Raw genomic sequence first — 253,012 nt, 5'->3', positions numbered from 1 at the left:
CACCCAATCTTAATTCTCTTAGTTTCTAATACTCCAAATTTATTTTAATGACTAAGAAATAATGAAATATAACTTATACTTCAATTATAATTGAAGAAAACACAACTCAAAGGATTTAAAGTCACAAATATGGACCTTTATTGAACAAATGAAACAATTAATGGACTAAAACAGAACTTAAAAAATATCGTGTACCAAAATTGAACTAGATATAAAATAAGTGGACCAAATCTGTAATTTCCTCGAAAATTAATACCAAAATATTCAACTTTATACTGTCTAATTACATTCATCTCCATAGAAGTGAAACAATAATGAATCAAAGTTGTCTATGCCGTAAGCTAAGTCACAGAGTAGCAAAAAAAAAAGTTAGATATACCTTATGTATTTTCTTACCTTATGAATTTTTAGTTGTTAATGAAATACAGTAATGCTACACTTACCACATTTTTATACCACAATTTCATACCATATTACATGGCATTCATACATTGGACATTAAAAATTAAAAAATTAAACCTAAAAAAAAAAAAAGAAATACCCTTCCAGTAATGACACATCAGGTGGAATACAAATGTGGGAAAAAAAATGTGGGACAATTAGCATTGTTGAATGAAATATTTATATAAAAGGCATTGTAGACATTTCACATGCCAAAAGGATTAGAAAAGCTAATTTTACTGTCAGGGTTAAACAAGTAATTCAATCTCCAAAAGAGGTTATTTAGTGAAATTTCCCAACTAATTAATTAAAGGAGGCATAGGTAAACTATAATTGGAAGTGAAATTCGAACAAAACTGAAGAGTATTTTCCGGAAAATTTTATGGGATTGGGTTAATCACCGGAATTCAAGGGGTTTGACAAGTGAATAAATGTTGAGATTAAAAGAATGGCAACATGGGTAATTCTTGTGAGCTTAGGATTATTCCATTAATGATTATTAATATCTAAACTTTAAAATCATAAATCCTTATCATTAATGATTGTGCACATAACATAATTTTTATAAATTTGATTGTCATACTATGAGCCCGTTTGACACTGTTTTTAAAATTGGCAAAAGTGTTTTTAGATTAGTAAAAACGCTTTTAATTACGTATGACAGAAATAAATAAAAGTGTTTTTGGATTATAAAAGTGTTTTTAAGTGATTTTTTGAGAAGCACTTGAATTTTTTATAAAAATTTATATGTGCTTATGAGTTGAAGTGCTTCCAACAAAAACGCTACTGATTATAAGCGCTTATAAAAAGTAGTGTCAAATAGACCTCGATTAAATATGTCATGTAATGTTATGATCACACACAATAATTTCCCTTTTTCATGAATTTTTCCAATAAGCACTCCACCCAAGCACTGACTAGTTAATTATGTCTGAGTTTAGATTTGGCTGTGATTAGGCTTAAGCTCAAGGACTTGTATTGAGTTGTAATGTTTGTTGACCAAAAATAAATTGAGTTGTAATGTTTGAAAGCCACCCAAAGGGCCACAATCTTCTTATTCAAAGTCTAACTTGAGCTCAGCGGATACCCCGTAGATTTGGGTGATATTCAGGCTGAGGCAGGCCGGCCTCATGCCCAAGGTGTAAAGCCTTTTAACGGGCCAGTCTCAGCCCAATTCCCCTATCCATCCTCTCTCCCACTTTTTAATAGGCTGGTTTAGAGAGAGAGAGAGAGAGAGAGAGAGAGAGAGAGGTCATCTGTTCGTTTTTAGAACTGGTTGTAAACTGCACAAAGAGGCATCAGAATTATGACAGTATATCATTATGGGAAGTGAAGAAGGCATAAGAGAGGAGTGACCTACTACTTTATGATGATATTAATGCTAGAGAGAGGACTGAAGAAGGCATCAAGTAATCCATTAACTAACCCAGATCGACTACTCTCTCTACATTTTCATTTTCTCTGAACTCCAGCTTTGGTGCGACTCGTCGGAGGTCCTACATCTCCAGTTCTCGAAGTTTAGTGCAGGAGGAGGTAATCATTCACGTCTTGCCTTTTTGTTTTTATTTTTTTTTATGTATCTTACTCTCTTTGCCTTTTGTTTTGGACCAGACGGCCTCCCCTGTCCTCCAAGTTCTAGGCTCTCTGTTTTTTTCTTCTGTCAGATTTTCTCCTTTTGTTCTTCTAGTTATTTCTCTGTGAATTATAGCATGTTACTCTCTAAACTCTAAAATCATACTTGGATGAGTAAATTATAGCATTTTAAGTCATTGAGTTTGCTTAGAGCATCTCCTTTCCTAAACCTAAAAAATGATATAAAGTAATAAAACAGAACTCTGACCATTTTCCTAAAATCTCCCCAAATTTGAGATTTACCTAAAATTTTTCCAAAATCAAGTTAAATGAATGAGGCTCCCCAAACTCTCCCCAAATCTCAAATAGTCAGATTTTAGACTAAAAACCCAAACAAAAAAAGATTTAGGGAAAATTTCAACTTTAGCATTGGAGAAACCTTCCCCAGATCTGACTTTTTTTCCTAACTTATCTTCAAATTGAAGCAAAAAGGACTGGGTATGCTTTATATTAATTTCTTTGTACTTGAATGCTGCTTTTCTTTTCATTGGGTTTAGTTTGTTGTCTTTCTTTTCGTTGGATATACCAAAAGTTTAGCCTTTTAAGTCATTGAGTTTGCTTATATTACTTTATTAGATTTAAAGACTGTTCAATGTGTATTGAAATAAGTAGATATACGAATAGTTTAGTTTGTTGCCTTTCTTTTCATAATTCATCAATGTGTCTGTACTTAATGTATGAAGTTGGTATTTTTTAACAAGGTAAGCATGGCTGAGGCATCCAAGGGCAAGAAGAATGAAAGACGTTCATGGACAGCAGAGGAGGATGAAGCACTTATTGCATATATGGCAGCACATAAGGACAAGAGTTGGAGAGAAATAGCAAGTAACTTAAACATAGGCCGAAGTCTGCATAGTTGTTGGTCTCGATGGATCAACCACCTCGACCCAAAGCTAAAGAAAGGACCACTAAGTAATGATGAAAAAGATATCATCCATCAATTGCATGACCACTCTTATAAAGATGAAAATGACAAGTGGTCAAAGATAGCCTCCCATGTGATTTCGGAAACCTTTTTACTTATTTTATTAATTGGAATTTAGTAATTTACAATAAATGAGTTTTGACTGTGTGATCCTAGGATGAACACCCAAGAATGTCAAAAATTATTAGGGTCCTATCGAAACTCATTTGACTGTGTGTTCTTTGAATGAGTTTCAATGGGTCCCTAATAATTTTTGACATTCTTAGGCGTTCGTCCTAAGATCACACAGTTCATTGTAAATTACTAAATTCCAATTAATAAAATAAATAAAAGTTTTACGAAATTACATGAAAGGCTATCTTGGACCACTTGTCCTTTTCATCTTTATAAGTGGTCATGCAATTGATGGATGATATTTTTTTCATCATTACTTAGTGGTCCTTTCTTTAGCTTCGGGTCGAGGTGGTTGATCCATCAAGACCAACAACTACGCAGACTTCGGCCTATGTTTAAGTTACTTGCTATTTCTCTCCAACTCTCGTCCTTATGTGCTGCCATATATGCAATAAGTGCTTCATCCTCCTCTCTTGTCCTGCCCAAGAATGTCAAAAATTATTGGAACACTAAATGGCGGAAACATGAATGCCAAATGTAACTCAAATGGCAACCCGAGCACAGGACTCACCATCCACCAGTGCAACTTAACCCACTTTCAAGTGGAGACCAATTGAACAAATAGGCAGCATGTGCAGAAGTTATATGATGTCTACAAGTAAACAGGTAGAAATATCAACAGAATAATGCTTTTCATAATAAATGGGTTACTTTGTGGAAATTCAAGGCAGTATTGGTTTGGCATTAAATTACTAACTGATCGTTCCATTGCTTTAGAAGTAAAACCTTGTTGCATCTTATTATGGAATCTGATGATAATGGTACAAGGAAAATCATAATCATGGCAAACAATCTGTTCACTTTGTTTTATTTGGTAATCAGTGAAAAATAAACACGACAAATCGCAAGGATTGCTTCCTTCACACACATAAACTCAACAAACTGTGGACCTGGAAGGATCACAGCTCCACTATCATTCCACCAGTCAACAATCTCTGGGGTCTCATCATAAAAGCCTCTGCCATGGATAGTAGGTATAATTGTGGCAATGTTCCTGAGTTTCACCTGGAGTCCTGGGAATTCACCTAAAGTCCTAGGCCAAACATGTAGCCATGATCGTCATCTGCATTTAATTCAGGCATCTTGAAAGATGGCTCGGAGTTGCTCTTGCTCGATGAGTCGTTCAACTGGACCACATTTGTCGCTAAGCAGAGTAAGGGCCAGCAAGTGCACAAACCTCTTCTACAATTGAGGATGGTGGTGGTGGTGGTGTTGGTTATCCAGCCAAATACCATGCTAAGCGAAAACTAGCTCTCACAGGGCTGGTAGCAGAACCCAGGTAAAAGTCTTCATGGTGGCCTTTGTGCAGATATTCGGGAATCATACATTCATAACTCTAACTTTGTGCAGATATTAGGGAATCATACATTCATAACTCTTAACTTTTGTGCAGATATTCGGGAATCATACATTCATAACTCTAACTTTTGTGCAGATATTACGGAATCATGATTCATGGCCAACAGAAATTCTCAAATGTTGAGGTATCAGCTTTCTTCTTCCCAATGAATCGTCCGACAAAAGCAAAGGGAAGGCTAGTGCATCGTCCCGCAATGGCAAGGCAAGTGAAAAGCTGTGCATCGTCCCGCAAAGACTGCTTTTCACAGCTGTCCATAACAGAGAGGAAACTAAGCATCAAGGCAACAACAAGCAAGACAAACCAACTTTGAGGCTACAAAGTTCAAATAATATTGAGGAAACTATTGTCAAGGTCTCAAGCTTATGAGACAAGAATTGGCAGATAATGATCTGATGCTACCATTAATCATTATGAGCCACAATGCAATTTTTATCATGGAAACGAGTTAGGCAACCAATTTGATTAGTGGAAGTGGGCCGAAGCCCAATGCAAATGGCCCATTGCTTTTACGTTTCCCCTTTTTGAGTACTTTGGAGGCCCATTAAACTTACACAATTTATTTTATTTTTTACATTATTATGACTCTCGAATCATTCTGCAGACTATGGGGGATACAAAAGAAATAATATCAGAACATCAAAGTTTTACTCAAATTTTAGTCATAAGATGATGTAACAGATGAAGCATCGATCAGTATAGTTGTATTTGTTAGAAATTGATGAAATCTAGAGTGGATTCATATATGAAAAAAATAAATATCGTCACATAGTTAGATCCAAAATATTATAACATGTCACAATAATATATTTCTACAAAACTCTGTTTTGATGCACTATTTTTTTATATAAAATATCCATTTGGTTGAAAAGCATTGCCAAGATACAAGAAGGCATGGCAGCTCAAAGCTTCTAGGAAGGCAAAAAAATGGCACCTTAATACCTTATATAAAGAACCCTCACCAGATTAACAAATGGGAAAAAGGAAAACGAAAGAAATAAAAGTTACAATTATGATCTCCTTCGCTTTGTGAACTGGTGAGAAAGAATGCAACATGGTGAAATGTAACACATGCTTGCAACATATGTATGTTACAAATGCTAAAATGTCAATCCATTCTTCACAGTCTGCTCCACCATACTTACCACCTCAGACATGGTAGGACGGTTGCCGGGATCTTCCCTCAAAGTGAGGTCAGCTATGTCTGCAAGTTTAAGCAATGGCTCCACATTTCTTGGCAGAGCCACATTCCTATCAAAAATGGCAGCTGCCCTCCCTCTTCTTATCAATGGCAGTGCCCACTCAACAATGTCTGGAGGTGAGCAGTCCCTGTCATGAGCTTTTTTTCCACTCAATATTTCAAGCAGCACAATCCCAAAATTGTACACATCACTCTCCATATCTCCATTCAAATCCCTATCAATGTTGGCACTTGGCAGCCCAAAATCTGCAATTCTTGCCACCCACTCAGAGTCCAAAAGAATGTTTGAAGTCTTCACATCTCTATGGACAATTGGAGGGTTAAGTTCTTTGTGAAGGTACTCAATCCCTCTTGCAGCCTGCAATGAGATTTTTAGCCTCAGGTTCCAATCCAGAGGGGAGAGTTCTCCATGGAGATGGTCATGGAGGGTTCCATGGGGCATGAACTCATAAACCAGCAGCCTCTCCCCCATTTCAGCACAATAGCCCAACAGGTTGACAATGTTGCCGTGCCTAATGTTGCAGAGGATTTCAAGTTCAGCTTCAAAATCCCTGCTGTTGGTGTGAATTATAGTGGCAGCATTAGCCCTCTTGACTGCTACTGGCCTACCATCAGATAGAACAGCTTTGTAGACAAATCCGAAGTTTCCCCGGCCGAGCTCATTGAATTCCTTGAACCCATGTGTGGCATCTTTCAGTTCGAAAAGCCGGAATACTTGGGTTATTCCAAGAGATGTAGTTGCAGACAGAGATGTTTGTAGATCTGCTTCAGGGTCAGCCTCCACCACTGACTTGCCTGCACAAAATGTGCACTGGAAATGGAATTTACCTTTCTCCTTATCCTTGGTGTTGGTCAATCTAAAAATGATGCACAACACTATTAAGATTAGTAAAGAACCAGTCACTGAAGATCCAATAATGACAACTAATTTCTTCATCTCTTTCTGCTCCTTTTCTCGGATCCCGGATGATGATGGAGGGAGTCCACAAACATCCCAACAAGATCTGTTCTGGCAAAGTGAGCAATCAGTGCACACTCTATTTTCATTCTCATTACACACACTAGAAAGGAAGTAACCTTTTGAACAATTTGTTCCACAAGGCAAGCAAATTTTCAAGTCCTTTCGAATACATAAACTGGTCAAATCTGGCTCATTCAAGACACTTGCATTGAATGCAAACTTCCCTGCATCACACGATCCTGGCAAGCAGACACCCGGACTACATAACTCCAAAGGCGGGCTATAATCCGGCGTTGACTGCCCATGAACACCCCAACAATTAAGAACCAAATCAACCTCTCTAACAGCACAAGTTGTATAATCTGATGAGGCAATTGCCATGAAAGCAGAACCCTTTGGAACAGCAGCAGCATCAATACCACCCCAGCATTCAACACTGTGATCATCCTCACAGATACCGCAAAAATGATGAGCACCAGACGATAAGCTCACAAATTCAGTACCAACAGGTAAAGAAGCAAACTCATCAACCTGTCCCCAACATTCTACTTCCCTTGTTTCACTATAAATCCCACAAACTGAGCCCTTAGCTGAAGCTAAGGTCTCAAAATGACCAGAAACAGAAGAGACCCCCAAACCCAATTTAGCAGATTTGGGTCCCCAACAAACAACACCACCACCTTCTTTAACAATGCCACAACTGAACCCTTCCCCAGATACAATCTTTCTAAAAGCAACACCATCAATCTTTGGATCACTAAACGAAGAGTTATAAGTAATATCCACAGTTGACCCATTACCCAGAAATTTCCAACAATCAACATTACCAAAATCAATAGTTGAATAGTATGATCCTCTAATAGCACACACATGGTTTTTCCCTGGGGCTATTTGTGAATAAGAAGTGTACTTGAAACTTGTAGGGATAAGATCCATACCTGAACTGGCTAAGTTCCAACAATACCCCTTTGAAGAATTGGATGTAATACCACACATAAAGCCCTCACCACCAGAGAGAGAAGCCATTGGAGGCAGAGAACTGAAATGTGCTGATGATGATGATGAAGAGGATGAGGACCTGTTGTCCTTATCCCAGCATATGACCTCTTGCTCCCCACCGGCACCAATGGCGCAAAAGAACCCATTGTCGCCAAACGCGGCGGCGATTGGGCCAAGCAAGCCGTAACCGAAAGCAGTGAGTGGCAGCAGAAGAAGGAGAAGAATGAAAATGGGTGAAGCAGAGGGGCATTTCTGGATTGCCATATTGGCTTGGATTATGAACAAGTTTTTGGTGTTACATGTATTTAGAGGTTGGTGATGGTTTTGGTGTGGTGTGGTTGCTTGCTGGAGCTGAGCTCATTGCTGTGATGAATGAGGAGGGTGTTGGCCATTTTTATTTTACAGTTAGATTTTGAAGTGTGGAGGTCAGACAGTTAGGAAGTCAAAGGGAGGTGACTCTGACTTCACCACTTCAGTAGTAGTAGTTAATTCAAGAATAGAGAAGCAACTGTAATTTAAATTCAGTGGCCAGTTGGCAGTGGCACACTGGTTTTGATCCTGAGGTCCAAAATTACAAATATTAATTGTCAGTCCACTTCTTATATGAGATCCTATTTCACTCAAGTGGTCTGTCTGTTCAACTCTGCTTGAGCGGCTCTTGTTATTTTTATTTTTTTACCCGGTTAAGGCTTAGAGTTTTAGATTTAGTTCTCGATCGTAGGTCAAAAAAATTTAACAAAAGCTTAACAAAGAAACACCAAATTAACAAAATTGTGTTGTTGCTCAAGCAGTCTTGAGCAAGCCTAATGGGATCTCAGTATAACACAAAACAGAATTTCATTTAAGAAGCTTTTCATGTCAAATATACATACAATTTTAACTATACATTAAATTTATATTGTTGGAGAAAGTGACTTAGATTATAGTCAGTTTTATAATCTCACATCAATTTTGTAAGTAGTCATTAATTAATATATAAGGAATTAGACTACACACACTAATGTCAAGGTCTTTTAATAAAACTCCATACTCATTTGACAATTCAAGCGGCTAAGCATATTTGGTATGTGTAGGCCTAGGAAAATGCATGGCCGGACCCATCCACCAACTTTTGCACAACATATGTTACGTTGCATATAACCTAGCTAATTGGAAGAATTGATGTGATAAAAAAAAAAAAAAAAAGTAGACACAAATGTAAGGGCACCTTTACTTACATAGAATGGGAGTGAAATGAATGGAAATCATTCACATTCTACTATAATCCTTTGTTTACTTGTATTGGGGAATCAAAAAAGTAAGTAGGACTCACTCTAAAATAAGGAATCACTCCCCAATCTCATTCCTTGGAGGGACATGATATTGACTCCCAGTCCATGTACTTGGCTATGGCAAATGTTGGTAATGAGATTGTAGTGGTTGTGTGTGTGTGTGTGTGTGTGTGAAAGGGTATTAGTATTACGCAGGGCCCCAGAGATTAAGGCACAAACAATGAGAACAGGCTGTGTATGTGCATAGGGGAGATGACAGCGGCTACTGTTGCCCCATTTAAGCCTGGCTCTTTGTCGTCCATGTGTCTGCTAACCCAATTTGCAGACTTGCTTAAACAATTAATTACTCTGAATCAGCAAAAATTGTACTTCAAGTACATTATTGATTATTCTAAGTCATGGACTCCTAGTTTCCTTTTTCTTTCTTTAGCATATCTTCCATGATAGGTATTACATTCTCCACCTGTAGACAGACAATACTTAATCATATCTACAGAAGGGTCATACATGCACTGCAATGTGCTTGCTAACAAGAAGCACACCATATCAGTATTAGGATCCTAATTAATAATTGCAATTAGTTAGAAATTAAAAATATAAATCCAACAAATATTTTGGAACATGGGGTTGTCCTATTAATGCTTCCTAACAACTGGTGGTCTTTTCATGTCCAATCCATGCAAGTGGCAATGCAAAATCAGAATGAAACTTGAAATGTAGGAAACAAAAACTTATAACGTACAGTGGCATTTTCATGGTCTTGCTTCAGATTTCATGTCGGCTGAGGAGCTCGATCTCAAAGAGTACTTGCATCAACAAAATAATTTTCCTTTTATTTTCTTGCAAAAAAATGGAAACCCAGAATTCTAAAAGCAATATAATAAGAACTATCGAGGGATAGTTAATTACTTCGCCGGAAGTAAAATTTGCTTTGTAAAAGTGTGAATCATCATCATCATCAAAGAAAATAATTGTACATTTAGAAATTAAAATAAGGGAAATGTTATTTCCAAAATTAAAAATATATATTTATCTCTAGAATAAGAAACATGAAGGTGAAGTTGACTTGTATATGTAAAAATTGTACTTCCGTACAGTTTTATCATGTTAACTGGAATTGCAAGATGATGCGTCAAAACAAATATAGGCTTTAGACTTTAGTCAATGGAGACAAAAAGAGGAGAACATGGGACTAGTGGTGGTATGCGGTTGAGCTGATCCTTTTCTCTAATTTACGAAGTTGGGCTGATATTTTGGGCCTAACCCTTGTGTAGTTTCGGTCAGGCTTATATGGGCCTTGGCATTGTATTTCTATCTTTGGGCTGATTTAATACGATACTATTTCGACCTAAAAACTTCCAAACTCTTAAAAATTAATTCTGATGGTCATTCTTTGTTGGAATCGTGCTCTTGGTGTGTTATAAATTTATAATTATCTTATAATTTCATATATGTTCTTGAATTGTGGTGTTATAATATTATATCGTAAAATTAATTAACCATTGGATACTGTATAAATAGGATTGGAAGAGTTAATAAGAAAATGAGCAAAAAATAATACTAGAAAGAAAAAGGAGAGGGTCCAAATCCTTAAACATAATCCAAAAACTAAAAACTGAAAGGTTTACATAAGATTGGATAGATTAGATTTGAGGAGTGAGCAAGATAATGAGAGAAAAAGAGGTAGAGAAAGTAAAATGAGAGGATCCAAATCCTTAAACAAAATCCAAAAGCAAACAAAGAAGAGAAATTGTGATAAATGAGAGGATTTTTATTGCTTTGCAAATGGGATATCACATTAGAATTAAAATTTAAAACAATTATTTTTCTCCTAAAACTTTTTGCTTAGTATTCACTATATATAGAATCACTTCAATTTAATTACCATCTTTTTTCATAGCATATTATATCTAAAGCATTTGGGTTTCTAATTTTCCAAATATTTCCAATGGGTGAAGGGAGAGTGTTGAAATGCATGGGTGTACTGATCATTGCTTTGGTGGTGTTGATGGGTGCAATACCAGAGCCTGCTTTGGGTGTTGAAATTGTGATCGAGTGTTCTCAACCTGACTGCACCAACAAATGCAAAGAGGCCTATGGAGAAAAGCTTACATCTGCTGAATGTAAGGACGTGCCTATTATTGGTGGAAAGCTTTGTGTTTGTAATTATCATAATATCATTGATTAGTAAATCACTCAAATGGTCGGTCATGTGTCAACCATTGTTGAGAAATTTAAGTTAATAATGTTAATAATTACCAGCAGTGACAAACAAGAGTGCCCATAGCATTGGCCTTATTTATTTTTCTCATTTGTTTTTTTTCTTTTTCTCATTTGCTTGATAAGTTTTCTCAACCCCATTTTGGCCATAAGCTCTTAATTAAGCAATATATTATCTACCTAAAACTGACGAATCTACAACTTGAAGCTAACATTAGGATATTAATTATAAAACTGTGTAGTCGAAGTGATGATCAGGAGACTCTGATTCTCAATTGATGCATTATTTACTGACTGACTAAGAAACTAAATTAGGTGATGTTCGGTCTTGATTCACATATATAGTTTAAGAATGTTCATTCAGATTTCCGAGAATTAATGGAATCAACATCCCTAACCTCTAATTCAAGAATGCCCCAATTTGTTGGTTTGGGAAATGGAGAATGCCCCTAATTAGCTTTTGGGCTTCTATTGCAAATATATGGAATCCCAAAAGCACCCAAATTAAATGACGGATCCACCTTCTCCACCGACTTTCTCTTTTATTATTATTATTCCGCAATATAAATTTATGTTAGAACCGTTCATTTGAGAGGATTTTCATTGATTTGTCAATGAAATCACATTAATGAACCATAATTTCGTCTCCCAAAGTTACGTGCCAAAATAATTTTTGCACCATACTTTGGACGAAGAATATGCAGATTCTGTCGCCTAAGGATACTTTGCACTGCCACATGATATTGCGACATCTTTCACATAGCCCACATGCTACATAACAAGCACATATAGTGGCTTAATTTGGATACTTGGAGAGCGCATATGCTATCTATTATATATTTATGTATATACAACATTTTGCCTCTTATCGCGTAAATCTTGAAACAAATGTGTCCACAAATCCGGGTCTTAAGCTTTGCCAAGGGAAATGGGCATTGATGCTATTTATGTTGTTGAATTGTGATGCTATAATCTTATTTCATAAAATTAATTGACAATTAGATTAATTTCTTTAAATAAGAGTGGATTGATGAGGTAGGCCTCCAATTTTAATCTCAACCATTCCACTTCATCAAAGTAATATTGGGAAGATTACATTGTGTACCACCTCTCTAATAGAAGAAATTATTCTGTATAAGACTTATTTATATGGGTCCGTTAACATACAGGTATTAGCACATAAATTTATTAACCAAAACCACCCAAAGCCCCTTTCTTTCTTTGCGGGCCAACTACCACAATTCTATTATTCCTTTGCGGACACCACATCCACTGGATCCCCGCGCTACAGTAAAACCCATCTGTCAGCGCATTGTTTTGACGAAAATAGGGATAACAAAAATTAAAAATACATGCCGTGTCCTCACCAGCTGCAACATGCCAAAACACCAATAAACTGAAACTGCAAGTCAGCAACTCCAATAAACTGCAGTTTCAACTCTAATAAATTGCAGTTTCTGCAGTTTCAGTTCACTTACAGTTCCAGAAACTGCAGTTTCAGTTCACTTGCAGTTTCAGAAACTGCAGAAAGTTCATTTGTAATTTCAGAAACTGCAGTTTCAGTTCACTGTAAACTGCATAAACTGCAGTTTTTTATGCAGTTTCAGTTCACTTGCAGTTTTAGAAACTGCAGAAAGTTCACTTGTAATTCCAGAAACTGCAGTTTCAGTTCACTGTAAACTGCATAAACTACAGTTTTTTATGCAGTTTCAAAAATTGCAAAAAACTGCAGTTCTAGAAACTTCAAAAAAATGCAAAAAACTGCAGTTATCTGCAGTTTTAGAAACTGAACTAAACAAAAAAAATCAAGAACCTAAACATAATCGGGGAAAGGGCACAGATAAGTTAAAAATAACTAAAAACTGTCATAAGGGTAAAATTGTAAAACTGCATCACTTAACACACGCCAGCTGGTAAGCAGCCCTCTCAGCTGCAGTCAACTAAAGCACATGCAGTCAAACTAACCTAATTGTTAATAAAACTAACCTAATTATTATATATTAATAATAGTGGTACTACAAGTTAAAAACCACAACAAATATGTAGTTATGAGTAATTATTTCTATTTATATTGGTGAGTCTCATATCTATTAGAGATATGGTACAAAATATAGTGTCAAATGTGGTCTCCCTAACACTCGTTATTGTAGATGCAAGAATGCAATCCTTTTATATTTTCCTTTAACAATTTATTATCAATTAAAGGTATTAAGATGTTGTCAAACAAGCCATTTAAATGCCAATTTTTTTTACAAAACAAAAAAAATCTAATTTTTGAAAGATATTTTAGATTCCAATTAATTATTTTTCTGTTTAAGTAAAACCTATGACATCATAATAAAATTTAATTGAAAAAATAATAGTGATTAATTGACCAGGGGTTTTGGGAGAGATTAAGTCCTTAATAAGGAGTTTTGAATTAGTTTCATTAAGGGTGAAGGTTTTTAATTAATCAAATTCAAAACAGGGAGTTATGAATAATTTACTAAAAAAATAATAATTAAAAGGGAGATAAAATTGGTAATGAGGGATTTAATCCAACAAATAAGATATCCTCCCATATTAGTCGTCCATGAGTTCCTATAAAAGCTCTTTGCATGACCAACACTTACTTAGCAAGCAACTGAATACTCTTTGACCACCACCTCTTCAACCCTTAAAACCGATAAATAAGAGGGCTGTCAATTCCTTCACATAATAACATAAGCTAGTTAGCTTTTGTTTTTTAAATGGAGGGAAGAGCAATGCGTTTGACACTAGTGCTTTCCTTGGTCATCATGACATTCTTGGCCACCAACCATCACATTGTTCAGGGCTTGCGTCCAGCATTCACGGGCCCAAGCCCAAGCCCAAGCCCGTTTCCGCCTTTGGGAACCTGCAACCCGGCTGATTGTAAAGCAACATGTATGGATGCACTAAAGGAGAAATACACTAGTTCCCAATGTGTGTCCATTGATCAAGGAATCATTTGTGTTTGTTTTATTTAGTAAATAGTAGAACAAATAAATGTGTTGCTGTAATCAGCTAATAATGCATGCATTAATAATAAAACAATTTGTCATACTGGTTGGTGGTCTCTTTTTGTTGTTGGATTGGTTACTCCTCTTCTATGTAGTTTATGTTGATTTAGAATTTTAATGATATGACACGACATGATAAAACTATGTTAGTTTATCTTAAACAAAACAAATAATTTCTTAAAGCTCTTTAAAAGACTCTTTAATTATCAAGATATGTAATTTCTATTATTCAATTCTTTAAGGCCAATTTATCTTTTTGTTTCATTATTTTATTATTGATCTATTGTTGTTAATAATAAGGATCTGCAAGAACTTATTTGGAATCTTGAAAATCTGTATGAAATTCTTTGAGGGAGATTTGGTTCTAAGAGAATGTTTAAGATGCAGACACCTGCCTATGAAATTAAAAGGCAGGTTCTTAATGGAAGGAAGAGCTGCAATGCGTTCGACGTACACTGGTGTTTTGTCAATTTTCATATTAATTTTATGTCAATTTCGTGTTGAATATAGACACCAACAAATATCTACAGATGGATACACATACAAGGCTTCAAGTTAATTTCGTGTTGTTTTTCAAATTTCAGGCTTATTGCCAAGAGGGAAATAATTGTAACTATGGATGCATGAACCATTTAGCCATGACTGTTTTGGTATGCATTTCAAGCATCCAAGTTTTTGCATGCTATATAATCTCAGTTTGTGGTGGCACCTCTTCCTTTGAAATACTATTTTAAATTCAAATTACACCTCCCCAAATGCAATAATTGATTAAATAGAAAAATACATCATTCCTTAAAAAAAAAAAAAAAAAAAAACCTCATTATAAGATCGATCGAGTAGCATTACTTATAAAATTGCTACTTGAAAAATGGAAATTTAACAACAAAAAAAAAAAATTAAATAAATACGTACTGAATTCAGTACACTTGACAAGAACTATATGGGATATTCCATAACAATCTTAAGTACAGTTCTTTTAGATTACTAATATAAATGAAGGTGATGATAGTAAAAGTTTGCTTCTTCTAAACTCACTCACACATGCCAAAGGCAAAGAGTTGTGATTCATTGCGGATGGGTACATGGAATTTTACAGTGGGTGTAATGTAAATTGATCATATTGATTGCATATAGAATCAAGGCAAAAGCCCTTTGGGGATAATAATGTCCCCAATGTTGTTGTGCCATGGGTCGGCCAAGTGAGTGGCCAAGTTCTCCAATGGTCCAGTGCCTGGGTATGCTGTTTGTTGAACAACGAACCCAACAAAAGCTAGCAATGCAAGCCGACCTACACAACCAAAATTGTAAATCAGAACTGCTGCATCTTCATTCTTCATTCACGACAACCTAATATGTCAGACTGTTTGTCTCGTAAACGTTTATGAGCACAAGTTTTATGTGTACTAACCATTTTTGATCTCTTTGATTTTGTACTCCTTGAACTTCTCAGGGTCCTTGGAGTAGCCCAAGGGGTCAAAAGCACCACCAGGGTACTTTTTCTTCTCAGGGTCCTTTTCCATGCTGCGTTGGTGCTCTACAAAGGCAATGGAAAGGAACTCGATGACCAAAATGGTAGGCAGAGTGCCCCATGGAACTGGGTTGCCTAAGTAGGTGGCTTGGCCTCCTGGGAGTGCGGCCCACTCTTGGGCCTTAACCCAGTTCCCCAAACCCAATGCCTCTGGTACTAGAATCCCTGGCTGCAATGTTATTCATTGTTAATTAGCAAATTTAATTAGTTACATTGCAACTCAAATTAAAGCACTTAATTCCTCTCATATTCAAGAAGTAATTAATTAAAATGGTTACACATCTTGTTAATGTTTGTGCACTTACAACAGCAAGCATAGCCCATCTGCAGTGAATGAGTTCAGATTCCTTGAACCTCTCTAAGTTCTCTGGCACTTCTCCTAGCCGAAGTGGGTCGAATCCAAAGTCACTGAAACCCACAACAACCAAACACAATGTCACCAACATAAACTACAAAGTATTGAAATTTTGATAAAATTAATTTCTTCTAAATTTTGCCTAGCTACATAGAAAAACAATAATGACCATTTTGTTGACCCTTTTAATAATCAGTAAATATGGTACAAATAGTTTTACTAAGACCTACCCGGGTGCTGAGCCGTCGAGATAAGGAGGTCTGGGTTGGCCCGGCATCCACTCTGCGGACATGGAGAACCGGGAGGAGGCATTGGCTCCAACACTAGGGAGCTGGACTGCGGTGGCGAATTTAGACTTGGAGGAGGAGAGGACTGAAGGGAAAGCTGTGGTGGCAATGCCACAGCTCATCAAAGTGTTGGAAGCCATCAAGATTTGGTTTGTGGGAGAGTAAAGGGACTTGAATATGAGGTTTGGAAGGAATGGCAAGGAATACTAGTACTAATGCTTCAACGTATATGCAAGTGGGAGATATAGGCAAATCCAAATTTGGATAGTCATTGGCTAGTGCTCCTTGCTGCTCCTGTGTTATTGGGCCACGTGGATTCTTTCAATCCAAAATAGGTGGCAATGAGAGGAAAATCTACTACTTGATAGGTCAAATCTTATATGTGTGGTGGAGGTTCAGCTCTTCTCTAGCTGTATGCACAGAAATGTTGTAAAATTTTGGGGACACAAGAGTTAGGAGGGATATATCTTTCTTTCTTTCTATTTCTTAATAAATTACTGGGGCTAGTGCTATGAGGTCATGTACTTAACTGCTTAAGAAACTACAGTCTACACACTAAAAATCTCAAGGCCATTGCTGTCTCAAACGTGTATGCATCAATGCATGGATATCTAATCTTGGGCTCTTCGCATGCATATCTTCCAATTTCATCCATCAAGATGAAGAAATGCAAAGTGTTTTTTTTTTTTTTTTTCCGAAATGCAAAGTATGTGCTCTTGACAACGTGCTCTTAACACAAATTATTATTACTTAAAACCTGAAACATTACTCTTAAAAATTTATATACGTATTATAATTTAAATAGATTAATTAATAACACCGCACACCAAAATTATGTGCTATATCTGGCTACCCAGCCTAGTCCTCATCAAAGCATACACTTATCAGAAGCATATATATATATATAGGAGCTAGGATTCCCGATACTCCTCCCTTGCTACCTCTTTATCGGCCTCAACCTTCCTATACATACACTACACCTATAGGCTATATGTATATTACTTATTGGACCGCATGTACAGTCCAAAACCATTCCATTTTTTAAATTGTTACTTTCATCATATACATAATCTCAACCCAATTCCCATCTATACCTACCTAGACTCACAAATCCACAAACTTTTGAACTCTAAATTCTCAAAAAAATTGTATTGAGATTGTGATTATAAAGAAAAATTAATTGGACGACATGTTTATATTTATAAGATATAGTATTAATAACGTTCATTTATATTATAATACATAAATTAATTATATCACGTGTTAGTGTATTAATTATATAAAATAATTTGTCTGTAAGAGCTTATTTTATTTATATGCTTTGAGGTACTTAAATCACAATAGGAAAAGGACACCTTCATCTTCTCTTCAATGGAACACCAAGCACCAAATTTGCTAAATCGATACCCGACTGTCTCAGGCCAGCTCGCATTTGTTTTTTAGCTTTGGGCCAGCCCATTAACGGTCCTCCAAATAACGGTCAACAATATGTTTAAAGAAAAAAAAATATATATTTCTTAATACACCGTCTCAGTGTCTCAAGCTCGTGAACCAGTCTACGTGTCAATATCCTACTGGCTATGACCGACTTGAAGATGCCTTTCCCCGCCGGAGCCAATCAAACTCTCTCGCGCCTTGGAGCTTAAAGTAGACCTACCGCAGGAGATTCCACTCTCTCTATAGCTCTGCCGTGGCCACGAGGCGCCCACAACGCTTCTTCCATTGCCAGTCATTTTTCTCCTCTTCTTCTTCTTCTTCTTCTTCTGACAAAAAAAAAAAGCTCACTGCGTTAAACACACCAATAAAACAGCATTAATCACTAATAATCCAAAATTGACCACCATTTTCCGTACAAGCTGCTCTCACTGCCAGGCCATTGATGGCAACGATAGCGGCAGCGGCAGCGTCAGCGACGTCGTTGTCGTTGTCGTTTAAGCCGGTGTCCGTGCTGAGATCGACGAGGACCTCCAAAACGACGTCGAAGAGTAGACGAGTAAAGCAGGGACGAGCTGTGGGAGACTTCGGGCACTTGGCTCAGGCGGTTCGCAAGGACTTGGAGTTTCTGAAGCAGGGGATTGGTAGAGGGATCGAGTGGGCAAATAAGGCTTTTCGAATTCCAGAGGTTGCGAAAACACTAGACGACATCGTTTGGCTTCGCAACCTCGAAGACCCCAATGCGCCTGCCTTGCCACCTCTCTCTTGGCCTCAACCTTCCTATCCAGGTTAAGCTTTTGAAAGATTTTGACAGTTTTTTTTTTTTTTTTACTGGAAAATATTATGCAAGGTCTAGCTTTTGAAAGATTTAAAATTTTCAAAGAAAATAAGTATTTTAATGCTGAATGAGCGTATTATTATATGAAGTTGCTTAGTGCGAATTTTGTGAAATGTTTTTGACCAAGTGGAACTACTAACGACTGTATTGGTTGGCTATAAACTATGAAGGGTCAGGAGCTAAAATAGTTTTCTTAATTGGACATATTGCTCTGATTTTATTGACAGACAGCAGAAAATGTGGAATTCGAGTCTCACTTTCATGTAATTTTAAAGCTTTAACAGAATAGAAAATTTATTACTTGGTTATTGACTTATTGATGCTGTCAAATTATTCTGTGTCGTCCCATCGATTTACAAGCTTGAGGACTAGATTGGTTCTTGTCTTATTAGGTTTCCTAACTTTCCTTTGATTCTTGTTCGAAGAAAAGATAGAGGTCTTTTCTTAAGCAATCACATAATGATAAAATGCCTTTCCTATGACATTCGAATTAGGATGGAAAGAACTCAAGTCTAGAGGATTGGGGTTGCCAATATATTGGATTATTTCTTATAAATCTAATGCTTAAATTATCATTTTGTATGACCCCGTTCCAAGCTTGGAACTGTAACAAGGCTGACTAACACTAGGGTTGTTGAAAATTTAAAATTTTGGGGGTAGGCTTCTGTCGATAACCGTTCTGTAAATTGCAAGATCTGAATACGATAAATTGATTTACTTACTCCCTCTCACTCTCTCTCTGCATCCGATGTGTGTGCAACTGTGCATGTGTGCTTGCAAATATGGTTTGTTGCAATGTAGCTCAGATCATTCAAATTGCCTTATCTTATTTTAGTTGAAATTGATGGAAATCCATCCTCTGACAGAACTCTCTGGTGTGGATTTGTTCATGGCTGATCTCAAAGCTCTAGAGGCATATGCTCTTTACTTTTACTATCTTTCTAAGATTTGGTCTAAGCCACTTCCTGAAGTCTATGATCCCCAAAGCATTGCTGATTATTTCAGTTGCAGGCCTCACGTAGTGGCCGTTAGACTTCTTGAGGTAGGTACATACAATATCTAATAGATAATTAATTTATTGGAATTCAATATTTTATTGGTGTTCCTTTTGCCTTTTTAAATGGGTATTATTTACTGCCAACTTTCATTTTCTAGAAGCTTTTCTCCCCCAAATGGTACACTTTTAGATTTAAGTTACTTTCACTTATGTTTGGTGCTGCCGTGCTGCAAGGTCTAGCCCACTGGTTCCAACCTATTATAATATTTCAAGCATGTATATTTATTGTTATCCAAAACACTCTTTCCCTGATAACCTTAATGTCTTCTTCCCTTATTTTTAAAAATTTAATTTATATTCCTTGACTAAAACACCAGTTTGCAAGAGTTCTAATTTTAATTTCAGCCAGTGTAGGATGAGGGAGCTTGTAAGTCAAATTAGAGCATCTATCTTCAAATGCCTTGATACTTGCCTACTTTTTTATTCTCCCACGTGAGTGTACTAATTTTCACTTGTAAAATACTGTCTCCTCATACCAAAGACCAACCACATTTATTATGGAATTTGTAAATTGGACAACCATGATGTAAAACTTGCTCTCGTGTCATTATTTAGTTCAGGTCTGCCATCTTATTGTTATATAAAAGCTTTTATTTAAGCTATTTTATAAAATACATTCTTATTGGATTCACTATGTTGTGTACTGTAAGGTATTTTCCTCCTTTGCTTCTGCTGCAATCAGAATTCGTACCTCTGGGATCAAAAAGTTCTTAAGACCAAGTTTGGATGAGGATATCAATGAGAATATATTACAATACAATTTTGGAATGGTGTTAAAAGAAACTATGCTAAACCTAGGTCCCACTTTTATCAAAGGTGAGGAAGTCTATCTAGTTGAAGTTTCATTTTGAGCATTAAAGCTCCAATTCTTATCTTCTTCTTTTTTGTTATTGTTCTTTTTAAAATAAATTTACTCCATGTTGTTTTACATATTGCTCTTTAAATTATAGACCGGGACTTCTATTTTTCTCCTGCAGTCACAAGATTACCAATATGCTAGTTACATGCCTTTGCTTGCTGATGCAGTTGGTCAGTCCCTATCCACCAGGCCAGACATTATTGGTGCTGAAATTTCTAAGGTTAGATTGTAAAGAATAACTTTGTATTTTCCATCAATGTCCTTTTATTATGTCAGTATAACAAAAAAAAAACTTCTAGAAATTATCAAATACTTTTTGTTTCTGCTCTGCAATAATATGTGTGGATTTAAATCTTTTGATGTTTTTAATGTGTGGTTGTATGCTGGTGTTAGCATCTTATGTAAGTGGCTTCAATAATTGCAATACCGTTATATTCATGGTTGTTCTTTCTGGGATATGGAAGTTCTTCTAAATATTATATTCGTCGCACTAGAATTAACCTGTTAATTTTTGTGTTTCCTCTTCTCTACTCTGCAATGAATTAACCTTTTAAATTTTTTATTTTTTTTTCATCCTTTTTCCTTGAGTTATGATTGCAGGCATTGTCTGAGCTGCATGACCAAATCCCTCCATTTCCCAGGGCTGTGGCTATGAAAATTATTGAAGAAGAATTAGGATCTCCTGCAGAGTCATTCTATACCTACATTTCTAAGGAACCTAAGGGTGCAGCATCTTTCGGTCAGGTGGCTCTTTTAGTGTTTCCAGTTTTATCGGATGTCCCTGAAGGGATGGTTCTTTTGGGCTATTAAGTATGATTATAAAATAATCATGTGTATATAAGACATGCATATGTGTTCATTTGATGCTTCTAGAATTCTTTATGAACATTCTGGTTTATAATTTATTTCTTGTTTGCTTGATGTTTTACACATTCTAGGTCTACCGTGGGCGTACTCATGATGGATTTGATGTTGCTGTTAAAGTTCAACGTCCTAATTTGCGCCATATTGTTGTGCGCGATTTATATATTCTTCGCCTAGGGGTTTGTATTGAGATCCATTAATCTTGTGTTTGTAACTTCCTATATATGTTATTTAATTAAGCTTGTACTCAGTTGTACATAACTATTTCAGCTTGGGCTATTGCAAAATATAGCAAAGAGAAGAAGTGACATTCGTCTGTATGCTGATGAGCTTGGGAAAGGTTTTGTCGCAGAATTGGATTATACTTTAGAAGCTGCAAATGCTTCCAAGTTTCTGGTATTAGTTGCATTTTCCCTTTGAGTTTACTCACTATAATTAACCTTTTGTTTGGATGGCTCAAAATGACTCTTCATGTTACACTTCATGCTACCTTGTCTTGTAGATATGCAGTTTAATGAATAGGTTTGCAGGAGTTTGAATAATTATAGGACAGGTTAAATGGTTAACCTCCCAATCCTTCTTCAAATGGGATGGGGTTGCTTACATTTTACTAGTAATTAACAATACATAGGGTGAGAATGAGATTCCAACCATCCATTGACTGATATCAGATGGGTGTTAGTGTTACTCTCCCTATAATTAGTTAATTGTGTGATGTGTAACTTCTTATCACAACATCGTTCTGAAAGAATCTTTTAATAGTGAAGGGTATCTTTGGAGACAATTGTGAAGCAAAGGGAAAAGGAACCTTGATGTGAACCTTTACTATTTAGACGTTAAGGGTTATGTTTATTGAGGAAAAAGTTGGGTAGAAAATGGATTAGTTGTTAAGTTTAGCATGTAAGTAAAAGTCTTTTGATAACATAAGAAGCTTCCCTATTCTGTGAAAAGACACTCGTAAAAGTTCTTATTGCCCAGTTTGTTTCCAGGATGAGATGCTTTTTCTTTTTAGTGACTGTTTGTTACTGTATATACAGGAAGCTCATTCCTCCTTTCCATTCATGCGTGTGCCAAAAGTTTTTCAACATTTAAGTCGAAAGAGACTTCTGACTATGGAGTGGATTGTTGGTGAGAGTCCAACTGATTTACTGTCTGTATCTGCTGGAAGCTCTGTTGATAATGGCTCTACATATTCAGAGAGGCAAAGACTTGATGCCAAAAGACGCCTTCTTGATCTGGTCTGAAATTAGGAATTGCAGGATTATTCTTTGCATAAATTCTAGTTACTTCCAGAATCCTGGTACAATGCCTATGTGATAAATCATTGTTGTCAGATCTCACTTAAGATTTGAGGGGATGATGAGCTTGCAATAAAGTATGTGCCTACCAGTTAGAAGGCTTGGTAAGGTGAAAGTTTGGGCCCAAAAGAACACACTGTTATGAAATATGAGAAAACAGCCTTAGTATGGGAAAGCGGAGATGAGATTTGTGCACTCTACTTTAATTATTTTGAAAGCTGAAATCCTATGGGTTTAGTTTAAAAACGTTGAAAATGTGGTTTCTTGATTTAGTGAATCAGTGATTCCAATAAGAAAAAATGTGTCAATTATTATTTTGAATGTTCGTAGTGTGACCTAGCTATATTTTATATCATATTGACAGATCATTGTGCTTTAACTATTCTAGGTTAACAAAGGAGTGGAGGCATCACTCGTTCAGCTCCTTGAAACAGGCTTATTGCATGCTGATCCACATCCTGGAAACCTGCGTTACACATCCTCAGGACAAATAGGGTACCTCTTGTGACTGCCATTATACAGAAATAAGCTTTACTCAATATGTCAGAAGATCTAACTATATATCGATCTGTAGCTGTTATTCACTTCTCTTGGTGATTTCTATGCCAGGTTTTTGGATTTTGGTTTGCTTTGTCAGATGGAAAAGAGGCATCAATTTGCTATGCTAGCATCCATAGTGCACATAGTAAATGGAGATTGGGCATCCCTTGTTAATTCTTTGACTGAAATGGATGTTGTAAGCCCAGGGACTAGTCTCAGGCGTGTAACTATGGTATCATATCAGCTTCTCTAGTTTCAGTTCTATGGTGCCTTGCTAAATATTATGTTACTAAAAAAGATCTTTTTATGGAGAACAATGAGATTGTACTACCATTTTAAATATGGCTACTAACTGGTTGAGTTCTAAATATATTTCAGGATCTGGAATATGAGTTGGGAGAAGTAGAATTTAGAGATGGAATTCCTGATATGAAGTTCAGCAGGGTGAGAATCATGTCTTGATCTCTTGAATAAAATATCAGATCCATAGATGATCGTCCTCTTGATATTAAGTCATTAGATGATGTTGAACATTTGTGTTTCAAATATTAGGGATGCACTATGACATTAATTTTTCTTTAGAAGTTGCTAAACATATTTTTTTATGGGTCTGATGGTCCAATTTATTGGCTTTTTGTTGAGAGCTCTGCTTGTTTTATGAATGCAGTCATGCTATGCTATTGATCTCATGTACTATGGTCATTAGTAGCATCCTATATATTTATTCCATTACGTGTTCATCAAATTTAAATGCCAAGGATATTGTAGATAGGCATACTCATAAATGTTGGCTTACCCTCAATTTGTAATTGATTGCGTCTTCCTTCAATTCTGGATTTTCTTTGTTCTAGTGTTAGACATAATCCCACTTGCTGCTTTATATTTACTTGAGGCTGATTGTAACTATAATTTTTCTGAAGGTTCTGGGTAAAATCTGGTCCGTGGCTTTCAAGTATCATTTTCGTATGCCACCGTACTACACACTTGTTCTACGTTCTCTTGCTTCCTTTGAAGGTAGTGTTCACTTTCCTTAGGGCATCAAATCTAATCTTCTTATATTTGTTGTATCTGTAGGATATTGGGTATGTTGCGTTACTTTTCCATGCATCGCTATTTGTAAAATCAAGATAATGATGTACGATCACTTTTATGTTGCCCAGTAAAGTGATCTCAGCTGGTCTGACACAATGATTATCTTGATTGTGTCTTCCTACATAACTATCTTGTAAATTATTTGTGGATCCAGCATCAGTTTTTGGTTTCAGACTTGCTGCCCTACATAAATTTGTTTCAGATTTTTCTTATGTTAGTTCTAGCTCTATCTGTAATGCATCTAACCCCCAAATCATCTTCCACTTTTGAATGTTTTATTTAACACTTCCACATTACACGTGTTTTGTTTTTATTTTCATAGGCTTTTCTATGCCAATTTAGCTAATAACAGCCATTTTCTGCAATTTATGTCTTATCTGTCATGTTGTCCCAGGATTAGCTATAGCCGCAGATAATAGTTTCAAGACATTTGAAGCTGCGTACCCTTATGTTGTTCGGAAGCTCCTTACTGAAAATTCAGCTGCAACGAGGAAAATTTTACATTCGGTATGAACTGCTCAAGAACCATAGGCTATGCTGTTACTTTTTTGTGGGCTAGTACTTCTTACACTGCACTACCATCTATCTGTCACATAGTAATGGTAACGACTTTATTTACTTTTTTCCTGGCATACTTACAAATGTAAAATGTAGTGTAGAATGTGATATGTTAGTTTAAACTTGGTAGGTATTGATAACACACAAACAGGAAAGTTTGAACTTTCCATTTGATGTGTCCAATGGTTCTCATTAATCAAGATAACCTTTTTGATAATCAAAGGCATAGGGGATTTTATGTGAAGGACAAAAGGACATTAGTGCAAGGCGCGTGTTTTTCTCTGCTCTAAACTTCTAGTGTACCCATTGAAGTGCCTAAAAAATTTCACCATATTTGTTGTTTATTTACTTTATTTGTTTGGTTCAGGTGGTTTTAAACAAAAAGAAGGAGTTCCAGTGGCAGAAGCTTGCTCTTTTCTTAAAAGTAGGTGCAACTAGGTATGTTAAATTGTATCTCTTGAAGTTAAATTCCCAAGGTACAAGTTTATTCTTTTGAATATTTGTTGGAACTTTAGAACTTTAATATTGCAAGGCCCATGATTTAATCAATAAATAGAAAAAAAGGAGGGGGGGGGGGGGGGGAATTATTTTTCTGTCAGCACCTACTGATAAATTTGTGCACACTTCTATTGTCTTCTGGTGTGGATAGTCGTGGTGACAACTAACTTATCCTTCATACCGAAATCTTAGGACTGCCTTTTTGATAGCCTCTGTTCATTTACCTGATAACTTGCTACTTTGATAGGGTAAGCATGTTTTCTGCATATATAAATCTAGTCCATGTTTCTTATATTTGTTTGCAGGAAAGGTTTGCATGGGATGATAGCATCAAAAGCTGATACTTCCTATGATTATAAGGACAGTGGTGTAGTTGATGTTGCAAACTTGGTCTTGAGGCTTTTACCATCTAACGATGGTGTTGTGCTGAGAAGACTCTTGATGACTGCAGTGAGTCCCCTTATGCTGGACCCTTTTTTACTGTTGTATCTATAATCTTCAATATTATTACTAGGAACTCCTTTTGTCAATCGTCACTTAGGAAATCTCAAATATACCCCTATTATCTAAAACATATTATGATATTAGATTTAAAGGACAAGTACTGTATGGTAATCACACATTATCCCATTTCTAATTGGTTCCTTCTCTTACTCTCATTTTCCTTCTTCCAGCCAATTCGCTCTCACCCCAGTACCCCACATACCCTACCTTCTCTCTTGCTACTCTTAACTCCTATCTCATCGCACATGTAATATTATAAGCACTCTCTTCTTAAGCTGCTATAAGTTTCATTTTGGGTGATGAATAATCTTGTTCGCAGTTCACCTTAGATGGTAGCCCAACAGTATCATATTCCCTGGTAGTCTGGTTAGATGTGTCTAATACTTGGTGTAACAATGAATTTAGACTGTGTCTTGCACGAGTAACAATGAAATACGCAGATGGAAGGTTAATACACACGCAACTTGATGATTTTTTCCCATCATCTATCAATTATCATCTTGTTGAACTTGAAACTCATTTTCAATTTAATTGAACAGGATGGAGCTTCATTGACACAAGCAATGGTATCCAAGGAAGCTAAGTTCTTCCGCCAGCAATTTTGCAGCGTCGTTGCAGACATACTATATCAATGGATGTTTGAAGCATTTGGACGGGGCATTACAACAACTCCATATAGTTCCAGATTATCTACTCCCTATGATCATCATTCCATCTTCGGAGATCGACGGCTCAAAGTGATTTTCTTAAATATACTAATTTCTACAAGGAAAAATCCAATACTGATGCTGAGGTTGTGTTGGACTTCCTTTGTTATGTTTGCCACAGCTTTAGCTTTAGCTTGCCATCGTGTTTTGGTATCCTTTTCGGAAATCTACTTGGGCCCAATATCATTTGCTCCAAAGCAATATGCAATGCCATGATGTTCATGTCTAACTCCCATAGAGCCCTTTTTGAAGAAGATAAAGCGCGGGAGGGCTTCCACGTGCAATGTTCTTTTGAGCGAATATGATTGGAGGATGTAAGGGATTGTTATGTTCACTGCTTGAGTTGGATTAAGGTACCAAGGCCAAACCAAGCCTTGGTACTTGCATTGATCCAGGGTCCTTTGTAAAGGCTATTAGTTTACCCAACACTCCTTGTATTTACAAAAACTAAGCCACAAATGTGAGGACGAAGGTGGATCAAAGATGGGCATTGCAAGCTGTCAAAAAGTATACAATGGTGAGGTATTTTCACAATCCATATCATCTAATATGTATAGCTTCCTTCATAGTCAGTGTTTGTCATGTTGCAAGGCTTTGGGAGCATGTTTTATGGTTCAATACATCAGATGGTATGTAATAGATCAACATCTCATCAATGCTGTGCAGATGATAGTAATGCCGTCTGCAACTAGAAGACAGATAGAACAGACGATTCTTTCCCATGTTGTAACAGATTCAATTTTTTGTTGGTAAACCGTAGTTGATTTGTGAATTCAAATTCTAATCTCATCTTCTTGTTGAATGGTTGCAATCATATGCCTGTTGAGAAGAAAGATCTATAGTTTACAAAATTATTGCGTGCAAAATCATTTATGTTCATGAAAAGACTATCCCAAAGTATGGACTAAGGAGAAGGAAAAATTTAAAATCAAGACGCATAAAGAGGTGCCTTAAATGATTCTTATAGTATGTGACGTTTTAGCATGGAATGTGAATATGATTATTCCAAAGAAAAAATTGACAGACATGATAAGCTTTTATGAGAAACTTAGACCAAAATCACTCTACTTAAACTCTCCCCCCCCCCCCCCCCCCCCCCACAAAACTAGTAAGCTTTCTTTCAATTTGCAATTTTGTAGTTTACAAGTTAAATATGAAAGATTCAAAATAAAGAGTAACTTTACACAATTAACAACGTTGAGGGGCCCTAGCCCAAAAAAAAACAACATTGAGGGGAGTTGCACATTCACACTGCGGAAATAAATTGAGTATTTCTTACAAGTTAATTTTCTTTTTCTTTTTCTAATTAGTAATTACCATATTCTTCCTTGTAAATCAATATATATCAAATTGGGAATGGTTGTAAGGAGAAATAATACTTAAGTGAAATAATAACTCACATACCAACTCCCTAATGTCCGACAACAAGAAAAAAAACTCCTAAGTCACGCAATCCGCTATGTCCAGTTGTCCACGTAGTCTACCCTTGTAACTCGGTCTAAAATCTCTCCATCCATGTACCCAACTCAGTGAGTAAGTCCAATCTAACATGGTATGTGTGACTCAGTGATCTCTCAATTAGGCCTCTTTTATATTCACGCTTCGCCTTCTGGTCAGCTCCTCCTCCGATCCGACTCATCCCCTACCCGTACACTTTCAAACCTTCCTTCTCCACAAAGCCAACCCGAAATCTGACCCTCCAAGCTCATATCGCCGCCCCAAATCCAACGGCCAACGGCCACCCGCCATGAGCACTCCATCAATCACAGGGGTAAGCCACCCACAAGCCCACAATTTCTCTTTCTTCTTTGTTTTTGTTTTCTGGGTTTGCGTTTGAATTTGATTCCCTACGAATTGTGTGGTGGGTGTTGCAGAGCACGGGGGCGTTCTCTGGGTTCACTCGGCTATGCAAGGGCTTAGCAGTGGTGCTCATCGGAGGCCACATTGTCGTTCAGCTTCTCCCTCAGGCCGTTACCTACCTCGCTCTCATTCCCGCCAGGTTTGCTCACCCTCGATTTTCGTGCCTGCACGATTCTACATTCGTTAATGTTCAATCTTGACTCAACATGTTGGCTTACTTGTAAATTGGAAGGCAAAGAATGCATAAATCTGTGTTTTCAGTAATGGGTTTTGTATAATTTTTGAGTTCTGCTTTAGTTTGAAACGTTTGCTAATGGGATCTGAAAGTCAGCTCAGGCTGTTGGTCCTGAATTTCATTTTTGGGTTTGTAAATTCATTTTCAAACTGAACTCCATTCAAGCAATGTTATAAAAGAGTTGTAATCAGAATGTTTTGGGGTTCATGACATGATTGATTTTGCAAGATTTTCTGTTTAGATTTGGAACCTTTTTACTCAAGTCACCTGCAACTTAATTCTAATCCGAACTTCTTTTGTATTGTAGGACAATTCCTTTTATCTGGAACCTCATAACAGCCGGTTACATAGAACAATCAATATATGAGGTATGCCCTTCTGTTTCCATAGCAATGTCTCTATTCTGTAGTCTTACATTGGCTGAGATTTCTGTACCCTATCACTTTCTATTTTGCTTGTTCAAATAATACTGATTTTTGCACTTTTTTAACAGGTTGTTATCAGCACTATTGGTCTGCTTTTTATTGGGAAGCTGCTTGAACCTGTGTGGGGTTCTAGGGAGTTCTTGAAGTTCATCTTTGTCGTCAACTTCCTAACCTCCATTTGCATTTTTATCACTGCTATTGCACTGTACTACATTACAAGGAAGGAAACTTACCTGTAAGTACTAAGAAAGCATTAAACAACCAAAGAAATAATAAGTCATTGGGATGCCTGTGGTTCATAGTTTTTCGTGCTTGTTAAATTTTTGCTTCCTTTCCTGAAGGTATTCTAGCATGTTGTGTTATTTGTAATAGGAAAAACGACAAGAAATGTGTAATACATTTCCTTTTTCCTTTTTTCTTTAGGCAAGCAAATGATGCACTTGTTAAATGTAACTTTTAACTCTTAACGGCACACAAATTTTGAAACAGATCAGTTGCCACTGTCAATTGGTCTGTTCATTTGTTCATCTATCTCATTATATGTAATGATGCATGTACATGTGTTAGCCTTGTTTGATAATTTTATTTTTTTTCAACCTCATCCTTATTAATGCTACTTCTTTTGGTTCATTTGTGCTATAGTTATATGCCTCTTTCTGGCTTCCACGGAGTCCTTTCAGGTTTCTTGGTTGGCATCAAGCAAATCATACCCGACCAAGAGTTGCCTTTATTGAAAATAAAAGCTAAGGTGTGAGCTTTTGAAAATGACCTTTTAATGAAATTTCTGTGGGTTGATGAATCGTCCTAAAACTCTCTATTTGGTGTTGGTTTCAATGTGTGCAGTGGTTACCATCTCTGTCACTATTGCTGTCCATTGCCATAAGCTTCTGGACAACAGAGTCGGCAACGTATCTTCCTATCTTAATATTTGGCACCTATATGAGCTGGATTTACCTCAGATACTGGCAGAGGAATCCAGAAACAAAACTCAAGGGTGATCCAAGTGATGATTTTGCATTTTCTTCATTTTTCCCTGACATTTTAAGGTAAATAATTGTTGTTATTATTTTAGAAATCTTCAAATCAGCAAGTTCATAGTTACATCTCTCTAATTATTTCTTGTAAATTGTTGCAGACCAGTCATTGATCCTGTTGCATCCATATTCCATCGGATGCTCTGTGGAAGATCTGAAGCTTCTAGTGAATCTCAAGGTTATACCCTGGGAGGTACCACATTGCCTGGATCCGACCCCATCGAGGCAACTAGAAGGAGGTAACATTTCTGTTCTCATGCTGCATTCAGTATCAATCCCGTTGTGTGCAGAAGTACAACACTCATTTTGATATTCATGTTGGGTAGCCTGTAGCATCAAAGCTATGGATCTCCAACTTTGAATGTTCATTGCTTAGACCATAAGCCCTAGGTAGTTAGATGGTAGTCTACAAGTGAAACACAAATGAATAAGATTAATTGAGGATTTTTTTGCATATGGCTTATAGCAAGTATCACCCTGTTCCATTTCCCCTTATGCCTTGAGATGTTCACTGTCATTTAGTGGGGCTACACATGCTAAGTAGCCACTAGCCTCTCCCTACCCATAAACTACCTCAACCTAATTGAAGGTAAGATTCAATCACATGTTTCCAGCAATCAGATTCTCCTTTTTTTCATTTACTTTGAGAAGGGTATCAAGTTTCTCTACTTTGATCTATTATTCTATTTTTTATTCTAATGAATTGGGGGGTAACCTTCCCCTCCCAAATGCCACCCTTTGTCACTGTTGGGTTTGCACAGGCTTGAAGATGGGATAGAACTCCCCATCCTTAAGGATATGGGATGCATGCTAGTAGACTAGACTGACATGTCATTGGCTAATGGGATAAATAACTTAGGTGCATATATACCCATGATTTATGTGACAGAAAAAAGAAATATATAAATGCACGTTTGTTAGGAAGCCAATTTAAATTTCATGTCGTTGTTGGTCAAAGGTATAGTGAAAATATTATGCACCACAAGCTAGGCATAGTGACACTATGAAATACATTTGTTAACAGTACCAACTAAGAGTTGTCAAATTATATATGGGAGGAAAAGGAATGTTCATTTTGTGACCAAAATGCCTCTTGCAGAGAAAGAGGGGCTCGAGCACTTGAAGAAAGATTGGCAGCTGAGAGGTTGGGTGCAGCACAGGGTACAGAAGAGTCAAGAAGAGATGCCACAGAGAATGTTTAATTGCTTGGAAACTCTAGTATCAGGTCCTGTCAACCAACCCAAACGTGTCTTTTCTGTTACAACTTCAGAGGTCCTGTGGTTTTCAAAGAGAAGGCTTTGATTTTTATATTTTTCCTTTCCCCTCTCTCCCTGGATTCTGGAGGTTCCTTTTGTTATGCATTTTTCCCTGGACTATATCTTAATGGTACAAATATTGTGTTGCACAGTGATTCATGTGTGTTGCTCAAAATACATAGAATAGAAATTCTCAAGAGGCATCCCCTCTGGTTTTCAACTTTTCATTTGCTCCATATCATAAATGGAACTTTTTCGGCGTTAAACAGTTGGGGACAATTTGTCATGTTGTACAAATACAGCTTTTAGCACTAATTATTTTTAACTTGGATTTCGAAAGATGCATATTTGATGGAACGCTGGTTATTTCTGAGTTATAGTCGTTGGCCAAAAAAAAATGTGTTATAGTCTGATGTGGGTAAAGGCGATTCTTTTCAAAGCCTGAAAACTCTGTTATTTTCACAGTATGACATGATCTCCAGCATCAATCATAATTGCAAACACACAAAGTGTTAATGGGATCACCTCAGCCAAAGGAGAGGAATAAGATAACTTAATTTTGAATTTTAGTTTTCTGCTTGCGTGCACAGCAATCCAAAATGGTTAGCTGCTTTAGACCAAAAAAAATGGTTAGCTGCTATTTTTTGCATCATCTTCTCTTCTCCACGTTTCATCTTCCTCACGTAGTCCTATGGTTTTTCTTAAAAATATTTAGAACTGTTAAAATAACATCTATACTCTAAAATATTATTTATCAATAGTAGGAGAATCTTTTTGACAATCATCTATAAGAAGTACCTCTATCCATCTTTTTGGTAACCCTTCTTTTATTATTTAAAGCAATTTTGATTTTAAATTTAAAGAATAAGGATAACAAATTAGGATGTCCCATTTCTTGATTCCTAATTTTACTCGTAATTTTCTCTTTTCAAACAATTCAGGATATCCACTCCTATATTACATAATGTAATGTCAAAAGACTCCAAAGTAGTAATATTTGGGTCAAAACAAAAAATAAATGGATTTACACATTTTCAAATTACAATAGCGAGTCCACCACAATGTGAATTGTGATTGGTGACAGGACCACGGCACCGCGACCCCACCGTACCTGAAACTTTTCTTTTCCGCGGTAACACACAAAGCACGAACTTGACGTGTAAAGCCTGCTTAATGCGACACGAACATTATCCCCTACATAAGACTCCCACCATATAAACGTTCATCCACGTTCCCCGCTTCGCCACGTAAGCAACACATGGCTTCAAGCCACTTCTTCTGATCTGTCACACTCCGAATGGATAGAGCAGCAAGCACACCTTATGCATTATCGCATCAGATCACCCCTTGCTCACCTTTTTTTATTAACTTTTTTGGCGGCACAGTTGCTATAAAAACCGCTCTCTCTTCTTCAGCATAAAACGACTTTGTGAATTGTGAATCTCTGTGATCGTCTCTTTGCCGTCTGATTCTTTGACCAGCCGGAGTCAACGTTCAATCCAACGTCCACGGTACGTTTTCCGGCGAACACTCGCCGTTTTTTGATACTCTCATATTTCATTTTCTGTTTAAATACATTCGGTCATTTCTCCCTGTTCATTTTTTTTTTATTTTTAGTTTTTTGCACAAATTTCGAATTAATTAATTTGTTGTGCAATTTTGGGTTGGGTTGAGTTTTGTTATTGATTGATTGTTTGGTATATGTATACAGTTATACACTGTTATGATTTTAGGTTATGGAGTGCATTTAATTTGATGTATAGTTTAGTTTGAAATTTTAGTAAAGATTTAATACAAAATTGTTGAAAGAAAAAGGTAGGTTGGTTGAAGTGCAAATATGGTCGACTATGATAGGAGTGGTTGTGTGTGAAAGGAATTTGGTGTTTTTCTCGTTTTATTATTTCCCAATTGGAAAAGAAGGTTCGCTTAATAATAGTATAGATTGTGTTTGAAACTGGGCATTGTGAATTTATGAGGAATAGGTTATTTTTCTTTTAATAATTAATAACTCTAAGATAGGAATGTCTCAATCCCATGCTTCATAATCTCAGTAGGGATTTTTTCAATAACCTTCTCTGATATTTGGGTTAAGTAACTGATACAGTGATACGAAAAACTATGGTATTTTATACTTGTCTTTAGCTTTAGAGGCATTGTAGTTTAAGTTTATGCCGGTTATTATATATGTACTTCTCGTTGCACTAGTGCTGGTTTATATATGAGTCTGCTGCATCTGGGTGTAGAATGATCAAACAAGAGTGATATGCGTTTGAGTTACTTTTTTTTTTTTTCTCACTGCAATATCTGTTAGATAAGATAATAATTGATGAAATGATCTAAGCAGCATCAAAAGGAAAAAGGGTTTTCAGGGATTATAACTTATAATGAACCGAATGTGGTAGAAGATACCGGAAAGTGGACCTTGCATTACATATGAGGTAAAGGTCACAGGGATATGATGATTAAGTAGCTAAGCATGTGTGAGAGTGAGATCATGCATTCTAGTGGCTTGGTGATCATCTACTTTTTACGTTTTTGCTAACCCTGGGCCTGTTGGAATTGGCTGTTTATGTGGGGACAAGCAACAGGGCATTTGTTTGTACTTCATTTAGCTGTGCAGCTTTTGATGACCCTTGGATTGGTGGCTTCATCGTACAGATCTTTCTAAGGCCTTTGAGATACTTCCACATGTACTTCATTGGTTGTATTGTAAGAACATTTTTGCTTAGGGGATTCCTTTTTCCTTTTCTGTTTTCTATATATTAATTTTGTTATAAAAATCGTTCTAGAATACATTATTGATAGTATGTCTATTTGGCTTTTCTGCTCATACTCTAGTTGGAGTTGTACTTTCTGTTGTTACTTCTTAACTTTTGTAACTGTACCTTTTTCTTCTAATAATAAAATGTTTCTGTTCCTTAAGAAAGCTTTTGTATTTAAATCTTTTTCCATTTAGCTAATCTGTCATTCTATCTAAAATCAAAATGATGAGCTTCCATCTCAACTGTGTAAAGGAAGAAACTTTTATTGATTAATGAAGGAATAGAAAGGTGCATGGGATCAAGTGTCAAAATTGGAAGTATCTTAAAAGGGAATTTTACAAAGAAGGAAAAAAGGAGAAAAAATAAAGGGAGAAGAAAAAAATTGAAAACAAACTCCAAGAAGACACTAGAATTTCTCAAAAGAATGTTGGGGACCTCCTATTATACCTATAGAAGTTTCAGATATGTTCAGATACATTCACTACTAATGCAAAAATCTAAGTAAAATTCATTTATGTACAGAATTAGGGGAAAAAATAGTATTTAATCATGTCCATTTTTGCATAGAGAATAATCGGTCTTTCCCCAAAAAAAAAACTGCATAGGGAAGAATCAGAGCCTTAGATATTATCCTATTTTGGGTAGCATATATGTGCTTAAGAGTAGCATCCAAATGTTAGGTTACTGCAGAGCGTATTGTTCTATTCCCAATGTGGATCACCACCAGACTTGACACACTTTAAAAAGTTAAATAAACAAGAGGGAAAATATGAATAGATGTTAAATTTAAGAAGTCACTATTCCATGGTGAGAATAGTGTTATCAGTGGAAGAGAATAAGAAGTTTTCAAGATAAAGTTTAATTGTTAGAACACTATCAAGTATTTATAATGAAAGAGGATAGACCAGCTAGTGGAGGTAAATCACATTTAATAGACTGTAAACCAGATCCTGTGGTCTTATGAACCATTTATGTGTTCCATTGGATCTGAGCTTATAAATTAAAATTCTTTTATTTTTGCAACTCTTTACTTTAGCAGTCCCTATCTCAAGATATCTTGGCCAGTTGCAAGAATCCAACTGGCCAGTTCATTCTTATGGAATGTTTTTGTGGCTTTTAATGGCTAGAATTGAATCACTAGAGAGTTTTCACAATGTGGTTACTTAATTCTATTCATTTTAAGAGCTCTATGAAGGCATAAGTGGAGACAGAGCATAGTTATACTGTGACGAATTTCTCTACCGTTCCGTAGTTTTAGGTGGCTTCAATAATGCATGTTCAGTGACACTGATGATATTTCCTGCTTATATATTTTTCTAAATAAGATAAACCACATTTGGTTCTGAAGTTTTAGACTGGGAGATTATTGGCAGGTACTGGTGAGTGAATTTTTTTTCACTAAATAAGTTCTCTCCCTTTTGCTAGAATATATCATTTGATATCATATCATGATTTTCAGATAGATTTGAATGCAATTCTAGAAGGCAGGTGACTTAAGTGGCGTAATATTGTTGTCCCTCTAAATTACAATCTTTTATGTTGAGTGAGGCTATTCAGGAAGTGGTGGTCTTGGCAATTTACAAAGGAAAAGTCTCTGGGAATATAATATGGGTTTACAAATGGCTGGTGTATGCAATTGATGTTGGTAACATGTCCCGGTGTAATAGACAGTTGCAAGGACTGCATCCTTTAGGGAACTAGCAATATGTTTTTGCATTGTCCCATGTTTTAAACATATTGCTTGTGAGAAATGGCAGTATCAGCTTCTCCTTTAGTCCTAAGTGTGGGTTTAAGTAGTGCAGCATTCAATTAAGTCTTTGGGCAGCTACACTTGAGGAATCATCTGGTATTTTTCTTATTGTATGCGTATCAACATTTTTTTTATATGCAAACCACCTCCAGTTTACACTCTATACTAAGCTGTTAGTTAGGCTGCGAGACATTGATTTTGAATCATGTCTCCTTAGATGGAACATGGGAAATAACATACCATTGCAGTTCTATATACTATTCATGTAATTAGTTAATTGACAAGCAATAGATTTTTAATAGAATACTTGCATAATCATTCCTTTTGGCTTTTGAATATTTATTTACCATGGGGCTGAACATTTGTACAATTGTTTATTTACATTCAGGTTGGTTCTATCTTCTTCTAAATCCAGAATTTCTGCCCTCTTGTATTGGAGGGCCAATGGGACATCGGCACTTGCCGAATTCGTCATCACATATATTTGGGACTGATCAATATCCTTACCAAAGTCATGTAACTGCTCAACGGTCTCAAATTCATATGGGTATTGAAGATTTGAGCAGTTTATTTACTTTTTAGTATTCATTATTGACAATTATAGTTTAATACTTTTATGTGTTTATTACATGTCCTTAGCTGGTTTTTAAATACTTCCGACTTCTTGAAAGTATATGGTAAATTGGTAACAGAATCTGGTATGCCATAGATATATCTTGCACTCACAGAAAATTGAACTTTTCTTGGTATTTTTGTAACTACAATGAATTTTATGATCTCATTCAAATCGAAGAATGATAATATGCCTTCTTCGGTTTGACTTCCCACTTCCATATATCTCCTAGGTGGATTGATCAATAATTGATTTTTGGCAGGTCTTAATTTATTTAGAGAAATTATAAGCTCAGGTTGCACAATCTTGTTCAACCTAGGAAATCCAACCCTTTCCATGTTATGCTTGTCTGTTTTTCAGTATATAAATTAATTCCTATTTAAACCTCTTATCTTTCAAATTAACCTTTACCACAATTGACTTGATTCCTAAAATTGTGTTACAGGAAGAGCTGCTGCTCCTGAGAATGGTGCTATGTTCTATCCAATTGAACATGCACCAATGAGTCAAGCATTTTGTGCCTCTCAGCGGGGATTGGAATGGCCAGTTGCACATTCCGTATCAAGTGTTAGATCGGAAAGTCCACTTCAAGGAGCTGTTTTGGGGCCGGCTTTTCATCCCTTCCCACGCTTTCCAGCTGTTGGAAGTTTTTATCAGGCCCCAGAGAATAATAATCTTGGCCATGTTCATACAAGTTACTACGATAGGCATCCTATACATGAAGTTGCTGGTTTAGTAGATCCTATAACTGGCACCAGAAGAAGACCGTATAAAAGAAAAAGTCCTAGCATTTCTGTAGCCAGTGAGAGAGACAGCATAAGAACTTTTGATGTTGCTGGAAGTTCCACCAGTTCTTCCGAACTTCAGCTGGAGAAGTCTACTTCAGATTATCGAACCAGTGAAGATTCTCGAAGGAATGTTAGAAGTCGATATAGACTTGATTTGGAACCTACACTGAGGGGAACTTGTCTATCAAACTATTCTCATCATTACTCTCCAACAACCCATTTGACGAACCAATCTGGGGCAGTGGATGTTGCCAATTTTAGTGCTGTCAGAATTACTCAGGAGCAGATTTTTCCTGCTGCACATGGTAGGTTTCTAAATTCTGGTTAGTTCAAGATTAATTTGTCCTTGTTCATTCTTCTTCCACAATGCTAAGGAAGATGTTTCAATAATTTTAGAAAACATTGGCATGAACCAAGAGATGAATCAGTTTCCAATAGGAGGAGGAAGCACTGCAGAGAATGGTGGGCACTTCCATGATTCCATTCCAAGAAGAAATTTTGTATTGCCTCCCTATCCTCAAAATGTTTATGCTCATGCTGCGTGGGACATGAATAGCAGTTATTCTCGAAGAGGTATGACTCCACATCAGGCTGGTTTGAGTTTCTCTCGCTTGGGACATGAAACAGTTCCCTTGGAAAATTCTCTGCTGGTTCCCTCGGAAAACAGTTCCTACAGATATCCAAGACCTCCATCTTCCCGAGGTTGGCGTAATGGTTACAGGAATGGAAGGTCAAGGATAGCTATTGAGAGATCTGAGTCACTTTCTAATCCTGTGTATACACGTGATAGATTGGGATCTGAGGTACGCAATAGTAATTTTGGGGTTAGGTTTGGTTAATGAGAGCAAGATTTTATACAAGCATTGAATGTTAATGGCAAGCAATAAGGGGACACATAGACTGGATACGTAGTAGCTCCCTTCCAATTTGATTGGAAAGATCACATAAATCATGTTACATTTTTTGCAGGCTTTCACAATGGTGGACCACTCATCTCTGTATGGTTCCAGAAATTCGTTTGATCAGCTTACGGACATAAGGATTGATGTTGACAACATGAGCTATGAGGTAATTCGCTCCAAAAATTCGTTATGATTTAGTTGATGGTTATGTTTTTCTTTGACCATTTGCAGTTCAGATGGACTAATTTTATCTGTGAACAGGAATTACTTGCTTTAGAGGAAAGGATAGGGAATGTCAGCACAGGATTGTCTGAAGATATGATTACAAAGTGTTTGGAGACAACATGCTCTTCATCAGACCATGACCTGGAGGAAAGATGTGCTATTTGCCTTGTAAGATGTTACTGCCTTTGTGTCTTTGACTTTAAGGTTAATTTTGCGTATGGAATTGTAATGTATGTGGCTTATACCCACAATATGGAAGGTTTGTGTTAAAAGTGGTGAGGCATTCACCAGTAGATGAGTGCTCTCTACAGATCCTGACTGTTGTCTGCATCTTTTGGGCAATTTCAATTTACAGGAAGAGTACAAGAGCAAGGAGGAAGTTCAAACAGTTAAAAATTGTGGCCATGAATACCATGTGGGATGCATCAAGAAATGGCTGTTGATGAAGAATGCATGTCCCATCTGCAAGGCCCCTGCTTTGTCTGACAGTTTGAAGGAGCAATGAATGCACCCATTATGTGTTTTGAAGTCCATCCATGAAAATGTAAATATATATTATGTAAGTTATGTGGAGACACTAGAGACACATTAACATCTGCAATGTCTATATAACTGAAAAGTAGGCTTGGTTTGATGACTTGGCTTGTGGAGTCCTCCATGACCTTAAATTTTTTTCTGCCTCCAACCATTTCAAGAAATAAGGTTCCAAAACTATACACATCTGACTTGTAGCAACACTTCGGGTGCAATGTAGCCCATCGTCTCCCCCCCCCCCCCCCCCCCCCCCCCCCGACTGTGGTCATGTATATGGCGCTTTGATCCTTAGGTCCATTTCATCATTGTTTCTCATTGGTCATCATATTTTAATACGGGATAATTTTTTGAACAAGAACTAAGCTTGTGGAGAACAATCAATCCAATTATCCAAGGGCAACGCTCCCCAGTGTTCATGAAGTAAGAAAATAAACAATCTTTTAAATGAATACGAAAGTCGGTGTTTGTTTCTTGAATGAACTAGAAAATCAGTGTTACTTGATGCGAATTATCTTTTACTATGACTATTAAAAATTAAATCCAATTACGAATTTGGAATATATTGAAATATTTTAATTGATGTATACACATTCTTAAATAAAGAAAGTTCTGAACCCTAAAGACCCTAAGCATGATCACTGTGAAGAGAGGGACCCATACATAATACATATTCTCATGAATAGGCAAGTCTGGTAATTGAAAGAATCAGCTATCAACCATTTGGAAGTAAAATAAAAGATATGGGAAACCTGCTTACCAGAAATTAAGAAACAGTAGTCACCTTCATTTCATTCCAAATTTACAACTTCATATCGACTTTATTTCAATCACAGGAGATGAATATTAACACAGTTGGCCGGGGGGAAATATTCAATTGCCTTAGGCTTCTAAGTTAGCCAAAAGACCAAACTATGCAGATTTAAGAAACAACTTCCAATGTTCAATGAGAAAGAAACTATACTTTTGATTGCAAACCTTTCCCCTCCTTCCCCAGAGATGTACAGAAATGAGTGGCCACGTGACATTTTTTGTCATTCCATTGTGAATCCTACAAATCAGCTCTCGAAAGATTCTCCAGCAAAGTACTGTTTGTGGACCATTTTTCTGTAATCTGTAAAAGGAAAAATTAACATAAGTTCCCAAAATCATACCAAAAGAGTTGTATAAGAGGTTTGCACAATCCAAATGAGGAAGCATAGGCACAGAGTATCTAACCTTCCTTGTTATTCCACAGAGCAGCAGCATAGCTGTTGAGGGGACTGTCCGGGTTTGGCTCTGCATGTAAGAACTAAATGGTCAGGCAAGAATGAATTCAGTATACGATAAAGTTGATGCAAGGATGAGCAAGCTAACCTCCCAACAGACTCTGAATGGACAGAAGAATAGTCCTGCAATCATAAGCTGAAGACCACTTGTCCTATGGCATGTATAGCAAGAACATCAGACTTTTGAGAATATATGAAAATCAAAGGAAACACAATGCAATATCAATATAGAGTTATGTTGTTATCACCCACCAAGCTGTTTGCCCTACCCATATGCTTTTCCCACCCCCAATAATATTTTTTTAAGAAAAGACCCACCAATATTCAAAAAATACCCTTAAATTCCCCCCAAAAAAGAAACTTATTACTCAACCCACCTTTACCACTGAGTGGTAATAGCATCACTTTTTAGAAATATTTCAACTGATTCCATACACTCTTCTACACATGATTTATGTGAACAAACATTTAGATTTATCCAACAGAGACTAATTCTCCATAAAAATTCTAAAAGCCCTAGGACCATCGCATGGTGGATCAAACTTTTCAGAACTAGAGACACTGTAACCATCCTATGGTCAGTCCAAACTTCTCAATACAAGAGACACAGAGATGGCTGTTTCTCACTCTTTACCCACTTGGAGTTTTAAGCAGCATAAGCCTTGATATCAGTTTCTTTAACAAAATGATAGATACCTGCAGGATATCAAGACATATGTTGCCAAACTGATCAACATTTGGATGGAAGCACATTGCCTCGAACTTGACTTGCGGAGGCTTGAAAGGATAGTCCAGAGGAAAACGCAAAGAAAGCTTGTATGATAAGCCCTCATACATAGTTCCTTTCCCACCTTCGATTGTGCCAATCCATGTAAAAATGCTCTCACCTTCAGGAAATGCCGATACTCCAAGATCATCTCCACTCATCTGAAAACAAGGACCAATTGATATTTGATGAACAAACGACAGTAATACAACAGTTACTTGTCTAATAACCAAAATAAAAAGTAACAAGGAAATACAGTCAGCAATCCATCAATAAAATATGTTTTCAAAAGGCTAAAACTTCAGTGTCAAATGGACTACTATTAGTAGTATTAGACAATAAACTTCCAGAAGAAATCGTTCAACCAAGTAATTTATATTAACAAAACAACATAGCAAGTGGATAGTGTGATAAAGAATTGACTTTTCAAATAACCACACATGCATAGCTTTACAATCCGCACCTCCACGATGGCTCATTAAGAAAATACACCCACACCCCCCCCCCCCCAACCTCTATATTATAAATTCCCATGATTATCAAGAATCAAGGAAGTCCCTTTTCGCTTCTTGATTATAATTCATAATTCAGTATATGAAATCAATTCAAAATTGAACCCACAGAAAACCCAATTCAAGATTTCAAAAAAAAAAACTAACAAGAACAATAAGAAATTAAAGATTAAGTAACAAAATTTCAGGCCAAATCGCAAAGAATTAAAATAAATAAATAAATACAGAGAGAAACGTAACGTACCATGAGAGACATCAACTCCTTCTGAAGCCTACAACAACATTGAAACAAAACCATGAAAACCCATATTAAGTTAAGACTCGAATTTTCTCGGGATCCAAACAAAGAATTCAAGAAAAAAGAGATTGACCTTTGAGAAACGGAGGTGGTGTCGACGGGGTTCGAAGAAGCAGGGGGATTTTTCTGACTAGTCGTGGCGGGTGTATGAAGCTGACGCTGGCGCTGCGCGACCGACGAGTTGTCGGCCGTCGGATTGGGACGGACCTCCATGCTTACGATGATCAACGGTTGCTATGCGATATCCGATTGAACGGTTTGTGGTGGTGGAGGTGGAGGTGGTGATGGTGAGGCTTTCTGTTTTGCTTTTTTTTTCTTTTCTTTTTAATTCGTTAATGAGACTATAATAGTTGGCGCGCGACAAGATTATAATCATAATGGTATTAATTATTAAATAACCAATTATATTATAATTGTAATAAATTATTTTTTTATAATATCTATCAAATTCATGTAATATATCACTTAATTATTAGAAAATAAGAGAATTAGTGAGCATGCCATCTTTTCAAGAAAAGTAAGGGCATTATTATGGGACCATTTCTACGATGTATTTAAATGATTTGAATGGTTTATTTTTTAGAATTATAATCAAAGGGATTTGGATAAAAATTTAATAAAATCTAAAATCTTTTAGTTGTTTAATTATCAAAGAAATGAACCAATATATTGTTTAGGATAAACATAAATCTTGACTATTATAAAGTCATAAAAAAGATTTTGTGTTACAAGTTTCACAAAAAATAAGATTGTTTAAAATATTTTTTATTCAACAAAACAACCACATTAACTTAATAAATAAGGATATAGTTGTAAAATATAACCATTTAAATAAAATTTAAAAATAAAAAAATACCTTACTATATTAAAATGTGGAAAGAATAATGAAAAATTTTAAAACAATAAAAAAAAAACACACTAAAAATATCAATTCACACCTATAGAGTATTTACCAAGAAACTAGTATGATATAATCAAATAACCAAACAAATTCTAAATAATTTATTAGACGTTGGTGTACAATTATAGCAATCACCATGATCCATGATTGCAATTTTGATTGCAAACTTACAGCAAGAAGCCAGGAATATTTTGATGCCATACATGAATGCAAAAGGGTTATCTTAAAATAAAGATGAAGCACATCGAACCCCACGTGAAAATTGAAGCAATATTTGTGAATAATAAATGATATTATCCGTAGGAAAAAAATAAAGAAAGAATGATATTATCCACAGATGTGATATAAAAGGAATCTCACGAAAACCACATATTACAAAATTTAAACATCAAATCAATCAAACATCTTAGTTTAGTAAAAAATTTAATCAGTAGAGGCTAGTGATTATGTGGTATGAACATGCAAACTTCTTACTTACAAACGGATGGATATAATATTTATTGACAATAATTAGTCACATTTTATATGTTTGAAGGATTATAGTGAGCGAGGTGTTTTATACAATCGGGGCCATACTTCATCATATTCCATGTTTCACTCTTTCGCTGCGATATGAATCGTTGATAAAAATATATTCATTTGACTTTTTATCATAAATGGTATTTTAATTTTTACTCAAATATCAATTTAGTTTTTAAATTACATTTTTACTTAATGTGATATTTTATTTTTATTACCACACATCAATGTTGTTATTGTGTTATATTACGTTTGAATTTTCGTCGAAATTTATCTAATTGCACGTGACTTTTCTTTTATGAGAAAAATGATCTTTACACATACGGAATCACATAATAAAAAATAAAATAAAAACCTACAAATTTTGTCACTCTTTGATTCCAAGACCCTTAAAAAAGTACTAAATTTTTTTTAAAATAAAATAAAAAAGACAAAAAAATAATCATTCCGAACTCGAGTCTTTAGACATTTTTTATTCTTGAAAAAAGGTTTCGTGTAGCACACGTGACTATTTTTTACGGCAATTCAAATGGAATTGAATAGAAGGGAAATATTAATGTGCGGTAGTAAATATGGAGAATTACATTGAATAAAAATGCACTTTAAGGACCAAATTGATATTTTGGTCAAAATTTAGAGACAATTTGTGATAAAAAGTCTATTCATTTTATAGTGGTGTTCCAAATTGTTTATTCAAGTCAATGAAGACAAAACTGTAATAGTGTGTTTGGATGGAGGAAAAAAACTCAGAATTTAAACAAAACTCAGCATTTAAGAAATTATATGCTCTAATTTCCTTGTTTGGGTCAATAAATACAGAATTTTGTAAATTCAAGGTGGAAAAAAACTTGGGATTTGAAGGCTGTAAATTTCAACTTTAAATTCCATCTAAATTGGTGTCATTTTCAAAATTTCAATTTTTACAAAAGAAAAATAAGTCGTGTCGACCATGTCGACACTACTACCACTGTCGCTAACGTCACCACCACTAACACCACCACCCTCGTCACCCCCGCCACCACCCCCGCTGTCGCTGCCGCCACCAACACCAAGACCGCTGCCGCCACCACCACCACCACCACCACCGCCGCCACCACCACCACCATCACCATCACCATCATCGTCACCGCCGCCACCACCATCACCGCCATTTCCAACACCACCACCACCACCGCCGCCAACATCCCAATTTTAGCCACCACCATTTCTTCCACCGCTTGTGGGCCATCACCCCTACCAATATAGTTAACTCACCATAAACATCATTTTTATTGTTGCCACCATCACCATCACTCTTTTAAATTGATGCATCAAAAATTAAAACTACCATAAATTCCGTATTTAAACTCCATTATGTTTACATGTTATCCAAATAAGAGAATTTACATATTCTAGAATTTTAAATCACATCGTTTTAAATTCCGTCATTTGTGAATTTCTTAGTAATTTCAAATTACTTCATCCAAACGCACCATAAATGTAATGTACAACAATGTGATGCCTAAAAGAGTAAAAAAAAAAAAAAAAATACAGTACCATCAGGCATTTGCAAATAATGTATCGAATCACCCTAGCCTTTTTTGTTTTTTTGTTGGTGAAATCACCCTAGCCATTATTGCTGCAAATTAATGCTCAAGCTGTCAAAGCAAAAAGAAAAAAAAGGGTTAGGCTGGTTAGCAACATTGTCCTATGATCAACTACATCAACTTCTTCATTTGCCAAATGAAAAATCAGATACCTACACTAATGTTAACTTCATGCTGGGCACTAATATTATTGGCATGCCTAATCTCTTGTGTGTCACTATGTCCCTTCTTGTTTGGGGAATGTGACCCTTCAGTGTCCCAATGATCCATTTCAAAGTTTGATGTCCTTGGAGAGCTATCGACAGTGCTGCTGTAGTTGTGCAACAGATGAGCTGGGGACATGCCAAGGGCAGGAGTTATAGGCCTACTTGAGAATGGTGTGTTTGCATCCAAATGCCTGTGTTTCATGTTCTTTTTGGCTCTGTGGTGCCATTTTTTCAGTGCTGCTATCACCCCCTCATTAAAAATGGTGGGTTTCATGGTAGAACCCATCTGTGAGATCAAACAACACAGAAGTAAATTTAGAGGGTTCAAACTAGAGCCACAGCACCCATAACTGCACAAAAGTGTTAAATCATTTCTCACCTGTGTCACTAGAGCATAGAGAGGCAGAGTCACATAACTGCATAAAACTTGTATGAGGACCCTGAGGAGTTCACCAAATTAATTTTGTGTACATTAGCAAAATTCCTGTGCTCATTGAATAAGTAATGGCAGCTCATATGTATAAGAAAGTAAAAGTTCATATAATGATTAATAATATGGATTTGTACAAGTGTCAAGCTCACTGCTCACCCCATTGAGATCCTGATGACAATGTCTTCAGTGCGCTGGTGGAAGCAAGAATTTATCCCAAACTCATACTGAAGGACAGAAAAACATGCAATTAATTATGAACTGAAAACGAGAGAAAGATCTCTCTTAGTGGTATAAGTATCCTTTGGTTAACTTCTAACCATATCAATAAGCATCTCTTATAAATGTGTTCATATATATGGTCTTACTAAAATGGTATAAGTATCCTTTCACAACCTGAATAAGCTAATTGAGTAAATATACTTACTGTACTCCATGCAAAGAAGGCCAGCTGAAATGCATTCTACAATGAAGAGGAAGAAATTACAAAAGGGGAGTTTGTGAGCATAAATACATATTAACTAGTATGAAGATGTGATATCAGCAAATTGAAGTTACACATAAAAATTTTAGGTGTATGCATGTTAAAGTACCTGAAACAGAACAAAGCGGATGAGAAAGAGCATGAAGCGAGGGTGTCCAAACCAGAAGAGGTGATCACCTGGCTCAACAAGAGGTGCACCCTTCACCACACCCCCGCGCGCCTGAATCCTTAACCCCATCTTTGTTATAATCACTTGTAGTTTAGCTCCCACCAATAGAATTATCTGCAAGATGTTCAATTATCATTGGGATACTCTATTTTGCTCACAACCTTTATAATATTTATGTAACATGTAATGGCCATGGTAAAAAGAACATGCATGATACTTGGATAATATATTTTGTATTGAACTTACAATTAAGGAGATAAATGGCAGCCAAAAATAAGAATACCATCCTATCCAAAGAGAAAACAATTCCTGGTCAGAAAAGAAAATGTTTTCCAAAGATCTATGGGAATAAAATTTGCACCGAATCAACAGTAGAGAGATTGAGAACCTCGTCAGAAAAGAAAAATCTCCGGAGATTTATCAAATTCAAGCCTTAACAGATTTCTTGTGAGTGACTAACCGAACAGGTTGTCACTCTGTTAGATTACAATTGAATTGAGAATATTAGATTGTCCAGTGGACCTTGGAATGGTCTTACTTGACTCATGGCTATATAGTCAACATTCAGATTAATAAAGGGCATATGTGCAATTACTGATAGCTCAATACCAAGAATATCTCATTACCATATGTGTTGGACAGCAGGCACAACACTGCGGAGAACCATATAATTGGACTGCATTAATGAAGTGAAGTAAAGGTTGTAAGACAAGTAATTAACCAAAGAACCTAATGACTTTAGATGCTTAAGAGCACCAAACCTGATCTCCACAACATCTTTGAAATCCTCTTCAAGTGATCTGCTTATGTACTTCCGAAAATCAAATGTTGTTTCACTCCCTGGTGCCAAATGTGCCTGAAATCACAAGGCATAGAATTTGAGATCCAGTTATGACCTGCATCTTGAATCCCATTTCAGGCCTGATGTATGCAAAGGACTTTAGCAACGGTTTGACTTACAATGATAAATCCATGCCTCAGAGCCCGGTAATCAGCCTTAGTAACTGACCTGGAGAATTGTCTGAAGAAGCACATCTGACAAGGAAAAAGAGAAACAATAGAAGACCCTTAAACCGTGTCCAATCACCAATGCAATGTCCTAGTGCTTAGCTTGACATTCCATGCATTATTGAATTTCATAGCAAAATGCGAAAACAACGGCAATTAGAATTTACTGATAAGTGATAACACAGGCATAAAATCAATGCTAGTGGCAGTGTGTAACTTACAATCCAAGCAACCAAGCTCAAATTCATAGTAGTATGTTACTTACAATCCAAATGGACACTGGTGACTGGCTCCAGAAGTTCAAATGTCTCCTTCCAAATGATGTATCCCTTGCAAACCTAAACCTTTCTGGATCTGCATACAAATAATTTAGTCAATGACTCATTTTCACAAGTTAATGATTTGTTCAAAAGGCAGTGTCATGGACTTTATTTATGGCCATGGCACAGCAGAGGGACTTATGTTTATCAGGGAACTGTATCAATAGTGGCTTCAGATGTAGCATAGTTAGTCATGACTCATGAGAAGCCCAACTCTGTGAACCAAGTGTGACAGATGACATTATAAATTCCAAAAACTAATAGTCAACAGAAAAGATCTTGGCAGACAATATATTAATCAAGAAAGTCAACCTGCACACCAACTGATCATTCTTTAGGAAAGAAAAAAGGGAACAAGAATTGGTCATATGACAAAAATGATTGCACACTTAAAACCATTCATCATGTTGGATATATGGGCCCATTTCGCTTTGAAGTAAAAGTTATTTTTTAGTAAATAAAATAAATTGAAGTAAAAGTTAGGTACCGTTATAGAACTGATATTCAATTGTTTTTGTCTCTTCCTCCCAAACCTTCCATTTTCTCATCTGTACAGAAAAACAATGAATAGATCAGAGAGAGAGAGAGAGAGAGAGAGACTCCAACGTATTTGCCAAATTTATATACCTTGACTCTTCCCAAAGCCATGGTGGTTATGCAGTAGAGAACATGAAAAACGGCTAGCGTAAAGATGAATATATGAAGCTGGTGAATCCCATATGCAGACACAAAGGCAACTTTATCCTACAAAAATTCACAGTCAATTAAACTCTTACCCAATTCAAATATACACATTTTTTTTTCTCCCAACATAGGACAAAATTCTTCACACTTCCACAATTTAATTCCAAGTTCAAAATTCACAAACAAAGAGAAAGTAGCTAGAGGGTGTTATTACTGTGAAAACAGAAGATAACAAAAGAGATTAATTATTTCCCCTACCTTCTCTGTGCATTTATCATATCCTTTTACGGCTAATCTGCGCCGGAAACTGAAGCCAGAATCGGAGAATTCAAGAAGTTTTCGACCATTGTTTTCGGGATCAGACACTGACTCACTCTCTGCATACTTATTGCAGGGATGCCAAGTGGCACCAATACTCTTGGGAATGCATATATCAGAGATGTGTCCTTGTAGCACAGTTAGGAGCAAGGATATGAATCCCAACAGCATAAGCTCTTCAAAGAATTCAAAGAGAGAGAAAAAAAAAATGGTTAGCCTTTGAACAAACCCAACTAGTTCGAATTCAAAGAAAAAACTACATGACCACAAGATGTGGTACCTGATTTGATCTTCTCAAGTGCTTCAAATAGAGCTCGCTTGTGTTTCCTTGTTAACCACTGAAGATGGTGCAAGAATTAATGATCTCAGGTGCAAGCAGCATTGATATTTAAAGACAAGAAATTCAAATTCAGGCTGCCAATTTTAGCAACTTCAAAACAAAAATGACTTCCATTGCACACAAGACTGGTTCTTAATTAATATGATGCAGTGATATAAAGGCTAGTCTCAACATAGCATTAGTAAATGATCAGTAGAATCTCAAATAAACTGAAGGCAGCAAATCTTTAAATCCAACTACATGAGAGTTGGCTGCATATGCATGATTTGCAACTGAACTCATGCACAGACATGTTTAAGTGAATAATGCCAATGTTTTTATGCCAATTGATTAAGCATATATATAGCCTTACCTTTCCTGTGAGTTGTATGCCATGTTCAATGAAAATTGATATTGCAAGCAACAAAAAACAGACCACAGCAACAGCCCATGTTGGTGTTTCCTCTAATGAACGCTCTTTACTGAGTTCCGCCATTGGAATTTCTACTTAAAAGAAGGAATTAATTAACAAGAACTGTTTATGTATGTTTTCTAATGTATTTGTCCTTGTTATTTATAGGAGAAATTTCGTCTACTCAAGGGAAGTGCAGGACAAGAAATTCAAGACATTAATTTTCTATCGAGGAATTATTCAAAGACTTCGATACGTAGCAAAAGTTTGTGTCATCAATATTGTGTGCTTGCTTATCTCCACTTGGAGATTGTTTATCAAAATTAAAGTCAATCAGAAAACTTCACTTGGAGATTGCTTACAATTCTTTGTTGCTTTTTACTTTTTAGTGTTGTTATACTTTTCAACTGCGGTTCAATGACAAAGAACTACCAACATGTGGTAGGAAGACAGCTTAACATAATTCCTCTTCCAGACCAAAGAGTGATTTTTATAGTAGAAACTGAATTATCTAAAGTTTACAAGATCAAGATGATCACAAAGGGTTTTCTTCAGTTATTTTTACCATACCAGAAAATTTTAAAAAGAAAAAAAAAAACTTTAGAAGATCGAATAAGCATGCCCGTGATTGAAAGAGTCTATGTACCAAACTATATTCCAGGAAGTCCAAACTTATCAATCAACAATCAATTGAGTCCATGCAACTGGCTCTTGGTATTTAGTACATTAGAAGAAAAAAGATATTGAGGGCCCAAAAGTTCCTAGTTTGCAGGCTGCAGATGAAAGACAGAAGGGTTATGTGGCCCTCAATTCTAGCTAGCAAAACAATATGGATTTTGGTTTAAAAGTCTAATGGGGTTCACAAGGGTCAATGTAAAGGGATTCGATGGTTCTTGAAAATGAAGAAAATGAGTCCTTCCCAGAACTTTCAATGATCCTTGAATAAACTCTTGCTAGTTAATTGTTGATAGTTGGCATCTTCAGCACACAATCAACATGAGCCATGCATGCCCTACTGACAATAAACAGCAATAATGTGCATTAAGACTGATTCTAATGAATCTGATAAGTCAAATTTATAAAACTAATTATACCAACAAAAAAAGCCCATTATTTCAAAGCCTGAAACTTGTTGAAAGGCCTATATATAAACCAGATAAATCTCCGACTTGCTGAACCTAGACATTGTCACAGAGTCTGTTACTTTGGCCCAACCCGCTGAACCCATGACCCATCTCTTCCTTCTATATTCCTTTTCAAACTTATGCTCTACAAGCAAGTTGCATATACTTCAGCGGTTCAACCTGCTTTTCTTGCTTTCTGTATTAAAAACTACACCACCTTCAAAAGGCAGTAAAGTAGGAAAAGAAAGGTTGTGGTATATATAATATGAATATGAGTGGCATGATCTTCTACAAAATAGAGTAAGATCCATCTCCGTACAGAGAAAGCAGCTAAATAGTGAAGCCATATATGAGACCTCCAAAAGCAAAGACATTATATACTACCGAATTGTCCCATCTCTAGAGCACCCAAGACTAATAGAAGATAGACCATCTCAAGTTAATAAAACTGTTCTTTTCTATGATATATGAATAATATGATGTATATCAAGTTTTCATTTGAATTGAGAATTGTATTATGTATATATCTGCTATACATGAATGTTTAGTCTGACATTTGGGTCTAGACATACAGAATACAAGTGATCATGCACTACTTTTTTTTTGCAGATCCAATTTTTGTCCCGAAATCATTTGTTTGAAAACTACTTACAACTTTACTCAGAATATGGCCCTCCTGTCTTTTCAGTACCCAAACTATAATAACATATCAGTCTTTTATACATGCTTATATACACAACCTTTGCACAAGTATACTACAGAAGTAATATATGTGCAGCTAGAATTTATTATGTGTATTTGAATGCACATATACATCAGGCTTTTCTTCTCTACCTTCATACCAATGTCAAAAGGCAGTAGTCTATGGCAGTAAAGTAGAAAAAAAAAAAAAAATAGTGGCTGGGTATGATGTTTGAAATAAAAGTAAATCCATCTCTTTTTCTGGAAAATTAAAAGTAAATCCATCTTTGTACAAAAAACAGCTAAACTAATAAACAAGTCATGTGCAAAAAGAAGGCATTGAGACCTCCTATTCCCATGCATACACTGAAAAAACAACTAAATTGTCCCATCTTTAGAGCACATAAGAACAAGATTGACAGTAGCTGATAGAAGATAGAGTTCCAATTAAACTAATAAAGCTGTTCTTTTCTGTGATGCCACCATCTCCACCTGCAAAAATAAAGTACCCAAAAAAGCATTGCTTAGCATTGAGAGAGAGAGAGAGAGAGATTGAAAGCTTTAACTGGGCCTGCATGCCTAAACACTTTAGACCATACTCTTACCAAGTTTCAGAATTATAGACCCTCTTCCAGCCCGACTTTGATGGTCAATATATTTAATTACTTTTTTTACTTGGTAACCAAAGGCTCTTTTGGAAACTTGAACTCTGTCACAGTTTTCACTTTTCTTTGTTATAATTTTCAAAAGCAAAAGGAACTAAAGGCCCAATTGTTCATGAAAACACATAATGTTTGTTAATTCACTCACCAGTAGTAATCCCATCTGGGTCTGACTTTGCTCATCCGATTCTGACCATATGGGTGATCGGTTTCAGCTCTCTTTGTGTTTTGGAAAGCACAGCACCCAATTGAATAGATCCCAATGAGGACCACAAGCATCACAATGTTTAGAACAGAGAGCTTGTGCCAGTCCCTTTTGATATCTTCAAGCACTCCGGCTTTGCATGAATCGCACTCGTAGCACAACAAAGTGGGAGAATTGTTCCACCTGTAGCAATCCGGGTCTTGACTCACAGTGGTTGCCATGTTGTAGTTGCATAATGTTGGGGGCTTGCAACAACCAGACTGCATATATGCACCCAAAATTATTTAATGGTTTGCAAGCTTAATTTTGAATGAGCTAGTTATCTCAATTTGCACACCATGCATGCAATACATATGAAGTTTATCATGTTGTAATTAATAGTTGGTAAACTAAAGGCTATTTCTAATTTAGAATATATGTATGGGAGGCAGGCTTCTATGGTTCATACTTCATAAAGAGGAAACATATTTTCATTACCTCTAAATATCATAATGGTTCTCTTTTGTCTTTTTCTTGTATAAATAGTTTTATTGAATTATCTTTCTAATAAAAACCTAACATGAAACTTTAAATGTTAAAACATTAAATTTTAACATGATATGGTTTTGAATATAAACACAATATGATCATATCACCTACTATTAAAAAATACATAATCGTATTGAAAAAATACAAACATGAATGAAATTATATATATAAGAAAAAAAAAATAATTGTGAGAATGAAGTTTCTATCATCCTATCAATTAAACATCCACAATTCTACTTATTCTTTTTTAAAGGGTAAAAACTCTTGCAATTAATGTTTAGAAAATGGGAGGAGAACAAAGTGCAAGAAGAAAAGCACTCCCACATGTACACATGAAAACCACCAAAAACTTGAATAGCTAGCAATTGTAAATCACCAAACAACTGAATAAATGCATGAAGAGCACACAGACACAGACACACACGCACACACACACTTATATATATATATATATATATATTAATTGTACATGTACTTACCTGTATGGGAGACATGTCCCTCTCAAGATAATCAAGAGGTGTCCAAAGAGCAAGCTTGGCACAAGTCTTAGACCCCAATATGCAACTCCTAATTTTGTTCCAATAATCAGGATGATCCTTAATCCTGTTCCTCAACCATGGTGAGTAGTCCTCAAGATGGTACTCCTTGTAAGCCCTGCCAGGCACATCCACTCCACCCCCTTGGCTTGTGACCACAAACCCAAACACAGTCAAGGCCATTAGGGTCCCAATGAGAAACAACATGACCACCAAGTAGACCCAGAGAGCCCAGGCCACATTGAAGCAAGCCCCAATGAAGCCTGCTAGGGATATGATGAGCACCACAAAACCCACCACCAAAAGTGGGGTTTGGAGGAAGGTCTCACAGGTGGTGCTGCTCCTTGCCATCCATAGGCCTCCCCCAATTATGGGTATGGAGGCTAAGAGTGTGAACAAGTTCAAGAAGCCAATCACTGTGTTGCTGAACCTATACATCTCTCTCTAGCTTTCTGGGTGTGTGTTTGAATTATGTGCTCTTCTTATTCAGCTTTGTTTCTCTTTAAATGGGTGGAAATTAATGCATTTGCTTTATTACTTTGTGTTTGGTACTGAATTAAAGTTTTCAAGAATTGATCAAAATGCTTATCCCCCTTTTCCTCTGTTTGCTTTCCCCTGTATTATATGGTATTCATAAACTTTATACATGATAATAACTAAATTATTGGCACTTAGGGAATATCTAAAATGTCCTTGTTGGTGTATTGGGCTAGGCAGAGGCTGCTGGAATTGAATAGGTGGTGAAGACTGAAGAGGAATCAGCTCATTATGCATATTACATTGGCCAAGGCAAGAAAAGAATAAAAGGTAGACATGCATTTGGGCAATTAGAGAGAATGTTGTTGATCAGTGAGAGTTGCTAGCTTTTGCTTTTTGGGTGATGCATGGACCCCATTTGAGCTTCTTTTTGAAGCATGATCAGCAGGAGAATTAGGCCATCTTTGGCTCACAGGAATAGAATATAAATATGTTTATGGCTCATTGGCTTGCCTTCTTCTTATCCTCTAACCTTTGTAGTTTGTAGACTTCTAGTTATTCAATTAATGTCTTTGCTTGATTCTCTTTACGGCTCCACTACACACACCAGTTTTCTTAATGGAAAAGTTTCCATTAAGTTTCTAATATCCTTAATTTGGTACGTCCAATATATATAATAGAATAATAATCAACCACCACTTGTATCATATTGATCTTACATGCATTTTCATTTCTTCTGACTCAGCCTAAGACTTCACTAACAAAAAATTAATGAGGTATATTCATTAGCATTTTTTTGCAGGCTGTGAGTCTGTGTGACAGGTAAAGAAGCTATTCTTTCAAAAAATTAGTTCTTTTCAATGAGCTAAGAAGAGTAATTTTGTACGCTTTATACGCAAAGATCTATCACAGATCAGAATTTCAGACCCTTATGGAACAAGAATATATGCTCTTCTGCATTATATATAACATGCATGTATATATATCCAATTTCATGCATTGTACATGTTAACCATAAGGATTAAGGAAGGAATAAACTATGAAAACAACATAAATAATTGGCCATTTGGCCCATTTCTGATTCTTCATTATGCACCTTCCAAACTAAATACGCATATGTATCATGGGCCAACAGTGTATGTAACATGGGCCCACCTTCTTGAAGGACAAACGAGGCCCAGCATTGAGCCATAAAACTAAAGGCCCATTCCATCGGGGCCTCAACCAAACAGTACAATAGAGCCCGGCTAGCAAATTGCTATTGGGCCACAGTTGCATAGCCTGATGACAGGGAAGCTCATGTTTGCTGGCAACTCAATAGTAACTCGAGGACCCACTAGCCCATAAATAAAATAAATCTGAAAAAGAAATAATTTCTTTGTTTTTTTGTTAGTAGGGATTCAAACTTAGAACCTCGTTATGGGAAGAAATATAACTAGACAGTCTAGACTACTAAGTAGTTAATAAAATAAGCTTATTTTATATCTTAAAACCGTAAAACCGTAAAATGCTCCATTTTATAGTTTAAAACTTTAAATAACCATACTCTAAATCCATATTAGAATTAAAACAAGCTCAATTGGAGCTATATATTCTTCCAACTGTCTACTAGCTCCAAATTATCTTGATTTTCCTGGGGGACAAATTGATTGCTTTAACAGGACCCTTCTTCATGATAATTCATAATAAATTCATGTTTTGAGAAAACAGAGATAAAGTAAAATTTTTGACTTATCTATGTTTTGACTTGTGTAAGTGCATTGATGGAAGCATGCACTCCTTTACATATAGAAATGGCTTTTTTACCCAAATAGCACCTGAATTATAGGGTGTGCTCAAATACCATCTAAACTTTTTTTCTTGCCAATTTACCACCTGAAATTATTAATATGTGCTAATTTGCCACCTAACATCCATTTTTCTGTTAAATCATCAAAAAATTTCCCAAACTTCCCATTTTGCCCTTAAATACAATAAAAAAATATTATTATTTTAAAAACTTTTTAAAAATATAATTAGAAAAAAAATTAAAAACTAAAAAAATAGAAAATGGAAATACCCTTTTTTTTAGGGGGTTTAATTAGATTTTTTTTTAAATATTTAAAATGCTTTTTTTATATAAATGACGAAAATACCCTTGAAATAAACAGAAAATTTAACTAAAATGACGGTAGGTGGTAAATTGGCCAATATGTGAAAGTTCAGGTGGTAAATTGGCAAGAAAAAAAGTTTGGATGATATTTGAGCACACCCTTTTTAATTCAGGTGGTATTTGAGTAAAAAAGCCTATAGAAATTGTTTATTATTGAGAGCTAGCAGGAAGATTAGGACACTTTCTTGGATCGGAAGATAACAAGCATCCCATCCGCCGTAAACTTTGGGCATTGCTTGGACCCTCAGAGAAGCACTTCTTTAGTTCTTTTAATTTTAATTCTCCTGCATGTCTTCTTTTTATATTGTTAGTACTTTTATTGCATCATTATGTGATCATAAATGTCATACACATATATGCTGATCCATTACAAGATGGTCAATAATACTTCAGAAATGTGAACATTTGCATCACAACTTTATGAAGAATATGTATATAATATCACAAACAGCACTACAACTACACTGGTCATGACAAACCCAGGTTCTCCAATTACACTATAAATGAAATCCCAATAAAGAATATATATTTGATAAAGAATCCATATATTTATGTATGGAAGAATTCCAACTTTCAGTTTAACTGCTCATACTTTTCAATGATTTCCTTCTCATATATGATATCATGAGAACAACTGCAGAATAAAACTATAAAAAGGCGCTGCTGCTCGGGGCAAGAACAGAGGGGCACTCGAGAGGAATGCTTCTCTTATTTTTTTCTTTTGCCAGACCCTGTATATGAACAATGGTTACAACTTCGGATGTTTGTGTTGCTTATTCATCAAGAATGTGTGAATAAGATTGAATGGCATTAACTTGGCATGGGCTTGTTCTCCAAAAATGATCTGAAAAGAATGAAAGCTTGACGAGGGCGATGGAGTGGAACCTCATGTCCAGCTCCGGCTATGGTAACTAATGTCAGCCCCTTGTATATCTGGTTCCAACCACCAACCTATATAATAAAGGAATGAGAACTTTTGAGAAGATGAAAGAATGGAGTCCTACAAAAAACTGCTTATTACATAATTTACTGCAGATATAACAGACAATTAGGGTAGAAGGCTATATCGAGTTATTGACAATATGGTTGTTACAAAAGCACATAAAAATAAAATCGATGTAAAGGCTACCATGTTCATGAGACTATGACTGAAGTATGATAAAAAACATAAAATTGCAATTCAAGTTTCTAGTTGTAAAGAACATCTCCTCCATAGCACTAACCTTGCCACTGTCATACCATGGGGACCAGTTGGTAATGGTCGGTAGCTTCAGGGCATCTATGGAGTAACGAGTTGCAGTCACAGGAACCACTGCATCAGTGTCTCCACTGGAGAAAAAGAGTTCATCAATAGCCATGTTAGCTACACGACACACAATAAAACCCAGAAAAGAAAAAATGATGAAAGAAATCTCCAATTTCAGTCAGCACATCCACAAGACAGTAAAAATTTACACGCTAGCAAACAATAGTACCCAAAAAATAAGTAGTAATAGCAAGCCTTTTTGAATTTTAAATCCTACTACAGTGACAGCAAGGCCCTTTTGTAGTTTAGACATGATAGCTACTGGAAATTTGATTCACAAAAATGTTTTTTTTTCCTTTTATTCCCACTAATAAAATTTAAAGGAAACATGCTTCTGAAACAACTCCTTTCAATCAGCAAAGTAAATTCTTTAAGAACTGGGAAGATGAAAATAGAACAACTTTTATTCTTTGATTCTTGACTAAGTAAATTTTTAAGTTATATCAATTTTCTCACATATAAGAACTGGGAAGATGAAACTAGAACTTTTAAGACTTTGGAAGTGTGGTGAACCTACCTGTATACCCATATCCTGACACCAGCAGCAATGAGCTCTCGATAAATAGGAAGCATAGACAGTGGAGAATCAGCCCAGTAGTTTCCAACAATATCACTGTAGAATAAACACTTCATCTAAGAATGCTATTACAAATACATGCAAGAAAACTAAGTCAAATATCGAGAACAAAAACATACCTGCATGTTTTCCATGGATAGAGCATTCCAGTTACATTGGCATGGAATGCCTCTTGAACTTCTGGATGGTTGAAGTACACTTCAGAATACCTCTCAGTGCACGGATCATATGCTCTGGACATCCACGGCTGAGTTTAAACAGAGTAAGATTAACTAACACAGACCCTCTGAATGGTTTTAAATAAATGAGATCACATTAAGCAAATTCAAGACTACGATGAGCAAATTTATGCTAATGTAGTTAGGAAATATTAGGAAGAAATTTTTAACAACTTGTACCACCAGTGACAAAACTCAGCATCAGAATTTTCATCTTCACAGAAACTAGAGATATTGCAAATTATAGTTAAAAAGCTTTTAGGGCAGGGAACTTAAAAAAACAAACAAACAAACAAACAAAATAAAAGATAGCTTTGCGTTTGTGGAAAAGCAATGCAATGAGATACATGTGTTCTCAATAGGAATCCTTCAGAAGAATTTCATATATCAAACAAATATATGACGAATCTGTATATCTAATTAGAAGAGTGAAGAGTAACTACAAGGTCTATTGTAATCAATTAGTTTAGAAAGTCAAGTATATTCTCTGGCACACTAACAGGAGAAAACACCAAAGCAGTGACAACTGACTAAAATCTATATGAAATTTAAAACTACTTATTCCTTTATTTCTTTATTCTTTCTCCAACTCCTATAAGGTCTGTTAGCCAACCACGGTACCATAAAAGCTTAAGATGATAGAGAATGAGCTAATAATATATGTCAAGCTACCACCTTCCCTCACGTGCAGCCCATCCTGCACGTGGAGAGGCAAATATAGAGAAACATATATGAACCACACATCAACCATATATGAACCAGGTAATATTTGAACAATGTAACTGCATGTACTGCAGGCAAAAGAAAAAAAAAAAAAAAAAGAACCAATATGCACACTAAAGACAATCAAATTTGGATAAAACACTATAGGCAGATTGTATAATTATTGGGCTGGCTCACGAAATAAGCTCCATTTCGGGCTGCAGTTTGCAGAGAGAGAGAGAGAAGTGGCTGTTAACAAAACCAGTAAGTTGGATCTAATCATTATTGTGTCTGCCATTTCGTTGACTGTTACGATAAATCCCAACACCAACTTAGTGAGGAAAAGAAAGGTTTTATTAAGAACTTACATAATGACCCCTCAAGTTGCGCTTTAGTGCTGCAGTACTATTGCAAGGACGAGTGAAGATGCTGTATGGGTCGATGTTTCCCTGCTCCATTTCTGCTACATTAAGGGCCTTCATGCATTCCAGTGATGGATGCTGAGAGGATCCAAAGTCACAGTTAACTCGTAGTATCCGATAAGTAGAATCAGAAATTAAACCATGGGTCCACCAGTATTGAAATGTGCCAACATAATCATGGAAATCATCAGTCACGGCATTTCCTACCTGGCAGAAAGAAATAAATCAACAAGATAAGTACACCCATTTAATTTAGCTGCCACAACATTGGGCACTAAGCTCAATTTCACGTTGTTATAAGCTCTCATTAGAATGAAAATTAAAATCACTCAAAAAGAAATACATCTTCAGGTTAAAAGTTGATTTCAGTTCATTTTAAATAAAGTTGCTCAGTTTATTTTTCGTTGTATCAAGCGCTCCTGTAGGAAAAAGGCAAAAATTTACATTTGCACATAATTGCAATTCAAGAGAATCCTACATTCTTACCAAAAATCCCTTAAAATTAATATCTGGATTCTGAATTCCCTTATTTCTCTCGTAAACCAATTTTGACAACTGAGGAACATAATGACCTGAAAGCGAAATATAACTCGTTATCATCATATCAAGTACAGAGGGAAAATGAATTATAAGAGGAAAAGGAGGGAAATAGGTAGAGGTAAAGTAATTCAGCACCTGCATAACTTTCTCCAGCAATGTAGAAATCTCTGTGCTTGTACTGTGGGAACCTTTCAAACCAACTGACTAGAAATGTATATGCATCTTCAGCTACAAATTCAAGACACCCAGATAGCAAAATATTCAGCAATGTCAAAATAAACTAGTTTGTAAACAAAGAAACAGAACTCACACAACCCATGAATCTTCCAAATGCAAATCCTCACACATTGAAGAAAACTGTAAGTTCTATAAAGTTAGAAAATTTAAGTGAATAACAACCTGTTCTTTGGTCTCCGGCTGTATACAAATCTGAGCTTGTATTCGAATATGAAAAACCAACACCTGCTGGAGATTCAAGGAATAGCAAATTTGCCACTGCCCAAATATTTGAGAATCAATTAGAATCAAATTTATAAAGGAAAGAAGCTGACAATTTTGTAGCTAGGAGAATATGCATCATAAGTTTATACATACAATTGTTCCAAGCATAGGGATTCAAGTAAAGAGTCTTTCCATCAGGTCTGATATGAAAAGGTCCAATCTCTTCAGCTGCTCCATAAGCAACAGAAGAGCAACCTGGGCCACCATTGAGCCACAACACTAGTGGTCTAGACTCAGGTCGACGATTTGCTGGTGCTTCAGTCAACCAGTAAAACAATGCTCTCCCAGCTTTCCTATTGACTGTCACATACCCAGAGTACTGAGCAAACCCCGCGTTGGTTGGTTGTCCTGGCAACTGTGTGATTCTATCCCTCACTTGATCTTGTAAAGGAGAAGCAAAACAAGCTCCAAAGAAAAGGAGCAAAATGCAAATAAATGCAGATAGAGAGTGGTCACCCATGAATGAATCAGTCAAGCAGTCGCAAAGTGGAGCAACAAAAACACTCTAAAACATAGGATTCTGACGATGTGAGCAGAAAGAGACTGAAAAATCACCAAGAGAAGGTATCACAACAACAGATCACTTACAAGAAGCTCAAATGTATGTAACACAGATGCACAAATCCCAAAAAAGTTTCGGGTTTCCAAGGAATTTATCTACAATGTACTAAAACAATAAAAACCCAGATCCCAATATATATCTGGGTGTGCAAAGAATTACTAGAGACTTCAAAAAATATAAGAGCCAGAGGGAGAGACAGAGAGATAGAGTGCCTGGCATTTATAAAGACTGGCCTTTCACTCTTTCAGCTAAGAGTAAGAATGCCAATGATTGTGATTAGTTGTAATGATGTGTGAATGGTATTGAAGCCATGCACTTGTTTGAGTATTTCTGTGGTTTAAAAAATCAAAGGGTTGGAATTCTCTCTCTTTCTTGTATTTGCTTCAATTAGTAAATTGACCAAACAGGTGGGATGCGCACATGGGGTTTGCTACTTTGCCATGAATTTTCAAGCTTGAGACTGCAAGTCTGCAAATAACATTTAAGAGAAAGGAATCTAAACCAAAAAAGCATGAGAGCTTTCCAAAGTAGCTTATTTTAATCCTAATAAGGAAGGCGGTGAGAAAGTTTGAGTTTTTGATTATGAATATAAATAGTGATTACCATTATGAATATAGTAAATTAACAGCAGGACAGAACAAGTGTTAAGTGTGGATGACAGTGTTTTGTTTTTTTAGCTAGCTGCTGTGTCCTGTAGTATGGTGCTGACCCATGGTAAATTCAGTCCAGGGATGAAGGAATCAATGGGTGGGCTTGCCTGCAGTTTAACTGTTACTCTCAGTCTCAGAGTGTTTTCATTTTTCATATTTTTTAATTTTATTGGCCATGTAGCTGCGCATGCCAACAAAAAAATTGGCCAAATTTTATTTTTGTTACCCAGTTTCACTTTTATCTTGTAGTTTTTTGAAAATTTAGTCTTGTATTTTCGCAACCAGAACACCTTAATTTCGTCGACTTTAAAGATAAAAATTTGATGTGGCACACATTAATTCCGTCTATTTAAAATAAAAGTGTTTAAAATATTTATACATGAGCTAAACATGTGTGTGTTGATTCGGATTTGTATTGTCAAATTAAATGGGAATAACATTTTAGATTAGATTAAGATCGTTATAAAAATATACAATCAAAATTAACAAAATTAAAACTATCGGACAAAAAGTAAAAAATAACTGAAACTAATTGCTCTGAGTTTCAACTGAACTGGTGCGGCTCGGTGGATGAGTCAAAATGCTTGAATTCGCAAGTGGACTGCAAGCCTACAAAAGTAGACTAAAGAGTTACGTGTCTACTCAAACAGATGAGAGAAGAGTAGAGATAACGAAGGAATTGAAAGAGAAGGGCCTACCATGTTCGGAGATAGGAAAGTAAACCATAAAAATGATGATGGCCTTTAATATATACATAAATGGTTCCACATATTCTTGCTCAGCTTTTCTTTCGTGTTTGGATTTTCTTTTGTTTTCTTAAGGGACTTGTCTTTCTTTTCTTTTGGCCAAGAAAGGGACTTGTCTTTCTAATTTTCCCATGTTGTATAGAGTGAGACATTGTTCTAATGTTAAATTTACTAAATTTGTCAATTGGTATGACCAATACTCTTATCTGATATAAATAAATGAGACTTAAAAGTGAATTCAAATTTAAATAAATAAAATTTAGTAAACAAATTTGATGTTACACTTAAATGTGTAACAAATTTGATGTTACACTTAAATGTGTAACAAATTTGATGTTACACTTAAATGTGTAACAAATTTTGGGGCTTAAGGCCATTGTATGATTGAAATGAAAGTAGCAGGGAGAGGGCCAACATATGTATCATTATCTTTGGACCCAAGAAAGATGATGAAGTCATGTGCTGGACACAGAGACTTGGACTGTGCAGCACATGCTTGGTTTTGGGTCTCACTCCTTTAGGCTTTAGCCATAGTCCTTAGGTGGGCCATCATCAGTCATCCCATGGGCCCATTACCTTCTTTTAGGGGGATCAAATTGTATGTAGACTTCCCACTTCATGGGCCCACCCAACACCTTCCACTGAATAGTGAATAAGCACTATATTCTCTGACCCAAAAAAAAGAGGCACTATGTTGTCTAATTGACATCGGATATTGATATTCCCTCCCTCCTCCCTCAAAAAAAGTATAAACAAAAGAAGAAGCAAACTGCAAAAGGTCCATTTTTACATCGTGGAGGTTATCACTGGTGTAAAATTAAAGATGCAATTGACTTAAATGCCAAGTTGCTGTTATTCAGTGTGATGTGGAAGGCTGGAAGCGACTGCTCAGTCACTAACTCCTAACGTGTAGACACTACTAGTTTTGTCTAGACAGGCAAACCTCCTCCAAAAGGGTTTTCAATTTAAATTACATAAGATTTTTGAGTTCCCATCACGACTTATTATTAGACCAAGAATGCTCATCTAATTACGGCACGTTATGAGATTTTCACACCCGAAACCAATTATGTACATGGGATTCTGAATTTTTCATATATATTATTAGAAACTTTCAACATTTGCAGATTCAAAAAAATTACCTACTTAACTTACCATGAAGATCACCCTTACTCTCAATCATGGCGTATATCTCTTTTTATTAAATTTTATTCAATAAATAAAAATAATTAATGTGGTAGTGTTTTATTTATTTAAATTTAGTATCATTTTAAATTTCATTTATTTAAAATACTGATATATATCATGACAGATCATTAGATCGGTCAATAAACAAATTTGATGTTGGGGGGTCATTACAAGTTCAAATGCGATGGGATTCTCCCCCTTATTCCTAATTTCCTACTTAAATGCTTTTGTGTGTTCAAGTGTTCTTTATCACCCTAAACACAATCCACCTTTAGAATTCTTTATAAGAAAATTTGACATGCTCCAAATCCAACTCATTAATATTCAATGGTATAAATATTCTTTTCCAAAAGTTGAGTAATAACATTTGACTTATTGGGCAGCGGAGAAGCCCAAATTATGGTCGATGACTACCAATTTGAAACTAAAATATACTATTTAGACCAAAAAAAAAAAAACTAAAATATTCTATGTGCTTTTTTTTTCTTCATATTTTAATGTGATACTCTTTAACTGTGAAAGCAACAAACTATAGTTTCCGCTCTATTTTGTCATTAGCCCATGAGTTGTAGGAAGCATTTGTTTCACGGAATAAATTTATTGGAAATGTTATTTTTATTTTCATTTTGGTTAAATGAGAATCAATAATTCTCATTAATTTAAGTGTTTAAAGACGTTGACAACAATAATTTGGTAGTTCGACCTAAAAGTGTGATATAATGTTATTAATTTATTTATATTATAACACGTTGATTAATAATATTACGTGACAGTATTATAATCATATTAAAAAATTTCTCCTATAAATTAGATCAAAGTCTTATTTGATTGGATTTAAATAATCAACATCTATTAGTTATAAAAAAATGTTGAGTTTGAGTGGTTTAGAAAGAGCATTAGTTGAGTTTATATTGAGAAATTACTAACTCAAATATTACATAACATAATGTGATAGAATGCAATAGAATTCCATTAAATTTGGGTTAAGCTCAAGTTGAGAATTTGTTATATCCAAATTCAACCCAAACCCTTCTACCTGTTTTTTTTTTTTTTTGGGGGGGTCTAAATCTAACTCTCTAATTGGCTCTAATTGGTTAGCCTGATATCGGCCCAAAATCTCAACCCGAATTACTAACCTGCATTAAAGTGCGCGCAACATGTGTTTGGCTACACCCCAAACGAGTGTGCCAAATAGGTTAATATATGCATACGTGTGTTTACACGTGTCGTGGCTGACATCTGCATTCTGTCATTTAGTACTTTGACTCTGTCTCGATATAAGCTCAACTCAGAAAATGCTCGCTAGGCGGCAAAGTTTCTATTTTGCTTTTGATATGGCGCCAAAGTTCTTTTTTTCATACAAGTCCTTGTTGTTCTTCGTATTTACCGAGAGGTCCTAATTTGATTGTACATTTGCTCACTTTTTATTTTTCTTTTTTATGGGTCGAAACATATGCTCACTAATAATGAAAGTATGTGACCCAACTTAATTTGTGAACATGGATGATAGAGCAATCTAGTAGACTAGGAACCTATATAAGCCACCCACAGTTTTGAAACTCATATCTCTTTATATCATTTGTTTTTTTAGGCTTAATTATATTTTTATTGTCTATAATTTTAGTTGATTCTCACTTTATTATTTAAATATTTATTTGTTTTACATTATCACCTAAAATTATTTCTTGTGTTCCACTTTACACTTTTTTATTCATTATGTCCATTAATCAGTCAATATTGGTGACAAAAATGCCTATGCCATGTCAGTATTTTTGACAGCTTGGATAACAAAATAAACAGAGAAAGATAAAGTGTGATTGAAAAATAGTTGTAGATGATAAAATAAAATAAATAAACATCTGAGTGATGAACTAAGAATCAACTAAAACTATAAATGATAAAAACATAATTAAACATTTTTTTTTTTAATCTCAGTATGAAATAAGTTCCTTCTTATCAAGACATTAACATTAACCATTATTTTGAAATTATTACTCATAACTATATAGATTATTCACCCATTCTATAAAAGGGTTTTTATGGAAAATGTTATTGGCACTCCAAAAAAGTTATCTTACACTCCAAATATAAAAAAAAAAAAAATTATATATTTTAAAGTGTAGAATGACATATTTAGAGTGCCAATATTGCCACCCTAAGTTAAAAATCATTTCCAGTGATTGTCTAATTCATAAGAACTAAGAGGTCCTAGAGCTTTTTTATGTTTTCTGTCCAAGGACCCAAAAAAGGCAAAAATTGTAATGTATATCTAGTTATCTACTGTATTTGGGAAGGTCATCTACCTCCTTGTGTCGGCAAAATGATTTACCTCCTTGTGTCGGAAAAATATTTAAATCATTTTGCCAATATTTCTGGCAGGTGAGCAGTTAAGCACTAAATGGTAGGTCCGTAGGTGTAACTGTGTAAGGTGTTGCAAAAAAAAAAAACAAAAAAAAAAAAAGGACAGTAAATGGTAGGTACTTCCAAAAAGGCTGCTATTCTGATTTATGAGTCTATGACTACTGCATCTGCATAATAAACATCTTTTTTTGTTTTGGTCAAAATCTGCATAATAAACATCAACCCTCTATTTCTCAACCAGCATTAAACCCCAGACCATGACCATGGCCAGCAAACAACCCAAATCAAGCACAGCCAGAAAGAAAATATTGATTCCCCTTTTTTTGTATTTGGGGTTTTCCTGATGGGTTTGCCAGAGAAATTTGAATTGTTTGGGATCAACCAGCTTGAAGCAGCCAACAATTGTTACAGCTTTGAACAAAGAAGGAAGATGAAGCTAGCCAGACCCAAAGCCATTGCCTGCTGACAAAGAAAGTCCCCCTGCTGCCCTGGTGTGCTGGTGTGGTATACAAAACAGTAATTTATGTTATTACAAGATGTGCTAAAAATAAAAAACTTGGGGTTAATTTGGAGTGAATAGCAGAAGAGGGAGGCTTTTGGAATTGCAAGATGGAGCTTCCAAATGCCTTCTTTGTCAAGTTCTCATAAGCCCACCTTTCTTTAAATGCTTCTGCGCGCTTTCATTGTGTGTATATATATATAGCTTGGATTCCAATTTTTGTTTGGATTCTTATTCCTAAAGGTTTTGATAAGTTATCTCTTGCTTCAATGAGCTTAATGTTCTTCTACTTTGAGAATAATAAACTTTGGAGACTTGATGATATATATGCTTTAATTGGATAGTCTGAAAGTAAACAAGTGCATCTCTAGAACTAACAAATTAAGCTTGGTTCAAAATCATATAAGGTTAATATTTGTCGTTTTATAATCCAGTTAAAACCAAGATGAGTTTGAGTAATACTTTGCAATTTCATTCTACTGCATATATGGAAGATCAAAATCCCAAATTAGTAAAGATTGTTTTTTGTTGTTGTCAAAGATTAGTAAATATTGGTTATTCATATTTGTTTTACACATTAGGTTGGACTCGATTGCATAATGAGAATAATTTACTTATTCTTCATATGATATCACATGATATCCCTCTTTCCTATTGACTTTTTTTTTATCTCTCTCGTTTTTTCATATTTTGTTTTTATCTCTTTTAAAAAGATGCTATGTCACTACAATATGAAAATAAAATTTTTTTTTTATTGCATAATAAATCTAATGGGAATTTTATTAGTGTATGAGGTAGAGCTTTAAAAATGAAGACGAATGTGAGTATACAGTTCATATTTCATAGTTCATGCAATGTATGTAGATCATATTTCATGTGCATAGAACATCTGAATGAATGTCTCATATACGTTGTCACACTCTAACGAAAATTGATTATTAAGTATGTCTCATGTGTCCCACTCTAACGAAGAAATAGATAGAGTTCATTATTATTTAATGGACATAACGTGAAATTTAATAGAGTATGATATAGTGAGCTAGACATACATATAAGAATCACCTTATATATATGTCCAGCTATAGTGAAATAGATAAATATAATGATAAATTCTACGTGCACAAATTTTTAAGTTAATCATATATAATTAAATTTGTTGTTATCAAGAACAGATAAATAATGAAATACAGCATTTAAATTTTCAACAACCTATGGCCTCCATGGCTCCATCTTATCGCATCTTTCTAAAATCTAAACCCAATTTTGTTTTTGTATAGTAAGACAGACAGTCAACACTCACAAAGCTACTCAAATTATTTTAAACACCATGCTTGAGTCACACAAGTGATCACAGTGACACGAAAGAGTTGCCATTCTGGAGAATTCCAGGGGTAAACTCGTCATTTTAGCACAAAGAAAAACGCAGGCGACCACCGCCCTTTTCTCCCGTAAATAAGCCCCGAAATCAGGGGCATTTCGGGAATGACGGTGAGAGAACACAGAACAGGCGGGGGCCAAAGTGAAAAAGGAAAAGTTGATTGATGAGAGAAAAGGAAAGTAGAAACAAATTAGAAAAAGTAAAAGACAGATAGAAATAAAATAAAATAAAAAACAATTACACTAAAAAATAAAAAATATATATTTTTAATTTTTTTTTAATAACGGACACGAAAAGGGATTTGATAGAATTTAATAGGGGGCGTTGAGATCCGCGATTCCAGTCTCTCTCTCAAGGCTCTCTTTGTCCCTTATCGGCTCACGGTTCTCACTTTCTCGCCCCACAGGCAGATTTTCTAGAGAGAGAGAGGAGGAGAAGGAAAATTTTCTACAGAGAAAGCGAAAGCCAGCCGAACGAAGCAAAGAGATAACGAAGAGCAAACCCTAGCAGAGATAATCTTTGTCCGCCATGGTTCACTAGACTCCTTCTGTGCTTTTATCTCGTCCTCGATCTGAGTTCGAAACCCTAGGGCAATCAATCGCGGCTAGGGCGCAGGTTCTTGGGAATTTTTACGTTTTTTTGTGGAAAACCCTAGATTTTGGTGTGGTGGGCTTGGCTGCCTCTTGCGGTTTGGATTAGGATTTTTATGAACTCTGGTTGGGTAAGGCGTGGACTTTGTTGTTGGGCGTAGTAGGGATTGAGGGAGATCTGTGCGGCGGTGGTTGGAGGTTAAATTAGGGTTTGGGAGGTGTGGCTGCCCATGCGATTGGGTTGTTTTTGATGCCGCCAGAACCATTTCCTTTTGATCGGAAGGACTTCTTCAAGGAGAGGAAGCACGAGAGGTCGGAGTCCCTCGGCTCTGTGGCTCGATGGAGGGACTCGCCCCATCACGCCCCTCGAGACTTCAATCGTTGGCCTTCTGCCGATTTTCGCAGACCGCCTGGTATGTGTGTTTTTCTTCAGTAATCTCTCTTGTGTCTTTGTTCATTTTCTGGGTATTTAGAATTAGAATCGGTGGCCCCATATACAAATATGTAAGTAAATAAATAGCACTATTTTTTTGTTCTAGGGTTGTAACTCCCTTTTGTGATCAAATTGGGTTTGTCAAAACAAAAATCTAAGATATGGGTCTGATGGACTCTTGATATGTGGCCGTTTGTTCTCTCCATCATAAACCAGTTTTTGTGTTTTTCTTTTGATTCAGCACTGCTTTTTTTTTTTTAATTTAATTACATATCCTTTTACGAGTATTGTTTAGATCTGCGAATTTTGAGATCTGGGATGGGTAATATATATTGTTTTCTTTTGAAATTGTTTTGGAAAAATTATTTGTTTTCTTTTTGCTTTGTTTGCAATATACTTTGCTTGAGTTGATTGTTTGTTTTTCTCCTTTTTTTCTTTTAAATATTTTCTGAAGGTCATGCTAAGCAGGGTGGTTGGCACCTATTTTCCGATGATTCTGGTCATGGGTACGCATCTTCTCGGTCCAGTGATAAGATGCTGGAAGATGAGAGCTGCAGGCCATCATTTTCACGGGGAGATGGAAGGTATGGCCGGAACAATAGGGATAATAGAGGGTCTTATAGCCTGAGGGATTGTAAAGTCCATTCTTGGGAAACTAGCAGTGGGTCCCCAAACACGCCTGGGAGGCAAAATGATGTGAATAATGAACAAAGGTCGCAGGATGATATGCTGACATACTCATCTCACCCGCACTCTGACTTTGGAAGCACATGGGATCAGATTCAATTGAAAGACCAGCTTGATAGGATGGGTGGTTCCGGTGGTTTAGGTGCTGGCCAGAAATGTGATAGAGAGAACTCGTTGGGCTCAATTGATTGGAAGCCTCTTAAATGGACGCGGTCTGGAAGTATGTCTTCACGGGGTTCGGGTTTCAGCCATTCAAGTAGCTCGAAGAGCATTGGGGCCATAGATTCCAATGAAGCAAAGGTTGAGCCCCAGCCGAAAAATTCAACTCCAGTGCAGTCTCCTTCAGGGGATGCTACTGCCTGTGTGACATCTGCTGCACCATCAGAGGAAACAACTTCTAGGAAGAAGCCACGCCTTGGATGGGGTGAAGGTTTAGCAAAGTATGAGAAAAAGAAAGTTGAGGTCCCCGATGGTAGTATGAACAAAGATGGGGCTGTCTGTCTTGTTGCTAACGTGGAACCTGTCAATTCTCTGAGTTCAAACTTGGCTGATAAAAGCCCTAGAGTTATGGCAATTTCAGATTGTGCATCTCCTGCAACTCCATCCTCTGTTGCTTGCAGTTCCTCTCCAGGTACGTTGTTGGGTTCCTTACATTCCATCACAAGTTACATTATTAAAATTATGATTGGAATTGAATTTTGACAAGTTTTGAGTTCTTAAATATTTAGTATCGTCTTGGCATTACTTATTTCTTTCTTGTTATTGCAAGTAAAATATAATGTACTATGAGGTGCCGATGATTTCGTTACTCATTGGCAGAAGTTGGATGATGAAGTTGTCTCCTTGATAGGCACATCCTACATGAAGCTTTTGCATTTTTTCAAAGAACTGTCAACTTCTTGATTTAGTGGTATTGGAAGGGCCTGGAGAGACCTAAATTTTTTAAAGTATGAATTTAAAAACCTGAGTGTCGTGCTTGCCCTTGGAAAGGAGAATTTATCAATTCCCCTCCTTATTTGGTTCTTTTAATGATGAGTGAACAAGTACTTGCATGCATACTCACTCCACTCCTTTAAAAATTGATATTTCTCATTCTGTGGGATTATATTCTGATTCTATTTGAAGTCTGAAGTTTGAGCAAACTTGTTTTCTATACACAATTTTACAATGCTCTATAATGTCCATCAAAATTGGATTATAGCTGAGTTTTTAAGCTATGTTGTTAGTATTTGTGACTTGTCAACAGGCTAATCCTATTTGCTGTGCGTTTCATCGAAAGTGAAGTGCTATTCTGATAAGATGTTTCAAATATATGTTACACCTAGAGAACTGATTGGGTTTTTTTGTCTGTTTTCCAATATATCTGTTCTTGCGAAGAATTATGTTTGACTTATGTGGCTCTTACACACATCACTACACTAATTTTGTTTTGACAAATTCTATGATATAAGAGTAAAAGAATGATAGATCCCGTGGAACTTGACATGCGAATTTCAGTTTAATTTACTTTTTGTGTTTTGTAACTATCACATTATTTGTTGATACTTTCACATATCATAATTTTTTCTGAAGAATAATTTTGTATTTTTTTGTATTATCTGTTCATAAGTTAACTACAGTCTTATGTTTCTTGCTCCCTTACATATATGTTATATGTGGACAGTTTTTATGATAATATTTCCCTTGTGGCAACAGGTGTGGAGGAGAAATCATTTGGAAAGGCTGCAGATATTGATTGTGATAACAGAAACGTATGTGGTTCCCCTGGTCCTATGTTTCAGAATCATGATCAGGGATTCTCATTCAAGTTAGAAAAGTTGGATTTCAATTCATTAGCTAATGTGCACTCATCACTACTTGAAGTGCTACAGTCTGATGATCCAAGTTCAGTGGAGTCTAATATTATGAGACCTACTGCAATGAACAAGTTGCTTATATGGAAAGGTGAAATCTCAAAGGTATTGGAGGTGACCGAGTCAGAAATTGATTTGCTTGAAAATGAACTTAAGATATTGAATTCTGATTCTGGGGGCAGTTGTCCACATCCAGCAACTTCCAGTTCGTTGCCTGTGGAGGAAAATGATAAATCTTGCGAAGAACGGGTTAGACCTGCTCCATTGCAAATTCTTTCCTCTGGTGACACAGATGCAAAGAAGATGCCTCTTGGTAATAGTGACCAGGGAGAATACTGCGGTATTGTTAAGGATGAGGATATTGATAGTCCTGGAACAGTGACATCGAAATTTGTTGAGCCACTACCTTTGGCGAAGGTCGTATCTTCATCTGATATGGTGAATCACAGTGACTGTGTTGGGGATCTGGATCCAATTCAAACAACCAAAGGGGAAGCAAATTGCTTGGTGCCTGGTAAAAATGAGGAAACGACCGACCTGTCTGCTTGTGGAAATGGTAGCATGCTTTTAGATGGCGAGATAGTTGCACCTGTTTCTGGTGGTTTGGGTCTTTGTACTGGTGTAGTAGATATGTTATGCGATTCTATATTTTCTTCCAATAAAGAATCTGCAAATAGAGCATCCGATGTATTTAATAAGTTGTTGCCAAGAGAGCATTGTAAGGTTGATATATCTGGAGTTAATATCTCCTCATTGTGGAAGAATGATCCATTGATTAAAGAGAAGTTCACAATGAGGAAACGGCAGATAAGGTTTATGGAGAGAGTCGTAACCTTAAAATTTAAAGCTTTTCAACATTTGTGGAAGGAAGACATGCGGTTGCTTTCTATACGAAAATATCGTGCAAAATCTCACAAAAAATTCGAATTAAGCTTGCGAACAATAAATAATGGGTATCAGAAGCATCGCTCTTCCATTCGATCTCGTTTTTCTACACCTGGTAAGAAAGCTTTTCTACTGATGCCTCCTATCTGGCTTTTTTACTTTTTAAATTATTTTTTCTTGTAAAAAGGGGACTAGACTATTTCTTTTTTGTGATTTAGAGTATTCTGTTATTACGAATTCCTTAATAACTTTAGGTTAATTTTCTACTTTCACCTTTTTTAATTGAACTCCATTGAAGACCCATCATTTTTCCCCCCGGCAGCATATTGGAATGAAAGTTTCTTTGCTCAATTATTTCTGTCTTGTTTTTTTAGGATATCGTATAATTTGTTATTATTTGAACTTTAAGGCACTGCATTTGTGGGGTTTTGCTGTGTTTAAGTCTGTTTACTGACAATTGTGTTCAGTGTAGTACGAACTTGAAAACTTCTTCTGTTAATGGAATATATTGATATGTCACACATTCGAGTTATCAGATATGCTTACCAAAGTTGTTTCATGCTAATTTCGTTGTGTGGATTTATCCCCAGAAAATAGATGGCTAGCTTTACTTTTATTTTCTGTTTTTTTCCCCAGATTTCTTGATACATGAAAAAGGATTATCATTTTAATGCCTATAAGCACACAAAGGGTTTTAGTTGATCAAAGTTCTATGTTCTGGTTCAATTTGATTTACCGTATTCATAGGGTCTCATAAACAGTTTGTAATGATCCAATGGTATATTTCAAGACAATTTGGTTGTTGAGGTGACTGATATTTTATTTTTTCTTGCTTTTAAATAGGTAGAAATATAGGCCTAGGGTTTAACCGTTTAAGTATGGTCAAAACATTTTTATTTACTTTTTATTTTTTATTTAATATTTTAAGCAATAGATTGCCAAGAGGTGGCTCCTGGTCTCAGCCCAAGTATTTGGACCTTGCTTGGCAGGAATAGCCTTAAAGGAGTAAAGGCATCACTAACCATAATGCTATGAATCTGGGTATATGAGATAGGATTTTGAAATGGGCTTTATAACAAGGTCAGTGGTTCAAGAGATCATTCAACAAGGCTAGAGATATAAAAAGTTTGGGGAAGGTGGGTTGGTTGACTAAGTGGCTCCATTATCCTCCAATGCCCTTTTTGTTTCATTTTTATTATTTTTATTTTTTATTTCTTCAGATTATAGGTGGTCTTTTGACTGCTGAGATCTGAGGCAAGGTAGTGTTAGGTTGACTTTTGAGGAGTTTTGATTGGTTGAGACTTGAGATCTAAATGGTATGGGTGCTGGTCTCTATAGGAATATGGGGATAATTGGTGTCTGTCCAATATGTTGATGGTTAACACCTTATGAGGAATTTTGGTTGGTTGAGATCTAAATGATAAGGGTGCTGGTTTCTATAGGAATATGGGAATATTTATTTTCTGTTCCATATGGGTGATGGGGTAAACGCCTTGCGAGGTTTGATCCTTGTATTTTCTTGAGGCTCATAATGATTGTTGATGCAATATTATGTGTGCAGTCTGTCCAATCATTGAGGTGGATCAATTTAGTAGGAAAGAAAGGCGAAACAGGTCTTTTGGTAAAATATGTGGGTTCTCTTTACTATAGATCTTTAATATCCAATGTGAATAATGTAATGATATGCCTCTATTCTGAAGTTCCTGTTGTGTGCATTCTTGCATTTCTAGCTTTTTACTTTTATCCTTTTTAACTTATGGTGTCGGTCCAAATGATGTGATGATGTTTCTCATTTGCAACTGTTTTTGTTCTTTTGAAAAATGTTATTTCATATTTGATTGGTAATGGATTGCCTTTCTTGTTAAAGGTCTGATAGTAATTGATGCTTGTTTAACCTTTGATGATTGATGCACTATGCTTGCCTACGAGCTATGCTTCATGCTGACCTCTGGTGTTGTGGTTCTTATTATTCCCTGTATTAATAGTAGTGGTATTGTATTTCTGATCAATAATTGAATTCAATGCTTTGTGATATTAGTTAGTATAATCCTTTGATAACAAATGCCTCTGCATTTCTGTGGTATTATTCTGGTGAAACATTTTTTAATCATGTATTTTGAATTTTGTTTTTGCAGCAGGGAATCTGAGCTTGGTCCCTACTACAGAGATTGTTAATTTTACTAACAAGTTACTATCAGATTCCCATGTCAAGCTTTATCGGAACTCATTGAAGATGCCAGCCTTAATTTTGGACAAGAAGGAGAAGGTGGTGACAAGGTTTATTTCTAGTAATGGCTTAGTTGAAGATCCCTGGGCTGTTGAGAAGGAAAGGGCTTTGGTCAACCCGTGGACACCAGAAGAAAAAGAAATTTTCATTGAAAAGCTAGCTACCTTTGGGAAGGATTTCAGAAAAATTTCTTCTTTTCTTGATCACAAGACAACTGCTGATTGTGTCCAGTTCTACTACAAGCATCACAAATCTGATTGTTTTGAGAAAACAAAGAAGAAGCCTGATATCACTAAGCAAGGGAAGTCCTCTGCTAATACCTACTTGATGACATCTGGGAAAAGATGGAATCGTGAGATGAATGTTGCTTCCCTTGATATTCTGGGCGCTGCTTCTGTGATGGCAGCTCATGCTGATTGTAGTAGAAGAAATCGACAGACGTATTCTGGGAGGTTAATTTTGGGAGGGTACAACAACACTAATACATCACGGGGTGATCATACCACTGGTGAAAGGCCTTTAAGTTTTGATGTTACAGGGAATGAAAGAGAAGCAGTTGCGGCTGATGTTTTAGCCGGTATATGTGGTTCCCTGTCATCTGAGGCAGTGAGTTCTTGCATCACGAGTTCTATTGATCCTGGTGAGAGTTACCGGGAATGGAAGCGCCCGAAAGTTGATTCACTGGTAAGACGGCCTTTGACGCCTGATGTGATGCAGAGTATTGATGATGAGACTTGCTCAGACGACAGTTGTGGAGAAATGGATCCGTCTGACTGGACAGACGAGGAGAAGTCTAGCTTTATACAGGCAGTGTCATCCTACGGTAAGGATTTTGCTATGATCTCACGATGTGTTAGAACAAGGTCCCAGAATCAATGCAAGGTTTTCTATAGCAAGGCTCGGAAATGCCTTGGGCTTGATTTGGTTCATCCTGGGCCTGGAAATGGAAGAACATCTGTTGGGGATGATGCTAATGGAGGTGGGAGTGATACTGAAGATGCCTGTGTTGTGGAAACTGGTTCGGGTATTTCCAGTGATAAGTCGGGCTGTAAAATGGACGAAGACTTACCTTTGTCTGTTATAAACATGAATCATGATGAATCTGATTCTGAAGAGACCATGAACTTACAAACTGGTACATTCAGATCAGAGGAAAACAATGTGATGGGACAAGTAGCTCATAGAGATGCTGATGCTCTCAAATCTCTGGCTTCTGATGCACTCCAGATGGAGGATAGGCCTGAGCTAGTTTTTGATGGCCACACCAATATCATTAATGGTGTTGATAAACAGTCTGAGTCGGTGCCTTCCCAGAAAAGTCAAGTATTTTCTGCTGATGCAGATTCCGTAAAAGATGCCCAGAAAAGTCTAGCATTCTCTGCTGATGCAGATTCTGTGAGAGATAATGTTTCTGAAAAGGGAAATTTGGTTGCAGAATCACTACTACCTGTTGGTGAGGGAATCAACTCTTGCCCACCCAATGCTGAATGTGTGGTTGGGGAAAAATTGGTGTATGCAGTTTCTTCTGATGGATTTGGAAATAAATTGGGAGGACAAGATGAAAGAAGCAATACAGATACAAGTGGATGTAGTTTACGAGTTTCAGTACATGATTCGGATTCAAGCGGCAATGCTTCTGACCTGGCTACTGACGGTTCTTGTTCAGGTGTTGGTCTTAACCATGAATGCCTGCATCAAGTTTCTGTCGAGTTGAATTCTATGCAAAATCCTTCGGTCATCTCATTGCCACATGCAAATCCTCTTGTTACTGCAAATTCTGTGCCACAAGATTCTGCTGTGGTTGAATGTGAAAAAGCCCTTAGCCAAGATAGGCTGTCATCAACGCTGGATTTTCAGGACGGTAGAGATAAGCAGTTTACTGAATCTGTTGGTAGAGATGGGTGTCACAAGCACTTATCGAGTCTTCCAATATTAACAAATGTTGAACCCTCCCAGGTTCTCAGGGGCTATCCATTGCAAATGACAACCAAGAAAGAGACTAATGTGGATATCGGTTGCGGTAATTTTTCTGAAGTTCAAAACCTTTTGAAGCCAGATAGGAATATCAATGGGCATATGACAAAAGATAGCTTTGTTCAATTTTTGAACCATAAACCTCAATGTTCGCAGGTTGATTTTCCACCTATGCCCCGAAAGATGGAACTGCCAATTGGTACTCCAAAAGCCCATTCATGGAGTTCGTCAGACTCGGATAAACCAAGCAGGAATGGTGATGTGAAACTGTTTGGTAAAATACTCAGCAATCCGTCATCACTGTCCAAGCCAAATTCCAGCATCCATGGGAATGAAGAAAAAGGGGTCCATAGCCATAAGCTCAGCAACAAGTCATCTAACCTAAAATTCACTGGACATCACAGTTCAGATGGAAATTCTGCCCTCCTGAACTTTGATTGTGGTAATTATCTGGGCCTTGAGAATGTTTCCAGGAGGAATTATGGCATTTGGGAAGGGAATAAAGTACAGAATGGGTACCCTTCTTTTCCTGATTCAGCTATCTTGCTGGCCAAGTACCCTGCAGCATTTAGTAATTTTCCTACATCCTCTCCCAAATTGGAACAGCAACCATTGCAGGCGGTTGTCAAGAACAATGATCGGAATATGAATGGCGTATCTGCTTTTCCTGCAAGGGAAATGAGTAGCAGCAATGGAGTTGTTGATTATCAGGTGTTTAGTAGGAGTCGCGATGGTGGTGCTAAAGTGCAGCCATTTACTGTAGATGTGAAGCAGCAGCAGCGGCAAGACGTATTTGATATTCCCAGACGAAATGGGTTTGAAGCAATTTCAAGTTTACAGCAGCCGGGAGGAAGGGGGATTGTTGGAATGAATGTGGTAGGGAGGGGAGGGATTCTAGTAGGGGGACCATGTACGGGTGTTTCAGATCCTGTGGCTGCCATTAGAATGCACTATGCGAAAACGGAACAGTATGGGGGGCAGACGGGGAACATCATCAGAGAAGAGGAGTCGTGGAGAGGTAAGGGTGACATAGGCAGGTAGTAGATGTGACAGAGGGCCTTGAGAAGCGGTGAAGGCCCTCAGCAGCAAATTCCTTTATTTGCTGCGACCTGTATTATAGTTTTTGTGTTATTCAGTGACATGGTAGGGTAGTGGACGGGCGGTTTCAAGTCTGTCTTTTTGGTAGGTGCTTGTAATATTGCAGCAGCAGCTTTGTATTTGTTGTATTTTATTTAAATACAAAAATAAACTGCGAAAGTTGGGAGGGATTATATCAGTTTATGAGCTCTCTAACCTGACACATCTTTGCCATCGTCCTTAGACCGCATAAATGCTATGGGTTCTATGCATGTGATGATGTTTCGTTCTCATGAGTTTCACTTATGGGTTGGAGGGATCGAGTTCTGGCTTAGTTGGTGTAGAACTCAATTTTAGGCCATCAAAAATTCAATTTTTTTTCTTTTTTAGGCTGTCCAAAATTCAATTTTTTTCTCTTTGCTAAGAAATCTTTCACCATTTGTTTTGGCATAGTTAAGTTAAAACTCTAGGCAGATGCATGGGAATATATTTTTGTCTTTGATCGCACAGCACGTTCATGATTCATGTCTTTTGCTTGAGCATTTGAAATATTAGCCTTTCTCGGACGGAACTTTAAGGCAACCCATTGAATGATCCTTTAATCTGCATCATGCTCCTGCTTCTCACGAGTCCGGAGAATAGGTGGGAGAGGTGCTGTAATTTTGATTACCTGCAATAACATGAGAAGTCCCTCGTGATGAAATATGTAATCCAGAAAGCTTCCTTATTTTATTATTTTCTGGATACTTCTCATCTTAAAGAAATGGTATACACTTAAAAAAGGCTAAACAGTAACAACAGCCATTTGTAACCTTTCCCAAAACTACTTAGCATACCTTCGGCACTTAATTTTACAGGGTAATGCTTGTGTTTATGATCAAATGAATGACAAATATTTAACATGCCATCAAACTATGGATTACAAGATGCAACCTTGAATCAAGAAGTACCAATTGTTATTCCACATTTACCTCTTTGGATGATGGGTGAGAGAGAATCACTTGATGAGCATGCAAATTGTAGCCACAATCTCCAGGAACAGGCTTTGAAGGCCTCAGAAACCCTCTGCATGCAATGCAAAAAAATGGAACTTATATCAAACTTGCAAAATTACTACATCAATATCCGTGGTGTGAACTGTTGATCAAATGATGCCCTGGAATATTGATATTCAGCTATTTTATGGAGACCACAATCTCAGAACTGGGTAATTACTAAAATATTTGTTTTCTAGGTATTGCTATTTGTCTACCAAAGTATTAACCATTTTCTGGTTATTTCCAAATCAAACAACTACTCAGGAAAGAAACAATGGAGAAGAAAACGCAGGAAAAAGCAACTTTATTAAGTACAATAAATCCATACCCATCATCTGCAAAACTTTCATCTTCAAAGTCAGAATCTAAGCACTTTGGTTGTCCACCACCAACATAAAGAGGATCTCCTGTTAAAAGGTTAAAAGGCAATAAGTGAGTCTCAAACTCTTTACCACTTTGAAACAAAAGTATAGATTTCACGAAGTATCTTGTTAAGCATTTAACTAGACAAGTAAAAATACAGATTAAATCAAATCTTAAGATGTGACACCTTGAGCACTAGTTACCAAAAATTGACAGCTACAAAGCCTACAATAGATATCTAGGTGCAACCCAGGACCTCCTAAAACCAGAAACTCTACTGGACCCTACAAGCTTGAACTGTAAGGAAATTGACTAACAATGCATATAGGGCCACTTGGCCTATGATCAGGTTCATTAAAAAGTTTACCTAACAAAGGATGTCCTATGAAAGAAAGATGGATGCGAATCTGGTGTGGCCTTCCTGACTGAATCTCAACCTGTTAAACATATCCAAACACTAAAGTAAGTTACTTCCAATTAATTAAATTCTTTTTGGTTCTAATGGACGAATAAATAGAAAATCGAGATTGATGTTGCAAACATTAGTTATCAAGCAGATTAGATATAACAAAAGCATATACATAAATTCAGAAGCTTAAACTGGTGGGTTACCTGGACCAGAGTGTGGTTTTTATGTATGTCTCTCTCAAGAACTTCAACTGTGCTCAGAGCTGGTTTTCCTGGTAAAGTAAAAAACAAAAAAAACAAAACGGGATAAAATAAAAAATAAAATAAAATAAAGGGATAAGCATGATGGTATAGATTGATAAAAATCAGACGTTTCCCTAAGATGAGATGATAAAATATGAAGCACTGGTGCAGGATAACAGGGAGAGACGTAAATAAACCTGTAGGAGAAGCAACATACAACCCTTTAGCCACACCAGGATATCGCACCACACCAATTGGCTGCTGGACAATCACCTATAGTAATTTTCAAATCATGCAATCCATTTTGCAAATACAGTAAATATTCTTTAAGAAGACAATATCATAACAAGGAAAACAGTGGGTCTCAAGAAACCATCATTTTGAATTGAGACTAAATAGGCCAAACTGGGACCAGAATCTATATGGACTAGAAGTCAAATTGCAAAAAATATTCATATAACTAGAGGATATTAAGATTGATCGGTAGCAACTGGCAAGACAGGAATATAAGAACTTCGAAAAAAGAATTTAACAAATACATTTTACAAGTTATTCTCTTCACCAATTAGGACAAGATATGAGGTCCATAAAGAAGGTCTAGAAAGGTAGGAGAGCAAGAAGACATAGGTTTAAGTTGAAGATGCCACCAACAGCAGGAAAAAGGGAGGCCAGAACAAACTTTGGTTGCATGGAAGAAATAATTTAACTCAGTTAAAGGTGGAAACAATTTAATGCAGTGATTAATAATAGAGTGGACAAGTCTTTTTAATGTTGCTTTATGCATGCATATTAGCAATATGGCTTATAACAGTGCTTTTTAAAAAAATAATAATTAAAAATAGGTTTCCATTGTACTGCCTTGAAAGTAAGGTTCTCTGTTCATCAACGAGGAAATGAAACTGTCTTGAGAGAAGGTTCAAAGTCTTATAATGTAATTCTAGTGTTTGAGATGATTTTATTTCCAATTTCATCTGCCATGCTTTCCAGTTGAGTCCTACCTGAAGACTTTGCCCTAAAACCCATGTAGAGAAATTTCAAGGTCAAAGAAGGTATGGAAACGGTGTATATAAATAAATGGTTCTTTGAGATATCGACCTTATACATGCACAAACTGATGGTAGTCAGAGTAGCACACATTTCAGAAGTACTGAACATGGATGTTACCTTATCCTCACTAAGTATCCCAGTTACTAGTGCCCGATATATCTTTGAGATTTTCCTCATTGCACGCAACTCCATGTTGGTATTTCTGCATTTTTGGATATTATAGATCTCATTGACAAAATAATAAAAATTATAGTCGGACGGAAAACATCTTAAGTTTACATACAGAAAAATGGAAGGAGCTTTCATCTCCAACCTGTCATCTCCAATATGAGATGGAACAGGCCATTTCTCTAACCTGTCATTTCCAATATGAGATGTCCCATCAGCAAAATATGCTGCAAGTTGAGTTTTGGCATGTTTCGTCTTTGCACATAGCAATATTCCTAGACCATATCAAACCAGTCAAACAGAAAAATATGAGTTAGTAGAACCATTTTTCTAAGTAACCATAAGAATGAACAGATTTGTACATGGGTTGTGAGCTTGATTCAAATGGTTAGATAGAATATGCATTCAGATGATCTCATGTCCACAGCCTTGGTTGGTGACACAGTATGTGGCTCATTTTAATAGCCTTTGTAGAAAGTAAATAAGTCTTTTACTTGCTTGCTTCATATAATTCAATGTTGGTGTAGGAAAAACTTACCTAAGAATAAGGAGGGCTATGACATAGAGTGGTGCAGCAATGGTTGAAAATAGCTAGGTTGGTGCAGACTTCTTTGAATATAAAGAAGTAACATGCAGTTTGCTGACCAAGTACATGGCCGTAAAAGGAATAGCTGAGACATTGGCCAGCATCAGACCAATGCATTGAGGCATCCTAATTGTTCTCTCTTCTGCAAGTGTTAAGCTAGAGAGAATTGTTATCTTTACTGGGTTTTGAGAGAGTGAGTTGAGAGGGGTGTACAAGGGTTTACGGGCTCAGGTTTGGGTTTGGGTTATTAAACACGAGTGCTTCAAGCTTGTACTATTGTTCTCACTATTTCTCAATAGTAAAGAAAGATCGGATCACTCCCCGTGGACGTACCTCAAGTTTGAGGGAACCACTTAAATACTTGTGTTGTTTTGTGTGTTTCGATTTTCTCATTTTTATTTATTTTCTTGTCAATGTGCTGAACCAAATTGCCACGTGAATCCCAACAGCCATGTCTAAGAAAACTAAGCCATAGTGACTGAAAAAGAAAAAGGAGAAAAAAAGGGATCACATCATTTTATTCAGCATTGAAATCCAGGCTACCTGAAGTGCCCCTTCCTAGGCGATGAACAGGAACAGGATGTGGTTCTTTGCATGCTAAGGGAGAGGTCTGCTGGGTTGCCCACCGCACAAGCTGTTCTAGAACTGTCCGTTGCTGGAAAAGACCTCCAGGTAAAACTTGCAGCCCAGAAGGCTTATTTAGAGCAATCTGAATACATGATTACAACTTCAAATCAAGCAGAGTCACCATCAAAATGGATGAAGACAAACAATATTGAACACATTCTACCACAGAGAAACCATAGGTAATTCCAATGCTTTATTTGGTTGCTAGTTCATAGTTTGAAAAGAGATGTTCTCCAAAAAACCAAAGAAAACAAAAAAAAAAATAATCTTATGTTCTTTATTTTGGATCTTGAGGTGTTGGGGGGAGGGTAGGGGGCAAAAAAATCCTTATCCAAGGTGATCATAGAACTTTTTGGCTTAAATAAGGTCGACGATTAATTTTTAAGAATCAAACTGAGATTGATTATAGAGCTTTTATTCTTGGATAAAATTGAACCGAAGACCTACCTCACCCCAACCCACCCCATTCCTTTACCACCCATGCCAATGCCAAGGTGGCCTGAATTTCATCGTATTGCATTAATATTGAGGATTTGATGCATTCAGTATAATGAAAACATACATTTGCATGAACTTATGCAGATAATAATACCAATAAATTAACAATGATAACGAGCATGTAAATGTTTTATGGTGCAGAAATTCCACAATTTCAATTAGTAAATAATATCACATGAGTTATTTACCACAATATTAAAACCATGAATTTACTTAAGTCCAAGTGTTTAACATCACTGATCTTGATGGCAAAGAAGCAAATATAGACACAGCAAAGAAGATAAATGATATGTCTGAAAACATAGAAATGATCAGTAACCACTTGAGACATTTACCATATCATCATCCTCGTATAGAACCTCGAGCAAGTATGGTGCATCGGGCTCTCTCCACGGAAGCCTATGATAGACCAACTTCGAACCAACCCTAATTAGTACATTAAAAACAACAACATAAGAATCTTCTATACGCATAAGAGCAGACAATAGCATAGAGGCACGTAGTATCTATCAAACAAAGAGCACCTGAGGATCGTATTGGGATCTCTAACAACTTTGCCATCAACTGTTATCTGTAGACCAACAAACAATGCTGAGAATTTCCTAAGCACATGTTTTCATTTCTTATAAACAAACTTTTCCGCGATTTTCAATACACGAACCTGTCCGTTCCGAATTCTCTGCAACCAACTGCTCAACAATCAGTATTATTTTTTTATTGGTTCTCCAAAATAAGCATCTGTTTGGTTGCTTAGAAAACGAAATTCAATTTGAATTCATTTTCTGAGCAATCAACAGAGGATATAATGCAAAAGACAGAAGAGAAATTCAGTAGAATTGTGCATAGAGTGATTACCCTTGTAATGGAGCTGAGTTCTTATATTTGCTTGAGTAGAACTGTATCAGTGTCAGTTCTGTAATTTACACCAACACTCGGGAGTCAAAATCGGAGAAATAAAACGACGGAAAAGTTATATCGAAACTCTGTTTGGCTGCTGAGAAAATGAAGAAAAGAAAAGAGAAGAGGGAGAGAGAAAGAGGACCGGAATCGGAGGCTCGTACGACGTCGTTGTAGAGCAAGCCGTCGTTGAGATCGGGCCAGGGCAATCCGAATGTCCGAGGCTGACATGTTGGCGAAGAGCTCGACATTGATCGTATTTCTACGAAGAAAGATTTTGGTGGAAATGAGTTGGGTGAAGTGAAGAAGAATGCTTTCTGCTGCCTTCTTCTCGACGTCGTTTGGCTCGGTGTCCGATCCCCAACTGATTCCAAAAGTTTGTTGCCCAAGTGCCCAACTGACTAATGTGAAGGTTTTTGTCAAGTTTTTAGTTTTGACTGTTTGCTTTTACCGCCATGAGAGGAAATAAATAATGAAGGATAATTCAATTCATAATTTCTTTTCTTATTTAGGGCCCGGGTGAGGAGATTTCAAGTTAGAACATCTCCTTATGAAAGTAAAATACTACTAAATTAATAATTAGTTAGTAAATCTTGTAAGATTCTGTAAAACTCAACCATTGTAGTGGATAGAAATACAAAAACGATATGTAAAATTCAACCATTGTAGTGGATATTAGGTTATACTTTTAAGAAGAAAGATCCATAACACTATTTTTTTACACAAATTTTGACATAACTTTTCAACGAGACCCATTCTATATTAAATTTTAACTATCTGAACCGTCTATTTTTTAGATTTTCATTAATATCATCATTGCAAAAAATTAAATAAATTAGAAACCATTTACTCACAAAAATTAAATTATTTTAAGTGTTTATTTTGTTGACTATTTAATCTTTGTGGGTAAATGATTTCCGATTTACCTAATTTTTTGCAATAATATTTTTTTAATGGATACTTTAAAAATAGACAGTTTGAATTGTTGAAATCTTATATGAAATAGGCTCGATCAAAAACTTACGTCAAAATTTATGTTAAAAATATGGTGCCATAAATCCGCTCCTACTTTTAATTAAATTAGGTTATACTTAGTAGGTGATTTGTAACACCTAGCGACATTAGTCCAAAGTCCGAACCATTATATTCAAGAAACATTTTAACTTCTCTGGTGCATGCATCCAGAATTTACCTAACCAAGAGTGAGCGATGCATGCATCCAAGGATTCTTGTATACAATAATTTTGGAAGGTGCTAAATACATAATCAAAATGCAAACAAACATGGAACAATTCTACCAAAATTGGACGGTAAAAGGAAAAAACTTAATAAATAAATAAAACGTTCTCTCATTATACATTTTTTATTCCTCAAGTCCTCAAAGGAGAAGGACAGTGTTTAGAGGCACAAATGATAGAGCTCCACTTACAACAGAGAATTACACTCTGTAGAACGCAAAGAAATGATGGATCAATGAGATGACAATGCAAATGCATCATCAGAACACATCTGTTGATGAAGAAGGACGTGCCACCTGAAGAGCAACTGAGTTCCACTCCGCAATATCATTGCAACGACCAGTTGTCGCTTTAACCACCTGTATCTGGCTTGTCCCGCCAACAGAGGTTTCAGTCAGAGCCAAATTTTTAGCAGCCACTTCTTTGAGGCGGTACCGCTCTGCTCTAGAGCCAATAACCTGTCCTAAAATGGATGCTGCAATGGTAAACGCCATAGCTGACTTAGGCATCAATACAGACTTCCGAAGTATGGCTATGAATGGAACAGCTGCATGGACAGCAGCAAACCAAGATGGTGAGAATTTCTTGGTGTGCTCCCTCCATATCCCTAAAGGGACATTGGCCGCCATGCCCAAGGCTCCAATCACAAGTACTTTGGCAGGCAGCGGTTGTGGGCGGAGGTTTTTTGCGAATGCAGTTCGTGACAGAGCTGCTCGGGCTGCAATTATTGCTGGTGGGCACTTAATTTTCATGCCTGGAGGGGGCTGAAAAGCCTTTGCAACAAGTGGAATGACACCACTAACAGCACGGTATGACTTTGCAAATGGACAGTTTCCTGTTTGCAGCCACTCATTACTCAATGCCTCATGATTAGAATTTCCTCCCTGAAATATCAAATCCAAAATATAGTCAAGACACCAAAAATGAGAAATTTGATTAACAATATGAAGTAAAAAAAAATTCAACAAAATCACAAGCAGTTTGAAAACCTATAATATGTTACCTTTGAAGAAGACTCTTTTTTGGAGGAATTGGATTTTCTTTTCTGATTCTTCCACTTCTCAGAGAATGCATCAAAGCTGAATGGCCCTCCAGGTCCGAAAGATGAGAGACTGATGGTGGCTGCCTTTGCAGCTAATGGATTAAACATGGGTGGGGATGGCTCAGGCTCAACTCTCTCAGAATGCACATACGATTTTCCAGAAAGGGGGACTACTCCATCGCTCCCATGGAAAATCCTAAATGCCATGTCAAAATTGGGACCATCTTCAAAAATTGGACCTTTGGCTCCACGTGCCTGATCATGAAAAGTAGAAAGTAGTATTAGAAAATGCCTCAATTTCAATCAAGTCTAGCAAGAGACCAAATTGTCAACAATATCATATGCAAATCATCAAAAGGAAATTATAACTTACAGGCACTGGGAAAGCCAAAGACGAGGCGAATGAAAAATTGGTGGGCTCATTGATGTTTCTCAAAAATGGACATCTAAGAATGTCTAGCTGAGAAGGCATGGAGTCCTCATTTGCAAGCTTGAAAAAGCAATCCATTTCTAATGCGGAGAAAAGTAACCTGCACAAGGAGGAAAAATGCATAATTAACAACTCTGCATAATAGTACCATGAATAATAGAACACATGCTTCTTCAGGCCAAAAAGAAAAACAGAAAACACATGCTTCTAAATGTCAACCAAAAATGCCAACATGCCAAGAATCAATTGTCGATGCTCAGATCAGAAATTGTCAGCAATCGTCTTGCAAACAAGAGCATCAAACCCAGGTTGAACCCTAGATTTAGCATCATAAAAAACATAAATCGTTGAGAAATAACCCATTTTAAATTAACAGTAAACTCAAAATTGTAATTCCAGCTGCAGCCAAACCAATAGATATTATATGGTACGCATACACTGTCATAAAGAAAAACCTTGTTGTAAAGTTGAGAAAAGATTATGCTTTGAACACAAACTTAAAGAAAGCTGAGTAACCCAGCTAAAGGAAAACCCAAATCACGAGCTTCCTTAACCTTCGCTAATAATACAATTTTCAGACAATCATTGACTTAATTACATATTTATGAAGCTATGAATCTCTGATCAAAACCCTTCAATTAGATCAGTCAAGCTGCATATCGAACCCAAAGGATATCAATATAAATGAAACTGAAATCGGGCATAAACAACAGAAATATATCATGCAACCCATGCTAAAACTCTTAAAACCCAAAATTCTAAGATGCCAGATAAACATTCTAATTGTAACCCAAAAACAAGCAAGACGACCAATCCAAGAAACAAGAACAAAATCAAACCAATAATTCTGGAAAATACAATACGATCTTCAATGGCGCGAATTCTAAACCCAGAAATTATAAGAAAAATGAAAAGAAGATGATGAGAAATCGTACCTTGAGAGAGGTTTTGCAAAGAGGAAAATTGAGAAGGAGACGGGGAAAGGTATCGATGTGGTGTTGTTGTTGTGTTAGGTGAACCCAAATAGGAACAGAGATGGGTGAATGCTTTTTGACTTTCGGTAGGGAGAGAGAGAGAGAGATATAGAGGGGTTGCTGAAACGGTGTCGTGCTCCGCACACGCTTTTGTTCCTGAGCTCCCCAAGTTGGAATTGGGTTGCCGAATTGGTTTTGGTTAGGGTCAGCGCTGTAATTTGTTGAACGTCTCCACAAGAGCCCAAGTGGCTGGTACTGTGTCCACCACGCGCTTCGTTTTAGTTGGCGTGGATAGTTTTTTTTTTTTTTTTTTTCTCGTCTCAATTTATTTAAAAAATAAGTTACTATTTTGTTGTAAAATAAGACCAAGAAAACACAAGAGAATTGGGAGAATTAAAAAGACTCGTATAGTCGTATATATAAGCTTTTGGGATGCCATAGGGTTTACAAAATGTTTCCTATTCCAAATAGCAAAGTGGGATGCACTAGGATTAAAAAGTGTTTCCTATTCTAGATAGCCACTAGGATTATAGATGTCTCCTATTTGACATAGGAAAAGACTTTCAAATGTCTAACTATTAACCCCAAATGTATTTGTAGTTAGTCACATATTTAATCATATTTATAACATGTATTATTTATTTTAACTCTTTTTTGGATCGTAATGAACTTATTTTAGCAAGTGATAGTGAGTTAATGTTTTCAAGGGGGATTCTCCTGAGAGATATATGATGACTTTTATGTAATCGAACTGATTAACAACGTAATATACAAGAAAATATTTTTCATGTTTTCAATACTTAAAACGATCATTAAAGCTAAAGTGTTTTTTTTTTTGTTCATAAATTATTAAAATGATGATGGATAAATATAAAATGGTTTTAGTAAAAGTAAATAGATGGTACAATTCTAACCATTAAAATCTTTTGAGTGGCCTAAATTAAAAGTCTTTGTAAAATCTGGTAGAGGCGCCACATCCATGCATTAGAACTTCGTTTGTTTATGTTTTATGAAAGAGAAAATTATAGTAATGGTTCTCGAATTTTATCTCGAGTATCATTTTGATTTATGAACTTGTTTTTTGAATTTTATGGTCCATGAACTTTCATTTGTGTATCACTTTAATCCATTTCGTCAATTTCATCTACATTTTTTTGTCGATTTTAATCACGTATATCATGCTGAGAAAAGAGAAGATGTGTTATAATTTTTACTTTTTAAAAGTGACTTACATGTTTGATATGTGATTAAAATTGACAGAAAAAATGAATAAAATTGATAAAATGGATATACGAGTAAAAGTTTAAAAAATAAATTTGTGCACCAAAGTCATTCTAAGAATCAAATTCAAATACTATTGTTGTCATATCCCACGTAATTGCCGAAGTAAGAGATTTGATTCTAAAGTCTCCAATGACTTTGTAAGAGTGTTGTAGACTTGAAGTAGTTAGGCAGTTAGGCTTAGGCCATGCCATCACATCACATCATTGAGTAGCTCAACTATCCAATTAAGGCACCTAAAAGAAAAAGGAATTAAGAATTAAAGAGGAGTGTGGTATTTTTTTGTTTTCCTAACATTTACAGAGGAGTGTTGGATTAGACGTAAAAAGAAAATTTAATTTCCAAAAAAAAAAAATAATCAAAATAAAACTCAATCAGACCATAGAATAAGTCAATCTTGTTGCTCTTATATTATGCAATCATGAACAATGCATGGTTCGCCCTTTTATTTATGCACACCTAACAAATTCCCACATTCTCAGTCAAAGCAAATCTTTATGATTGCCAGGCACACCTAAGAACTTCCCACATTTAGCTTTGGAATCACATTCCCAAGTCAAACTCATACAAAACCATATGAGAATGTGAGTGCCTGAGTACATTTTCATATTACAAAAAGGAGTACTCCATTTGTAGCAGGTAATAACACAGGAAGCCTCTAAATTAATATGAACAAATGAAGGCTGCTAAACATATACAAAGTATGGAAGTGAACTGTGCACATCAATATGGCCAAAAGAAAGAACTGTGCTCATAAAGAATTCAATATAGAAAGACAATTTCAAATGGTGATTGTATGCTTGAACAATATTGGCACAATATGCAGATTGATTCAGTACAAAAAATGCAAAATCTGCAGCCCATGAAATCCTAAATCTACAAATTAGACAAAAGAAACTGGGGTAGCCCGAAGCAATTTCTTCTTGCTCACACTGAAGAACACAACACATTCCAGTTCTGCCAAAAGAAGTATCAGGTCAGTAGTCTAAGAAGAAATGGAACTAGTAATTATCTGTCTGGAAAGGTCTGTGTCTAGAAAAGTTAATCCGTATCATACAACCAATCAGGGAGCTGGCCCCTCGCCTGATCTCCTGTATTCTGGTTTCAGCTCATACTTCCCTTGATTAGCTCCCTTGTTGTTGTAAACAGAAAGGTCTTTAAGTATGTCTTTCAAAAATTGCTGCAAAGGGTCAAGTTCAGAATCTATCATAAGAAGATTCAATTTACGAAAGGTACAAGTAGAATAAGATTAAAAAGAAAAATATTAGTCAAAGTATCTTATTTAGCCTGTGAAGATCCAGGCTGTACTCTTCATTATCCTCTGGATTAACTCCGTTGTCTTTAGCCAGAATAAGGGGGGTGAAGCACATGGAAGGTGGTTCATGTCAATTTTCGTTTTCACAAGTGACAAAGGTGACATGTCCTTAAGTAATCATAGAAGATCGTAAAAGAAAAATCAACTGCTTAGCAAAATGATATTCTCAAGTGAGCCAAAACATAATTTCATATGTTCAATAAACTTCTGGGGGTTGGAAATTCATAACTTTTGCACATATGAAGTTCAGAGAAATTCTGGATTCAAAGAGCTTAACAGCTTCAAAGTGATTGAAAAATGCTGGTTCAGATAAAAGCTCATGCCTTATTGGTGTTGCAAGTTGAAGGAAATAAAGTCGTTTTCTGGTTGCCTTTTTCTCTCGTTAAATTTATTGCCTTTCAGCCTTTACACCACTCCAATAGAAATGACACTAAAAAATTAGATTTCCTGATAGAAGATGTTTAACCAAGAGGTGGGTGGATAAGTAAAAATTTAGGTTATAGTTTCTTATCTTTTTCTTTTTGGGTCAGAGATATATAGTTTCTTATCTAGTTGCCAGTAAATTATTTTTTTCCAACTGAATCATTTAAATATTACTTTATTGATTATGCTCGTCTTCTTGTTTTTAACTTTGGAACACATGTACCGTTAGTAAAAGTAGTATTCTGATTGCCTAAATTTTGTGCTATTTAGCAGGGGGAGATGTCTTCAAAATTTCTCTGTTTGGAAAGTTTTTGGTAATATAATTTCCTAGTCAGCACTCAGTGAAGACAGGGAGAAATTTTTGAAGGGGTTTACAGATAAATAGAGAAGGAATAGATGAACATGAAATAATTACTTAATTAGAGGGATAAAGATAAATAAACATAATAGCGTGGAAAATAAAAAAAAAACTAGGCAAAAAAAAATTATATGACATATGCTTCCTTGCTCAAAGGTAACTTCTCTATTTAACAATTTTGTGCCGCAATAGTAATAGAAGTTAAATGCCATGGATGTATATAAATGATGAAATGGTTCTTTATGTGTATCAAACAGGAAAAAGACAGAATTTGAAACAATAACTGCAAAAGCTAGATTTTATACAGATAGGTATACAATAAATCTAATAATAAGATTCAAAATGGGAACAATTAAAAGTTAGGCAGAAAGTAAATGACCAGAAAACATACTTCGGGTTGGTCTGTTTCTTGGATCAGTTGTCTTAAAGTCCAATTTGGTTTCTTTTCAAAGAGTTTGAACATAATATCTTCCATTTCTCCACGGTCCCTCCTCGTTCTTTTCATGTCTGACCCCTTGGTTGGCATTTTCTTTTTATCCTATTTGAAAGACAGTACTCCTTATGCTTAAAATATACTTAATGGTGGATAATCAATTCTGAAATTATACTCAACATACAAATACAGTGCCAACTAACGTGACTGCCCCAGGGGAAGCAAGCAGCAAAGTACAATTTTACTCAAGAATAATATGCATAAAAAGAAGGTAGATATGTTGTACACTGGGTCCAGGAGCCACAAAACCAGGTATCCCTGGCATAGGCCTCATAAGAGCCCCATTGTCATTGTTGATCACCTGAAAATTGAAAAAAGTAGGGGACAAATCAGTGATCATATTACTGACATAAACTATTAGATTATCCACATAGAATATGAGCAAAGATATTCAAAGTAATCTGGGAAACCTGAATCTTTCTACTTTTCATATGTTTTTTCGCCCTTTCACGGCAAAGTTTCCCATAATTCTCAAGGTTCTCACCATGGGGCTTCATATCAAATTTGTACTTTATTTTCCCCTCCACAGATAACTTTCCTACAATGATGAAGAATTCACACAGTCAGTTGAGATTGCCAAACTGACAGCTACATTTAATAAGTGCTTGTGGCTCTTTTGAAGTGATAAAGTCTCAAATTAATTCTTAACATACGGATTCTCAGAATTACATCCTCGTAGGCATAGATTTCCAATAAAATAAATTGCAAACTTAGAACTACAAGAATATATTCTATAAAGAAGTGATATTAAATTGTTATCTGAGGAGAAACTGAATTTCAATCTAAACATCTCTCGAATTAAATTGCCTAACCCAGGAACTTGGGTTTTTTCATTTCTTAATTGCACTAAAACCTGATTTCCCAAAACCATGCAGGCCAATAATGTTATTCTCCTTTACATATGCTACAACAATCTGTCGGAAGTGGCATATACCATTTTAACTGAAGTCAGAAACCATCAGCTTACATTACATATGCTTTCATAAAATGTGATTTTAACAGAAACAGTTTGCTTTTTTACGTGCATTTATTTTTCCCTTAACATTCTTGATTGTTATTATGTAAAGCGTCTATAGTTTATTTCTTGAAATACATTGCTGAATTTCCTGGTCAAAGCCTGCATCATGGTGAAATCTGTATATCATAAAAGTGAAAAGATTTGACAAAGTTCGGATTCATCCCTCCTTATGAATAATAAGAAGTCAAACTTACAATCTGAGTTCTTAAACTTCAAGATTAATATATATGTTTTTCTCCCCATTTTTTCTTATATCAAAAAAGACTTAAAAATAATATTTATGTGTCAAACCAAAATGGATATCTAACTACAATAGAAGAATCAATATATTATATATCATGCAAATTGTATTTCAGTACAGAAAGGCCACATAGGAGAGACGCAGGCATGCTTACCTTGTGAAGACTCAGAAAATACAGACATGGGAATGAAGTCTTTAAACATATCCAAAGAGTAGCACTTGGGCATGTTTCCAGATTCAGTTTCCGCCAGTTCCATGGTGAACTGAGTGTCATTTTAACATTTTGCAGAAGTTAGAAGAACAATAACAAGTAATACAATTAAAAATTCTTATATCAACCCAAAAAATGGAAGGTCTAAAATGGCTGTTTTAAAAAAAGGACCTGGGTCATGGAAAAATCCAAATTGTACATTAGAGAAATTTGGAGAAAAACACATAACGGGCTGAACTCTGTTAAGCCCACATCATGAAAAAATCTTGAAACCCCAAAATGATTTGAAAAGAAAAAAAAAAAAGGAACATCAAAAAGGGCATGCAGAGAATCAAAGGCAGAGGCGCAGAAAGAGCAGAATGCACAAGAAAACAACGATTATGGTTCATGCAAAACGACAACATTTTGAGTGCGAGTGAGAGGAAGAAAAAAGTGGGTACCTGACGAGAGGAGTCGTCGTCGTCGTTGGAGTTGAGAGGGTCAATGGAGAAGACGACCTTGGCGATGACAGGGGAGGATTGATCAGAAGAAGCTGCTGCTGAGGAGGCATCGCGGTTGAGGGAGCGAGAGACGAGAGGAGGGCATTTCATGAGCCACACTAAGCGGTCTGCTTTGCTCATCTCCAAATGCCCCACCGCACTGTTGTTGTTGTTGCCACCGCCACCGCCACCGCCACCGCCACCGCCACTGCCTTTGGGCTTTTGGTCTTCCATTGGGGGGTTGGGGGTGTTTGGTTGGCGCCACAGCCAGAGAGTTGGGTTCGCTGTTTATTTTAACAGTTGAGAGTAAAAAGGAAGAAAGAAAAGCAAACGGTTTTTGCGGATCTTTCTCTAACAGTTTAAGGCTGCCTCCCTGCTGGGGTTTGGGGGTCACTGCCTTTTTATACATCAAATCAAATGGCACCTGCATTTTTTATTTGTATTTTCTTTGTTTTTTTGGGAGATTCTATTTGTTCTGTACTTGTTATACATTCTATAAAACATATATTATTAATCCGATTATGTTCACCAAATACATTTTACATTAAGAGATGAGTGATTTTAATTGAGAGATAAGTGAAGGATAATGAATTCAGCAGTTGTGTCACATGCAACATGAGTACATATATTACCAATTAGGAAAATGCTAGCATAAGGTATATCTCAAATTCCCAATCCATGCACTTTCTACCAAGAACAAAAACTGAGGATGACAATTGAATCATGTCATGTTCAAATTGTATAATTTCGGTTCTTGATGAATACTAATTTAACGTTCCATCCATGCGAGAGTAACAAACTGATCAAAAACGATTTCTGACATTGAGGTACGACATAACCAAAATACAATCTCAAGCAATTCTCAATAGTACAAATATACTAAAACAATATAAATTACACTCGTAATAAGTTATAACACAGTGATCGCTTTTCCCGTTTCTTCAAAACAAGCCATAGCAAAAAATAGTATATGGGGGTAACACTTGAAATAGTCGTTATTAAAACCCGTTTGAGATACATGTTGATTGCATCGGTGTTCATGATGGAACTGAATCAGAGTTGTTGCTCCCAGTGGAGTTCTGCTTCCTTTCTGCTTGAAGTGATCTGCACAATGATTCAAGCTTTTCTTTCTGATTCTTTGTTTTCTCCAATTGTTTTTTCAACCGCTCATGCTGCTCAGACCAACCAAAAATCAGAGTGTTGTGGCTTTCCGTAAATGAGATCCGATCTTAATGCAACTACACGAGAGACTCAAACAAATGGTGGTACAAATACAGAGAGAAGCTTGCAAACAAGCACTCGAAAAGCTTGGTTATCGGTTTTTGTTTTATTTAAAGCATTCTTGCACAATTCAACACAGAAAAATACCAAACCTTAAATGCAGAAAATGGATATACTGTATTATTATGCCTGAGAAAAAGGTATCAGGAAGGGGGGGGGTAAGGCCTGCGTTCAATGTTTACTGTTGATGAATACTGCAAAATAAAACCAAAGAAAGTGCAAGAAAACTGTACCTCATCTACAAGTTCTATAAGAGTAACATCTGATTTCTCTGATTTGCTCTTCAAAAACAAGTTTTCCTTCTTGAGTTCCTTGATAGACTTTGCCATCTAGAGTTTTGCACATGTAACAACAGAGATGAACATATCAAGTGACTTACACTGGAACTAAAGAAACAGGAAAAGTGTGCCCATATGAAATGTGTAATTTGAAGGGATATGTATACCTTTTCAATCTCCTGTTTAAATGTTTCAAAGACTTCATTGCTTTTCAACAAAGCTTCCTACAAAATAAAAATATTGCAATAAGATCAGATTGAGTTGTATGTTGATAGCACAAACATTCAGTTTGAAGCACTCATGACTCACAAGGTAATCTGCCATGCATCTTAAAGGTCCATTTGGAAAGAAGCATGCTCAAGATTTCCAAATTGAGCACATAAAGAGTCCATTTCCTTCTCTTCGGTGTTGTTTAATGAAGGCAAACATTTAAAGGCAAGCCAAATTCTAAGCACATTTTTTTTTTTTTAATAAGACAAACATTTGAAAGATGCACCCAGAGCAAGGAGACAGGTGATGAGTTCACTTCTGCCAATCAACTTGAAAGTTGCCATTTTGTGCCCAACTCTCACCCTGTTAACTCTAGGACAGTAGGACTTGTAATTCTAAGAAACTCAAAGATAATAGTCACAACTTGATCATGAAATGGACAAGTTTGTTTTATCCATCAAGAACTAATGTCATGTTTATTCTTCTTTTTTTTTTTTTATGATATAGCATAGTATATTAAGTATGCAACAATCAATCTTCTATAAGTGTAATCCACGTGAGGCTCAACCTACTAGCATTGCCCCATATCTAACAATACACGGCAAATGAACCAACAGAAATTTTGCACTCTTTGAGAATTATGCAGAGAAGTTTTGACAGTTGCTAAGCAAGAAATACTTACCAGATTGTGGGGAGAAAGTTTCAAAAATAAATGTTTTAAAGCAACACTTTACACAGAAGAAGTTGACCTGGAATTGCTGGAATTTCTCCCCATCAGCTGTCAATTGTACGCGCAAATTCTTTTCAGTTGATAGTAATTGTGACACTTGTTCTGCATATAATTTCATCTGGGACTGTTCCTGGATTAATTTCTCTTCATGCTGCTTGATCTTCAAATCAGCAATTTGAAGCTCCAGTGATTTTTGCTTTAACTGTTCATTTGAAGCCAAAACCACTAAAAAAACATTAAGTCCCTTCTTAATAAAGTAGACAATTATTGTAAGCAAACTAACGTCAAATGTACAAGTTACAGGCAAATTTTACCTTCTGTTCATATTGCTGTTCAGAAAGAGCATACTGATAGGTGAGCTGCTGTAGCTTAGTTCTTAACCTGAATATGAACAAATGTTAATAAACTGATTTTAACACAATAAAGATACAATTATAGAGGCCCATCTATGATGAACTCAAGCACAAAGATAGCCAAAAACAAAGTAAAACGTGACATCAACCAAGCCAACTAAAAAAGATTTGGATGCTAAGTTGTCAGACCTTCATAACAAATAGTGTATGACATTTAGTTGATGGCATTAATAATGTCTAGTCTGATCGACACACAGATGCAAGGGATCTCCAAGGTAAGTAATTTCAATATGCAACAAGATAATAATTACAAATGCTCCCAAGAATATATAGGTCTTACATTTCATTCTCCTTTAGCTGAGTGAGGCATTCTTCCTTTTGCTCATCTAGCTTAATGCTCACATCCTATGACCGAAAGAATTTTATATTAGGATATCATTTAAAAATTGCATTAAGGAAACAAATAATGAGCTGTACCCATTATTTTTTCTTTTAAAATGAAAAAGAACTAGTTCCAATGCAGGGAAAAAAATATAATAACTCGTTACTTAACTGAACCCTTATTGTTTGCATGTGCTCTCATGAGCACCTTGATGATCATAACAGAACATAGTAGAACAAGAAATCTTGTCTGTTTTTCCTTTTAAACTTACTTGGAATTGTAAGTTAAGAAAACCATGGACTTCAAGTGTTTAGACTTTAAAAGATATCATGATAATGTTTAATCAGACTTCCTTTCAACTTTAAAATTAGTACAAATCATCAATTGACAAAATGATATCATAACACGAATTCAATCCCCCGAGGAAAAGGTAGTGCAATAAAAGCAAACAAAAAAAATCCCCTTTTCACATATAAATGTAGTACCTTTATTGCATCTTGGAACTTGACTGACAAATCTAATCTCAAGTTTTGCCCCTCTGTTGACACCCGTTTACATTCATCCTGTTAAATTATCAGGAAGCCATCAATGTTTCTAGGTGGGTGATTGAGTATAGATCAATTTTGCAACTTACCATATCAGAAATTCAGAATCCAAAACAAGTTAAGACTTTAGCTGAGATGATATATCTATGATAATCCACATCTGGAACAAATATGAAGTTCAAAAAACAATCATTTGAAGAAATGCAGTCTGTAAAGGATAGCATACCATTAGCAATTTGTTCTGGCGTTGTAACTCCCTACACAATGACTCAAGCTTATCTCGAACAGCAATGGCTAAAAAGAAAACAGGATGTAAGTGAATAAATAATAAAACTATCTACAATGTTACTCAAATATATATATATTGATATTACCAAACATGCGACTATACTATATACACCCATATAGTTTTCATGGAAATTGTGACACAGGATAGTACATCATATGTGTGACTGTGAGTAATCCGTTTCTGCAACAACTATTATACTACAACAAAAGCTCATAAAATATATATATATATACCACTACATAAATGTGATATACTTAAATCCATTCAACATTGACTGTACCAGCAACAAAGATATGGTTTCCTTCTGCAACAACCCATATCTGAGGTGTAAACATCACTATATTTGTTAGGAAAAGTTCCAGGTCTACACATTAATACAACTATTTTCAAAATACCTCCATCTCTTTCTGAAAGAACTTGTTGATACTTCAAAGTGAACTCTATAAACTCCTTTTCTGATTTAAAGGTACGCTTTGTATTCTTACGCTTGGTTTCAATGGTTTCCTGAGGCAAAATTAGAACAACTTACTAACCTTAACGATAACTTTGAGGTAAAATCAGCAAATGCATTCATATATAAATATACATTTAAAGTTTTTCTTTTATGTGATAGGCATATATTTATGTGCGTGTGAGTGTGTGTGTGGGTGCATTATATACATTTCAAATGAAGATTGCAAACCAGTCTCAGACAAGAACACCACACACATGATATCTTGCATAGGTGGTTGCAAGGATCAACAACAACAGGCACACAAATAGATATCATATAAAAAGATATCAAGTAATATGCATTACTAACTTGTTTCTTGCTTTTCAAAGTTTCAACACTCTCCACAGAAGATATTTCCTTCATATTGGTTGTTGGTGCATCTGAGCCTCCTTCATTTGCTGAAAGGCAATGGCATATTAAGATCACAAACTAATGTTAAACACTCAAATAAAAAGGACCAGAAATCAATATAATACACATTTTGAGTTAATAGTTTAAGGAGAAAAATTGCAAGGTAATGATATTTACATCTCTCTGAACTTTGACATCTTGCTTCAACTTGTTGATTTACCTCACTGCATCCAGATACCCCAACTGCAGCCTCAGAAACAGAGTCAGCTGAATTGGGCATAACTAGTGTACCTTCTTCTGTCTGCTCTGTAGAAGCCTTTTTGGGCACTTGAACTGATTCTACTGAACCATCAAAACTATCTGTTTCAGACAATGGAACAGGAAAGGTTCTCAGTTTCTGGGTCTTCTCTGCCCCACCCTGGCTTGTTTGAAACTCATTTGCAACCAGTTCGCCAACAGGCTCTTTTGGACGATCCATTTCCGAGGCATTATCACCCTCATGATTACCCGAAGGCTTCTCTTGGTCAAAGGTTGGATTTGGAGGAGCCAGCGGTTCTGTAGGGCTGTCAACAAACCCATCTGGCAATGCATCCACTTCAGGAAGCTGATTTGCATCTGGGTTCTCCATTTTGACCTACAATCTTCATCAGGCATGCTTAGAACCATTAGCATTTATCACCACCCCCACTAAGAATTAGAACCAAAAAATAAAAAACCCATCTCTTAAGTTTTGCAGTTAGGTTTACTCATGCTAGCTACAACTGCTGACATTCAGATAATGGTAACACTAGAACCCGTTTGGTTGCTAAGAAAATTTGAAGAGAACCACAGAGAAACTAAAAGATTACATTTTTAAGCTGCTTAAGATTTCCCCTGACCTCAGTAAATCCACACCAATTATGACTAAAACCTTAAACTTAACCTTGGGTTAAATTTCCAAGCTTTATATGGGGAACCAAATGAAGAAAACAAATTCATTCTTACTTATCCAAATGGAAAATAAGAAAGAATACGAAAATAGCAAACACCCTGACATAATCATCAGCATCATTAAGCAATCTGAATAGTCGACGAAATTTATAAAATAAAAAAAAATTATTAAAAGGAAGAGAAAAAGAGAAATTACCAAGTAGATTATATGATGAGAGGGAAATGTATAATCTATGAGAGAGAGAGAGAGAGAGAGAGAGAGAGAGAGAGAGATGGTGAAGTGAGAGACACAAAGGAAGTGATACCTCTGCGGAAAGTGACCACTGCGTTCCGCCAAACTGATGTTTTGTGCTGAGGTCGGTTTTATTACTCACCTTCGCGGCTTCACCTACTTGTGCGCGTTGGAGTGTGTGTGTGTGAGAGACACAAAGAGAGATGGACAGCTTTTTTTTTGTTTTTTGCTTAGACTTCAATGAACTTTTCGTTCACCAAATTTAGTTTTTTTTTTTTCCTTCTTCTTTTCATAAGTCTAATTTAAGCATTTTAAGTTTTTAACATACAATTCTTTTTTTTTTTTGACACACAAAAGTAACAAAACCTACAATTTCATTTTGTCATTATACTTATAATTTTCTTTTTAAAAGAAATTAATACTTAAAAACAAATTAAGAAATGTAAAGATAATGATGAGTAAGACTTAAATCCACGATCTAACTGTAAGTATAAGTTCGGTGGGGTGATGATTATTAGCAATTCAAAAATTGAAATTGACAAATTTGACGATTTTGAGTTATGTGAAGTACAGAGGAAACTTACAAGGAGTAAATTAAAATAATACACTTCAAAGAAGTGAAGTGAGACGAATAATATAATCCTTTCAATTCATGAATAAATGTGCAAATAATCCAATAATATAATCCTTTCAATTATCTTAGACTATTTCTTGTCCCTCAATTCAATCCATTCACATTTGAGTTTGTTTTGTTTACAAGTTTTCATTTTCAAAAAAAAAAAAAAAACATGGAATTGATATGATGTCTTATGTCCCCTTAACAGTCCTCTTTTGTACCTAGTAATATCTCAAGTCATGGTATGACGCTTCTAAAGTCATACAATAGAATTTTTCAAGTCATTCCTTAGGAAATCTCAAGTCGTTCCTTAGGGCATCTAAAGTCGTTCCTTGAGAATTTCAATTCGTAGCTTGAGACATTTTAATTGTTTATACTCTTGATGTATTTCAAATTGTAGCTAGTGAAATCTCAAGTCATAGTATAACGATTCCAAAGTCATACCAAAGAGTTTCTCAAGTTGTCATTAGGGAATCTCAAGTCGTTTCTTAGGACATCCGAAGTCGTTCCTTAAAAAGTTTAATTCGTTGCTCGAGACAATTTAAATTTGTATACTTTTGATGCATTTCATATTGTACCTAATGACGTCTCAAGTCAAGTTTTTACACTACCAAAGTCATATCCTAGAGATTCTCAAGTTGTTTTTTAGATCATCCGAAATAATTCTTTGAGAATTTCATATCATTGCTTGAGGCATTTTAATTGTTTATACCCTTGATGCATTTCAAATAGTACCTAGTGACATCTCAAGTCATGTTTTGACGTTTCCAAAGTCATATCCTATAATTTCTCAAGCCGTGCCTTAGGGCATCTCAAGTCGTCCCTTAGAGCATCTGAAGTCGTTCATTGAGAATTTCAGTTCGTAGCTCGATGCATTTTAATGGTTTATACCATTGCTGCATTTCAAATTGTACCTAGTGATATCACAAGTCATGTATTGACACTTCCAAAGTCATGCCTTAGAGTTTTCTATGTTGTGCCTTAAAGATATCAAGTCGAACCTTAAAGCATTCCTAATCGTTCCTTGAAAATTTCAAAGACATTTTAATTGTTTATACTCTTGATGCATTTCAAATTGTACTAGTGACATCCCAAGTCATGGTATAATACTTCCAAAGTCATACCATAGAGTTTCTCAAGTCATTCCTTAGAGAATCTCAAGTCGTTCCTTAGGGAATCTTAAGTTGTTTCTTAAGGCATCCGAAGTCGAACTTGAAAATTTTAGTTCGTAGCTCAAGACAATTTAATCGTTTATACCCTTGATGCATTTTAAATTGTACCTAGTGACATCTCAAATCATGGTATGATGCTTCCAAAGTCATACCATAGAGTTTCTCAAGTCATTCCTTAGAGAATCTCCAGTCATTCCTAAGGGCATCCGAAGTCATTCCTTGAGAATTTTAGTCTGTAGATCGAGACATTTTAATCGTTTATACCATTGATGCATTTCAAATTATACCTAGTGACATCTCAAGTCATGTATGATGCTTCTAAAGTCATACCAAAGAGTTTCTCAAGTCGTTCACTAGGGAATCTCAAATCGTTCCTTAGGGCATCTAAAGTCGTTCCTTAAAAATTTCAGTACGTAACTCGAGGCAATTCAAAATTTTATACTCTTTATGCATTTTATATTGTACCTAGTGACATCACAAGTTAAGTTTTTACTCTTCCAAAGTCATACCCTGGAGATTCCCAAGTCGTTCCTTAAAGCATATGAAGTCGTTCTTTAAGAATTTCAGTTAATTGCTTAAGACATTTTAATTATTTATACCATTAATGCATTTCAAATTTTTTCTAATGACATCTCAAGTTATGTTTTGACGTTTCTCAAGTCATATCATAGAGTTTCTCAAGTCATGTCTTAGGGCATATCAAGTTGTTCCTTAAGGCATCGCAAGTTGTTCCTTGAGAATTTAAGTTCTTAATTCGATGCATTTTAATGGTTTATACCCTTGATACATTTCAAATTGTACCTAATAACATCCAAGTCATGTATTGACACTTCCAAAGTTATACCCTAGAGTTTCATATGTCGTGTCATAGGGAATATCAAGTCGTTCCTTAAGGCGTCCCTAGTCATTTCTTGAAAATTTTACTTCGTAACTCAAGACATTTTAATCGTTTATATCATTGATGCATTTCAAATTGTACCTACTGACATCCCAAGTCATGGCATGACGCTTCCAAAGTCATACCATAGAGTTTCTCAAGCCGTTCCTTAGGGCATCCGAAGTCATTCATTGAAAATTTCAGTTCGTAACTCGAGACATTTTAATCGTTTATACCCTTGATGCATTTCAAATTGTATCTAGTGATAACCCAAGTCATAGTACGATGCTTCTAAAGTCATACCAAAGAGTTTCTCAAGTCGTTCCTTGACAATTTCAGTTCGTAGATCGAGACAATTTAATCATTTATACCCTTGATGCATTTCAAATTATACTTAGTCACATCCCAAATCATGGTATGACGCTTCCAAAGTCATACCATAGAGTTTTTCAAGTCGTTGCTAAGGACATCCGAAGTCGTTCCTTAAGAATTTCAGTTCGTAGCTCAAGACATTTTAATCGTTTATACACTTGATGCATTTCAAATTATACCTAGTGACATCCTAAGTCATGGTATGATGATTCCAAAGTCATACTAAAGAGTTTTTTAAGTCGTTCATTAGAGAATCTCAAGTCGTTCCTTAGGGCATCCGAAGTCGTTCTTTAGGACATCTGAAGTCGTTCCTTGAGAATGTCAGTTCGTAACTCGAGACAATTTAAATTTTTATACTCTTGATGCATTTTATATTGTATCTAGTGACATCGCAAGTCAAGTTTTTACGCTTTCAAAGTCATACTCTGGAGATTCTCAAGTCATTTCTTAGAGCATCAGAAGTCGTTCTTTGAGAATTTCAATTCGTTGCTTGAGGCATTTTAATTGTTTATACCATTGATGCATTTCAAATTGTACCTAGTGACATCCCAAGTGTATTTCAATAAAGAGGAAATTACATATTTAGTCCAGTTATTTTATACCTAGTTTAATTTTAGTTCATAATCTTTTTTAAGTTCTATTTTAGTCCACTAACTGTTTCACTTGTTCAATAAAGGTCCAAATTTGTTTTCTCAAATTTGGTCTACCTTTTACCCTATCAAATCTCACCCAAATTCAACAAACATATACTTGTTTTAAAGCTATGCATTTCTTCTTTACAACCATATAAAGATCATTCAAATTGGAGTTCTAAAACTCAAGATAATTAACCACAAAGTAGGGTACCCAAAACTGCCAATTTTTCAAACTTCACTCAATCTCAATTCTCTTAGATTTTAATACTCTAAATTTTTTTTTTATGATTAAGAAATGATGAAATATAATTTATACTTCAATTATAATTGAAGAAAACACAACCCAAAGGATTTAAAGTCATAAATCTGGACTTTTATTGAACAAATGAAACAATTAGTGGACCAAAATAGAACTTAAAAAAGATCGTTGAATAAAATTGAACTACGTATAAAATAAGTTGACCATATCTATACTTTTCTCTTTCAATAAATGATCGACACGCAGTCCAAGTTGATACTCTTCATAAGCTTTCTTTCACATAGTAAAAAGGATATGTCAGTAATTGTACAAAGTCTTAACAAAATCAAGCAAGTTGTCAAAAAAAAGTTGTGACCTAATCTAAAAAGCAACATATTAAATTAGTAGTAAAACTAAAACAATATTGAGCCTTACTGTTTTTTTAAAACATTAGTGAAATTTGGTATTTAATCTAAATTTTTTAATTTTTATTTTGTGGTAATTTCATACCTCTGTTACATATTCTGAAAAAAAAACAAAAAAAGATCGTTAATTGCTGACGTGGTCATTATGAAGTGTCAACCTGACTTTTTTTTAAGCCACGTGTGCAAAAAAATAATATAAAAAACTTTTTAAAACATTACAAAAAATAAAATAAAAATAATATTATTAAAAATATAAAAAACCCCTTAAACAGCCAAAATCGTAATCCCTTTTTCCTCCCTGCCCTTACCTGCAGACAGTCCTAGTTCTGACGACATCTCTTTGTCGATGACCTCAAGATTAAGTTGATATTTTCACTTCTAAATACAAATACAAACCGAAAATTGAAATGCATAAGTTCCCATGGCTAAAAAAAAAAATAGAATGGGAATTTGGGTGAAGCTGCAACGAAAGAGAAGAGAGAGAGAGAGAGAGAGAGAGTGAGAGATAGGGTCTTCCGGATCGACAGAGATAACTTGTTGGAACTCGGACTGTCTATAGGTGAAGGTGGAGAGGGTGGGGAGGGAAGAGGGGTTATGGGTTTGGGATTTTTAGTTTTTGTAAGGTTTTAAAGAGCTTTTTTAATTGTTTTTTTGCACACGTGATTTCAGAAAAAAAAAAAAAAAAAAGTCAAGTGGACACTTCATAATGGTCACGTCAACAATTAACGATCATTTTGACGAAATGTGTAATAAAGTTATGAAATTATCACAAAATGAAAGTTGATGAATTAATTTGCAACTTTTTAGAATCGAGGTACTAATTTGAAAAATATGGTATAGTTGAAATACTAAAATGTAATTTACTCTATTTAATTAATTGAATTAAAAGAAAAAGCTCTTGGCCAATTAATTAATTGAATAGTTTCAAGTCCCACGACGTATGTACCAAAAAAAAGTTAAAGAGTTCCCGTCACGAAAATGCAATCATGGGTTCTATCATATCTATATATATGTATGTGTTCAATGGCTATCAATTGTGTAAATGATATGGAGAGTAAGAAGGCGAGTTTGGCCATGGTGCTAATACTATTTGTCTCCACCTTTGTTTCTTTTGTCGGCAGTAAGAATCATGAATTAGTGCCCAGCAGCAGCGATGATGGCAATGGAGTTACTGACAGTAACAGTAACAGGGTAGAAGTAGAAGGTGATGAAGATGAAGTAGTTAGCAAGAGGAGTAATAGAGTTGGGTTTGGGTGTAATGGTGCCCCATGCAATAGTTGGCTCCTCCCTTGCAAAAATGGGTGTTACTGCATTCCCTTTGGAATTTTGCCTCTTGGGGTCTGCGCCGGTATCTGTTGTAACTTGTAACACTACCACTAATTACTAAATCATAGCATCTCAGACTCTATCTACATATCAATTCAAATGTTTATAAAGGAAATACCCACACTTAAAGGGGTTTAAATCTAATATAAGTATTGAATTTACAATTACATTATATATGTACTGATTGTAAACCACATTCAACTTATCAAGCCATATGTTTATCATTTTATTCAGATTGAATCAAATCAGATCCCTTGAGAGATTAATATAGGATCAAAATTATCCGACTAATTATATTAAGTGGCATCAAATTATTATTAATCATTACTTCTAATTCATATTTGATTTATTAGACTAACCCATCATCAAATTGAAATCACTATCCATATCATATGACCTATAAAAAAGATTCATAATCCGTTATTGTGGTTGATAATTAGCAGGGGAAAAGCCTATTTGGAAGGTACGAAGAACTTGACAAGAAAATAGTAGGGAGATCGATGATGAGTTTTGATTTCTGTTTTTTCATATATACCTTGTGTTAATACTTGGGTACGTTTCTTGCAAGTAATGGAAGGGTTTTGCAAACGGGGTGTATTCTTAGAGAGAGAACGTATGCAATATTGTTATGGTTTTGTTTAGATATGTTTAACTTGGAAAGCATAAAAATGGTGTACGCGACCAAAAAGAGGGCACAAATATGGTGAGGCTTTTGTTGCTTGTTTTTGTCGGTACGTATGGTATGTCACAAACAGAGGAGGCATATCATCCCAGCAAAAATACATTCAATTCTTCTTTCTTTTTTTAAAAATTTTTGTGGAAAAGAATACATTCAATTCCCATCACAAAAAATGTTGTTCAGTGGTTATTTATAAAGTTTGTAACATGGTTCATAAGTCATATTCCTGCAGTCCAATTCAATCCGGCTGCTGCTTTTCAAAGATGTCCCCTGTACGTACTCTAACACAAAATTCAAATTCAAAACAAACGTACCCAAATATTGCAGAAACATCACATAATGGAAAGTGGGGAATATGATACATTTTTAAACAGTTAAACACTTGAACTAATCTATTAGCACTTTTGCATACTTCACCTTGGCATCTATCTCTTCTTCCCGTCTCTGTCTAAAGTCACTGCAGAAGAAAATGGTTAGGCATTCATCTTGTACAGAATCAAACATGTGTAGGGTAGGGGAATTTCCAAATCATTACTATAATTCCATTCACTAATGCAATGGTTCCCCATTCCTGACCTCTTACAATTGAAATACTGCAGATTGCTTCATTGCATGTTTATTTCTTTCCGGGAATAGAATAGACAAGCGATGGATGTCCTTTATGTACCACCTCATCCAATATTTCCAATCAATAAACAATATAAGAAAGAAAATTTCATCAAGCGGATCCCCTTCCCAATACCTCCCCAACTCTAAAGAAAAATGTTGAAAGCACCCACTCACTGCTACTCTCATTTAGTACAAGTATTACAGGTTAGCAAGAGCACATTAGGCTCAACTAATAACCTTGCAGATCGAAATCCTTTCTATTTACGGAAGCATCTTTGCATGCTAAAACATCTAAAGGTTTCAAAATTTGTTTGGTCAAGGTAGCACATGAAGAGCACCGTTGTGTCAGTTACAATGGTGAGGCTTCCACTATATCCAATCACTAACAAGTGGTGGATAGAAATTGATTCTGTTTTATGGTATGGTATTTGCAATTCAGAAGAAGCAAGTCAACCTGCACTTTCAAGAATACCACCAAGTAGAAAAGAAATAAAGTTACCTGAGAAGAGAAAAAGAAAATTGTGTCAGAAAATCTATGTGATTGAAATTAGTCCCTCCCAAGCATGCAAGTGCATGCACATACACACATGCAATTCAGCTGACTTCTATTTTGTGATGAATCTCTTGAGAATTGAGATATTGGCGTGTCAAATTCCATCATACACAATGATATCTATGATCCAGGATCTTGAGATATTAGCAGATAATGAAACTTAACAGTAAGGATGAAAAATTAGAGCTCACCATGAAATAAAGTGGTTCAAGAACTGCCGATAAGAGCAAGAGTGAGGTGAGAGGTCATTGCAATGAATAGGCTCTGCACATGGCTGAAACCTTGAATTTACAAACATGAGGATGCTTGCTTATCCTATAATAATAATAATAATAAGAATAAGAAATATAAGAAAAAAAATACACGAGCACCAACATCAATCCAAGTAAATTTTGAAAACTGAATTGTGTACCCAGTAGCTTCTTCGATGTAACTAGGAAAAGCAGCAGCCTTTTCTAATCAGAGTCGGAATCTACAGACAGATACACACGTTGTCTCACAGATCGTGGCTGACGAGGAAATGAGAAAGGTCCATCTGACAATTTCCTTGAATCTACTCTGTTAGACCTAGCTTCATCATTCATATCCGTAATTAAAACTGCAGAGGATTCATAATATGAAACATCAGCCCTTAACAGACGTAGGAAAACATTAAGCTACTCTTTTTTTTTATAACTTCAAACCACATAAGAGTCCTCCATCACAATTCTTTATTCAGTGGATATTAAAGTAAAGCAAATAAAATATTCTTTACAAATGCTTAGTCACTACCCAAAACAAACATCTAATCTGAAAAAGGGGGGAAAAACGATAAAGCTTCATAGCACTTCCACACAGATCCCAAACGCATATTTAGGCTGGTACAACCTGAACTTTGCCAAATATAATTTGCATATTATTACAACGTACGGATTTCACCTGATCTCTAAAAGTACTGAACAAGATCAATACCTGGCCAAACAAGTGCACCATACAAATTCTACTTTCATGCATATGGATATGGAAGTGACCTTTTTTTCGGGCAAGTTACAAGATGGAAGCGGTTTTTTCATATTATAACTTAAGAAATAAAAGGTTACTGATTGACATCAAATTGATACTCAAGTCACAATCTTATATCAATTATAAGTAGACAGACAAAAATACTGCACATTCACCATAATTTTGCAATTAAATTTCAAGGTAGATCCAGGCCCATTAAAGACCAAGATGAAGTTTTCTACTGAAACTTCATTACAAATTACTGGACAGTTCATGCCAAAAAAGAGGTGAAAACATTTGAAAATAGTAAATCATTTGTTACTATTTATTTCAGAGCATTGTACTCGGACAGAATACAAAATTCCAGTATTTCATCAATAAGTAAAAATTTGTTCAACTTTCAACAATTACAACATTAAATGGATGAAGATTTTACCTTCGCTTGATCCACACTGGTTTCTCAATTCTACCCCATTTGTAGCTGCAGGTTCAGCACATACGTTAATATTATTGGGAACACTTTCACCGGTCATACCAAGCCTAAGAGAAATCCAATCCTCACTATTAATGCCATTTGATACTGGAGCCTGTTGTTGAAAACCAGGCTGCTCCAACAAACTAGAGGGCTGAGTTGGAAGAAAATTTTGAAGCGAGGGGTCCTCACTAACAAAGGCCAAAGGATTATCAACCAAGCTGTCATCGAAGTCAGCATTGGTATGGGAAACAGAAGAGTTTAAAACGTGTCCGCTTGGGTTTAGATTTTCCTCTGAAACCAATGTCTTACCAGTCATTGGAGCTGAACAAGGCTCTGATGATGTCTGCTCCAAATCAATAAAAGCATCTGAGAGATCTGAATCTGTACCAAATAATTGGAAGACAGGATCTGCTTGAGTACCCGAAGGATATGGATACTGAGACATCCCAATACCATTGCCATTTCTATTAAAGAGACCCAAACATGAACTTGCAGACGCATTAAGAGCTGGATCTGGTGCATACGAGTCTGAAAAGCCAGGGGGTGCAGACAGAGAACACCCACTGCCACTTACTGGGAAAGTATTGTAGGTACTTGGAGAAACCAAGTTGTCATTTTCTTCTTCCGAGTCACTAAGAATAATGATACTGGCATTCCCAGCTTGAGTAGAGCCACCATTCACAATTAAAAATGTTGGGTCCAAATTATGAGCAACTGAAGTGATTTCGTTGCCATCATTAGTGGAGACATCAATATGTCTAATGCGGTTCTGATTCATAATAGGGTCTTCATCATCTCTGCCACTTCCTGTGGAACTGCTGCTCATTGTTATAACCTTTTGACCGCAAACCTGAAACTCTTCATCTAATGGGTCATGAGGTCCACTAACTTCCGTAGCCCCACAATGATTATATGTAAATCTACTATGTTCTTTTGAACAAGATTCCAGCTTGACCTGCCTTGAGATTTCCAAATCCATACCAACACATGGAGATCCATAGGGCAAATGCCATTGTGCAAGATCACTATACTCGCCTTTTTTCTTTGCACTCCAAGAACAATCTGGCTTCACATTGATCTCTGTAATGTCTTCCCCACAATTCCGCATCTGTCCACCAGATAAACAGTATGAAATGTCTTTGATTCCATAAGATTTCACGAACACTATATAAAGTCAGATAATGCCCACTAGAGAAACTACCATGGTTGTAATGCGATTGAAATAACGGTCAATGATGATGTCCTCCAAGGAGTAGTTTTTGAGGCATATGGGACATTGCCACTGCAACCATAGTGCAACACTTAGTCATATGTGCAGATTTGTAAAGAAACAAATATAACAACTTATAGGTATATAGTGTATGACTTGCCTTCCTAGAGCGTTGGTTTAGCTCCACCAACGTTTCAAGATCAAAACAACCCATGTGGGCACAAGGTTTGAACCTGCCAGCTACCTTCATTCGACAGCCACTCATCTGCCAGTTACATGTAAACATTACCCCATAGGCAGTGTTGTCTATGAGCTCTACACCACAAACACGAATCTATATAGATTTGCTTTACTGATAATTTTACCAATCACTTTAAATGAAATCATTGTCATTAACAAAAATAAGCAAAGTCAGTTGACGCATGTGGTTCAACCTCGTAATTAGGCCCATGGCCCGCTGACCCAGAGCTCAGCCTGGTTCGGGCCCACGAAAGGGCTGGACCAGCCCAGCTCTTCTAATAGAAGCCTGGGCATGAGCTATGATTTCAGGCTCAATCTGACTGGGTCAGCCTGCTTGGGCCAAAATACCGTGAAATTAAGTATATAAAAAAAAATATATTAGCAAAAATACTATAAACTTATTATATTTAACTAAATAAATATATACAGTTAACAATTACATAGTTTGTAGATTTGTATGTTATAAATTATATACTACTTGATATATAAATTAGCCTTGTCACCCAATATATATATATATATATATAAAATAAAGAAAATTGGGCGGGCCTATGGTCCGGCCTGCAACTTGCGGTCTATGGCCTGTGACTCGCGACCTGTGGATATGGTTGTGGGCTGCACATTGTCATTGGACCAGACCAGCAAGTTGAATGGTAAATGGACCTGGGCTCTCTTCCGGTGGCTGGCCTGACCATTTGACAAGGCTGACAAGCCATATGGATGGAATGGAGGCCATGTTAAAATATGATCAGATATGAGTCATGACGTTCCTAGGATTCAAAGGGTTTTGGACCACATTCCCAAGATACGCAAAAGGAAACCAGCCTTGATCCCTTGGACACTGACTACTCTCCTAGCAACAGTTTCAAATCAAGATCTAGACTAAGCCATTTACCCGCTAAGGATGATCAAAACTCAAAAGAATAAGAAGAAAAAAAAGCTTAATAAGCCCAATATTTGCAGGCAGCCCCAAGATGCAAGCAGCTTCCAAGCATTCTAAATTTATAGAACTTGATTTAGACAACTGCATAATTGATCCAATTACTACTCAAGCTTGAATAAGAATAACATCAAGTACAAAACATTAAAAGGCACATTCAAGTTAAAAGGCTACTACAATATCAAGAGAAATTAACCATCACTTACAGGGCAGCGGAGACTAACTGATATTGAGTCAGAAATCACTTCCAAATCACTATCACTATCCTCATGTGCCATTGCAGCCCCACCACCAATGCAACGACGAACTCGAGCAAGTGCATCTTCAAAAAGCTCACCATCTGCTTCTTTGGGAATCAAGTTGAGAACCTTGACATTAATTGGACAAAGGAGAAATGCAGTTAATAAGATACCAATAATCCAGATTTGTAGCTTCCCTGTCAACATCTTGAGTCATTTTCTTGGAATTTAATATTTAAATGATAGAGAATTCTCAATTTCTCATAACTTTTGTATTTGTATGCTCTGAGATTTCTCTAGGTAGGTCCAGTAAAAGATATTGGTATGTTCATGGGACTTTTTCATGTGAATCTATCATACCAATAAGCATGAACATACCAACCTAGAGTCAAAGAACATACAAGTATTTCACGCTCATGAGACTTATTATTTCATATGTTAAGGAACTGTTGTTACAATACAGAGTCAAAGACAGCACATTACAGATAGATGCACATTCCATGCATGCATGAGTAGCACCCACATCCTATTGAGTGTGCTAACCAGTTCCTCTCACCATCATAAATTCCATGACTAAATGATTCTCTGTCAAAATAACTTGTATGAAGAATCAGTGGTGTACCTGCTGAACAGTTTGTCGCTTTACAAGTCTGACACCAAAACAGAAAACACGATCATCTCCTCCTGATAATGAAATCTTATTGATTCCCTCACCAATGTATAATGTGATCTGACAGAAAAACAAAATTAAATTACACTGAAACCTAGAATGACAGAATCTAATTATAATTAAAGTAAATAGTTAAGTAAATTTTTTGATAAATAGGTAAATGTTATTAAACAACTACCAGAGGGGCTACAGTCAATGTACACAACAATTAAAAAAGTAAAGGCAAAATAATTCTACAACATTACAAAACGAAAGATGGAATGTATGGTAATCCAAAAAAAAGCATCCTCAAGAAAGTTGCCTTAATCTCTACCAACAATGAATAATGCAACAATGACATGTGAGTTGCCTCGGATTACAATATTAACAAACACATTAACACATAAAAGTAGAGGTGAAATAGACTCACGAGTGCTCCATCATCACGACCATTAACACCTAAAAATTGCTGTACAGGTCTATTAACTGCCCTAACACTCATACCTGTAAATAGGGTACAAAATAAAGTAGATCAGTGGGGATTCATATTTAAATTTAAAGGAACAGAACAATTCCTAGGTTATCCAAGTTGCCCTAAATGGAAGGCCACACTCAACAAACATGGCTGGTTTATTTCTTGGGCATATGAGTAGAGGATAACTGGCCCAGCTATTTATATGAATTTTCATATATCTTCAACATTTAATCTGCATACCACCCATATTCAGATAATGGGGCTACATGAGTTAGGCTTCACTCAAGAATTTCATATTTAAGTTGCACTATCGAGGTAGCAGCTATATTTTGGGGTTTCTGGAAGGGTTTGGCTTTTTGGAGGAAAAGGTTACAATATGCAAAGGCTGAAATGGAGAGGTGGGTTTGAATAAGATAACTACACACTGGTTATCAATTGAGCCAAAAATGATGTGTTAGGGTCCAGGAATACAATTTCAGACAAGAAGCCAATGCAGAATATCGAAATTTGTGAAATCAAGAAAAAACAACAAAGGTCAGGACCACTGTTAGCTCAATTCAAAGGCAGAGCTTCATGTGGACTACTAAGGGGTATTCTCATTTTATCTATCTTACAAGTGTGCCACTCCAGGTGACTTACCTCATAGTACATTTCTGCAGCACACCTTAAAGATTGTCTTAAAAAAGGAAGGGGGGGGGGGTGTAGGAGAGGGAGAGAGATAGAGAGGGAGGGAGAGGGAGGAGGGGGGGCGCATACCATTGACCTTTAAATCTGCATATCGTGGCCATTGCATCCTAAATGAAACACTATCATTGAGAAGTATGCACCAAGCCTGTATAATATACAGGTACCACATATAAATAACTAACTTTCAAAGAAAATCCTCACTAAATGAACACAACTTATCAACAAAGATAAGTATCACTTAACACACTAACCAAAACGAAACAAACCTGAATTTCATATTCATTATTCTGAAGTTGATCTCTATTGGCTCTGGAAAGTTGAAATGTTCTCTCCACATTCTGAGTTGGATTTGTACTGAAAACAATGATAATCATATTAAAATAAAATGTACCAGAAAATATGACTTAAACAAGATAAATACAAAGAATATTGCAACTTCTAAATATAAGTAAACAGTTAAGACTTCAAGAACCTATTAACAAAATCTAGGAATTCAACATCTTTGAGCCAAAAAAAAAAAAAAAGACATGAAACAAAATATAATTCATCACAAATTCAGCTTTAATGTGTGTGTACATGTATGAGAGAGAGAGAGAGAGAGAGAGAGAGAGATGAAATTACCCATCAAATGGAATATTTGAAGCAACTAATTTCACTGGAGATAGCAGATCTACCACAGTCACCCAAAAACTGCAAATTGGATATATGCAAAAATATAAAGAACCTCTCATTTGGGGGAAATTAACATTAAGTAATAGGATGAGCTCCCCCACACCAAAAAAAAAAAATGATTACCAAATTGAACCTAAATTCCAGCATAAGTGTACAAAATTGAATGATTGGTAAAGTTTCGTATTCAATAACCTTCCTAATCTAGGTATTAGGAATCTAATACATATTAAACGCAACTAATGCATGTTTTAAACCATCCATCATGTCTTTACAAACAAATTATAAAGTATACCTTCCATGTAGCAAAACAACAACAATTGGAACTTTTTATTTTTGTTTCAGATAAAAACTCATTTAAATTAAAATTGGAAAATGCACAATACATACGGATCTGCTCGTTTGAGACGACACATTTCACAGTAGAATAGAGGCAGAACTGGTGGATTACAATCCATTTTATTCTCTGGAATAATAACACAACCAATATGTTGCTGAACTTGACACTTTGGATCCAAACACTGCAGATAACATATACCTGAATTAGACATGGCCCAATACTTTGTGAGTAGATCTAGAGAAGATTCAAATGACCTATGTAATACTTACAAACTCACAAGTAGATAATGCAATGACCCATAACAATGCACTATGCAGATGAGGGAAATACGTGAACATGCATAAGTAGTTCCTAAAAAAAAAAGTAAAAACAGATTAACTGCTCAATTGGGGGGATGGGATGAGCACCAATCACCAAAATAAAAAAGAAAGGGTAAAAAGATATTGAAGTGTATTTTGGTGTAAACAAGTTTGGTGGAACCAGAGGCCAAGTGCTTGACTGTTTAAGAGGGCAGTTCAAGCTTAACTAGTTTAGGAAGGATTTCAGGTGGCTCAGCATATCAAAACAAACATGTTCATCAACCTCCATTTATGTGTGAACTCTCATATCCTTAAGAATGCAAATGACTGATTACAGTATACCCCAGAAGCAATGTATGGCCTCATAATATATTTCAATGTCTCATCACAAATGTTTTCAAAAGAATAGAACTTCAGGGGGCAACATTAATACTAATCATCCAAGCCTCTGACAACTTGCTGTTTCTGCAAAAAGGTTGGGAACCCTTGATGACTATGAAGCATAAAGGATCAAAATGGGAAGTTTTGAGGAAAATTATTGTAGGGGGTACAATGAACACTTGGGGGGTATTCTCATAAAAAATAAAACACTTGGGGGGATCAATAGAAATTCTCTTAACTGAATTATATTAAGTACTTCTGTGTTAGCAACTGCATTATTCTACCTTAAATCTTTAGTCTTTCTAACCTGGACCCTAAGATTTATAATGTTGATCCTTGCATTTCTTGAGCTTAGCATATTAATTGAGCATTAACATTGAATTTATTTTCACTCGCTCATTTGGAAAATGATGCCACCAGTGTCTGCAAGCAGAGATTTTCCATAAGCAGCTAGTTCCTCTAACTGCCCTAGAAGTACACCACCATCTTACAACTAAAATGATACCCAACAAAATAATTGAACTTTCCACAGATTGTAGGCAATCAAATCACCACTGAACTTCGTAAATGGCATCAAAGTCCCCAATTCGTTCAGCACCATTTTGATCATTCAACACATGAAGTTTAAAAACATAGAATAGTTTGCTTGACATGTTAGCTCAAGCCTTATGACATAGATGTATGCTGTCAAGGTTATTGGTCCCACCCCCTCCTTTTTTTATACTCACTTTTTTGTTCTGATAGTTATTGCTTTTATAAACTCCAATTCAGCAATAGAAATTGAAAATATAGAAGAAGAAAAAAGTATCAGAACAATTTGAATTCAATATGAAATGGATGCTGAAGTGCTCCTGCAATTCATACAGACCTGAAGAATAAACCAGCCAATGGAGCATACGTGGAAAAAAAACTAAAAAGGATTTATATCATCCTAAGAAAATGTTACAAAACCTGTATCATTGACTCAGTAGACAATGAACTTCCACAGGGGCAGCAGATCTTCACATCTGGATCATTAAAAATTTTAACTTCCCTTTTAGACTTCACACTGCAGGTATCTGAACCACTCTGCTCCCTTGTTTCAGAATCAGCTGATGGTGTAATCTGCATTTTCCTGGGACAGGACAATAGACATTGAAATTCAAACGACCATGAGATGGAGAGACGAAAATAATTACACAGATCTCCAATCTCACAGAGAAGGATACAGAGGATTTAGAAGAAGGCACATGAATCACAGAATCATATAAGACAATCAGTAATCACAACACATTTTATAATAAGAAGGTTTAGAAATGGAATAACAAGAAGGGGAAAAAATCTTAACATGGAACATATAGACAAAAAAACTAACAGAACGTAGCACCTGTAAGCTTCATTAATTATTTCTGCTACTCCTTTCTTCTCAATGAATTTTTTCTTTGACAAACCACGTGTATTGGATGCTGCACAGAGTTTACAAACATATAAATGAACAACGGACTTGAGTCTGAACTTGACAAATTTTTCAGGAACCAAGTCAGAAGATAAACATTTCAGAATAAAAATTCTAAAACAGCTTTAGAGACTATTGTGCTAAACACCTAAACCTAAATCAGCTCCAAGTGCCACTAGGATGTACTACTTCTTGCGTTGTGCTCATAGTCAACCATTGCAATTTGGGAAGAGGGACACAACCATGGAAGTAAACTAAATCTTATCTGGATTGAGGATGATGATGTGGTTGAAGAACTTACTTTCTTCATCTGAAACTACTGCTAAGATTCTCTCAACCAGATCCTGCACAGAAAAGAGATGTTTAATAAACAGTTTACCTCCTGTAACAGAAATAGATGAATCAAAAGCACTACATCACTCAATGGGAATATGTGAGCCAGGAGGTTCTGGATCAACAATTCTCAACATGCTGTCAAGCATAATTGAAAACATAGAAAATTAAATTAGACAGTGGCTAAAAGATGTCTGATTGGAAGCTGCAAGGAAAATTTAACCAAGGGAAAATTAAAACTGTAGGTCAATACAAGATTGTAGCAAAATATGACAAACAAAGAAAGACTTGGAAAACGCATTTCTAATTAACTTATTAACTTCAAGGCAACTAGTTTAGTCATTTGGAATTTGATTCAATCGGAATATCACACAACACAACGCAGTGCAAACATCCTATAGGTGCAGACCAACATATCAAACACATGATGAAGAACTGAGCATTGTACAAATAGCCAGAAAATCTCTTCTGAAAGGAGTAGAACAAGGATGACATACTTAGAAGAGAACAAAAATGAGCAACTAATGGAATGCACAACAGGCATCAATGATTTAAGTCCATTATAGACAGTGACTCCTTACAAAGTACATTCATAAAAGTGACCAAATTCATGAGATGTAACTAAGAGGGTAAGGAAAGAAGAAGCTAACAATAGCCAATCTCTAGAGACAGGCAACAATTGGAAAGTACCGTAGGGGAATGCAAACCAATCAATATTATCTAACAACATACCTGCTTCCTCCCTTGCTTTGAAAGACCCAGCTGAGTCAGAACATCCTTGAGCTCTTTAACTCGAAAAGATGCCAATTTTCCCTAGAGGTTAAGCATATACATCATATTAGACAGGAAAAAAATCCCATACACTCGTACATAATGGCATGTGTGTGATAGCGTAGACCAAACAACAATACAAGAAAGTAAAGACCAAAGCAAGTAATTCGGCTATACAGAATGGGAAGCATAAGACTTTGATCACATAGTAACAAACAGCCAGACTGAATTGGCTTATTATGTTGGCCTAACTGAATTATGAACAACTTACCAAGAACAAATTTGATGTCTTGGCTGATATAGGCAAGACTAAAGACTACACTACCCACATTACAATACCAAGACTAACCAATATTCTCTGTCAATTTAGAAACCAATTACAATACCCACATTAACAAAGCACATAATGTTAAGTTAAACTACAAAAAATCAAGCTAATTTTACCTTGCACTGAGATACCAAATCCATTTCCTTATGGTCCCAAGAAACAAATAACAATTATTGAACCAATTTTAACTCCAAAACCCAGCAAACTCAGCCCAACCTGAATCTGAAAACAACAATAATGTTAATAAAACCAAATTCCAACAAAATCAAAACAAAAACCCAACCCACATGGGATGGAAGTTAAGAAGTCGCGTACTCACACTGAACCAAGGAGATGAGTTCGTGTGACTCAGTGACCGAGTTTGCTTCACTCAGCTGCTTTGCTGCACAGTCATGCGGCATCAGCGACGTTCTGTTTTTTTTCAGCTTATAAAAAGTCTATGACCGAGACTTGGAGGACCGTACTGGGCGGACGTGAAGACGATTTATGAAATCCGGTTTTGATTCGGCGTACAAATCCGGGTTCTGCTTCGGTGCTTCGTGCAGGTCTTAACTGGTTTTGTTGGCGATCTCTGATTGGACAGACTAGCGTTATATGTACGATGAGAAGCAATCAGTTGACATTAGAAGTGTCCTGTCGGAGACATCATCATTCTGGTCTCAGTTTTGCTTTGCCGCCATGGAGTCTCGACCGTACAATGTGTCAGTTCCTAAGATTTTGTTAGTGTTATATTCGCAGCCGGGGATTGGTGTGAATTGCACGATGTGATTCATTGAATTTGGCTTTAGGTAATAATTTTATAGAGTAATGACAACCAAATAAAATCTCTAACTTTTAATCTGTACTTTTTTCCATATAATATGAGTCTATTCTGAATCCTATTTTTGACGAAACCATTCATATATAGTAATTTTCAACTTTATAGGACCATTAATTAAGATTATTAATAAAATAAGATCATATTCAAATGAAAAAGACTTCTCTGTCACTGGAATGCAGGTCAAAATTTTGACTTGGCGTCACCGAGAGCTTGGTATGGTCACTGAGTGCTCATTAGCAGGTTACCAAATGCTCAATCATGTCGCCGAGTACTCGGCATTGTCATTTTCTCCTTCTCCTGAGCATTTGGCATTGGTTTGTTGATTTCATGTCAAGTTTTAACTCTGGTCCAAAATTATAGAGTTAAAACCTAACATTCAACCTTCATAGACCTCATTCTACACCCTAAAATCGTAGGGGGTAAACCTCTAAGAAATACTCTAAAAAATCGACGAAGGAAATAATGTCGAGCGCTTATTGTAGCACTCGGTAATTAGAATAAAAATACTACCAAGTGCTAAAAATTCACCGAGCGCTCAGCACTGTCAAATAAGAAAAAAAAAAATGATGTATCTCATTTTTATTGGGTCGGATGCCAGATTCTCTATCCAAATACAAAGTCCAATTTAACACATAATAAGGATGGCACTTTTCAAGCTACAAATTTGTACTTGTACACTCCTCATTATTTCTATGCTTTTGTACTTGAATACACAAAAGGAGAATGATCGTATGAAAGTCAATACCCTATAATAAATACATATTTAATTATTGTTAGTATTTACAGATAAAATAAGAAAAATAAATTTTGTTTTTCGAATAAATACCAACCGCCCCCTTATATTCTTGTTGTTTTGTATTGTTCCCATTTTTTAACATCCTCAGGAGATCATACAGTTTGGGACCTGAGTCCTACTAACGACTTCAGATTAATATAAACCACTCATAAGGAATAATAACTCATGCTTAAGAACTAGTATGGCCACGTGCAATTAACATAATTAACAACACAAAGATCATCGTTGTAAAATGTCAGATGAGACACTACAAGTAAAACTATAAAAGTGGTCCAAGGCAAAGCAAATTGAATTGCCCAGAAGAGAGAGAGAGAGAGAGAGAGAGAGAGAGAGAGAGAGAGAGGACATCTTCTAGTCTATATTCAGGAGATTCAGAGGCAGACTTCAAAACTGGACTTTGGTTGCTTTGTTGAGAAACAGTCGGCACCTAAAACATGATTGCTTTCCCCATTTTCCCAAACTTCCAACGCTGTTTTCTGGCTCTTGGAATTGCTCCCTGAGAACCATTTCCGAAATCGAAACTGATTTCGGAAACTGGATTGCAGCCAAAACCACAACCTGAATGCAATCTCCCATGGCACGACATGATCAAGCAGAAGGTTTTTTAGTCTTTTTATTGGCAGTTTTCGCAATGGCATCACAAATCTCTCTTTTTCGCTTGTTGTTAATGATGTTGTTATTGTTATTATTATTTTTGATACTGTTGTGGTTATTAGTGTTGTTATTGTTGTTGCCACCCATGCTTGCTGAACTCTTGCCCTGAACTTCTAAAGCATCCTTCACAAAAAACTTCAATCTCCACAAGGTAGATTCAGTCTGCAAAAGATATGAATACACTCAACAACCAGTTGTTACCAAGCATACAGTAAAAGAATATGAAGTATGAACAAAAGAGAAGTTACACAGCAATCAATGATCAAATATAAATGGTGACCTGAGTGTCGATGTCAACGTCCACCACTTCAGCAGTAGCTTGAAAACCTGGATTATTTTGCGCAACAATCTCCAATGCCTTGCTGAGAGCCTCAGGCGACAATCTGGTGAGGGCTACCCCAAGATTTCTCTTCTCTTCAGTTGACATTTTTCTGAAACAACGTTGACAAAATTAGATAGGTTGCTGCAGAGTCATTCGCATGCAACTCATTCATGCACAAAAACATACAGTCACTCTTTCCCTCCCCACAGACCATTTGACCGCAGCATGCATACACACATCACTAGATCCATATTTGAAATAAATTTTGATTTTGTTGGATCAACATGTAATATAAAACATAACATATTTAGATAATATGTTACTGAACAACCTGCACTTCTGAACAACCATTTCTCGGAGTTCTTCCAAATGCACATCAACCTCATAAAGCTGAAAAGAAGACATCATATGAGTTATAAACAAAGTCCATTATAAGGTAGTGGATTTTAAATTGGAAATAATCTATAAGGCTTCCTTTCAATATTAATCATATGCACATACGAAGGTTGTTAATTTCTAACACACCTCGTTACTTAAATCTCTAGCCATTTTGGCACGAGCAGCCTCTTCAGCAAGCTGCATATTTAACTGTGCTTCTGCCTCCTCCTCTTCTAGCCTTTTTTCCTGAAAGTATATTGCTTTGAAGTTATCAATCATCAAAATATAATTAGCCGAGATGTTTTAATACATGTCTTCCACCAAACAAACAACATTACTGAACCCCAAATCATAGAGACTATCGGTCTAAGAAAGAGCACATCATGTTGGGCTATACCTCTTCAGTAACTTTAGGAAGAAGCTGCAGCCACTTCTCCTCAAATTTCGCCAGCAAAGTTTTGGCCATAACATGAACATCACTTCTCTCATCATTATATTTCATCGCGTTTTTGAAAACTAACCTCACATCAGAACATATCTCCCGAATGTTTTTATATCCAGTACCATCCTTGGCTTCCATTTGATTTTTAATTGTACTGAAATCCATTGGCTTGTCAATGACCTAGAACATAACATACAACAGATTATTTATATACATATACAGAATAACAGTGAGTTTGGATTGAGAGATAAAATTAATTTTGTCTCTGTTTTTTCAGGGCTATCCAAACTATAAAGTTAAGCAAAATTAAAATTGCAAAACACACTGGAAATGTGATACAAGGAGTAACAAGGCAATTAAGCAACAGGCTGCCAGAAGTCAGTAGATAGGATCTTTAATAACAAAGTCACAACATGCAGGCAATAATTCCAGTTAGTTATTATGACCCAATATAAAGTCAACATTTGAATCATTATAATATAGCGCTGCCCTAAAACATCCAAGACATTGATCACATGAGGGGGCCCGGATAATATTTTTTACTTGACTATCATCAAAGTCAACCCCATAGTTCTTTGTTAGACATGATACTTAAAATGCATGAATACACTCTGTCTGGGACTTGCCATGCCAAACACATCCAATATTGTATTAAGGCCTCATGCTTGTTTAACTACTTCCAGAACTCACCAGTAAATACCAATAGTTTCAATCGAATGAGAGTAATTGGAAGTTTGGAACAACAATAAATCCATCATAACACCTTTACACAGAATAACACAATTAATACTTATACCAATCAGATATAAATTTGATGAAGCAATGAACTTTACCTCATAATAGTCGTGTAAACCAAGACCTTCTACATCTACAGGTTGCAAAAAGGGCCATGCCCACTTGTGTTGTGTAATCTGATGGCCAAGGCAAAATATACACCAGAAAATTAACTTGAAACTCACTGATGCAAAACGTCACACAAGAACCCGTGCACACACACACTGTTACTTTTAAGCTAAAAGTAATTGATAAACACAAATTTTTCATACAAGGGGGGAGCCAGCGATTTCAATTGTTGAGATCTCAAGGTGGAACCATGCACGCATACAGCACACAGAAAATACAACTAGATGGCTAATGAGTCGATTACCTGACGCAATATTGTCCCAAACTGGCGCATAAGTTCTTGCATTCTCTTTGCAGCAGCTGCTTCCCTAGACACTGCATCTTGCTGCTGCTTCTTAATACTTGGGATATGTTTCTCCTTATCTTTATCCTTCCCAGTTGAGCTACCTTTACATGCATTCAGCTGCTTTTTATTCGTAGTCAAGTAAAACTGCTCTATCTCATTCACTCTTTGCTCAAGCTGCAAAAACCAAGCAAAAAGATGGTACTAATTAACAATATTACATAAATGTCTAGACCTCCACAAACAACCACCTCATGATCAATCACACAATGTAACAATTTAAGTTAGACCCAACAAATACAATTGCACAATCACTCTTCAAACTTGAAAATCAGCATGATTACATTAAGTTTCATAACACATAAATATCTAATTACATATCGACCAGCCCAATTACTAAACAGAAATTGGTAAATTTGTGATTATTGAAGACAAATCACAAATGGGTATCATGAAACATGTGAATGCATTATCTACCGTGATCAAAATCAACCAAAACGAGAGCACAACTAGTTCCGAATACCTTATCAACCTTCACGAAAATGTCATCAACGCGATGCTTGAAGGTCTCCGTTTCTGCACCATTGCCAGTAGAATTTACTGGTCCGCCATGTATGACATCTAGAACTGGCGCCTCCATTTGATCCATCTGATGCACAAGACTGAAATATAAGGTGATGATGTTTTGCTACTAAGTAAGTATTAACTGGTTAAACCGTAAATACACAAACCAGTACGTAGAAAACAAGAATTTGATGCGAAGACGACGACGGAGCTGAAATTAGGTTTGGGCAGAGAGTCTGTGTCAGTGTGTACGAAGGTTTTTGCTGCGAAGCCAACCTAGAACTCCTACGACGGCGTCGGCTTGTTTTCCACCCTCGTTTGTTTTGATGGTAAAAGAAGTTGTTTCTCTTTTTTTCTTTTCTTTTTTTTCACTTTTATTCTTAGATTTAAAGTTCCATAATTTCCATTTAACAAAAATAAATAAATAAATAACGAAAATTTTTGATAATTGATAAGTTTATCTATCAAAGTTATTATGATGATAATTAAATGGTTAAGTATTTTTTTTAATGTGATTAATTTTTTCTAATGATTCTTAAAAGTGAAATTAAAAAATGAATGTTTAGATCACATGATCATATTTTGAAATAACTCTAACAATGTGTATCTTATTTGACCTAAAGTAAAATGTCATTCACTTGAAGCTCTTTCTATATTCATGTTACTTGAAGCTATTTCTATATTGATTAATGTTGTGTTATTGTTATTTATTGCACTCAACTTAACTTAACTTCATTTATGTGTTCAACGTGTATCAAAATTGACTTGCCATATATTCTTCTTCAATAAAAGAAAGCTTGCCATTTATCCTACTAATCTAGAAGGTAGCCACCCCCGTATTATATTGAAATTTTTTTCTTGAAGAGTAACTTTGGATATATGTTGAATTAGGTAGGCATCTAATTTTGAATGCTCTTGATACTTCAGCTTACTTGACTTCAACAATGAAACCACCAGAGAGTGGTGAATGCTCCAAGCTATTTTTTAATAAAGAAATTGATTTTTTAAAGATAAAACAAGTATTATGATCGAATTTTCAAAGATAAAATATATTATTAAAACATGGCACTCCAGAGAAGGAGAAAAAAAAAGAGCAATTGTAAATGATTACAATCTTATTTAACAAAAAAAAAAAAAAAACTCCTTCTATACATGACCAAGCAAAAAAATCAATAATTTAAAGGACGAAGCAAGAAAACAAAATACAATAATAATAAAACAATAGAATTTCCTCCAAGTCCACGCGGCATTGTATCAAACGACGGGTCGTGGTGAGGGAATACAACCAAACGACGCCTTGACCAACGCGCTCACGAGGTGGGCCCTACACCTGAGCGGCCGAAGTAGACTCCAGTGGTGGTGGTTGTGGCCCCCACTACCACTACCACCGTCGACAGCCAATTCACTTCCCTCGGCGACCGGGAAGAGCGGTTTCGGGGCCCGCAGGCGACCCTGCCGCTTCTTGATGTCGCTCAGCTCCATCCTCGGCTGAGGCTTCGACAGCGATCCGATCAGGACCATCTTGTGTTTTCGGGAGGACTTGCTGGTCTGGTACCGGCAACCGGCAGTGGCCGGTGAGACTGCTGACGGCTTGGAGGCGGTCCGGAACCGGAGCGAGTTGGACCGGGTCGTTTTGGAGAAGGAAGCTAATTTGGCTGACGGGTGGTCCGATCGGAAGCTGTGGGATTTTTTGAAGGAGTTGGTTTTGAAGAGGAAGAGGCCGTTTCGTGGGTCCCTCTGGACCAATTTGGGCTGCTTTGTTGGGGGATTGTTGCTGAGGGTTTTGCCGCAGAAGACGATGGTGGCGGTGGGACCCAGTTCTTGGGAGTCGAGATCTGGGTCGATGAGGAACTCGAAGAAGCTGTCTGGGGTGTCTGGGTATTTGCGAGGGGAGGAGTAATTGTCGTACTCGTCGTCGTCGTTGTAGAAGTTGCAGAAGGAGAGGGTGTCTTCTTCTACGACGTCGTAAAGATCGTCGTAGTTGTTGTTGTTGTTGGTGTCTTCCATTTTGTTGATGGTTGAGGGAGTTGGGTAGGGAAAGTCAAAGGTTGTGAGAGGAGTGAGATGAGGTGGTGAGAATGTAAGGAGGGAGTGGGTTTATATATGGGTTGGAGTTTGAATTGGTAGGCTCCGAAAATGTGTGTGTGTGTGTGTGAGAGAGAGAGAGAGAGAGAGAGAGAGAGAGAGAGGATGGTTCCTTATTAAGCAGGTTAATTAGTGTAGGCTTTATGTTGACCCAAAAAAATAAAAGTAATTAGTAGGCTTTCTAGAAGTAGGAGCGTTGCGTTGGTGCTAAGGCATCTGGAAACGAGGGAAAATATATAGGGTGAGTCATGAGTCATGACTCATGAGCTACTAGAAGAGAAGTGCTCAATCACCCGGGAAAATTGGTCTTTTCTTTTTACCGGTAATAACGGCATATTGCAATTTGGTTTGCTGCAAAAAATTGAATAATATATTAATAATGCCCGAGGATCACATTAATTAATCAATTATATTTCAAGTGATGTGTTAATTAATAATTACTCGTAATAATTGATACAGCCATGATCTTTATTTAGCTCACAAGATAGTTCACTAATACCATCTGATCTCTCTAGCATAACCTATTGATCGAGCATTACTAGGAATCCCATATCAATTTGAATGCTGTTGTATTGAGATTAGTCATTCCGTGAACATGTTCTAGACCTAATATTATGTGTGAGTCCAAACTAGATAAATCTTTATATCATGTGCAATGCATACATAGATATATATATATATACAATTTTTCTTTTGGGCGGACACATCTGTAATTTTTTTTTTTTTTGCAAATTCTCGTCGCCGACCATTCAGTAGTTCATTTTTTATAACAACCGAGCACTGTAACAAGCATTCGGCATCGCTTTCTTTGCCATCTTTTAAGATACTTTTCTGACGGTTCACCTCATACTCTCATAAAGTATATAATGAGATTTGTGGAGGTTACATGTTATCCGGAATTTAAACTTAATATAAAACCAACAAACAAGTACCCAACACTCGGAAGAAGAAGAAAATAGCACTGCCAAGCACTCGGTGCTGAAAATTCATAAATAAAAAATTGTCGTTCGCCCTAGAAAAAGACTATATATATCTACATATATATGTGTGTAGTAAATAAAGTAAACCCTATAGGTTATAGGTTTTTGCTATCACTATTGAAGAAATTGATCGAGCAAGCTAGATCCAAGACAAGTTGAGATTAGCCATTAAATAAGAATTCTCTTGAGTAATGATTTAAATTAAAATTTTAACAATATATAATTTTTCGTGTATATAAAGAGACATTCATTAGTAAAGGCATCTTCATTTTAAAAAAAGTAAGTACCATGTTGATAGAGGTCACTCGCCATGTGGGATTGTGGTCCTATAATAAACAATCTATTTTTTGACATTCCATTCAAAACCGTATTGGCAAGGTATCATTTTCTTTAATTTTATTTTATTTTATTTTTCATGATATCATGTATAATTTATCAAGCCAGTGACGGACCCATAAATTGTTCTTCTTGAGGGCGTGACAATAGACACTAATATTTCGAAATTGAAAATTTAAAACATGCACACTTAAAAATGTTTAGTTTTACAATATTTAGAAGACTTTTTTTTTTTTCCGAAGTTTAGATCTATATTTGTCTCCACCCTATCCCCTATGTTGTTTTGTGACATCTATATATTGCTTAATTTGTACCTCACTTTATGCAATATAGTGAGGTATTTTATCACAAACTTAAACATAGTTAATTCATTTAAAAAAATAGAAAATGAAAAAAATACAATTTTATTAACTTCACACTTTGTCTTCTTCCCTCAATCAAACTCTTTATTCACTGTTTCTTTCTTCAACCTCACACTATTTCTTTCTCCAACCTCACAGCCAACATGAATGAGGATAAGAATATATAAAACAACAATCAGCAACCACCTATACCCAAAGATTACTTCATCAACCATCACTTCCATTTGCCTTCTCTTATGCTCACTAGTCTTCTTCATCATCTCCCCTTCACTAGCCAAAACATCTTTTTTCTAACCCAATGCTCTGATTCTTTAAGTTACCAAAATTTTAGTGTTTAGAGAATTAGAGTCACGCGTGTTTTTCCCTGCAACTTGCCAGGTTGCCCCTATTAGCCTTCGTTTGAGACATTTTTGTCAAACACTTTGCCTCAACCCTCAAACAAATTGTTATGCTGTTGGGGGAAGCTCATGGCTGTGGCAAAGAATGAGTGAGGCCAATTGCCTTCACGGGCTCCTCTATAGGTCTGCCCATGTATTAAGCATAGCTTATACATTGCTTTTGTATCTGTATGAACATGAATTGTAGAGAATCTCTCTTTAAGAAAAGGAGGGGAGTGAGAATCAAAACTGCGGATGTGGGAGTAAATGCTTTACTAATAAATCAATAAACCCTCCCTCTTTATTTTCTTTGTAGATTTGGATTCAAGCAAATGCAATTTGGTTGAATGAAGAATATATAGTACAGTAATGCTACACTTACCACATTTTTATACCACAATTTCATACCATTTTACATGGCATTCATACATTGGACACTACAAATTAAAAAATAAAACCTAAAAAAGAAAAAAGAAATACATATCCAGTAAAATAATGACACATCAGGTGGGATACAAATGTGGGAAAAAAAATGTGGGACAACTAGCATTATTGTATATAGTATTAGTTGGGGCTCTTGTAAATTAATTTTGAATCATCCAGCTAAATTATAGTTTGATCCCTTGTGTTGGACTAAATTCATAAAAAAATGAATATTAATATTGGAGTTACAAATATATATATATATATGTTAATATTTTAATTGTTGGTAATAAATAAAGTTTAGAGTATAATTTACACATTGACATCTTTTAGTGAAGAAACTTTAAAAAATAAATATGGGTACTTTGAAATATCAAATGGCACCAAATGATATTAAAAAAATTGTATACTAATAAAATTAGTTATGTACATGACGAAGCCAGAACACAAAAAATAAAACAAATTATCCTCCAAGTCCAATACTCCACTTAACCCAGTCGCAACAACCCACGTCTCAACCCACCAATCTCACACGCGTGGAATACAACCAAGAGCCGCCTTAGCCAACGCGCTAATGAAGTGTGACCGACACCTCAGCGGTCTCATCAGAGTCATCAGACCCCAATGCCCTTTCCCTCCACTCCTTCCACCGGCTACAACCGGTTGCTCCCCACCGTTCACTGGAAACATCGGTACCGGAGCACGCCGACTCTGCCGCTTCCTTATGTCACTCAGCTCCATCTCCGGCTGGTGGTACTTCACCAACCCTATCAGCGCCTTGTGCTTCCGCGAATTGCTCGACGGCGACCGGCAGTTCCCGGTTGCCGGTGACCGGAGAGAGTCGGAACGAGCTGGTAAGAAATGCGAGTGAGAATTGGAGGTGTGTGAAAATCTCAAAGATTCGGATCTGGAGCAAAATGGGTCGTTGATTTGAGGCTTTCGGGTCGGAATGGAAATGGGTTCTGCGTAAGGGATGGATTTTCCGCAGAAAAGAACGGTGTCAATGGGTGAATACCCATTTGGGTCTGTGGAGAATTCGAAAAAGTCTGATGGGTCAGAAGGAGAGGTTGGGTTTTGTTGTTGGTCAGTGTCATTGTGAAGTGGGAGATCACAGAGAGAAAGTGCATCTTCTTGATCTTCTTCTGGGTCTTCATATTCTTGAACTGGGTCTTGTAATTGGAGGTTGTAAATGGTGGTGGGGGTGTCTTCCATTGCTGATGTGAGTAGAAGACGAAATGGGCAAGTAGTAGTGGAGATGGTGATGTTGTTGTTGTCGGTGTTTGTTATTGGGCTAAAGGGTTATATATGGAGTAAAAAATTAAAAGTGATAGCGCTTCTAGAAATGGAGGGTGGTGGCGTTGGCGTTGGTTCTCAAGCAGTCAAGCTTCTGGATCGATTTGAAGTGGTCGTTGAAATTTTGTTTTTTTTTCGTTGAAAATTTGATTAAACAAAACAGAGGCAAAGTTGAGTCAGTTGACTGTGTGACTGACTAAGCAGATAAAGATTAAACGCGCGAAAACAGAGAGGACAGAGTAGGGGCTGTCTAGAAGACTGGGAGTATTCTAAAAGAAAAATGGTGGGTGCGTGAAGAAAAATGGTGGGTGTAAGAGGAAAAAAGAAAGCCGGAAAGGGAAAAAGAAAGGGGCATTCCGAGAATTGAACTCGGGACCTCTCGCACCCTAAGCGAGAATCATACCACTAGACCAAATGCCCGATGATATTTAAGAGTTTTACGTAATTTTATATATACATAATAATTTTTTCAAAGTTTGTTTTTTTTTGAGGGGACCGACTTTCTTTGTCCAAGGAATGTTAAACCCTGAAAATTGGTGAGTCTCTGTAGCTCAGAACTCAGAATCAGAGTGGAGAGAAGTGGAGCAAAAATGGCAAGAACGGCTCTCCTTCACCTGCTGCGATCACACTCCAAACAGCTCGCAGCATCCTCTAACTTCGTTTCAGGTTCTTCAACATTCCTTGCTTTCCCATTATTTTTTCAATTTATTCATCTATTAGGGTTTAAGATCTCTCTCTCTCTCTCTCTCTCTCATTTACATTTTTCATTTTTAAGTGATCAGAATATAGAAACTCCGCAGTAAATTCACTACCCAATTGACCACTTCACAAGAATCACAACAAGCTCAATTTTATCCCTTTTTTTATTATTTCATTTTAATAATTTTTGCGCAGAGACCATTGTCTGGATCTTATACTTTGTTGAATAATTAGACACCTTTGGCTTAGCTTCTGGCTTGGGAAAATTCAATATGGCGAAAAGATGTGCCTTTTTTTCTCTTTCAGCCTTTCATCAGTCCTTTATATATTGTAAATTATGTTGTGAAAATCATCTTCTTTGCACCCAGACTGTGCTTTGCTATTATTCTTGGAAACCCTTTTTCCAAAACCAAAGTGTTTCATTGTTTTTTCCTTCGAGGAGATTGTTTTCTGGCAATTGGGCCATTTGGTTGGGCTAGAATCAGGCCATTTTGATATTCAGAGCATTACTAGTTTGGAGCGTATAATTGATAGCAAACTGTTTTGGATATGGTCAACTGTAGGATATGTCCTTTGGCTTAATTCTAGCAGCAATCTTCAGTTTGCTTCAAACCTTTTTCTCCTCTTTTATCAGCATGCTACTTAGGCTTTGATATGTCCTTGACCATGATGCAAGCAGGGTTCCATGCTGTGGTCACTGTTGTTATTATGCTACCGTTTTCTCTTTTAAATGAAACTTGTGGATTGTTATGGTTGTACTCTGTTACCATCAACAAACCTGTAAAAAAAAAAAGAAGAAGAAACTAGCATCCATTATTGCATAATGAAATTGTATTTGATATGCTAAAACTGTAACATCTGTGGTCGTTATAGAAGCTAGGTCAAAGTTCAACCCCCATGAGATTCCGATGTCATTTTTTCAGTAATTTGCATTGTCTTCAAACTTGTGTTTACCTGTAAATCTCTTTCGCTCTCTCTCTCTCTCTCTCTCTCTCTCTCTCTCTCTCTCACAGTTTTACGATTATAATATTTTTGTAACTCTTTTGTTCTGAATTATTTGCTATACAAAGTTCCATGTTCCATCTACTTTTCCCCCCTAATAGTTGTATTTGTCACTACTCTTGGTAGTAAAATCTTCTGTTTCAGGGTGTCAACCTTGTAGGTCTGGAGCATGGGCACTTGGCCTGAACACCAAACCCAGTTTCAACTCTGGTGCCGAGATAAATGCTTTTCAGAAAAGATGGGCTTCTCATGCCACAATAAAAGAAGATGATGGCAAAATCAGCATTGGACCACGTAGAGGGGCCGAAGCTGGGGAGGATGAGAAAGACTCTGGGGTTGTTTACTATGGTCCAATCTCATCTACTATTAAGAAAGTGAAACTTCTCTCGCTTTCAACCTGCTGCCTTTCTGTATCCTTAGGCCCTGTAATAACCTTCATGACATCTCCTGACATGAATGTGATCATAAAGGGCGCTGTGGCATCTTCAGTGATATTCTTGAGTGCTTCTACCACAGCTGCCCTTCACTGGTTCGTGACCCCATACATTCACAAGCTCAGGTGGAAGCCTGGTTCAGACAGTTTTGAGGTGGAAATGTTGTCATGGCTGGCAACGTCCGTCCGAAGGACTATTAAGTTTGCTGATATCCGGCCACCAGAAACCAATAGACCTTTTGTGACTTTCAAGGCCAATGGAAGCTTTTACTTCGTTGATGCTGATCATTGTCATAACAAGGCTTTGTTAGCAAGGCTGACCCCACAGAAAGCAACTCGTGAATCGGCTTTTAAGAACTTGTGATCATTTGATGCGAGTTCTGGGAAGTTTTGCTCTTGATGGCTGAATTATGTTATACAAAACATGTATTGGGATGAGCCTATGTGGGTACTCATACCTGTTTTTTTGATTCATGAGACACCAGTTTCGTGTTTTTGGATAAAGAAATAATTAAGTTTTGGGTTATTTGCTATGGATAAATGATTAGTGTGGTCTGCACACCATGTCAATTTGTTTATCATTACTGATTTAATATTTTTGCCCCATTTTGATTTAAGTTGCACATATTTTGGAAGAGGTCAATCCCAGTTTGTTCAACACTGCTGATTCCAGGGCTGTCCTCGCAAGCCATAAAGAGCTGCTTTGTGTCTGACTCTACCTCCCCCCAAGGCCACAACAAGGCTAGAATGAATTGTGGATTAAAAATAGTTTTGAAGGGAAGTAAATTCGTTGAGTACTCACAATCAAACAGGACAAAATTTTGCAACAATTTGCTTTCGTATAAATTGAAAATAATATATGGTTCCAGAGAAAACATGTAGCCATTTTTTTGAAACCTGCTGCTACCAAGCCAAACGGCGCACAAATATTATAAGTCAAGTAGAAACAGAATTAAGAGAAGATGGCATGGTCCTTATTATTAGTCTTCCCTTATCTATTTTCAAATTTCAACCCAAGTAGTCTTGATTTATGTGACAGATTCAATTTTTTTTTTTTGGATAAAGAAAGAAGTTGTTAGGAGTGAGAGGTGAAGTCCACCAATACAAGTAGATCTCACCTTAATTAAAGAGATAGTAAATGTAATACATTTAGCATTATTGAATAATTAAAATGTGAAATGCCATAAAATTGAGTTGCAAAGGCAACTTCGCGTTGATCTTCTAAAGAGAAACCAGTCTTGTGCGCATATTATCGACTCTCCCTCTCCCTCCCTCTCCGAATATTGCAAAGTGGTCAGGAGAGTAGTGACAAATGATTCGCATTGTTGTTTAACCAAAAATAAATTTGAAACAAAACTAAGACAGAAATTAGAAGCATAGGAACAAGTTCAAAACTCCATAGCTGATAAAGAAAAGAGAAGCATCCCAAGTTCAAAAGACACAATTGAAAACAAAAAACAAAACAGTAAAGGACTCCAGATTATAGTAGACCCGCCACCGCCTATCAAGCACCCAGTTCTGCGAACAGCCACGAGAAGACGGTGGAGACTTAAAACTATAACCAGCAAAACAGACGACACTCAAAGAGCCACTGGAAATACTAGTATCAAGAACCCATGCTTTATTGTAACTATACTGCTGATGGCCTTCACTTGCAGGACCCACAAGGCGCACAATTCACTTCTTCTTGGCTGCAGACTTGGTTACCTTGGCTCCGCTAGGATCCTTCTTCTCCACACTCTTGATGACTCCCACAGCAACAGTCTGGCGCATGTCCCTGACAGCAAATCGACCAAGTGGAGGATACTCCGAGAAAGTCTCAACCACCATGGGCTTAGTGGGAATCATCTTAACATACCCAGCATCACCATTCTTCAAAAACTTGGGCTCCTTCTCCAGCTCCTTGCCAGACCTTCTGTCAATCTTGGTCAGAATCTCAGAAAACTTGACAGCAATGTGGGAGGTGTGGCAATCCAGCACAGGGGCATAACCATTTCCAATCTGGCCAGGGTGATTCATGATGATGACTTGGGAGGTGAAGTTGGCTGCTTCCTTAGCTGGGTCATCCTTAGAATTTGAGGCAACAAACCCACGCTTGAGATCCTTGACTGCAACATTCTTCACATTGAAGCCAACATTGTCCCCTGGAAGAGCCTCCTGAAGAGCCTCGTGGTGCATCTCCACAGACTTTACTTCAGTTGTCAGTCCAGAGGGTCCAAAGGTCACAACAATACCAGGCTTAATGATACCAGTCTCAACACGTCCGACCGGGACAGTACCAATGCCACCAATCTTGTACACATCCTGAAGTGGAAGTCGGAGGGGCTTGTCTGAGGGCCTCTTGGGCTCATTTATCAAGTCAAGGGCCTCAAGAAGGGTAGGACCCTTGTACCAGTCAAGGTTGGTGGACCTCTCAATCATGTTATCACCCTCAAACCCAGAGATGGGAACAAAGGCGATCTTGTCTGGATTGTACCCAACCTTCTTCAGATAGGATGAGACTTCCTTCACAATTTCATCATACCTTGCTTTTGAGTACTTTGGAGTCGTAGCATCCATCTATGAAATAAAAACAATTGATATCAGTAACAATAAAGTAAAATTCAAATTTAGACAAACAATAACAGTAGACAAAAATGGATTGATCTCAATTCATAATAAACAATAACAGTAGACAAAAATGAATTGATCTCAATTGATAATCAATTCAAATAAAGTAAAATTCAAATTTAGACAAACAATAACATTTGGTACTCAATTTTTTTATGAAAAATAAGAGAACAAAGGAGAAGGAATGTATGTCTCATGGCCAGTCCCAAATGGTAAATGCAAACGCCGCTCCACAAGGTGATGGAATATGAGACCACCCCATAACGGAGGAGCTCCCACAAATGGGAGGACCGTCAACGTTTCAGGGCTTTCTTTGTGACGTTTAGTTGGGAATCTACAAACATTAACACTGCTTGCTCCCTTTTTAAAGCATGAGAATTCCAGAGAGAAATCTCACGTCACAATTACAGGATACACATTTACAAACACAAACAAGATACTCATTTTAGTAATTTACTGTGAACTACTAAAACACAATGTCCCAAACATACCTTGTTGCAGCAGCAAATCATTTGCTTCACACCAAGAGTAAAGGCAAGAAGAGCATGCTCACGGGTCTGACCATCCTTGGAAATACCAGCTTCAAAACCTCCAGTGGTGGAGTCAATAATGAGGACAGCACAGTCAGCTTGGGAAGTTCCAGTAATCATGTTCTTGATGAAGTCACGATGACCAGGAGCATCAATGACAGTGCAGTAGTACTTGGTAGTCTCAAACTTCCAAAGGGCAATATCAATGGTAATACCACGCTCACGCTCAGCCTTGAGCTTGTCAAGCACCCAAGCATACTTGAATGATCTCTTGTTCATCTCAGCAGCCTCCTTTTCGAACCTCTCAATCACACGCTTGTCAATACCTCCAAGCTTGTAGATCAAATGGCCAGTGGTGGTTGACTTCCCAGAGTCGACGTGGCCAATGACCACAATGTTGATGTGAAACTTCTCCTTACCCATTATGAAGTGTTAAGTTGAAACTGTTCATGAAGATACAAAAATATGTAAGAAACCCAGTCATAAACTCTAGGAAACAAATTTCTTTGACAAATCAATTTCAAAAAGTCACCAATGGCATAGCAAGTTAAGCCTGAAAACTAATAAATCAATATCAAAAGCACAATTTTACCATCCATGAAGGGAATGGCTTAATGCAAAGCTACTTCTTGTAAAACAAACATATTGGGGAAAACAATTACTGAAGAAAATAAAATTGCTCTAATTATAAAAGAAAACTAAGATAAATGCATAACTTCAAAAAAGAAAAATTAAAAAATTATGGATGACCAGAACTGTAGCCCGGTTTACCAGATTAAAATAGAATTTGGGACAGCAAGAATACACCAATAAAAACAAATAGGATAAAATAAAATAAAATACCACAGAACCAAAAAAAAAGCAGCAAATGACCAAAAACGAGGGAGCACCGGAGCAGGTTTAGACAAAGTGACAGATCTAACAAAGGAGAAGATTATTATAATATAAGCAATTAAAAAAGAAAACATGCAATCAAAAACTCCCACTTACAGATAATAAAATTCCCTAATGCACACTAATCAGAATTCTTGATCCGATGACCAATTTCTACTAAAATTAAGGGCAGCAAAAGATTACAGAAATAACATGTGTAGAAATTTATCAACGATGTAAGATCTAACAGAAGCAGATCATTACGATAAAACCAATTATAGAACAAAACATACAGTGAATCAGATCAAAAAGAAAAAAAATCAAAACATCGAATCATTCAACAACACTCGAAAATCAAACAGAAAAAAAAAATATATCAAGATTGAATATAAATAAAGATCGGAAAACGATGTGTGCGATTCAAAGCCAATGCTGATTCAAAGATCACAATCAAATCGTAGTGATCCAGCAGACTCGCAATGCAATCAATAGCAACGAACGAAACAAATCGATATTAGAATCATATGAAAGCGAGAAAGAGAGAGGATCGAACCTGATAGAGAGCGAGAGAACTGTGCTAAAACCCTAGCGCCGAGAGAGACTGAGAGTGAGAAGGACAGAGGCAAACGATGCAGGGTAGTGAGAGTCGATAGGGTTTGAGTGAGTTTTATACCGGAGCAACTTCCACTGTGATTCCGAAATTGCCCCTGGTGTCATCAATTTTATGACGGTGGCGTCCTTCTGTTACTTTGTTTGGCGGGTATTTGAATCCCCTACTCGCTTGATTGCACGTTTTTGCTTTTTTCTTCCCCAATGAGCCAATGAGGGGGATGCGTTGTCGTGGAGAGTGATGCACGCGCTGAAGTGGACGTGGGTCTATGAGTTTTAGGCGGATAATCCTAGAATGACGCGGGAACCGGGAAACGATTCTTGGCAGGCCCAGCAATATAATATATTAATATGAATATGTGATGGACTCTACTGGGCCAGGAAAACGGCGTCGTATTGACCTATGCGATGGGTTTGGGTTGGAGTGGCATTTTGGTTGTTTATCCCAAGCCCAATTACTAATAATTACTTTGGAAGTAAATGGACACTTTTTTGGGATTGGAGCATACTTTAGAATAATCAGAAAATTAGACATAGGTCCAAATTTAAGAGGCACTTCTGACTAAAACCTTATATGTTTTTGGATTTTGACAAATCCTTTTTTTTTTTTAATGAGGTCCAAAAACTTAGACACATCAGCAATTAATGATTATTTTTATAGAAAAAAAAAAGTGCTGCTATTTACAACCCTTTTTTTTCTTTTTGCACACCATTTTTTCACTTTTTCTCATTTCACACCCTCACACCAGTTCCATAATTAAATTTTCTCATACACACACCCCTCCCAATTACCATAATATTCCCATTTTATCCAACACATCCCATCAACTCAGAAAAAAAAAAAAAAAAACACCCCTTCCCTCCTCACCGGACCACTTCTCCCCCTCCCCCTCCATCTCTCTCTTCCCCAGCCCACCCCAACCCAGCCCCGACCACCCCAGCCTCTCACCCGACTACCTCATTCCCTCCCGCACCACCCTCCTCTCTCTCTCTCTCCTCCCCCGCAGCACCACCTCTTCTCTCTCTCTCCTCATGCGCGCAGCATCCGTTCGACACTGGTCCACCGAAAATGTCACACTTATTCGGCAATCATTCGCTGAACGATGTGAGTGTTGTTCAGCAGGTACCCACCGAACATCAAGGACCCGTTCGGCAAGTACTCGCCGAACCAGCTACTTGGAGAAAATTTCTACTTGGGCGAGAGGAGGGAGGGAAGGAGAGAGAGAGAGAGAGAGAGAGAGAGAGAGAGAGAGAGAGCTGGGTTGGTGCGAGCAGAAGGGCACGCCAGGTGAGCACGTCGGGAGAGAGAGCTTCGACGGTGCTGTACGCGGTGGCTGGAAGGCGCTGCGCGCGGTGGTGTTGCAAGCAGAAGGGGCAAGACTGGGGTGGTCAGGGCTGGGTTGGGGTAGGCTGGGGCGGGGCTGGGGTGGTCAGGGTTGGGTTGGGCTGTGACGGGGAGAGATGGTAGAAAGAGGGAAGGAGAGATAGAGGGGATGAGGTTTTGGGTAATTTTGTTTTAGGTGTTTTTTGTCATTTCACAAATTAAATTTTTGGGGTGTGCAAAAAGAAATTTTAGGGTGTGCAAATAGCAGCCCTAAAAAAAAATATGTATCCAATACCTAAATTAACCTTGCAAAGAGAAAGAAATAGGTAGAGAGGAGTGAGAGAAAGGAAGAGAGAGAAAGAAGATCGGGGCGAGAGGGCTGCCACCAATAAGCTATGACTGGTTGAGGGGGGTAGGGGTGGACTAGGCACGGGTGCGGCACGACAATGGGGAAGGGGTGGGAGGAAGAAGATGAGATTTTTTGGTTATGTTTTTTATTTTTAATTGATTTAAAGTGTTTTAAAATTTTAGAATTATTTATTATTTATTTTGTACATGTGAACAAAACTGAAGTGAAATGACAAAAATACCTTTGCCATGTCATTAAAATTGACGGATTAGCTGACGAAAGTGACCAAACATCCTTGATTATACCTTAAACTAAAGTGAATTCTTTAATTTGACTAAATTGAATGTGACATCCTCAACTGTAAAAAGATATAAATATCAAGTCTTTTTTCTTTAATTTTCCATATAAAATATGATGTGGAACATGCTGTTATAATTTTGGACCTCAGTCATAAAAAAAAAACCATTACGGTATTAGTCTTTTTTTTTTTTTTTTGGCCAAGATTTACGGTATTAGTCTAAAGAATTAATGAGAGAAAATAAGACCAGCCTGTGCCCTTCCACCGAAATTTTAATGACAACTACACAGTCTACACTCCTTTTCTAAAGAGGAAATTACAGATTTGGTCCACTTATTTTATACCTAGTTCAATTTTGGTCCATAATCTTTTTTAAGTTCTGTTTTGGTCCACTAATTGTTTCATTTGTTCAGTAAAGGTCCAGACTTGTGACTTTAAATCCTTTGGGTTGTGTTTTCTTCAATTATAATTGAACTATAAGTTATGTTTCATCATTTCTTAGTCATAAAAACAAATTTGGAGTATTATAATCTAAAAGAATTGAGATTGGGTGAAGTTTGAAAAATTGGCAGTTTCGGGTACCCTACTTTGGGGTCAATTATCTTGAGTTTTAGAACTCCAATTTGAATGATTTTTATATGGTTGTAAAGAAGAAATACATAGCTTTAAAACAAATATATGTTCGCTGAATTTGAGTGAGATTTGATAGGATAAAAAGCATGCCAAATTTGAGAAAACAAATATGGACCTTTACTGAACAAGTGGAACATTTAGTGGACCAAAACAGAACTTAAAAAAGATTGTGGACCAAAATTGAACTAGGTATAAAATAACTGGACTAATCTGTAATTTCCTCTTTTCTAAATTATTAAAAATTCAAACTTTAACTAGGCTTGTAAAAATGGCCAACTCGATGGGCCGTTTGAAGCCGGCCCTATGTTTAGGGTTATGGGCCATCCCGGCCGTTTGTGCGCATGATAGAGTTTGGACTTTACCTTTTAGCCTTGAGAGTGGCCTAATCCTGTATTAAGAGTTATAATTGATAAATAATGAGACTCGTTTCATATTTTAGAAAAGATATAATTGATAAATAAAGATATTAGTTTACAATGAGATACCTAACGTCATAAAATAGTTTACTCCTTACAATGTGATACGTAAAAGTACCAACTTATTCCTTAAAACAATATATGCTTTTATGAGTAAATTTATTTTTTTTCTAACAAATCTTTTCCACGACTCCTTATTAATTGCTAGTACTACAATTTTTTTTATATATACTATGTACATTTCTTAAGACGATTTAATTTAAATAAGTAGAGCCATCAACTTATTATTATTTATTACTAACAATATAATTATAATAAATAAATTTCCACAATCTCACATAAAGTATTTACAATTTATGATGGGTTAGGTATATCTTCTTTCTTTTGTTCTTTTTGATAATGGGTTAGGTATGTCCGTGATCGAATATCCCATTATGCATGTGTTTAATGCACTTGAAACTGAACTCTGAGAAATCGATAATTTTTGTTATATATATCTATAATCTATATATGTAATGATCAATGATTACTGATTTCTTAATTAGCCCCGGCCAAGAGGTTGCAGACTTGCACCTGATTAGTGAAGATAGAACCCTCTTATATATATACATATATATATATATGCTTGTTAATTATTTTACAGTTGATTTGTTTGTTCACGTAATAAGCCACTGAAGCAGCTAGAAATGTGAAAAATGTCGCATTCATCATATATATATATATATATATGTTGGAACCATTTGTTACCATGCAACAGCAATAGTATGAGCTTCCGTTTGTCTTCTTATTTGTAGGTAATCTATAATGAATATGGCAGGAGGTTGATGGATTCATATATTATATACTTAGCATAAAGAAAATTCAGTCATAAGATTCATAATAACTCAAAGGTTTTCTATTATTTATATGTTATCCCGGCAAGCATACAATTTTGTATTAAAATACTTAATATAGGATAAGAAATTCAAATAATTAATTTGACATGTTATATATGTTATTAGATGTGAATATTTTTTTTTGTATGTGATCTGATCGTAATACCACGTGACATGTTGACGTAATATTACTAATCTACTCAAATTATAACATGCGTACAATTTTGCTTAAGGTTTAAGGTTTTAGATATTAATAATTTGTATACATATTATAATGTGAGTATGTAATAACACGACATTAGCATATTATGTGGTGTTATAGTCACATACAAAAATTTCTCATTAAACATAAACTAAAATTCAAAATATGTAGCTTTTGATGCATAAACTTCACAATATATATAAGGATAATTTCACTTATAGTATAGCTCCTCAGGTTTGATGAAATTACACACACATCTTATGCCATACGTTAGTTACGTATTTACAAAATACTATCTCAATTCATCATATTTCATCATATTCCTTTGACATAAGTTATTTTTTGAGTATCTTTGACTTTAGAAATGTCTTTTTTATATTTCCAAAATAAAAATCACTTGTTAGTTTAGATGTTATCAAGATGAGTAAAAAAAACAATTCTAAAATAAAAGATGGTCAAAAAGTAACTTCTAACAAAAGTAATTAATGCAAAGGGTGTGCGTGTAATTTCATCAAATCTAAGAGACCGTGAATCTAAAAGGTAGAGTCTTGATTTATAATTTTCAACATAATATATATTTGGCAATAGATGATTAATTAATATCTTCCTATAAATTTGGATACATCTTTCCAATTTCCTCGAGAAGAAAACATTTGTTTTTAATTTATTCGGATCTGCTTCTAGAAGAAATCATAAACAAAACAGAACTAACACCATCCCCCGATCAGCATTAATTAATTAGCAGCCTATAATTTCCCTAGAAAAAAGAAAACAAGTAGGAAAACTTGGGAGACATATGTCTATGGCTTCAAAGTTCAACCTTTAGTTTTCTATTCCATGGGCTCAACCCTACCATTAAACAAAAAAGTAATAAAAGAAGATCGAAAGCCACAACTACAAGTTTTTTTCACAGTCAACTTGCATGTCGTTTTGCATACCTTAATTGGCAGTATAGGACATCTGTACATGGCGACATACATACATGGATGGAATTAATGGACCACACACACCACATATATATATGGTTGGGGGTTGTCTGGTGTGACGTGTGCGGTCACTGATGACCTCTCTCACCTGTTGATCTCCTTCCCAAAATTTGACTTATTATAATGCTTCTCGAAGTGATATAAATATATATATATATACATATATATATATTTATTTATTGAATTAAATACAAAAATAATACATAAACTTTACAGTGAATCTCAATTTGGTCCACTAACTATAAAAAATGTCAATTTGGTCCACGAACTTTTCAAGTTGTACCAAAGCAGTATAAATGTTAACTTTTTTAAAAAAATTTAACGAAAACTAGTCATGTGCACAGCAAGTGACCGCATTTTTAAAGACATTTTAGTCCGTTCATCACATTTTCATGTGATTAATTCCGTTAATTTTTTGATGAAAATTAACATTTGTACTGGTTTGATATAACTTAGAAAGTTCGTGGACTAAATTGACACTTTTTATAGTTAGTGGACTAAATTGAGATTCACTGTAAAGTTCATGAATCATTTTTATATTTAACTCTTATTTATTTATAAGATGAATTAATACAAGAACAATGCTGTGGTAGACAGAGCTGAGCTAGGTGGGCCTGAAAGTACTAAGAAGCAGGTTTGGCTTGCTAACCAAGAAATATATTCTAAGGCTTAAGTCTTCTTCATGCTCATTGACTGTCAGTACGTACGTGCATGGACCAGGCCTGGTATATCATCAGGTTTATTTTGCTTATAACAATCTTCCACGTGTACGGTGACTGTTCATCATTAATATCTAGTAATTAAAATGTGAGACCGTCTACGTCTACAATCGACAACAATTTATATACATGATAGAAAAAATCACCGGAAAAAACTTTCCTATTACTTATTTCTCTCATTATACATGTGATATGTGATAAATTATTTGATATATACGAAAAATAGAGATAATAAATATATTATATAAAATAATTTTATGGGAGATTTAGAGTCCAGTTTATTTTATGAGTCTTTTTTTAGAATAAGATCGGTAGTGATTTAGAGTTTTTAATTAAATCCTTTTTTTTTTTTACGGCTTTATATTAGGTTTTAACTCCAAGATTTTGAGTTTCGTCTAAAATCTCTAAGTTAAAACCTAATATACAGCCTCTACATAGCCCACTCTATACCCTAGGAGGGGAAATACCATTCAAATAAAGGGAAATACCCTTCAAATTAGGGAATGACTTTATTATGAATTAAAATGATTTTCTTATAAATTATTATAAATTAAAAGGATTTTTTTCTAAATTTTAAAACACCGTCGGTCTTCATCTAAAAATTATTTTTCTAAAAAACCTAAGTGTAATTATATCTAATTATATTATATAAAAATTCATGATACGGTGATACTCTACCTAACAACTATATGGATTATATTATTTTAGCCCAACCTAACTTCTCTAAGCTCTAACGAATGCAACTCGATCATACCCTGACTCACTCCATGCCTGCATAAAACTATATGAACCTATGATGAATTAATGTACATATATTTTGATCATATTATACACCATATTTTGTATAAAGACGAGAAAAATATTATCAATCATATTATACACCATATTTTTATTAGAAAATTAGGATTAAATATTCAATCCTAATAATTTTTTAAAATAGTATGAAGACCATATAATATTTCAATTGGATTACCAAATTTAAATATAGTTTTTTAGATTATGTCATAAACATATTGGCCATTTTGTTTTGGGCATTTTCATTTGACCTTTTTGTTCTTGAGGCTTTTTATATTGTCTTAAAAATTGGCTAACGTAGTCAAATTGTACTAGTGAGCATAAAATTATAACGTTGTCCTTAATTTAGTTAGGGTATAGAAATGTGATTTATGGTATAGAAATGAGGTGTAGGGTATATAAATGGGGTTTAGCGTTTAGAATTAGAGTTCCGGAGCTTATGGCTTATGGTTTAAGTCTTCGATTTTGGGTAGAGTCCAAAACCTGGAAGCTAAACTCTAAGCCGTTTTGCTGCGTAGCAGTCAAACACAAATTTAATTTTTTTTTATTAAATTATTTGTAATTGACCATTTTTTATTTTATTGTACTGGCATATGATGTAATATTTGTGAATTATAATACACTTTACTATATTATTATATTTGACTTTTTAACTAATACTTAATCTAAAATGCTATTATATTTTAATATCTAAACTAAAAAATTATTAAAATTTAGTATTTAAATTCAACGAACGTTATTTTTATTAAAGACAAAAAAAATATTATGGAATATTATGGAATATGCTATTTGTACTGACATTTTCTCTCGTGTATAAAGGCTGTATGATCGGCAAATGTTGTTACGTACAATTAACATTACTCATCATGAACGACTGAGATTAGGTTCCCAAAAGCAACGATGTGTTTTTTGTTTTTTATTGGCCAAGCAAAAGCAACGATGTTGAATGACTTGAATCGACTGAAAATTGATCTACTAGAAGTATCTTGAAGACCACGTAATTGATGCATTAATTAGTAGTTAAAAGTTAAAACCCAGTAAACAAGTTGAAGTTGATCAACAAATTACTAGTAAAAAAGGTTGAACTGAAGGACTTGCTTGCTTCACTGGGACATTCGGCTGCTTTGAATTTGATTCCCAAGCTTGACTAATGAGTAATGACTAGCGAGTCCCTTTCTCTGAGAGTGATGTAATTTTTCGCATTTTCCACACGTAAAGATCGAAAGATGACAAATCAGACCCTAATTTTACGGTAAAGCCAAACAAAAAGACATTACCACGGTACCACCGATTTTGGACTTTAATAGTAGAATGAGCGGCGATTTTTGCACTCATTTTTTCTTCGTTTGCACTTTATCTTTTTTTTTAATGTATTTTGTATATTTTTATCATATATTTTTTCAAATATACCCTTTATGATTGTTGAATTTTTATTTTAATTATATTTCAGTAATGATTATTTTTCTTAAATTCTCCATCGTTATTAAAAAAATAAAAATAAGTAATTTTCTCTCCCCTTCGTTGTATCTTTTTCATATTGCATCTCTTTGTCTTCTGAGCTATTTTTTTTTCTTTTGTGAACCAGTCTTTTTCAATCATTATTTTATACTTTCATTAGAAAAATATTTTGTTTGTCATATTTTTCGTTTTCTTCATGAGAGTCATGATTTATGTGAACCAGTCTTGTACGTGCTTTCAATCATCATTCTATACTTCCATTAGGAAAATATTTAGCTTGTCATATTTTTTTTTTTCTTCATGAGGGTTATGATTTATGTATCTTCTTCTTCTTTTGATGATGAGTTTTGTGTTATGAAATTAATTGGGGTTTTCAATTAATCAACTCTCTCATTTTTGGGTCTTTTGACACTGCCAAGAAAAATGTTCCCATAGCAACCATTACTAATTTGTAGCATATTTGATCTTAAAAAAAATAAATGTCGCATGATAACTAATAAGAAAAGAGAGCTAAATGTACTATATATCAAGAAGACGAACATAAGTATAGAGAATTACATAAGTTTTTCTTCTTTTTTAAAAGAGAGTTATAGAAATAGACATATTATTATGATAATTTTAAAAAATTAAATGTGTAGGATTTAATGTTGCATATATGACATTATATAATTAAAAGCTAAAGGGTATATGTGGAAAATAAATAATAAAAATATATACAAAATTTAAAGAAATAAGAAGGAGTGCAAATGGAGAAAAAAGAAGTGTGAAAATCACCTCCCATAGTAGAATAGTATAATAGTTTTTGTTTTTTTTTTTTATGAACACATCTTTGAATATTCATTTTCACATTAACTGTCATATAGAATAATTTGTATGTCCCCGTGATAGAAACAGGCTGGTGTCATAGCAGAGAGAGAAAGAGAGAAAAATGAGAGGAGAGAGAGAGAAAGAGAGAGAAAAAGAAAGAGGGAGAGAGAGATATCAGATGTAGTATTCTCAAGACACCTAAGTCTCTCATTGTCATATATATCTTCTGGGAACTATTTACAAAAATCAACCAATCAAACTTTGATTCCCCTAATAAAATTATATTTTGTAGTTCCTTTTTAAAATGAGAACATGTTTAGTTTTTTCTTCAAAATTGAAAAAAAAAAGTTATGATGATCAGAGTAATTAAGTGTGATTGTACATTGTTTTGACCATAATTAATAATTTTTGTTCTGGAAATAATGTTTCTCCATATTTTGAATGGATGGGAGTATTGGTAGCAAATTAAATTCTACATGCAAAATCTTATTAATTTGCAAAGATCCGAATGCAAATTAATGGTGTTTTTCAATGGTAGTTAAAGGAGGGTTAATATCGATCTCTGCACCAAATGCATAAGGTGATGATCACCTCAAATTACGGAAAAAAAAATGTTACTGAAAAAAAAGGCCGGAAATTTCATAAAATGACCTATTTTAATGAAGCGTCTACAATTTTGACTTTTTTGAGTTGTGAAATGACTGAATTGTCCAAAGAGTTAACAATGTCGAAAATAAAACCATAACAGTTGAGATTAAGACTGAGTTGATCAAATGTATACATGTATAAGAACTCAATTTGAGCATGTCAAGATTATAGTTGACTCGTATAGAGTAATTTAATTTACAAGTGAACCAAAGAGCAAAATTTTTAATTTTTAAAACTGACAAGTGAAAGATATAATAATACTTCTTACCATGAAAAAGAAAAAGAAGACTTAGAGTATAGTTCATTTTATGAGTTTTTCTTAAACTAAGACCGGTAGTGATTTAGGATTTTTAATTAAGTCATTTTATTTTTATTTTTTCCTCCCAAAATCTTGGAGTTAAAATCTAATATGCAGCCTCTACAAAATCCCACACTACACCCTAAGAGGGAAAATATCCTTCAAATAGGGAGAAATACCCTTCAAATCAGAGAATGACTTTATTATGAATTAAAAGTGTTTTCTTATAAATTTTAAAACACCCCCAACTGGTCTTCATTTAAAAACTATTTTTCTAAAAAATCTAAGTCTAATTATCTAAAAAAAAATAGAATACTACAACTCAAATTAAAAGAAGAAGATTAATGAAAAGAGCTGAAAATTATTTGTTTGTTTATATATTACTCAGGCCAAAAGATGAGGTGGCATACTGCTATCAAAGTGGGACCTGCATATACAAGTTGCACAACAAAAAACTCATATTTAATGTGCAAATTACATAATAAAATCAATAAACCACATCATCTTGGTATTGGTACAGAACCACAGGTCCCTATAGGCCATAGGAGCCTCCTTAATCTATGTTGACCCAAAAAGAATCAACCAGCAACCACGTGGTAACTGATAGAATTAGAGCATCCAACCCAAAATCAATTGGCAATGGGTGGAGAGGCCCAAGACTTATAAGCACATATGCTAAGCTCTAGTTTTCCGATGTGGGACATTGCTCCACATTACTCTCAACACGCCCCCGCACGTGTGGCGATATTTTGAGCCTTACACGTGAACAAATTGTATTGGGTGACGTGGGAGCACGTGTGGCCGTTGGGCCTTACACGCGGATAACCAAGCTCTGATACCATGATAATCTTCCATGGTTAAGCAAAGTGTTTGGTTACAGAGAAAAAGAGAAGGAAAGAGAAGAGAGAAAAGAGAGAGAAAAGTAAACATGCCTAGACACATAAATTCGTGTAGCAGTGGGGTCAAAGCAAATAAAGCCTTTGTAACCAGGAGCATAACCAAGGAATATGCACTGAACGGTTTTGGTTTGTAACTTGTTTATGATATAAGGCTTTAAAAGTGGATAACAAGCACAACCAACTAATACAACTAACCATCATCTCTAACAACATCATAACAGCATCATAACAGCCACACAGCTGGCACAGCTGCTGAGTCACCAGTCAACAACATTGACCAGACTAACTTAATTAGTTGCTATTCTTATCATCCTCCCGCAATCTCATGTCTGTCTGGAGGACAAAGCATGAGATTGGTTCTCATAAATCGAAGTAAAGGAGAGGAAAGTGCCTTTGTTAAAATGTCTGCAAGCTGTTCTGAACTTGACACAAATTCAAGTTGAAGATCACCTCTTTGAACTCTCTCTCTAACGAAATGGTAGTCGATTTCAATGTGTTTTGCTCTTGAGTGAAGGACTGGATTTGATGAAAGAGCAATAGCTGACAAATTATCGCAATGAAGCAGAGGAGGTGAGGAGAGACAAACATGCAAATCACAAAGCAGCTGTCTGATCCAAGCTAATTCAGCAGCTGTGACTGCTAAGGCTCTATATTCTGCCTCAGTAGATGACCTTGAAACAGTTGGTTGCCTTCTTGAACACCAAGAAATAGGATTTGATCCAAGGAATACAACATAACCTGTGGTTGATCTTCGGTTATTAGGGTCACCACCCCAATCCGCATCACTGTATGCTGATAGATTAAGTGGTCCAGGTCTAAACTGAATCCCAAAGTCTAGAGTACCTTTGATATATCTGAGTATACGTTTGATAGCCTTTTCATGAAGATCTGTAGGAATGTGCATGAATTGGCACACTGTGTTAACAGCAAATGCAATATCAGGTCTGGTGAAAGTGAGATATTGCAGACCGCCTACAATGCTTCTATAAGCTGCAGGATTAGCAAGAGGAACACCATCAGTTTGAACCAACTTAACATTAGGCAAGCAGGGAGAGGAACTTGGTTTACAATCAGCCATTCCTGCCTTGGCAAGAAGTTCCTTAGCATACTTGTGTTGATGTAAGAAGATGCCAGAATTAGAAGAAGAAATATGAAGCCCCAGAAAATAATTGAGAGCTCCAAGATCGGTCATCTCAAATTCCTGAGACAGTTGAGTTGTAACGTCTTGAATTGCTGTAGAATCATTGCCAGTCAAAATGATATCATCCACATACAATAGAAGAATAACCAGAGAAGATCCAATACACCTAATAAACAATGAAGAATCTGCATATGATGAATGAAAACCAAGACTAGGCAAGTGACTGGTAAATCTTTCATTCCATGCTCTTGGAGCTTGCTTGAGTCCATATAAAGACTTTTCTAACTTGCAAACATAAGAAGGATGAACCAAATCTTCAAAACCAGGTGGTTGAGACATATAGACTTCCTCTTGCAGTATGCCATGCAGAAAAGCATTTTTGACATCCAATTGCCTGAGTTCCCATTTAAATTGAGCCGCCAAAGAAAGAACCACTCTCACAGTTGCATGCTTTACCACAGGGCTAAATGTTTCTTCATAATCAAGCCCTTGTTCCTGACTGAACCCTTTTGCAACCAATCTGGCCTTATGTCGAGCAACAGAACCATCAGGATTCTTCTTCACCCTATACACCCACTTACAACCTACCAAATTCTTCTGTGGAGGTAAAGGAACTAATCGCCATGTTCCTTGTTTCTGCAAGGCTGAAAATTCCTCCTGCATAGCTACTTGCCACTGAGGAAGTTGAGAAGCTATAGCAAAAGATGAAGGTTCCGTAGTAGAATAATCAGGACAAGACGTAGCTATATAAACCTTAGGCTTGGAAATACCAGATTTTGATCTGGTCTGCATGCCATGTTTATTGGCAGTAGATGAAATAGATTGCTCAACAAGATGTGATGGGAAGGGTGGATTAGTATTAATAATAGAATCAGATGGAACAAGAGCAGAAGAAGAAGAAGAAGAAGAAGTATTACCAGCAGCATGAGACATGTCTGTAGTAGGTTGAGTAGCAGCAAGAGTGGATAGCTCAGGTGAAGGTGATAAATCTGGGGATGAGGCTGGTGATGAAACTGGAGAAAGAGAGACTGATGGTGATAAAGGCAAAGAAATGGAGAGAACAATAGGATCTGAGGATGAAGAAGCAGTTGATGGAGAGATAAACTTGAGAGTTTTATAAGGAAATATAGTTTCATCAAAGTAAACATGCCTAGACACATAAATTCGTGTAGTAGTGGGGTCAAAGCAAATAAAGCCTTTGTAACCAGGAGCATAACCAAGGAATATCATGATAGAATTAGAGCATCCAACCCAAAACCAATTGGCAATGGGTGGAGAGGCCCAAGACTTATAAACACATATGCTAAGCCTTAGTTTTCCCATGCTCCACATTACTCTCAACACGCCCCCGCACGTGTGGCGATATTTTGAGCCTTACACGTGAACAAATTGTATTGGGTGACGTGGGAGCACGTGTGGCCGTTGGGCCTTACACGCGGATAATCAAGCTCTGATACCATGATAGAATTAGAGCATCCAACCCAAAACCAATTGGCAATGGGTGGAGAGGCCCAAGACTTATAAACACATATGCTAAGCCTTAGTTTTCCGATGTGGGACATTGCTCCACATTACTCTCAACACGCCCCCGCACGTGTGGCGATATTTTGAGCCTTACACGTGAACAAATTGTATTGGGTGACGTGGGAGCACGTGTGGCCGTTGGACCTTACACGCGGATAACCAAGCTCTGATACCATGATAGAATTAGAGCATCCAACCCAAAACCAATTGGCAATGGGTGGAGAGGCCCAAGACTTATAAACACATATGCTAAGCCTTAGTTTTCCGATGTGGGACATTGCTCCACATTACTCTTATGATAGAATTAGAGTATCCAACCCAAAACCAATTGGTAATGGGTGGAGAGGCCCAAGACTTATAAGCACATATGCTAAGCTCTAGTTTTCCGATGTGGGACATTGCTCCACATTACTCTCAACAGTAACAAGAAAAAGCAGCCCCCACAAAACAGCAAACACTAACATCCAAAACAAGAACCCAAGAGGCAAAAAGCCCATTGAACCCATCTAGAAGACTATGCTGCTACAAGAACAGACCCCACGTCTCAGACTCAAGAGGCTCACCTGCTAGCTAGCCTTCCTCTGCCTGCATGCTCTTCTAGAATACCAAGTAAATCATACAGTAATAAGTAGTCTCACACCGTCTTAATCATAGACTTTTCTCATTTATTAACTCATAATTAATTACTTCCTTTAGTACATTCCATCTAGAAGCCATCCCCATCTACCCTACCAAATTAAACCCAATGATCTTATCTTATATATACAATGAGTGCTTCTTCCTCTCTCTCCACACCCAACAACAACAATTTGATATTAATTGCTCAAGCAGCTTCGGTCCTTGTGATCTCCATCTTTGTACCCCAAAAATGATTGCCCAAGACGAAGTGCTACAACACAACAACTACACAGAATTTGAACACCAAGATCCATATGAAGCAGAGGAAACACTCTCTCTTTGCGATCTTCCTACTCACAGTGACTCAGCCAATTGGGATGATCAAAACTTCTCCAAAGACTATGATCCAACTCGAAGCTCCTCCTTCGATGATGAGGACAATTTCTTTGAGTTCTTCAGCGAAGACTTCACAGCCTCCACGTACCCATCAGATGGAAAAGACATAATCTTCTGTGGGAAACTCATCCCCTACAAAGAGTTTCCGGAGAAGAAAGCCCAGAACAACACCAACCACCAAGAAACCAACCCAAAACGCATCACTTCATCGTCATCCAAAAAGGACATCTTCCGATCATGGAAGTCGTACTCGTTCAACAAAACAACAACAAAGTGTTCGTCCAAAAGTGGAAAGGCAATGAATTCCACGACATCGAAAAGTAGCTATGTCTCTGTTTTGTCGAGTACTCCATCGAAGTCCAAGTGGTACTTGTTGATGTTTGGAATGGCGAGGTTTCCCACAGAGATGGAGCTAGGAGACATCAAAAGCAGGCAGAGCCGGCGGACCCCACCCACCATGTTCGGGTCGGGTTGTGAAGGGAGTGATGGGCTAATGGGGAAGGATGGTGAGCAGGGGAGGAGCAGAGCAAAGGCCAAGGGGTTGTGGGGGATGCTGAGAGCTGTGGGGTCACTGGGGTGTAGCAGTCAGCCAAACGCCGTCGTAAAGGGAGCTTCATTTAGCTAAGTACACGTGGCGGTGCCTGCCATTGGCTTGCAAGTCAAGTTTGACTATGGGATTGCGATTGTCTTCTTGTTGGGGGTTTGTATACAGGGGAGGGTAGAAGAAGAAAATCATGAGGGGAGATGTTAGGGACTCTCTCAAGGACATTTTTTAAATATTGGGTTCGATTTTTTTTAACTTTTTTTTTTTTTTGTTGAGGAAATCAATATGATTATATATTACTACCTCAAAACAGAGAATATATGCTTATGATTAGCTTTTTCTTCCATATATGTCTAGCAATGGTGATTGAGGGGCTGAGATTCAATTAACCCTTCTCTATCCAATCATCCTTCCAAGCAAAATAATATATGGTAGCAATACATGATCAATATTATACTTCTAAAATGATGTTGTATGTGTTTTTGTAATATGGGAAGAGGGATTTGTGAAGGAATTTAGACATTTAACTTAAAATCAATTGGTAATAGGAGGAGTGACTTGATATTTTATAAACTACTTGACAATACTGTAATTTTCTAATATAAAATAAAATTTCATAGTCTCATATGCCTATGCACTACACGTGAGTAAACTTGCTCTGATATTATTAAAAAAATTAAAACATCTAACTCAAGATTAATTAATAATAAGTGAAGAGATCTAAAAAAATCTTCATAAGCACCTACACAAAATTATATAAGACAACATATTGTGCATTCTCGAACTTGAAATGAAATATCACTAACTATTAGTTAGTAAATTTCGACACACCTTGAACCTCAATTATCCGTAAGAAATAAAATGCTAACATATCACCTGTTATATCATTTAGACCCATTAGCACAAAAGCCCGAAATGTTTTATTTTGCATTTACTCCTCACATATATAGAATCTTCTCAATTTAGTTAGATGCTATAAAAGTCCTGCATTCTGCATTTTGTCCGTACTGTGTTTCCGTATTTGATGTAAAGATCTTTTCACCAAATTAATAAAATAAAACAATCGTGAAGCCCAATTAAGGGGTTTAAAAGATTTACAGACAACGCGTTATGCCGTTATGCGTGCTTAAATACGCTAAATAAGAATTATAAAAATATTTTAATATAATTAAATAAACATAAAGTTAGTGGTTTTCATGTCCTGGAATAGTTACGCCAAGTAGCCTTAGCACTAACTTTAATTTAATTATAAATACATTTTTTAAATTTTTAAAAGAAAGAATTTCAATTTAGGCAACGAGAGGAAAATGCCGGCCCAAAGTCATTTTCCCTTGTAAGTTCCTTTCTAGAACGAACGACTATAAAACAGTTAAAATAGAAGCAAATGGGTCCCAAACTCCAAATTCGGCAATTCCCAGGCACCTATAATCTATATTATCATAAGAAAATATAAAACTAGAAATAAAATAGACTGACGTCAACCATTAAAGAAATCAGAAAAATATAAGTCAACCATAAAAAGAAATCAGAAAAACATATGTCTTTCTATTTGGCTTAATTATCGATTTACCACAAAAAATTATAACTCATTTCCATACAAGGGTTTAAATTTTGAAATTTTCGGCGAAATTTTGTCTAAAATTTCGATTTTGAAGGGGTCCGAAATTTTAACATTGATTCGACAAAAATTCGAAATATTTCGGCGAAATATTCGAAATTTCAGGCGAAATTTTAAACACCCTAACAGCCAAATTTTTTGAATTTCAGAAAAATTTCGTCAAAATTTCGCGAAATTTCGTCACCTCCACAGCTCCACAACAACCCAATATCCCAGCTAATCAACTTACCTCACCTACACAGTCGAGGGAGAAAGAAGGCGTGGCGGGGGGAGGCAGAGCAGCGGCAGCGGCAGCGGCAGATCGAGGGAGAGAGATGCGATGGCAGGGGAGAGAGAGAGAGAGAGAGAGAGAGAGAGAGAGAGAGAGAGAGAGAGAGAGAGAGAGAGAGAAAAAAAAAAAACAATGGAGCTGGAAGCCTTGAACTGCAGACTCGGGGAGAACTGGAGAAGACAGGAAAAAGAAGAAAAAAAAGAGAGAAGAAAGGAAAGAAAAAGAAGAAAAAAAAAAAGAAAAAAAAGAGAAAAGAAAGGAAAGAAAAAAAAGAAAAAAAAATAAATGGTTTAGGATTTATTAGGGTTTGAGGCCTTTGGGCAATTGTAAAGAAAAAAAATAGTTTGGAGTTTCGTTTGACCATTTTGGAGTTTTATTTAATTGTTTTTAAACCCTAAACTAGTAAACTATAATATATTTCTATATAAAAAATAATTTAAAATACCCTAAAGGGTCTAAACTCTAATATCATATATCATAACCTAAACAAGAATATAGATTATAAAATACATAGGGTTTAGTGTATAGATTATATAGTATAAATAATATACTAATTTTATTTAACAGTATTTGTCTCCAGCGTGCATTATATTCATCTTATATCACATAAAACCTACTATATAATTTGGTTTATTCAATTTTTTTTTATAAATTTAGTAGATAATATGTTAAATAAACATATGGTAAAGTTTCATTCAAAATTTCCGTATTTTGATAGTAATTTCCGTCATTTCCGTCTAATTTTTGTTGAAATTTAAAAATCTTCGAAATTTCCGTCGAAATTTCCATCGAAATTTCCGTCGAAATTTTCATCGAAATTTCCATCGAAATTTCTTCGAAACCCGAAATTTTATTCCTTGTTTCCATATTGGCACTTGAAATTTTTTTTATTTTAGATTACCACTTATAACTTATATCCGTGTCTCATTTTACCTTGTTCCGTCAACAATTCCGTTAAAAATGCTGACTTGACCGTTATTGCTGACGTGGCACACTGGATGTGTGCCACGTGTTACATCTTTACTTTTATTTTCGGATTTTTTTTTTTTTTTTATAAACTTTGAAAATTAATTAAAAATAGCTTCGAACTCAGAAAATACACAGAAAATTCCTACGAACTCGTTTTGACTAGTACTAATTTACTATGAGGTCAAAATACCAATTTTTCCTCTAGAAATTTTCAGAAAATTTGGGAAATCCAAATCTATTTCTAAAAAATTAAAATAAATTTCCCTCTATTAAATAAATTTTAGAATTTTCATAAACTCTCGGACGAATTTTCAAAAATATTTTGAAAATTACTAAAAGCCTGTTTTAGAGAATTATTTCGAGACTTTACGTAAATTTTAGAATTTTTCTTGAATTTATTTTATAGAGGAAAATTTGTTTTCCTCTAAAATCGAGGGGTCTTTTGGGTAGCAAGTGTTCACGAGTAATGTATTGTTAGTTTTAGAAAACTAACGGTGCAGACCTCATATTTTTTAGAGTTCGGGAGATTATCTTATGAATTTCTAAAGAAACTTAGAGTATTTTAATTTTCTAGAAATAAATTTGGACTTTCCAAATTTTCTGAAAATTTTTAGAGGAAAAATTGATATTTTGACTCTATAGTAAATTAATACTAGTCAAGACGAGTCCGTAGGAATTTTTCATATATTTTTCTGAGTTCGGAGCTATTTTTAATTAATTTTTAAAGTTCATAAAAATAGGAAAATAAAAAAAATACAAGAAAAAATGTGACACATGGCGCACATCTAGCGCGCCATGTCATCAATAACGATTAACGACCAAGTCAGTATTTTTAACGGAATTGTTGACGGAATAAAGTAAAATGGGACACGAATGTAAATTATAATTGATAATCTAGAACAAAAAAACTTATAAATAATTAAGCCTTTCTATTTTACTTTTTTTTTTGTTTTTTTCAACATCCTTTGACTTTATTATGAGTAGTTTTTGTTTCTCCTGGCGACCTAGTACCAGTGCATTCCAGAGATTTGAAGTCACATCCCTTGGTATGTCTGTTTTGTAATAAGGTATCTATAAGCTTACATGAGTACATCAAAACTGTAAATAAAATTATCAATGGGATCAAAATTTGCTAAGTGAAACTGATAAAGGCCCAGAAATTGATCATTTCGAACAATTTAGCATTCAACGGTTTCTTTTATCCTCTTCTCTGCTTCACTGCCACAATCAGTAGTCACATTGCCTTTTCTTTTCTCTGAATGTCTACCATTTACACCCTGAGTCACCCTGTCATTTTGAGGCCCTTGTATTTTCTTTTGAGCTTTCTTTTTAATTTCCTCTGGTTTAGAGAACTGCAACAAGTACCATTACAAGAATGAAAAATGATGAGAGTTTGCAAAACATGTCTCTTTCTAAATCTGAACTATGGCCAAAACAAATTTAGCAAGAAACTAGCACAAATGCACAATCATGTGTTCTGTAAAAAAAAAATAATAATAAAGAGGGGGCTGGGATAGTTCAATCAGCTCATTAAAAGCCGAAAGTTCATTGTTGATTCTGCCTAATGTCATTATGCAATCGCTAGACTACCCCCATAGTTAACATTCAAGGTGCCATACCCAGCCAAAAAAAAAAAGTTTGAAAAAAAGAACAAAAATAAGGTTAGGCGTGTTGCACCTTTTCAATCAAAGCCGAATTTCTCGAAGCAGCCTTGTCCATGATGCTTTTATAATATTGTGTAAACGGAGTATTGCTACTGTGCTTTTCAAGCTGCATGTTAACCATTCAACAGATCAAAAACAAGTTGCATTCATCAGATCCCCAAAAAGTTGACCGTAAGAGTGCAAACCTGAAGAAATGATTCTACAGATTGTTGATCTTTCGGTGAAAAAGGCACCTCATCTCTCTTCTTCCGCACAAATTCAATGTTTTGCTCAACCTGCAGTGCAAAAATCACAGCTTTTCTTGTCACATCACAAAGATTATACCTAATCCCATTAATTAGGTTACCAGCCATGGATTCTTAAATACAGCGTAGCATGGAGGTACACCTATTGAGTGGGTCACATAAATTAGGGAGGGGTTTGGAGTTAATTCTTCACATAAAAAAAAAAAAAAAAAAGTAAATAAATTAGTGATTTTTATTCGGCCTGATACATCTGGACAATAAAAGTCCCCCAAATATAGCAGGATTGGCATGGAACTCCTTAATCTGTAATGTTCAAATAGTGCAGACACAATTTGCCATATAATTGTTATATTCAAGTTTTCATCACATAAAACTTCGGAAATTATGATTGTCAAGATGGTTGACCAGTACAGACTGAATTTCAACTTGAGAGCCGTAATATTGGGACTGCACAGCTTCCCTAAAGTTTCTAATGAGCTAAAGCCTTTAAGCATATCTTTTTTCAGGAGGAAGCTAGTAGATAAGACAGCTATGTCTCAAGTAGGCATACATCTAGAAAATAAATTCCTTTGTCGAGAAGTAGTACCTGATCAATAAAACGCTTTATTACACGCCTGAAACTCTCTATAGTAGTTATCTCATGAAACTTCCTCAGGCGGATAAGTGGAATAGTAGCCAGATCAGGAAATGTAATATGATGGCTCCACTGAGCAAAGTGCTCTGAAAGCAATTCAATAGCAGATAAAACGCACTGTTCTTGGAAGTTCCTTGATTTTATCCAATGCTTTGGCAACTGAAACCAAAAATATTTAATCAAAATAATAATCAAAATGCAATAGATCTTTTGCTATACAGAATTTATTGATGCCAGCAACCAACTTGAAAGTATTGACTTGCATCACGATGTTAGATAAGTAAATCAGAGAGAGTTGCATAACCCAATTGCAAGCATATGTTTTATCAGTAACATTACTGAATCCTAACCTGTACGGAACATAAAATATTGAATTCTTTTCCAGGTTTCCCGCCATCCTTGCCGATTTTATATTCCAAAATATCCAACACCAAAGAGGCAACAGGAATGAAAATGCCACTGGAAGAAGAGAGATGATTCAACCATTGAATGCATTTGATTCTTAAAGGCAAATATCTTGGTCCAGGAAACAAGACAGCCACCCCGTTTATAATCTGAGTGATCATAAAAAGCAACGGCTGAAGATCATAATCATGTATGTAAGCTGATATAAACATAACCCAGAGATCAATGCAACTAGTGTACTGCCAACCACATATCTTCTTGACAGCGTCCTGCCCAGAAAAATTCAAGCAGAAGTTCAGAGAATGTCACCTCTACATTTGAAACATAATGATTTCTCATAAAAAAATACACATGCACACACACACATAAACATTTAACTCGAAAGAGCAACAAATTTGTTGTCTGAACTTAAGGAAACAAGCAACCAAGAAGATTGAACTAATGTCCTACCTTCTTTTTTATTCGTAGACCCTGCTGCAGTATGTTAGAAAGTTGTTGGATAGACACCAATGCTTTGCTAGATGCTTTTTGCGGATCCACAGAGCATAGCTCAACAAAGGAGTTTCTTAGAAATTGTATGTGTTCAAATAAAACAGGCTCCACAAATTGGCACCGACCAATGAAGGATTTATATGTATTAACAAAGCAGGTGTCAAAGCAATCAGAGCGAAACACAGAAGCTATGTCGCGTATGATGAGAAAGGATGAAGATGATAAAGTCCCTCTCCCTGTTGCCCACAAATGAACGGCAATCTGCATATTCAATTTTAAGTGTTAGACATGATTACATGACTTGGCATGATATAAGATTGACATACAACAGAAATCATTTAGCTATATAGTAACGGTTATGACTAGCACTATAAAGATCACTCAAAATAGTAAGTTCCAGCTACAACTGGACTCTGTTAGTGTGTGTGTTTGAGAGAGTGATATAGAGAGAGAGAGAGAGAGAGAGAGAGAGAGAGAGAGAGAGATTCCTCCATATATATATAAGCACTTGCATGAAAATAAAACACCTATATACCGAATGATTTAATGTTAACACCAATGCCAATGGAAAATGCTTAAACAAATGCACGAATACTAACTGTGTAAAACATCTATAACGTTTTCATGTTAACACCAATGTCAATGGACAATGCTTCATATATTGGTTAAACGTTTTTTGTACATATATTCAACTTGTACTATCTTGTGATTCATTTGGAAATTACCTTGATGAGTCTGCGGAGCAAAGAAGGAAAAGCAACAAAAAATGTCAAAGATGCTCTGATCCGTGCTAAGGAGAAGGCCAATATCTCAGAATCATTAACCTGATTCAGGAGAAAAAGTGTACTTCTCAGATAAGATTTTATCAATGGCTTAAGCGTATTCCATTGTGAATTCTTCTTCAATTCCAAATTTTTCTCTTTCCTGCAATTGGAGCTTGATATGCCCATTATCCCCCTAAATATATTATCAGCCTCATTAAGCACGAACATCACTATCTTGCAAAAGGTTTCACTGTTCTGAATTCCATGCCATGAATCTACATCAACAACCCTGGTTGATTTGGCTCCATAGTGGCATGCAGCCCGATACCCATTTAGTAGACTAGTAAGTGCAGACACACTTTGATGTTCTGTGACTAGTTGACACCAAGAATCAATGGCAGAGCTGGTCAACAACTTTCCACCATTAAAGTTAACACCATCTGCATTCTCTGGCTGCATATCATCATCACTTGCCTCATCCTCATCAACATCAACATCCTGTCACATGCAAGTGCATAATTTGGGGAAAAAAGGAAATCAAACAGCCAAACGAGATGACAGACATAAAGTAGCTTTAGAATATAAACGGCAGATGTCTATACAGCTACAAATGAAACTCACAACATGAAGCTCATCCACTTCATACATCACCCCTAAACCCTGATGGAAAATTAAAAAGGAATTGCCTTTGGTAACAATTTTATAGAGGAATTCTCATTCACCAGAGCATGTCATGTCATGTCAATTTTATAGAGTTCTGACCATTCAAAGTACTAAAATTGGAGTGCAATCAAATAGTTGAGCACTAGTGTCTAAACTACAATATTTTGATATTAACCAGTCTACAGCCGCATTTTGTGACAGTGAAACTGCAGAATTCTGTGAACCAATTAAGTAGTTTTCACCATATAATCTTATATCGTGTTAGACATAAGTCAAAATAGAGGTCATACACCAACAGCAGAAAAACATAATGTAGACTCACCCTTACTCAAACATATCTACAAAGATCTCCACAGCATATCAATTGTCACGATAGATATTACTTACATCTTGTTTTCTGAACTTTTTAGACCCCTTATCATAGCTTTCCAGAAAGTTAGAAAATTCTGGATCCTGAAATTTTTCCAAGCAAACATGATCATCGGAAAATGGAAAAAAATTATATTCTCAAAAAAATTTAATAGGAGGTGGAGTAAGATAGTGGGTAGCATGAGCAAAATGGGATGGTAATAGGAGCACTCTTCTTCAAAATATGTACTTAAAATAATAACCCTGGCCATTACCTTTTCCTTCAATTTGTCTAATTGTTCTGTTTTCTTCGCAAGTTCTGATTGCATTTCCCTGTTCTGAACAGATAAACCACTACTACTACTACCAACATTGCCTGCATACAAATTTCATAATAATATAAAAGGAGGGAGAAGAAAAGAAAATTTGATATTGTAATGATATAAAATACAGAAATAGTAGTAATGCCCTCACCTTCTTGAGAATTCTCAATTTCACTATGAGCAAGATGCAGACCACTTGAGTCCTAATCATAAATCAAAAGATAATAATTATAACTTAAATCCAAAGAACTCCCAACAGAGTGACTGAAGTTAAGAAGAGTTTCCAAGAAAATGTATTCTTCAATACCTCTGAAAGATACCCGTCACTGTCTGAATCATCTCCAAACACATCACTGTCATCCTCACTGAATATCACATCAAGAGGAGAGACTTCTATGTATTCACTTTCAGTATTTCTGGAACAAAATTTAAAAATTAATGTGTCTGCAATCCTTATAATAATGTTACACTATGTAAAACTTATAATGTCAGATTATAAAACTTATAATGTCATTAAAGAAAAAACATAAAATGGAAATACTACATAGTGAATTTTAAAAACACTTAGGCTCCATTTGTTTCAATGGAAAATAATTCAACAGGAAAGTTTTCTGGATTGGAATTTTTTCTGATGTTTAAGATCTGCCAAATATCTTATCAACTGCTGGAAAACTCGGCCTCCAAAGTTCTTCCTCCATCCAAACAACCAGAAGCTTATTGGGAGAAAAATAAAATAAAAATAAAAACTAAAAAGAGAGGAGAGGAAGACACAAGTATATAATATGACACCCAAAATTTAATTTTCAAAACCATTAAATGAGACAAATGACACCTCTTCTTACCTTCCATTAGGCAACTCTGTTGCATCCTTCTGTTGTTCTTTAGCACTATCTTTCCCATCTCCTACAACAATTAAATTAACATTTTTTCCATTACAAAAATGATGGAAATAAGAAACAATCTCCAAATAAGGAGGAAACACTACACATATTTTAAACCAACAAAACCCAAAAGTGCATGCATTCAAAAACCAAGGCTTTCACATGTGCATACACCATGTTTCTCAGAAACATGTATAAATTCTGAAAACAATGTAAAAAAACCCAATAGTAAAAACAGACTAGTAGAAGCAAGTGCTAGTTACTTATCAAAGTCTCAAACTTTCAATAGCTTACTCTTAGAAGTTTTCTTTTTGAACTTAGAATTCAACTTGCGGTTTCTTCTGAGCACAGACTGAAGATTCTTCTTCGAAAACTTCCTGGCCTTCTTCCCCAGTTTCCCCATTTCGCACACAAACTTGAATACAAACACATCAACTTCAGTAAGCAACTACAACCTCCAAGCACAAATTAAAAAAAAACAAACATAAACCCACAAAAATTTATACATGAATGTGTTGTATATGTGCCTCTGCTTACGTATCGTCTACAATGGAAGCTCAAAGCTGCTGCTGCTTCTGCTCGGGCGCCTCAAACAGTTACAACACACCTGCTTCCCTCGTTTAACCTGATTTGGGTCTCCCCCCCCCCCCTCCCCTTAAATTCGAAACGACAACGTTTTGGGCCAATTACAGTGGGAGAGAGGAGGGATCGGGCCCCTTGGGCTGAGACCGGCCCGTTAAAAGGCTATACGCCTTGGGCTGAGGCCAGCCCAAAAGTCACCCAAAATTATGGGTATGGGTTGAGCCCAAGTGTAGACTTTGAATAAGATTGCGGTCCTTTCAGTGACGTGCAAACATTATAACTCTTTTATCCTCTTTATTTTAGTCTAAATTGTGGGCGATAGTAAAAAAATCAGTAGTGCTAGATATCCCACATTTTTATACCGCAATTTTATACCATCTTATGTGGCAACTTACATGACATTCATATATTAGATACTAATAAATAAAAATAAAAACCCAAAAAGAAAAAGAAAAACCATGTCCAGTAAAGTAATGACACATAAAATAGTATAAAAATATGGTATAAAAATATGATAAATATAGCATTATTGTAAAAAAAATATATTAGAATTACGATAAATTGAGGATTCGACCTCTTCCAATATAGTCAAAAATGAAAACGCTTACCTAAACTAAGGGCGAAAAATAGACTTTAAATATGATTGCGGCTTGCAAACATTAAGACTTTTTTTTTGTCAACAAACACTACAACTCAATAGAAGTCCTCTATGAAAACTTGCAAGATAACCAAATAAAATAAAATTCTTATATGCATGATGTTATACTAATTGTACAATAATTGGGGTCGGTGTAAGCGAAAAATTATTGTGTGTGACCGTAACACCATGTGGTAGTATAACTAATCCATTAGAATATAATATGTGCACAACCTAAGTGACCCATTGAGGCATTTTGTATGATCCAATTATTTAATTATATGCTATTTATTTTTGTTTATATTGAAAGGACCTAATCTTTAACTTATTGTACACTCTTTAATCCCAAGAGCTTATTTATTTTTGTTTTCGTTTTGAAGAATATATACGAAGCTGAAATGGGGTTTTGGAAATACTCCCTTGATTAGTTGATTGTGTGGTGCCCAAATAGAGCTAAAAATTAATGCACGAGGAAATCATGAAAATATTTAACTTTGTGGACAATGCTAGCCTAGCTATATGGGTGTGGTCCATGGATTTGTGTAGCATTATTGACAAAATAATGTAGGTGGTAGTTAGTTGAAGCTCCAAAGAAATCATTTAAAGACCTCACAATAGAGAGAGTGAGAGGGGTTGCTCAAAGTGCACTCCAAATATATTCCTTCATGCTTAATTAATCTATATATTAGATTTAGTTATTGCTCCTCCATACTCCTCGAACGACACGTGTGCATTATCATGGCAATGTTAGAGAATTGACTACTAGGACTAGGAGTCTAGGACACTCCATTCTCCAACAAGCCCAATTCATGTGACAAGCAGATAGCTAGCGATAATGTATTATATATAAATCACGTGCAAATAAGGTAATTGGCACGTGATATCATCAATGTTGCCACCCAAATACAAGCTCATCTCTTTAAAATTCTGTGTCGCGGCCTCACAAAGATATTAGTTGTTGCCTTGTTGGCACTGGGCATCTTTTATGGGATAATGGGACCGATTCTATCCAAACACTTATGCTAAAACGGACATACAGGACAAAACAGGTAGGGACTCAGACACCTTAATATGATCAAGTAGCACAACTAATCAAGTGTTTGCAGAAAGTAGTTTTTCTTGTTTTTATTAATTTTGTTCATTTGTCAGTGTATATAATAAAGTATATTAGTACTTGGCCAACAAAAATAAAAAATTATATATTAGTATTTGACATGAAATTCATCTTAAGCGTGAACTTTTATGTATAATGGTGACATTTGAATCTAGTCCAATTCATATTTTTTGATATAGAACATAGATTTTAAACCTTAAATATGGATGCATATTAGGAAACCGCCCTATCACAAAAAAAGTATCCATATTAACTTTATGAGTTTTTAACAATTTACTCACTTGAATTTAACCCGTTTTTCATTTCAATACTTAATAAAAAATTTGACTTAATATAACACTTTAATTTAAAAAAAAAATTTCAATATCAAACCTCTACTACATTTGGTCACATTTTCTATTAAAAATGAGGGTATTTTAGTTTTTCTATGTTAGTTTTCTAGTTAGGCAAAAAAAAAAAAAAAGCATCAATGAGCAACCCCCACCCATGCTAGATGTTCTCTCCCTCCATCCACCACCGCATGATGTCCATTGCCGGCAATTCTCATGCCAACTATCCCAATAAATTCTATAATAAATTACTCATAAACTCAATTTTTGAAAGATTTTAACTGTAAACTTAGCCAAAATAAAAAATTAAGTTTCAGTCCAATATGTCCGTATACGAGGACACAAAGTGGAAAAATTACACTACCAAGCTCTCGGTAAGGCACCAAGGGCTTGGCAGCCTATCGAGAGCTCGATGCATGTAGATGCATTTGCTCACAAGTGCATCTTTTTGCTTGTAAATGCATTTTTTTGCTTGTAGATGCATTTTTTTACTCGCAGATGCATCTTTTTTGCTTGTGGATGCATAAGCAGATGCACCCGCATCTACAAGCTACCGAGCGCTCGTCAGATGCTTCACTGAGCACTTGTGGACAATTTGGGTTTCTACTTAAATTTTCTATTGGCTGAGGTTTGACTTAACTTTTTTTTCTCATTTTGGACTTATAATTAAAAAACCCTGAAATTTTGGATGGAGGTTTGACATTAAAAAATTTTAAAATTTAAGATGCCACATCGAGTCAAACAAAAAAAATTTAAGTGGTGAAATGAAAAACGAGTCAAAGTTCAAGTGAGTAAAATATTAAAAAACCTAACTTTATATTTGAATAAATGAAATATCAAATTTTTAGTTACCAAATTTAATTAGTGTTTACATTACTCAACCCTCAAATATGTATATTTAAGAAAGTGACCTCCATTATAAAAAATGACTGATTAATTAACTATATCAATCTCTAGAACTGATCGATCTCTCAAAAGTCAGCTTTCACTTTTCATTGTTATGAATTTTGAGTAATTAAAAAGCATAGTGGTTACTTGAGATTTAGAACAATAGACTAATAGAGTTATGATTCTTTTCCAATGGCCATATGGTTGAAAAAGAAGGCTACAGCAAGCAGCTGTCATTCTATCATAAGCTTTTGATATATGAATTATCATAAAAATATATGAAATTAAAAGGTCAAAGTCTATGATTTTGTACCAATAAAAGTAAAGAAACCCTTTAAAAAGTATATGGGTTGCTTAAAAAATAAAAATAATGGAAACTCTTTTTTATGCAGGATATTATCAGGTGGTGTTATAGTAATAAGATTATACCACAATTTTTACACTGATTTTGTATTTTCAACTAAAACCACGTATTGTTAAACATAATTACAAAACCAACACAAACAAGTATATTCACCACTCTCAGTAATTAATCTACATTGCTGGAATCCACCTCGGATTTGTAATGTTAATATTAGAAATGCCACAAAGTAGCTAATAGAGTAGTGAAAGTAGCATTTGTCCAAACATTCTAATCCAATTTGTGAGGCGTGCCGTGTTTGGAGGGAACATAAAATTGTGGTGGTTCGGGCTGCAGCGGATAACTATCCAGTTATCCACAAAAAACAACTACTAGTACCGGTACTGGTACTTTAAAATAGTAAAACTGAACGACAGAGACAGCGAGGTCGTTGTGGTCGCAGAGGCTTTTGTTTTCTTGCTAAAATAAGCCCCGCTTTTCCTTAATCCCCCCCCATCCCCTCTACCGTGTCCGTAAGCCTGTGAACTACTTGTTAACGTTGAAGCTTTCTTCGCCTAAGATCTGGCCTCTCTCTCTCTCTTTCTTCCTCTCCCCATTTATTCACAGGAGACGAGTGTTCATCAACTCCTTTGAATTTTTTTTTTTGGGCTTCACGGGGAGGGAGTTCCCTAAACTCACATCTGGGAGTTTCTGGCAGAGGTACTGTTGCATTGTGTCCTGTTGTTTTGGCATGTGGTTTGTGATGCATTTGTTCAGTTCATGGTCGTTAATTTGTGGTTTCTGTTGTTCTGTGATTCTCTCTCTCTCTGCTCCAAATGGAATTTTTGATCTGGGTTTGTGGTTTTTGTGAAGATCCTGCAACTTTGTCATCTGGGTCTTGCACCTTTCAGTGTTTGCATTAATGCAGAACTGGAAAGTTCCCATTTTTCTTTGTGGCTCGGCAGTTTTGTTATTGTTCTTCAGTTTTTAAAACTTCAAATTAGGAAGTTATTAATTGTGTGTATTAATTTGTGGTTCTGTCATTCTGTGACTCTCTCTCTTTGCTCCAAATGGAATTTTTGATATGGGTCTGGAGTTTTTGTGAAGATCTTTGCAATTTTGTCATCCGGGTCTTGCACCATTCGGCGTTTGCATTAATGCATCACTGGAAAGCTCCATTTTTCTTTCTTGGGTCGGCAGTTTTGTTATTGTTTTAACGTTTTTAAAACGTTCAAATTAGGAAGTTATTAATTGTGTTTATTGGGTGTTTATTTTAGATCTATATTTAAGATAGAGATTTCCTTCCAAAATTGTGACTTTTTGAGGGTTGACCTGTATTGGTTTTGTGGTTATTTCATTGAATAGTTTGATTTTCCAGTTTCCTTTTTCATTGTTTTGTCCCTTTCAGTTTCAATGACAGTTACTTAAATTCTTTTTTGTTCCGTTCAATTTCAATGACAGTTACTTGTTTTACTTGAATTTCCTTCATTTAAGAACTTATTGTGTAATTTGATCTCATTTGGTTTCCAGGATGCGCTGCTAGGAAATGGGGAGGAAAGGGAGTTGGTTTTCTGCAGTGAAGAAGGCCCTCAGCGCTGAATCCAAGGAAAAGAAAGATCAGGTTTGCATGGTTTTATTGATCTAACATCATCTTATATTGAAAATATACGAATTGCTAATTCAAAACGATGATACTTTAATGGCAGAAAACTCAGAAGCCAAAGAAAAAATGGTTTGGGAAGCACAAGGATGCTGATGTGGTTTCTTCCACCGAAGAAACTGCATTTGTTATCACTGCCCCTCATCCTCCTTCTCCTCCTCCTCCTCCTCCTCCTCCTCCTCCTCTCCCTCTCCCTCTCCTTCCTCCTGCTGCTCCAAAGAAAGATGTAAAATTAGTGGAGGCTGAGAGTGAACAGAGCAAGCATGTAAAATTAGCAGAGGCTGAGAGTGAACAGAGCAAGCATGTTTACTCCGTGGCACTTGCCACTGCCATGGCTGCAGAGGCAGCTGTTGCTGCTGCTCAGGCTGCCGCAGAGGTTGTTCGTCTTACCGCTGTGCCACGGTACCCTGGAAAATCAGAGGAGGAGGTAGCGGCCATCAGGATTCAGACGGCATTCCGAGGGCACTTGGTATGGTTTTTTTTTGGCTATAGTACTCTGTAATCCTCTATTTGCTTCATGTACTTAGCTTTTTGGCAATAAGATTTTAATTTGTGATGAAATGCGAAAGTACTGTGCTGAAGGGGTTCAGATGCATGTATTCGAAGGTCTATTTCTTTTTTTGTTTCTGTAATGGAGAAGAACTGAGGTTGTTTGGAACAATACTTTATGATTATTAGTTCATTGTTTAAAACATAGGTATATCTGGTTCTTGGAAATCAGTTGAATTTGGGTGTTGGTTCAACTGGAACAAGATTTGGGATCTTTCATTCAATAGGACAGGCAATGTAGTTAATTGATTTTCTTCTATGTGAAGGATCTGAACTTCTCAAATTAATTGCTTGCATTCATTTGTCAACTTTAATGATAACATTTCAAGGTCAACTTTCACATTTATAACTGAATATTGACAGCATGCAGAAAAGGTATTCTGCTCAATTTAGAAAAGCAGTAAATTACGATCTATTATCATAACTTCTAATATATCCATTCTTGGGCAATGAGCTGTATATGTATAATGGTTTTTTTTTTTTTTTTTCATTATTTGTGATTTTCAGTCGAGAAGGGCATTACGGGCTTTGAGGGGGTTGGTGAGGTTGAAATCGTTGATACAGGGTCAATCTGTTAAACGACAAGCAACTACCACATTAAGATGCATGCAGACACTTGCTCGTGTGCAGTCTCAGATTCGTGAAAGAAGGATTAGAATGTCCGAGGAGAATCAGGCACTTCAGCGACAGCTTCAACAGAAACAAGAGAGGGAGCTTGAGAACGCCAGAGCTTCTGTAGCTTCTGTAAGTTCTCCCAATATATCATGTTCAGATTGGTTGTCTATGTGTGCTCCTGTACAATTGTGCCCATTGTGGTTGGTTCACTTCTATTTTCATCCTCTCACCTGCTTGCTTTTCTTTGTTGGGTAATACACAATTTTGTGTGCATTTTTCTGTTTCTTTTTTGTTGTTGTTGTTGTTGTGGTGAACACCTGAATTGCAGTGTTCTGGTGAAGTTCTCTGAGTTTTTTATCCTAGTTTCTATTTCACTCTCTAGTTTTATTGTATTGCTAGCTCTCTCTCTCTCTCTCTCGCACACACACACAGATATCCCTTCTTCACGTAAAACCATCTTAGTCACACTTTAGTACGTCTTTGCTTTTATATAACAAATTCTTTGTGACAGATGGGAGAAGAATGGAATGATAGCACCCGATCTAAGGAGCAGGTTGAGGCAAAGCTACAGATGAAACAAGAGGCTGCCATGAGAAGAGAAAGGGCGTTGGCTTATGCATACTCTCACCAGGTGGCGTACTTTCCCTTTACAATTTTTTTAATCGATAGGCAGCATACTGTTGGCATTTTGAAATCTAGTTTATGATTATGTTGTGATTAGTCCCCTGGAGTGACCAATAGGGATCGAGTTGTAAATTTAAAAACCTATTTAATATCCCATCATTCTTTTTTGGTTTTTTATATAATTGAATCAAACTTGGACCTTAAACTGACCCAGATAGTAAATTTCTTTAACAGCAAATGTGGAAGAACTCTTCAAAATCTGCACACCCTACATTCATGGATGCCAGCAATCCCCATTGGGGTTGGAGTTGGTTAGAGCGATGGATGGCTGCAAGGCCATGGGAGAGCCGAAGTACAGCAGACTACAACGACCGGGTCTCCATGAAGAGTGCAGCAAGCCGGGCCTCCATGTCTGTTGGAGAAATCACCAAAGCTTATACTCTTCGTGATGCCAACCAGGACAATAGGCCTTCCCCTAGTACCCAAAAATCCAGCCGACCTCCTAGTCGCCAATCCCCTTCAACGATGGGGAGAACCCCAAAAAGAAATGGCTGGGGTGGGGACGAGGACTCCAGAAGTACATACAGCATCCAGTCAGAGCGCTATCACAGGAGGCATAGCATTGCAGGGTCCTCAGTGAGAGATGACGAGAGCCTTGCAAGCTCGCCTTCAGTTCCAAGTTACATGACACCCACAAAATCAGCAAGGGCTAGGTCGCGGTTGGGAAGCCCAAGCTCAACAGGTTTAGAGAAGAATGAGACACCAGAGAAGGGATCAGTAAGTTCTGTAAAGAAGCGGCTGTCATTCCCTGCTTCCCCAGCTGGACCAAGGAGACATTCTGGTCCTGCTAGGATCGATCACAGCTCCACTAAGGGCGCTGCAGCGCACATGGAGGAGAAAGTTAGCCAGGGAGGGGGAAGCAGGTAGTGATCAGTCTAGCGAGCGTGCGTGTAAAATAAAACAAACATGTACTTAGGTAGATGTTGGGATGAAGAAGATCAAATAAAAGATGGTGTCAGGGGCTCTGTTAGAATGTGGAGGGAGAGAAAACAAAAATGGTGTGTGATTTCACTTTTTCAGTTGTCTTCATTATCAATGTCAACTTCTTTTTCTTCTTCTTCTCAATAGCCTTTTGTTGTTAGGGTCTGTCAGTTATAATGTAGTGGCCTAGTGGGACTGGTGAGTGGGTGATGTTAGTTCATGGAAGCTGAAATATGGTTCCTTTGGTTGTGTGCAGATTGCTGTGGTCCTGGGGATTCCTCATTTGGTTCTGTTTGTTATGAGAGAGTCTGGGTTCTTGAAGATTTCAAAGGAATCTCAGTGCACCCTTTTTAAAAACTGATTGTATTTTTACCCTCTTGGGCCTTTAATTTTCTATAAAAATCTGTTTTTTGGGTCTGTACTCTGTGGTGGATGATTGGATGAAGTTCATTTCCTTATATAATTACTGTTGATTTTACCCATTTCTTTGCGGTACTTCTCTCACATTTATCAGCACTTCAACACACCTTTGATATCCACTAAAAATCCACGATTGTGAATAGCTCAAACCACTCAAAATCCACTCATACAGTCATACTACTCTCAAAAATCAAAACCTCAAATGCCTCGTACCACTCTCAAAAGTCAAAACATCAAATCGCTCATGCGGTCGTACCATTTAAAAGTCAAAACCTTAAATGACTTATCATAATACCACTAAACAGTCAAAATCTCAAATGACTAATACGATTCCAAAGTCAAAACCTCAACTTTGTGATTGTTTCACAATTTGACCAAATGGGATGCTTCGTTTATGATTTATACTTTTGTGTGTTGATATGGTATTGGGGTTCAAATGTAACAGTAGCATCGAATGTCATGCTAACATGGTGTTACGAATTTATCCAAATTATAACATCTATAAATTATTAATATCTAAAATTGTAAACTTAAAATCCGTACCCTTAATGGTTGTACATTCTAAAATCTAAATCGGTATCCCTAATGACGATATTCACTAAACCCTAAATCCTTATCCCTAATGATGTACACGTGTATAATTTAAGAGAATTTGTAATGAAAAATGCTAAGAGTTATTTGTTTCCCATTTTATGTGTCATTATTTTACTGAATTTGATAATTTTTTTTTTTGTCTAATGTATAAATATCTAAAGGAAAAAAATTAGGAAAAAAAAGTTAGGCCGAACACTACTCATTTGTAATACCACTTCCAAATGTAACTTGGTTACCATCACACACAAATTTCCAAAACGGCTTCATTTTGAAGTTTATGATGAAGTATTATGGGTTTAAAGTTTAATATTTAGGATTATATTGAACAATAAAGTCATTATAATTTTTTTTTAGGTCCATTGATTTTAACTACTAAATTTCAATAATTTTTTAGTTTAGGTACAAAAATTAAATATCATTTTAGATTAGGTACTAGTTGAAAAGTCAAACAAATTAATAAAGTAAAAGGTATTATAATTTACAAATATTACATCACATGCCACTACAATAAAAAAATTAAAAAATATTACATCACAAATATTACATTAATTTATACTATATTGTATTAAAAAAAAAAAATCAATCCAGTCATAACTTAACTGTGACTGTCTTGGTAAATTGAAAGAGACAACTTACACCATTATACTATATATTATTTTGAGTAAAAGTATTGTCTTGGTAATTAGTGAAGTTGAGACTACATTAGCAAATTTTCAAGATAATATAAAAGTTTCAAAAGCAATTTTGTCAAAACCTTATAAATTTTAACTAACACTCATCATATGTAGGCCAAAAGATAAAAATGTCAAATGGAAAAGACTCAAATCAAAAAGGTCAACATATTTGTGACCTAATCTAAAAAACTACATTTAAATTTGGTAGTTCAATTGAAATATTATATGGTCTTCATGGTATACCAAAAAATTATTAGAATTTAGTATTTAATCATAATTTTCCTTTTCTTTTTTTGTCGAAAAAAGGGCGCCCGTTTAAGCTTACGCGTCGCAATATCATAGGTTCCTGGACATTAATGGACGAAGATTAAAAAACATGGTGGGCAAGCAATCCCAGAGTTTCTTCCCCAACTCAGAAGCCCTAAGCTTCGAGAAAACTCTGAATGAAACCCCGAATTCTCAGCTCAGACACGATACATTCGATGAAATGGTGAGCAATATATCTTCTCTCTCAGCGCTTCTTTTGATTTGTTACGCTTCATTTCTTTCTCAATAGCAAATTTAATTTTATGTTGGTACTAGGGTTCACAAATACTTGATTTTTGTTCTTGTTAAAATATTCAATCTTGTTTGGCTCTATGGGATTGATTTTGGCTGAAAATTATGTACATTCACTTCACCCAAAAAAAAAGCAAAAGAAATTTTTTTTGTTTGGTAGATTGAACAAAATTTTTTGTTTGGCAGAATTGCTACTGCATGTGACTTATTTTATTGACTTGCTGCTGTTCTACACTTTCTTTGGCATTTAAGAGCTCTTTTAGCCTGAGTATTTTCTTGGCTTTGTGCACTGCATGTTGAAAAAATGTATTTGGGAGTTCATCTTTATTGGGATGTAGACCAAAAGAATTGTATGCCCACATGGGGGATAAAGGGGGTTTAATCATAGAAACAAAATGATTGAGGTCCTTCTTTGGGTTCTCTACTTGAGGCTGTCTGATCATGTTTGAATTGCATATTGATAAAATGTTCACATTTTCATATCCATTCTTTTAAATGGTCTGATCATGATCGGATGTTTCTGATTAGAAGCATATGCGACTCCACGGTATGTTGGAGTTGGCTTTAAGAGGACAGAAACTGTTCCGTCAATTGATATCATGGCCTTTATGCATTTGATTCACTATATCTGTCTTGCCCGTATGCATTGTTTGAAACTCATGTTAGTCACAGGTCAGAACTCCGTGGTTAGTGCCTTCTTTTGTTTGCCCAAGTGATGCTTATGCATTTTCACCTAGTGGGCTATTTAATGACGGTGTGTTTCTACATTGTACAATGTACATGTTATAATTTTCTTCAGTAAACTGGCTGGAATGCCCCTTTGTTATGACATGGGGCAAAGGTCATTGGAAAAATTTGGAGCGGATCTAAGTCGGAAAGAGTTTAAGTTATAAAAGACAATTGAGATTTAGTCCAAAAAGAACTTAGAATTCATCTTACAATTCTGTAGAATTAATGAACTTGTAGATGTACATCAGGCTACACCATTTCTAGCTGGTCTTGCAGTAGCTGCTGCTGCTCTTGCTGCTAGATATGGTATCCAGGCTTGGCAAGCGTTCAAGGTACGACCACCAAAACCTAAAATACGGAAATTTTATGAAGGTGGTTTCCAGCAGACAATGACAAAAAGGGAAGCAGCTCTTATTCTTGGTATCAGGTAAGCAGGATATTTTGGGTATATTCCCCACTGTCTAATGATAGAACAGATGAACAGTACAAGAAAACACATAATCATAAGCACTGGAGTCCTAGCTGTCTATCTTCTTGTCTGCTTGTAAGCAAAATAGAAAATCTTTTTGTATGGTTTGACAGGGAGGGTGCAACTGCAGACAAGGTCAAGGAAGCACATAGAAAGGTGATGGTTGCAAACCATCCCGATGCAGGTGGCAGTCATTACCTTGCTTCTAAAATCAATGAAGCTAAGGATGTGATGCTTGGGAGGACAAAGGGCACTGGATCACCATTTTGATGCATTTGAAGGTGCCTCCATTTCAAGTAGTGTGCTCAAATAATTCCCTCTTCACTAAGTTCATACAAAGCGATGGTTTCCCATAAGTTGCGCTTTTTCCCAAGCTAAAGATCTTGAGAAATAGGAGTTCCATTGCATAGTCTGTGACTCTGTGTGCTGTAGGTTCAAATTTTGTTAAAAAACAGATATGGGCATTTACCATAGTGAAGTGTATAATATTGGATACCCATAAAAGGAGGAAAACAGGAACATGCTTTTCTACTAGGGTAATCCTAGTAGCACTCCTGTTTAAGATTTGCCCATCTTCAAGTATTTTATAATTTGTACACTCACAATGTGGAGTGCCAATAGCGTTCGCCTTCTGTTATTATAACATGTGTTGTTTGAGAAAGTTTGTATAACAAGATAGAGTACTCTGGTTTTCAACTATTCTATTGAAGTCAAAATCACCCCCACCCCACACCTAAAAAAAGAAGAAAATCAAAGATAGTCTACTAACCTTATTTTCTTCATCTAGGTTCATATGTTGTCCTATGTGAAAGCTACCGAACGATAAATTCTTGTATACAACCTCTCTTATGAAAACCGATTACATGATTAGCATGTGTGAGTCGGATTGGACAAATTAGTGAATCAACTCAAGATTCTTGATTTGGATAAACACAACATAACATAATTTTTTTTTTTTTGGCCACTAACATAACATAAATTCAAGTCGACACAATTTATAACTTGAGTATAACTTGAGTACGGTCTCCGATTCAGACATACGAAGAGATATATATATATACACACACACACACGTGACATGAAAGTTTTACTCTGATGTAGAGAGACGCCAAATATATTGGATCCTAGTTGTCATAAATACTAAAAGAGAAATTCTTGTATAAAGATTGGCCTTAAAAATAGTCATATAAAAGAAGAGGAGAGTTGATATACTATCCAAATATATAAGGAACAACTTTTTGTCTATATATAGATTGGCCTTAAAATAAGTCATAAATACATATGACCCAACCACTTTTAAGGCCCCCATCTGGAGTTTTGACATATAAAACTCTGATTATCAGTACATTGATTAAATATTTCTTGTCATTCTTGAATATATAATGCTTTAAAAGAATTGTTTTTAACTTCTTTTCATGGCCACCTACCATATATTAGCTATGTTGTATGCATGGAGAACATTTGATGGTCAAGATGAAATCAGAACATCCCCCATTCACATTAAAAGATATCGGAATGACCCGTAGTGTGGTTACCATCAGATTCTGTAGGGTCATCTTTTGTAAAAGACACCTAGAGAGTATGTCTGATAGAAAAAAAAAACAAATTATATACAACCTGTCTCTCACACATGGGAATTGCAAAAAATATCCTCGAATTATTGCCCGCTGTTTTAACTTTTAATAAATCCCATTTAGCATACATCCCAAAATAAAGGCTGTTTGATACTTTGATGCATATAAATATCTCTTTTATCATATACAAACACAATATACAAAGATGAATGGGTGATGATAACACTCAATTTGGATAGTTGCAACTATGTGTTGAACTCCGGATGGTCTTGCAATAAAGTTTGTAATGAGAGAAACCTATTGGGATTCGACCAAAAAAAGAGAGAAACCTATTGGCTAGTCTTGACACGTGTTGATGTGATACTCAGCATGTGTGGGACACGTCAACCCATATTAACTACTAAAACAAATAGAGGAGAGATTTTTTAGTGTAATCAATATACTGTTGCGTAGTATAATCAATTTAATGTGTTATAATATAGGTATATGTTATTAATATTATATCCTATGAGAGATAAATATATCGTCTAATAATATTTTTACACATTGGATTAGTTCCACTATAGATGAAAGTCCAAATTCTCTTTTATGTTGGGTCGTCTTTCTTTTCTTTTTTGTTTTCTTTCAAAAAATTACATAATACTAAATATCAGCATTTTAAATTAACAATTATTTTAGGATCAAGCAAGCTTAAAGGAAAAAGCAAAAGAAACGGGGAGAGTAATGATACTATCCATTATTTATGGTTGAATTTTATAAGGCATAAGTTTAATATAGACTCTTAACTATATAGGTCATTTTAATCAGGTCATGAATAAAAAAATATTTCAAATGTATATCTGAACTAAGATCTAATTTGAAAAATGACTATTTATCGGTTAAGTGTTTATGTGGCTTTACTGACTAGACTTTTTCAATAACGTGGATGTTAAATTTTTTCCACGTGTACACAAAAATAATTAAAAATTACAAAAACATGTAACAAATTTTCAACGTGACTATCTCTCTCCCCGACTCCCTCACTCTCTCTACAACTCTCTTCTTCACAGCCCGCACCAGCGCTCATTGCCGTTGACCCAATTTTCCGACGACATTGAGACCAGCCACCACCTCAGTCAGCTTTCCCTCATTGTTCCGAGCAAGAGGGTGGTTTTGGATCATTCATCGAACCACCAAGCACGGCCAATCGACGCCGAGAAGCCGCGGCGGCTCCTACGACTTTTCCGGCCAATTCTTAGAGAGTGAGGGGGTTGGAGAAAAAGAGAGATGGTGGTTTAGGGGGGTTGCTCAGGTGGGTGAGGGAAGAAAAATGTGGGGGTATTAATTAATGTGGCATCCACATGGCAGTATTAATCTATGTGGTGTCAATGTCATTGAAAACGTCCAGTCAGTAAAAGCCACGTAGACACTTAATTGACATACATCCATTTTCTATTTATTTTTCAAGTTAAATCTTAGTTCGGATATACATTTGAAATATTTTTTTATTCATGAACTCGATTGAAATGACAGTTAAGTGTTTATATTGAACTTTTATCATTTTATAATTAAATAAATTTATTTTTGGAATTACTGTATTTATAAATTTTAAATCAAATATATATACAATATTTTATATTCCACATTATCAGTTTATCCATTTGGAGAAAATCGAGGTTATTACTTATTAGCAAACAAAAAAGAAGTTAAACTTCATAAATACAAAATAACTAATTTTGGATATAGAAATGGATAAAAATTTGGTTGGTAATTAGGGATTTGAAATTGTGCATTGTGAATTTTACAAGAAGTGGCAGTCTCCACAAGGTGTCCTCTCTCCTACAAGTCCTTACGTCAGCTTTTATCCATTCAGCACCGATTATCCGTTAAATAAAAAAGAATACAAAAATAACAAAATAAAATTGCAAAAATATAAAAATAAAAATATAAAAAAGAGAAAAAAAATATAGGCCTGGTCTTTCGCTACTTCTTGTTCTTCACTTCCTGGTTGTTTGCTCTTCTTCTTCTTCTTCCCCTATCCACACCCAAATCTCTCGGTCTCAAATGAAACACAAACCCTGTCCAAACCCAACAAAATCTGCAATCTCTCTCTAAATTTAGCTACCCCTTTTCACTCACACACATACACTTTCTCTCTCTTATGGCTTTGAATCCATTTCTGAAATGCAAAAGCTAACACTCCGTACTCTCAAGAAATAACGAAAAAGCAAAAAGGGAATGAAAGTTGGAGCTGATTGCAGAAAATGGGTACATAGGGTTTCGCCGGTTCGGGTTCAACAGTCGGTGCACCGCTTCGTCTTCGGATCTCATCCGCTCGGCCTACGCAGTCTCATGGTGTGCTTCTTTTACTATATGCTCTTTCATTGAGGAATTTAATCAGTTTCTGCTAATTTGCTGTGGGAATTTGTATATTTGTGCGTGTTGAGGTGCCTGTGGATTTTTATTAAAATTTTATAGTCATATAGGACTGAGAGAATCTAAAGATTTGTTAGTAATGGTGTCTGCAAATGACCCGATCGAATCGTTTTTCAATTCGGTTCAACTAGTTAAGGAAGCCCTTTCGCCGCTTGAATTGAGCATTCGGAAAGCGGCCAAGGACTTCGAGTGTTGCTGGGCAGGGCCTAAGAATAAAGTAAATGCAGTTGAATTGGTTACCCAATTCAGTGGTGGTGATAAGAATGGTAAAGGTCAGATCTTTGGGGGGAAGAAGAAAGCTGGTCAGTGTGTCACGGTTGGTGATGAGAGAAAGAAAGGGTTGTTCATCAAGGTTCCTCTAAAGGCGTTATTTGGGAAGTTTTCGCAGCATTCAGGGAATGGCCATCGACCTGAGGAGTCGAATGGCGGGTTGAGAGAGAGGGATTGTGCTAAGGAGGATGGGTCATGTGTGAATTGCTTGCAGTTTGCTGTGACTTGGTCTTTGATAGTTAACAGCTTTGTTCAGGCATTTCCCGGTCCGTTCAAAATGGGTAAGAAGCGGCTGCAGAAAATGAGTGATGAGGATAAAGCGTGTTCTTGTACAAAGCCAAAGGCTTCAGGTGACTTGAAGCATAGGGAGTCTAAGGGCCAGCGTGATAGAACAATTCAGAATGAAGGCATGTCACATAAAGAAGGAAAACATGCACCACTAGAATGCTTCATAGGTTTTGTTTTTGATCAACTTACTCAGAATCTTCAGAAGTTTGATCAGGGTGTTCAGGAAAGTGATTGCGAAACTTATGATACTTCCCCGCAGCTGCTTTCTTCCTCCCAATTTGATCATATGAGTGTAGTCACAGGTTTGCTGGAAGGTCGAAAAGTAGATTTAAACGGGTTTTTGGGAAACTTGAAGTTTGCCAGAGTTGGGGGAGTGCCATCGGGCGTTGTTGGGGTAACGTCTTCAGTAAATGAAGAGGGTGATGATGGTGTTACGGAAAGTAACAGGGCAGAATCAGCGGGCAGTTCACCACAGAAGCTTGCTAGTGATATACTTAGTATTCCTCTATCAAATGTGGAGCGTTTGAGATCCACATTATCCACTGTTTCATTGACAGAACTAATTGAGCTTGTACCTCAGCTGGGGCGATCTTCTAAAGACTATCCTGACAAAAAGAAACTATTCTCTGTCCAAGATTTTTTTAGATACACAGAGTCTGAAGGTATGCTATCTTTAAGTCAGAGCTCACAAATATTTGTCACCTGTCCTTAATTATTGCTATAATTCATGACAATGATTTCTAAATAGTTTGTTTCTTTGGCCTTATTCAACACTTTCTTTTGCTCGTACAATTATCTAATCAAAAAGTTTTTATTTTTTATACAAATTTTACACCATAAATGCATCCAGGAAGGAGATTCTTTGAAGAATTGGATAGAGATGGAGATGGCCAAGTAACTCTGGAAGATCTAGAAATTGCTATAAGAAATAGAAAATTGCCACGGAGATATGCTCATGAGTTTATGCGCCGTACTAGAAGTCACATATTTTCAAAATCATTTGGTTGGAAACAGTTTTTATCCTTGATGGAACAGAAGGAACCAACCATTCTACGTGCATATACTTCTCTATGTCTGAGCAAGTCTGGGACGCTGCAAAAAAGTGAAGTATTGGCATCACTTAAAAATTCAGGACTTCCAGCTAATGAAGACAATGCTGTTGCTATGATGAGATTTCTCAATGCTGACACAGAAGGATCTATTTCTTATGGACATTTTAGGAATTTTATGCTATTGCTCCCTTCTGATCGACTTCAAGATGATCCTCGGTAAGATGAGTTCAGCCCATGCTGAGACATATTTTTCTGTTGAAAACCATCATTAGTTAGATGGCTAAACCCAGAGTTACCAGATCCCCTCCCTTGGGAACTGTGATCTGGATTGCATGTCCTGATTCATGGTATTGTGGCAATTCAGTTTACAAAACCTGGCATTCCCAATCCCAACTTTCAATGATATGTGAAAAAGAAAAGAGAGTAAACTGTCAACATTTAAAAAAACGTAAAAACAAAAGAGGTTGACGTACCGGAACTTATGGCAAAGTTTGCACAAATACAGCTTTTGTATCCTTAAATGCTTCAGTCTACTATTTGGTGTGCATGTAAGTGTTTATGCATTTATGCATGCATATATCGATCTACTAAAAGTTGTGTACAAGCAATCAAAGTAACAAAGCAAACCACAAATGTACCAAGGACCTGGTAACCCAGGTTAAATATATGGTTGACACTTGGATATAGTGTAGAGTAGTCTAATGTTTGATTAAATTATTTCATTAGTTCTCTTCTTTCATTCCTTGGTCTGAAATGTTAACAGTCCCTTGGTAATTGATGCATATTTTCGGAGAATGAACTATTCAATGAATTAGGAGTCATGCAGAACCAATTGCACTTTGGAAATAATATATTTGTATATATATTTTTTAAAATTTCGAGTAGGGTTAGTGTCCACATATTAGTGGGATACTCCTAGCTGAGAGTAACTTCTTTCGTAATACATACAGGAGTATCTGGTTTGAAGCTGCAACTGTTGTTGCTGTTGCACCACCTTTGGAAATACCTGCTGGAAGCGTACTAAGATCTGCATTAGCAGGGGGCCTTTCTTGTGCACTTTCTACTTCTTTAATGCACCCAATTGATACAATTAAGGCAATTCTTTTGCTTAGTAACATGTGCTCATGTAGTCAAAGTTAATAATTTTCTGTAATTGATGATGTTACTCTTTGTTCTTGTATCTTGCAATGATTTATTTTAAGACATTCTCAAGTGTTCTTTATGTTTTCCAGACTCGTGTACAAGCATCAACATTAACCTTCCCTGAAATTATTTCAAAGCTTCCACAGATTGGAGTGCAGGGGTTGTACAGGGGTTCAATTCCTGCAATTCTTGGACAATTCTCAAGGTTCTCTTTGTTCCCTTCCCACCAGTAACAGATTAAAATGTTATTTTTAGCTTTTAATTTGTGTAATTGTCTTCTCTTTCGGGCTGATGTGTTCTCCTGTCATTACAGTCATGGCCTGCGAACTGGAATATTTGAGGCAAGTAAACTTTTGTTAGTAAATGTTGCGCCAACGCTCCCAGATATACAGGTAATGATTCATATTTTACTATATGCTTGTTACTATATTCTGTTACATATGAATTTCTGCTTTGTCTTGCATCTTCACCACATGCTGCACTTTTGTTCCCCCCCCCCCCCCCCCCCCTGCGCGCGGGGGCGTGCGTTCTCTTTAGGGACTAGCATCATGCATCCATTATGCCTTGTCAATGACATTAACTTCTATTCAAGTGAATGTGCAAGTTCACTTTGTCTTTTTGTTCTTTTCAATAGCCTAATGAAGTTATCACTTATCAGCTCTCTCCATCCATATAATTGTAACTTATTTGTACCTTTCAAGACATCTCAAGAAGAGTTCATTTACTTATTCTACTGCTTTTCTTTCTTAAATGAGCATGGTTTCTTGGTCCCTTAGCCTAATAAAGTATCCTACTTTGATTAATCTGAAAAAAAGGAATAATCATACATTCTTATTTCTTTTCTTCAAATTTGAAAATTGAACATATAAAGTAAGAAATATGGCGCTTCTACCCAAAAAGAAAAAAAAGAGAGTAAGAAGTATGGTGCTGTTTGAGCAACTTAACTAGTAGCTTTCCTATCTTTCAGTATGGTGCTGGGTCCCTCCCTCCCTCTTCTCTCCCTTGTGGTCATGTGCTAGGCACATTTGAACAGCTGAATTGAAGTATGTTGTAGTTCTAAGAATGTCGAGTATGAATTTTTGTTGGGTGGCAACGAGTTTGTCCAATGCCTCAGTGTCTCTTTTCTGTTAATACTGTTTTAAAACAGTATAAAATCTATGTTTTGGCATGTTATAGGTTCAATCTCTAGCATCATTCTGTAGCACAGTTTTGGGAACAGCAGTGCGGATTCCTTGTGAGGTGTTAAAGCAGCGGTTGCAGGCTGGCCTTTTTGACAATGTTGGAGAGGCTATTGTGGGGACTTGGCGAATAGATGGTCCTAAGGGTTTCTTTCGTGGGACTGGTGCTACTCTGTGCCGGGAAGTTCCATTCTATGTCGCTGGCATGGGGCTCTATGCTGAATCCAAAAAGGTATGGAGTTTTCATATGTGACCTTTTTTCTAGGCACAAAATGCATGTCGTTCTCATAGTTTACTTTTTGCACATGCAACTCTAAGATGAGAGTTCTTAGTGTAGAATTATATATATGTATATTATTTGTATTCCTTCCCCCCCCCCCCCCCCCCCCCCCTCGTTCTCAACTGACTCTACTTTATTCTGCGTTTTCATTACTTGATGGTGCTGACAACATATGCTTCTTAAAACATCAATAGATAGTTTTTCTTTTTAGTATTGGCTGTGAAGAAAATTTTATTGATCCAAGAAAAATGGCCAAGTTTTATAAAATAAAAGATAAAAACTTCAGGCTTTAAAATTTACAAGATGCTAGGATGTTGGTATAAAAATAACTCCTTATGTTTCCCATTAGCTGACTGTCATGATATATGCTTTTATAGGCTGCCCAGCGATTTCTAGGGCGGGATCTGGAAGCTTGGGAAACAATTGTAGTTGGGGCTTTATCTGGCGGGCTAGCTGCTGTTGTCACTACACCCTTTGATGTGATGAAAACAAGAATGATGACTGCTCCACAGGGTCGACCTATATCAATGTCAATGGTAGCCTTTTCTATACTCCGCCATGAGGGACCACTTGGCTTATTCAAAGGAGCGGTACCCAGGTTTTTTTGGATTGCTCCCTTGGGTGCCATGAACTTTGCTGGTTATGAGCTTGCTAGGAAGGCCATGGACAAAAATGAGGATCTAGCTGGTGACCATCTCCCTCAAAAGAAGGTGGCCGGTACTGGATAATATCTTTTCTTCTTTAAAGTATAACATTACACCAACTGCATCTCCCAGTTATTTTGAGATGAAAGCAATTAAGTGCTGCTGGAAGATTGACTTTTTTCCGAATTACTAGCAGCATCTGCTTGAAATTTCCATCTGTCGACATATCAGCCTCTTTTGTCAGACATTGTAATTCCTCGATAGTTTTTTTTTTTTTGGACTTTTCTGGTCTTTCAGTGATGGCAGTCAAAATGCGTTCTTGATTTTATTGTTGTACTTTGGAGTTCACATTTTTGTACACTTCGTGCAGATAGTGTTGTCATCCCATTTCCTCAATTTTACAATTTAAGGAGAATGTCTAAAATGTACATGCTGCTCATTAATGATGCTTTTTTCCCCCTCAACCACACATTATAACACTTGTCTCACAACTTTACGTGATCTTCTCTCACTACTTGATCAGATATTGTGAAAGGAACATTTCATACCAAAGTAACAATAATGTTGCAATCGATCTGAGGTGATGTTGTGCAACGCCACCAAGGATATCTCAATTACTTTTAGTTAAAACTTAAAAGATGATTAGGAGTAAAATAGGTGAAGGATTTGATTTTCTCTAATGTAACAAACAAAGATGCATGTGGTAATGGCAAAAGCAAAAGGAAAACCCAAAAGGTAAAAAAATTTATTGTCACACTTTCATGAGTACCAAGTGAATTTATGCACTTTCGATATAAAGAACCCACTTAATGTGAGTACAAGTTGTAGCAGAGAGAGGAGAAGCATCAGACTCTTACAAGCATGGATGTGGGGAAGAAAGCCTAGTGTTGAGGTGTGGTGGAAGTTTGGAGTTGAAGTATACTGCTTTGGGAAACAGCCGCAAGACCATAAACATTATAGGTTGCAATCAAACCCAAAATTCTGATGAAATACAAAGAAATGTACATAATTAACTGGACAATTACATCTGACTCGTTTGCTAACGAATAAACATTGAATAGATAAAATAAGATTCTGGATGATAACATAAGCATTCCATAAATTCGGATATTGCCTTTATGTCAATGCAAAGATATGTATTGGCTACTTAGAAATAAGCCCTTTGAAAGGGTGTTTTTGAATCGCACGTTCTTCAAACCGAAAGTAACCAGATTACAAGCAAAATCAATTGGTTATCCTTATTATTAAACAAAAGGTAAAAGCATGATGCGTTCCAGAAATATTGCCAAGCAGTGAAACCTGTTGTCAATAGCCCCAGTAGTCATTTCGGATTTCATCGTCGAATTTCTTCTTCACCTCAGGGTGCTTCTCAAAGTACTCATCTGCAGTCATGGTGCTAATCTTTTTCTGTTGAGAAAAACAATAGGTGTGAGAAATCGTACATTCTATGAGTATAAGGTAGAGCATATGACAATTCCTTTCCATTACCTTCAACTCTTGCACTTCAACTATCTCCTTCTCTAAGCGCTCAGACTCCTTCAAAGATTTCTCCTCTGCTTCCTTTAGTTCCACCAACTTTTATCCACAGCAACATATAAATAACATCAGGAACTAAAAGTTAGAGAGAGAGAGAGAGAGAGAGAGAGAGAGAGAGAGAGAGAGAGAGAGAGAGAGAGAGAACACAAACTAACCAATGCATCAAATTTAGGCTTGTACTGAGGAGTGACTGTATCTACAAACTTGGGGATTTCAACGCCTGCAACATTATTTGTTTTGTTTTTAGAAAAAGATACATACATATATGAAACGCAAAAATATAAAAAGTAAAGCTAACATGTTAATACCCAATGCAGTGCTCTCTCTCTCTCTCTCTCTCTCTCTCTCTCTCTCTCTATCTAAGTATACCCAAAACACAGTTAAATATATCTTACACAATGCTACAGAAAAATACTTTTCCCATGAGAATTTCTATAAATCTGGAAGAGAGCTTCAGCTCTGTATAGGTCAATGGAAAACTAATGGATGCTTCCCCATGAGACTTTCTTATCACTCAGTTAATGACAGAAGTTAGACCTCAACTCCTCAAGAAAGGGTGGTTTCTGATCTTATATCATTAACCAAGCAATAAAAATGTAAGATTGTTAATAAGTATAAGCAAATAAAGTGTTCGAGAACAACACATTCAAATTCTAACAATACCAACAAAGCATCTCATTTTTTTGGCACAAGGTATCTCACAAAAGAATATGCAAGATAATCGCATCATTATTACATACCATGTGCCAAGTTTTCAGCTCAAAGCAGGATGCAATTGCATAATAAGAAAATGAAAATTTTCACAACAGCACACCACAATAATCAATATGTAAGTTCAATAGCAACTAATGTAATACTTAAGAGGTCCACAGGAGTATTATACATGTGAATTGCATTCACTAAGTAAGTCAGGATACATACTGTCATAAGCCTCTTTGTACATATCCACCAAGCGAGATCCAATTCCTTTTCTATAATATTCCCAGTCTATGGGTTCAGGTTCCTGCATAAAATAAGAATTGGGAATCAGAAAATAGACTGGAAATCAGCAAAGTCAATCATTAAGTAAACTAAATGCAACTGTATATGCAATAACAAATCTTCACAAAGCTACATTTTTGTATAAAGCAATAAATGAGGGCTTCCCCGAGATTTTCGATTACCATAAATTGTTAAGGAACAACATTTTCCAAGCCAATCCATTTAGATAAGAATTTACAGCCTCAAAGGCCTAACACCACTATCAGCATCAGTATTCACTAACAAACTAGGCCCTAAGAAAATCAGCATAAAAGGGAGAAATGTTCGAAATTGAAGACATAATTTTGAGAAACTAAAAATACCCATTTTACTAATCAACCAAAAAAACACCACCAAACAATAAAATTTTAAATAAAACCCTGATCCAAAAAATAAAAGAATTTACTATCCAATTAATAAACCCAGATCAATAAACTTACAAATGAAGCAAAACACAACTAGAACTCACAGAGATCTTAGAGAAAATTACACAAATATCGCAAAAAAAAAAAAAAAAAAAAAAAAAAACAGAGATATAGTGTATGTGAGAGATAGAGAGATGAGGTTGTAGGGACCTGGCTGAACTTGGTCTGCAGGGTAGTGTTGACCTCATCGAACGCACGACGAAGAGTTGCAAACTCCTTGCGAGCCTCTTCGGAGACGAGAAGCTTGGCCATGCCATCCCAGTCTATCTTCCTGGAGGCTTTGAAAGCCACATCCACCACTTTCTTCCCGGCGCCGCTCATTTTCTCTTGCTTTCTCACCCTTTCTCGCTTGCCAAACAATGTGGTATCAGATGATCAGATGCCCTCTTTTACTTGCGAGCTGCTTCGGCTGGGACATGCTATATGCTATGGTAATGGTGGCTTTTGGGTTGGGATTATGGGTCATGATGGGCTGGGCTTGCTGTTGTTTGGGCCTGGTCCAGTTGTGATTGGCTATTCGGCTTTTAAATTGGCCCTTGGTGTATACCACTGGGCTTTGAATGTGCTAAGTGCTTCAAGATGGGCCCAAGCCTGAGAAGGGGACTTCTAAATACACCAATGGATCTGATCAGTACACCCAACGCTAAAAAAATAAATTCTGAAATTTCTTTTTAGGTTTTTTACACCTATACCATCCAAAAAAAAAAAAAAATTGAACCACACTACCACTTAAATTTAAAATTTGTTGCAATGTGGGGGGACTAAGACCTAAACTCTGTCAGAATTTCCATCTTCTTAAAAGCATCAAAATAAATGCTCAAATAAAGGAAATAATAGTAACACGTATATGAGAATCTAAAAATATCCCTTAGAAATAAATATCGTGTGAAGCACCTGTTATAATTTAAACAAAAATCTTAACAGAGTTAAAAATGATTCCTACATTGCAACAAACTTTAAATTTCATTTTATTCATCGTCCCTTCAATAAAAACAAACTTAATTGTTTGAAGTTCGTTCCAAGTAAACATAGTGGACGTCCAGAAGAAGGTTCAAAAGGACATGTGAATTGAACCCTAATTACATAAGGTGTCGTGAGGGTCAAGGTTGGCTGAATCAATTGCGTCTGTCGTGTGCACTGTGCATGAATGAGCTAGGTGAATGCTAATTAGTGACGTTAGGTCAAAGAGTAGTAATGCTATAGATAAATATCAAATCCAATTCCAAAATTTTGAATTTCAATTAATGTATATTACAGTGTTACACTTAAAAATTTACTTTAAATTTCATTTAGTTTTAAGTTTTAACAAAATACTAATATATCACGTGATACACGTACATCACTTAGCTTTGGAAAAAAATGTAGTACCTCAAATATTATTTGACTATTAATTGGAAGTCAAATGCTCAAATATTTTCCATCAGTATATATATATTAATTGGTGGAGTGAAGAATGTCCGGGTACAATTGAATTGAACATGTGGAACTTTGAAAAAGTGGGGAGGTCTTCCTATATAGAGTTGCAAGGAACTTGCTAGCCTTTAGCCTGTTTTGGAAATACCAATCCTCTTGGTCTCTCTGCTTGTCGTCAAGTGATAACCATGCCCCATCGACGGTTCATCGTAGCTTGTACGTAGGTAGAACCTTATAAAAGACGTACTATGGACCAAATTAAAAAATGAATGTATGGACAACTTAATTAAGATCGAGTACATTGAAAAAGGAGGTTTGTAATAGCATTAATAACACAAGCTATTATCTTTAGTTTTCAGATTTCAAATTTCTAATTAATGTGGTATTATTTTATTTATTCATAATTATGTAAAAAGTGCAAAAATGTGCGTAAAGCTCCAAGCGATCAGCACATTTTTTGTCCGAATTAAGTATGGATTAAAACTTAGAAGCGTGATAGTTGAAAACCCTATAATCATTACATCAATTGATCGACAACCAAAAAATTAGGAGAATAATTGATGTCTCTAATATTATTATTTTGTAACATTCATTTGTGATCGCAGTATGAGGTGTGAGTCCGTTAAAATCATCAGTAAGTGTTAGTTGAGTTTTCCATTTAGCTTTATTGTCACAGTCTCAGTAATATTGAGTTCCAGATCATTGAAAGAAAATATAAAAGAGAATTGTAATTACTATTTCATTCATTCAAAAGTAGAGAGAAAATTGACATTTGGGTTGCTTGAATACAATTAATAGAAATTTTCAGACAATTCAATTGCATACTAGATTTTCATCAAATCTCACCATCAAGGCCTTTTTAGCAAATTGAAATGGAGGCTTATGGACCATCCCTGTCAAAGCTCCTTTTTGTTTGTTGGGCTTCTGGTCCTCAGATGTACCACTCCACAGAAAACGAGATAAAAGAAAAGAAAAAAAAGTGAAACTTGAAGAAGCTGCAGGTGAAGAGAGACTATTTGAGAACATATATAAAATTAGGTTACCAACTTAATTATTGCTTTGATTCAAGAATTAATACAGAGTCTACAGACTAAGAATATGACAGCGCGCCCCTCTTGAACTCTCAAAACCTCTCCCCTTTATCATCCCAATATTACAAGCAAAGAAATAAGCATATCTCATTTCACTAACAATATTATTTAATTTAAACACCACCATGACCCAAATCCTATATATATTTATACATATATATATATATATCTTAACAGATCCCTTAATTGAACAATTTAAAATTATATGTTTTTCAATGTCTCATCTGCAATTTGAGGTTAAATTAATGTAACATCATCATCATCATCATCACATGCAAATTGATCATGATCTTCCAATAAGTGCTAGAGTTTATGTCCACAGAGGTTCCCATGCTGTGCCCAAATTGCTTTCATCCAGAAAACAGCTTGTGTCAATGTAAGATTGTTGCTGCAAAATGGGATCTTTTTCACTGGGTTGTTGTGCAGTCATGTCCATGCAAATCAGAGCAATCAAATTCCCATGCTGGCATTGCATGTTGACCAGCTCAGCTTGGGCCTTGGCCAGTTGGGCCTGGAGCTCACTCACTTGCTTCTGGAGCTGGCAAATTGCTCCTGCACACCCATAAACTGGGTCTCGGATCCTGGCATTGGCTTCATACACCATGCTGCTCACTGCATCTGCTCTCTGGGACTCTGGAAGTTCCTGCACAAAATGACTAGTGTCAAGGGTATATTTGGCTAATTGGGTTGGTGGACTTCTCTCACTTTCTCACAACTTTTTAAGAAAACCCAATTCCACAAATTGAGGTAAAAGAAATCTCGTTAAACAGTCTAACATATTATGTTGTCAGGTCATTAACTTACACGGTTAATTAATAAATTGAGAATTTGATAATATAATAGGTATCTGATAAGAGAACATTGCCCTCTATTTTTAAAGATTAGAGAAGATGCCAATGGGTAATGTGTGCTGAAAAGGTATATTGTATCTACTTGGAGGTACATGTCCCTCTGTCTGAAAACAGTGACAAATACATACCAACCGATGGTAGTTAATAATCAATGTAAAAATAATAAAGCAAACACGTTTTACTTTCACAAATGAAAGCTGAGAGAAAAGGTTCCTATCATGATCACCTTTTCTTTTGACAAAAGCCAATGACTAATATGTATTATATTGACTAATTAGTTCAGCAAACAGAAAATAGATCGAAAATAAAATCATATACAAAAACCAACCCAAAAGTAGATGTACATAGTGAGAAGCAATTAATTAATTAATACCTGCAAGAACTTGATGATGTTGCTGGCTCCAAAGACTCTGTGGGCAATGGTGAACTTGAGGGGCTCAGAAGGAGGGAAATATGGAGCCAAAACACACCTCTCCACGCATCTGCGGCGAAGAATCTTGCAGGCTGCACATGGGCTAACAACAACAACAGGTGGTGGTGGTGGTGAAGGAGAAGATAATTGAGATTTGGGTGAGGGAAGAAATGCAGTACTACTACTGGGATGACCAGAAGATTGGGATATTGAAAGTGGTGGTGGTGAAGAAGAAGAAGAAGAAGATATTAATGGAGAGTATGAGAATGAAGGTGGTGTAATTTTGGCAGCACTGAATTGATCCATTATGTGGGAGCTAGTTGTAGAATTAACAATTAGGAGGAGGCCAATGCTTTGCTTGCTTTAGGACTTTGCTTTGTGTTAAGAGTAAAAGAGGCAACGACTATGTGCGTGTATAAATAGAGAGAGGGCAAGTCCGGAAGGAAAGAAGTGCAAACGGCCAAACGGGGTTGTCAAAAATGTCAATCGATGGAGTCACAGCATTTGCATCATATATTAGGGTCACATGACATCGTCAATTGGAAATCACTTACCTTTTTTTTTTTTTTTTTCTTTTTCAAGAAATCACTTACATATTAATTGGTGCTGCCACATTTCATTTCCAATTTTTTTTTTTGTTTCCTTATTTGGGTAAATAAAAGTTTTTGAGTATTAAACACCTTTCACACTTATTAAATACTGTTGCATTCACTAAACTAATAATTGATGGGTGTCATCCAATTCTAGCGATCATGATTGTGCAATTCTTTAATTCCTATATATCAATTGTTTCAAAATTTCGAACCCATAATGAAATTGTAGATTAAATTCAAGAAATCCTATATTCAAATTAAGTACTCTAAGGTGAATTAGAGTATAGTAGTTCGATCTGATACGTATCTATAAATTTGAGGGATGAAACATGGGACAGAGACATACCTAATTAGGAAAAAACGGTGTGTACTAGATAGGTATGCATGTGGGTTTAAATATAAACGACTAATTTAAAGGACACATGAAAAAAATGTGCACGCATGCAACAGCAATCACGTACCTATACATAAACTGTCCTACCTCTTGGCTCAGGATTAATCTTATCCAATACTAGATAGGTACGTAGTTTCTGGACATATATACATGCATCATAATTAATGCAATTGCTAATCATATGTATGTTTTTTTAAAAAAGTAGGTATTGGTCATCACTTACCCCTCTAGAATTGGAATATGTCCCATCACATTCATTTGATCATCCTAGGAGTCCTCCCACCTATTAGTCCCTAGTCATCGTGGCTCATGATGCAATCACAGTTCTTTAGTTCCCTCCATTATTCCTCGTACATGGTATGCCTGCAGCCAATATATTGTTGAAAATATTGAAACTTATAGGATAATGATCACGTTGATCAAGGAATTATATATGTCATTTGTGGATTATATATATAAACTTTGTATAATAATAAAAAGATATATAACTTTATATTATGAACTTCCAGTTTGAGGCAGAGATGGATAATTAATTTCATTTGCTCATTAAAGTTTGGATACATGGATTAATTAATTTCAGCTACATATGGCTTATTTTCAATTATAAACATTATATAAATTAGGTTAAATGTCACAAATAATCTTCGTAATTTTAATTTGTCAAATAACTATCAAATAAAGCATTCATAGGAATCACGTAGAGGGTATAATCATCTTTTTATAGATGTCCTTTAGTCCTTTAGTCGTAATTTTAATTAGGTCCTTTAGTTGCGAATCACACATGTAGACGCAGATCACCATTGTAGCAAATAGCATGCTGTCACAAGTGAGATAGCATATTGTTATATGAGTAGCAAGAGAAAAACTTACCTATAATAGTAATAGAAGCTGACTTGGCATCTCAAGAAATAGATTATATATGTTTTGAAATTAGATAAAGTGTTATGTGATGAACTATAAAAATATAGGTGTCATCATATTATTGGATTAAGATACCAAATTAATCATATCCATGTTGCAAGGAAGTTTCTCTCAAATAGCAAATAGCAAGCATGTTGTCACAAGTGAGACAGCATGTACTAAATTTCTAGCAACCAATATATAACTAATACAACTACTAGACAGTTCAATATTATTAAAGTGATGGGTATACGTATGTATAATTAGGGAGTGGTTAATTACTGGTACTAGTTGGGTGAGAAACAAGTAGGCTCGTGGCCCTCGTGGGAAGCAAGAAAATGAGAGACGGGCCAGCTTTAGCTAGCGAGTCCATTGTAAAGTAAGCAAAAGTCCCAAACACGACGTCTGTGACCCTTTTCAAACAGAAGAGACATTCTCGATCGTCATAGTCCATTTTCTGCATGTGTTGTGTTTGTAACTTTGTGTTACTAATTTCTACGCTTAATTTCCATTCTTTCCTTAAGTTGGAAAAATCTAGTCGATCTAGACTCTTAACGTGGTCGTCGTGGTGGAACTAGTTGGACACCATTACCATTACCATATATTCATACATATATATATATATGTTCTTATTCTTTCTAGCTTGCCCCATATATAATTTGATAAATATATATATGCACACCTTTAATTAATTAATAGTCAAATTTTATGGACACCCTTCCTTCGCCTTTGGCTTTGCCCAACCAACCAAGTCTTTTCCCCAATTCTCTCCCCCTTTAAAGAAAGTTCATATATCACTCTCTTAAGGACATATATTTCTTATTGCTAGCTTCTTTCCATTACCACTATCTAAACAAATTATATATAACTTGTTCGTTGCCACATATAACATGCATGCATGCATATGCATGTTATTGATTATTTCAGTTCTAGATCATACAATTCTGAAAAAATTGGAATATAACGATTATCTGATATTATAGTGACATGTTTTTCATTTATTTTAAAAAACTAAAAATTTTATTTGAGACATAAACACATGTCGGCCAGTATATGCATGCATGACGTCGTACCACACATGTGACACAATTGCTCCATTAAAGAATCTTGATCTCTGCACTCTTCTTCTCTATTTCGCCTTTAAATTAGTTCTAGATAAGAGAGAGAGAGAGAGAGAGAGAGAGAGAGAGAGAGAAGTCTATTGCGTGTGGACCTTATGCAAACTTGAATGAACTATGCAATGTCTCTTGTTTACCCCCTTAAACAACCCCATTAGTGATTTAAGTTTAATTAAAATAATGGTATTTCAACAAGTGACTCCATTAATTAATAACAGATAAATACTTAATGACACTGTCTATTATTCCTTAGATCAAGAGTAGTCAAATGCTTTTTGACTTAAAACTATATACAATCACACAGAAGTAATTAAATAAGCACTAAGCAGCATAAGGAAAGTTTAGCAGTATGGTAGGTAAATCAACATTCTGATTCCTTCGGAGTAATAGAGCATTCAAACTCCACTCTCGTCTTTTCTCTCTTCTAATTTAATAAAATTAAAAAATAAACATGACCGCTGTACATAGTCTAATTGGTAATTACACATTTTTTCTAAACTGCAAGTCTAGCTCAAGCTCAAATCAGAAAAAGATAAAGATTAAAATATAATAATAATAATTAAAAAAAGAAGGTTAGTTATAAGATGCTGTTGCCTGTTGGTGGTGGAAATTATCAGGAATATTTTTGTTTTGAAACGTGAAAATTAGCGAAATGATGTGGTTTTAAATAGACAAATGCATGTGCACATATATAGCCTATGAAAATTGACTAATGAAATTGGACATGATTATTTTCTGACCATCTTAATTTCTGCATGCATATAGCCACATAGCGCGACAAGAAAAACGGTTCTATATTTATATCATGACCTTAGTTTCCATATATAAAAACAAATGTTAAACACACACCAAAAAGACAAGAAAAACAGTTGAAAAAACGAAACAAGCTAGTATATATGGTTCGATTATAATCAAACCCATGACATGCTCGTACGTTCAAGTTCAACATAACGTGTAGAATGAGCGTGACTAAATCGAAGGCGGTCATTCAATGACCAAACATTCTGTACCAATATGCTTTGCTTCATTAATCGTTAATCATCAATTAATTAATAACGTAGCTTTAACAAGATTGCACGTACACCCAATAATTTAGCTAGCACAGCTAATAATTAGTGCCACTAATTGATCAAACCCTCACTGGTTTCGATCCCTTCCCCCTGTATCTATGTAATAATAAGAGAGATGCTCTATTAGCATATTTTACAATCCAATTATTTAAAATAGCACTATAACAAATTGTAACACCGGCTGATTAGACTGTCCGCCGGTAATAATGTAATTATTAGTAGCGGACTCAACTCATCCGTTGGTAATAAGCATTTCTGGCGGATATATCCATCAATAACTAATTATTGATTTAGTAGTATTTCTTTCCACAATATTAAAAATGTCATTTTTAAATTGAGCACAAAGATGAATCCACACAGGGCCTATGTGGTCAAGCCATTATCCCCATTAAATTTAAGTTATTACACTTCGGTTTTCATTATTTATTTTTCTTGAGCAGTAGAGACAAAAATTGTTCGATAAAATTGCTCAAGGTGAGTTCCTAAACTAAGGATACAGGGTGTACATGCTTCTGGCGCCTCATTCTTTTACACTATACATTTATGAGTTTCTTCATCATGCCTCAACAAAACAAATCACTATGTGAGCAACTATCTATGATTTAAGAAAATAGTAGAGGCCAAGATAGACAAGAAAATATATACTTAATTCTCATATTAATTTTCCAAAAAAAAAAATAAAAAATCTCATATTAATTTCTTATTTGCCCATGCAAAGGAAGCATTTGTCAGATTGGATGAGATCGATGGAATTTTGCAAACTGTCCTCCATTTATGGATAAGTGAAGAAGGTCCACGCGTGGTCGCTTAGATGGACTTGTTGTGTAATGTATGCATGTGTGGGGTTTCCCATTAATATTCCCACACGCTTTCTTCGTTCCTAATTCATTTTGATCTGTGTAAATGTAAACTCAGAATATCAACTTTAATTTGTCTTCTGAAAAGAAGATCCATCGATGATCGATGTAATACGTGAGCAACCACTGATGGGATATATATGATCATTCTTTTCTCACCACTTTTTTCATTTAATTATATTCCATATCTGTTAAATATCTGTGGATTTGTTAGAATACAGAGCAATGAGACCATAGTCTCGTACTTCATAATATTTTAGAGTACTGCAGAGACAGTATTATGTTGTTATCTATTTTGCAGGGAGTATTATAAAACATATCCTAAATTCAGTCTGAAAACATAAGCATATTGTTACACTGTTTGATTTTTTTTGTTTTGTTTTGTAAACTTGACATATTATATTATATTATTAGACCCACAATCCAAATTCTTCAGTAAAAAAATTTCTGTTTGCCAAAATGTGATTTTGGCATGATAAGTCAAATATAGAGCATGTTATATTAGGACACTTGGCAAGTCGGCATGGGGTCCCGTCCCTGGGCAAGTGCAGCAGGACTGCAGGAGCACCCGCACAAGGCCCCAATTTTCAAGGGCCCCCAAATTTTTTTGTTCTCAGCTATATGCCTCTATATACATATATATATATATATATATGAGGGCATTTTCAATAAGAGATTTTTTTATTTAGTGTTAAATGAGGAATCACTTTATGGGGCCCACATGAGTTGTTTTGTGTTAATCTGAATCGTTTATTTTTTATATTTTCATTGATAGATCATCCCTGCAAAAAATCAGCCACATCGGAAATCGTTTACTCGTTTGATTAAGCGGTCAAAGTTTAGGTGTTTATAGAAGAATTTGTTGTTCGTCCATTTGTTTTAAACTTTGACCGTTTAAACAAATGGGTAAACGATTTCCGATTTGGCTGATTTTTTGCAAGGATGATCTATCAATGAAGATGTAAAAAATGGACTGTTCAGATTAACACAAAACGACACGTGTGAGCCCCACAAGATGATCCCTCATTTAACACTAAATGAGAGATCCCTTATTAAAAGGGCCCTGTATATATATATATTCTTTTTTGCAAATAAAATTAATATAAAAATAATGGCCAAGTGCCTCTTTCCCCAACATGTCAACATATAAGGCTAAAAAAGGGCCTACGCTTCTCTCTTTTTTGTAGTCTGAGCGTGGTTGAACTTCCTACATGATGTGATGTCGGCTTCCCTTTTTTTTTTTTTTTTTAATTATTGTTCCAACTTCCATATAATCTAACTTCTTCAACCAGGAGATAAAAAACTTGGCCAAAAAAAAAAAACCAGGAGATAAAAAAAAAAAAAATAATTTAATTAAACATGCAAGAGAACAATTTTTGAGTTGATCATGATGATTTTGATTTTTGTTGTCTCTGCATCTTAGTTGATGATTATTATGTGAATTGACTATGGTTTTGTTAATTGATAGTTATTTTTGTTAATGTATGATGAAATTTAATTATAATATTTGTTGTGACATTGATATTAAGTAAAAAAAAAAAAGATATAAATTTTTTACATAAGATTATTATAGGGCCCCTAATTTAATTTTTGCACAGGCCCCGGATAATCTTTGGGACGTCCGGGTACCCATAGAAATGCAATTATATATGTTCAGAAGAATGAGTTAAACAATTTGAGTATACTCTGCCTTGGCTCCAATTAATGTGGATATATTGTGGAAACCAGCTGCTATCTGTAGTCTTCAGCAGAACATGGGAATGCTTGGTGTATGGAAAGGTTGGATGCCACTTCTCCTACTCCAACTCAAACTCAAAACTCAAAAGGGTCAACATGCAAGTACCCAACTTGTGAGAGAGGAAGATATATATGCATCCTAATCCTAGCAAGTAAATGGGTTCATACCAGAGGCTTCTGGCTTTAAGGTTTTTTGGGCTTCAGAAAATGAAGAAAAGCAAGCCTCTGCTCTTTGAGACTTTGACTAAAGTAATTGTACTGTAGAGTGCAGTCCCCTTAAATGCGTGGTACCTTCCAACAGGACACATATAATGAATGCCTAATAAAGTAGGAAATAGAAATTTAGCATGTTGCCGACAATGCACTTCTGAGTCACTTTATTCTCTATTTACAAACAATAAAGAATCATCTGCATTTACAATATTGATTAGAATGTAGTTCTTGGAGGTAAGTCACCCAAATGATCCCTCATTTTTTCTCCTAAACCCCCCAAACAAAAGTAAAAACACAAAACCATATATACATAGAGGGAAAGCAGATAATTACCACAATTATGAATCCACAATCATTGACCTTTTTTTCACTTAAAAGGATAACCCATCATTTAATTGCCACAGTACACCAAAAGTGGCTTTAGATTCGAATTAGTGGTTCAAGATTGTTGCATTAGATTTACATAATTCAAATTGTAATGGCATTATAATCCAACAGCAGTTTTTTTGTGTACCGAATTGCGAATCCACAAAAAATCTAGCAATTCTTTTATATTGAAACTGAAATGTACGCCAAAAGATCATGATTGATCACCTCAAAAGCTACTAATAAACAATATAGCTTTTGATTATTGAGTGAGGTTTTGCTCTATCATTCAAGAGGGAATTTAATAAGTCCAGACAAAGCAAACTTTTGAAAGGTAAATGAGCTTTTGCTTTTATCATGCAAGAGTCAACTATAAAGTTTAAGACAACCATAAAATCTGAATTCATCATTGGATTTTGTTGTAGTATTAGTAACTCAAGTTTGTTATTTCTTTGTCATCGTAAAATACTATTTAAGTTGCCTATAAATATACCTAACTTTGTAATTGAACCCTACCTTTTACCTATTGATGTGAGAATACAAATTAAAGCTTTCCTCAATTTAAAACAGATTAAAGCTACAAAAAGTTGCTCTAGTTTTTTGTTTTTTTTGGATATTGAGGATAAAGCATTTCCCTCTTACTCCACAGTCCACACCTTGGAGCAACCCCCCAAATTGATGTACAGCGGAGAGCAAAGAAGGCAAACTTCAGTCACACGAACTGGCCCCACAACTAGTGCAATGGTTAACCAAGACTCGCAGAGCACGGCAGGGAGTCGACGGGCTGACGTCTGGGTTTACAGAAACAATGCATCTGAACCAATGAAACCAGTAGGAGTCTGTATGCCATTTCTGAGATGTATCTGCGAATAATGTTAGCTTTCAGACCCTCATTCCTGTAGTGGACTGGACTCATTTTGACTACGTTTCCCTTGTGACTATCATCGCTATCAAGGACGATGCAGAAAGCTCAACCTTAGCCAAAAGGCTAAGAAAAATACAAGATGACGTGCATCACTTGTTAATCATACTGTAGAAAACTTTCTTTTGTACTACACTGTGCAGTGTGCACTGATGCCTTACCACCTTCATTCTTCTCTTTCTTTAGCATTCTCAAATATAGAACTTGTCTGTAAGAAAACTCAACCTTCTTCTTTACATTGTACAAATTATGGCAAACCTCGCGAAACAGTTCCTCCTCACCAGAACCATAAGAAATGCATTTCGGGAGAACTAGCCCTACTTTCAGCTGGCCATTTATTGTCAGTTCCTGTCTCAGAATGGAGGATAAGATTGCTTGACCTGCCTCAACTTGAGCCCCGCCCAACTTCTACTTTAATTGCATGGACAAAGAAACATCTAGTTCATTTCGCTTGAACTGGATTCTCTTATTAAAGGACCCTGTGACATTGAAAAATGTCAAACTTAATTTCTTCTTTGATCAGCCCTAATCAATAAGGATGCCAAAACATAAAATAATTTCACCATCTACCAATTCGCATCTACTCCAGTTGCAAATCCAAACAGCATACAAAAGATAGCTAAAGAACATTGTAGTCCATGTCCCTTGGCTTCATCATTACTGGAAAATGTTGAACAGCACTCAGCTGCGTGACAGATATTGAATTCTTTTAGAACATGTAGGCAGGACTGGGCCATTCTGACGTTGTCAAAAACAGCCCAAGGTGTCACTACAACTTAATATCCTTTGATACACTCTTTCGCCTCTTAATCAGCCCGTTCATCAAATTGATATAAACATCTTTATGTACAGTGATGCCTTTCTGCTTTGATTCTCCCAAAATGTGCATTGCATCCTTGTATTTACCTTGAAAGCACAACTCATTGATCTGTTCTGAATAAGCTACAGCTCTTGAATCATATTCCACTGAAGAGTTACAGGTCACCCCATCTTCCCTCTTGTCCAAATTCAAGAACCGATCGGGTAATTTTCCCATTTCAGTTATTTTCAAAATAAACTCCTCTGCTTCCTTAATCTTACCACTATCAGTAAGTGCACCCAGAATGGCAGTGTATGTATACTGGTCTGGAACTAATTTCTTTTCTTCCATATCTGCAAAAAGATTGAAAGCATCCTCCAACCTCCCTTCTTTGCAAAGGCTTGATATCAATGTGTTGTAAGTAACTGCATCAATGTCTTTCCCTTTCGAAATCCATTTGTGAAAAAGCTTAAGAGCTTTTTCTAACATACCCTCTCTACATAGTCCAGAAAGAAGAATATTACATGTAAACACATCCGGCTTAAAAGAATTCTCAACCATTTTGTTGTGGAACTGAAATGCTTTCTCAACATTCCCCTCAAGGCAGTAACCATGAATTATTGTGTTGCATGTAGTTTCATCAGGGACTAGACCGTTCGCTAGAAGCTCATTCAACTTGTCTAATGCTTGATCAGTTTTTCCAGAATGGCATAACCCTCCAATTATAGAGTTATAGGTGACAATGCTAGGAATAACCTGTTTCTCCTTCATCTTATCCCAAAGCTTCAAAGCCCTGTTGGCCATCTCATTCTTAAAGCATCCCATGATCAGAGTTCCATAGCTTACCTCATCAAGTATATAACCCCGCTTAGTGGCAGTATGAAGCAACTTAAATGCCTCATCAAGCTTCTTCTCGCTACAAAGAGTGTGAAGCACAGTATTGAGGGTAAAAACGCCCATCTTCAAACCTTTCCTACCCATCTCATCCAGCATCTTAAATGCTTCTCCCATTTTCTCAGCTTTGCAATACCCATTAATCAAAGTATTATAAGTGACACAATCAGGAGCAAACCCATCTTCCTCCATCTTCCTTATAGTATCACTTGCTTCATCCATCTTCCCTTCCTTGCAAAACCACTTCACCATTATATTGTGTGTAACCACATTTGCTTTCACTCCCCTTTCACGCATCTCCTCAATCAACGTAAGTGCCTCTGAACTGCTCCTCCACTCAAAATACGCATCAATAAATGTGTTATACGTGACAACATCAGGCGACAACTTCAAATTCTCCATCTCATCCCGAAGCCTAAGAGCCTCCTCAATCCTACCCTCGCTACACAACCCACTAACTAGCATATTATACGTCCAAACATCCGGCAACAAATGATTCTGTGTCATCAATTCAATCACCTTTGCTGCCTCCTTCAACCACCCCAACTTGCAATACCCACAAACCAAAATATTAAACGTGTTCCTATTTGGAAGCAACCCTCGATTCTTCATGTCCAACAACAAGTCCCGTGCCTCACTCAACTGCCCCTTCTTACACAACCAGTCCAAAAGTGTATTATAGCTCACATTATCAGGCATACATCCTAAGTCACTCATCCTACTCAACAACTCCATAGCATCCCTGAACTTATGCTCCAAGCAATACCCATATATCAAAATGTTGAAAGTTGTCGTATTCACGCTAACCCCCAATTCAATGGCATCCCTAAACACACATTTAGACAATGAAATCGTATGAGAGGACGGGTGCCTTACCAGAGCATTAAGCAAGGTATTGCAGGTAAGCAAATTGGGCCGAAACCGAAGCCGCTTCATTTTGTCAAACACTTGGGCTGCGAGGTGGGGCTTTCCGGAATGTACATAGGCTCCAATGGAAGTGTCCAGAAGGGCCTTGGTGGGTTTTGGTACGGTGCAGTCGGGGTGCATAATAAGGCGGTGGAGATCATTTTGGCGATCGGAGGCGATGAATTGGACGAGTAGGCTTTTGGCGTCAGTGAACTTGTTGTGGCAAAACAGAGAGGGGAGGAGGTTGAGGAGGGGGTGTGGGGTTTGGGTCAGGGCCGGGGTGTGGGCCTTGGCCCATTGGAAGAAGGACACGAGGGTGGAGGGTTGGGAAGCTAGGGTTTTGGAGCGGAGGATGGAGAGGAAGAGGGGTTGGGTTAGGTAGGGAATGTAGGGTTTTAGGGATTGTGAGGTTTTGGTGGTGACTAAGAGGTTGGTTATGGCTTCGAGGATTTGGGGTTGGGTTAAGGGTGGCTTTGGGGTTATTGTGGCGGCCATGGAAGCTCTGTGAGTGAGAGTGAGAGAGAGAGAGAGAGAGAGAGAGAGAGACAGTTTTACAGAGGTTGAAGAAAGAGTACGTTCAGTTTTACGTAGCTGGTGAGCTTAAGACGCTGCGTTTTGGTTTAGGTGTGTTTTTTGACAAAACGGCGACGTTTGATTAGGACCATTATACCCTTTTCTTATCCGTCGTAGAAATTAGAAGGTAGAGAGTTGTTTGTGGATGAAAAAAGAGAGATGGAAATCTCCGGCGAGTCAAAGCTGGTGAAGCTGAAGCCCATCGAAGCCACTCCGGAGACCTTCGAAGAGTACGGTCAGGTCGTCGAGGCCTCGCCGGACGGCGAGGAATTCGGTGCTGGTGATGCTCAGTTAGACCTTAGCCGCGGAGTTCCAAGGTTATTGGTAGTTGGATTTTAATGTTAAAAGGCCGCAGATTAGATTCATGCTAATTGGGTTTTAATGAAACAGATTACCATTGAACAATTTTGTGATGTGGGTTTTGGTTGGTTTTTTTATTTTTCAACATTAGAGAGAGAAACACCATTAAACTAAGTAAGAGATAGTTTGTGTATGCATGTTTTATTGACATGCAGGTTCTACCTTATGCATCTTCAAGATAGGCCGCTCAAGTTTTCCAAGATCACACACCATGCGAGCGTGACGCAGTGCCTTGGCTCAGTTGGTGGCCATGTTTGGTACCTTGGAGTGGCCAAGCCTTCCATTGTGGACACACAAACACTTGAAAGCAACAAGGATCATAATGTGGTGCAGTCACGCTGTGGTCATTTCTACGTGCCTCCTGCTGTTTCGGGTGTCTGTGTTTTCAAGATTACAGGTCCCAAGTTCCTCAAGCTGAAGCATGGGACATGGCATGCCGGGCCTTTGTTCAGGGCAGACACTATGGACTTCTACAATTTGGAGCTCAGCAATACCAATGTGAGTTTATGCCTTTCCTCTACTCTTTCAACTAAGTCTCAACTTAATGCTGCATTTGCAAAGATACAATTGGGCATACAATGAGCTTTCTAAGACTATTCGCAATGTTTGTTCAATAGTTTAATTTTTTTAACTATTTTGACATCTATTGAACTAAATTACAGTTTTACTTGCAATGGTATAGTTCAATAGCTATATCTTTTTAAATGTCACTCGCTTATTGGTCTTCTCTTTTTTTGTTTTCTTCTGTAAACCCATGTGACATGTGGAGTAATTGTCTGGTATTATTGCAATTCATACGAGGGTGCTATTCATGCACCTCTATTGCAATTGCATCAATTGCAATGAACTAAACTACACCACTCAAGTGAATTTTAATCCATTAGTCCAATTTCAATTTCATGCAATAAAATTGCATTGAACATCACCATTGCGAATGTTCTAAAGCAGACATCTTTGATTTCAAAACCGAAACCCAAGCATAGACTTTGGTTCGGTCCGTAAAATTACAGATATCCGCTTTAGAAGCTGCATCTACATTTTTATGCGAACTCACTTTTGTTTCGGGTGTTTAGTATTAAAGACTGACTGATTAATAAACTGAATCATCCACAGTTACTCAAGCCAGAGTATGTGTATATGGGTATAGTTTAATGGAGTTGGTCGTTTTATAGTTGTAAAACCTGAAATAGAACCCAACTTAGACTGCTCTGCTTTACTCACAGAGTGCCTTCTGAGATCACCTTAAGAAGATTTTCTGCATCAAAATGCCTTCTGCACATTTTAAAGGTGAAAATGACATTACCATTTTTCATTGTAGGTGGTTGATCACACATCACACGACTTCGCGAAGAAAAATAGAGTGGAGTTCTTGATCGACGAGCAACTGTGATTCTGTGCTTCTGATTTCAACTTCTGAACTTGTTTCAGATATTGTGTATCTTAAATAAATACCAACTACTTATAAATTTATAATGCAAAGGAATATTATTGGGAGCCATTAGTCAAAATGAATTTCTTCCTTACCATAAGCACCATGTACATCATGTGCTTACTTTCATAATAAGGTCTTGACCTGTTATGATCTGGGTTGTCTAAAGATTATAACATGTCTCATATTACATCATGATCAACTATAATTAACATGTCTATTTATAACAAAATGTTAATCATGATTAATACGTGTGACGCTTGGTACATGATAAACAATACATTATGATTCATGGTGTTGAGCAAAATTGCACTCATTTTATAATGTTTGTGGTGATGTACTTGCTCATTGTGCTTGACCATAAAATTTTGGCTTGTCCTAGCGCACGAGGGGACAACAGGCAAAGCCCTACCATATATGCCAGGGCACTGTCCATTTCCAAATTCTTGAGCCATTCTAGAGAAATTTTTCAGATTTGTACGGAATATAATGATGACAGGCAAGAATTCATACAATTGAAATATACAGATGAAAAAACAATAATTTCATTATAAACTTTTATTAATGGTACAAACACAAAAGAATCTGTATCTCCCTAGTTGAAGACAAAATATATCTTACACCATTAACAAACACTCGATAAAAAAATGCTTCTAGATAGTCAAGTATATAAATACTCCCTTTCAACGACACAATAACAATAGGTATTGATCAATTTGCCAAGGGTAGCAACAGCTTGAAATTCCATCACATAACTATTCACTTCCCATCATCTGCTGCATAAGAAGATAGATCCATATTCCAAATAAGATAGTTGCTCGATTATTTCAAGAAGCATTCACTATTTTTCATGGATCATAGTCTTCTTGACGAGTGTAGTATACTTTAATATTTTGTGGATTATAGTATTCCATCCTTTAGAGTTTTCAAAGTTGACAAAACAAATTAGTAACCATTCACAAGATTTCAAGCATAGCATAGACAAAATTACTGTGGGCAAAGCATAAGCACCTTGAAGATCTCCCCGAACATCCCCATCCCTTGCAGAGGATTTCTGCGCCGTACTCCATAAAACTTCTCTGCAATTTCATCTAGCAACTAAACCATAACTTTTCTATTAGTATATCCACTTGCAGAAAAGTTACCTTAAGCCAAAGAGGGAGATACTGAAAATAGCTTAAGGCTGGTGAACATACACCAGCAGTTACTTTTGGTTTTGTATAGCGATAATATAGGGTAAAAATGACCTAATGAGAGAGACAAGTAACATAAATCAAGGAAAAAGTTGTCAAATGTTATGACACGCTGCAAAAAAAACATACCTCATTAAATGTAGGCTCTCTGTCTATGCTTGATTTGTAATTCACTCTCAACATATTAAAAAGAGGAAAAGCATCTCTCAGCAACCTGGAATGAGAACAATATATTTAGAACAATTCAACAATCTTTGATCCTCATACTAAAGAAACCAATAATCAGTGTTCCTTCTTTTTCATGATCTCATTAAATCTTAATGACCTGTCAGGATTTTGATTAGTGATTTCTTGATGCATATTTCCACTAACTTGAGTCTTTAGCATTTAAAATGCCCAAGTCTCCGAAATTCCCTCTTGGGAATATTTGCTTTCTACTTTTTATGAGGGAAGTGGTTGATGGCTTGATGCAATATTGATTTCCTCTTTAAATGAGCAAAATGGAAGCAAAGGAACAGTTCATTTCATTTTCTTTTACTATACATATTAAGACTGGTGCGAAGGGCAACTCCTCCAGCTAGCATTAATGGCACAAATCTATCTCTATAGATGGGATAAAGATTGTTGAACTGATAAAAAGGGGAAATTGAACCAACATACGTTTGCAAAAGAAAATTGATGAATTGGATCAAATCTGATTGGGGAAAGTCAAGTTTCTTAGATTCCACTTGCTTCTTTATCTCATCCATGAGAACATTGGCATCTCTCAGGTTACCTGAAGACAAATACCTACAAGAAAAAGACACAAAAATGAGGACCACAGGGGAACATGGATTAGCTGGAAAAGCAATGGATATTGTTCAACCTCAGAACAACAGCAGTACATAAACATGAAAAAAAAAAAAAAAAAAGTAGTTAAATGCTTACATTCATCGAGGATCTACCAATTTTGATTCTTTTTTTTTTTTCTGTGTGTGTATAGTTTAGAAGGGTTTTAGCAGATAAACAAGTAAGCAAAGTACAGGAGGCAGTGATGCATTGAGGAAATTGAGGGAACTAATGTTGTGTGAAACTCAAATACGTAGAATGTGTCTGTGTTTCAATGAAAACTTGAGAGAGCTCCAGGTAATTATCTGAATAATTCAACGTGCATCCATTTGAAAACCTCAGTAGGTGGGTGCAAGGAGTCATAGTTCCCCAGAAACTGCCATAAACAGCAGCTTGGAGAGTTCACATGACCCCATTCTAAAAGGAGAAACTGTGAATTTTTTTTAATTGCAATATTTTTTTATAAAATTCACCAAGTTTTCTAAGCTACCTTAAAAATTTTAAAGAGGAACTTAATTTCCCGCTTTAGATTGTACTCAATTTTTACGTCAAATTCAATCAGATCATTGCATAAGACAATCCCATAATGGCATCTAAGTGTTCAATAGCTTAGATTTCAAAGAAGGGCGTGTTTATTTAAACCTAACATACGGTGCTGAAAAGAGCGGACACTTCAGAACCATACAATAGGTACATTTTAACAGTTCAAACAACACAGAATAGGAGTTAAAATTATTGCACTCACCGTGGAGTTCAGAATTGAAGCTAAACTAAAATTTACTTAAGTAAACCCATGATCCAGATTGGGTGTCCAATGATCAACAATGATGGGAACCAAACAGTAAATTCTAAACAAGTATGCAGTTGCAAAGCGTTCTTACATTAAAATCGCCCGTGCAATGGCCAAATCATCTTCCCCTGGATAACACTGCATGGTGAAGAAATATGAACCCTTAAAAACTTTCCAACAAAAAGGTGTGAATATAGCAAGACTGCTGCAGACAGGACTAAGTACAACAATCCAATAGCTAGGTTGTGCTATAGTAAAGACATATGTTGGGTTTTATTATAGATTACACTTGTGTATCCATATTTGGATGAGAGAAGACCTTCCCAAAAGTAAATCTAAATATCATATTCATTCTCCAACAACTGAAAAAGACATACCAAATTGAAACCTACTACAGCTTTCAACAAATAATATTCACAGAAAACAGAACCTGATAACAGAAAAACCTTACCAAATTTAAACCTACTACAAAGTAATCTGTTGAATAAATAATATTCATGGAACGGAGACAATGACACAGAACCTTGTAACCTTATATCTACATCACACGATGCTAATTATGATTTAGTTCACCTCATAGCATATCCATTTACTGAACTCATGAAAATGAATATGGGAGAAAGGGCTACCTTGCCCATAAAGTTTACTAAAGTAGCAGCAAACTCTTTTGGGTTGTTTCCTCTGACAAAATGTTGTGATACTCTAACCATGTCCTGCAAAACAGTCAAGCAGGATATTGGTGTTCACTCTGCACTCATCATATGAGCCAGAAGTACTCAATGCATAAAATGGACTTTTTGGTTCCATGTTCCAAATGAAAGTACATTAGAATAAATTAATACAATAATTGAACAGCATGAAAGACCTATGGAAAACGAAATGATTCCAACATCTCTTCCAAAACATTTTTAACTGCAAAAAGTGCTCCAGAATGAAACCTTGGAGACGATGATAAAATCACCAAAATTACAGGAAAGAAACTTAATATAAATAATGATCTCTTGGGCCAAAAACAAGTAGGTCCATATTCCATCTGACCTTACCAGCGATGAATAAGCAATTATTAGTGAAAAGTGGACTTTCCTAAAATCTAGACATGGAGACAATGCTTGAGATGTATGCACTTGCAAGATACAAATGAAGATTATATATATATATATCACAGCTCCAAGTATATATGTATTCAGCTACTACCTACCACCTCAGGAGATTCAAAATACATGTAGTCAGCTAGCATAACATGTATTTCCGGAGCCCCACTCCTTGGTGCTCCAAACTCTGCAGACCACCTGAAAAGAGAGAGTCAGGAATGCATTTGCAGTACTTAACAACACGCTAGATCTGAGTGAGAAATTAATATCTTAACTCCCGTATAACAGACCAAATTAAACATAACTATGAAATCTTTCTCAAAATCAGGAAAAAGGAAAAAAGTGGCCAATGTCTCACTTAATAGCAGCTTTTAGGAATGATGAGCAGCCTTCAACACATGTTTTTGCCACCCCAAGCGTTTCAGAAAGTTGTTCCATGTCATCTGAATCCCCTAACTGTTGAGGAAAGGGTATCTGAGGAAATTCTTTATAAATTTTCCTGACACGAACTAACAAAAGAATTTTGTCATAATCACGAAAAAACAGAAGCATCATAATATCAAAAACACCAAAGTACCACAAATGGCCATGAGAACATGTGAATCAAATACAATTTCTATTTACCAGAACACCGAAACAAATAGCATGTACTAAAAGAACCAATTGACCAGAACCAACCACAAGAAAGCTAAGAACAAGCAGAGAGAAAATCAATCAAGTATTCAATTCTATATCATAAGGTAACAACTGACCAAGGGTTTCATCGTCACAAGGGAATCTTCCTTTGACAAGTGTATCCACAAACAAAGCAGCTAATTCTGCCCCACAAGTAACCTGAATTTTTTAAAAAATATACAGCATCAATAATATGGATTTGATATATGAAATTTCATGATATATCTTCAGCATGTAGATTTCATAAAGCCTCATCATATTTTATGTGGAAAAGGGGGAAACAGCTTTAGCCTACGTTTTCATGTGTATGTGAGTGCATAATTCAAAAAATAAGAAGAAATTTTCTAAACAAATGTGACATTTAAGACGCAGGCATTAGTATCCAGACAGTCCTAAATTTGAATCGTAGAAGATTGGCTTAAATTGTAGGCTATTCAAAATAAAAATATTTTGGGTGGCACCCCCATGGTACCTTTACTAAAGATTTAATTAATTACAACAAAACTCAAGATTCACATATCCTAGGCCATAGCCCCTATGTCCAAATCATGTAAAGTTCAACTAAAGGTATGAAAGTTCTGATGTCTACAAGCAGAACCATGAGAGTATGACCTGCCCATGTTTCAATTGGATGATTGCACCCGACTGAAGGATATCCAAAGCCTCAGAATACCTCTGAGCAGACACATATCTGCATTAAAGCAAGCATATTTTATCAACATGCATACCAAATACAATGAACTTTAAGGAAGACAAAGCAAGAAAGGGAGGTTTCTCAACAGCTTTGCTGACAGTTCAGTACAATAGCCACCCAAATAAGAGATACACAATTTAAGAAGAAATTATTAACCGTATAAAAGTTATCTGTTTCACATGAGATATATTTGCCTTGAATAAAGTAAAACAAATCAAGAGGATATTGCTTGTACCTTGCACTAATAGACTTGTACATTTGCTGAGCTCCATAGTAATTACCTTCCACTACAACTTTCTCTAATTTCTCAATATTCTGCATTAAAAACAAAAAGCAATTAGAAATCATGCTTCCTAATCCACTGAAACCAAACAGAATGAAACCCATCACAAGTGAAAGTCTACCGCCCTTGTAGTAGCATCATAACAAATCTCAATTAACTCTTTTCTGTGACTTGTTATATTTAAACTAAATATTGAATTTCATTGGATACCCACATAAGTTATATGAGAATCATCGTTTAATCCGAATCTAAACAATCAAAGTTAGGCTGCATTTGTTGCTTTAAAATGTAGGAAATTTAAAGCGAAGACATTTATAAAATCTTAACTTTTTCTCAAGTTTTACAACAAAAATATCAAAATGGCAAGCACCTCCTTTTCCCTAGAAACCAAACTCAGATTGTAATCAGCAAATATACAAACACTATGCATATTCCAAATCAAACAAAATGGAAAATTGCGGATCAATTCTATCCCAATTTTCAAAAAGTAGGTAAAAGGATGAATCAGAATCTCGAATCTGAGAAATTTCATCAATTCTCAGAAACCCCCCAACACAATTTGCTAAATCAAAAGTTACTGAAATTTTGGAAACAAAGACAAGAAGAGTAAACGTGAAAAAAGATTCAATCTTTTTCCTTAATTTCTGGAGAGAACGAGTATTGAAGACACGATTTCGAGCTCGCTTACCTCTTGAGCTGGAGGTAGTGTGCCTCTCTTGGGTCTCTCCCGCGACATGGCTTCGTTTCTGAGATTATGTCGAGTTCAAACAGAGAGATTGACAGATTGTAGTTGGTGAACTTGACACACTGAATAGACCCAATACAAATCGGGGCGGTAAGTGCCCATGCCCGTTTTCCCGGCCCATTCGGGCGGGTCGGATAAACTAATGGGTTAATATTTATATATGGCCATATCATCATATGGGTATCTAAAATTGTCTATTCAGGACCCGATATCACACTCCTTACCGAAAGGGCCAAACTTGCCCAGACCGACCCTGCCACAACCAGAGTCCTCTCCAGTCTTCAAATTGTCGCCGGCTTCCTCCACTGGTAAGTGGCTTCTGGGTTTTTCTTTTTGAGTTGTAGCTTCACGTTTTTTGCTAGTTGAGTGTGGTTATGGTATTGTACGCATTATGAATGTGAAAATTCCTGACTGAAAGGAATGTGTTTGTAAGATAGTTGATGGTTCTTTTCATTACTGTGTCTTTGGCTTAAATTGGTGAAGTGGGTGAAATTATTTGCTAGCTTTAGTTTAATTGGTGCCACTTATTTTTCTTTTGCATGATTCATTTTACTTCAACTTTTGGATTCTGTCAAGTTTCATGCTCATTTCCTTTCCACCCAAAACCCCTCTTTCCCGATCAAGCTCTTAATCTCATATAAATACAATATGAACTGTTCTAGTTGTATTTGACTTGCCTGTTATGTAAATAGTTGCTTGTTACTTCTGTAGCTTGAGTATTTTATTGGCATAGAACTTTAAGCAATATTCTTGTGAATCTGTACTTTTTTTTTTTATTGACCTTGTTCAATTCTTACCGTCTTTCCCTTATGAATAACTGAATAAGTTTCAAAATATATGTTTTTGTCATGGAGTCTGCAACATTTGCTGCTGATTATGCTTTAAACATTCAATTCCTGATGCAGGGTGGAGAAATAGAAAAGATAGTATAAGCTTTGAGACAAAGGTTGGAAATGAGTGCTGAAGCTTTGCAAGTTGCTAAGGTGTACCGCCACCTTCTCAAAGCTGTCAAGAAACACGTTGCCAAAGAAGACAAGAATAGGCATTTCAAAGAATACGTAACTGAAGAATTTAGGAAGAACTGCAAACTGTCAGATTTATCTTCCATCCAGCAGAAGATTAAGCTTGCCCATGACTACACTTTTCTTCTTAACAGTGTGCAACATCACAAGGTACTTACTTCTGTCATTCATTGCTCTAACCAAAGCCTTTACTTTTTTCTGTTTTCAAGTTGTAAGGTGTCTGTGTTGTTTCATTAAATTGGTTTGCTTGCTTGCTCTGTCCAATATTTGTACTCACAGTGTTAACAGATACTGACTGATTTTTTTTCAATTAAACCCAGATCATATTCATGTATTAGAGTCTCCCATTTACCATAATACAGAAATATGATCTGGGTTTTTAGTAAAAAGCATGAAAAATCTAAATTCTCTACATACCAGGGAAAAAGCCTGCATGAAATATTCGTAAACTAATCAAATATCATTGGAGGAATATCAAAAGCTGTTAGCTACATTTGATGATGGTGTAAATAACTTTTCCCAGGAATCTCATCCAGGCTGAGTATGCAACTTTTCTTACTTGCATCTTTCTGTTCCAATAACTTTTGTTATCCAAGAAATTATAGCTACATTTTATTCCCCATCAGGCCTCTAATTTTGTATAACGGTTGTGCAGGACCTATTGTTCTCTTACAACATAGCTGTGGATAGATCAGATGAGATGAAAAGAGTGCTTGGAAAATCGGCTGCAAGTGTGGGTCTTCAACTTCCTGAGGTTTATCAGCATTGATATTTGGTTGGGTATAATATGCTCCTTCCTACTTTGGCAGAGAAATTATGCCTCCCAGTTAAGAATTTTAGTTGTTTGCTGCCAACAATTGGAACAAAGAATTTGTTTGACTGATTATCTATTCTGACAAAAATAAGTTCAGCAGCAGCAGCTGAATTGATAAGTTGTACTTTTTTTTCCCCGAGCCCCTACTCTTGGTAGTTATGGATATATTGATCTTGTTGCTAAAAGGAATGACGTTTCCAAAATGTTGTACTTTGACACTTACCAGTTACCATGAGCTCATGCTTATCCTGAACATATTATTTGAAGTGCAGGCGCTAATTGATCCTTAATATATACAAAGTTTAAGAATGTGCAGGTTAATTTTCCAAGTTATGGTTTTACTGGCAAGTCTGCAAATAACTGGAATTTTGTACAGCAAGTTTGTCACACCCTACTGTGTACTGTACCAAAAGGATCGTAGCTTTCATTCTTATCTTATCTGCTTGTACAGTCCTTCATAAAATTGAAATCAGGGTACCATATTATTCAAATCATTTAATACTATGTGGATTATCATGGACTTTTAGGTTCAACTGCCAGCAATGGTGTGAGCAAAAAAAATCATATTCCTCAAGGCTATGTCGGCTAACTTGACTTGGATAAAATAATAAAATATTCATGGAAAACCCAGCAACACGGTGTGAACCTCACACGTGTCAATCCCCTACCCCACGTGGCACCAAGACCTTAGACTGTGACACCTATGCCTAACTGAATTTGGCCCTCTGCTTCTCTTATATCTCCTACACTCTCTCTTTCACTGAGCTAAATCTTATTAAGTCCGCATTACCCTCACCTCAAGCACAAAACCCTCCTCCAACTTCAGCAGTCATCATGGGTACAGAAACTTTCCTAGAAGTGATATTGGCGATTTTCCTCCCACCTGTTGGGGTCTTCCTTCGTTATGGCTGTGGAGTAATTCTTTCTGCCAATTTATTTATTTGTTTTTTTTTTGTTTTTTTTTTTGGGTTTGAAGCTGATTAATTGTTTTATTGTATTGTGGGAAATGCAGGTAGAGTTCTGGATAGATTTGCTGCTGACAGTATTGGGATACATACCAGGAATCATATATGCATTATATGTACTAGTGGGATAGTAGGTGATGAGGTTTTTTTGGGGTTCTGAATGAATAAGGGCAACAACATGTGTGGATTTGTTCAGTTTGGTCGTTGTCTCTGTGACATGTAATCCAGGATTTCACATCAGTTTCCTTCCTTTTCCTTGTACATGTTAATGTGACCATTTCAGTGCTGTCATGTTTTCTGTCAAATCTCATGCTGTGTTTAGAGTTGAAATAATGTATTTAAGTTCTGTTTGGCAAATGATCTGCAGTTATGGAGGCAACCCATCATCAAACTTGTTGAATTGCTTTAAACTAGGGATCTATGTAAGTTTTTGGTATGGGTATTTTCTCTGAGAAAGTGTTATAAGAAATGTCTGTTGTGACAGATTTCAAGATGAATAGTTGATTAACTTGATTTCAAGTTTAATACCATTGTCAAATGAACACTTCAATTCAAGCGTCAAGCCTTAAAATCATACATGAAAAGGAAATGACAGTTTCATACCTATTAAGCTCATACTACCAAGTTAGACCCAAAAGGAAAAACAAAAACAAAAAGAAAACAAACTCATACTACTTGGCAGGAGCAGATATATGCTTTTTGTGGGCTCAACAGCTCACTCAAGTCATCTCTTGCCCATCCTAAATGGCCTTGTATGTATGTTTTTTTGTGGGCTCAAAGCCTCAAACGCGAAACCTTGCTAATGCTGGCATGATTCAGATCTTTACCTCTTTTTACCTTGGAAACTTTCTTTCTTTCAACTCACCGTGTTTAACTTGTTATCGATTAGTTATTGTTTTCCTAATGAGAAGATATTTTAAGTTCGAATTTTATTTTTACATCTTTCGTATGACCCCATAGGAGTGGGATTGGACAATTTTAATCGTAACTTATTTTGAGATGTAAATAGGAGGTTCGACTAAATTAAAATGTAACCAATTTATTTAACTCACATTTAGTGATTCCATGTGTTTGTTGGATGTCATCGATATCATCATATGTTATAACAGGTGAAGCACCAACGTGCCGCATATTTTATGCATGAATAATTTTATAACCAATAATTATAGAATCGTAATTAGAGTTGTGTCATGCAGTGGTGGAACCAAGATTTAAAATTCGGGTAAGCTAAATTTCTAAACAATTTTTTTTTTAGTAAAACAAAATTTAGGCTGAAAGACATTTTTGGTCCATGTACTATGACTGAGTCGTACTTTGGTTCCCGTCATTTCAATTTGTTTTTTTTAAAGACTATGTTGCAATCAAGTCTAAGTCATTAAAATCGAGAAGAAAAATGTTGACGTGGCACCACCTGATTGGCTCTGAAGTAGATAATTTTGACAGCTTAGACCTAATTGTAACATTAATGAAATCACGATTTTTTAAAAATACAAATTAAAATTACGGGGATCAAAGTGCGACTCAACTATAGTACAGAGACTAAAAACATCTTTTGGCCAAATATTTATATAGAACTTGAAAAAAAAAAAAAACCATGAAGATCATGAAGGTATTAGGCTAATGGGCTAATGAAAAGTGATTATTGATTGTATTGGGCTCATAATTTTATTTCTATTTTCTTTAACTTTATCCTTTTAATGAGTTGGGCTTCTATAGCACAGCGAGTCATACACCTAGTTCTGCCACTAGTGTCATGGCATGAACATATATGATCCTGATGTTATAATGCATATTTTTATTTTTTGGCCACTGATATAATGCATATTTAGTCACTCAATATGTGTGTATAACTGAATTACGCGATATTGTAATTGTGAAATGCCTAAAATATGTTCGACAAAAAAAAAAAAACCAAAAAAGCCTACAATATGTGAAACACCGTGATATTATTCATTTGAAAGTATCTAACGATATAATTTGATCTTGCAATAACTTTCATCAATTGATATTCTGTGAACTTATTTTATTTGTAACTCATTACTTTGTGTCTTTGTCCATCTTTATTTTCCAACATTTTCCTATTGTAAAATAAAATAAAATTGAAAGAAACGAATTCTAGGCCGTTGATCTAAGCCTTACTTTTTCCAGGACAGATTCGTAATTTTGAGGTAAAACGACGCCGTTCGAGCCAAACCAACTAACCAAGCACCCCAAAAGAAAACAAAGCTATAAATAAGCTCCCCCGCTCTAAATTTAGGGTTAGGGATTTCAGCAGCCGGCACCTTCCAAGGCTTCCATACGCTCAGTGTTCTCAGTACCTTTGCTGCAGTCCAGGAACCTCTCATCTCAGCCACCATGGGGTAACTAATTTTTTCTCTTCACAATATTTTCTCGAGAATCTTTCTACAATCTCATTGTTTTTGTAAAGTCCGTCGTAGTTTTTGTTTTACTGTGTCTAAGTGTAGTAGCTCAGATCTGGTGTATGGATGTTTCTCAAGCTTGATAAAAATCAATTTTTTGAAACCATTTCCATTTGGGTTTCATGTTGTCGCAATGAGTAGTTTTCGGTTTTTTTTTTTTCAAAAGATTATATTTTTGGTTACCTAGAAAGCATTTAAAGGAAAATAAAATGAATTGTATTCCCAAAAGAGATGCATAGCTTAGTTACTCCGTTGAATAACAGAATGAAAAATTAAGGTGAAAATTGAAATATGAAGATGCTCCTTTGGACTCTGTTATGGATTATATGAGCTAAACTCAAGCTTAGACAAGGCTTAATGTTTGATTTTATTGGACAAGGACATTAATGCATGTTTATGTATGGTGTCTGTAATAGGAATAACATATGAACAAAGCTTAACGTATAAAAAGTATATGTTTTATGCCTCATTCCCTTATGAGTAAGATTCAAGCAACATTGAACTACTTAAGGTTTCCATGTAGCATAGCTTCATGACTTATGTGAAGAAACCTTGTTGGCAGGTGATATGATGTAGGAACAGTATCATGAGTGATTGAGTATGATTAAAGTATGTTGTATGAGTGAATTGAATTTTCAGAGGGTATCAAAAAACATAATAATTTTAAGCGGGTGTCAATGATATGCCAAGAATGGATGTACAATTTGATTGATGAAACAGGCCTGAGAGGTGGCTAGGTAATTATGCATGAGCTAAACTTTTACTTGATTGGGTTTTCTGAATACAAGACAAGCTGGTGTATGCCTTGTCTCTCCAAGTGATTGCCATTAAATTATTTATTTGAGTGATGCCTCTTGTTTCCATTCAATTTCACTGATGCAGGATATTACTCCTGATGCCTTTAGATTGAATTACAGTTTCTGCCTTTAGATTGATTTTGACATAAAGAGATTGTGAGTGTCATGCAGGAAGACACGTGGAATGGGAGCTGCTCGTAAGCTGAAGAACCACCGCAGGAGGCAGAGGTGGGCTGACAAGTCCTATAAGAAGTCCCACCTTGGGAATGAATGGAAAAAGCCATTTGCTGGATCATCTCATGCTAAAGGCATTGTCCTAGAGAAGATGTGAGATTATTATCCCTCTCTCTCTCTCTTAGATTATCGGATATTATCGGTGATGCTAATTTTAGTTCTAACTTGAATTGTCACTAATTGTGAACTGTTGATGCAGTGGTATTGAGGCTAAGCAGCCTAACTCGGCTATTAGAAAGTGTGCTCGTGTACAGCTGATCAAAAATGGGAAGAAGATTGCTGCTTTTGTACCTAATGATGGTTGCTTAAACTACATCGAGGAAAATGTAAGTTTCATGGTGGTTAGAGTTAAAAAAAAATTAAGATTGCTGCTTTATTTTCGTAGCTTAATGATATATGTGGTGTGGTTGGTGTAGGATGAGGTGTTGATTGCTGGATTTGGACGTAAGGGACATGCTGTGGGAGATATTCCCGGAGTCAGGTTCAAGGTTGTGAAGGTATCTGGTGTCTCTCTGTTGGCTCTCTTCAAGGAGAAAAAGGAAAAGCCAAGGTCTTAGGCTTATTGAGGGGGCTCAGTCTTCTGTCATGTCGTAGCTTTGTTTTTCATTTAGATGATAGTTGTTTCAACTTATCAGTGAGAGATTTTGGTGAGAAACAGTTTCTACTATCCAAATCTGGGTCTATTCAAGGAAGACAAAATTTTGGAAATGTAGGATTATCAAAGTTTAATTGGTATTTTTCTATATGTTGTGTTGTTGGTATGCTTTGTGATCTCAATGTTTGCATTATCATGATTCTCTGGTAAATAACTTGTCCATTGTCTCAAGGAGATGGCTCAAGCCCAGCCTAAAGGATTTTCGGACTGGGTTGGGCCGGCCCAAATTTCGGGCCAAATTGGATTTCGGGCCCCATGAGCCGGGCGGGCTTCGGGTGGGCTTTGGGCCTTGGGCCTTGGGCTTTTTGGAGAGGCCTAGGTGAGATGAGAAGGCCTTGATCGTACTTCACATTCCTAAATCAAACCCTCTTAAAGATTCTTTCTCGTTTTATCCTCAAATTATTTTTTTCATACTAATAAAAAGAATTATTTTTTTTAGCTCGAAACAGTTTATTTCTAAATGCCTAACGGGAGCTTTCATGCCTTACCAAGTTATCAACTTACCAATAAATGGAATCTTTGTCAGCCGTGCCCTTCATAATCACAATCCTAGTTTTAAGAGAGAATAAACTGTCGCAATATCTTTAGACAATTGTAATTTTGTTTATAAATGGGTTTTAAGCCTAAGGAGAATAAGCGTTCTCAGCATCTGGTTGATGCCAAATTTAGGCATGAAAAACAGTCTTGCCTGCTTTGATCTCCATCACAACATTACAGCCAAGATCAATGGCACCAACATGTTTAGTTAAACCATCAATTTGGTCCTCGAGGTAATATCCATTATCGCTGTCATTATTTTGAGGGCTGCACAGGTTATTTTCAGGACATCGCACGTTGGGCTGTTGATTCTCTTTGGTAGGTTGCTTGGTCACCCTCTTGAGGACCTTCCTCACATTCTTTGTGTCCATGCTATTCTTTACTAGTCCAATGCCTGGTTCTGCAGAATCATGCCCCTTCATGGCAGGCTCATTGAGGGAAGCATTTTGTACTTCAATATGTGATGGATACCGAGATGCAAGCTTCATATGCCCTGCCCCATCTAAAGTTCTTGAAGGTTGAAGCTTGCCATATCGATTTGCAGCTCCATTTTGGTTACTTTTGCCAGTTCCACTTCTAAACACTATGCTTTGTGCACCAGAATGGAACTGCATACTGCCACTTGATCGCACCAAATAAATCTCCTGTCAATTGAGGGAATGTTGCACAATTAAGTACTTGCTCAACAGCATATGCCAAAATTGACAACAGTGAACATTAAACTCGTAAACAATCTGCGATAAGTACAGAATGCACAAATCATACAAACTAACCTCGTCAAAAAAGCCAAGCTTGGGTGATGGCACTCGAAGACCTGAGGGCTTGATAGAAGCACTGCTAGGAACAGGGCCAGTTCCCACTGACATCTTTTTATTTGGGAGCCTTGTTTCCTGATTTCTATGTCCAATACACAGTTGGTCATGTGAATGGCTCTCCGGATCTGATGCTTGAGAGGCATCACGCTCAAAAGAAGCCTGTCTGCTGATAGAATCCAGACTCACCTCAGAACCCTTAGATCTTTGATTCACAGAAGTTGATGATGATTCTGAGGACCAGCCATCAAGGCAACTAGCAAGTGATGTATAAGAGGAAGACTTTGGTGTGAACAATAGACAAGGACTTTCCAGTTCATCTTTGTTTGTCTTTGTAGATCTCAAAGGAGTTCTGATGTTAAAACCATTGGCATCCAAATTGACAACTGAGGAATCGATTTTTCTTCTTGAGTTCAATGGAGGTTTACCAGTTGTGTCTTCCGAAGCATTACAGAACCTTTTGTAGGGGGAACAGAAAACTGCAGACTCTTGTGTGGCAGCGGGAGAAACTGATGAAGATGATTTTGGGGATGGTGTAAAACTATGGGTGACACTGCATGAACCTTTCAAGCAAGGTTTCTTAGACACAGTCAAACACTGCCCTGTAAGTAGAGGATATGAACTTTAATTTGAGTTTCAATTCATAATAATGGAAGAAAATTAACATTCTCGGGCTTCCTTCTTACCAGGTGCAGCTTTTGCAGTTCCCATTTTGACATAATTTCCACTCAAAGAAGAAGTCCTTTTGGTTGCATCTGGTGAAGATTGGTTAACCCGACTTGATATCTTTGGAGGTTTAAGAGATGCTGATGGATTGAATTTCCCATTTCCAGCAGCAAGCTTCAATTTTCCAGTAGTAGGTCAGTTAACTCAGTTTTGAATATTAATGCATAGGTGAGTAGTTCATGCATGCAACAATATCAGTAAAACATCAGCTCATTCTACTTGATTAAGAGTTAAGACATGCCTGTTTTTGTGAGGAAACAGAAGCCTCCTTTAAAATCCTCTCCGGTTGATGCACATTAAGACTTCGACTTTGAGACGTTGGCATGGCTTTCATCTGAATTTAAAAAATAGACGTATTCAGTCTGGAAAGACATCAGAAATTTGATGAATGATGATAATGTAATGACAGGAACTTACCCTCATCCGAGAGGAAGCATCTGGTGTCTTTGAAGCTGAATATTATTATAACAAGCATCATGTTTACACAAAGCACATAATATAATAGAAAGCACAGTGATGTTATTACTAGACCAGCAGTATACTTACAGTGGACATTTTGCATGCCTCTTCCTCTTTTCAATTTGAGACTTGAAGTTGTGCCACCGGATAAAGTAGTTGATTTTTGTACAGATGACCTTTCATCTTCAAAAAGTTCAATCTCAAGGCTTGTCAAAGAGGAGCAGCCACTATCTATTGTAGAGATTGACTCAGTAGACCTCCAAACTTCTGCAATCCCAGGAAGTTGATGTGTTTCAAATTTCTTGAATCCTCTATTCACTATAGACAATTCCTCAGGATCCAAAACCCCTGAGCACAAGTAACAACCCGAAAATCTGTAGTGAGAAAAAAATGTTGATAACAGGCACATGTACAATGATTTCCTACCAGATAACACATACCTGCACTAGTGAAAAAGGCATTATCCCAAGCCAAACTTTTTCGAAAATTACACTTGTTAATTCTACTTGTTCTTCTTCTTTCGGATTCCAAAGAATCGGAAGGCAATAGCATTTCTTCCTCACGCCCAAGTATGTTAACTGCATTTCCTGTAATTCGAGAATTTGTAGTCTGAAGCAGCTCCTCGGGTTCCAACACTCCTGAAAAATATGCACCAAATGTAAATTTATGCTGTGAGGAAATAGCAAGAAAGACCCGTAATGTCATATATGTTTGTTGCATCTCATAAAGAACACCTGGACTTGTGAAGAAGGCACTGTCCCAAGCCAAACTGTTGCGTATATTAAACTTGGGCTCAGCATTCTTGGAATCCTGTGGACTCCCAGTGCCAAACAACATAAACCCATCAAGCTTCTCTCTGTTATCTGAATTGGGTTGAAGCACAATTTTGTTTTAGCAACACTACAATGCATGAATATACGTATACATATACATATATATTTATATATAGAACTAAACCAATTGGCATCTTTTACTGAATTCATAAGAATCTTGTTATCAACGATTGCAGACTCATTTAACACCAAGAAATGAAGAAATTCAATCATAATCATCACAGTGTCCGTGTCAGTGAATAACGTCAAGACCAAGAAGTTTCTACAGCCTACTCGGAAATCTAACACCTCATGTGAATTGGTGATTGGTTGCTGGGAAAATCTAGGAAAATGAAAAAGAGATGAATTTGTTGAAAACCCCCTAGAGAGAGAAAGAGAGAGGGAGAGAAAGGACCTGGCAAGCCGCCAAGTTCTTGAAAATCGTCATTGGACGACATAGCTATTGATTTGAAGCTTCTTTCTTTTCTTTTCTTTTTTGGTCGAAGCTTCTTTCTTCAAGTGTCAAGATTTCTCTGTTCTTTGTGTTCTTGAAGAGAGGTGAGAGAGAGAGAGAGAGAGTTTTAGAGGGAAAATTCAAAGTAACAAGTCAAAATTATGTTTTAAAGAATTGATTAAAGACTGATTATTGGAATTTGGAGATACGCAAACAAACTGAAACGGCTGATTTTTAATATTTATTTTTGTGCAAATGGAGCGCTAATTCTGTTGCCAAGTGGCCCCTCTCTTTTATTACGTTTTCATTCAAAAAAAAAAATTTGATTGGCTCCCAGATAATGTTGATTTTTTTCACACAAACTTAAGATTACATTTTTACTTTTGGGTAAAAAATGTCAGTCAGAATCTGACTTGACTGTTGTATGGCCTCTCTCCATGTTTCTAGTTTCCAGAATGATGATCAACCATTAATTATGCATGCAAATATGCAATTGAAACTTTCAAAATAATCGACCATTTGTTTACCAATAATAAAAAATAATAAACCATTCGCGTAAATAAGAGTGAGGATTTGCACACTCTAATTTTATCTATTTACACTCTTCTCCTTTTGTTTTTTATGTATCGACTGTTAATGTTTGCCTTGCAAGTAGTTTTTGGATGTGTTTATGTCATGCAAATTGAATCCCACCTTCCTTTTCAAGAGTTCAATTTCAAGGGAGAGAGTGCAAAAGTCAAACTCTTACCATAGAGATGGAGAAATGAGTAAATTATGTTGATCATGTCACGTTTCGTATTTAATAATTAAATCTCGTTTGATTTGTTGGGGATTCAAGTATGATTAATTGGACAACTCATTTTAGAATGGACCAAGTATTAAACCTAGACGGCTAGACCAATTTACCCCAACCCAAATATAAAACCAATGAACATCAAAGTTGCCCTGGCATAATTGCAACAATCAGCCATAGTCCATGAATACAAGGGGGAATATAATACCAGCCCATAAACAGAAAAAGCAGCCATTTTCAAGACCAGAAAACAGCACATCTTGCAGCTTTGCCACATAATTGGACTCACCATTTTTATGGGGCATGGATATATAGAGTTTGATTCTCTTAATTTACTATATTAAAAAAAAAAAAAAAATCCTTTTTAACAATAAATTTTGACATTAAAACATCCTATGGTAACATGAAACCTACTTGTGGGGAGTAATAGGGGAATTGAACAGCCTGCATTGCATTGCATCCAGGGGATAAGAAATAGATGTGCATACAGCATATATCACATCGCAAAACAAAAGCATATGTAATCCCCCCAAGCATTAACCCCTTCCAAGAGTTGTTGCAACTTCGACCCTGGGACGAAACAGCCCTTGTTGATCCAGCACGGTTTTAACAATGTGGCTTTTTCTCCCATTTCAAGTACACAACATGATACCATAATCAAATCTTGCAGCCATCAAGGAAGGGTCAGCTACCTCTGCTATACATTAAACTAAGAACCGCACATACGATTACAGAAGAAAGTAAAAGCAGGCATCTTGGTGGAAAACAAAACAGAGAGAGAGCCCTGGCACAGATTAAATTTACGATAACCAGATGAATAAACAGTCTGGTTACCTCCTTCAGCAGCCAATTCAGCTGTTCATGTCCTGTGGCAAATGTCCCATGGCATCTTTACCAGCAATGTATCTGGTATTTCTTCAGCATCTGTTCTCCTAACTATAAAATAAATATAAAAGAAGAATTAACTATTGAAGCAAAATGATATCAGATAAGGGAGGACAAAACATAAGGGGTAAAATAAGAGAAATTAAAAGAATACACAGATAATTGCCTAAATTTAAAGCAATGTATAGAGTAAAATCTACTCATCAATCTTTTTGCCACATGGTAAAACCTTATTCCCATCCATCAGTGATCAGTCCAAGTGCCAAGGTTGTTGGATCAAATTCATTCAGATATTTCACTATATCTGTACGCATTTGTGCTTTATTAGCCATCTCTCTCTCTCTCTCTCTCTCTCTCTCTCTCTCTCTCTCTCTCTCTCTCTCTCTCTCTCTCTCTCTCTCTCTCTCTCTCTCTCTCTCTCTCTATTAGCCAAGCAAACTTGAGGAGAATTTCAAACATCAGTGAGATGAAATTTAGTCCAGGTGCATCATACATACCTGAAAGTGTCAAACCAGATTAACTTCAAAGGTGGAGAGATCAAGTTGCATCTGGTCGTGGGTGGAAAGATCAAGTTGCATCTGGTCGTGGCTGGAAAGATCAAGTTGCATCTGGTCATGGCTGGAAAGATCAAGTTGCATCTCATGACCATGGGTGGAGAGATCAAGGTGCATTTCATGATCATTGGAGGAGATCACAAGTTGCATGTCCTGATCCTGGGTTATAGTGCTGGGAGAAGCACTAAACTGGATAGATGGTGTATAATTAAGCTGAGATAGAGTATAGTTGAGCTGGTAATTTACAAGTATCGGTCCAAAGATGTTGAACTTTCCAGCACTATTGAAAGCAACTTCTGCATCAGAACATCTCTTAAAAACAACTCTGGCGCGACTGCTCTCCCTATCAACTTCTGTTTCAGATTCCTTCAGAGGTCCAAAGCGCCTAAACATTTTATTTAGGTTTGTTTCTGAAGGAACAGAATTCACCTCAGAGAAGTTCATTACAAGTTCTGCTGGCGCATTCTCATCCACATAGCCAACAGGTTTTTCTGCTGGCAAAGCATGATTGCCTTGGGAATACCGCTTCCTGGAGTAAGGCCTGCGACCCTCTTGAGGGGTTTTTTCTGGTTGGGCAAGGACAACAGGTTGAAAATTTACTTTTCTGGTTTTTCGTGATGCTTGCTCTTCAGCACCATTTTGGATTACCCTGTCTGTCCAATATGTGTCATTCATATCATCAAATTCAAAAGTTTCGGGTGACCCCAGTACAGGATTTGACAATTTCCTCCTTTTACCACCGACTTTGTCCACAGCCAAAGGCTCCATTCCAGAAGGCAGGCCTACAGCTACAGAATTCCTAAAATCAGAGAAGAAATTAACAATGGTATTCAAGAACTTGTATTCCTTCCGGGGATCTTCGGCTGCCAACTGAAGTTGTGACAGCAATTCATCTAATGATGAGTACTCTGTTGGATCAATTGCTCTTCCTTTATGGACATCATCAGAACTCTGGAAAGAAACATCGAATCCATCCCCAGCAAGTCTGTCACTGTTGCACTTCACTATAGTAGACCCTGTCAGTTGGTTCGCAACCCTCTGGATACATTCACCAATCTTAAAGGATTGCTTTGGTGTGGTATTAGAGACTTTTGCAAGGGAAATAGCTTTCCTTCCATCTTGCGTTGTTAAGTCATCAGCATGATAGTCAACATCCTTCCGTTTCTTGCCAGAGGATGGTGAAACCAAAGTGCCGGTAGCATTCTCATCCAACCAATCATCACCATCTAGAGAATCTATTTGACCACCCATTAAATCTGACAGGCTTCTTTCTTTCATTTTAGTATACCCTCCATCTCTTAAGTTATGTTTACGCTTATGAGAAGAGCTACTCTGGAGTTTTACAATCTCTGGGCCAGACAAAGTCTCTTTATCATCCTTATCAATAGGAATCCCATGCTGAATTGTTTCAGCTAGATTTATTTTTCCCTCGGAATGTAAATCAAATGACTCTCCAGCACATTGGAATTCAGGCAAGCTACAATAACCCTTCAAACGATAAAATGCCAGCAAATGAGCCTTAGCTATCACAAGTTCTAATCGATCACTACCACCAGATGGGAACTGTGCTAAAGCTTTCACGTAGTCAAGTAATTTATTGGATTCAAAAGAACTGGCACTTGCAGATTCATCCACTCCATCTCTTCTAATTGATTCTTGGCAGATCCCAGCGTTCTCAACAATCTGGAATCTAATCTTTTCATAGACATCTGTTGGTATGCAAGAGCATGCTAGGCCCACCTCTACGCGTCTTGAAACTTCTTCCAGAGCAGAATTGACAGCATTCTGGAACGCTTCTGAATTGCACTGCTTCTCTGACTGGGAGAAATGAGAACGGAAATGCTTTAAACTAGATGCTTCATTCCAAGCAAACGTGCGGTCCCCAAAATATGCTACCAAAAAACAGTCCTTTTTATGATATTTCATTGCCTTCTCAGATGCAACCATAAAATCAAATATCTGTCCAGGCCACCATGGATGGCTCTTCACTTTACCCCAAACTAAATCAGATGCAGAGAACACACCTTCATTTTCTGGTGGTAGCTCATATCTTGGTTGAGGCACTATTTCTGAGCTTCCAGCCTGCATAGCACCTTGTGTAACACTTTTCTCTTCGCTGGGTTTTGGTTGTTCATTATCAGTATCTTCTTTTTCAACTTCCATGTCTTGCCCTCCATGTAAACCATCCAGCTCAGCATCAGTAACTTGTCCTTTAACTCCAACCTCATGCACAACATTGGTCCCGGATTGAACAAGATCAGTGGTCACACTATTGTCTAAACACCCTTCAAGCTTCAACTTCTGATCATTCTCTGTAGGCCCTGGTAATTCAGTGGCAATATTCAAAACCTCATCAGTGTCCATAGAAGCAATATCCCCTCTATCAGTGACTTGGACATCAGAGCTCCTGCACATCGTCTCAGTTTTTGAGTTCTGATCATTTCCTGAACATGGTAACGCACCTTTCATATCAACAGAGTTAGGGACTTCAATATGCGGATTCAAAAGAGCAGTATCATCTGCTGCTACAACATTTTCAGCAACAGTAACATGTTCCCTAACTTCTACCTCTATTTCCATATTAGTGCTAAGTGGCGCAACAGTAGCAGTCGCAGTCCTTCCCAAACACTCCTCAGGCTTCATGGGTTGATCTCTTTCAGCTGGCTCTGGAACTTCAGTATTGGATATTAAATCTTTTTCATGCCCTTCATCTAAGCCAACCTGTTCAGCACCATTAATTTGGTTGTCCACCTCCATCTCTTGCCCTGTTTTTAATTCAACCTGGGAAATATCATGGACCGCATTCTTTTCTATGCTTTCTTCAGGTTTGAAGTGCTGGTCTTTTTCAGAATTCAAAAGACCCTCTCCATCTGTCACTGCAACTTCACCTCCAGGAACCACCGGAGCTGGCAGAGAAGAGGTAATTGATTCAACCTGGGCAATATCGTGAACCATGTCCTCTATGCTCTCTTCAGGTTTCAAGAACTGATCTTTGTCAGAATTCAGAAGACCCCCGCCTGTTACTCCAACTTCACCTCCAGGAACTGCTTGAGCTGACAGAGATGAAGACACTGAATGTGCAGGTATATTGTTGTGATTAAGGGTGCTACCACCTACTGGCTCAATCTTAACCAGATGTTCTACCGAATGACTTAAACTTTCGTCGTTTATATCAATTTCCATACCTGCAACTTTGGAAGTCAAAATATCTCCATTGTCCACTCCTGCAACATCACTAGCAGCAGCAGAAGCTTGGCTTTGTTCGCCCAAGGGTTTAGGATTCAAACCTTCTGCATTGACAATCACTTCAGCTTTTTCCTCAGCAACTTGGGTTTGTACACTCGAATTCTCCACGGTTTCTGAAGAACGTGCAGCCGTAGTTTCAATTCCAGGATTCCATACTTCATCATTCGAAACGCCAGCTTTCTGGGTCTTCAAATCATTGAGTGCATCAACCCCACCATCAACCAACGTCCTTTCTTGTTCCATAACCTCCACCAATCCTCTCCCCGAACCTTCCACACATTCCAACGCAGCAACTTCCTCAACAACAACTTGTGTTTCACTACCTGAAGATCCAACCAAGGAAACCGTGATTCCATTTTGGGATGCAGTATCCCTTGCTTTTTCATCTGTAACATTAACCTCCTGGGATTTCACATCCTCCCTTGCAACCACCTCAGCTTCCTCCATATGAACAACCTGGGTTTCTCCACCTGTTGAACCAACAGCAGCAGTTGCCACTGCCGCAATACCATGCTCCACCGCTACTCCCTTCGAAATCTCCTCCTCTGCAGTACCCTCAGTGCCCGTCCTAACTCCATGATTCAATGCTTCCCCACCCAAAACCCCAACTTCCCCTGAACCAGGGTCACCTACTTTACCACCATCTCCACCCGAAGATCTCATATTTCTCTCCGAACCCATATTGACCTCCACCGACTCATTATGACCCACCTCATCATTCGACTCCCCACCTCCACTAGTGCAAACCCCACCAACATAAACATCAGAACCCAGAACCTCAACCATTAGGTCATCCCCATTACAAGAACCACCTTCATCTGCAACAACGCCCTCAGTGAAAGACCCATCAACCTGACCCTGACTCACACCAGTCTCAGACCCACCTAGGGCTTCACCAGCTACATGCCCACTAGCAGTCACTGTGGAGTCTGAACCACTACCAACAGGAACATCCTCCTTGTCCTTGTGTTCGTCCATTGAGAATGTTATCTGGTATTTTTCAAAATCATCAAAGAAAACTTCTTTTTATTTTTATTTTAAAAAAATCAAAAAAAAAATCATAAACCCTAAACACAAAACTGAACAAATCTAAGTATGCAATCAAGAAATTCATCGAACAGGTACAGCATAACATATACAAAACATACAAAAATTGAAACTTTAAAGCTTTACAAGAGTGATTTAAGTGTGTACCTCTAGATCTTCTCAAGAAAATTAAGGGTTCCCAGGTTTGGGGTTTAAAACGTAGAGAGAGAGAAAGACAGTGTTTGTGTGTTCGTGTTTTAGAGTATAAGGTGGGTGTCCTTTTGGAGATCTAAGAAAATAAAATGCACACACTGACCGAACATAATGCTTTGTTGTCCCTTTTCACCCTTTTCACCCTTTTCACTGATTGGTCAGCTCAGCTTTCTTCAATTTTATGGAAGCTACATGTTCAGTTTGTCGTTCACGGATCCGATCGTGAAGGGCCAATGAATGTCAAACACGTATACGTAGATAATTTTGAGCTTTTCATTTCAGTACGTGGCATTTTATGATTAGACGTTCGGGAGCCTTAGGTAAATTCCCTGTTATCTATCAAGGATTTAATTTAAGAAAGTTTTTATCTCAACTCTCCTGGCCAATATCTGATAATAGTTTATTAATTGGTAGTGAAAATATAAGTGTATATCACTAATCTTCTAACAAATTACAAGAAGTAAATATACGAGGATAAATTACGATGGCGTTTCAATTTTTTTCAATCGAACTCCTTAGATTTTGAGCCATTTATAATTTGAGGACTATCGACAATTTCCATCAATCTATAATTTTCACATTTCTTTCCTTTCCTTCCTCAAATTTTATTTTAACCTATAAAAACTTGATTCTAATACATGATTTTATAAACATCTTAAAACTTATGAAAAGAACTCTACATTTTAAAGCTTGCAAAAGAACTCTAAATTCATATAAAAACTTTTTTTATAACTATGAATTATGGTATAAGATATAGATTGCCAAAGATAAGGTCACTCTCAAAACACAATTGCACCACCAACACAAATATTTTTCTCAAATCTACTTCAAAGCGCTATGAACAACATGTTTAATTCATAGGTTTTATTTAAGGGAAAAATGTACTTTTAGTCCCTGTGTTTTACCCTATAATCAACTTTGATTCTTGTGTTTTTAAAATTGTCAATTTGGTTTATGTGTTTATGTTTGCAAACAATTTTAGTCCACCACCACCAAAATTATTTCTCTATTCTTTTTCACCACCGACAACAACACACCACCACTATCTCCACCCTCCCTTCATCAATTTCTCCCCCATCAACTTTCTTTATCTCTCTCTCTCTCTCTCTCTTTATTGGGCATAATAGGTGAAATTCACCACAAAGACACAAACTCGCCGCCACAATTGGTGGTGGCATACTAAAATTGCTTACAAACATAAACACAAAAACCAAATTGACAATTTTGAAAACACAAGGACTAAAATTGATTGCAAAATAAAACACATGGACTAAAAATGTATTTTTTTTCCTTTATTCAATGATGCCAAAAATCATATATATGCTTGAATTTTATTTTCCTAGAAATTTCAATCTTGGTGTTGAAACTTTAAAAAATATTTAAACTCAATTTTTTTATCAAATAAACACAAAAATAAAAAGTGTAATTATAGACATTTTTCCTAAGAATAAATGTGTCAGAGACAAGGAATGAAATTTCAAAAATTTCGGCAAAATTTTCGTTTTTAGGGAGCCCCGAAATTTTATAACATACCCATTAATTTTTGATAATTTTTCGGCAAAATTTCGAAGCTGCCACACGTGTATTTTTGTAAACTTTCGGCGAAATTTCACCCAAATTTCGTCGAAATTTTGAACCCATCCATTTTCAACATTTCCTAACCCTCCCCAGTGATTTATTTACACTTCCCAACCCCCCCAATGACTTTTCTACATTTCTCAGCCCTCCTCCGGCGACTTCTCTATATTTCCTAGCCCCCCTCCTTGCCGGCTTCCCTCCGTGACCCCAGAACAGAGATCGACGGCGAAAGAGAGTGAGATGACGGAGATGCAAGAGAGAGAGAGGGGAGAGAGAGAACTGAGAAACAAAGATAAGGAAGAGGGAGGGGGAGGAAGAGGGAGAGGGAGAGGGAGAGGGAGAGGGAGAGGGAGAGAGAGAGAGAGAGAGAGAGAGAGAGGAGCGGCGGCACAAGTATGAGTCGTATGACTAGCAGACTAGGGTTAAGTGGTTATTCACTTATTCAAAGGCTTTAGTGCTTTACAACCTTTACTGCTTTAGCTTTTTTATTTTGGGAAAGGCTTTAGCTGTGTAAGCCTTTAAGCGGGTGGGTGTATTACTTCTTTTTTTTTGCCATCAGCAATTCAGCATATTGGGTATTACTGTATTAGTATTAGTGTATTACAAATTGGTGGAAGTAATAGCCTAATAGGTTTTATAATTTTTTAGAGTTCTATAATTTTAGGAATATCAAGTATAAAAAATTTAATAATAAAAAATATATATATAAACTAAACAACTATATAAAAATAATTATATAATTTTTGTACCAAAAAAAACATAATTACATAATTTATGGAATTAACTAGTTTAATTAAAAACTTTGTACTAAAACTATATACATTACATATTTAAATATGGTTTTTTGTCAGACATTAGGGTATTAAAAATGTAATAAAACCTAATTAAAAGTTTAAAACAATATAAACTATAATATGATTTTTTTTTAGAAAAACTATAATATGGGTTTAGTAATTTTATATAAGTTTATAAACTAAATATCACTATAGAGTATTTAAGTTTATAATTTTATATAAGTTTAATATAATTTAGGGTTTAGGGAGTGGTTTATTGTTGATGGTTTATGGTTTAGGAGGTAGGGTTGAGTAAATTTAATAATATACGGTATAGGGTATATAGAGGGTATAGCCTTACATGGTATACGGTATATAGAGGGTTATAGCCTTACATGATATATGGTATATAGAGGGTATATAGTTTTGGGTTTAGGGGATGAGATGTTATTTATATAATTATTAATCAGTGACTCATTTTTCTAATAGTATTTGTATCCAGCGCGCATTATATTCACTTTATATCACATGAAACCTACTATATAATTTAGTTTCTTCAATATTTTTTATCTATGTAGTAAATAATATATTAAATAAACATATGGTCAAGTTTCATTCAAAATTTCCGTATTTTGATAGTAATTTTCATCGTTTTTGTCTAATTTTATCGAAATCGAAATTTCTACTAAAATTTCCGTCGAAATTTTCATCGAAAATTTCCTCCAAATCGAAATTACACTCCTTGGTCAGAGATGCACTTTTCATGTTCTTCCCCAGATTTAAAATCCAGGTTCAGTCTAAATATCTAATTAATTAACAGAAAATAGCTTTCATTCTTATATTGACAGATAAATTAAAGGGGGCTAAAATCGTAGTTTGCCTTATTTACCTTTATCTTATTTCTAAAATAATACCTTTTTTTGGTGTGAAAGTGTTGCCTATCACACCAATCAGCATCCTCAATTGTTCACAGCTGGCTCGGCACTGTCCCCTGACAAACATACACTTGGGTCTGATATCTATCAGAGCAGAGCACCATATCTATCACCGTACTTGAATTTTTCTTTTAAGCCTTCCAAAGCATTATGTCATTTCATTATGTACTTGCTCTACTGTTTCAACTTTGAACTATGCCCAAAACCAGAAGCTGCAGATCCAAACCAAACCAGACCAAATTAAGCCAATCCTTCAAGTTCCCAACAAGCTTATTATATTACTAGGTTCATCTACTCTTGTATGGTAGGATCGTCCAATACTATGATACTCTGTGTGTTATTTATGCTAAAAAATTATTAAATTTTCTTAAAATTAGATATATGCCAGTATATAAATGCAATTCCCCCACTCAAGAATCTCTCAGCTTAAGTTTTTTTACAGCTTTTTCTATCTTAAATTTGGGTATTTTAATTAAATGTTTAGTCATCATGCATTAGACTCTTCATTTTACTATTTGGTCTGGTAGACGCTGGGCCATGTTTGGCAAGGGTTTGGGCCTCTGTAGTTTCCAGTTTTTTTCATATGGGCCTGATCCACTTAACCAATGGGGCCTTACTATCTTACATGTATTTCACACCCACCATGACCAAATCAACCAAAAAAATTTAGACATTTTCTCAAGACAATTTTAAAATATCATAACTATTTGTTGCACATCTGTACTTATACTCAACCAAAAATAAATTATGTTAGTGGTGGGTGACAGAGAGAGCATGCCTGTCATTCCAGGTCTCAAGGCGCAGACAGGTACATTAGCAATGGGAATTTTCTAACCATTGAGTGTGTTTCTTGCAACATGGATCACACGTTAGCCAGAACTACTTGGTCCTTTTAATACATGGAAATTTATCATAAAGACTCTCACCTTTTTTAGAAGCCTAAAAGTAGACACATCATAATAGCATAATTGTCAAATTATGCATTCCAACTATTAATGAAATTGATTTTTAACTTAATGTGTGGTACGTCCAGATTCAGTCAAAAAAATAAAACCTTCTATATATACACAATTGCCTATAAATCTGCATGAAGTCTCATTGCATTTAATTATGAATAAAGGTTCACTGATTTGCCATCTTAATATGGTGTGCAATGCATACTCTGCAGGTCTGCACTGAAATTCAATAAGTTTTGAACGACTTTTATTCATCATTTCCACTTACCAACAAAATGTAATGAAGGGCAAAGAGTTTGTTTTGGTGAAATGGGATGACAATGCTCTTCACAACAACAATTCAACCCAAAACATTATATAGCATTGAATACTATACTCTTAATAGCTTATGCTATGTGTGTGTGTGTGTTTTTTTTTTCCTTTTTAGGTAACTAGAAAAGCCCTTTTCTCGTTGGGAAGAAAACTTTGAAAGTAAACCCAAATGCATTTAAGGGTTAATTTTATATCCGTATATGATTCGAATTTAGGACGTTTGAGTTTACAGGTTGTCGATCTCATATCTACATTCTACCTAGCAAAAATAAATTGTTTATGCATGTTTTATAGAAGAGAGAGAGAGGGGCAGGCTTTATGCAGAAAAGTTGTGAATGAAGCCATGAAAAGCAACCAACCCACAAGCTGTGGGCAATTAAACATGATACAAGGACTTGTGTTACATTGTTCTTTGAATGCTTCACAGCTCAGGATGAGATGGATGTTAGAGAGAGAGAGAGAAGAATGAAAGAATCTTATCAAACATCTAATTAAGAAAATGAATTAAATTAAAGTAAATTAAATATATAAAAAATTGGAAAGAAGAGCTACAACAGGTCAGATAATAATGTTGCTGTGTGCAGCCACCGCGTTCCCTTTGTTATTGCCAACTAATATTTTAATAAGTGCCTCTTGGTCCTCTTAGCTTAGCCAACCTTTTTAAAGCTCTCCCCTGTGACAACTGTACCTGCTATTCCACAGCCAAGCAAACTATTCTTGTAGTATCAGTTTACATCTAATTAATTAATTGCCTTAAAACTGCTACCAGGAATCTACCACATACAGTTGGATAAATAGAAATAAAAGGACAATATTGGAAAAAACAAACAATGCAAAAACAGCCATTCAAGCTCTGTTGTTACACATTTGTGAAAACAATGCAAATTAGGCTTCATTCAAGTATACAAATATATATGATAGAATGCATCATACCCACCTCTAAATTATGCATGGTAATCTCTTTCTAATACACATTCTGTCAACATAAAAATTTTATGTTGTTAGACTATTAATTAAAATTATATAATTTAATTAAAATTAATCTAATTAGTAATTTATATTTGAGAACTCAACTATTTGGAAGAAAATATTTTCGTATGCAGTCCAACATTGAAATAAACATCATTGATCTTACACAATTAGAAATTCTTAATTTAGTTCTCAAGTGAGCAAAAGTCCAATTTCATTGTTTCAAGCCACGTGGGTTCTGCAGAATGGGAGTTGGCAGTGGGCCCAGCTCAATCACAAGTAGCCTCACGTGGCAGAATGATACCAATTATTTTTCCAAGTTCCACATTGGGACATTGACTAGGTTGGGCATGTTAGGGCATGTGATGTGAGGCAATGGAGAGAGCTTGAGTGTGACAAGTCTACCTGGGTTTGGAGCAATTGAGGCTGGTTTGGACATGATTGCTGGGACTGTGGTGACGTGGCCTGCTGTGGTTGGTGGGAAGATGTGGGCAGGTAAGCCCATTGTATGTTGTTGATGGTGGTAATGGTATAGAGGATACATTGGCATCAATGTGTTGGGACCCACCATAGGCTGCCCTGGGTACACTTGAGGAGAGTAATGCCCATTCATGTAGGCACCCCCACTGTAGCTCAGCTTCTGTAATATGGCACCATCACAGAAACACCAATATCAAAATCACTTTCAAAGAGTAATCATATTTGAGAGTAAATTTTTATGTAACCGATTTGTGTGTCTATTTCTCTCACTATGTTGGACAACACGTGATGAGAGATATACACAAAAATTGTATACAACCCTAATAATTAGGTTCTTCTTTATTTGGACCACATTTAACAACAATGCTGTCATAGCTCGAATAAATGTCAAATAAGTAATATTGTAGGTAAATCTGGTCCAGTATATGGAAATTACACAGGGGTCATGTATAATTGGAAATGTTATTTTACTAGATGGTCAATCACATAAAATGCTTATATTGCCATATTGTGAATATGAATCATTAATTATATTGACTCGTGGTTTAAAATCAATCAATCAATCTGACAACATAATATCTTGTATTAAGAGACTGTCTCGTAAAAGAATATTACCCAAGTTACCCCCGGATAATGATAAATTTACTTACATGATTGTAACTCATATCAGCAGCAATGTAGGTGGGAGAGTACCTGAAGAGAAAAAACCATTATATATACAAGTATATAACATAAGGTAGACCCAAGAAAGATCAAAGTGCATGAATTAAGTGGCATGTATATACAAATTATATTTATACGTACCCATAAAATGGAACAGCCTGGTGATGCTGATGATGAAATGGAGAAGCAGCAGCTGGAGTCCCTGCTGGGTAGTACCATTGCACGTGATTTGCAGATGCAGGTGACATAGACCTCGCTCCACCACCACCGTTGGATCCTTCACCATCATTTAGATCAAATTCAGACACATAAAATTTGTTGCAATTTGCAAAACTTCAAAAAATCACATCGGAAAAGAGCAGTTTATAATAAATATTGTCTGTCATGAACGTACCTCGTTGAGGAGGAGGGGTGGTTGTTGAAGCCGACCTGGGGCGGCGAGCCCCGAGCGAAGCCAGGTTGCAGTTGGCTCGGCGGCCGTTGATGACCGGCGTGGCGTCCTCGCAAGCCTTCTTCGCCGCTTCGGGCTCCTTGAACGTCACCTACAGTCATATTAGCAAACACCGTTAAAATTAACGAGCAAAAACAAGAAAAACAGAGAATCCAAATCAGGAGAGAAGGGAGGCTTACGAATCCGTAGCCCTTGGATCTGCCGGTGAGTTTGTCGGAGATGATGACGGCCTCCAAGATCTCACCGTAGTTGTCGAAGTGCTCGCGCAAGGCCTCCTTGGGAGTCTCCCATGCGAGGCCTCCAACGAAGACCTTGGTCAGCGTGGTGTCGCCGAACTGCCCAATGTTAACGTTGTTGTTGTTGCTCATTGTCATTTCGATCCGATATGTTGTCCCAGAAACCAATCAAATCAAATCTTTGTTGTGATGATCGATATGAAACAACAATTCAACCCAACTCAGCAAAAACCTTAAGCTGCTTGCTTTGTATGTTTTAAGAAGAAAAGCTATAGAGAGAGAGAAGAGAAGGGGTTTTTGAGGGGAGAGAGATGTGAGGGAGGGTGTTAATATAAGGGGGAGTGGGGGTGGAAATAAAATACTTGGAGAAAAACAGAGAGGCAGACAGATAGACTTTGCTCAGGCCTCACTCACTGCTGAGAGAGAGAGAGAGAGAGGGGGTTGTCATCAAGTCTACACAGACAGACAGACAGACACATAAAACTCATAACCTCTCTCTCTCTCTCTAGATTATAGGCTAATTGCCATTTAGTACTTTTTACAATCACAAGTGAAAAACATCAAACGAGCTGTAAATTGTAGTAACCTTTTAATATCTGAACTGTCATGTATGTAAAAATATTCAAATTTAGGAAAGTTTTATGATTAATTCCGTATGGCATCCATGTATCTTCACCAATCAGAACATTTATGATTGATTATGATTCAAGCTGTGAACTCATACGTTTTTATCTCTAAATTGTTATATACGTAAAAATATTCAAATTTAGAGAAGTTTTATGATGCCAAATGACATCCATGTATCCCTACCAATATGTAGACTATAGTAACCATTAAATTTAATACATATGTATGCCAGTCGCACCATGAAATGTGCTGTGTGACTTGTACGTTAACAAAATTTTAAGATTAAATCTTAATATGCATAGTATAATTTGTATGAATTTATAATATGTCATCTAATTTCATAGTCATATATATACTCATATCTAATAATTTTTCAAATGTTAGAGCTAACATTATGAGTACTCTTTCACCACCAATGACTCAATGTGGTAGGTGAAATCGCATTGTGTGGTTGATATAGTAAATATTGTGTTACCTAAAATGTTGTTTGGTCTAATTGACGCATCCTATATTTTGGAAGAAACTAAGTATCAAATCGTGTGCGTTACAAAATCAATAGTGCACATTAATTGTGTCTTGTAAGTTTATTTTTCTTTAGAGTAATTGTGTCTTGTAATTCGAGCAGTACCTATATGCATATAACTCTTAAATATTGACTCTGGTTGACAATAGATTGACACATGCATGCATGAACCAAGAAACAAGATGACCAGCCTTTATTTCAATGATAGATGATAGATTTTTATGGCAAAGGGGGTAGAATCTGATAAATTTTTTATTAATTCCAAGGATTTTTCACAATCTCATGGCTAGTAACTCCACCCTTTAGATAACATTATAAAAAATACCCCACAAAAAATAAAATAATAGATGCAAGTTTGGAAATACTTGTGTATGAAGCGTTTTTGGTACAAAATTTCATTAAAAATCCAAATATTTCAAGCAGAATCCACTTGGATATCGAAGACATGCACCAATTATTGTTTATCTATTGTAAAAAACACTTTTGTTTGATTAATTCAGTCAAATTCTAATTAATCATAGTCTATTATAGCAATGGGACTATCGAGTGATTTACTTTTTGTATTGATGGATTGGGTGCTTGCTATTTGTTGGTTTATTTGTGAACAATTCATCTATAGTTTTGTAGTACAATATTTGGTCGTCTAACTTCTAAGATGACCAATTAGCACTCCAAAACTCTATTCCATCTCTTTTTATAAGTAAATAAGGAAATAAATTCATATAAAATCATCAACACAACTTGGGTACAGAGAAAACCGTTTAGGGTGGATTCAACTTGAACCCTCTTGTTACTTAAACTTTAGTAAAATTAAAAGTTTAATTTTTCCCTTTTTATCTATACCCCCACTTAGAAAAATAGGTACTGATAACTTGATAAGTGATAACAAAGACAAAAAGTTAAAATAAAACAATTATAATTTATAAATAAAACTTTTTTTTTTTTTTTTGGGTTTAGTTCTTTAGTGCCGTATTCGCTTCTAATAAGGTGGGACCCACAACATATGGGACCCATCTCATACCCCAAATGGCGTTGGGAAATGGGGCCAAATGGGCATATGGTGGTGTTGGAGAGAAATTGCTTGCTGCGTGGTTCCATTTCATGGAGATGCATGAACATGAGTTACGAGCAGATCACGTAGTGAAAATTTTGTACGCAACGAAACGGTCAAAGTCAGTACGATTGATCACGTGGACCTACTACTCCTCCTTGGTGTGGCCAGGGGCTCTGTTGTGGGCCCCACTCACTCACTCCTGAAATGCGTCTTAAAAGATTCATGAGCGTATACGTACAGTTCGCTTACATGGTCATATGCACGCACTGCCAACTCAAGCAAGTGAGTGACACTGACACACCTTCTCATGAGTTGAGAGAAAACAATGATATTTTGCTTGGGGAAAAAATGGTTGGTTTATAATTATAGGTTCATTGAAATATTACTTTTTAATAAGAGAAAATTAGGAACCTAATTAATAAGTTTTGAACCAGTCTTGATATAATATAGAGTTGAGAGTTGAGGTTGTGACACAATATCTCTTTTAAATTATATTGAAAGAGATTGAATTCTATACATGTTCTGATTTTAACTTATTTTATGAGACCTTAATATTATGCAATTCATATAAAACCGATTATGTGAAAGGAATGCACATAAAATATTACATAAACATCAAAAATTGCATAAGTGGGAATCATATATATTCATTCATGAATGGACACACGTTCTTTTTATGGGTAGAATATTTATTTTCATCACTAAGACATAAATCTCTTTGCTGTCTATGAGATCAAAGATTGGTTTGGAAGATTCCATCACAAAAAAAAAAGGGACATTTCCAATGAATAATTATAGGCGCAAATGAAGGAGACCTCCACAGTCCATATTTTCTTCTTCTTCTTATAAAGAGTCAATTATATACCCAAATGGGACCAAAATGCCTTCACCCAAACACTTCATCCGGCGAAATAAAAGCTTAGTCTTGCATTGTAATATGTTAATCTTACACAGCTAGAAGACCATTCTATATATTAATCACCGATCACCGATCACCAATCACCAATCACCACAGCTAGAAGACCATTCTATATATTAATCTTACACTTTGATGTGAACCAAGTCTTCATAAATCAAAGTGGAATACATATAAGTTTTGCTGTTTTTTTTTTTTTGTCAAAAAGTTACCTACCCAAATAATAGAAAAGACTTTTTAGCAAATATGATGAAAATATATATAATACTTTTATGATTAATCAACAACTGATCATCAATATTAGATTTGAATTCAAAACTTTATCTAACAAGAAAGAGGTTAAATATTATCGCTAAACTAAATGATCATTAACAAATATCATGAAAATATTAGTTATCAAATTATTTGACAAGAAAATATTACTCGTATAACATTCGTGAATAAATGTTGTATTGTATGAATGGTTTTACAAATTTTGGTATATTTATCTAATGGCCAAATTTCACTTTTGGTCCATATACTTCGGGCCAAGTTACACTTTAATTCTTGTAGTTTCAATTGTGATGATTTTAGTCTTGTAATTTACAAATTGTTGAAATTTAAGAATATGTTAGTATTTTCGTTTATTCAACCGTTAAATTAATTTGTTGAGCTTTTGATCATATACTTTATAAACTATTGTGATTTTGATCATATATTTTACATATGACTGACAATTTAATAACAGATTTAATGAATTAATGGATAAAAATGCTAACTTTTCATTAAATTATAACAATTTATAAACCTGAGCAAAATTAAAACAATTGAAACTATAAAAACTAAAATAAAACCTTAGCCAAATAATTACACCGATCAAAAGTGAAATTTCATCTTTATTTTATTACCACAAGTGCTTGATTTGAAGGTTACATACACAGCGGAGGTTGAGCGCGTAGATATGCAAAAGAATAAAAAGAGAGCATGGCGTGACTGGCGTTGGGTGTGTGAGGCTCAGACTCTGTCCATCTCTCTTGGCAAAGCAGTTTGGGCCACGTGAGGAGTTGCTGCCAATCTCTCAAAAACCCCCAACCCTTTCTCTCTTTCTCTGTGGTTTATATCGTGGCCAGCTGTATGCCAAGAGGGGTATTTTGGTCAATAACAAAAATGGGTCTTGTTGACTCTTGACCAACAAAGGAAGTTTTGGGGGTCTGTCCCAGTAAATAAAGAAATAATAAACAGAGGCATCAACAAGGGGTGCCACTGGTGTGAGGCTGTGAGCTGGACCCTCTCAGGGTGTGAGTTGGCCTAAGTGCACACATGCCTGCCTCTCTCTCTCTCTCTCTCTCTCTCTCTCATATGATTCCATAACAAAGCCTGTATGGAATCTTTTATTTTTTGTTTTGATGATAGCCAAATGGAATCATATTCTATCACCTCCTTCTCCTACCAAAATGACCAGATATCTTATTCTGTATTTTTCATGACTTGGCATCATGTATGATTTATGCTATTATTGATGACCAAAATGTTGATGTGAAAAATATTCTATTAGTCTGATATATGCTATTAGTCGTTGATTGAGAGTATGTATTAGATACAATTGTACGTGAACAATAATCTAATAAAAGAATATTTCCTTATCTACAAATTAGTAAATTACAATGTGAGACATGAAAAGGGTACATCTCATCTAACCTTGCAGGATTAATATACAACTAAGAGTATGAATATAGTCACTATTTGTGTAACAAGTACAGAAGTACACAACGTGATTCATAAAAAAAGAAGGAAAACAAAAAACAAATTATACAGGATGAGTACTGTTGGCAAGAAGCAATCAAAAGGTTGCCGCACAGTCCCATGATTGAAGAGGGTCCACACATATTTGAAAGCTCTGTCTGGGTTTTACTTAACTGATATTAAATCGACCCCAAATCTTTCGTATACATATGTGGAATCACAAATAATATTCTCTTGTCATACTAAAAAGTATGATTATATATAATCAATATATAATTCAGATTTACAATCTTATTACATACCTTATTAAATTGTTTAGTAAGAAAATATTTTTGATTTCTGAATAATTAGTGTATTTGAGTTATTGTACTCCAAAAGGGAAGAGACAATTTTGCTCCAAAATTGCAAGTAGTGGATGAGAGAGAGAGATGATGAGGGGTTGAGTTGGCAGCCTCCCCTCTCGTGCAGGCAAGAAATGATGGTCACGTCGTGGGGGGAGTAGGATGAGAAACATTAAATTATTCCAAGTAACTATTAAAGTTAATTACACTTATATTTTATGAAGTTTATCATCGTCTTTTCAGGTATATCTTCTAGAGTTTCAAAAAAAAAAAAATTTATATTGAGGTTGGACCTTACACTTTGAGTAATCTTATTATGCCATTTCACCCTTTAACATGCTTTTTTACATAATTTTTTTATAATTTTTTGTCTCATTATAGGGAGTTATATGCAACAGTTTTGAAATCTCCAGAGATGTATATGTAAGTTTTGAAACCCAAAAAAATATACGTGAAAAAACAATGAATTTTAGAAAATATGAGTGTAATTAACTCGCAACTACTACTCGATAGTTCATTCCCCTTCGTATGTTCATTGGTTCATGCGGAGCTTCTTTGTTTTGGTTTTGCCTTCTAAATTCTCTATTCTCACAAATTTCAGACTTTAATTTTTTGTGACGTGAGAGACGGACAGAAAAAGAGACCAGAAGATAAATGTGATGTGTGAGATGTGTTCATGCTCTCTCTCTCTCTCTCTCTCTACACTCTATTATCACAGATCACGTGCATGCAACGTGGCAACAACCCTTCCAAAATCCACACTTTGGTGACAACGATCACGTGCTGGTACGTGGGCTTGTGAATAATAAAGAGCATATGGACATGATGTGGAAGTTGGTGCTTGTTTTTGAGTGCGACTCTCACTGTGCTCTATTCCCTGCATGCATGTCCTACTCATTCATCACTGTTTTATTCTTGTTCAGTATGTTGCCTGATGCCTCATAGTGTATACTGTATACCTTCTCATTTAAGTCATAGCTAAGCACAATTACAACAATTATCCAATGCGGAATTTGAAAAAATAAATATTCCCAACATTATAACGTTAAACGCGTTTAACTCTCACATTTTATATTGATTCTAAAAACGAACATTCTCTCACACTATTAAGTGTTTAAACATGCTCTTACATTCTATATTAATTCTACATTAAAAAAGGCCTTAACAAAATAAATGTAATGGGTAACATTACCTGCGTTTTTATGGGAAATTTTAGAATCATCTAACTAAGTAAATAAAATCCATCTTCTACAAAAATAAAAACAAAAACAAAAAACAATTATGCGATCTTGTTTGCCTTGAAGCAATCAACAACGACAAAAGGAGAACAAAGATTCAATATATGAGTCAAACAAAAAAGAACTACGGAGTAATAAATAGCTACCAGTCCTACACTCCTACACAATGAAGTAAATACGTTTCGCAAATTTTTGTGAAGAATAATGTGTTTTTTACTTTTACAGTCAAAGGATTCAAACTATTGGCCTTTGCTTTTGGAAATTGGCCTCATTTGCAAAATAACCAAAAATAAAAATAGCAGCCCAAACAAAACATAACACACACAACGCAAACCCATACCCTCCACTGCCAAAGAAATTTACTTGTCAGCAAAATATGGAGAACCATATGTGCTATATGAAAATCTCCATGTATTTAAACTTTTTCCTTCTTATGTTTTTTCTTGAAGAGCATCCAATTAAACAATATTCTTCACATGGCCACATAACTAAACTATAAATAGAGCCAAGCCAAATCTACAAAACTCTCCCAGTGGGGGTGGTAAAATTTTTGCTCATTCTTGTAACTTATTTTAATTTCCTCCAATATGTTAAATTTATATCTAAATAATAAAAAAGTGAATTGCACCTAGGCTTCGTTTGACGGAGGAGATTCTGAGGGACGACAGTTGATTAATATAAGAAAAAAACTAAGCTTTCTAGCCACACAATCCTATCTTATGATCTTATCCATTCGTTATATAGTTATTGAGAGAAAGAAAGTAGTGGGTTATTTGACCAAAAAAAAAAAAAAGTAGTGGGTTAGTGCTTTGATAACTATCTTTTTACTTTTTGATAATTTAAAATTTATTAAATTATGTTTTGCCCGTACTTTATTAAACTATGGTTTGCCCTTATTTTTATTAAATTATGAAGAAAATTTCAGGCATTTTGAATTTTTCACCAAACTGACGTATTCCCTTATGGTGCGTTTGGATGAAGTAGTTTGAAATTACTAAGGAATTCACAAATGACGGAATTTAAAACGATGTGATTTAAAATTCTAGAATATGTAAATTCTCTTGTTTGGATAACATGTAAACATAATGGAGTTTAAATACGGAATTTATGGTAGTTTTAATTTTTGATACATCAATTCAAAAGAGTAATGGTGATGGTGATGGTGGCAACAATAAAAATGATATTTATGATGAGTTGACCATATTGGTAGGGGTAATGGCCCACAAGCGGTAGGAGAAATGGTGGTGGCTAAAATTGGGGTGTTGGCGGTGGCGGTGGCGGTGGTGGTGTTGGAAATGACGGTGATGGTGGTGGCGGCGGTGACGATGATGGCGGTGGTGGCGGTCTTGGTGTTGGTGTTGGTGGTGGTGGCGGCAGCGGCAGCGGGGGTGGTGGCGGGGGTGGTGGTGACGTTGGCGGCAGTGATGGTAGTGTCAACATGGTCGACATGACTTATTTTTCTTTTGTAAAAATTGGAATTTTGAAAATGACACCAATTTAGGTGGAATTTAAAGTTGGAATTTACAGCCTTCAAATCCCAAGTTTTTTTCCACCTAGAATTTACAAAATTCTGTATTTATTGACCCAAACAAGGAAATTAGAGCATGTAATTTCTTAAATGCTGAGTTTTGTTTAAATTCCGAGTTTTTTTCCTCCATCCAAACACACAATTAAAGATTATATAAAAGGTGATTGGGGCCATTTGACACATCTTGGCCCAGCTTGTATGAACCTGGTTGGAATTATATAATTTCACGGTGAGTCAAGCTGGTGTGAAATATATGTAACTTTCACAAATCCAATACATTTTTTTAAATGGATAAAGAGATAATTGAAAAAAGGGTAAAGAAATGAAAACTCAAAATGGTCAATCTAAGATTAGAACAAATTTAGCCAAATTTGTACTATATTTATCAACCTTCATTATCAATAAAAACGCTATACGAATTGGTAGACCCCATTGCCCCTACCATATCTTCGCCACCGACTCCAGCTGATGAGAGTATCAACAAAATCCAAATCTCCCCTATATCCCAACCAGAACAGAGAGCCCAGAAACATATATAATAACTTTGGATTTAACTCAGATTCACACAAATGATACTATCAGCATTGAAACTTTAACAATTTTTACCACCTCCGAGTTCTTAAAATGATATACGATAAAATGAAAACTTCTACTCATTGCTTTGCATGGAATGAACAACCAGATGCTGTGCCTGCATTGCAAGATATTGAGGGCAACATCATTAGGATCAACTGCACATGACCATTCAGCACAACCCATGTCCTCTCTTCTTCCTCATTCCATAAACAAAAGCATCAATTTCCATTTCCCATATTGTTCAAAGGCACATAATAGTCCTCCTACAATTGAGTAGAAAAATAAAGCAAATGAATTCTTCCACTTAACTAAAAAAACTCACTGCCACAGCATGTTGGACCAAATTGCAAGATATTATAAGATGAAGAGATCATTTTCTAAAGCACATAGATTAGCAAATACATGAACAAGCATGTTAGTGTTCTAACAAAGTAACACAAATAATAGTACCACCTGAACTCTCAGTAACATTTGATATCAAAGGCCACAAAATACTACAATAAACAGGTTCTTGCAAAACATGTAAACCTTTAACTTTCAGTGTTAGTACACAAAGAATACTTTATTTAATGTGCCTTAAGGTCGCCTATTGCACATATGTATTGGCATTATAATTTCTTCAAGGACAAAATGTGTCTTTCTAAGGACTATTTTAAATCAGTCCATTAATGTGCCAGGAAAATTTGCTCGAAATGATGCACCTTACAAGAAATTTTCAAAGCCATATCTGGCAGCCTAAGCTATCTTTTATCGAAATTCAAATGCTGTCCATATGCGACCAGCCTTGAGTACAGTGACAACTACCAAACCAGCCTATAGCTGGTAAAGCCTATCTCACCTTTTTCAACTTAAGAGTGTCTCATTGGAGAATCTAAATCCCATCAATAACCTTCACAGGCAAAAAAGGAATAAAAGGCAGTTGGGATTGCACATTGCAAACCCTTCCCCAAGCACACTTATTTTTTTTCCCCAGAAGGTTCCCCAAGCATACTATAAGTTAAAAAAATATGTTAATGTATATAGTTACTGAAGAAAATATATGTAGATCTACATATCACAGTATAAGTGAATGAACACTCTCCAGTACTTTTTATAGAGTTTTTCATTACTATTATTAATGGAAAATCATAGATTTCTATGAATCATTCACTATCTATTAAATGATTTCTTTTACATGTAATGGAGAGAGAGTAGGGCCTCTATGGAAGATGGTCCACTCCAAACTTTGTTTCTCTCCAAACCAAAGTTGAATTGAAGAACCAATAAGTAATTAACTATTAAGATACTATCACCACATGAATGTCTTATTAAATGTAAACCTTCATGAATTACTCTTGGTAAACGTTCAATTATCTCATACACTAGTAACCAAAGAAGACTCCCCACTGGCAACAAAGTATTTATCTGTTCAGGTTTGATTAATCTGAATTGTCCTTTTAATAAGACTCCAATCAATTATGCGTGAGCCTGCATAAAAGCATTGGTTAATACAAGTTGGCATAAAGTCTAACATCTTTGTATTGCTTAAGGCTCAGAATTTTTAGTTTCCTTCTTAATGAATAGGAGCTATGATCTTTTTCATAAAAAATTTTAGATTCAAGGGCAATCAACCAAACAGAAGCAAGACTATATCTGTAATTTTGTTATGCACAATTTTCCCACAAATTCAGGTTTCCTAGAATTACTAAATCTGCATCTAGAGACAAGAAAAAACATGTAATCCTGTATGGGCTTTGACATAAGAGCCTGCTGGTGGCTTTGATGAATTATAAGGATCCAAAGCATATTCTCTAAAACCAGTGCACCTTCTACTAAAAATGCTTAGCAACTTCACACACATACATACACTCAAAACAGGATAATTTTTAAACAATTTCCCATGAGCACTAAATCATTAAATAACTCATGCCATTTGGAAAGCAACTGAAGTTTATATGTCAATTATATAATTTGGCGGGATTCTATTATTTTCAAGGGAAAAACATGAAATTTGTATGAAGTCACCCATAGTAGAGTCTCCCCACCCCTTCCCCTCTTTTAGGCATGTATAGCTCCGTCCCTGGAAGTAGGGTACTTCTATTTTAGCTTGTTAACGAAAAAAATTACAAGTATGTGTGTGCTCGAGAGAGAGAGAGAGAGAGAGAGAGAGAGAGAGAGAGAGAGAGAGAGTTACTTGAGAGTTGACGTAGTTCATTGATCCCTGATGAACAAACTGCCATATTCATTCATCGCCAACAATAAAAGTAAGAGAACAGAGTGAGGTAATGATCCAAAGTTTAAGGTAGTAATCCAAAGCAGGTTTATACAATCAGACCTGTGAATTTGGGCCAGGTAGAGCTCCGACAACATTCCCTTTAGAAGATCCATCTCCACCCCTAGCAGAGCCCTTTGCATCACCCTGTTCAAAGTTTGCCAATAAACTCATTTCCAATCCTCCAGAGAAGACATGAACTAATAGACCACAAATTCAAGGTAAAATAACTAAATATAAAAATATATTAAAACAACTAAAGAAGGTTTAGTTACCTCCAACTGCGACCACGCGATGATCCCAATCAATCAAAACCAAAAGGAAAAAATGAGAGAGAAAAAAAAAAGAAAAGGAATTGTTAGATTGAACTGAAGAGAAGTACAATTGTAGAAAAAAAAAACCCTCAATTCAGTTGATGCGCGTTCATATTTAACAATCTACAATAAAAGCCAAATCAAAGCTACAACCAAACAGTAAATTTATATAAAGTCAACATGAACACGATGGTGAATTGAAGAAAAAGGAATAAACTGCAAAGGTTAAATAATGATTACCTCCCTGTACCTAGACAAGTAAATCCTGAGGGGTTCAATATAGTCCTCAAACCCTAACGTGGCCATCGCCCACAACAAATCGTCACCGTTGATGGTCTTCCGCTTCTCTTTCTGGCACTTATCGCTGGCCCTAAAACACCCAAAAAACCCCCAAAAAATTCGAAACGGAAACATAGGAGACGGTGCGATGGAAAAACGATAAAAAAAAAAAAAAAAAAGCAAAGAATTACTCGCTGGTGACGAAGCTGATGAATTCGGAGACGCATTCCTGGACGGTGTCCTTGGCGTCCTTGGCGATCTTGCCGTTGGAGGGCAAAGCCTTCTTCATGATGCGGCTGATGTTCGCGATGGGAAGGTACCTGTCCTGCTCCCGCACGCCGCCGCCGCCGCCGTTCTGAGGGCTCTGCTCGCCGCCGCTCTCGTGGCTCCCGCCGGCCGGGCTCGTCGGTGCCTCCGCCATTATCACAACAATAATCCCTGCATTATCAGAATCAAACGATTCGGATTCACTCGCTTGTACAACCAATTGTTCGATTATCGGAATTGGAGCCCTAGGTCGGCCATTGATGAGCAAGGTTAGAGAGAGAGAGAGAGAGATAGGTACCTTGTTCGTAAGTGTTGAAGTAATAGAGAGATGGAGAGAGAGAGAGAAGAGAGAGAGAGAGAGAGAGAGAGAGGGCGTGGTTTTGTATTTGGCGCGCGCGTTGTTGGCGTGAGATCTGACGCTGGAGAAAGAGAAAGGAGAAGGAGGTTTTTGGCTTTATGCTTGTTTATCATTTATCAACACCGTTGGTTGGTTGGTTAGTTATAGATTTACAGAATTACAGGGCACTCTCAGTTCTAGTCACTCTCTAAACTCTCTCTACTTTCAAACCCCGCACTGCTTTTTCTACATCCTGGGCTTTCGTACAATTATGGGCCTTAAAAGGTTTTGGGCCTATGACTCACCTATCAAACTTAAACAAATTTATGGATATGATCTACTTCTAAATCTAAATCTATCGTAATTCTAAACTTATCTTAATTTTAATATATTACCACACAATACCTTCACTACTTGAATTAATCCAACAGCCAAGTCGGGTTAATATTGATCATCAATAACTTAATGCTAGCACCATAAATATATTCAAGTAATATTATGTAAAAGATAGTTAACTTTTTTCATTTCATATATGGTATCATATGAAATTATAAATTTTTTTATTTATAATTTTTTATAATTTTTTATGGTTTTAGTAGCATCAGGGTCAAGTAGGGTTCCATTGTATGAGGAGAATATAAATTATAGACAGTTTAGACTTAAAAGTCTTAAGTTTTTAACTTATAATATAAGTGGATTAACTCAAAGATGAATTTATTAATGAATTGGATAAGAGTCGAGTTATTTGATATAATTAATTAAACAGATTAATTAAAAAAGTAAATTACTCTAAAGTATATTTTACAGCCCTTAATGATAAACAAACTCACATAAAAAGTTAAAATGATAAATAAATCCACTTTATACAAATAAAGCCCACGTTATGTTTTTTTCCGTATTTTTGGCGCTGAACGCTAGGTGGGTTTTTTTTTTTTTTTTGGAAAATTGGGCAAATTGATACTGTCGCAATTAATAATAATATAATATAAGTGTTTTTTGTAATTCAAATCACTACTGTCACACAATGGTAATTGTCTAATGCTCGGTAAATAGTGTCGAGCGTTCGGTGACTTCTGTATTGCGCGTTTCTCATTAAAGTGAACCGGGTTTCTTGTAACAAGTGGGCTGGATTATCAACCTAATTTTTGAACTGGACTTAAAAAAAAAACCCTAATTAGAATTGAGTAGCATTTGATATGAATATGAAATGACCCGATCCGAACACTGACCATAGCCACCCTTAAACTGGGCCACAAGATTATAAAGGACTCTACATAATCTATAGTGGTGTCAAGGTTAGGTCAAGCTCGCCTCTGCCAATAATAATATGACCATTATTCATTCACATTTAACGAAGGTGGTTGTGAGGAGGTAGTAATTATGGCCGTTATATATAATGCTAAGTTGCATAAATTGTTCATACGAGGACCCGTTGGTTCTTTTTATTTTGGTACAAAGGATCCATTGGTTCCGTATGTTTACAACCAGGAAATGTTCATTTATGTAGATGCATAATGATATTTTTATTAATGTTGAAATTATTGATGCAGTTCGGGTATCAATACGAGTCTTGTTCAGGTCTATCAATTTGGATTTGTGCAAAGTATCAATCAATTCTACCTCAACTTGTTTTACTTAATCGAGTTAATGACTAAACTTCCAGTCAACACACATCTTGTAAATCATAAATTCAAGACTATGGTTGTGTTAAATCATGTTATTTTCAAGTTGAATTTGAGTTGTATAAAAAATTTATCCCCTAAAATGCACTTTCTAAGTTTTAGACCATTAGGCCACAAATCAGAAATTAGCTACTTCATTTAGGGGTCACCAAAAAGCCAAAGGTCCAAAACCCACCCGAACATGTGGGCCCGCGAGCTTCCAACCGTGGGCTGACACGTGGCCCATGTGGGCCCACTAGCTTCTAACCGTGAGTTGATACGGTTGGAAGCCCGCGGGCCCACTTACGCCACGTATCAGCCCACCGTTGGAAGCTCGCAGGCCCACATGGCCCACATTGTCATCTAGGTTTTCCATTTCTCTTTCCCTTTCCTTTCTTGTTTTGTTTTGTTTTTGTTTTCTTTTAGTTATTTGTGTGCACCTTACTTGTTCTCTGTTTGGCTTCTGTGAAATGTGGAGGAAAATACAGGAAAACAAGATGTTGGGTTTTAGTTTTAGTTACGGATAAGTGATGCTCCCATAAGACTTGGAGCGTGTTTCTGAAAAATGTGGAATATTTTGTTATAGTGTTGTATTCTTTTGATTTAGAATTTTAGTGTATGGTGTTGTAGTTTCTTTACCAAGGACATGAAAGAAATGCTGCGTTTTATGTTTTATTTTGAAATCGATTCTTGAAAATAAAGATACTGTCTGCTGGGTTTATTGTTATTATTATTTTTTCCCAAATGTTTTTGTTATAGTGTTTTATTTGTTCATTTTAAAGGTATCAGTTGGACCTATGCAAGAAAGCTTTGGAGGAGAACATAATTGGGTATCTAGGGACTGGTTGTGGGAAGACCCACATAGCTGTATTGCTTATGTACGAGCTGGGCCACTTGATACGCAAACCTCAGAAGCATGTATGTGTGTTTCTCGCTCCCACAGTGGCTCTGGTTGAGCAGCTGAAATGCTCCCTTATCTTCTGGAACTTGACAAGTTTTGTGCTTTGGGTGACCTTTAATTTTTAGACGAAACTTCTAGCTTATTGCTTAGTATTTTGTTCCACAACAATACAAAGGTATGCCCTTGGGCCTTGGCTCTTGTGGCAAATGAACTAAATAAGTTTGCACTGTCGGGTTTCAGTGCTTATTGGTGCGATTTCTCATTATATATTTTGGGTTGTTGCTAGGTTTTCAGTGCCTAATATACATGGAACAAGTTACTAAACAAAAGGTGTCATTCTATATGCAAATAAGATATAGGGGCTTTATTTTCCCTCACCAAGAAGAAGCATAAAGAAAGGTTGAAAGTTTTACCTTCAGAGAAGCTATTTCTCTTCACAATCAGATTAGTTAACAAGCTCCGTGGTGTGTATTAACAAGGACACAATGAGCTAGACATCACAATATAACTAAAAGTTGTCATTTTCCTTCTACCTACGAATAAAAGGGCTTGAACTCTTTCCATTCTATATCCATGACTTCTTAATGCTAGTAATGCTATTTCTTTATGGATCTTTTGAGAGCTATATCCATTACTTCTGTGTACATTAGAAAGTTTATTTTTATGCATGGATCTTTTGATTTACCTTTATTTTCTTGGTTGGGATTACAATGTTAGTGAGACAACATTTATATTTTCTGGAATGAGAATAAGGTGAAGTTACAATGTTGTTGGTAGCATATATTAGCCAAGCTATCACAGCCCTTGTCCCCAATTATTTGAATCAGGAGTGGTTATTTGGCATTTAAAGGAATGTAAGAGCAACACAAAATTTGGAGTTCACTAACTCTACAAAGGCACTTATTTTCAGAACTAGTACAACCTCAACAGAGTTTGGGTCCTCAATTAATGAAGACCAACAGTCTTCATCTAGGAAGATGCTTGTTTTGTTTAGCTGATAAACAACAGCGCTTCCTAGTATCATTAGAACTGAAAAAAGTGGGGGCACCAATGCACTAAGTTTACATTTGGGGTTCACAATTACTGCTCCTTAAATTATTTAGGTGCACGTCTTAATCAGAATGCCCTATGTGCAATTGTACAAAAAAAGAAGCAAAAGTTGGTACCCAGCAATTAAAGGGTGCCATTAAGCTGCATACCCTAAGATCTATTATTAAAATCTTCTCAACTTAAGAGAATAGAAAATCAGAAAAATAATAATCCTGTTGCAGAACAGAGAACACAGTTAGAAACCCAAGCCCAATCCTAGCATTAAAATGGCCACACTGTAAGCCTGTAGCTCCATATTGTCAAACACAAATTCTTCAAAGGACTAAACCATCTCCTTTCACTTGTAGTCCGGAGTCACACAAATACTTTGATCCTATGCAAGAAAGAAGATCCCTCCACCTTTTATACAAAGTAACTGAAAGAATACCCTTCCAAAGCTGCTTTTTCCATGATCTCCTTCTGCTTCTCCCCCCCCAAAAAAAAAAAAGAGAAAGAAAGAAGAAGTTAAATAAGACTCAACTCTTCCAGAATGTTCATTATCTGGCTTCATGTATTCAGTGAAACAATTTTTATTTATTTATTTTAACTTTAGGGTTTATGTGGCAAGATGATGATGATGCACAGTTATATAAAGTTACCTGGATCATTGTAGTGATCATCCCAGGACCCTCCTGATTATAATTCAAAATAAAACAATAGTGAAAAGAACAAAGAAAATTGTGCAAAACAGAACACTTGCAGCATCTTAAAGCTTTAGATGCACACACCTCAAACCGCTTTTCTTTCCACGACACCTCCTTCCAAGAATTATAATGCAGTGATTCCCATGGACTTGGAACACGAATTGTCTCCGCATGCTGCAGAAGTCTCAAGCTATCTGCAATACAAATCTATTTTAATGGTATGATAGAATATCCTCACCATCTAGCACAGTGTTGCCTTAAATCAAATCCCATGTTCACTTAAATAGGTAATGGAACTGAAGAAAGCGAGAAGTAGAGATTTACTTGTAATGAATGCCTCTACCCAAAATTCACGTTCTGACCACACTGGTGCAACTTCTTGAAAGGAGATTCCCTTGCTCAAGCATACTCTGCATAAATTGCAATCAACATAACAGATCCTAATATATGCACTTTATCAAATTTGATGAGTAATCAAATTGGGAATCACTTAATATAAAGTTAACTGACTGCACTCAAGTAAAATGACTATCCTGAACCATAATTGCTAAGCCAATACTTCCTCCAAAATCACTCATAAAAGTTCAAGAACACTACCGAGCAAATCTTTCGAATTTGTAACAGTTTATTCAATCTTTTAAACCACAAACAAATGTAATAATAAATCTCATTCCAAAAGGAACCACTTCAAACATTCAACACAATCTGTCTACACTAGAGAAGGCTAACAAGACTTTCCTTTTTAACCATAAACTACCGTTATAATAAATCTCATTCCTAACGGAACCACTTCAACCATTCAACACAAACTGTAGACACCAGAGAAGGCTAATAAGACTTTCCTGTATAAATAAACAATCCAAAGTCAGAAGATCAACAGTAGGAGGGGACTTACTCCATGATCACTTGGCGTATAATTCCTGGAAGGACACCATCTCTAATAGGAGCTGTCTGTACTTCAAAACAGTGCATACTTTGCCCCTCAGCTTCACTGTTATCCTGAAAAGCCCTCATTGTTTCCCTGTTATGCAGCTGTCTATAACTAGGACCAACTGATAAGTAATAACATGACATAATACTTGGTCATACACAAAACTTAAAACTGAGTTAGCCCAATGTAGTTCAAAATTCCAAAGTCTTTGAGCCTCTCACCTTCCGGCGGACAACAAAGAAGTTTGAGACCGTTCCCTCAAGTATCCCATCGCCATCATTGGACAACAAGAGCTCCGTCCCTGCCGGCGGCCTCAACCTCTCCAAATGCTTCCTAATCCTGCAAAATTAAGACAAAAAACACTCAAAATGCTCTAAATACTCAAAACCCAAGTAAGAAAAATGAAACCAGAAACCTTCACACATTCACAAACTGATGAGTGATGAGTGATGAGTGATGACTGACCTCACCCAATCCGAATACTTAGCAGCAGCAACATCTCTCCCACGACCCACCACAGCCAAAACCGCTCCGTTTCCTCTGATACCAAACACAGGAGGCACATATGTCCCAACATAGATACTCACATCAAGAACCTCATCATCAACAACTGTTTCACTCAATTTCTCCAAATTGCCACTGACCAAAGCTGTAATCGACAGCTCCTCTCCGTCAGTCCGCTCTTTCAGAGCAATGGGCAACACTTTGCTCATCGAATCGTTGACGAGATCATGAACCCTCGCTTGGAACAAAAGGGGGTCGGCTGAGAAAGACGGCAAGGAAAGCTGCGAGGCTTTGTTGTTGCGTCCGAACAGAAGCTGAGGTTTCGAATTGTACAGGATTCTAATGGAGTCAGCCAGTCTCTTCAAGTGTCTCTCCCAGAACAACACGCACGAGGCGTTGTTGTGCGTGCGAGATGTTGTGTACGCTCCTGGTGTGAAATGTGCAACAACAACCGAAAGCGTTTTTCAAAAACATGTTTTGGGAGAACATTCATGGAGGCTTTGATTTTTGAAACGAAGCTAGGAAGCTGAGCTGAGCAGCGGCGTACCTGGGTGGGTTTCGAGGAAGGTGGTGACCGGAGGAGTGTTGGAGGCGTTCGAAACGACGCCGTTGCTGAAGAGGAGCCTGAGACTACTCGTCATTATGTTCTGGTTCGCTGGGTGCTGCTGGCAACAAGCAATTGGTGAGGTTTTGCTCAGCCCTTTGACTAGGTGTATCATGTATGCTTACTCTCTTTCAAAATACTGACATATATATATATATATAAAAATTAACCATTAATTATTATATTATATTTAAAATTAAATAATTATTAATCCAAATTCTTTTTATTTTTTTTTCCTCTCTCTCTCTCTCTCTCTCTCTCTCTCTCTCTCTCTCTCTCTCTTCCTCTTCCTCTCTCTTTCTTTCTTTTCCTCTCTTTCCTTCACCCACTACTTAACCAGAAACCCAGTCAAAACCATTCTTTCTTAAGTATAAGAACCCCACCACCTATCCTGGATTTTGAAACTAATGTTTAGCATCAATATTCTCACATCTTCCTTTTTCACCACCCTGTAGCTCGTGCCTCATAAAGTAAGAACACTAGGTATGTACATCTTTACCTCTGCGGGTGGTGCTTTACCTGGAACTACGTATGAATCTACTGCTTCCTCTGCTACAGGCGATATCCCCGCTACTAATGCAGCAGGTTAAACTGGACTGGTGAATATAGATCTGCTAATCTCTAGCCCTGTAACCTGGCTATGCTCTCTTTGCGTCTGCTACTAGATCGCTTTTCCTTTAACTCCTGCTTCAATCGCATATTTGTCAGGAAATACATATTTATTTCCAGGGTGAAAAGATACAAACAAAGAAGTTGTCACGGTTGAGAACTAGAGAACGAGTAAAATTCTCTATTCATAAACAAACCAGCTTAGTAGGAAAAAACAATACACCCAAAACAGAGCCCACCTCCCCATGAAATCAAGTTCACCCAAAACAAATCCCATCTCAGGTTCCCATTCCATTTAAGTACAACTGTCATTGAAAAGTTCGACTACCAAATAAAATCCAAACCAAACCGACGACAGCTTCTCTCCTTCGAATCTTTGCTATGGCGATCGGGTGGGTGATTGGAGGTCACCACCGTGCTCAGGATGACGAGAGGAACAAAGCCAAGCCGGTCCTGCATCACAACGCCGCCGGAAACTCTGAATCGATGCCGGAGGTGAACGGGGTGTTTGGGCTTTGTTATGGGTTTTGACTGGGTTTCTGATTAAGCAATGGGCGGAGAAAAGAAGAGGGAGAGAGAGAAAGAAAGAGGAGAATAAAATATAAAGAGAATTTGGGTTAATAATTAAATACAAGATAATAATTCATGATCAGTTTTTTAAACACATGTCAGTATTTTAGAATGGAGATGAGCATATATTAGAGTGAAAGGGAGTAAGCAAAACTGCTCTCACATTATACGACCCCGTTGTTGACTCGTTGGTTCTTTGACCAAATAAGCAAAGGGATTTTGACCAAAACCAAAAAATGCAAAGGGAAAATAACAAAAAAGAAAATTATAGATTTGGTACACTTATTTTATACCTAATTTAATTTTGATTTACAATTTTTTATAAGTTTTATTTTGGTCTACTAATTATTTCACTTGTTTAATAAAGGTTCAAATTTATTTTCTCAAATTTGTCCCGCCTTTTACCCTATCAAATTTTAGCTAAATTTAGCAAACATATACTTGTTTTAAAGCTATGCATCTTCTCTTTACAATCATATAAATATCATTCAAATCGGAGTTTTAAAATTCAAGAGAATTGACCCCAAAGTAGGGTATCCGAAACTATCAATTTTTTCTAAAAAATTTTCAGATTTTTTTAAACTTCACCAAACTTCAATTATCTTTGATTATAATACTCCTAATTGGTTCCTATGACTAAAAAAGAATGAAATATAACTTATACTTCAATTATAATTGAAGAAAACACAACCAAAAAGATTTAAAATCATAATTTAAAAAAAATCGTGAACCAAAATTAAACTAGATGTAAAATAAGTGGACCAAAATTGAACTTAAAAAAAATCGTGAACCAAAATTGAACTAGGTATAAAATAAGTGAATCAAATTTATAATTTCCGCAATAACAAAAACACCCGCTAACCAACCATATATGACCAATTTTGCACTTACTTCACAAATTATTTTTGACATTTTATCTAACCCACTATTTTTCTTCTAACATGAAACCCAATTTCTTTTAAAAAACTACATATTTCATCTATCATGCACACATGGAGAAAAACTTGAGACATTAAAATTTGGGCTTAATTATTCTCTCTCACGTGTGTAATGTCAAGTCACTATAATAGGGATAGGGAAATTTTTCTCGCGCACATAATACCTATCTGACACCATATGACTTCTTTCTTGAGGACCAAATGCCCTTTAAAAGAATGCTTTCTAAAAAAATGTTCACGTATGTACAATATATGAAATTTGTAATTTTTTTGACAAAATTGGGCTTTATGTTGGATGCATAATAGTTTGTGGGGTAACATGTAACAGAAAATAAAGGGGAAATTACCAATTTAGTCCATTTATTTGTTCTAAAGTCTCATCTTGGTCCACGATTTTTTTTTTTGGCCAACTTAATCCACTAACTGTTTGACGTTTGCCAACATAGTCCATTCCGTCAAACTTTCAATAACGGCCGTCAAATTTAGGGGCAAAATGGTGAATTCATATCCTTAAATGTACTATTGGTCCACTTACTTTCACGTTTTTCCCAAGTTGGTCCACTTTTTTTTCGACATTTACCTACTTGGTCCATTCTATCAATTTTGTTATAAATTCTGTTAAAATGAAGGACAAAATTGTCTTTTCATATTTAATAAATTTGTAATTCTATTTCTAATTTTAAAAATATTAGAACTAAAAAAAAAACCCAATAATTAAATTTAAAAAACAAAAAACAAAGAAAAAAAACCCATCGTAAATCCCCGGCCAAACCCACAAACCCCAGCCACCCATCTTCCTTCCCTAAACCTCATTTTCTCATCTCCAATGGCGGAAGTAGAAGCTCCTAGTGTCGTCGCCCGAGACTCCAATGGCAGAAGCAGAGGCAGATCGAGATGGGGTGAAGTCGACGATTGGCAAAAAGGGCATATCGAAAATGGATTTGGCTGCAAATGAAGAAGAAGTTGGATTTGCACATTCAGAGAGAGGGGAAAATAGAGAGAGAGAGAGAGAGAAAGAGAGAGAAAAAAAAAAATAGGAGAGGGGGAAGAGGGGGTCACTGGCTAGGTGTGGTGGTAGGGCCGGGCAAAAGGTCAGTGAGAGGGAGAAAAGGGTGGAGGGTGGTGGGTGGGTGAGTTGCCGATGGTGGATAGAGGGTTGTGGGTGGTGGGTATGGGCTGGGCATGGGTTGGAGAGGGGAGGTGATGGTGGGTTTGATTTTTTCTGTTGTTTTTTTTCTATATATTCTTTTTTTCCATTTTTTTTTTGTTTTCTGCAGGTGAGGGTGGAGATGGTGGGGAGGGAGGAAGGGCTACGGGTTGTGGGTGGAACCTAGGCTTCTTGTTCTTCTTTTATTTTTATTTTTATTTTTTAAATTATTTTTATAGTTGGGCATGAGTGAAGATCATGGGAAGTTGCAGAATAAGAAAGAAGGTGAAAAAAAAAGTAATGGCTATGGGTGTGATCAAGGAAGAAGAAGAAGAAGAATTAGGGAAAAGAAATGGCTATGGGTGTGATCAAACAACAAGAAGAATTTGGGTTTATTGCAAATGGACTTTGGGTTTATGCAACTTTTGTTTACTGCAATTAAATGGACTTTGGGTTTACTGCATAATTTTGGATTTTGTGTGTGAATTGAAGAAGAAAAAGAAGAACAAGAAGAAGAAAGAAAAAGAACAAGAAAAAAGAAAAAAAATTTGTGGGGGCTGTTATTTTTCTTTGTTGATCGATCTAAGGGTATGAATGTTTTTTCTTTGTTTTTTGTTTTTTAAATCTAATTATTGGGTTTTTTTTTTAGTTCTAATATTTTTAAAATTAGAAATATAATTAAAAATTTATTGAATATGAAAAGACAATTTTGTCCTTCATTTTAACAGAATTTATAACAAAATTGATAGAATGGACCAAGTAGGTAAATGTCGAAAAAAAAGTGGACCAACTTGGGAAAAACGTGAAAGTAAGTGGACCAATGGTACATTTAAGGATATAAATTCACCATTTTGCCCCTAAATTTGACGGCTGTTATTGAAATTTTGACGGAATGGACTATGTTGGCAAACGTCAAACAGTTAGTGGATTAAGTTGGCCAAAAAAAAAATTTGTGGACCAAGATGAGACTTTAGAACAAATAAATGGACTAAATTGGTAATTTCCTCGAAAATAAATGATGGGGTACAGTGCAGAATCGGTCATAGTTGGGGATGTTTTTGTAATTATCCCAATAAGCAAATGCGTAAGTAAACGACAGAAAAATTCCCGTCGTTGCAAAAAGAAAAGTGGGACTCTTAAGAGAAAACCCGCCAAAGGGAAAATAGCTAGTAACCGTTGTGTTCGAAACTTTGAATCCCTGAAGGAAGGAATGCCTCCTTCCCATTTCTGCAACAATGGCACCTTTTTAAAAGCAGCGATTGAGTCCGAAAAGTCACCTCGAAAGGTCACCAATGGCACCCATTGGTCCCTATAAAAGCTACCCGCCATTTACCAACAAGCCCCACCGAACCCCCCAACTTGAAACTGTACGTAGTTGAACAATTGCATCAATGGCTTCCTCCTCCTCCTCCTCGGCCTCTTTTGCTGTTCGAGTCTCAGAGGAAGAGTTCAACCTGTTCCACAACATCGACCGCAAGCTCTTCACCCGCCTGGTCTTCGACCTCGGGCGTGACCCGGCCGAGTCGACCCAGGTGTTGGCGCTGTGGTTGT

General features: G+C 36.2%; 38 protein-coding genes, 1 long non-coding RNA gene and 1 other non-coding gene across 64 annotated transcripts in view; 15 read left to right on the top strand and 25 right to left on the bottom strand.

Moving 5' to 3' along the window:
* Window positions 1–3,233: 3,233 nt before the first annotated feature.
* On the top strand, window positions 3,234–4,973 carry LOC147290206 (uncharacterized). Its single transcript, XR_015121428.1, has 3 exons — window positions 3,234–3,778; window positions 3,995–4,451; window positions 4,608–4,973. It is a non-coding gene; the product is annotated as an uncharacterized LOC147290206 (long non-coding RNA).
* A 656-nt stretch (window positions 4,974–5,629) lies between these two features.
* On the bottom strand, window positions 5,630–7,954 carry CCR2 (CRINKLY4 related 2). The gene has a single exon (XM_086238580.1). The coding sequence runs from the start codon at window positions 7,952–7,954 to the stop codon at window positions 5,630–5,632; it is 2,325 nt and encodes a 774-aa protein (XP_086094706.1).
* A 7,133-nt stretch (window positions 7,955–15,087) lies between these two features.
* On the bottom strand, window positions 15,088–16,565 carry LHCA1 (chlorophyll a-b binding protein 6). The gene is made up of 4 exons (XM_086238356.1): window positions 16,315–16,565; window positions 16,035–16,137; window positions 15,610–15,898; window positions 15,088–15,489 (listed from the first exon to the last, which is right to left on the bottom strand). The coding sequence occupies exons 1-4, from the start codon at window positions 16,509–16,511 to the stop codon at window positions 15,338–15,340; spliced, it is 741 nt and encodes a 246-aa protein (XP_086094482.1). The 5' UTR covers window positions 16,512–16,565; the 3' UTR covers window positions 15,088–15,337.
* Window positions 16,566–18,121: 1,556 nt separating this feature from the next.
* ATATH8 (Protein kinase superfamily protein) lies at window positions 18,122–27,453 on the top strand. 3 transcript variants are annotated; one of them, XR_015121158.1, is made up of 17 exons: window positions 18,122–18,593; window positions 19,510–19,685; window positions 20,351–20,516; window positions 20,727–20,779; window positions 21,160–21,303; window positions 21,498–21,602; window positions 21,694–21,819; window positions 22,461–22,661; window positions 23,110–23,216; window positions 23,331–23,493; window positions 23,640–23,705; window positions 24,182–24,275; window positions 24,748–24,860; window positions 25,279–25,349; window positions 25,715–25,859; window positions 26,453–27,137; window positions 27,287–27,453. XR_015121158.1 is itself a non-coding variant. In XM_086236558.1 (16 exons), exons 1-16 carry the CDS (start codon window positions 18,251–18,253, stop codon window positions 26,834–26,836), a joined length of 2,457 nt encoding a protein of 818 aa, XP_086092684.1. In that variant the 5' UTR covers window positions 18,122–18,250; the 3' UTR covers window positions 26,837–27,453. The 3 variants fall into 3 exon arrangements, 1 of the variants encoding a protein (XP_086092684.1); XR_015121157.1 differs by having other exon boundaries at window positions 26,453–27,142; XM_086236558.1 differs by having other exon boundaries at window positions 26,453–27,453.
* A 712-nt stretch (window positions 27,454–28,165) lies between these two features.
* LOC147290202 (rhomboid protein-like protein) lies at window positions 28,166–31,650 on the top strand. Its single transcript, XM_086237016.1, has 8 exons — window positions 28,166–28,391; window positions 28,495–28,619; window positions 29,023–29,083; window positions 29,209–29,375; window positions 29,783–29,888; window positions 29,984–30,186; window positions 30,276–30,413; window positions 31,274–31,650. The coding sequence occupies exons 1-8, from the start codon at window positions 28,368–28,370 to the stop codon at window positions 31,374–31,376; spliced, it is 927 nt and encodes a 308-aa protein (XP_086093142.1). The 5' UTR covers window positions 28,166–28,367; the 3' UTR covers window positions 31,377–31,650.
* A 1,152-nt stretch (window positions 31,651–32,802) lies between these two features.
* Window positions 32,803–39,104, top strand: LOC147290201 (uncharacterized). Of its 2 annotated transcripts, XM_086238862.1 has the most exons (8): window positions 32,876–32,941; window positions 34,019–34,139; window positions 36,331–36,489; window positions 37,001–37,648; window positions 37,740–38,146; window positions 38,313–38,411; window positions 38,507–38,638; window positions 38,826–39,104. In XM_086238862.1, the coding sequence occupies exons 3-8, from the start codon at window positions 36,387–36,389 to the stop codon at window positions 38,973–38,975; spliced, it is 1,539 nt and encodes a 512-aa protein (XP_086094988.1). In that variant the 5' UTR covers window positions 32,876–32,941; window positions 34,019–34,139; window positions 36,331–36,386; the 3' UTR covers window positions 38,976–39,104. The 2 variants fall into 2 exon arrangements, with proteins under 2 accessions (XP_086094987.1, XP_086094988.1); XM_086238861.1 differs by lacking the exon at window positions 34,019–34,139 and having other exon boundaries at window positions 32,803–32,941.
* A 663-nt stretch (window positions 39,105–39,767) lies between these two features.
* On the bottom strand, window positions 39,768–42,190 carry LOC147290200 (uncharacterized). Its single transcript, XM_086236443.1, has 6 exons — window positions 41,919–42,190; window positions 41,792–41,819; window positions 40,966–41,196; window positions 40,358–40,421; window positions 40,220–40,279; window positions 39,768–40,115 (listed from the first exon to the last, which is right to left on the bottom strand). Exons 1-6 carry the CDS (start codon window positions 42,056–42,058, stop codon window positions 40,060–40,062), a joined length of 579 nt encoding a protein of 192 aa, XP_086092569.1. The 5' UTR covers window positions 42,059–42,190; the 3' UTR covers window positions 39,768–40,059.
* Window positions 42,191–44,743: 2,553 nt separating this feature from the next.
* Window positions 44,744–49,301, bottom strand: LOC147290199 (MLO-like protein 6). 3 transcript variants are annotated; one of them, XM_086238755.1, is made up of 16 exons: window positions 49,163–49,301; window positions 48,751–48,808; window positions 48,411–48,646; window positions 48,096–48,212; window positions 47,956–48,016; window positions 47,414–47,502; window positions 47,101–47,175; window positions 46,902–46,996; window positions 46,767–46,816; window positions 46,387–46,427; window positions 46,081–46,254; window positions 45,915–45,950; window positions 45,647–45,714; window positions 45,437–45,497; window positions 45,004–45,343; window positions 44,744–44,902 (listed from the first exon to the last, which is right to left on the bottom strand). In XM_086238755.1, the coding sequence occupies exons 1-16, from the start codon at window positions 49,283–49,285 to the stop codon at window positions 44,898–44,900; spliced, it is 1,629 nt and encodes a 542-aa protein (XP_086094881.1). In that variant the 5' UTR covers window positions 49,286–49,301; the 3' UTR covers window positions 44,744–44,897. The 3 variants fall into 3 exon arrangements, with proteins under 3 accessions (XP_086094881.1, XP_086094880.1, XP_086094882.1); XM_086238754.1 differs by having other exon boundaries at window positions 45,008–45,343; XM_086238756.1 differs by lacking the exons at window positions 44,744–44,902; window positions 45,004–45,343; window positions 45,437–45,497 and having other exon boundaries at window positions 45,643–45,714.
* A 1,910-nt stretch (window positions 49,302–51,211) lies between these two features.
* TET6 (tetraspanin6) lies at window positions 51,212–53,612 on the bottom strand. Its single transcript, XM_086236963.1, has 3 exons — window positions 52,881–53,612; window positions 51,817–52,133; window positions 51,212–51,498 (listed from the first exon to the last, which is right to left on the bottom strand). Exons 1-3 carry the CDS (start codon window positions 53,373–53,375, stop codon window positions 51,459–51,461), a joined length of 852 nt encoding a protein of 283 aa, XP_086093089.1. The 5' UTR covers window positions 53,376–53,612; the 3' UTR covers window positions 51,212–51,458.
* Window positions 53,613–55,962: 2,350 nt separating this feature from the next.
* On the bottom strand, window positions 55,963–60,966 carry LOC147290197 (serine carboxypeptidase-like 27). Of its 2 annotated transcripts, XM_086235136.1 has the most exons (10): window positions 60,607–60,966; window positions 59,926–60,375; window positions 59,731–59,826; window positions 59,467–59,559; window positions 59,278–59,363; window positions 58,738–58,998; window positions 57,569–57,696; window positions 57,390–57,485; window positions 56,790–56,895; window positions 55,963–56,517 (listed from the first exon to the last, which is right to left on the bottom strand). In XM_086235136.1, exons 2-10 carry the CDS (start codon window positions 60,290–60,292, stop codon window positions 56,377–56,379), a joined length of 1,374 nt encoding a protein of 457 aa, XP_086091262.1. In that variant the 5' UTR covers window positions 60,293–60,375; window positions 60,607–60,966; the 3' UTR covers window positions 55,963–56,376. The 2 variants fall into 2 exon arrangements, with proteins under 2 accessions (XP_086091262.1, XP_086091261.1); XM_086235135.1 differs by having other exon boundaries at window positions 59,926–60,966.
* Window positions 60,967–67,608: 6,642 nt separating this feature from the next.
* On the top strand, window positions 67,609–77,144 carry LOC147290196 (Duplicated homeodomain-like superfamily protein). Of its 3 annotated transcripts, XM_086234743.1 has the most exons (5): window positions 67,609–68,219; window positions 68,694–69,557; window positions 70,622–71,779; window positions 73,800–75,911; window positions 76,022–76,155. In XM_086234743.1, the coding sequence occupies exons 1-5, from the start codon at window positions 68,057–68,059 to the stop codon at window positions 76,024–76,026; spliced, it is 4,302 nt and encodes a 1,433-aa protein (XP_086090869.1). In that variant the 5' UTR covers window positions 67,609–68,056; the 3' UTR covers window positions 76,027–76,155. The 3 variants fall into 3 exon arrangements, with proteins under 3 accessions (XP_086090869.1, XP_086090868.1, XP_086090867.1); XM_086234742.1 differs by having other exon boundaries at window positions 73,803–77,144; XM_086234741.1 differs by having other exon boundaries at window positions 73,800–77,144.
* Window positions 77,145–77,308: 164 nt separating this feature from the next.
* On the bottom strand, window positions 77,309–83,168 carry LOC147290195 (Pseudouridine synthase family protein). Its single transcript, XM_086234744.1, has 14 exons — window positions 82,962–83,168; window positions 82,775–82,832; window positions 82,581–82,608; window positions 82,444–82,490; window positions 82,255–82,345; window positions 81,338–81,503; window positions 80,396–80,483; window positions 80,158–80,242; window positions 79,191–79,266; window positions 78,955–79,022; window positions 78,710–78,779; window positions 78,308–78,386; window positions 77,914–78,007; window positions 77,309–77,612 (listed from the first exon to the last, which is right to left on the bottom strand). Exons 1-14 carry the CDS (start codon window positions 83,065–83,067, stop codon window positions 77,541–77,543), a joined length of 1,128 nt encoding a protein of 375 aa, XP_086090870.1. The 5' UTR covers window positions 83,068–83,168; the 3' UTR covers window positions 77,309–77,540.
* Window positions 83,169–84,119: 951 nt separating this feature from the next.
* LOC147290194 (uncharacterized) lies at window positions 84,120–86,616 on the bottom strand. Its single transcript, XM_086235719.1, has 4 exons — window positions 86,462–86,616; window positions 85,470–85,626; window positions 85,058–85,351; window positions 84,120–84,938 (listed from the first exon to the last, which is right to left on the bottom strand). The coding sequence occupies exons 2-4, from the start codon at window positions 85,602–85,604 to the stop codon at window positions 84,315–84,317; spliced, it is 1,053 nt and encodes a 350-aa protein (XP_086091845.1). The 5' UTR covers window positions 85,605–85,626; window positions 86,462–86,616; the 3' UTR covers window positions 84,120–84,314.
* A 1,894-nt stretch (window positions 86,617–88,510) lies between these two features.
* On the bottom strand, window positions 88,511–92,663 carry LOC147290193 (uncharacterized). Of its 2 annotated transcripts, XM_086236806.1 has the most exons (7): window positions 92,281–92,663; window positions 91,784–91,892; window positions 90,781–90,908; window positions 90,597–90,671; window positions 90,269–90,415; window positions 88,839–88,961; window positions 88,511–88,738 (listed from the first exon to the last, which is right to left on the bottom strand). In XM_086236806.1, the coding sequence occupies exons 1-6, from the start codon at window positions 92,551–92,553 to the stop codon at window positions 88,845–88,847; spliced, it is 849 nt and encodes a 282-aa protein (XP_086092932.1). In that variant the 5' UTR covers window positions 92,554–92,663; the 3' UTR covers window positions 88,511–88,738; window positions 88,839–88,844. The 2 variants fall into 2 exon arrangements, with proteins under 2 accessions (XP_086092932.1, XP_086092931.1); XM_086236805.1 differs by having other exon boundaries at window positions 88,511–88,961.
* A 456-nt stretch (window positions 92,664–93,119) lies between these two features.
* On the bottom strand, window positions 93,120–98,580 carry LOC147290192 (alpha-taxilin-like protein). 3 transcript variants are annotated; one of them, XM_086236197.1, is made up of 12 exons: window positions 98,467–98,580; window positions 97,409–97,872; window positions 97,190–97,278; window positions 96,783–96,891; window positions 96,325–96,392; window positions 96,039–96,116; window positions 95,512–95,576; window positions 95,133–95,199; window positions 94,838–95,020; window positions 94,046–94,102; window positions 93,834–93,929; window positions 93,120–93,491 (listed from the first exon to the last, which is right to left on the bottom strand). In XM_086236197.1, exons 2-12 carry the CDS (start codon window positions 97,857–97,859, stop codon window positions 93,357–93,359), a joined length of 1,398 nt encoding a protein of 465 aa, XP_086092323.1. In that variant the 5' UTR covers window positions 97,860–97,872; window positions 98,467–98,580; the 3' UTR covers window positions 93,120–93,356. The 3 variants fall into 3 exon arrangements, 2 of the variants coding, with proteins under 2 accessions (XP_086092323.1, XP_086092321.1); XM_086236195.1 differs by lacking the exon at window positions 98,467–98,580 and adding an exon at window positions 98,358–98,456; XR_015121125.1 differs by lacking the exon at window positions 98,467–98,580 and adding an exon at window positions 98,358–98,456 and having other exon boundaries at window positions 93,448–93,491; window positions 94,771–95,020.
* A 6,344-nt stretch (window positions 98,581–104,924) lies between these two features.
* Window positions 104,925–117,047, bottom strand: LOC147290191 (E3 SUMO-protein ligase SIZ1-like). 4 transcript variants are annotated; one of them, XM_086235556.1, is made up of 19 exons: window positions 116,667–117,047; window positions 116,464–116,569; window positions 115,981–116,061; window positions 115,217–115,259; window positions 114,847–114,925; window positions 114,432–114,594; window positions 112,851–112,981; window positions 112,413–112,481; window positions 112,058–112,145; window positions 111,861–111,936; window positions 111,060–111,133; window positions 110,603–110,710; window positions 109,948–110,109; window positions 108,722–108,826; window positions 108,553–108,633; window positions 107,313–108,459; window positions 106,308–106,493; window positions 106,087–106,169; window positions 104,925–105,841 (listed from the first exon to the last, which is right to left on the bottom strand). In XM_086235556.1, the coding sequence occupies exons 2-17, from the start codon at window positions 116,485–116,487 to the stop codon at window positions 106,351–106,353; spliced, it is 2,574 nt and encodes an 857-aa protein (XP_086091682.1). In that variant the 5' UTR covers window positions 116,488–116,569; window positions 116,667–117,047; the 3' UTR covers window positions 104,925–105,841; window positions 106,087–106,169; window positions 106,308–106,350. The 4 variants fall into 4 exon arrangements, with proteins under 4 accessions (XP_086091682.1, XP_086091683.1, XP_086091681.1 ...); XM_086235557.1 differs by having other exon boundaries at window positions 106,087–106,159; XM_086235555.1 differs by having other exon boundaries at window positions 104,926–105,841; window positions 106,087–106,210; window positions 116,667–117,046.
* A 1,375-nt stretch (window positions 117,048–118,422) lies between these two features.
* Window positions 118,423–121,863, bottom strand: LOC147290190 (transcription factor GTE6-like). The gene is made up of 9 exons (XM_086237071.1): window positions 121,677–121,863; window positions 121,469–121,594; window positions 120,907–121,122; window positions 120,593–120,670; window positions 119,715–119,939; window positions 119,465–119,563; window positions 119,271–119,329; window positions 118,898–119,048; window positions 118,423–118,779 (listed from the first exon to the last, which is right to left on the bottom strand). The coding sequence occupies exons 2-9, from the start codon at window positions 121,592–121,594 to the stop codon at window positions 118,552–118,554; spliced, it is 1,182 nt and encodes a 393-aa protein (XP_086093197.1). The 5' UTR covers window positions 121,677–121,863; the 3' UTR covers window positions 118,423–118,551.
* Window positions 121,864–122,606: 743 nt separating this feature from the next.
* Window positions 122,607–123,577, bottom strand: LOC147290189 (uncharacterized). Its single transcript, XM_086237746.1, has one exon. It carries the CDS (start codon window positions 123,514–123,516, stop codon window positions 122,764–122,766), a length of 753 nt encoding a protein of 250 aa, XP_086093872.1. The 5' UTR covers window positions 123,517–123,577; the 3' UTR covers window positions 122,607–122,763.
* Window positions 123,578–127,713: 4,136 nt separating this feature from the next.
* TRNAP-AGG (transfer RNA proline (anticodon AGG)) lies at window positions 127,714–127,785 on the bottom strand. Its single transcript has one exon. It is a non-coding gene; the product is annotated as a tRNA-Pro (tRNA).
* Window positions 127,786–127,874: 89 nt separating this feature from the next.
* LOC147290187 (uncharacterized) lies at window positions 127,875–130,040 on the top strand. Of its 2 annotated transcripts, none has more exons than XM_086237547.1 (2): window positions 127,875–128,031; window positions 129,211–130,040. In XM_086237547.1, exons 1-2 carry the CDS (start codon window positions 127,956–127,958, stop codon window positions 129,861–129,863), a joined length of 729 nt encoding a protein of 242 aa, XP_086093673.1. In that variant the 5' UTR covers window positions 127,875–127,955; the 3' UTR covers window positions 129,864–130,040. The 2 variants fall into 2 exon arrangements, with proteins under 2 accessions (XP_086093673.1, XP_086093672.1); XM_086237546.1 differs by having other exon boundaries at window positions 127,886–128,031; window positions 129,193–130,040.
* A 762-nt stretch (window positions 130,041–130,802) lies between these two features.
* LOC147290186 (elongation factor 1-alpha-like) lies at window positions 130,803–134,140 on the bottom strand. Its single transcript, XM_086235130.1, has 3 exons — window positions 134,066–134,140; window positions 132,601–133,082; window positions 130,803–132,058 (listed from the first exon to the last, which is right to left on the bottom strand). The coding sequence occupies exons 2-3, from the start codon at window positions 133,060–133,062 to the stop codon at window positions 131,177–131,179; spliced, it is 1,344 nt and encodes a 447-aa protein (XP_086091256.1). The 5' UTR covers window positions 133,063–133,082; window positions 134,066–134,140; the 3' UTR covers window positions 130,803–131,176.
* A 13,983-nt stretch (window positions 134,141–148,123) lies between these two features.
* On the top strand, window positions 148,124–149,609 carry LOC147290185 (uncharacterized). Its single transcript, XM_086238070.1, has one exon. The coding sequence runs from the start codon at window positions 148,239–148,241 to the stop codon at window positions 149,130–149,132; it is 894 nt and encodes a 297-aa protein (XP_086094196.1). The 5' UTR covers window positions 148,124–148,238; the 3' UTR covers window positions 149,133–149,609.
* Window positions 149,610–152,835: 3,226 nt separating this feature from the next.
* LOC147290184 (Noc2p family) lies at window positions 152,836–158,956 on the bottom strand. 2 transcript variants are annotated; one of them, XM_086236896.1, is made up of 14 exons: window positions 158,835–158,956; window positions 158,623–158,743; window positions 158,290–158,350; window positions 157,755–157,863; window positions 157,599–157,650; window positions 157,400–157,500; window positions 157,164–157,229; window positions 156,075–156,611; window positions 155,308–155,610; window positions 154,803–155,126; window positions 154,405–154,611; window positions 153,759–153,848; window positions 153,587–153,679; window positions 152,836–153,261 (listed from the first exon to the last, which is right to left on the bottom strand). In XM_086236896.1, exons 2-14 carry the CDS (start codon window positions 158,729–158,731, stop codon window positions 153,088–153,090), a joined length of 2,226 nt encoding a protein of 741 aa, XP_086093022.1. In that variant the 5' UTR covers window positions 158,732–158,743; window positions 158,835–158,956; the 3' UTR covers window positions 152,836–153,087. The 2 variants fall into 2 exon arrangements, with proteins under 2 accessions (XP_086093022.1, XP_086093023.1); XM_086236897.1 differs by having other exon boundaries at window positions 158,866–158,936.
* Window positions 158,957–162,788: 3,832 nt separating this feature from the next.
* IQD3 (IQ-domain 3) lies at window positions 162,789–167,069 on the top strand. Of its 2 annotated transcripts, XM_086236822.1 has the most exons (7): window positions 162,789–162,938; window positions 163,749–163,839; window positions 163,925–164,119; window positions 164,159–164,347; window positions 164,935–165,171; window positions 165,554–165,673; window positions 165,901–167,069. In XM_086236822.1, the coding sequence occupies exons 2-7, from the start codon at window positions 163,765–163,767 to the stop codon at window positions 166,591–166,593; spliced, it is 1,509 nt and encodes a 502-aa protein (XP_086092948.1). In that variant the 5' UTR covers window positions 162,789–162,938; window positions 163,749–163,764; the 3' UTR covers window positions 166,594–167,069. The 2 variants fall into 2 exon arrangements, with proteins under 2 accessions (XP_086092948.1, XP_086092947.1); XM_086236821.1 differs by having other exon boundaries at window positions 163,925–164,347.
* A 1,620-nt stretch (window positions 167,070–168,689) lies between these two features.
* Window positions 168,690–170,790, top strand: LOC147290182 (mitochondrial import inner membrane translocase subunit TIM14-1). Of its 2 annotated transcripts, XM_086236829.1 has the most exons (4): window positions 168,707–168,825; window positions 169,422–169,565; window positions 169,899–170,049; window positions 170,205–170,790. In XM_086236829.1, the coding sequence occupies exons 2-4, from the start codon at window positions 169,493–169,495 to the stop codon at window positions 170,359–170,361; spliced, it is 381 nt and encodes a 126-aa protein (XP_086092955.1). In that variant the 5' UTR covers window positions 168,707–168,825; window positions 169,422–169,492; the 3' UTR covers window positions 170,362–170,790. The 2 variants fall into 2 exon arrangements, with proteins under 2 accessions (XP_086092954.1, XP_086092955.1); XM_086236828.1 differs by lacking the exon at window positions 169,422–169,565 and having other exon boundaries at window positions 168,690–168,825; window positions 169,871–170,049.
* Window positions 170,791–173,627: 2,837 nt separating this feature from the next.
* On the top strand, window positions 173,628–179,217 carry SAMTL (mitochondrial substrate carrier family protein). Its single transcript, XM_086238854.1, has 7 exons — window positions 173,628–175,300; window positions 175,489–175,906; window positions 176,641–176,785; window positions 176,923–177,038; window positions 177,147–177,225; window positions 178,010–178,243; window positions 178,669–179,217. The coding sequence occupies exons 1-7, from the start codon at window positions 174,160–174,162 to the stop codon at window positions 179,017–179,019; spliced, it is 2,484 nt and encodes an 827-aa protein (XP_086094980.1). The 5' UTR covers window positions 173,628–174,159; the 3' UTR covers window positions 179,020–179,217.
* Window positions 179,218–179,920: 703 nt separating this feature from the next.
* ATPQ (ATP synthase D chain) lies at window positions 179,921–182,324 on the bottom strand. Its single transcript, XM_086238856.1, has 5 exons — window positions 182,067–182,324; window positions 181,393–181,474; window positions 180,627–180,691; window positions 180,424–180,510; window positions 179,921–180,342 (listed from the first exon to the last, which is right to left on the bottom strand). Exons 1-5 carry the CDS (start codon window positions 182,235–182,237, stop codon window positions 180,241–180,243), a joined length of 507 nt encoding a protein of 168 aa, XP_086094982.1. The 5' UTR covers window positions 182,238–182,324; the 3' UTR covers window positions 179,921–180,240.
* A 2,256-nt stretch (window positions 182,325–184,580) lies between these two features.
* Window positions 184,581–186,040, bottom strand: LOC147290179 (LOB domain-containing protein 1-like). Its single transcript, XM_086238855.1, has 2 exons — window positions 185,645–186,040; window positions 184,581–185,063 (listed from the first exon to the last, which is right to left on the bottom strand). Exons 1-2 carry the CDS (start codon window positions 185,987–185,989, stop codon window positions 184,731–184,733), a joined length of 678 nt encoding a protein of 225 aa, XP_086094981.1. The 5' UTR covers window positions 185,990–186,040; the 3' UTR covers window positions 184,581–184,730.
* Window positions 186,041–193,453: 7,413 nt separating this feature from the next.
* LOC147290178 (Pentatricopeptide repeat (PPR) superfamily protein) lies at window positions 193,454–196,972 on the bottom strand. The gene has a single exon (XM_086237254.1). The coding sequence runs from the start codon at window positions 196,945–196,947 to the stop codon at window positions 194,623–194,625; it is 2,325 nt and encodes a 774-aa protein (XP_086093380.1). The 5' UTR covers window positions 196,948–196,972; the 3' UTR covers window positions 193,454–194,622.
* A 175-nt stretch (window positions 196,973–197,147) lies between these two features.
* Window positions 197,148–198,914, top strand: LOC147290177 (uncharacterized). Its single transcript, XM_086237875.1, has 3 exons — window positions 197,148–197,342; window positions 197,541–197,883; window positions 198,704–198,914. The coding sequence occupies exons 1-3, from the start codon at window positions 197,185–197,187 to the stop codon at window positions 198,773–198,775; spliced, it is 573 nt and encodes a 190-aa protein (XP_086094001.1). The 5' UTR covers window positions 197,148–197,184; the 3' UTR covers window positions 198,776–198,914.
* A 423-nt stretch (window positions 198,915–199,337) lies between these two features.
* LOC147290176 (golgi-to-ER traffic-like protein) lies at window positions 199,338–205,205 on the bottom strand. Of its 2 annotated transcripts, none has more exons than XM_086235143.1 (12): window positions 205,057–205,205; window positions 204,321–204,400; window positions 204,004–204,082; window positions 203,469–203,550; window positions 203,075–203,225; window positions 202,824–202,914; window positions 202,255–202,338; window positions 201,717–201,763; window positions 200,668–200,796; window positions 200,137–200,221; window positions 199,826–199,912; window positions 199,338–199,590 (listed from the first exon to the last, which is right to left on the bottom strand). In XM_086235143.1, the coding sequence occupies exons 1-12, from the start codon at window positions 205,102–205,104 to the stop codon at window positions 199,570–199,572; spliced, it is 984 nt and encodes a 327-aa protein (XP_086091269.1). In that variant the 5' UTR covers window positions 205,105–205,205; the 3' UTR covers window positions 199,338–199,569. The 2 variants fall into 2 exon arrangements, with proteins under 2 accessions (XP_086091269.1, XP_086091270.1); XM_086235144.1 differs by having other exon boundaries at window positions 199,338–199,587.
* Window positions 205,206–205,294: 89 nt separating this feature from the next.
* LOC147290175 (complex 1 protein, LYR family protein) lies at window positions 205,295–207,204 on the top strand. The gene is made up of 3 exons (XM_086235145.1): window positions 205,295–205,421; window positions 206,019–206,285; window positions 206,791–207,204. Exons 2-3 carry the CDS (start codon window positions 206,067–206,069, stop codon window positions 206,902–206,904), a joined length of 333 nt encoding a protein of 110 aa, XP_086091271.1. The 5' UTR covers window positions 205,295–205,421; window positions 206,019–206,066; the 3' UTR covers window positions 206,905–207,204.
* A 488-nt stretch (window positions 207,205–207,692) lies between these two features.
* On the top strand, window positions 207,693–208,437 carry LOC147290174 (Low temperature and salt responsive protein family). Its single transcript, XM_086235146.1, has 2 exons — window positions 207,693–207,864; window positions 207,962–208,437. The coding sequence occupies exons 1-2, from the start codon at window positions 207,784–207,786 to the stop codon at window positions 208,043–208,045; spliced, it is 165 nt and encodes a 54-aa protein (XP_086091272.1). The 5' UTR covers window positions 207,693–207,783; the 3' UTR covers window positions 208,046–208,437.
* A 1,747-nt stretch (window positions 208,438–210,184) lies between these two features.
* Window positions 210,185–212,110, top strand: LOC147290173 (small ribosomal subunit protein uS12). Its single transcript, XM_086236919.1, has 4 exons — window positions 210,185–210,274; window positions 211,303–211,458; window positions 211,565–211,691; window positions 211,782–212,110. Exons 1-4 carry the CDS (start codon window positions 210,270–210,272, stop codon window positions 211,920–211,922), a joined length of 429 nt encoding a protein of 142 aa, XP_086093045.1. The 5' UTR covers window positions 210,185–210,269; the 3' UTR covers window positions 211,923–212,110.
* Window positions 212,111–212,627: 517 nt separating this feature from the next.
* LOC147290172 (uncharacterized) lies at window positions 212,628–215,824 on the bottom strand. The gene is made up of 9 exons (XM_086235142.1): window positions 215,782–215,824; window positions 215,289–215,417; window positions 214,995–215,192; window positions 214,642–214,902; window positions 214,513–214,547; window positions 214,337–214,429; window positions 214,056–214,209; window positions 213,331–213,971; window positions 212,628–213,201 (listed from the first exon to the last, which is right to left on the bottom strand). Exons 1-9 carry the CDS (start codon window positions 215,822–215,824, stop codon window positions 212,686–212,688), a joined length of 2,070 nt encoding a protein of 689 aa, XP_086091268.1. The 3' UTR covers window positions 212,628–212,685.
* A 1,221-nt stretch (window positions 215,825–217,045) lies between these two features.
* LOC147290171 (uncharacterized) lies at window positions 217,046–222,632 on the bottom strand. 2 transcript variants are annotated; one of them, XM_086236794.1, is made up of 4 exons: window positions 222,493–222,632; window positions 221,238–222,288; window positions 217,996–221,168; window positions 217,046–217,549 (listed from the first exon to the last, which is right to left on the bottom strand). In XM_086236794.1, the coding sequence occupies exons 2-3, from the start codon at window positions 222,274–222,276 to the stop codon at window positions 218,005–218,007; spliced, it is 4,203 nt and encodes a 1,400-aa protein (XP_086092920.1). In that variant the 5' UTR covers window positions 222,277–222,288; window positions 222,493–222,632; the 3' UTR covers window positions 217,046–217,549; window positions 217,996–218,004. The 2 variants fall into 2 exon arrangements, with proteins under 2 accessions (XP_086092920.1, XP_086092919.1); XM_086236793.1 differs by having other exon boundaries at window positions 217,996–222,288.
* Window positions 222,633–227,533: 4,901 nt separating this feature from the next.
* Window positions 227,534–230,178, bottom strand: ARP1 (RNA-binding (RRM/RBD/RNP motifs) family protein). Of its 3 annotated transcripts, none has more exons than XM_086238092.1 (6): window positions 229,834–230,178; window positions 229,598–229,745; window positions 229,345–229,480; window positions 229,191–229,233; window positions 228,466–228,700; window positions 227,534–227,802 (listed from the first exon to the last, which is right to left on the bottom strand). In XM_086238092.1, exons 1-6 carry the CDS (start codon window positions 230,026–230,028, stop codon window positions 227,783–227,785), a joined length of 777 nt encoding a protein of 258 aa, XP_086094218.1. In that variant the 5' UTR covers window positions 230,029–230,178; the 3' UTR covers window positions 227,534–227,782. The 3 variants fall into 3 exon arrangements, with proteins under 3 accessions (XP_086094218.1, XP_086094216.1, XP_086094217.1); XM_086238090.1 differs by having other exon boundaries at window positions 227,534–227,782; XM_086238091.1 differs by having other exon boundaries at window positions 227,534–227,779.
* Window positions 230,179–238,199: 8,021 nt separating this feature from the next.
* LOC147290169 (nuclear transcription factor Y subunit B-1-like) lies at window positions 238,200–241,869 on the bottom strand. Its single transcript, XM_086235147.1, has 6 exons — window positions 241,825–241,869; window positions 241,451–241,697; window positions 240,942–241,350; window positions 240,730–240,813; window positions 240,589–240,627; window positions 238,200–238,678 (listed from the first exon to the last, which is right to left on the bottom strand). Exons 2-3 carry the CDS (start codon window positions 241,678–241,680, stop codon window positions 241,206–241,208), a joined length of 375 nt encoding a protein of 124 aa, XP_086091273.1. The 5' UTR covers window positions 241,681–241,697; window positions 241,825–241,869; the 3' UTR covers window positions 238,200–238,678; window positions 240,589–240,627; window positions 240,730–240,813; window positions 240,942–241,205.
* A 3,622-nt stretch (window positions 241,870–245,491) lies between these two features.
* On the bottom strand, window positions 245,492–249,298 carry LOC147290168 (D-aminoacid aminotransferase-like PLP-dependent enzymes superfamily protein). Of its 3 annotated transcripts, XM_086237210.1 has the most exons (10): window positions 249,046–249,298; window positions 248,717–248,881; window positions 248,141–248,255; window positions 247,555–248,020; window positions 247,311–247,428; window positions 247,054–247,157; window positions 246,483–246,568; window positions 246,243–246,352; window positions 246,114–246,146; window positions 245,492–245,934 (listed from the first exon to the last, which is right to left on the bottom strand). In XM_086237210.1, exons 3-10 carry the CDS (start codon window positions 248,232–248,234, stop codon window positions 245,878–245,880), a joined length of 1,068 nt encoding a protein of 355 aa, XP_086093336.1. In that variant the 5' UTR covers window positions 248,235–248,255; window positions 248,717–248,881; window positions 249,046–249,298; the 3' UTR covers window positions 245,492–245,877. The 3 variants fall into 3 exon arrangements, with proteins under 3 accessions (XP_086093336.1, XP_086093335.1, XP_086093337.1); XM_086237209.1 differs by lacking the exons at window positions 248,717–248,881; window positions 249,046–249,298 and having other exon boundaries at window positions 248,141–248,304; XM_086237211.1 differs by lacking the exons at window positions 245,492–245,934; window positions 246,114–246,146; window positions 246,243–246,352; ... (1 more) ...; window positions 248,717–248,881; window positions 249,046–249,298 and having other exon boundaries at window positions 247,050–247,157; window positions 248,141–248,304.
* Window positions 249,299–252,852: 3,554 nt separating this feature from the next.
* Window positions 252,853–253,012, top strand: part of LOC147290167 (uncharacterized) — a 1,149-nt gene continuing 989 nt past the window's right edge. Inside the window, exon 1 of the mRNA XM_086235782.1 lies at window positions 252,853–253,012. This exon is cut by the window's right edge and continues 415 nt beyond it. Coding sequence (XP_086091908.1) covers window positions 252,853–253,012 — 160 coding nt within the window.

Source organism: Dryas octopetala, chromosome 3, assembly GCF_963921425.1.
Source record: "Dryas octopetala chromosome 3, drDryOcto1.1, whole genome shotgun sequence".
NCBI lineage: Eukaryota > Viridiplantae > Streptophyta > Magnoliopsida > Rosales > Rosaceae > Dryas > Dryas octopetala.
Note: the sequence above shows the minus strand (reverse complement) of the source record. Positions and strands in the feature narration are given on the sequence as shown.

Bases quoted from the DNA above. Each gene is read 5' to 3' on its own strand.
- LOC147290189 (XM_086237746.1), bottom strand. From the start codon at position 123,516: ATGGAAGACACCAACAACAACAACAACTACGACGATCTTTACGACGTC.
- LOC147290175 (XM_086235145.1), top strand. From the start codon at position 206,067: ATGAGTGCTGAAGCTTTGCAAGTTGCTAAGGTGTACCGCCACCTTCTC. The intron at 206,286-206,790 runs GTACTTACTTCT...ACGGTTGTGCAG, and splicing joins ACAGTGTGCAACATCACAAG to GACCTATTGTTCTCTTACAA.
- LOC147290178 (XM_086237254.1), bottom strand. From the start codon at position 196,947: ATGGCCGCCACAATAACCCCAAAGCCACCCTTAACCCAACCCCAAATC.
- LHCA1 (XM_086238356.1), bottom strand. From the start codon at position 16,511: ATGGCTTCCAACACTTTGATGAGCTGTGGCATTGCCACCACAGCTTTC. The intron at 15,899-16,034 runs GTAAGTGCACAA...ATAACATTGCAG, and splicing joins GATGGGCTATGCTTGCTGTT to CCAGGGATTCTAGTACCAGA. The intron at 15,490-15,609 runs GTTAGTACACAT...TTGGTTGTGTAG, and splicing joins AATCAAAGAGATCAAAAATG to GTCGGCTTGCATTGCTAGCT.
- LOC147290184 (XM_086236896.1), bottom strand. From the start codon at position 158,731: ATGGGGAAACTGGGGAAGAAGGCCAGGAAGTTTTCGAAGAAGAATCTT. The intron at 157,864-158,289 runs GTAAGAAGAGGT...ATTTTGTTCCAG, and splicing joins ACAGAGTTGCCTAATGGAAG to AAATACTGAAAGTGAATACA. The intron at 153,849-154,404 runs GTACTACTTCTC...TTTGCACTGCAG, and splicing joins TAAAGCGTTTTATTGATCAG to GTTGAGCAAAACATTGAATT.
- LOC147290172 (XM_086235142.1), bottom strand. From the start codon at position 215,824: ATGTCGTCCAATGACGATTTTCAAGAACTTGGCGGCTTGCCAG. The intron at 215,193-215,288 runs GTGTTCTTTATG...CATATTTTTCAG, and splicing joins TGCCTTCTTCACAAGTCCAG to GAGTGTTGGAACCCGAGGAG. The intron at 214,903-214,994 runs GTATGTGTTATC...ACTTGTGCTCAG, and splicing joins TGCCTTTTTCACTAGTGCAG to GGGTTTTGGATCCTGAGGAA.
- LOC147290169 (XM_086235147.1), bottom strand. From the start codon at position 241,680: ATGGCGGAGGCACCGACGAGCCCGGCCGGCGGGAGCCACGAGAGCGGC. The intron at 241,351-241,450 runs GTAATTCTTTGC...TGGGTGTTTTAG, and splicing joins ATCAGCTTCGTCACCAGCGA to GGCCAGCGATAAGTGCCAGA.
- LOC147290182 (XM_086236828.1), top strand. From the start codon at position 168,712: ATGGTGGGCAAGCAATCCCAGAGTTTCTTCCCCAACTCAGAAGCCCTA. The intron at 168,826-169,870 runs GTGAGCAATATA...GATGTACATCAG, and splicing joins ACGATACATTCGATGAAATG to GCTACACCATTTCTAGCTGG. The intron at 170,050-170,204 runs GTAAGCAGGATA...ATGGTTTGACAG, and splicing joins GCTCTTATTCTTGGTATCAG to GGAGGGTGCAACTGCAGACA.
- LOC147290174 (XM_086235146.1), top strand. From the start codon at position 207,784: ATGGGTACAGAAACTTTCCTAGAAGTGATATTGGCGATTTTCCTCCCA. The intron at 207,865-207,961 runs GTAATTCTTTCT...TGGGAAATGCAG, and splicing joins TCCTTCGTTATGGCTGTGGA to GTAGAGTTCTGGATAGATTT.
- CCR2 (XM_086238580.1), bottom strand. From the start codon at position 7,954: ATGGCAATCCAGAAATGCCCCTCTGCTTCACCCATTTTCATTCTTCTC.
- ATPQ (XM_086238856.1), bottom strand. From the start codon at position 182,237: ATGAGCGGCGCCGGGAAGAAAGTGGTGGATGTGGCTTTCAAAGCCTCC. The intron at 181,475-182,066 runs GTCCCTACAACC...TATTTTATGCAG, and splicing joins TGCAGACCAAGTTCAGCCAG to GAACCTGAACCCATAGACTG. The intron at 180,343-180,423 runs GTAATGGAAAGG...TTTTCTCAACAG, and splicing joins TTGAAGTGCAAGAGTTGAAG to AAAAAGATTAGCACCATGAC.
- LOC147290173 (XM_086236919.1), top strand. The intron at 211,459-211,564 runs GTGAGATTATTA...CTGTTGATGCAG, and splicing joins GGCATTGTCCTAGAGAAGAT to TGGTATTGAGGCTAAGCAGC. The intron at 211,692-211,781 runs GTAAGTTTCATG...TGGTTGGTGTAG, and splicing joins TAAACTACATCGAGGAAAAT to GATGAGGTGTTGATTGCTGG.
- LOC147290201 (XM_086238861.1), top strand. From the start codon at position 36,387: ATGGGACATCGGCACTTGCCGAATTCGTCATCACATATATTTGGGACT. The intron at 36,490-37,000 runs GTATTGAAGATT...ATTGTGTTACAG, and splicing joins ACGGTCTCAAATTCATATGG to GAAGAGCTGCTGCTCCTGAG. The intron at 38,639-38,825 runs GTAAGATGTTAC...TTCAATTTACAG, and splicing joins AAAGATGTGCTATTTGCCTT to GAAGAGTACAAGAGCAAGGA.
- LOC147290177 (XM_086237875.1), top strand. From the start codon at position 197,185: ATGGAAATCTCCGGCGAGTCAAAGCTGGTGAAGCTGAAGCCCATCGAA. The intron at 197,343-197,540 runs GTTATTGGTAGT...ATTGACATGCAG, and splicing joins CTTAGCCGCGGAGTTCCAAG to GTTCTACCTTATGCATCTTC. The intron at 197,884-198,703 runs GTGAGTTTATGC...TTTTCATTGTAG, and splicing joins TGGAGCTCAGCAATACCAAT to GTGGTTGATCACACATCACA.
- LOC147290196 (XM_086234741.1), top strand. From the start codon at position 68,057: ATGCCGCCAGAACCATTTCCTTTTGATCGGAAGGACTTCTTCAAGGAG. The intron at 68,220-68,693 runs GTATGTGTGTTT...TATTTTCTGAAG, and splicing joins CGATTTTCGCAGACCGCCTG to GTCATGCTAAGCAGGGTGGT. The intron at 69,558-70,621 runs GTACGTTGTTGG...TTGTGGCAACAG, and splicing joins TGCTTGCAGTTCCTCTCCAG to GTGTGGAGGAGAAATCATTT.
- SAMTL (XM_086238854.1), top strand. From the start codon at position 174,160: ATGGTGTCTGCAAATGACCCGATCGAATCGTTTTTCAATTCGGTTCAA. The intron at 175,301-175,488 runs GTATGCTATCTT...AAATGCATCCAG, and splicing joins TAGATACACAGAGTCTGAAG to GAAGGAGATTCTTTGAAGAA. The intron at 178,244-178,668 runs GTATGGAGTTTT...ATGCTTTTATAG, and splicing joins TCTATGCTGAATCCAAAAAG to GCTGCCCAGCGATTTCTAGG.
- LOC147290202 (XM_086237016.1), top strand. From the start codon at position 28,368: ATGAGCACTCCATCAATCACAGGG. The intron at 28,392-28,494 runs GTAAGCCACCCA...TGGGTGTTGCAG, and splicing joins GCACTCCATCAATCACAGGG to AGCACGGGGGCGTTCTCTGG. The intron at 30,414-31,273 runs GTAACATTTCTG...TGCCTCTTGCAG, and splicing joins ATCGAGGCAACTAGAAGGAG to AGAAAGAGGGGCTCGAGCAC.
- LOC147290192 (XM_086236197.1), bottom strand. From the start codon at position 97,859: ATGGAGAACCCAGATGCAAATCAGCTTCCTGAAGTGGATGCATTGCCA. The intron at 96,117-96,324 runs GTATGCTATCCT...ATAATTTAACAG, and splicing joins GCCAGAACAAATTGCTAATG to GATGAATGTAAACGGGTGTC. The intron at 95,577-96,038 runs GTACTACATTTA...TTTCGGTCATAG, and splicing joins AGTTCCAAGATGCAATAAAG to GATGTGAGCATTAAGCTAGA.
- LOC147290185 (XM_086238070.1), top strand. From the start codon at position 148,239: ATGATCTTATCTTATATATACAATGAGTGCTTCTTCCTCTCTCTCCAC.
- LOC147290197 (XM_086235135.1), bottom strand. From the start codon at position 60,292: ATGGGTGACCACTCTCTATCTGCATTTATTTGCATTTTGCTCCTTTTC. The intron at 59,560-59,730 runs GTTGTTATTCAC...TTGAATTTGTAG, and splicing joins AGCCGGAGACCAAAGAACAG to CTGAAGATGCATATACATTT. The intron at 58,999-59,277 runs GTAAGAATGTAG...TCTTTCTGCCAG, and splicing joins TTAATTTTAAGGGATTTTTG to GTAGGAAATGCCGTGACTGA.
- ARP1 (XM_086238090.1), bottom strand. From the start codon at position 230,028: ATGACAATGAGCAACAACAACAACGTTAACATTGGGCAGTTCGGCGAC. The intron at 229,746-229,833 runs GTAAGCCTCCCT...ATATGACTGTAG, and splicing joins GATCCAAGGGCTACGGATTC to GTGACGTTCAAGGAGCCCGA. The intron at 228,701-229,190 runs GTAAGTAAATTT...GCCATATTACAG, and splicing joins CTGATATGAGTTACAATCAT to AAGCTGAGCTACAGTGGGGG.
- LOC147290191 (XM_086235556.1), bottom strand. From the start codon at position 116,487: ATGGATTTGGTATCTCAGTGCAAG. The intron at 114,926-115,216 runs GTAAGTTCTTCA...AACTCTGTGCAG, and splicing joins AGTAGTTTCAGATGAAGAAA to CATCCAATACACGTGGTTTG. The intron at 110,110-110,602 runs GTACACCACTGA...ATTAATGTCAAG, and splicing joins AGCGACAAACTGTTCAGCAG to GTTCTCAACTTGATTCCCAA.
- LOC147290187 (XM_086237546.1), top strand. From the start codon at position 127,956: ATGGCAAGAACGGCTCTCCTTCACCTGCTGCGATCACACTCCAAACAG. The intron at 128,032-129,192 runs GTTCTTCAACAT...TACTCTTGGTAG, and splicing joins ATCCTCTAACTTCGTTTCAG to TAAAATCTTCTGTTTCAGGG.
- TET6 (XM_086236963.1), bottom strand. From the start codon at position 53,375: ATGTATAGGTTCAGCAACACAGTGATTGGCTTCTTGAACTTGTTCACA. The intron at 52,134-52,880 runs GTAAGTACATGT...GCATATATGCAG, and splicing joins GGGACATGTCTCCCATACAG to TCTGGTTGTTGCAAGCCCCC. The intron at 51,499-51,816 runs GTGAGTGAATTA...TTATTTTTGCAG, and splicing joins CCCAGATGGGATTACTACTG to GTGGAGATGGTGGCATCACA.
- LOC147290193 (XM_086236805.1), bottom strand. From the start codon at position 92,553: ATGGAAGACCAAAAGCCCAAAGGCAGTGGCGGTGGCGGTGGCGGTGGC. The intron at 91,893-92,280 runs GTACCCACTTTT...AATGACACTCAG, and splicing joins ACGACGACTCCTCTCGTCAG to TTCACCATGGAACTGGCGGA. The intron at 90,416-90,596 runs GTACAACATATC...TCTTTCAAATAG, and splicing joins TTGTGGCTCCTGGACCCAGT to GATAAAAAGAAAATGCCAAC.
- LOC147290168 (XM_086237210.1), bottom strand. From the start codon at position 248,234: ATGACGAGTAGTCTCAGGCTCCTCTTCAGCAACGGCGTCGTTTCGAAC. The intron at 248,021-248,140 runs GTACGCCGCTGC...ATTTCACACCAG, and splicing joins CTTCCTCGAAACCCACCCAG to GAGCGTACACAACATCTCGC. The intron at 247,158-247,310 runs GTGAGAGGCTCA...AGGGCTTTTCAG, and splicing joins TCTTTGTTGTCCGCCGGAAG to GATAACAGTGAAGCTGAGGG.
- IQD3 (XM_086236821.1), top strand. From the start codon at position 163,765: ATGGGGAGGAAAGGGAGTTGGTTTTCTGCAGTGAAGAAGGCCCTCAGC. The intron at 165,172-165,553 runs GTAAGTTCTCCC...TCTTTGTGACAG, and splicing joins CCAGAGCTTCTGTAGCTTCT to ATGGGAGAAGAATGGAATGA. The intron at 165,674-165,900 runs GTGGCGTACTTT...TTTCTTTAACAG, and splicing joins CTTATGCATACTCTCACCAG to CAAATGTGGAAGAACTCTTC.
- LOC147290199 (XM_086238754.1), bottom strand. From the start codon at position 49,285: ATGGCGGAACTCAGTAAAGAGCGTTCATTAGAGGAAACACCAACATGG. The intron at 48,647-48,750 runs GTACCACATCTT...AATTCTTTGAAG, and splicing joins ACTTGAGAAGATCAAATCAG to AGCTTATGCTGTTGGGATTC. The intron at 46,817-46,901 runs GTTTGGTGCTCT...TCATTAATGCAG, and splicing joins AAAGATGTTGTGGAGATCAG to TCCAATTATATGGTTCTCCG.
- LOC147290194 (XM_086235719.1), bottom strand. From the start codon at position 85,604: ATGGATTGCTTTTTCAAGCTTGCAAATGAGGACTCCATGCCTTCTCAG. The intron at 85,352-85,469 runs GTAAGTTATAAT...TTTCATGATCAG, and splicing joins CTTTGGCTTTCCCAGTGCCT to GCACGTGGAGCCAAAGGTCC. The intron at 84,939-85,057 runs GTAACATATTAT...TTGATATTTCAG, and splicing joins AAAAAGAGTCTTCTTCAAAG to GGAGGAAATTCTAATCATGA.
- LOC147290195 (XM_086234744.1), bottom strand. From the start codon at position 83,067: ATGTCGAGCTCTTCGCCAACATGTCAGCCTCGGACATTCGGATTGCCC. The intron at 80,484-81,337 runs GTAGCCTGGATT...GATATGGTCTAG, and splicing joins CCTAGGAAGGGGCACTTCAG to GAATATTGCTATGTGCAAAG. The intron at 78,008-78,307 runs GTATGGATTTAT...CATTGCATGCAG, and splicing joins GAAAGTTTTGCAGATGATGG to AGGGTTTCTGAGGCCTTCAA.
- LOC147290200 (XM_086236443.1), bottom strand. From the start codon at position 42,058: ATGGAGGTCCGTCCCAATCCGACGGCCGACAACTCGTCGGTCGCGCAG. The intron at 41,820-41,918 runs GTCAATCTCTTT...ATGTTGTTGTAG, and splicing joins ACCACCTCCGTTTCTCAAAG to GCTTCAGAAGGAGTTGATGT. The intron at 40,422-40,965 runs GTATCTATCATT...TACATGCCATAG, and splicing joins TATGTCTTGATATCCTGCAG to GACAAGTGGTCTTCAGCTTA.
- LOC147290186 (XM_086235130.1), bottom strand. From the start codon at position 133,062: ATGGGTAAGGAGAAGTTTCACATCAACATTGTGGTCATTGGCCACGTC. The intron at 132,059-132,600 runs GTATGTTTGGGA...TTTATTTCATAG, and splicing joins TGATTTGCTGCTGCAACAAG to ATGGATGCTACGACTCCAAA.
- LOC147290179 (XM_086238855.1), bottom strand. From the start codon at position 185,989: ATGGATCAATTCAGTGCTGCCAAAATTACACCACCTTCATTCTCATAC. The intron at 185,064-185,644 runs GTATTAATTAAT...CATTTTGTGCAG, and splicing joins ACATCATCAAGTTCTTGCAG to GAACTTCCAGAGTCCCAGAG.
- LOC147290171 (XM_086236793.1), bottom strand. From the start codon at position 222,276: ATGGACGAACACAAGGACAAGGAGGATGTTCCTGTTGGTAGTGGTTCA.
- LOC147290176 (XM_086235143.1), bottom strand. From the start codon at position 205,104: ATGTCGCGGGAGAGACCCAAGAGAGGCACACTACCTCCAGCTCAAGAG. The intron at 203,226-203,468 runs GTCAGTTGTTAC...TTCTTTTGTTAG, and splicing joins TTGTGACGATGAAACCCTTG to TTCGTGTCAGGAAAATTTAT. The intron at 199,913-200,136 runs GTATGTTTTTTT...GTTATGGTTTAG, and splicing joins GAGAGCCTACATTTAATGAG to TTGCTAGATGAAATTGCAGA.
- ATATH8 (XM_086236558.1), top strand. From the start codon at position 18,251: ATGGCAACGATAGCGGCAGCGGCAGCGTCAGCGACGTCGTTGTCGTTG. The intron at 18,594-19,509 runs GTTAAGCTTTTG...ATCCTCTGACAG, and splicing joins GCCTCAACCTTCCTATCCAG to AACTCTCTGGTGTGGATTTG. The intron at 21,820-22,460 runs GTATTAGTTGCA...CTGTATATACAG, and splicing joins CAAATGCTTCCAAGTTTCTG to GAAGCTCATTCCTCCTTTCC.
- LOC147290190 (XM_086237071.1), bottom strand. From the start codon at position 121,594: ATGGATCAAATGGAGGCGCCAGTTCTAGATGTCATACATGGCGGACCA. The intron at 120,671-120,906 runs GTAATCGACTCA...CTTGGCCATCAG, and splicing joins TTGGGACAATATTGCGTCAG to ATTACACAACACAAGTGGGC. The intron at 119,564-119,714 runs GTATAGCCCAAC...ATATACTTTCAG, and splicing joins TTCCTAAAGTTACTGAAGAG to GAAAAAAGGCTAGAAGAGGA.